Genomic DNA, 288,358 nt, shown 5'->3' on the forward strand with positions numbered 1-288,358 from the left:
ATCCTAAATCACTCTTGCAATGCCGATACCTGCAAACTAGCGTTAGTTAAACAGATAATTGAGTTAAGAAACGCGTATATTGCACCGTCGAGCACACATCTCTGAAGTAATGGATTTGTTGCTTCTTTACTGTTTCGATGACCTCCTGCCAAGAGAATGCCATCCTGCTTGAAAACTGCTACGCTTGTAACTGCTTCCAATATAGAAGATTGCTTCGCTTGAAATGATCCTCTTCCGTTTTGATAATATTCCACGTCTAAGGGAACACTATCGAAGATTGCTTCGATTGAAACAATCCTCTTCCGCTCTGTGACCATCCTCCACGTCTAAGGGAATATGATCAAAGACAACTTCGCTTGAAATCACCTTTAGTTGTTTGTGACAACTCTCCACAATCTAGGGAACGCCATCTTGCTGTTTCGATTTTCACTCGTCTCTGAACAAAGAGCTTGAAAGGATTGTCCACGCGTCTCTGAACAAAAGAGCTTGAAAGGATTGTCCACGCGTCTCTGAACAAAAGAGATTTGATGATATGCCCACGCGTCTCTGAACAAAAGAGGTTTGATTGATATGCCCACGCGTCTCTGAGCAAAGAGCTTTGAATGATATGTCCACGCGTCTCTGAACAAAAGAGCTTTGAAAGAAATGTCCACGCGTCTCTGAAAAAAAGAGCTTGAAAGGATTGTCCACGCGTCTCTGAACAAAAGAGCTTGAAAGGATTGTCCACACGTCTCTAAACAAAAGAGCTTTGATGATATGCCCAAGCGTCTCTAGAGCAAAAGAGCTTGATGGAAATGTCCATGCGTCTCTGAACAAAAGAGCTTTTGCTTGAATGTTTATTGCGATAAAATTCCGAAGAAAAATTTCCGAAGACCAACGCTTGTCGATCTCTAAAACTCGCTTGAACTTTACTTCCGTTATGCTAGTACGTCGGCGGTTTGCTGCTTGTGAACCATTATGTTCGTGATGAGCCAATGCTTAGGCGCTTTAAGCTAAGTGAGACGATCTTTCGTCAGGTCGATCACTTATTGCGATTGTAATCAAACCGACTACTTAATCATGTCAAATTGCTTGTAGGGGCTAACTGGCGTACCAAGGAACCCGAAATTGCTGTATGAGGTCAAAATCACCTTTCTGTGAGGCTTCGAGCTCTGTCGCTGCTGAAATATCTCTGGCGTCAAGAATTGACTCTGTCGCCAGACGCTGTGATCTAGCGCCAGGCGCTAAAAACTATTGCCAGACGCTAAATGTTTTCGTCTGGCGCTGGAGTAGGGTCTTCCCTATTCTGCTACACCTGTATTTATTTTTGATTATAGAACTTTGCTAATTTCTGTAATTATTTTGGGTTGACCTAAGGTTTAATGTCGCTTGACTCATTGACTTGACACGACTCAAGGTATAAACTTGACTCGCTTTGATTGACTCGAGGTTGACTCGACTCAAAGTGTTTGACACATGTGTTAGACTCAAATCAAGGTTATATGACACGACATGACTCAATGTGTTCATGACTCGTGTGTGCATTGTAATGTGATCGTGCAACTCAAAAATGCAAAAAAAACAAAAAATTTCCGTCATTTTTGTGGAGGGTACCGACTTTTTCCCGAAAAAGAAAGACACGAAAAAGAATCGAAGTGAAGTTTTTGAAGGTGCATGTTGAATGAGCTTAGTCAAATGTTGTTTCTCACAGTACAATGATTATAACATTTTAGACTATCCTAGTTGACTCAATAATGAAAGTATTTAGGTAACTTAGGCGCGGAGGCTAAGCACTTCATACTTCGTGATGCAATGACAATTATGATTGATGAGTGATTTTGGTATGACAATACATGCTTCAACTTTGTGTTAAGATTCCATGACAAAGGGGGCCTAAGGGAAGTATATTTGGTCATGTATGTGTGATGTGTGTGAAAGTGACACTAAAGTTAGGCCGCAAGGGCTAAGTGTGTGGAGAAAATATTATTTTTAGAAGAGTCAAATAATGGTGACTCTTAGGCTAGGTAAGCTAATGATGTAGGGATCAAGCCCCCAAGTCTAGCTCTAAGTAGATAGGGATGAGCATAGGAGATCCCTTGATATGATCATGGTGTGTGAATGTGAATATGAATGCATTTTTATTACGGCCGCACCTCGATGTGAGGTTGCCTACGTATCCGTTAGGAATCAGGCCAAACGGAGCTCTAGCCGAACCTCGCACAAGTATGTATATACCTCAAAAGGTCTTTTTAAGGGTTGTAACATGGTTAGGCTAAAAGTTGAAGAAGAAGGAGGGGATAAAGGCTCAAGACCCTAGATAAGCCCCTAGGGTGTGCAACTTTGCTTTTGGAATATTTGTATTTTCATGCTTGAGGTTTTCTACTCTTTTTTTTAGCTCTTTCTTTTGCTTTAGCATTTATTTCATTTTTATAAGTGTGGGTAATCCCGATCATGCGGTCTATCACTCACTTGGCATTCATGTTTCTCAGGCACGGTACCGAGCACTCGATAAGAGACGCAATTTGAGACGTGTTCATATCAAAGACATGTTCATGTCAAAGACATTGGAACACTTGCTCTTTAGTACACTTTTATTTGTTTGCTTATTTTTGCTATTTTTATCTTTTGAATTACTCAAGCTTTTTATGAAATTGCATAAGTTACACATCATCCCATCCCAAGGTTAGGTAGATGTAGGTTGAAGAAAGAAAGGTCTATCGTTAGACAAGGCTCAAAGTGGTTTATCAAGAAGAGATTGTATATTTGAAGGGTGAAAGGTGATATGATGTGGCTACAAGGGGTGCCTCAAATCATTGGTATACCTTGTGCTTAATTTGACATGGATTTTATTTTTATGCAATGCAATGTGATGATCATATGTAAGAGAATAAATGCTCATTTTTATTAAAAGGGGAAAAGAAAGAATCTACAAAATTAATCTAAGAGAAAAGAAAGGTGCCTATGCTAGACTTATTGGGGAAAAAAAATAAATAGGTCACGAAATCTTGCCGTTGAAGCTCGCCTCTTGCCTTGTGTTCATCATCACTTGGTGTTCTTGCCGACTGGAGGTATTGGAAGCTTGTTATTGTCAATCAAATGTTGGATAGCCTCCTTTAGCTTCCAACAGCTCTCAGTGGCAAGACCCCTACCTTGATGGTACTTGCAGCGCACATTTGGATTCCAACTAGGCGATCTCTTCTCAAGCGGGGGATCTTGAAGAGGTCCAATAGGAGTAATGAGTCCCTTGGCATGGAGTCGATCGAAAGCATCATCGTAGCTAATTCCAATAGGGGTAAAATCCTTTTTCGGTTGCTTTCTAAATCCTCAATTATCCATGGCTAAGATCTCATTAAGGTCGAAAGTACCAACACTATTACTAGAGTAGGTGTTTTCGGAAGAAGAAGGATAGTCGTTCTTCTTTCCTTTACAACCACTGTTACTATCGTTACTAATCTTGGCCTTCTTGTCGTGCGGAGGAACATGAAGGAGATTTGAATCAATGAAGTCTTGAAAACGATCCTTGAGGGCGAGACACTTTTCAGTAGTGTGACCGCGACCTCTATGGTATCGACAATAGGAATTTGGATCCCAATTGGGAAAACGTTTTTAGGTGGAAGGTATTGACTGGGACCAATGGAGTGAATATGACCTTGATCATGAAGACAGTCAAAAGCTTCATTGTAAGTCATTCCTATTGGTATGTATTATTCAATGGTCTGTTTTTCCCGTGGCTTAGGAGCATTGAATTCCTCATTAAACCCTTGGCGAGAATTTTGTTCGATGACCATCACCCGATTTGCTAATCCTTCTACCACGTTCAAGAGCATGGCAACGACATCTTGCAGTTTTCGAACGTCCTCTTTTAGACTTGATGAGTCTTCCCTGGTATTATCTAAGAAAAGACTTTCATCCTCCCCAATCATGGCCACTTCATCGAGAGAGGTTATATAAGATGTCTCGATCATGGGCTCTCCTACAGGTGTGATAAGAAGTGATGGATCGAAGGATGCTTGATTTTCTTCGATGGCTAGAATTTAGGAAGTTTCATTGTTATCGATCAGATCTTGAATAGCTTCTTTGAGTTTCCAACAATCCTCAGTGTCGTGACCCTTTCCTTGGTGATATTTGCAGTGCTTATTAGGGTCCCACTTGGGTGGCCTGGCTTCTGATAATGGATCTTTGATGGGCCCTATGGGCATGACTAGTCCTTTGTGATATAGCTTCTCGAAAGCTGTTTCATAACTTATACCAAGTGGAGTGAACACTCTTTTTGACCTTTGGATTCGTGATTTAAAGGCGTTCGTGGCATGTACCTCATTAATGGGAGAGGAAGAAGAAGGATGTTCGTTCTTCTTTCCTCTCGCACTATTATCTTTCAGAAGGTCATCTTCAATGTTAATGCCTATTTTATACACAGCCTTGAAAGTATTCAAGTTGTGTTGGTACTTTAAGTGCCTTGAATACTTCCCTTGGAGATTCTTGATAACCATCCTCACAGATTCTTTTTCGATAGGAGCCTTGACCATATTAGAGGAATTTTGCTTCCATTTGTTGAAGAAAGAAGTGAATCCTTCGTTTTCCTTTTGTTTTAACATCTCAAGTTGTCTGTGGTCTATTTCGTCTTGGATGTTGCACTTATATCTATCTATGAAAGTATTTGTTATCGACTCCCAAGAAGAGGTTTTCTCTTTGTCAAGAGAAAAGAGCCATTGTTGACAAACGGTCTCAAGAGATAGAGAAAATATAGAGGGGAACACTTTCTTATCAATACCCTTAATGCTCATTATGGTTTCAAAAGCTCTTAGATGAAAGTAAGGGTTATCTATTGCCTTGAATTTTGGGATGTCAGTGGCATTGAACTTATGCGGAAGAAGTTCCTTGTCCAGCGAGACCCCTTGTGAACTATTGCCCTGAAATTTATAGTCACTGGATAGCTTGCTCAAGCTTTCTTGCATGAGGTTCATTTGTTGTTGCTTCACAGGGTCATCAATTTTGAGGGTTAAAGCCTTTAACACCTCAGTCACGTCATTCAATTGACTCCTAAGTTCATTGACCTCTTCTTGACTTGCCATTATCTTTTTAGCCTTCCTCTTTTGACGAATTGGTTTATCAAAAAGTGAGACTTGAATAAAGAGGTTGTCCTTGATTAATCGCCCTTCTCTCCTCGACCAAGTACTGTGCAAAAGGAATTTGGGGATATCCATTGTTAATTATTTGACTCGAACTTTATTCAACATGCAATGGATGGAGGAAGTGAAGAAAGATGGAATAGAATGTGAAGAAAAATGATATAGATGGAGGGATATGAAGAATTAGGAATAGAATGTGCCCCCAACTCAAATGACGAAAAAAAACCGATTCATGCATGAACCTAAGACATGGTCATGGTGTGAAAAGAGTATGTACAAAGTGTGTGCTAAGACTAGTGAGTGTAGGTGACATGTTAAGACTCGTGCCATGGCCATGTGGCTAGACTATGTGACTAGACTCAATTAATGACTAAACAAAGTATTATGACAGAGAAATTTAACCGTATTAATTAGAAAACTGGTTAATTAGACACTAGGTGATGACTCGATCAATAATCCGAACTGTCGTCAAAACTACAGGACTGGAGCCTCTCTTTGTAGTGTAGCGCCAGAAGACAGAGCTGTCGCCAGGCGCCACACTCAATAGAGTGGCGCTACAGTTCAGACTTCGGCGCCATTGCTGGAGCTTCAATCTGGAACTGTTTTCGGTGTTATCAATCAATAGGGGTATGCTTAAAGTCGTAATAGGTCAATTCTGATTAAAATCTTAGACTTTATTTACTCAAATTAATTAATTAATTAATTAGGCAAAGTTCTTTTAGTCATTAATTTACTTTAGTCTTAACACAAGTCAAACAAACGGTTAAGAAAACATAGTATATGCACAATAAATAATGCACAATTAGTCAAGTAGGCACGATATGATGCAATGAGTTTGCAACCTAACCATGGCTCTAGTTCTCTAAAGTTTGGGATATGGTTTAGTCAATAAAGGGTCCATGGTTAATTGTCCGGATTCACCGCGCGGAAGCCTAACCGTGAAGGGTTGGAGCGAGTGGATGGGACACCGCGAGTTTCAGAAAAAACTCGCTTCCATGGTTTGGTGAATTCAACAGTCTCGGATGTACCCTTTGTTGCTCAGAGCGTTCAATCAGGTAGATGGAGCATGAATTCCCAGAGGGTTCTGTCCATATGTAGAACACATATGGGTTTCAGAAAAGTGAGAAAAAACTCAATCAGGAAGTAGGATTGAGCAAACAATACGAAAAACTGGTCGAAATTAGAACGCATATTTCTGGCTCGATATTGGAAGAATTTGACGCCAGCAAACAGAGATTGGCGCCAATACTCTGGTCGCTGACACTAATTCCTACATGCCTCAGCAGCTTTCTGTGCTCGATAAAATATTCCAGTTTCGCGCAGTGTTATTTCGGTCCTAGTTGTGAAAGATATTTCTCAAATTTCCTACGTGTAAAAATCCTATGTTTTAACTCATTACGGATGGTCTTTCCAATTAGATCTTTTTTATGCATATGACAATAATGTTAATCAAAATTACGCATATGAAATACTAGAACGTTTCGAGTCTCATCCACTCACTCTAAATCATTGTCGAAACAAATTCAGGAATTAAAATAGAAATCCCCCCCAGTGGAGTCGCCAAAAACTGTAGGGAATATATTTCAAGCGTTAACCCCTAGCTTGAACCCCACTGGGATCATACACTAAAGTACGGTGGCGTCCAAAGGGAAGGAAGCTAAAGCAAAAGAGTCGCCAACAAGTTTTTTAAGAACTTGTAAACCGTTCCGTTCACGAGGTGAAGGTTACACCCCTTAACGATCCAAGAGATCGTCAACTCCATAAGGTCTCGAACCAAATAAGGTTCGTGGATGAAGGTACAAGTCCAACCTAAAAGAGATTGAACCTGCCCTAATAATAGGCCTCTACTTTATTCTGATCGTATTCATGTGCGCTTTCTGACTAACATGCAATCAATAGGATTAACCCTAAACCTTTTTATCTATGTTTGTTGAACATTAATGCACAAATAAATCTATTATTTGCGATCACTTGAATTATAATCATATTAACCCTAAACAAGATTATTAATTATCTTATTAAGCGTGATTACAAGTACAAATTCCCTTTAAACATGCATAAAAGGTGTGATCAAGCAATAAATAATAAATATGTCAAGCAACATAATAAATAATAATAAATTATAATCAAAATAATCATAATAATAATCAAAACAATAATCATCATAATAACAATTATAATAATCATAATCATAATAATCTTGTTAAAGCATAATAATAGCAAGACCCTAGGCATGATACTAACAAGATTAATAACAAACCCTAGCATGTCACTAAGTAATAAAAATTAAAGCTTTAGCCCTAACATGATACTAACATGAATATTAGGAAAGAGAACAAAAGGCATCATAACAATCATACTTAATATTACATTTACCCTAGACATGATACTAGGAATCATAATAACAACCTAAGCATGAACTCTATATCATAACATCAATAAAAACCATTAAAGTACTTACTTTGATGCCTCGTATCTCTTTCTAATAACAAAATACACATGTTAGTAACTTCAAGGAAAATATAAATCAACAATTAAATTAAATAATTGAAATAGAGATTTGGGACCAAACCCTCAGAAATTAAACCTTTCACGTCTAGGGCGAAGGCAACTTCGAATATGGCTAGGTGTTTCTAAATCTAATGAGTGCGGAATTTTTATATTTGAGAGAAGGCTAGTTTAGAAAAGAGAGAGAGAGAGTAATCAAGAGAATTTGATGAGAGTTGGTGGATGAAAACGGAGTTTTTAGCACGTTATTTATAGAGAAAAACAGCCAAAAAGATAAAACATCAAAAACAGAATTCTGACGCAAAAAGCTAAGTTAGCGCCAAACGCTGACCTTAGCGCCAGGCGCTAAGGCTAGCGCCAGGTGCCAAGCGTAGCGTCTGGCGCTACAGCTGGCGTTTGGCGCTGACTCATAAATTCACGCATTTTCTTAAAATCAGATAGAAATTGTCGTACAGGAGGATAAAATCGTATTTTCCTCAAAAACGTTCTTTGATTCTAATTAAAACTCTAAAAAGTCAAAAGTCAATTTATCAATGTTAATTGAATTAGGAATGAAAAGAACCTTCTAGAAGAATCTAGAAGACTAAAATCATTCCTAATTGCATTAGGAATGATAAATCCATATTAGGCCCTCCTCTAGATCATTGGGCCGCATATAAAGCTCAAACCGGGCCCAGTTTAGTAATTTGACCATAACTTCCTCAATATTCATCGGAATTGGGCTTATAATATATCGTTGGAAAGCTCTTGTCAAGCCCAATCCAACTACACTAATATTGGACCCATATCATGGACCAACCAAACTAAATTGGCTGTTTTCTTAAAATAGGTTTTCAAAAACAGAGAGAAGAGAAGAGAAAAGAAATTAAAAACTATCCACAACACTAAACTTTCCACACTTTCACTTCATTCGATTATGATTCGACGTGAAAGGTACTCACCACTGGGTTTGGTTTTGGGGAGACACAAATGAGTGTCTACAATCACTAGGATACTTATACCGGTGGTGGCGTATTTCGCTTCTAGCTAAGTCAATGGATTCCAAACCACGGCACAACGTAAGAAGAACAGGTTTATGATTCGAGAATGGCGGTCGAATTTGCTCCAAGGGAATTTCTTGATTTGTCTATTATCATCCATGGAATCAATATATGTATATATATATATATATATATATATATATATATATATATATATATATATATATATATATATATATTTGATACATGCAAGTTTAGGATAAAATAACATGCAAAATTTTAAAACTAATAGTTGTATATTTCAGTAAGACATCATATTATATGCACTTCCTCTTCAAGTTTAGGCTTCATTATTTTTTTTTTTTTTGATACGTGCTATAATATTTACTTACTATAGTGAGAAATTTAACCTTCAATTATAGTGACTCTTTAGAAATTTCTCACTATGCACTTCCTCCTCAAGTTTAGGTTTCACCTTGATGTTATATAGGGCCGTCTCCGATAATTTGGTGGCCCTGTTCTAACTATTAAAATTGGACCCTTCAATAAATATTATAATTATAAAATGGCTTTTTTTTAGTACAATACTACAAATTATTATAGAGCTAAAATATTCATATTAGTAAGTTTAATTGTAATTCAATAAAACAACAAACAAAAACTTTTTATTTAAAAAGTGTCATCCTTCTAATATTTTTTGAAGCAAAATCCTCAATTATATCTTCATAATCAATTTAATTTTGTTTTGAAAATTAAAAAGCAAAGTCAAAGATTTAGGATGAATTTTTAGATTTTAGTTTGAAAATGGTGGTATTTTACGAGAAAGAAGGTGAATATGTAAGGTTATGATTTTTTTTTTAATTATGGGCCCCTGATTTTTGGAGGCCCTGTTCTGTGTGTGAGAAAAAACATGTCTAAAGACGGGCTTGACTATATTGCTATCTTTGTATATATAGTAAGAACATATACTATGGTGTATCTCTAATCTGCAGAATGTTTGTTAGTATCGCTTTCAGTTTTTTGAAACTTGTAACAAAAACATATAATGTTGTCAGTTTATAACTATATAAGTATCACTGATGGTTTCAAAAAAAAAAAGAAAAAAAAAAGAAAAAAGAGTAGCACTGATTAAAGCTACGGAGTATCACATAACAGCTAGTAAAGTTAATCATCAGAAATATTTCTCTAGTGATGTTCTTCCTCTGTCCCTTTTGTCTTCCTTTTATAGGTTTAATTATTTTATTTACTATGTATCTATTTATGGGTGGATGGATTTGATAACTAAACTGGATTGATAAGCTGTTGGCTGAAGGACGAGTATTTATTGATTTGCCATCTCTAGCTGATAGGGACAGCATTCTTATAAGAGATACTTGCCAACAGAGCTCCATATATGATTTGTTAGCCACAACAACAAAACGTTCATGTGCAAAGCGTCTGAGCTTGCCTTTGCAACAGCATATGCCTTTGCTGGAGCCTCACCTCGTTTTGTAGAAGTTGATCATGTTGTCTTTGTGAAACCGGTAAGTGATGACTGTCATGGCCGTCTCCGACAATTTAGTGGCCCTATCCTAACTATTAAAATTGAGCCCTTCAATTTTTAGAGGACTATTTTAAAAAGTTAAAAATATTATTATTATAAAATGACTTTTTTTTAAAGTACATTACTACAAATTATTAAAGAGCTAAAATATTCATATTATTAAGAGCACTCATATCAGTGAGCATTTTGTTAAAATGGTGAGCAAATTTGTTAAAAATGGTTCCCCATCAATGAGCATATTGAAAAATGTTCATGAGCGTTTCTGATTTTTCTCATCCTATGAACAAATTTTAGGATGAGCAGTAACTGCGTGGGGCCCAGCAACTCTCCAATATCCTTGTCAGTTTCTTCCTCCAATCAGCAATATTACCGTTTTTAAACGGTAATTAATTTAAAACGGCTATTTTGGTCGATTTGTAATTAAAAAAAAATCATCAACGGTTATAATTTTTTTTTCTCTACAAATAGAAATCCATTTTGACTTATTTTGGTATAATTTCAAAAATCACAAAAACACTATATTAATCTTACTCTCATTTCTAGTGAGATTTATGATTTATAATTTATAATTGTTTAGCGATTAAAATTTCAATATTATTAATTAATATTTAATAAATGTATTAAGTTAAATAATAGTATAATTGTAATTAGTAGCACTAAAACTTCATTTAACCAAAACATAATTAATAATAATATGGTGATGTGTAAGAGAGAGAAATGTTGGTGGGTGTAGACACCCATTTGTGTCTCCCCAAAACCTAACCCAGTGATGAGTACCTTTCACGTTGAATCGTAATCGAATGAAGTGAAAGTATGGAAAGTTTAGTGTTGCGGATAGTTTTAATTTCTTTTCTCTTCTCTCTGTTTTTGAAAACTTATTTTAGGAAAACAGCCAATCCAGTTTGGTTGGTCCATGATATGGGTCCAATAGTAGTGTAGTTGGATGGGGCTTGACAAGAGCTTTCCAACGATATATTATAAGCCCAATTCCGATGAATATTGAGGAAGTTATGGTCGATTTACTGAACTGGGCCCGGTTTGAGCCTTATATGCGGCCCAATGATCTAGGGGAGGGCCTAATATGATTTATCATTCCTAATGCAATTAGGAATGGTTTTAGTCTTCTAGATTCTTCTAGAAGGTTCTTTTCATTCCTAATTCAATTAGCATTGATAAATTGACTTTTGTTGACTTTTCAGAGTTTTAATTAAAATCAAAGAGCATTTTTGAGGGAAATACGATTTTATCCTCCTGTACGGCAATTTTTATCTGATTTTAAGAAAATGCGTGAATTTCTGAAATCAGCGCCAAACGCCAGATGTAGCGTCTGGCGCTACGCTTGGCGCCTGGCGCCAACAACCAGCGTTGGCGCTGGTTCAGTTTTTTGTGCGCCAAACTCTGTTTTGTTTATTTTATCTTTTTAGCTGATTTTCTCTATAAATAATGTATTAAAAACTCCGTTTTCGATAACCAGATTTCACCTACAACCGATTTTCAATCATCAATTCTCTCTCATTCTCTTCAATAATCATCTACCAACTCTCACCAAGATTCTCTTGATTACTCTCTCTTATTCTCTCTCTTTTCTAAACTAGCCTTTTTCATACAAAACTCCGCATTCATTAGATCTAGAAACACCTAGCCATATTCGAAGTTGCCTTCGCCCTAGACGTGAAAGGTTTAATTTCTGAGGGTTTGGTCCCAAATCTCTCTTTCAATTATTTAATTTAATTGTTTGATTATTATTTTCCTTGAAGTTACTAACGTGTGTATTTTGTTATTAGAAAGAGGTACGAGGCATCAAAGTAAGTGCTTTAATTGGTTTTTATTGATGTTATGATGTAGAAATCATGTTTAGATTGTTATTTTGATTCCTAGTATCATGTCTAGGGTAAATTTAATATTAAGTATGATTAAAAGTATGATGCTTCTTATATTCTTCCTAATATTTATGATTGTTAGTATCATGTTAGGGTTAAAGGTTTAATTTTTATTGCTTAGTGACATGGTAGGGTTTGTTATTAATCTTGTAAGTATCATGCCTAGGATCTTGCTATGCTTTAACATTATTATTATTGATTATTTTTAATTATGATTGTCATGATTATATTTTTAATTGTTATTATGATGATTATTATTATGATTATTCTATATGATTTATGATTATAATTATTATAATTATTATAATGATTTTTTTATGATTGTTATAATTTTATTATTTTGATTATTATTATGTTGCTTGATAATATTTATTGTTATTGCTTGATCACGCCTTTTATGCATGTTTAAAGGGAATTTGTACTTGTAATCACGCTTAATAAGATAATTAATAATCTTGTTTAGGGTTAATTTGATTATAATTCCAGTGATCGCCAATAATAGTTTTGTTTGTGCATTAATATTCAACCAACATAGATTAAACAGGTTTAGGATTAAATCTATTGATTGCATGTTAGTCAAGAAGCGTACATGAATACGATCAGAATAAAGTAGAGGCCTATTATTAGGGCAGATTCAATCTCTTTTAGGTTGAATTTGTACCTTCATCCCCGAACCCTTATTTGGTTCAAGACCTTATGGAGTTGACGATCTCTTGGATCATTAAGGGGTGTAACCTTCACCCTGTGAATGGTTTACAAGTTCTTAAAACTTGTTGGTGACTCTTTTGCTCTATCTTCTTCCCTTTTGGACACCACCGTACTTTAATGTATGACCACAGTGGGGTCCAAGCTAGGGGGTTAACGCTTGAATTATTCCCTACAGTTTTTGGCGACTCCACTGGGGAGGATTTCTATTTTAATTTCTGAAATTTATTTCGGCAATGATTTAGAATGAGTGGTTGAGACTCGAAACGTTCTAAGTATCTCATGTGCGTAATTTTGATTAACATTATTGTCATATGCATAAAAAAGATCTCATTGGAAATACCATCCGTAATGAGTTAAAAACATAGGATTTTACACGTAGGAAATTTGAGAAATATCTTTCACAACTAGGACCGAAATAACACTGCGCGAAACTGGAAAATTTTATCGAGCACAGAAAGCTGTTGAGGCATGTAGGAATTAGCGCCAGGGGCCAGAGCATTGGCGCCAGAATTTTAACTATAGCACCAGACGCCAGCATTGGCGCCAGGCGCTACAGCTAAAACCTGGCGCCAGTCTCTGTTTGCTGGCGCCAAATTCTTCCAATATCGAGCCAGAAATATGCGTTCTAATTTCGATCAGTTTTTTTTATTGTTTGCTCGATCCTACTTCCTGATTGAATTTTTCTCACTTTTTTGAAACCCATATGTGTTCTACATATGGACATAACCCTCTGGGAATTCATGCTCCATCTACCGGATTGAACGCTCTGAGCAACAAAGGGTACATCCAAGAATGTTGAATTCACCAAACCATGGAAGCGAGTTTTTTCTAAAACTCGCGGTGTCCCATCCACTCGCGCCAACCCTTCACGGTTAGGCTTCCGCGCAGTGCATCCAGACAATTAACCATGGACCCTTTATTGACTAAACCATATCCCGAACTTTAGAGAACTAGAGCCATGGTTAGGTTGCAAACTCATTGCATCATATTGTGCCTACTTGACTAATTGTGCATTATTTGTTGTGCATATATTCTATGTTTTTTTAACCGTTTGTTTGACTTGTGTTGAGATTAAATAAATTAATGACTTAAAGAACTTTGCCTAAATTAATTGATTAATTAATTTGAGTCAATAAAGTCTAATATTTTACTCAGAATTGACCTAGTACGGCTTTAGGTATACCCCTGTTGATTAATAACACCGAAAACAGTCCCAGATTGAAGCTTCAACATTGGCGCCCAAGTCTGGACTGTAGCGCCACTCTGTGGAGTGTGGCGCCTGGCGACAGCTCTGTCGTCTGGCGCTACACTGCACAGTGCGACGCCAGTCCTGTCGTTTTGCCGACAGTTCGGATTATTGATCAAGTCATCACCTGATGTCTAATTAATCAGTTTGTCAATTAATTCGGTTAATTTTCGCTGTCAATAGTCCTTTTTTAAGTCATTAATTGAGTCTAATCACATAGTCTAGCCACATGGTCTTACATAAGAGTCTTAACATGTCACCTACACTCACTAGTCTTAGCACACACTTTGAGTATATGTCACCATGATCATGTCTTAGGTTCATGCATGAGTCGGTTTTTCCGTCATTTGAGTTGGGGGGTACATTCTATTCCTAATTCTCCATATCCCTCCGTCTACATCATTCTTCTTCACATTCTATTCCAATATTTCTTCACTTCCTCCAATCCATTGCATGTTGAATAAAATTTGAGTCAAATAATTAACAACGAATATCCCCAAATTCCTTTTCCACAGTACTTGGTCAAGGAGAGAAGGGCGATTAATCAAGGACAACCTCTTTATTCAAGTCTCACTTTTTGATAAACCAATCCGTCAAAAGAGGAAGGCTAAAAAGATAATGGCAAGTCAAGAGGAGGTTAATGAACTTAGGAGTCAATTGAATAATGTGACTGAGGTGTTAAAGGCTTTAATCCTCAAAATTGATGACCTTGTGAAGCAACAACAAATGAACCTCATACAAGATAGTTAGAGAAAGCTATCTAGTGACTATAAATTTCAGGGCATGAGTTCACAAGGGGTCTCGCTGGACAAGGAACTTCTTCCGCATAAGTTCAACGCCACTGACATCCCTAAATTCAAGGCAACAGATAACCCTTACTTTCATCTAAGAGCTTTTGAAACTATAATGAGCATTAAGGGTATCGATAAAAATGTTTTCCCCTCTCTGTTCCCACTATCTCTCGAAACCGTTTGTCAACAATGGTTCTTTTCTCTCGAGAAAGAAAAAACCTCTTCTTGGGAGTCGGTAACAAACGCTTTCATAGATAGATATAAGTGAAACATCCAAGACAAAACAGACTGTAGACAACTCGAGATGTTAAAACAAAAAGAAAATGAAGGGTTCACGTCTTTCTTCAATAAATGGAGGGAAACTTCCGCTAATATGGTCAAGGCTCCTACCGAAAAAGAATCTGTGAGGATGTTTATCAAGAATCTCCAAGGGAAGTATTCAAGGCACTTAAAGTACCAACACAATTTAAATACTTTCAAGGTTGTCTATAATATAGGCATTGACATAGAAGATGACCTTCTGAAAGATAATAGTGTGAGAGGAAAGAAGAACGACCATCCTTCTTCTTCCCCTCCCATTTATGAGGTACATGCCACGAACGCCTCTAAATCACGAATCCAAAGGTCAAAAAAGGTGTTCACTCTACTTGGTATGAGTTATGAAACAACTTTCGAGAAACTACATCATAAAGGACTAGTCATGCCCATAGAGCCCATCAAAGATCCAGTTCCAGAAGCCAGACCACCCAAGTGGGACCCTAATAAGCACTGCAAATATCACCAAGGAAAGGTTCACGACACTGAGGAGTGTTGGAAACTCAAAGAAGCTATTCAAGATCTGATCGATAACAATGAAACTTCCGAGATTCGAATCATCGAAGATGACCAAGCATCCTTCGATCCATCACTTCTTATCACACCTTTAGGAGAGCCCATAATCGAGACAACTTATATAACCTCTCTCGATGAGGTGGCCATGATTGGGGAGGATGAAAGTCTTTTCTTAGATAATACCAGGGAAGACTCGTTAAGTCTAAAAGAAGACGTTCGAAAATTGCAAGATGTCATTGCCATGCTCTTGAATGTGGTAGAAGGATTAGCAAATCGGGTAATGGCCATCGAACAAAATTCTCGCCAAGGGTTTAATGAAGAACTCAATGCTCCTAAGCCACGGGAAAAACGGACCATTGAAGAATACACACCAATAGGAATGACTTACAATGAAGCTTTTGACTGTCTTCACGATCAAGGTCAAGACCCTCCACCTGAAAAACGTTTTCCCAATTGGGATTCAAATTCCTATTGTCAATACCATAGAGGTCGCGGTCACACTATCGGAAAGTGTCTCGCCCTCAAAGATCGTGTTCAAGACTCCACTGATTCAAATCTCCTTCACGTTCCTCCGCACGACAAGAAGGCCAAGATTAGTAACGATAGTAACAGTGGCTGTAAAGGGAAGAAGAACGACTATCCTTCTTCTTCTGGAAACACCTACTCTAGTAATAGTGTTGGTACTTTCGACCTTAGTGAGATCCTAGCCATGGGTAATCGAAAGCAACCGAAAAGGGAATTTACCCTATTGGAATTAGCTACGATGATGCTTTCGATCGACTCCATGCCAAGGGAATCATTACTCCTATTGGACCTCTTCAAGATCCCCCGCCTGGGAAGAGAATGCCTAGTTGGAATCCAAACGAACACTGCAAGTACCATCAAGGTAGGGGTCATGCTACTAAGAGCTGTTGGAAGCTAAAGGAGGCTATCCAACATTTGATTGATAATAACAAGCTTCCCATACCTCCAGTTAACAAGAAGAGCGAGTGATGATAAAGGAAACAACAAAAGACAAGAGGCGAGCTTCAACGACAAGATTTCGTGACCTCTTTTTTTCTATTTTTTTTAATTTACCCTTTCCCCAATAATTCTAGCATAGGCACCTTTTTATTCTACTTAGATCTATTTTGTAGGATCATTATACATTTTCTTTTAATAAAATGAGCATTTATTTCCTTATATATGATCATTTCATTATATTGCATTAAAAAAAAAAAATCATGTCGAATTAAGTACAAGGTATACCAATGATTTGAGGCACCCCTTGTAGCCACATCATATTACCTTTCACCCTTCAATTATACATCCTTTTTTGGTAAACCACTTTGAGCCTCGTCTAACAATAGACCTTTCTTTCTTCAACCTACATCTACCTAACCTTGGGATGGGATGGTGTGTAACTTATGCAATTTCAAAAAGGCTTGAGTGAATTCAAAAAAATTAAAATAGAAAAAATAAGCAAAAGCAAAAAATAAAAGTGTACAAAAGGACAAGTGTTCCAATGTCTTTGATATGAAAATATCTTTGATATGAACACGTCTCAGATTGCGTCTCTTATCGAGTGCTCGGTACCGTGCCTGAGAAACATGAATGCCAAGTGAGTGATAGACCACATGATCGGGATTGCCCACACTTATTAAAACAAAATAAAAAAAAAAAAAAAGAAAGAAAGAGCTAAAAAAGAATAGAAACTCAAGCATAAAAATATAAAGATTTCAAAAGCAAAGTTGCACACCTTGGGGCTTATCTAGGGTCTTGAACCTTTTATCCCCTTCTTCTTCAACCTTTAGCCTAACCACGTTACAACCCTTAAAAAGCCCTTTTTGAGGTATACACATACTTGTGCGAGGTTTGGCTAGAGCTACGTTCGACCTGATTCCTAACGGATACGTAGGCAACCTCACATCGAGGTGCGGCCGTAATAAAAAATTGCATTCATATTTACATTCGCATATAATGGTCATATCAAGGGATCTCCAATGCTCATTCCTATTCACTTAGAGCTAGACTTAGGGGATTGATCCCTACATCATTAGCTTACCTAGCCTAAGAGTCACCACCATTTGACTCTTTTAACAAATAATATCTTTCCACACACTTAGCTCTTGCGGCCTAGCTATAGTGTCACTTTCACACACTGCACAGATACATGACAAAATATACTTCCCTTAGGAACCCTTTGTCATGGGATCTTAACACATCAAAAAATGTTAAAACGCGTTATTTGTATTTTCGTCTAAAGAGAGTTTTTTTTCCTTTCTTTTTGCACAATTGCACATTAATTTTCACGGGAAGCCCTTGTAAACTTTCTCTTTATAAAGGCTCCCTCACAAACTGTTTTTTATTTCAATGCAAATCTTGGCCAAATCATTAAAGAACTTTACGTGAAAGTAAAAAGAATGAGAGAAAAATCTAGTGAGAGAGAGTCCCCAACCCCCTCAAAACAACAACCCCCAACTCCACCCTCACTACAATCTTCATCTCTTCCACCCCCCATAACCCTACCACCCAATCTTTATCCCCATTTTCTGTTCCTAACCCTCCTCACCAGATCAATCAATCCTTCCTTAAGGTGCTTAAGAACAAGCAGTCTCAAAACCTTGCTTGTATCCAAGCAGCCACTAGCCCCCCTGCAGCTTTCAATGCTGATAAAGATATGTTTGTCCCTATAGAAAAAGGAGAATATGAAGCATTTGCAACAACTGGATTACCTCAATCATTTCCAAACCTTGTGGGAAGTCATTCTCCACTGAGTGTTATGCTGATAATCTTAACAAGCTATGGAAACCAAAATCTCCCAACTCAACCTACCCAATCGGGAAAGGCTATTTCATCACAAAATTCAGCCATCAGGAAGATTTGGATCGTGTACTTGGTACAGGTCCTTGGTTCATGAATGGCACATTCAAATCAGTTGAAAGGTGGAAACCCGGGTTCAAGCCATCAAATGCGCCTCAGAACAAAGTTGCCCTATGGGTGGAACTCCAAGAGCTCCCCGCAGAGCTAAACAACCTTGCCATGCTGTCAAAAGTTGGTAATGCTGTTGGATCCTTTGTTAAAAGAGACAACTCCTGTGGTATTAATTACCTTAGAACGGCAAGAATGTTAGTCCTGATCAACGAAGATCTCCCAAGGAAAAACCACATTTGGCTAGGAAATATTAAACAAGAACTTTGTTATAAAGAGCCAATCCCAAAACAGTCACAACAAAAGCAACCAGCCAAACAAAACCCACAAAATGCCTCTCACCAAAAGCACCAGCCAACATCAGACCCAACCTCCACTCTCACCCTAAACGGACATAGAATTCCTTTCCAAACCACCAAGGTTCAAAACTCAGTCGATGCATGGCAAAGAGTTCAAGAAAAAAGTGCACCCTTGTCCTCTTTAACCGCTGGACAATCAACATTGCACAAATGGGACCACCAGAAAATGGACACCTCTTTGTGTGAGGTTAATACGAAAAATCAGTTCCAAGTGTTAGATTTGGAAGCTCAATTGTGTGGGGCCCCGAAAATTGGTAATTCTTCTGAAATCCCCCTCCCTCCTCTGACCCGGAAATCCTCCCAAAATCTTTTTTTCATCCTTCCCAATCTTCCATCAGACTTTAGCCGCCTGACCTTGCCCTGTCACCTCCCATGTCCTATCACCTTACCGCAATCCCCCTTCCCAATAGCCGGCGTTTTTCAATTTTTAAACTCTTCCTCTTCTGTAATGTTACTCCCCCAGCAAAAGCCTCAACTCCTCTCTCTCTCCCCTTCTCTGAACGACAAAAATGAAAAACAGACAAAAAAAGAAGGAAAAAACCCAAACTTTAATCAGGGCGATCCAAAATTGCCGCCCTGCACCCAGTCAGGTGACGGTGATTCTATCGCCCTCCAGCTATTTGGTGTCAGTGAAACTTGTATTTTGACTCACCCTCCAACTGTTTGTATCGATGCTTTTGAAAGAGATATATCTCTTTGTAACTTAAACTCTAGTTCTGAAAATTCCATGACTATTTTGCCTGGTGATGTCCCAACGATTATTGCTTGTAACCAACTTATTAACTAATTTATGCATCCCTCTTTTCAAAAAAAAAAAAATTAAAGAACTTTACACAAACTTATCTTCTTTCTAGCCCTTCGATATTTAAACCAGCTTCAATACAATATTACTAACATATATTTATAAGCATGACTACTTATTCAAGTTATGCTCTTCAACTAACAATTTGCCTGTGTTGGGTGTTGACACCACTAATCACCGGAGTCGAAGTCGTGTCACCCCTCGTAATCGCCCCACACTGTTCATGTGGAAATCCAAGTTATTTAATCGGTTTTCTGTTTAATCTGAGAATTGATTGAATATTTGCCTCACTCTCAAGCGTAAGTTTTGGAGAATATTTTCTCTATCTTTCTGTGAAAGCGGCACTCTATCCTCTTAGGGATTAGAAAACCTAGTATGATAAAATATATACAGAAAACTAACCACTAGAAAGCTAACACCTATGCAAGTAAAAGAACAAAAAACAACTGAGGACAGACTGTACACTAAGTAAAGAAAGCAAAAGAAACAGGGGAGCTATACAAAACTATTATACAAGTTGTACATGAACAACAATTAGGAGTGTAATTTCTTCATCCCCTCCTCAAGTTGGACTTGGTTATGAGAAACAAGTCCCAACTTGGAAGATAAGAGCTTGTGTTGTTGTTCAGAGAGAGATTTTGTCATAATATCTGCGAGTTGTAAAGAAGACCGAACAAAAGCAGTAGAAAGGAAACCTGACTCGATTCTTTCACGCACATAGTGACAATATTTAGAGAGGTGCTTGGTACGCTCATGAAAACAGGGTTGTCAGCTATGTGCATCGCAGATTTGTTGTCACAATACAAAGGAATCGGCTTCGGGGTGCTGAAACTAAGATCCTCAAAAATCTCCCATTCCATCTCACTTGTGGTGTGGGACATGTTTTTGTACTCTGACTCACAAGAAGATTTAGATACCGTTTTTTGTTTCTTAGTTTTCCAAGAAACTAAGCTTCCTCCCAGAAAAACACAGTATCTTGTTAAAGATTTCCCAGAAAATACACAGGCACCATTATCAGCATCACTGTAAGCAACAATTCTTAGTTCATAATTGTTTGGATAGAATAACCCCAAATCCGGTGTACCTTTCAGGTATTTCACAACATGTAAGGCTGCTTGCCAGTGCGGTTCTCGAGGACAGCTCACGAACTGGCTTAGCTGTTGCACAAAAAAAGATATATCTGGTGTGCTCAAGTTAAGGTAGAGTAGCTTTCCTATCAAGCTTCTATATCTCTAGGGATCAGGTATGATTTCACCTTCCTGAGTAGATAGTTTCACATGCTTTGAAAAAGGAGCTGTCACAGGCTTGTAATCACTCAAGCCTGCGAATTCTAACACATCAAGAATAAATTTTCTTTGATTCAAGAGGGTCCCTTTAGAGAATTTGGAGACCTCCAAACCCATAAAATATCTCATCTCACCTAAATCTTTTATGGTGAACTGAGTATTCAATTCCTGTTTCAAAGTTTCAATATACTCTTCATCATCTCCTGTGATGAGCAAATCATCCACATACACTAAGACAATGGTTTGCTTCCCTAATTCTACTCTTGAGAGCATACTGTAATCTCTGGTGCATTGGTAGAATTTTTTGTCTTTCAGAAACCTTGTGAGCTCCTTATTCCACTGTCTCGAGGCTAGTTTGAGCCCATACAAGCTCTTCTTCAGTTTGCACACCTTTCCTTTAGGTGCATTCTTGTAGCCTTGAGGTGGTTTTAAGTAGATCTCCTCATCAATAAAGCCATGTAGAAAGGCATTATTGATGTCAAGTTGGTGTAGCTTCCAGTTTTGAATGGTAGCAAGGGCAATCAGAATTCTCACAATGGCAAACTTTGCAACTGGTGAGAATGTATGCTTAAAATCCTTTCCTTTCAACTGTCAATATCTCCGAGCTACAAGTCTTGCCTTGAGCCTTACTACCTTCCCATTTCTATCGAATTTTTCCTTATAAACCCACTTTGAATCCAAAGCCCTTGTATCAGGTGGCAAGTCTGCAAATTCCCAAGTGTTATTACACTCAAGTGCAGCTAGTTCTTCTTACATTGCTGCTGTCCAATCTTTGCTTTCTGAAGCCTGTGCATAACTGCTTGGTTCTGTGACTTTCATTACATTATTGAGGGATGCTATGTATCCTTCATCACAGAATTCTTCTTCAGTGAGTTTTGAGCATTGAAAGAAGGTGATTGGTCATCATGACCAACTGTGTTGCTTGGGGGAATATCAACTTCAAAATTCTTGAATTTGCTTGGTATTTTCCTTTCTCTGGTGGATTTCTTAGCTGCAGGTGTTACTCCCCCTTCTTATTGTATTATCTCTTCCAATTCATTATTATCTGCAGTTTCCTCCATTATCTCTAGTTCTTCAACAGTATTCTCTTCTTGAGTTTTAGTTTCTTGACTTTCACTGTCCTCAAGATCAACTTGAATATCTTGATCCACTAAAGGAATGTTGTTATACATTTTTTGTTTTGGTTTTCTTCCCTTTTGAGGTGTAGGAAAGGAAAAATTTCCTCCTTGAACTTCACATGTATACTTGTAAAGCTCTTCCTTTTTTCAAGGTTATAAAGCTTATATCCTTTCTAACCTGAAGGATATCTTAAGAGAATGCATCTGATTCCCCTCTTAATTAGCAAATTTATCAGTATTTTTTCTTAGTTCACTTGCATAACATAGACATCTTATAGTTCTTAGGTGTCCATAATTAAGCTTCTTCTTCATCAACCTTTAAAAAGGAGTTCTCCACCCTATTACTGCACTTGGCAGTAAGTTGATCAAATGAGTAGTAGCAAGAATACATTCCCCCTAAAATCTTTTAGGAAGACCTGCATGGATTCTTAGAGCTCTGCCATTCTGCTGAGGCACACCAGCTATGCTTGTCTGGTGAGCTATTCCTTTCTTGGCAAACATATTGCTGCATTCTGATTGTACTATTTCAGTACCATTGTCTGATCTGATAGTCTTCACTCTTGAACCAAAATGGTTCTCAGTATAAGCAAAAAAAATTCTATTACATCTTTCACAACATCTTTACTTTTAAGTAAATGAACCCAAGTAGCTCTACTTAAATCATCTACTATGGTTAAGAAATAGGTTGATCCATCTATGTTTGGGGTTCTATATGGCCCCCAGAGATCAAAATGCAACAAATCAAAGATTTTTGAGGCTATGCTGTTACTGGCAGGCAAAGGCAATCTATGATGTTTGGAGACAGAACAAGTATCACAATTAAAACTCTTAACAGATTTGCAATTACAAAAATCTAAGTGTTTCATTTTTGACAGAGATCCATGTCCTAGTCTAGCATGTATAACATCTAGAGAAATTGTATTATTACAACTCAAAACATTGGAATTATTTACCAAGCTTGTTGTTAAGACAGTCTTACTGGTGTCACTTGCTTCCCTCTGCTCTTTCTTCAAACAAAACTTGTAAAGATCATTTGTTATCCTTCCAAAAGCCAAACTTTCTCCATTAGTATGGTCCTAAAACACACACCCCCCTTTATCAAAAATGATTTTGATGTTGTTGATTTTATTATCTTGCATAAAGACGATAAGTTGTTCTTGAATTCTAGCAGGTATAGGACATCATATAGAACAATTTTTTACCCCAGTCTCACTGTTCCAGTTTCAATAACCTTTTTAATTGTTCCATCTGGTAGAACAACTTTTACAGGTTTTGGTAAGCTTCTCAGATCACTAAACAAACACCTATTTCCAGCTATGTGGTCTGAAGCCCCAGAGTCAATAATCCAGGAGTTGCAATCAAAATTTTCATGAAAGCTAGAAACATTTGAAAAAGATACTATACCTGCAAAGTTGCTCATAGAATTCCCTTTTACTTGACTGCTTTCTGCTCCTTGCTTCTCCTAAAACACTCTCATAACCTCCTTGACCATAGCTGAGATCATTTGAGAATCTGGTCTGCTACTAGAACTGTTTCCTGCTTCAAATTCTTCTTCATCTAGAGGAGAATCCATCTCATCTTCAAGCTTTCCCACATTTACTGCAGTTTTCTTGTTTCCTTTGTACCAGTCTGGGTAACCATATATCTCAAAACACCCAGATCTGTCATGCCCTTTTTTCTTGCAATAATCACAGGTAACATCTGATTTTTCCTTTTTTCCTTCCCTCCTTTGAAATCCATTCTCATTCCTTTTCCCATGTGCAAATACCTTAGCTTCCTTTTGAACCTGGAAAGCAGATGACTCTCCCAGCTCTTGCATTTCTCCAGTCACTTTCTTTTGCTTCTCAGTTTGCTGAACCATATGGAAAGCCTTGTTCACACTAGGTAAAGGATCCATCCCAAGGATATTCTCTCTGATGTTCTGGTACCCCCTATTCAGTCCCATCAAGAACTAAATCACCCTATTAGTTTCAATCATTCCCAGCATTTTCTTGTACATGCTGCATGTACATTTTGCCACTATCCCACAAGTGCATTCTGGTATGGCTTCTATGTTGTATATCTCATCCCAAAACTTCTTCAACTTGCAGTAATACTCACCCATACACATCTCTCCTTGTTCAAGTTTACCCAAATCCTTCTTGAGTTGATACAAGAGAGGTATGTTGCTATCTAAGTATCTTTCAACAAGTTCATCCCATAGTTGATTGGAAGTCTGTACAAGATTCAATCCTCCAGCCACTTAATCTGTCATGGATCTAAAAATCCAACATCTCACCATGTAATCATTCCTCTCCCATCTACTATAGTCCTTGTGACCAGCTGCTGGCTTAGGAATCTTTCCTTCAATGAAGCCCTTTTTGTTCTTAGCTCCTAAAGCAAGCTTCACGTTTCTGCTCCATATCATGAAATTGCTTCCATCAAACAGCATAGGTGTTAGAGAAGCAGCATGATTATCAGAATGAGATAAGAACAAAAGGTCCTGATAGTTCATTTGAGCATCAGGAACTTCATTTTCCGGCATTTTGGATGGAAAAGAAGGAATAAAGAAATCACAAAAGGATTAAAGATGAAAACTTTCAGGAAGATTTAACCTAGAAGCTCTGATACCATGTGGAAATCCAAGTTATTTACTCGGTTTTCTGGTTAATCTGAGAATTGATTGAATATTTGCCTCACTCTCAAGCGTAAGTTTTGGAGAATATTTTCTATCTTTCTGTGAAAACGGCGCTCTATCCTCTTAGGGATTAGCAAAACTAGTATGATACAATATATAAAGAAAACTAACCACTAGAAAGCTAACACCTATGCAAGTAAAAGAATAAAAAACGGCTGAGGACAGACTGTACACTCAGCAAAGAAAGCAAAAGAAACAGGGGAGCTATACAAAACTATTATACAAGCTGTACATGAACAACAATTAGGAGTGTGATTTCTTCAGTTCAAATAAGTGTGGAAAACTTAGCATTCCTTACCCCTTTGGAATCGAAAAAGGTTATTACTATAAACCACCACAAAATGAAACATCATCTTCCTTCCAAATTACATGTAATCATAATAGTACACCAATATTTGGTAAAGATTACGAGGTTATTAACATTTAAGTGATAGAGGGAGAACTCCGCACTAAACTATATGTTTCGTACGATTGTTACAATGAGACCAAGAATATTGAGTATTGGTGGAGCAAGTTCAAGTTGATAACATTTACCCTATCTAACACAAAAAACATGTTAGTTGCTATAGGGTGTGACAGCTATGCCCGAATTAAGGGGTATCGAGGTGGAAAAAAATACAAGACGGGGTGCATGACTAATTGTGCGGAGCTAGGAGATGTGATCGATGGTGAATGTTCCGGTGTCGGGTGCTGTCAAGCCTCCATACCCGGTGGTGTAAACAACGTTCAAGTTATACTAGACAGCTTTCACAACCATAGTAGTGTGCATACTTTTAATCCATGTAATGCTGCATTTCCGGTGGCAAAAGATGCTTATACATTTTACCGATGGAGTTTGAATCAACCTGTGGAGTATTGGAAATCCTTGCGGCTTCCTGTAGTACTCAATTGGACAATTGGACGAAAGAATTGTACTGTGGTGAAAGAAGATGGGAGTTGCTTGTGTAAGGAAAACACGGTTTGTTATGATCCGGTTCATGAATTTGGGTATCGTTGTAACTGCACGGATGGTTATTCTGGCAACCCTTACCATCCTCGTGGATGCACAGGTATATAATTGACTTATCATTTCACCATTTTCATTTATTTACTTAATTACTTAACAAATGTATTCATTAATTAGATATTGACGAGTGCAAGGGAGCAAATAATTGTGAGAAAGCAGACTATTGTATCAACACAAATGGAAGCTACTATTGCAAATGTCCAAAGGGGTACCACGGAAATGGAACAAAAGACGATTGTTGCATTTCTAATACAAAACCTTGGGTCATACCAGTTTTGGCTACTGGTGGTAAGGATACTCTACCAGTTTTTGTTATATATCATTGCATAATAATGATACTCCCTCCGTTCCACAATGATGTTCCTGTTTTGAATATTTGACTTTTTTAAAAAAAAGAGAATCTTCTAAATTTCTCTTAATCTATAAGAGCAAATATAGTCATGTGGGATCTAGTTTGATTCGCCTTGATGAGTAGATTATTAATATCTAACTTTTATAATTTTTGCTAGTGTGAGATTAAAGATATTTGCGGTCAAAGATGGGTAAAATTTTGCATCGATTTGCGAAACAGGAACATCATTATGAAATGGAGGGAGTATCTTTTATGGAAGTAAGGATAACTTTTGGTGATACTAGAGTAGTAGAGTCTGTTAACCTCTTTGTTGTACATGTCTCTTGCCCTCAAATTAGCGCCTTGGCTAATTTGTGGGTATGAGACTTTAAGGGGGTAAATAATGATCTACAAGTATGTTATTTTGGGAATATTATAAGGTTCGGTTCACTTCACTTTAAAAAAAAATATTTAGTAAAAAAAATTTCAGATCAGTTCAGTAATATTAATTTCAGTTTAGTGAAAATAAGTCCAGTTAACGAAAAATAATTTCAATTCAGTCCCTAGGATTAATGAACATTGACACTATTTTGTGTAATTTTCATTTGTATGTAGATCATTCAAATTAGAAGGTTTTTTTTTTTTTTTTTTTTGGAAAATTCACTTTGAGTTTGTAGCAACCAATTAATTAGGCTCACTGGATAATATAGGAGGCATGCTCAGTCTTTAATGATGGTAATTGAAATTAAATATAGAAGTTTCATGAAAAAAATTGATCTTAAAGCTAAGTCTATTATAATAATAAATAATTTAAGTATAAAGTTTCCAGACACATTAATAAATTTGCAAAAATCTAAACGAAAAAAAAGTTTAGGAGGAAAAATTCCCTCTCAAAAAAACTCTAATATATATAGTTTTAAAATGTAAATAGATTGATGGGCTTAACATTTGAGCGGGAAACTTTTGATGAGGTAATGCCACGTGGCTAGATTTGAAAAAAGATCATACCGGTGATTACTAATCTAATATATATATATAAAGGGGAGTTTTTTCCCGAGTTTTTAAAGAGCCACGTAGGATCTAATTTTCTCAGCGCGCCATGTAGGATTATAAATATTAGTAGTAGCCAATTAAATAAGAGATTATTAATTTCTTTTAGAATTAAATAATTTAAATGCCATGTAAGCAAAATTGGCGAATGAGATTTTTAAGTTTAAATTAATTAAATATTATATATTATCTTTTAATATTAGAAATTTTATCTAAATATATAACCAATTTTAGGCTCATAAATACAAAAAAAAAAAAAAAAAAAAAAAAAAAAAAAAAAAAAAAACATTATTTAAAAAAAATCAAACAAACCGTGTATCGCACGGGATTCATCTAGTAGATAGATAAATTTGACAATTTTGTGGTTTTTTTGTTTTTCAAAATCATATGATACATATCATATAATGAATAAAAAAATTACTCGTAGTCAAACTTATCAAAATGATAATATTTTTAAAACTAAGGCCTCATCCACTTCACCTTATTTTTGCTAAGTTGAAATTATTTTTACTGAACTGAAATTATTTTTAATGAACTGAAATTAATTTTACTGAATTGAAATTATTTTTGTTGAACTAAAATTATTTTACTGATTTCTATTACATTTCTTCTTCAAGTTTAATTTTTTTGAGAACCATCGGAAAGAGCCTTATATTGATAATTTATCCATCAATACATAGGGAGAAACCTCACAAGGGCTATAATTTCCCATCTTTGTTCATGACCAAATGGCACTATACGGGCTAAATTATGAGCAACCGTGTTGCCTTCCCGTTTTACATGACACCAAAAAACCAAACAAAAGAATGAACTAGAATAGAGAATATCATCAAGGATATCATCAAGATCTGTGAAGTAAGTCGTGGCCTTGCATAATCTGTTAGCAAGCACTTGCGAATCGGTCTCAATAATCACCTTGCTTAGACCATAATGCGGAGCCAATCTTACTGCCATAACCACAGCTTCTGTTTCAGCAATTAAAGGAGGCCAGAAAGCCTTGACACGCCTGATTTTTCTTCAAGTTTAATTTACTGATTTTTATTGAGTTGAAATTGTATTTACTGAACTGAAATTGTTTTACTGAACTTATCTTTACTAAACTAAAATTAATTTTACTGAATTGAAATTATTTTTTATGAATAGTATTTTTTTTTTTAGGGTGAAGTAAAGATGGCCTAACTACATTTTTTTTTTCAATAATATATAAAATGTAAAACAAAAAACGTCAAACAAGCTCTTCTTAATTGCGACTTTGCGAGTCTAATTTCTAGATTTTGAATAATGACAAAAATAACAGTAAGGTGTCTTTTATGTACTACAGTAGTATATTTTTTTAGATAATTGTGCTATTGACGAGGGCCTAATGTTCATAAATTCACGGCCTCTCATTATTATTTGAGACGGCCTTAATTGCATCACTGTACTGGTTTGGTGGTAGTCTTGTACATCAGTATTCAGTATATATATATATATATATATATAATGTTGGAGGTCTTTTGACTTAGGGATTTTGCTAACTGTACAAACAAGGGTGGCATTATATTGGATTGAACCCACTATAGCGTATACACATAACAAAAATAAAGAAAAAATATAGAGTATCTCTAAGTTAGTTGCATACTTTATGATATAATTAATGTCATTTTTGTATCTGGTAGGTGTTGGTGGTGGCATCATAACTTTGCTCCTTTTTGGGTTTCTCTTGCACTTTAAACGGGAAGAAACAAAAACTAGAAAAATACGAGAAAGTTTTTTTCGACAAAATGGTGGTTTGCTTTTACATGAAAAACTCTTGGGACGAGAAGTTGATACATTAAAAATATTTACTATGCAAGAACTTGAAGCTGCCTGCAACAATTTTAGTGATGAAAACATAATTGGAAAAGGAGGTTTTGGAGTTGTTTACAAAGGTATTTTGCCAAATAACCAAGTTGTGGCAATAAAAAAAATCTCTCAAGGTGGATCCAAATCAAGTAGAACAATTCATCAATGAAATTCTAATTTTATCACAAGTCAACAATAGACATGTGGTCAAGCTACTAGGTTGTGAACTACCACTATCGGTGTACGAGTTTATCAACAATGGGACGTTATATGACCACTTAAATGATCCAGCCAAAGCTTCAATATTGAAATGGAATGTGCGCTTAAATATAGCATCTGAAGTTGCCAATGTGCTATCATATCTACACACCACTATCTCAACACCAATAATTCATAGAGATATAAAGTCGATGAACATACTTCTGGATGAAAGTTACACTGCTAAAGTAACTGACTTTGGAGCTTCAAGATTGATTCCACCCGACAAAACCCAATTTTCTACGATGGTGCTTGGAACTCGAGGGTATTTGGATCCCGAATATATGCAGACAGGTGAGTTAACTGAAAAGAGCGATGTTTATAGCTTTGGTGTTGTCTTGCTGGAGCTATTGACAAGGGAAAAGGCAATAATTTCTAATGTTAGGTCCGAAGCTGAGAGACTTCTCACTATGCACTTCTTCCTCAATATAAAAGAAGGTCGTTTGTTGGACATTCTTGACATAAACATAGTAAAAGAGAGAACAATTGAAGAAATACAACAAATGGCTAATCTAGCTAGATGGTGTTTGATGTTAAAAGGAGAGGAGAGGCCTACCATGAAAGAAGTTGCAATGGAATTGGAGACTATTAAAAGAAAGGGATCCCATATAGCCTTGGAAGAATGATGGTTTAGTTCATCGACAAGATTGTAATCTTTGCTCGTCGGAATTCCAAGATCAGATCACCATGGTGTTGATTCTAATTCATACAACTCATGTCCGCTTGCTCTCTTTTGGTGTGGCTAGTGCAAAGAGTCAGCAAAGTTTAGGGACTTTGCCATATTTGATTGCTAACTGGAACAAAGTTTGAGGACTTCTAATGCTAACTAGACCAAAGCTTAGGGAATTTGCTTTTTTTTTTTTTTTAATTTGAAAAATTTACAACTATAATTCTATTTTTTGCAAGTTTTTCAAATTAGCTTAGTCCTACCTTTTAAAAATCTTGAAATTATCCCACCTTTTAGGAGTATCTTCTCAAGTACGTAGCCCTTAACTTGTTTGTAGGTAATATATCAAGTAACACCTATTTTTTAATACTAGTACATACAAAATATTTGATTTTTAAGAAAAAAATACACTTTATCTTTAAGATTTTTTTTTGAAACAATAAATCAATCCATTAATAAAAAGTTATTCGATGTCTATAAGACTATAAATGAAATTTAAATTAACAATTCATATTGTAGTATTGAATCAAATAAGGGTTTCTTCATCAAAGCTACGATCGTTGAATAGATCTTGCATTGTGTTACATTTCTCGCACAAATCGTTGGAATATGTACAACCTTTTCGGCGAGACCGTCTAACAAATTGTTGTATCCATAATTATGATTTTCATCTAATTCATTTGAACGTGTTTGAAAATTTGACCATCGTTGCGATCCTAAATAAATCTTTACTGACGAACTGATAATAGAGTAAAAGATGCTTTATATTTTTTATAAACCCTAACACACACAAAAAAAACCTAAGATATAAAACAAACAACCAAATGAAAAATATAATGTATAAATCACAAAACACGGTCAAAGAGAAATGTATCATGTCTTTTAGTATATACTATCTCTGTTTTTTATTAGTTGACACGTTTTGACTTTAGCACTATTCATACATTTTTCTTTGACCGTGTTTTGTGATTTATACATTATGAAAAATATAGTCATGTGGAGTCTTGTTAGATTTGCCACGGTATATATTTTCAAAATATCAACTTTTTATAATTTTTGCTTATCAATAATTAGAGATATTAGCGGTTGAATTTGTATATTGACAAATGTGACTAAAAAACGTGTCAACTAAAAAGAAACGGAGTAAGTAGTTATTAATCATAAGTAAGATGAGGAACATAAAAGAAAAAACATTTATAGAAGGTGTTTACAATATCAAAATTAAAAGCCCTACATTATAAAAACAGAATCTATTGACAAAGTGTACTCTGTAACACTTTCAAAAACGAAAAATAACTATGGGATAAATATCAAATTAAGACTATAGCCTTGTCTTAAAATAGCATATTAGCCGATGTTAGTGTTTTGAACTTATTAATATGAGAGGTTGCCTTAGTTCTTATATTGAGAAACAAAACTCGTGAATCGGTCAAGAGGTTAAAATTGTAATATTACAGGCAAGCGGCAGATTTTTTGGGTATAACCTGGGCTACCGTGCCTATACTTGAAGTAGCAGATTTACCATGAAATCGCTACTTCAGATAGCAATTATATCAACCAATTGGTTGTTGGTGTAGTGGTGATTGGGACTACACTTGGTAGGGAGGACTCGTGTTCGATCCCCCGCAACAACAATCGGGAGGGAACTGGAACCTAACCACCCAAAACTGATCCCCGAATCCGGATTAGCCCAAAGGGTGAATCGGGTAGAACACCAAAAAAAAATAGCAATTATATCAACCAAAAAAAAGAGTTGTATTTATTTACAACTTAGTCATTTGAGAAACGTACATTATTTATCCATAGACATTAAAGAAACTTGTTTTACCTACTTTATTTAATTTATTTATTTATTTATTTATTTATTTTAAGACAAATTATTAAAATGAAGAGATACAAGTTTATGCCCGTGATAAATAAGTTTTTCAAATAAGTTTTATTTATCACAAGGACAAAAGTGTAATTTTTTGCGATAAATTGGGTAAAACCGATATGCCTTAGATTTTGCTCAAACCGCAATATAAACATAACTTGTTTATCACCGAGATTAATTGGGTCAGCCACTATTTAAATACTTGTAGTTGAAATTATTTAATATATACGGAGTATTCATTTAAATAAGAAAGGGAAATACGCTTTATATAGACTGTACATTCAAAAATTACCAAGTCCCTAAGAATTGGGATGATCTTCGTATTGTCCTCATTACCATTGTTGCCATGAATCATCTCATTAAATCCTCCTCCAACCTTCCCAGATTATTCAAACCCCACTTAAAGTTACCATCAATTTCATCATTCCTATCAAAACCCACATCAAATGATCATCAAATCACACATAAACTCACTCAAATCACACCATTTTCAACCACAAAATCAAACCCAATTAACACAATTCATCCCAAAGATGAACCAATTGATGCAGGTTCTTCAATTCGTAAGCCGGTAAGTTTGTGGCCTGGGGTTTACCATTCCCCAGTCACAAACGCATTGTGGGAAGCAAGATCAAAATTTCTGGAAAATGGTGTTATTGAGGTTGGAGGAGAGAGAAAATTAGAAGATGGGTTGGTGTCAAAAACCCCATCTCAAAGTAGAACTTGTGTTGAGTATAAATTTTCATCGGATTATGTGCTGAGAGAACAGTATAGAAATCCATGGAATGAAATTAGGATGGGTAAATTGTTGGAGGATCTTGATGCTCTTGCTGGTACCATTTCTTACAAGGTGAATTTTTTAATATTTTTTTTATTTTTGGATGTTTTTTGTGAATTGGGGTTTATTTGTTCGGTGATTTATGTTTCTGGGGTATAATTGGTTTTGTTTGAAGGATTATAATTGATTATACGGAGTATATGAATTATTAATTGATTGATCATGCTCATTTGTTGAAATCTTAATTCTATAGCTTGATTGTGTATTTGGTAAATTGTTGCTTGAATTTTGTCTATTAGAGTGAGAGTGTTGGAAAAGTGTAATTTTTTTGCTCTGGTCTAGGAATTTTGGGATAAAGCTATATTTACTTAAATTGATAGCTTTTCTAGGCTATTTCACCTTGATGCTATCTTTGCATTTGAAGTGAATGGGAGTTTAACATTTTGCTCTCTTACTATGTTTAAGGTACTACTATATGGTTTAGTAAGGCGGTGTACGATGACCAGATGATGTATCTCTACCCTGCAGAATGTTTGGGGGGCTTATTTAGCATTTAAAAATTACACTTAGTAGGCAATATTAGAATTAGGCAAAATCTGTGTTGTTGAATTTATGGTCTGAGATACTATGTTGGTCTAAGAATGTCTGAAATGCGCGCTTATATAGCGAAAATACAGAGAATTGAATTTGGGGATGAAGAAATGTTAAGTATAAGATATGTTTCGTTATTAAGAAATTTGTTAAGTTAATGCAAACTCATACAAAGTCTTCTGTCATCTCCATATGTCTAGAAGGAAGCTGGTTGAACGATCTGTACTGCCCCTTGTTCATTAGTTAGCTAAAGATACTGTCAACTGTATTGCTGGTTGATTTTGTAGGAAAAATACATGTCTAATTTTAGCTATAAAACTCTACGTCGTTGTAGTTAATAAGTATTGCCTGAGCCAGGCCTATGATGGACAAACTGGTCACTGATAAGTAATAACTACTTCGTATATTTTTAGTGCATCAGTGCTGTACACCTAATTTATTTCCAGCATTTAAATTAAGAACTGATGCTTATGAGCATCTGTAGCATGTATTCTTCTAACTTATACTCGGTACAAAGCATTACTCTTCAAAGTTCAAACATTATTTTAGAATATTCTATGCCGTGGATTATTTTAGAGTATATATTTTCATTGCTGGCCGAGTAACAGTATCATAGTTTTCTGTTTGATGTTTTCCAGCACTGCTCCAACCCTGGTGGAATGATAAGGCCGATACTTTTGGTGACTGCTTCTGTAGATAAGATTCTTCTCAAGAAGCCAATTCGTGTTGATGCGGACCTGAGTCTAGTTGGTGCTGTAACATGGGTTGGGAGGTCATCCATGGAGATGCAGCTTGAAGTGTTGCAACCACCACAAGGTAATTTGTTTGCTATGATTTCAGTAGGCTGGCATCTTGTGTGATTATGAATAAACTATCTTCGTATTAGAGGTTGGTATAACTAAGGTATCTCATAACAGCTAGTACAGTTAATTGTCAGAAATATTTCTCCAGTGATGTTCTTCCTCTGTCCCCTTTTGTTTGCCTTTTATAGGTTTTGTTATTTTGGTTATGGGTGGATGGATTTGATGAGATAGTAAATTAGTGAGATCATCTGTAAATCAAGGCAAACAAAATAGTCAGATTCGATGCACTGATGCATGTAATCTTGTCTGGACAAACCAAGAAGACGGTTTCTGATATACCATTAAAGAAAATAGTCAGATGTAGTCATCAATCTTAGTAATAGAAAGAAGAAATTGTTGATTGTGGTATTTATTGAAAACTAACCACCTTTTTGACTGATTAATTGGGCTATAAAGTATGAATAATCTGTTGTGTGTCTCTTCGCTCTCTTCCAACAATAATTTCTTCTTTTATAGATGGTTCCCAAATGTCAAATTCAGTGGCACTTGTAGCTAATTTCACGTTTGTTGCGCGGGATAGTGAGACTGGAAAATCATCTCCAATTAATCACATCTCACCAGAAACAACACAAGAAAAATTGCTGTGGGAGCAAGCAGAAGCAAGGAACAAGATGCGGAAAATGAGAGAGCTGAACAGAATAAAGAAAAAAACAAGGATGTGAGCAGGATTGATAAGCTGTTGGCTGCAGGACGAGTATTTGTTGATTTGCCAGCTCTAGCTGATAGGGACAGCATTCTTATAAGAGATACTTGCCAACAGAGCTCCATGATTTGTCAGCCACAGCAGCGAAATGTTCATGGTCGTATCTTTGGTGGGTATCTAATGCGCAAAGCATCTGAGCTTGCCTTTTCAACAGCATATACCTTTGCTGGAGCCTCACCTCGTTTTGTAGAAGTTGATCATGTTGACTTTGTGAAACCGGTAAGTGATGACCATTAGTCCACTACACTTTATTTCCATTTCTTTGATATCCTATCATGGCTTATAGCTTGATATAAAATATTGGGGTAAGGGTTGCTTGTTGCTCTCATCATTTAGAGATGAAGTGAATAGATGAGTGTTCATTTTGGTTATTGGTTCCATCTGGAAGGGATTTTGTTCTACTATATGTGGCTGAAGTGAAGTATAGAGAGGTCAGTTTGGAATGGTTTCAGAAATTGGAAGATTGATACTAGGTTCTATTACAAAATATAAGTTGATTCGTTGAACAATTTGGTCATAATTAATAAATTTATCAGGTATGATCTGAAGAAACCTTAAAAAAAGTTAAATACTACGGAGTACATTTTTTTGCTGCTTTGCTAGAACTCTGAGTGAGCTGAGGGGTTTGTGTTAAGAAAGATTAGCATTTTTTTATGACAACTTTCCGAAACTTCCATCAAGTATACATCAGTTGTTGCATTGCCCTCCGCTTGGTAAATCTTCTTTGGAACACTTTTAAATCTCAAGGTTGAAACTTGGACATCCCATCAGTCTCTCAAGTGTCCAAAACTTAAGTGTAAGATCAGCATCACATGACTAACAAGACAGTGTATTTTTGCGTCTAAATTGTTATGGTCATCATACTAGATTGTGGCTTTCTCTATGCAGGTGGATGTTGGGAACTTTCTTCGTATGAAGTCCTGTGTACTCTATACCGAACTTCAGAACCCAGCTCGGCCACTTATCAATGTGGAAGTTGTTGCTCATGTTACATGTCCTGAGCTTAGAATCAGTGAGGTCAGTATTCATTTATTTCTTGACACAAAACCCCCTAAATTCATGTGTCAACTAGATTCATTTGCAAGTCAATTTTCAGGGAAGTAGTTTTTGATACTTTTGTCTTTCCCTATTTCCAACAGGTTTCAAATAAGTTCTACTTTACCTTCACTGTCTGTCCAGAGGCCAGAACAAATGGGCTGAAGATAAGAAGTGTTTTTCCTGAGACAGAGGAGGAAGCACGTAGGGTGATTGAGCGTATGGACGCAGAACACCAACATGACAATTAGCGATGTTAGTGACTTAGTGAATTACCTGGGTGGAACGCTTAATTCTTCTGGCCCCTTCTGCTGTTGCTGACTAAAAGTGGTAATGAGCTCTGACTGGAGAGATTAGTGCAAGTAATATAAGGTCATCTGTTTCGAAAAATAGGAAGAACATACAATAATTGTACGAGGGAAAAAACAAAAATTGGACAGTATTTGTATTATACACTGTCTAAAATGCTCAGTAGATTCTTTCTCCTCTCTGTCGCGGCTTCTGATGGCAGAGAGGACAATTATTGAAATTATGAAAGCAACCTGTGTAAGACTAGCACAGGTCCAGATTCAATTTATAATTTGTATGAATTTTTGAATCAATAGACAACGCAAATATTTAAATCTTTTTGGCAAGTAATTCGGAAAATATAAAGTTACCCCAAGATAGAAACTACTAACTTTGTTACAGTTACACAGAATTCTCATTTCCTATGTCTACTTGTATCAGTTGTATGACATCCTTTCATAGTTACATTGTTGACTGCCCAGAAGATTGATGTTTGTTGTAGTCATCAGCAGAACATGCAGATTACGAATGAATAGAAAGGCTTTGGCACCAAGATGAACACGTAACGAATCAATCCTACCATCTGCATCAATGGGACATCGAAATTCATGTTGACACCATCCCTAGAAGAATTTCACAGGGACATTGGACTAATATACATGTACTCCTACAAAAGCAACCGTTAATATGAAAAAGAAAGCTGAACGAAGGACTACTTATACAGCCCAGCTAGCTAGCACGGTAGCACCTAATAATATTGTCAACAAGCTTCTTTTTTCTTTACCTTGTTAGAAAGAGGAAAGAGGAGAGAGAAAATAAAATTTAAAAAAATCCGACCTGCCGGAATCGAACCAGCGACCTAAAGATTATCTGCAACTACTACAGTCTTCCGCTCTGCCAACTGAGCTAAGGTCGGATGTTGATTGCAAACTAATTAAAAATTATTATGACCTGGTTTCATTGTTGGGCATAATTTTTTTTTACTTTTTTAAATTAAATTGGAATTTGCTTTTTTTTTTTTTTTTTTTATTTACAAAAATATTTATAACCCATCAATGTGATGGGCCACCCTTATACTTTGGGCTTTAACATTGTAGTTCATTTAGAGTACTAAATAAGAATATACTACTACTTAATGGGGGTGTTTGGAAACCAGCTTTTCAGCTAGCTTTTGGCTTGTTCAAGTTGGTCAAACAGCCAAAAAACATGTTTGGTTAGTGGCTTTTTTAACTACTTGAAAAGCTGGCTTTTAAGCCAAAAGCTAGTTGGAGCAGCTTTTGGCTAATGGCTTTTGGCTTGTTGACATAATTAACTTTTGATTAATAATTAATAATTAATAATACATAATTGATAATTAATAATTGATAATTGATAATTAATAATTATTAATTTACAATTAATAATTAATAATTTACAATTAATAATTAATAATTAATAATTAATAATTAATAATTTACAATTAATAATTAATAATTAATAATTAACAATTAACAATTAATAATTAACAATTAATAATTAACAATTAATAATTAACAATTAACAATTAATAATTAACAATTAATAATTAACAATTAACAATTAGTATTTAATAATTAGTAATTAGTATTTAATAATTAATAATTAGAATTTAATAATTAATAATTATTATTTAATAATTAGTATGCAATAATTAAGTATTATTATTATTATTCAATAATTAGTTTTTAATAATTAGTATTAAAACGGAGTAATATTAGTAATTTATAGTATATTACTATTGATAATTATCAATTTATAACTTATATACAATTATTGTTAATTAATAACCAATAATTAATTTCAATTATAACTAATTATTATAAAATTATTGTAAACTTATTGTAAATAATTAATAATTAATTTACAATTATTATTACCAATAATTTATTATTTTAATTAATATTAAAGTACTATATTAGTTCATTAGTGTTGATATTGTTTAACAACAGCTAGCACCCAACAACCAATTTACCAAACACTACAACTCTAGTAAAACAACCAACTCAAAAGCCAATCAAAACAGCCAGTCAAACCAGCCAAGTAAAACAGCCAACAGCCAACAGCCAATTGCCAAACAGGGCCAATATCTAAAATCATATTTCCCTCCATTCCTAAATTACATTTCTAATTCTATCATTAATTCCTCACATAATAGAGGAAAACAAGAATGTAATTTAGGGACGGAGAGAGTATTTAAGATCATTACTAAAAATAGAAAAATATTGACTCTTTGAGGATACTAGTCAATAGGTCAAGAAAAAACCTTTAGGTACATTATATTGCCAATTCAAACTCTAAAGAGATACTAATATATTGCTCAGATTAGAGGAAATGGAGAGAAGGAAAGGGAGCAGAGCAAGCTCCCATGTGTGTGTAAGAGGATGATTGGATAAAGTGGAGGGAGACGGAATGATCTATTTTCCACTTCGTTATTATAAATATCTTCCTACTGAATAAACACCATTCCTTCGATATCAAAAAAATTTAGAGGATCAAAAGAGCTCTACCTTTCCCTAATTCCTTGCCTTTCTTTCCCCACCCCTTCCTCCTCTTTCATTACTACTCCGTACTTCATAATTTGTTATCCAAATAAAGTGTATTATACCCTTCGAGATATACCTGTTAACTCTTTTACTTTTCAATACATACATGTACTCCTATTTAAATTTATAATATACATCATTTTTATCATTTCAGAAACTTTTCCTGTTAAAACTCGATTCATCAAAAGACAAAAGCAACAATTAATATGAAAAAGAAGCGGAAACAAAGAACTATTGTACACGGCCCAGCTAGCCAGCACCTAATATTAGACACAACAAGGCTCCTTTACCTTTTTTGACAAAAATGAAGGCTATGACTAAGACAATGAGCCCCATTTCATGAAAAAAATACAAATTGACCAACATCATCACCAAAATTGCATTTATCAAAGGTTTTGTGCTCCTTTATTGGTAGCACCACACAAAATTATCCCACTTTTCATGCACGTAAGATAAGCAATTAGTAATTTAGATTCCTCCCTATTTTATTGGCTTTTTGCAACCCATTAATCTACTTACTAGTGCTTTTCCAAAAATAAAAGACCCAAAAGTTTGAAGAAATAAACCTTTTTTCCCGCCAAAATTATGAGTCACCTATTGTTATATACTCCAATCATTAACTATTTAGGTATCACTTTCATTGGTTTGAATTTTTTGGTATAAAGTCTAATGATTTTTGGTCACATCGTTGGAGTATATGATTTGAAGAGAATCCAACTACCCACCATGCAAAAATATATAAAGTAATTAATTATATATATATATATATATATATATATATATATATATATATATATATATATATATATACACACGTAGTATATAGCTTCGGCTTTTCAAGTGCATTAACCTTATTATTAAGTCACTTAATTGAATAAATGATGATTTTGGAAGGAAAAAAAAATGAATATTTAAAACATGGACAAAGTGAGTAATGAGTATATGTAAATATATAATTATAAATCTATACATACAATATACCTCATTAATCATTATCTCTATACAATTGAACCTACTATACAAAAACAAAGGCTATTAGTGATTTACTATTAGTGTGTTACATGTCACATTTGTACGGCGGTGTTTGCTATACTATACTTTAATAGAGCTATTGTTGTGGGAGTCAATGATGTTCTATTGGGTATTTGGGTGGCAGAAGATTATTATAAAGTTCTTCGTCCTATTTTATTACAAATAATAAAATAAAATAAAATAAACAAATTATAAATTATTATTTATTCATCTATCAATTGTATAATCATAAATTAATAATACAAACTAATGATTGGACCAATAGATTTGAAAAGTGAGGTATTATTTAAAAAATAAATATATGGTTTGAAAAGTAGATAAATAATGAAAAGGTTTCTTTCATATGATCCAGAGTTGAAATATTGCACATATGTAAGACAAGCTCTTATAATTCAAATTCAAAATTGCCTTCAGGCTTATTTTGTTAGCTTGTTATCAAACCACCATAAACAAAACTAGGCTACAATTCAATTTAGTTAATATCAAAATAGTAAGACATGTTTCTTTATGTAGGTTTTCCTACAATTAAAGCAATCACAAATTCAATTGTATTTTTTGTACTACTTTAAATCAGCTGGCAGCTAATTAGTGTGGATTAAACAAAAATTTTGGAATGGATACTTGAAATTCAAATTGGATAACTGATTAACTGGCATCCTTGACTTAAATATACCAGATTTAAAAAAAAAAATGTTACGGTTTCAGGCCTATTTCAATTTACTGAAAACAACTGAACTGAAATGAACTGATTGGAACTGAACTGAATAGAGCTGAAATGAATTGTTTATGAGAGAAGGAAATTAGAAACTGAATTGATTGGAGCTGAACTGACTGAACTGAACTGAAATTAAGTTGAACAGATTAGACCCTTCATTGAAACGAATGAAATACAAGTATCAAATTCAATATTTGAGGGTTTTTTTTCATCATTTCGAAGAAATAAATACTACTTCTTCGGTTTATTTTTACTTACAACGCCTTCTTAACACGCTATTTTTAAAGTGATCTAACTAAGTGAAGGGACGAATTGAGCTATAAAATTTAAACTATACTAACTTATCATTCACTTTCTTTTTATCGATAGTAAAATTTTGTCAATTTATTTGTCCGTTTACCTAATTTAATATCTCATTTACAATATTAAGACTAGAATAAACCCGGTCTACAATAACTTATTGTAGACCCAACCTTCTAGTGTACCATACGAATGTGATTATATCATACGAAATGTGATTATATTATTACAAAAGTGATTATGTCATCTTGAAACTATTATGTAAATGTATCACTCAAAAAGTGAATTTATCATTATAAAAAGTATCAAATAGTAAATTACACCATTCAAAAGATGATTTTTAAATTTTATCATCCTAAAGATAATTATATAATCTCATTAAATGGTTTAATATGAGATCAAAATATGACTCACAAAAAGATAATTATATAATCTCATTAAATGGTTTAATATGAGATCAAAATATGACTCACACAAAGATAATTATATCATCTAAAAAAGTGATTATATCATCCAGAATGTGATTATATTATTTAAAAGTGTCAAATTTTGAGTCTACAATAATTTATTGTAGACCGGGTCATACAAGACCAATTGCATAATACAATACATGCCAAAATAATGTGTTACTAGTAGTAATTTGAGTTAGCATTTTATGTCTGAATATTTCTGACTAGATATCCAAAAAATATCAAATCAGTAATTAAGCCGAATTTTGGAATTTTCAAATAATTTAGCTCAACCAAGACGAATTTAAAGATACCCTTGAAGATAGTAAAAACTAAAAACTGAAGACACATCTTCTACCCTTTGTCTGTAATTCTGTATGTACATCAGTACATGTATAGATATACTGTAACTCTTATCACGGGTTATCAGCCCTTAATACCCCACCCATATGCCCTGCCTTATGACTCATACTCATCTCCATATATAACCATATCATATGCTTTGGTAGCCCCCATTGTTTTTTATTCCTAAACTTTACAATTTCTCAATTATTTATTTTTTTGAATACTTTACTGCTCTGCTTGGCTATTATGGTCCAACTATTCACCTTAGATGGACCTACTTTCATAAATTCGCAAACAAATTTAAAATCGGCATAAAATTAATTGTCACGTTGATAGCATAATTTATTGTGGCGGGCTATTGGTGCTCCGACTATATGTGAGCTATATTAGAAATACTTTTTACATAATGTGCAAAATCATATCCAGAAGTTTCAGCAATCATACAAATGATCTAATACTAATGAGCCTTCTGCAAGGATATTTGTACATTAAATACTATATATATATATAATATAATTATATGTAATTGCATACAGATTGTGGGTATCTTCACGAGTCATGAAGATAGAACAAAAAGAATCAACACAATCTGTCAATGAAAGGGCTACTTCTCAGTGATACTATCACTGTCTGAGGAACTATCTCCATGCGTCACACTGAACTCTGGGAAAGGTGGTGGCGTTGATGGATTTACTGGTACAGAAATAGGACGAGCAGAGCTTATAATGGTCCGTTCATTTATTTTTCCAACTTCCTTGCATACTTGATCAAGAACACCGAGGAAATCTCTCACCACCATGAATATTCTCAATGGATGAGCCTCTTCGTGAGCCAAATTACCATGGAAATACTCGGTTAGCTCCTTAACCCTGGATAGAGCACAGCTTTCCTGGGCTTGAATCCTTACGATTTCTACCTCAGCCTTCTTTAAGAAACCATTCATAGAATCCGAAAACCTATAGGGACTCCCAATAATTACGGAGTTTTCATTTAGCTGCAGAACTTCGTTTACTTTTATGATTCCCTGAGTTAACTTTGCCACATCCATGCTAAGGGAATTGAAATCCATTGCAGCTGCCTTCTTGACATTCGTCAACTCCCCTCCTAAGCCAGAAACGACTTCTAACCCTCTCTTTCTCAACTCAATGTCATTGTGCAAAAATGGTTGGTCACTAGGTTTCTCAGTCATTGGATTGTTTTTGGTACTGGAAAGGCGGAAACCTTCAGCTCTAGTTATCTCCTGCACAACAAAGTGCAAAAGGGTGGTTTTCCCATCAGTTCCCTTGACATCGATGAGCTTGAGGAGTGTGTCGAGCTTAATTGCCTGTGCATCACCACGATTCGTTCCAACATTCATCCGGTTTCCTGTCTTGAGGACTGCTTCTAGAAGTTTCAAGAACATTCGGCTGTTTCTAAGTTCAGCACATGCTGCCTATAATAACAAACATTTCCTTGTTAATGATTTTCAGATATGCATTAAAAATCTCATGGGCATAAAACAAACATATCATTAGGTTACCTCCAATGTTTCAAATGACTTCCTAAGATATTCAATTTCAGAATCAAAAGTAGCTATGTAAAGCATAGCACCAACTCTCTTAAATGCAGCAGGTACATGATCAAGTACCGCCTTGAGAAACTTCTCTGCCGGACCAAGCTTCAAAGGAGATCTATCATTGTACTCCCTAAGTTTCCGTTCTTCCTCGTGGGTAGGAGCCATTTTAAGTAAACTTTCAAGAAGCTCTGACCCAAGGCCATCTGCATTACCTGAACAGAGGAAAGGAAAAATACAGAAATCAGATAAATACACTAAAAAAATGACTAAGAACTGTAATTATTCACAATTACCTACACCTTACATTTACTAGTAAATTATACTGCCCATATTTCCCAAAGTTTTAACTGAAAGAAGACATAAAGCAAAAGAGACAAACATATCGTGTAGCTAAGCATATATGAGAATAAGATTGTAACAAAATCGAGTCATCCAAAAGTAAGCTCACCTGAAAGGGATAAATATTGTACATAAATAGAATATACTCCGTAATTCTTTTTTTTTTTAATTCACATGGTTACGTAATACCTTCACAGCCTATTACAAATTGTTTTTCGTTGTCATCTATGAACAGAATGCACTAAAAAATAACAGGACAGTACAAACCCTAGACAAGCAATAGAAAAATCGGCCACCTCGTACGGACACAAGTTGCTAATAATTTAAATGCTAATAGAGAGACAAAGTTGCTCAAGCGGATTGTGGGGATAAATGTTTTATAGGCAAGTCAAAAAGCAACGCACTTAGATTACAGTAATTAAAACAACATGCTTTAATAATATTGCACTAAGACAAGTAGATAAGCCAACAACATGCATATACAATTATATATTTTAAGACTAATTCGAAACACCGTGTTTTATTCATATCTAATGGGAAAGCTAATTACTATACCTTCCAAAAGTGCTTCACAAACCTCCCCTTCTGTGACATTGAGAGCCTTCAATAGAATGGCTATGTTTTGAGATTTCTTAGGATCAAGTACTCGATACTCTTCATCCATCAAAGGCAGTATTGATCTACGTGGGCCATCTTTTGTAGCTATACCAGGACCATTTGCTTTAAACAATGTCTCTATCATTTCTTCGTTCAATCTACAACACACAAACTTGAGTTCATTACTTCGTTCGCTCAATCGAGATATGCATAAGTCGAAATCAACCTAGCCGGTAACTGATTATGGTTTAATCGATCTGTACGCTTATTAGCTTAATTTTACAAACAGGTTGAATATGAACTGAACGTACACGTCCTAGTAGCTCATGCAAAATCTTTGTCCAATATCTTGGAATATGTAAAATTTGGCAATTCAATGCTCAAAGAGTATCACTCATAGTATAAAATACTCACAAATATCACAATATTAGTATTAGTATAGCTTAAATTAAAGCAAGACAATGACTGACAAATTGACTTATTCCCTACATAATTCCAAACCAATCCGAATAACTTGGTATTTGCACACAAATTTCATGCCTAAAAACCAAATAATATCCAAAAACTCGAACACCCAGAATATCTCTATACAACCAAGTAGTTTAATCAGCCCGAAAACCGACCCGAAACCAAACAAATTACCCTACAAAGATTATCTTTTGGGCGTATAGCGAACTACAAAGGACAATGATGAAGACGGGATTTAGTCCGAATATTTTATTAATGGAAACTGGAAATTAAACCTGAATCAAAATCAAGGTACTAACCAACAATAGCAAACTACAAAATGAAGAAAGAATAATTTAGCATAATAATACGATTAATTAAGCTGAAAATGTAAAGAAATGAATGAAAATCTTACTGAAAAGAGCCAGGTTTAAACTGATCCCAAACCGTAGCACGATCAGAAGTAGCCCTAACTTTATCCCAATGTAATGCCTTCAATTTAGGCTTCCCATTTTCCTCTTTTCTCTCTCCACTCTTTCTCTCTCCTAAATTCCCACTACTCTTAAACACCACCGGCCCAGAAGGCGGCACTAGCGGCGGCGGTCCAACCCCAGACGGCGGAGGCGGCGGCGGAGCAGGTGGACCCATCTTACCATTCGCCGGAAATTGGGAAGTTCTCGCCGCTAAAGTCTGTATCTCAACAGAAACGTCAGAATCCGACTCTAATGAGTCAGAGTAAGATCTTGCAGGAGAGAAATTCAAGCCGTAGGTATTATCCTCGTCGGTTCTCGGGGAGTAGAATTCTTCATCCTCTGTTGCTAGTTTGATGTTGTTGTTCTTGGTGGTGGGTTGATGGTGTTGTTGTTGGGAGTTTTGCTTGGGAAGAGGGGGAAGAGGGCGGAGTTCAGGGGAGTCGCTGCAGAGTTTAAGGTAGATTTCAGAGGTTGAGGAAGGGAGGACTTCAATGGGGGCGGAAGAGGTGGAGGTTTGGTTAGTTTGGAAGTCGCGGGAGTTGGTAATGGCGTTACCGACGTAGAGAAAGTCGGTGCTAGTGTGGGACTGGGTGTATGAGTTAGGATTAGTAGCGGGTATCTTGAGGGGTGGGAGAGGAGAAAGGGGTTTCTCAGGGGGGTATGGAGGTGGTCATGGTGGTGGCGGTGGCGGCGGAGGAGGAGGAGAGAGAGGGAGATGAAGAGGGAGAGAGTGAGGAGAGAGAGGAGGATGATGAAGAGGGTGAGTTTAGGGGAGAAGTGGTGGGAGTGATGAGGGGAGGAGGTGGAAGGGAGAGCGAGGGAGGAGATGTTGGCGGGGAAAGTGGGGAGTGCGGTGGTGGAAGGTGGTGGTTGGGAGGGGGGTGGTGGGGTGGAGTAAGAAGGGAAGAATGGGTTGTTGTTGTCGTCGGAGGAGGGTGTAGTGGTGGAGGAGGGGGAAGGGAGGGAGGTGGAGAAAGGGTGAGTGAGGTGAGTGGAAGGGGAAGGAGAAGGAGAAGGGGGGAGGGTGGGGGTTGTGGTGGAAGGGATGAAAGGGTGGTGGAGGAGACGGCGGGGGTGGGTGGTGGAGAGGGCGGAGGAGTGGTGGAGGAGGGAGAGGAGGAGGAGGAAGGAGAGGAGGTGTGAAGGTGGTAGCATTTTCAAGAGTGAGTGGAAAGTGGTATTGTGATTAAGAAATTATGATATGGAGAGAGAGAGAGTAGTGATGGATATTTGGAGGGAGTAGTAAAGGCAAGTGCTAAGTAGGACTGTGATTTAGTGGATTTTCTTTAATACTCGTAACTTTAATCAACTTATCATAGCCTCATAGTCCTCTTAGGCTCTTACATATAGACTATAATCCTATAAGTCCTACCTATCCTATTAGCTAATAGCTATAGCCTTCTCTCTCTTTGTAAAAAAGGTTTTTTTTTTTTTTTTTTTTTTTTGCACTATTTGATTTTTAACGGTCTCCAATATATGTTTAAAAGCGTATTTATCTCTATTTACGTACACATAAAATTTATAAAAACTTGATATTAATAATATATACAGCGAGACAAATCCACTATCAAGTATGCAAAATATCGGCTTCATCCACTATCAAACTTCTTTTTTTATTTGATCACTAGATGAAAAGCAAAAACTAACCTCTAAATAAGTTGAGTGCAACTTGGGTGTATATAAAAAGTTTCATATACAGCCAACTCCATAGTTTGCGATGCCATTTATAAAAGTGCGAGTACACACTTACTCCATAAGTTTTCACCCAAAAAATACATAAACACTTAGCGCATGTTTGGTAAAAATATTTTTATGGTTGGAATCGAATTCAATTAAACCATTAATGTTATCAAGTGTTTGGTTAGAAGGCTTGGTTAACAATTATAATTATCTAAGAGTAATGATTTCTACTCATTTATCACCTCTCTAAAAGTTAAAGTAACAAATACTCTTACCCCTCTTCAAACAAAAATAAGGAGAGTTAACGTTTAGGTAATTTTTTTTTTTTTATTAAACATGTAATTTATTTTCATGTCTATACCAAACAAATAAGATCATAGTTAAATAATTTACTTCCTTCTCCTTGTTTATTTTATTTCTACTCCGTGTTCAATATTCATACCAAACGCCCTCCTACGTTGAAAGTCTTAAGAATGTAATTATAGAAAGTAAGATGGTTATAAGGCCATTCAATTACGGTGAAGAAGCCCAATAATAAAAACCCAAACCCAAATTGTGAAGAAAAAGGGGTAGTGTGTAAAAAGGGTTAAGTAAAGTAAATAAAAAAGGAAGCAGAAAATAAGGGGGGAAAGGACTGACAAAAAGAAAGACAAACATATTGTCTCTTACTCTCTTTCTATCTTATTGGGGTTCGTTTAAATTTTAACTTAAATGGTAAGTTTGTTTCTATTACTCTCTCCTTTTTAAATACTTGCTCTACTTTTATTTTTTAGTCGTTTTTAAATTTTTGTTTCATTTTCTTATTTGAATATCTTTTACAATATTTAATTCATTTTTCCTATTTAGTGGACTCAACATAAATTATATTTTACTCGTATTAATTTCATATTCTCTCTACTACTTTTGTTTTCTTACAATTTTTTATTCTTCTCTCTACCCACTACCTTTATATTTTATTATTTTTTTCAATTTCTCTTAAAACTCCATAAATGGAGAAATGGAGCAAGTATTTAAAAACGGAGGGAGTATTTGGATAATACTCCATCTGTTCCTTTATTTTTGCCCCATTACCATTTTTTAGGTCAAACTTTAAAAACTTTGATCATAAATTATCGTTAATTTATAAAAGATAATATAGTCATGCATTGTCTTGTTAGATTCGTCTCATTGTATATTTTATTAATATCATAATTTATAATTTCACGTGTATGAAAATAAAATTATAAATATTTTAAGACACGTCTTGAAAACCGTACACAGCCAAATGGAAAAAAAAAATAGGAATAGAGGAAGTAACACATAAAGTCAATATTGGGTATGAAAGGAGGTGTACGTACAACAATCAAAGTATACAGTAAAATTAGCAGAAGAGGTGGACGACAGTGTGCTTGTGACTTGTGAGTGTGTGTCATAAATTGCACCATTTTGGGAATCTTAAGCTTATAGTCTTATACTTCGTTCACACAGCTGTAACTCTTTACTCCTCTAAAACAATCATATAATTTGTGACTATGTTGAATATGTTCATTTGCTAGGTTTTGGGCCCTTTCCCCTTTGCCCTGCCTCAGTTGTTTGCCTCTATATCCTTACAATTTATAACGTGTGAAATGATAGACTTGCATATGTACAGTCGTAAATTGTAATGTACTATCTCCGCTCCTTTGAGCAAACTTCACTTTATCAAGAAGGGAAATAAAATTGTGCACAATAGGTTGTGATTCGTGGTAGATATAACAAGGGAGGGGAAGAGAGCAAGTTCGATTACAAGAAGAAAGTTTCATTTCGTAATTCGTACTCCTTCCGTTTCTAATTGTTTACCCCATAAAAATATTTCATTTTAAATTTTGATTGAGTGAAATTGATGAAAGAGAAAAAGTGGTTGAATCTAAAGTATTTTGTGAGAGTAAAGTGGTAGTCCATATAATATGGAGTAATGTTTAAGGGACAACTTAAAAAGAAAATTGGGGCAAACATAAAAGGACAGAAGGAGTATTAAATAAGGCAAAAGAGACATAACACAATCTCAAGGAAAAGAATATGACGCAAACAAAAAAAGGACGGAAGAAATTGAAATACGGAGTATTTGACAGAGAGAATTGGGTTACCCAAAACTCATAATGAACGAACTTAAACACATAATGATTCATAGAGTTAGGACTTGGGATTGTTAGATGCAGCACTATACTCCGTATTAATTAATCACTTTGTAATAAATTTCCTCCGATGAAGATGATATTTGGACGGGTTGGTCCTGTGGCATAACATGATACTATGATACGATTATTATTGTGGTGTCTAGGAATGGATTGATGATGAAACTATCAACCATGCATATAAACATCGATTAACCCATTCAGATACTTATGCTCTTCAGGGATCTTACAGTACAAAGCTTGTTAATCTTAAAGCTCAACTAAGTTCATACTGTGTATTAAGAATCTGAAACGAAACAGAAATATAGCATATGAAATATACACATCCAACATATCATTTACTTTCCTACCTATAAAGATTCAGAAAACCTCCAAGAATATAATTGAAATATTCATTATCAAAAGTCTAGATACACAGGCAAGAGCCCCAAGCAGCAAGCCCTAACTGACATGAATTGCAACAGGATAGTCCACTTCACCTTAGATCTTTCCTTGTGGCCGTACTTTTGCTTTCTTCTGAGCTATAGTATCATTCTTGATCCGATTAGCATACATAGGCAAGCGAATGATCTCACCAATCTCATTCAATAATACATCCTGGGTTATGTTGTCATGTATGCTCCGCATAACCTGCAGAATGCAGTAAAGATCATAACTCTTGACATGCTATATTGGAAAGAAGTAAATATCAACCATTACATAATTATAGAGTGAGAAGTCAATTGTCAAGGGTAAACCTTCTTGTAGGTACTAAATTCGTTTGGAGTTAACTTATCAGTCCTTGTTCGCATGTAAACCCACACATTTTGCCTTATATCCCAAGAGCACTCGATAATCTTACCAGAATATGAAGAAGAATCAGAACCATCTGTAAGGTATTAAAATTGAACAAGCATCAGGATATAGGAGTGGGCATACGAGAGTTTTAACATATGCCAGGCTGCCAGCAGCCTGATACAGATAGACCCAACAATAAAAATATCGATTAGGTTGCCAACAATCCTAAATACCAATATAATTTGCTCTAATACCCCAACTGTGATCACCATAAAACCCTTTTCTGAACTTTACAAATGTATTCATATTATCACTATGGTTTTCTTATCTTTTGTCATGAAAATAACCCTGCATATTATCATGTATATGCTCATCCAATCCATCAAAACGACAATTTACCCTAAAACAACGCTTTGATACAGTCATCCCCAAATAATAATATTACTAATAATTTGGGAGAGCAGATATTGAATTATGAGTGATGTGCATCAAATTAACAAATTGTTTTTGAGACATAAAAAAACAGAAACTAGCACTTTCATAGCAAGACAGAAAGAATGAACAAAGTTTTTATAGGTTTCAAAAAAAATAAAAAAAAATAAAATATATATATATATATAAAACAAAAGGAATACATAGAAATCAGAGGATAGGTGCAATTCCGTATATGCAGACAGGAATAAGATGCATCTTCCTTAATAAAACAAAACAAAATAGGAAAAGCACCATTTACCACAGACAGCAAAGAAACTAAATGAGCCACACACAATTTCATACCCATTAGCCTTATTACAAAAGATGAGATCAGTACACTCCAACCACATCTTGCATCACTAGGCATTTCTCAAAAATTTTGCAACAAAATTCTGATAATATTAATTGTATAGGTGAAGAGGGAAACTGAAAGAAGAAAACAATAAAGAGAGAGATAGTAGTTCACTGGAAAAAGTAACCCTATTGCCTTCCATCAATCGCTTCTTTCCCTTGTCATACAAATAAAGATCCTCAGAACCGAATTCTCCAATCTGCCATGTGTCAACAAAAAGAAGAAATACCTTTGTATATGCCACAGACTAATTTGAATATTTAATTGAGAAGATACACATTATGAACTCAATTATAAGGGAAACACCTCAAACAGAAAATCAACTGAGTTCATTTCAGGGAATTTCCACTTTAGGAGGCCTTCATGCGTTTTCGGAATGTAGGGATCATCCCAACCCTAGTTGAGTAAAAAAGAAAAAAACAACAACAGAGTGCGTGGTTAAACCTTCCATAAAAAGAGTACTAGAAATTTTATGCCTTATAAAAAGCAGGAAGCACCATCAAACATGAGATGGAAAGACAAATTCAGATTGAATGTTTGAATTAATTCAGATCAAAATTTAACATAGAAGTCTTGACAAAAATTTAGAATTTCTAAGATACAGTGAATCATATGCAGCTGAGATGCAAAGTCCATATAGAAACCAGATATCTGCTACTACCAAAGTTGTTATTCTGTGTATTGGTCACTGACACATGTTCCATTGATAGGTTCTACCTAGGTTCCAATATATTTAAGATCTTTGTGTAAAACTTAACACAAATAATTATCTAAATGATTGACCAACCTAATAAGCTTATTTTCCTTGTGAATATCATGTGCCTTCAGAATTCTGGCAAGTTAAATATGCTTAAGGAGTTGGGTCAGCTAGCTGATCTCTTGAGTATTCTTGTATCAGCTTCATTTACAAGTTCCCCTCATGAGTCTAATTAGACCAGATTAATAGTGTGATCATGGTGTGTTGCCTGTCCTAATAACAGTGAGAAGCGCTTGAATCCTAACATTTATTAGCTCCAGAAGAAAGAAGGGGCATATGATAATAAGAACAGTAAATTTGTGATTTTACTTTAAGAGATCAGATAACTAACAGCAATTCTTTGTGGAAAAGTAATGTTAATATTGCATTAGAAGCGAAAAAAGACTAGAACTCTGTTATTTAGAGACCGCACTTCCTTCTTCCCCTATGTATTGTTTTGTTTCATACACAATTACTTAGATATTATTTATTCTAAAGGGGATGAAAAGTCAACAAATCATTATTGTAGAACATTCAAAACCCCTAGTGAGAAACTCTTTTGGTATACAGTAAAAACCAATCTAAAGACAAGCGTTAGGCAATACAGAGAACAGTTGTGACAGTATAAAATTACTATCAAGCTACAAGCACCTGAAATATAAGACCATCAGCTTCATGTGAAAGGTTAGGAATGAATTCATTCAAAAGCTTTCTAACAGTTGACAGCAACCAAAAGTCCTTCCTCCTAACCTGGGAAACATTTAATCAGGTACCATTAACTACAGAAAAGGCAAAATAAAGGTCACAAAAACTTCCTAGGTTGTAATATAAATTTTCAAAATATAAATTCCAAATGTCCAAAGGTACTTGTCAAAACTTTCTAATAATAATATACGAAGTACTATATTATCAGACAGCAGTATCTAAAAACTGAACTTTGCTACATACCCGAAACGGCTCTAAGTCATATCTGTAAGAAGGTTTGGAATGTGATTCTAACATCTGTTTCCGATCTTGATTCCGGGGTTCAATTATCTCTTTCTCAATCATCATCCAACGCTCAGAGAAGGGTCTCTGCAAATATACACTGATCAGAACCATGGAAGGAACTTGCAAATACAGATTTACATATAAATATTCATTTAAAGTATTTGAAATCTTAGATCAACATTGGGTACTCTTTTATAACTAACCACCCAAAACAATGTAGAGAATAGTCCCAATTTTGAGAGGGAGGGAGGAGGGGGGGGGGTAATAATTACATAATCAAATAAGAATGGTATGTAGCAAGAAGTAAAAAGTGTATAATCGACAACCAAAAGGGAGCAGATTAAAGCTGAAGGCACGCCTCATTTCTGTTGCACGGAACATTAAATATGTATCTCATCTTTGCTGTTAAAAAAATTGCCCACAGTTCAATATTTAGCTTTGTAGTAGAAATAATCTCAAGGAATAAGAAACTAACACAATCCTTTTCTTTGTGACCTGTCATGAAGATACCCAAAATGAAAATAAATTTCAAGCTTGGTGGAGCTGGTGCAGCAAATCTAAAATGGAGAGTCATCAATACTAGTTAAAGATACCGCTGTAAATGTCTTAGTTTTACTAGCAAAAAATCATCACAGTAGATAACAATAAAAAATTATCAACAGGCAAGAGGGTAAAACATAGCAAACTTGTGACGAGGGTCATTAAAGATCTAACCTCTATGAGAGACACGCCATTGAGTGCAATCAAGTCATATATCAGATATCTTCTCTCTTGCTTTTGAGGGCTTACAGAATCAATGATCATTTCACCGTCAAGCAAAGTATACTGATGAAATTCAGACTTGCATCAAAGGGAAAAAGAAATTAGCTAAATGATATGCCAAAGCAATTCAAGATCATAATGAATACCAACTCATCAATTAAGATATCCATTGAATATTAAGTTATAGATCAAGGATACCTGGCCCCTAATGTATTTTTTAGGCGAGCATGTAAATATAAAATTGACACAACATCATAAAACAGTGGTCAAGTTAAATTATATTTAGCCATAAGGTCAAGGTTTCTATTCCATCCAAATTTCTCCATGGTTCAATCACATACTTTAGTCCTACTTCTGCAAGGGAGTCTCATCTGCATTCTCCTAAATTTAAACCTTCTATCAATTAGGTAGCACCCATCAGGAGAAAGAAGCATCATGTATCTCGTGCCATCAGCTTTCCATGTAGCATAGTAATAACGCTGCCTCAGCAGTTGTAACTTGACCCTATACACAAAATTAATAAGAAGCAACACAACTTAGAATTGTTGTTGTATAATAAGCTTATGTTTTAGCAACATAACATAGAAATAAGATGCTTCAAAACTTGGTATTCCTCTTGGTCTAGGCGCCAAGTACTACTCTAAGCTACGCAACAAGATGAGACCTCCTCCCTCTCGTTCAAGAAAGCCAACATGGTCAGTAACAAATCTTACGGCTAGGAAGTTGACCTTCACGAGGGATATTCCCAAAGGTGTGTCGGTCAAACCTATAGCTGCAAAACCTCTGCGTGATATTGCTGGTGAGCCGAGCGGTTGTGTGCCTCCTCCGAGGACGAGCACCCCTCAGCCCACGAAGGAACTAGAAGACTTTCTAGACGAGGACCCCTTATATGCTAAGGTGATAACGTACTTTAGGGACTTAGCAGGTGAGGTGTTGCATTCAAGTGACTCGTGGTTGTCCCTTATCCAACTAAAGTCCCTTGTGAAGGAAAACCGCGATAAGCTTGGGTTCAACCTCGAGGATCCTTGGTCCTCTCGGTGGAACTAGGTGAAAGAAGGGGAAATGTTCACTATGGACAACCGTCAAGCGAAAGTCATGGAGAAATAATGTAGTCGATTGTGGGATGTTAGCAACAACTTCATCTCACAAATTCCTTTCCCAAAGGTGGAGGTGGCGTCTGTGACTAACTTTGTGCTTTGCAATGCTATTGTTTCCAATGCAGGTGGTTAGATTAAGGATCCATAGCGAACCGGATGTTGTGCCCAAGGAAAGGTCCAAGAAACTAGCCCAAGCATCTAACCTCATCAAGATTGCAACCGAAGTGGTAGAGGTGGTCAATCTCGATGACTCCGATGATGAGGGGGTGGACGATGCGCCAGCCAGGTCCGGGGTTCTCCTAGTTGGAAGGGATACTGCTTCAGCGATGATAAGGGGAATATTCCCTCCATCTAGGAGAACCCTCGGACCTAGCCGGAGCATCTTCCACCGCCTCATCATCGGAGTCATCGAGATTGACCACCTCTACCAATTCGGTTACAATCTTGATGAGGTTAGATGCTTGGCCAGTTTCTTGGACCTTTCCTTCGGCACAACATCCTGTTAGCTCACCTGCACCAGTGGATCCTCAATCCAGCCACCTGCATTAGAAACAATAGCATTGCAAGGCACAAAGTTAGTCACAGACGCCATCTCCAGCTCCAGCTTTGAGGAAGGAATTTGTGAGATGAAGTTGCTGCTAACATCCCACACTTGACTACACCATTTCTTCATGACTTTCGCTTTACGGTCGTCCATAGAGAACATTTCCTCTGCTTTTACCTGGTCCACCGAGAGGACCAAAGATCCTCGAGGAACCCAAGCTTTTCGCGGTTTTCCTTCACAAGGGACTTTAGTTTGCTAAGGGACAACCACGGCTCACTTGAATGCAACACCTCACCTGCTAAGTCTCCCAAGCACGTCATCACCTTAGTATAGAAGGGGTCCTCGTCTAGAAGGTCTTCTAGTTCCTTCGTGGGCTGAGGGGTGCTCGTCCTTGGAGGAGGCACACAACCGCTTGGCTCACCAGCAATAGCACGAAGAGGCTTCGCAGCTATAGGTTCGACCGACACACCTTTGGGAATATCCCTCGTAAAGGTCAACTTCCTAGGCGTAAGATTTGTTACTGACCATGTTGGCTTTCCTGAAGAATGGGAGGAGGTCTCATCTTGTTGCGTAGCTTAGAGTAGTAATTGCGTTTTCGGCAGGTCGGACAAAATTGTCACGGGATATTTTGTGGACTAGTTTTTTTTTTCTAAGTTACGAACTTAGGAGGTTCCCGTGATGGCGCCTAGACCAAGTCTAGACGAGCCTAACACTCGAACAACAAAAGATATACGCACACAAGCAAGAGACAAAGCACCAACAACGTAAACACTTTATTATTTTCGTGGCTTACAAATTACAAGGACCAGTCCTTTGCTCACTATATAAGAAACTCCTGGCTAAAAATCTTGTTCTAAAAGGCCTTTCTGTTGGGGACCACTATTATCACATAAAAATCAACAGTCCATTTTATAGCTAATTTCAGGAAGAAGGATTTGATGGTTAACATTAAAGACTTCCTTGAGTTTTTTTACAAGGTTTTGTTGGTCAATATTTCGATCCAATATCAATGGATAAAGAAATGAAAATCTCCAAGTAGTTAAGAAATATTTGGATCCTTCAAAAAAGTATGCACTACAACAGTCTGCCATAAGTGAATCCCAAGAAACAATTGGACTCAATTAATACCGAATCAATTGGCGCCCACACAAACAGCAAATTATGCATTATTTATTCACAGATATTATAGAAGTTCTTTTTAGATAGTTTTCCCTTTACATATTTAATGTTCCTTTTGGATGCCTCTACAACTCTCTTTATGTTTACTAAATTTCAAAGCTGTTCTCAAGTTTCATGTCTAATGAAGGAATGTAAATTTTCATCAGCTAAACAACACTAGGAAATGCAACCACTAGAATGAGAGATTTAGCTTACTTCATACTTCCTCCGTTTCTATTTAGTTGACACGTTCAATTTAGGCACACATATTAACGAGAGGAGATAGAATGAGAGAGAATGATAAAGCAAGTGGGGTACACTTAAAAACAAGGTATAAAACTTACCCAAAAAGGAAACGTGTCAACTAAAAAAATCCTAAAAAGGAATACGTGCCAACTAATAAAAAACGGAGGTAAGTATAAAACAAAATTGAAATTTTAAAAGGGTTATAAAAGGACCTATTAAGCACAAACACAAACCAAAATTGATATGCTGAAACTTATCACAAAACTGCCAAGAGATAGTATAAGTGGAAACCTTTTCTTTTGATTGTCCTCACTCTGCTCACAATATAACCATGCCAAGTATATGCAGGCTAACATATGTTGATAACTTTTTCAGCACAATACCCTGGACCACTATGAATTATATGAGAACTTCAGTGAGATCCCACCCCTGACATTTACAGATTGAACGATAGAAGACAATACACTGATGTAACACCCCTCAGAGAAGATGCAATCAACAAAGATCAATCTGCTTCTCAACCCATTAAAAATAAAATAAAAAATCACACAATGATCCATCCTGTATATTTGGTTCACAGTAGATCATCTAGTTTGGCCTTTTGTCTAATCAACTTCCGTGTTTCTAGCATGAATGTTACAGTTCCGAGTTTTTATTTATTCCTACCACAAACAATGGCCAAATATTCATCCCACAATTGTTTGCATTTAATGTCAGGACCAGACTCTGAAGATCAGTGACAGAGTGATCCACTGCAAGTCGACTTTATTAGCCCATGACTCCCAAAAACCCTTAAACTCGTCATATCAAATTCCATGGTCACAAATTTTCCAAGACCTAAATATATCTGGATTCTTTTCTAGATAAAAATAATTACTATTTGAAGATGAATTACAACCAGAAAATTTTCCATACTGATGAAATCTCCAGTCCAAATAGTGGGATCTACAATGAAATAATGAATTGCTCTCATTGCATAATTCAAAGTTCAAGCTACATTATCCTTCCTTGATAATGTGGTCAATCGACCTATTGAGAAAACCAAACACTAAAGGGCCGTTTGGTTCGCGCGGGGGAATCGGAATGGAATGAACAAAGGGAATGTAGGAGAATGGAATGAAACCCTTTCCAAGTACTGTGTTGTTTGGTTTTCAATAAACAAAGGGAATCACCACCACCACCACACATCCCCTTTCTTCACTTTTCCAGCCACCAGGAGCCACCCTACCGCCCAGCCACAACGTCGACGGAAATCGGCAGCCCTGGGCGCACCTCCCCCACCCCTCGCGGCCCCTAACCTCCCCGGAAAAAACTTCCACCACCACGCAAAAACCCTAGAAAACACCATCCCTCCCCTTAAAAACGCCGGCCGACCTTCCCCCCACCCTCGAAACCCTAGCCGCTAGGGTTTCGAGGGTGGGGGAAGGTCGGCCGGCGTTTTTAAGGGGAGGGATGGTGTTTTCTAGGGTTTTTGCGTGGTAGTGGAAGTTTTTCCGGGGAGGGGAGGTGTTTTCGAGGGGAGAGGTGGGGGAGGTGCGCGGGCTCTGGCGAGTTGTGGGGGAAGTGCGGCGAGTCCGACGATGGGGACTAGGTCCGTGGCGAGGTGGTTGGGCTAGTTCCGGCAAGTACAACGGTGGTGGGTATGGTGGCTAGGGAAAGGGAATGGGAAAGTCTAGGGGGGGTGGGGAATCAATGTAGACTAAAAATGGGTGAACTCAAAAATAAAAATGGGTAAAAGGAATCAAAAAAGTGACAAACAAACAACAACAAAGGGAATGATATCAGTTCATTCCGATTCCCTTTGATTATTAACCCCAACCAAACGGCCCCTAAATCTATTTCAAGAGATGTTGCAAGGACCTTGTTCAAAGAGCTCAGTAATGTATAAGGAATCTCTGATGCATGGAAACTGATTAGAAAGAGGTTGTCAGGTCTGTATCACATTATAATTATAGTCACTCTAAGGCTCTAAGCTGATCACTAAAAACAAAAAGGCCGCAAATCCACCAAGTTTGCACGTGTGCTAAAATTTATTAGCACGATCCAAATTAGCATAGCACAATTACACCTTAACTTTCTATTTTAATTTTTTAACTAAAGAAAGAAACTTTATTGTATAATAAGATGTGGCACGAATATGGACCTGTCGAGAGACACTGGATGTGACCCAGGAAATTGGGAATTTGCCTGTAACAAAAATCATTAGTTTCCTTTGTCTATTCAGAAAAAGTAAGTAGTATCAAACTATCAATAGAAGATTAAATAATATTATCAGCAGTGGATATGTTAGAAAAATTCATCAGAAGATAATTAAGAACAAGTGAAAATGTAACTGAAAGACTTTAATGAGTGAAGGAAAAAAGAAAAACATACTAATCGTAAAAATAAAAATAAAAATAAAAATAAAAAATAATAAATAAATAAAAAAAAACGGATGGACCAGAGGAAAAGTAAGTCGAAAACTTATAAATCTACACATGAACCATGAACACGAGCCGTAAGGAGCAGATTCAGCTAGGGCAGCTACCAATAACATATTATATACTAGAAGAAATCGATCACTCCCTAAAAAAGAGGAATAATATAAGAGAGAGAGATATTTATACAGATTTTGCTAGCAAATTCTGCCAACACACGTCTGCCAAGTATAGAGGAAATAATAGTTCTGTGCAGATCACATATGAACCGTTCTAAAAAAAAGAGAGAAAATGAAGGAAGCGCAAGTACTGTCAGAACCCGCACACTTTTGCTCAGAATTGGAGATTTGAGGCAGTGAGTCTGCGCGATCTAGTGTGCGACCACTGTGCGGGCGCGCAGATCTCCTGTGCGGGCGCGCAGAGCTGGGAAAATCAGGTTTTAACCTCTTCTTCCCCATTTCGCCCTCATATTTTCGCAAGCCCTATTTCATGCTCTCTTCTCTCTCCTCACAAACTCAAATCCTAACCCTTCATTTTCACCCATTTCTCACAAATTCCATTGATTTTCCTTCAAATCCGTCACAATTTTTCACTCTACTCACAAATTTACCCACTTTCTCTCTCCAAAATACCCAAAAATCCTCCATTTTTATGGTGTGCAAGCTTAGTTGAAGGTGGTGTTCTTGGGGGTTCTTAGTGGAGTTCAAGTTCTACTAAGTGGTATAACTCTAAATTTTGCTATTTTATTGCTTAGTTTCACTTGTTTATGCAAAATTTGTAGTTATTAAGCATGGTTTAGCTTGAGTGAGTTTCATGTGATTTTGATTTTCTTCGCTAAGGATTTGTTGGTTGTTAGTGTGATATTTAGTGATTTTGGGACATTGTTGTTAACATTATTGATTTGGAAGCTATTGTCATGGAATTAAGTTGAGCAATTTTGTGTTAGTATTGATGATAATGCAACTATTTTCATGAAAATTGCTTATTATCATAATGTATTGTGATTTAGTGCTTCGTTGTTGATTCTAGTTGTTTTTGGAGCTATATTTGTGTGGTTAGTTGTTGGTACTAACCTTTTTGCAAATTGTTAAGGCTTGGGTTGTTGTTGTTGTGTTTCAATTATTGGTTGAGCTCGAAGGGAGTTATCTTTTGGTTTGGTTGTTTGTATTGCTTGAGGCCACAATGAGCAAAAGGAAGAGTAGAAAGGAGCCCCGATTAAGGGTTGAGGAACCGAGTACTCAAACTCAAGCTCAAGGACCAAATGTTGCCCCTCGATTGAAATTCTTGAACAAGGTCCATGCTACTTTCTTTAATGACCTTCAAGGACGAAAGCTAAATCCCACGAGACACTATGATCAACGCTCCATGAGAGCTTTGGGGATTAACGATGACATAAGGTCGCTCCTTGACAACTTAGGGATGAATGAGTTCATCAAGCATCAATTTCGAACATATAAAGAGCCCACCTTCGAATTCTTGGCCTCATTTGAAAAAGAGCCTTATGGGAACAACGACTTCCAAATTTCCTTCCAACTATTCAACAACCAGCACACTATGACTCTTAGTGATCTCAATACATTGTTGGATTTGAACCCCGAGGCGGACCTCCTTGCTCCTTCATTGAGCCTATTCCCAGAGTACGATGCATTTCGATGGTGGCAAACGATTACCGATTTTGAAGAGTTCAACACTAGGTATTCGGTGTTTAGCAAGCAAGACTTGAGTATCCTTCACCGCATTCTGGGGTATGCGGTGTTTAGCAAGCAAGACTTGAGTAAGCTCTCGCATGAAGAGCTCTTTACTTTGTGGGTTGCTACTGGGGAGGAGTTGAGAGGGCGGCTCAACATGGGGTACTGGTTCGTCATGTGCTGCGAGGTAATCAAGTCGGGTCACAAGACGGGAGAAATTGCCCTTGGTGGGATGATCACAAGGATTGCCAAGAAGCTTAACTATGAACGCTTCTTCCCCTTATGCACTCAAATTGGGGCCGACAAGGATTTATTCATTGACATACAACAAATGAGAAGGTCGGGGTTCCTCCAAGGAACTTCAGATGCCAACAACTTTCATGCTTAGATTGTTGAGCACGAGCACCATTGTATCTTGCCTTACCCCAGCCGTACATCCTTGGAGCGGAACGTTAGGAATGTATGGAAAATTCAGCGAGACAATGGTGTGTTACCCACTGCTTTGGGTGGCGCAAGGAATATGGTAGTCGATCAGCAGCAGCAACAACAACAACAACATCAGCAACAACAACAATAACAACAACATCATCACAATCAAGAAAATAAATCAACATCAAAACATGATAAAGCCAACCGAACCATGTAAGCTCTACCACCTACAATGAAGTCCCCCCCACACTAGCATGATGATAAGCCTTCCCCCACACTATAAAAAAAACATCTCTTTGCTTCTTACACACCCCACCACACTAAAACAATGCACCGTCCGCGGTGCGCCAAATTAAAACATTAGGAGGGGGCAAAGGGGAGAAATAAAGAACAAGGGGGGCTAGTGGCCACTAGGGCCGGCTTCGTCATCATCTCCATCATCCTCGGTGTCGTAAGAGAAACCGTCCGGAGGGATGCCGTGTGGGTCCCAACAACCGGTGAAACCCGGAGGCCAACCATAGTGACCTCGAAACCAAACCAAAAGATATCACTTGCAAAAAGTAATGCTTTAAACGATGACCATTAACCATAAACTTGTTACCATCCGCACCTAACTCAAAGGAGCCATAAGGAGTAGTCTTTGATATCACAAAAGGACCCGACCACTTTGATTTGAGTTTACCCGGAAACAAACGAAGCCTTGAGTTGAAAAGCAAAACCTTGTCTCCAACCTTAAAGCTCTTGTTTCGAATATGTTGGTCATGCCACTTTTTGGTCTTCTCCTTATATAACCTTGAGCTCTCATAAGCATCATCTCTAAGCTCTTCAAGTTCATTGAGCTTAAGCAATCTCTTCTCACCGGCCAACGATAAATCCATATTAAGCTCTTTGATGGCCCACCAAGCCTTGTATTCTAACTCAACCGGCAAGTGACAAGCCTTTCCATAGACCAACCTATAGGAGGTCGTGCCGATTGGAGTCTTGTACGCCGTCCTAAGAGCCCATAGTGTGTCATCAAATTTGAGAGACCAATCTTTCCTTGATTTGTTCACCATCCTTTCGAGAAGATTTTTGATTTCACGATTCGAGACCTCCACTTTTCCTTGAGTTGAGGGTGGTAAGGTAATCCAACCTTGTGATGAACGCCATACCTCTTGAGAAGAGCTTCAAATTGCTTTTTGGCAAAATGGGAGCCTCCATCACTAATTAGCACCCTCGGAACCCCAAACCTAGGAAAAATGATCTTCTTTAGAAACTTAAGCACAATCTTATGATCATTGGTAGGTGAGGGTATGGCTTCAATCCATTTCGTCACATAATCAACCGCTACCAAGATATATAGATTCCCACATGAAGAAACGAAAGGCCCCATCGAGGGAGATAGATTTAAACCCTATGGAGAGAGTATGCATAGTTGAAATGTCGGGATGACCTTATGGTTCCACATAAAAATTTCTTTTTCCGGTTCCATCGAGGAATCATGAGGAGCTAGCTAAAGGGATGAATTAAAGCTAGTGGAGAGAACGCGGACCGTCTTGGTTGGGGCTAGGGCGGAGAATGAAATCATTAGTTCTCTATGCTTAGCTTAGGTTTGTCTTTTTCAACCTTGAGCATCTTGGAACGTGTTTTCCCTCTTTGAATTGAGAAATATAAGTATTCTTTGGTGCATTTATTTGCATGTGAGTCCAAATGGAGCATTTCATTACCTTGAGGCTTGATTGGTTTTGCTAAAACCTTGTCATGTTATGTTTGTTGTGTTTATCTTTTTGTTCCAGTTTTCCTTGCTTGAGGACAAGCAAGAGGCAAGTGTGGGGGATTTTGATAAGTGGAATTTATGACACTCTTTTATCTTGTTTCTCTAAGGATTCTCCCCTCATTTGCACTTGTTTGGCCCTTTTTCTAAGCATTTTTACCTAGTTTTGTTTCCTCCTTTCGTTTCTCCTTTACCTTCCCTTTTCTTAGTCTTTTCGCCTTCTCTTTATTTTGATTTCCATGCTTTTGTTTTGTAGGTATTTTGTGCCGAAAGAAAGAGGATTTCAAGGAGCCAAGCAAACTGTTCTGCGCGGGATGATGTGCGGCTATTGCGCGGGCGCGCACCCTTGGCTGTGCGAGCGCGCAGCCTTGTCAAGAACTCGCGCAGCCAGGCTGAAGAAACAGAGCCAAACCAGAGAGTTTGCGCGACCTATTGTGCGGCTTCTATGCAGGCGCGCAGGTTTACTGTGCGGGCACGCTTGATTTCCCCGTACCCTCACTATGCTGAGAGGGCGCACACTTCTACTGCGCGGGCGCGCATATTTAGTGTGCGGGCGCGCACCGCTGGGTTTCTGATTTCTTTGCGCCTTGTTGCCCAAGTTTCTTTCTTTTGGGGGAGCCACATATATATAGACAGGACTCTTTGTAATAGAGGACATTTAGTACTAATTCCATAGAATATTAGCCTAATCTAGAGAGAGAAAGTAGATTGTTATTCAAGCATCCTTTAATGTATTCAACTTTACTCAAGTTTTAATCTTCAATCAATCAAGCAAGAATCCAAATTTTCATCTTTCATTAATCCTTTCTTTAGTAATCTCTTCTCCTTTCCTTTAGTATTATTTATTTGTTTTATTGTTGCTTATTCTAGTTAATCTTATTAGTTCATCTAGTTGTTATTGATTTCATTGATTTTAATCATGTTTTGTTTTGAGTTTCTTGAGTTTATTTCTAGTTTTGATATTATGTTTAATCTCCCTTCTCTAGGCTAAACTTTTAGCTAGGGGAAGGGGGTGGAAGATATGAGTTGATATTGGATGAATGATGATGGTTGGATTGAACTTATGCATAAATTGATGAAAGACATGATTTTTAATAGCTTGAGATTATTGTTGCACTCTATTTGATGTTTTCTAGTTTAAATGCATGAAAGTGATTTGAACTAGATTAAGATCATCTCTATTTTAATGATTGCATGAGAATGAGTTATTAAAGTGGAGTTTTTATAGATTGTGCTTCTTTATTCTTTTGATTTGATTGTAACTAATAGGATGCATGAGAATGATCCTTATTAGTGTAGACCTCTTTCATTGATTTGCCTAGACTATTGCATGAGAATGAATTGTTTAGGTAGAATCTTGTGTTCTTTGGCATGAGTTTCATGATAATCACCATTATTCCCCTCTTTCTAATCATATTGGACACCCCCATATCCCTAGCGTCATTTTCCCTTGATTTTAATCATCATTTTCTTGCTTATTTGTAATTTTAGTATTCTTACTCAACAAAACCAACAAAAACAATCCCCTTTTTACTCTTGCATTAGTGATTATTAATGTTGAATTAGTGTGTTTCCCTAGTGGTTCGACCCTTTACTTGCCACTAACTAGTTTAGTGTAGGTTTAGGTATTATAAATGATTAATTTGATTAGGGTAGTAGCTTAACGACCTATCTAACCCTTGATCAAAAGTACACAGCAAAAGGCTAACAATCATAAGCCATGGTATCCGCAACAAATTTGTTGTAATGCAGAGAAGTCCATTTGAAAGCCATCGCTTATTAGTAAACCTCAACTTTTCAAACAAACAAGGCAAAACAGCAAAAGGCACAGGCAAGGTAGATATGTCAGTAAAATGAAACGAAAGGATTCTACAAGAAAGGTGATTCAGATCAAGAGAACACATTGGTACAAAGAATACAAAAAATAAGATACATTGTATTAACTATGTATAAGTAGCAAACTATCTAGCTAAAATATTTGCCCTTTAGAGAATAGGGACAAAAAATTGAGCCACTGATACAAACAATTAAATGGGTTGAAAGTTGTGAATGGAAAGAGAAAATTTATTCACCGATATATATTAACAGGCAAATCCTCCAAACTTAATCAACTAATAGAGACTTCAACAAAATACACATACCCCTGGGGGTTTAAGCATGTCATAGCAAAACCTTCGCAAGTGGAATTCTTGTTGATCAGGTAATTTATCTCCCAAGACATCATCATTGGTCATCCTTACATTGTTCTCATGTTTTCCCTGTAGCAGAATGCGGAAAATAATGCAATTTATATGACGTACTAAAAACCCTTTTTTTTAAAAAAAAAATAAAAGCAAAACCAGAATTAAACATATAGACAGCAGAAAGTAACGTAGGATTTTAGTTTCCATACTGCTGAAGTGTTATTACATATGTTGAACACGAGGATGAGGTGGGGAACTTGCAAGTTAGCAAGGTGACATGATTACTATCCAGCAAAAAAAAATTCAAAAACCAAAGGCATAGGTTAAGAAAAAACTCAGGAGCTAAATCTACCGTCCAGCAAGTCTGACCCAAGCTCAACCATGAATTTACAATTGAAACTTCAATCTATCTAGCTGTGCCTCATATTTATCGTAAATTTCAGCCATAAATCAACTAGGAAATTTAAGCCTTTCCAGGGGGAAGATGAAAATGAGATTTAAATTCATATACGCTATTTTGGACCCCCTCAAATCTTGAACGAGGGTTACTAAGTACATGAAAGGAGAAAACAGGAAAATGATCTCTTACCATGATGGAAGCATTTGAAACACCATCGTCATCATCTGGTAGAGCGCCACTATTTTGAAAGACATCAGCAGACCTCTTCCACTCTGGAGTAGACGGGCACACGGCTAAGTCAGGTTTAGTTTCATGATAAAAATCATATAATGCATTAATATAGTCTTCTTTGTAGATCCCTGGAGGCCGACTTTTTGCAAAAGTTTGTATAGCCTGCCCAAATGAACCAAAGGATTGAATTAACTTAAGAGTGTCATCGAAACTCAAAAGACATTATTCAAGCAATGACCAATTGAAACCAAAAATATAACTGACCTCGGTCACCGAACTGGCTTGCTGAGTCCGCATCAGATAGTGAACTATCATGTAACCAGTCCGATTGTGGCCATGAGTACAATGGACGGAAACATATTTTCTGGGCTGCCTCTCACTTTGATTATATATGAATTGTGCAACCTATCATTTAAGTCAAGGTCATATACATGCAAACAATCAAAAGAGCTAAGCTTGGATATATTTACTTCATCCAATTCATATTGAGTGCAACAACAACAAAAACAACAAAATCATAGCCTTATACCTAAAAGGGATGGGATCGACTGCATGAATCATCTATCACTCATGGTCATCCACAAAGATCCTCCTTATTCCGTTCCATTCCATTCCATTTAATACTTCACGCTCCTGCAAATCCACTTTCTTTATGTCATTGCTAACTCCTCTATCCAAGTCATCTTTGACCTCCCTCGTCTCCTTTTAAAATCTTCATCATCCTAATTCTGTACCTTCGTTACTGATACATCTTCTGGTCAATGTCTCACATGCACAAACCAATGTGGCCAGTTCTGCCTTATCATATCCTCAATATCCGTAACTCTAACTTCTTCAAATATCTACATTCCTAACGTTATCCCTCAAGGTATTCCCACACATCCATCATAACAAATGCAACTTTCACAAAATCTACAAGATTACAAAATTCGCTAATCTGATATTTGGTACAGATTTGCAATTTGCTACCTATTATGTGAAAGCGTGCACACACACACACACACAAAAAAAAAAAAAAAAAAAAAAAAAAAAAAAAAAAAAACAATTCGCTTATACAATTCATCTTTTCAATTCACAGTATATAATTGCGACACTTTTCTTTGATAAGTAATGTCTTGATATAATTTCAACACTTCTATTTTGTTGTTTAAAGCAGTTTTAAAAATAAATAAATAAATAAATAATTTTTTTTAAAAAATAATAATTAAAAAAACAAAAAACAGAAGGTTAAATTACCCATTATAATCTTATAAGTCTTTTTAAATCAACATAATTAATCTAATTACATAAATATCTTAACTCACCTCCCTCGTATGCTTGGCAAACCACCACACCCCTGACCTACATTCACACCAGCTCCTTTCCCCCTTCCCTTGCATTCACCCAAAATCATTGACCACTTTAGTCTCAAGCTCCCACCTACCCATGCAGCTTCACACTGCCAATAACCATTAGAAAAACCCTTAATACCATCAAAAATCACAGCCACATTTTGTTATGTCAAAAAAGATGACTCTTAGAGAAAGTAGAATGAAGTTGACAACAAATCTCATGCTAATGGATCCAACATGTTTCATACCACAATAAAAAATAAAAGGAAAAAAATTTCATCACTTTTATAGGAAATAGCATTACATTGTATAAATGACAGAAAAGTAAGCTTACCACAAAGACAAATTTGTTTACAGACTCGTTATCGGGTATAGCATGACGTCCCTGACACCGAATCTGCAATAAATAGACAGAATAGGATGCATTCAGCCACTCATATACTGTTTCATGTTAATTACTTGAGAAAAGAAAAAGAAGATTGAAATTACTAAATGGGTAGTAAGTACCTTCAAATACTTAAGACCCCTAACCTCAGTCATTTGATAATAACGATCTGTATTTGTCAAATCAACCACCATACCAAGCTGAAAAAGGCAATAACCTTCACAATTCAAACCCCGCAAAGAGTACAAGCATTTACTTTATTCTTCAATTTACACAACCGTTTGTGGAAAATAACATTCAACTGACCCACCTACTTAAATTCCAATTTACAATGGTATCCAGATTATACAGTTAGGTCCAACAAAGGATTGAAGGTTTCTCTATCCAGCTTGCCAAAGCAAAATATACAATAACAACCGCAAACTAATCCATGGGGAGGTCTAAACGTATACAGCCTCACCCCTAGTAGTCAAAGACCATCAGGAAAACTATTACTAAACCCATAGAAAACCTGTATTACAACATCAGAAAGCAGATCTTGTATGAGAAAATAAATTTAACTTTTTAGAAAACCTAAGAAATAGCATTAAAATAAGCATTATAATCCAACGTAGCCTAGAGAATTAATGGAAAAGCTAATAACTCCCCCAAATAACCTTATACTACCTTGAGATTACTCTATCGTTCAAAAATGAGACCTTCCTCTCTCATTTCACTCCTTAATCTAAATTCCATCACAGCACTCTGTCTCCCTTTCTCAAAAACCTTCTTTCACTTCCTAAACGCTACTTTTCTATCTTCCACACCACCTCACAACCACCATTCCCCAGTTATTATATGTTGCACCTGGGATGTGGTCTCAAACGAAAAATAGTTCTAACATATTGAGCATATAATTCAAAGATTGTGAGCTCATAAGCTTTGTATATAGATTTTGAGCTATATGTTCATTTTCATTGTTAAAGTAAAAAACAAAACAAATACAAAATTACTAAATCTAGTAGTCTCTAAAATATAAGTTCATAATATATGCAATTATGAACTAAACGTTCATAAGTTTATTAGATGTAAAAAGTAAACATTCATATTCTAGAAGCTAAATGTTCGTAATTAATTAACTAAATATTTGTATATTTAAACTATATTTTCATTTGGGGCCACAATGTGGATTATGGTCCCTAGCGCTGTGGTGCATGATATAATATTCACTCCACTAGTCCACACCCTATCTTCACCTCAACTCACACAACACCGCCATCACAAATCAAACATCCCAACACCAAGCCCTCACCTCAAACAGACTTCCTCTTTTCCCAATCATTTCTACTAAAGCAATTCGTCATCACCAACTCACGCCACACTCTCATAGTCAAGAGCACCTCCTTACAACCATCATAAATTTATTGCCAAACTCCCCATCATATTCTTTAATTCTCTTCTCTATAACCCCCATCCCAATCCCTCCAAGTCTACAACCCTTTCTCTATTTATAATTGGCACACATCCCCAATCACTTTAAACTTCATCTTAAACAACCATCTCGCACACATCCTATGCTTTCCTAGAATTAGGGTTTGTAAACCAAAAAATAAAATATATTTCGTAATAGTATCATGTAATTAACTCTCCCAATGGGTTTCCCGCTGTCAGTCCCAAGCCTGGATAAAGGAGATGGGTTACGATAGGCCAGTGACAACAGTGTAAAACTTTGTCACATCGCTTGACATGAGCCACCATGATTGAGAGTAGCACTAGGATGGTGACCTCTTGGGAAGTCCTCATGTTGGTTCATGTAGATGATCCCACTTATGGGATTAAGGCTTTCAAGCAAAAGATGTATCATGTAATTCTTTCTCTTAATCAATTCTCAACAAAGTGAATTGGTCCCTTATAACTCATTTTGTAATCAGCCTTTCTCGTAATTTCATAATAATCAAGTAACTAAATTCATTTTTCTATAGTTCTTACTACTTTGGATATGATCTATGAATTAATACAAGGAATATATAATGTTTATTGCTAGAATCGGATCTAGCAAGGTGCTTGAGAGACGTGGCTTCCCTTGCGTGCCAGAGAATGAGATGGATGCAAAGGAGGAGCTCATTCTTTTAGAATCTTAGCCGACTCCACTACTTACATAGAAGAACTTTTTAACAAAATAATTCCTTCTTCTACACATGGGCAAGAGGGTGTTAGCCCCTACAAAGCTTATAATAACATTTAAAAGAATAAAGTGCATGTACTAATAGTCTTTGCATCAATGGAAAAGGTTTAACTTAATTATCTGGTGGGATGTTCCCGGTCTTAGGTTCAATTGTTACTATGTCTCTCTTTTTCAGTTGCTCTTTAATTTTCCCTTTGCAGATTTAGTTTGCTTCTTTCAATTTTGGGTACTGCCCTTGCTTCTACACACTTCAAAAATCCATTATTCCCAAGAGTATATCATCACACTACAATTTCCTCTATGAAATATTATAGTGCCAATGCTATAATCACGACCCAAAATCACAGCTGACAAAACATTTTGTAGTTTATAGTAGAAAAAAAAATATTAGTGCAATAGTACTTTTTTGCCTCAAAACATCAAAATAAAGAATTTCAAGGGAACATGGCCTACTACTAAATAAAGACAAAAATCAATGCAACTAATAACCCATACTAAGTAAAATATTTCACCAACCACGCAAATAAGACCCTCTTCCATCCCCATCAAAAAAAGAAAAACAAAAAAGATGTAATATAGTTTTACAATGTTTACCTCGTGGCCAAGCAACCTTAGCACATTCCGAAAGGAATACCGTTTCTTATCAACAATGTAGTCATTAAAAGATTCGTTAAGCGGAACTTTCGAAGGAATAAGAAAGCCAATTTCATGACCAAAATTCGGACAATCCAGCCAACCTATACACAAAATACATGGTTCAAATGAGGTTAGAATAATAAAAATAAAAGACTAAGAGTGAAAAGCAGACTACATGAACCAAACAGACCCAAACACACACGCTCAATATCCTCATTTGGACTACTATCTATAACCCAATCTCTAACACAAGCAAATAAGCACGCTTTAGAGTTTTTTAGTCCTATATAGCTTAGACAAGACATACAGCCAATACAGCAGCAACAACAACAACAAAGACTTGGTCCCAAAACGATTTGAGGTCGGCTAACATGAATCGTCATAAGGAACCATCCAACAAAAAATAAAGCCAATGGCTCCCAAAAAAATAAAGTGCCAAATTGGCTGTAGATGTATCCTAGATTTTAAATTTCATCACATAACTCTTAAAAAAAAGAGTTGTGTCCAATGTCCACCAAAACATCTACAACTAGTCTTGAATGACAAAATCCAAGCTTTGAACCAGCAACAGTTTTCAAAAAACAACACTACTTCCAAGAGTTTCAACTATAAAGTAAAAAGTCCACCAGCCAAAAGATCTAGGCTCACTTAAACTGCATTCCATTTCCGTTTTGCAAGCTGCATGGCGACTACATGCTGCATTAGACACACTCTTTGATAAAATGGCTTCAAAAATTTTGCAAAACTTGGAACTTTATCAATAGTTAACTCCAAACAGGTATTTTTTGTATGCATACAAACAAATTTCTATGCTAAAAGTTCGATGTGAAATCTACCAGGGGGAAGCCTGTGTGAATCATATTTCAACTTCTTTGAGTAAGGCCCTTCATCACAGACAGAGGGCTCAGTTAGAACTGGTCTATTGTTTATCAGATTTCTTCTCAATCGCTCCCGTCTTTCTTCACGCTCCTATAATAAGACCAATTTATATAGAGATCAGAAAAACCAAGTAGTATTATTTTAATGGTCTTTTGTGCTAAGATAATTAAAAAAAATAAATTAAATAATATTCAATAGCACTGAATCAACCGATCCGCCTGCAAGAGACATTAAACAGAAATACAGCATCATCCAAAATTCAGATTACATTTAGCACAATCTGTCCATGCTTCAAATTCTGGTTAATGTCCTGAGGTAGCATGAGGAATTATCTTAGTGCAAAAGACCATTAAAATGCTACTACTTGTAATCAAAGAGTAGACAAATTTTACAAAAAAAGTTTTGAAATTTTAAGTAGCTATAAGCTCTAATTATTCCCTGTTAGGAAGAGAGTAAAAAATAAAAAAATAAAAAGGTAAGGTGAAAACAAAGTTCCAAAACATAAAAGAGCTGAAAACTATGTATAAAGCTTCAAGATACAGACAAAAATAGGGATTATACAACAACCAGACCTGTCCAGTCAAGATTTTTAAAGACAGCCATAAGGAAAACAATATGTATACACTACAAAGTCTTCCCTTCCAAATAGCCAATATTTGGAAAAACAAACAGCAATAACAATGAAATTAAGAGCCAGGAAGACCGGTTCCTCAATCCCCATAATCACATAGTCAATAAAAACCAAATTGGCTATTGACAAAAATATAACTGCTACTCTTTAATTTTTTTACAAATGCCTCCATGCCCCTGAAATTAATTTCTACAGCTGGAAAGTTATATTAACATCTCCTTCTCATATCTGTTGTATGGATCATTCTTTAAATTAACAAATCAGAAATTTGTCTCATAAAATTCTACCCCACCATCAAATGCCACAGATATGTTCTTTGGGCACCATTTGATCTTACCCTACTTTTATAAGACACCTTGCCATAAGTACCCATAACCACCTTATCTCAGCAATTCACATGTTGTAGTACCAAATTTTTGAAATTATGTTAACAAGGATACAATGATAAATCAAGTGTATCCAATGGTACACGGAAGAGCAAAATTCCATATCAATAAAGCTTCACATTTTCCTGCTGCCTTAATTCCACAACATTTAGTGAAGCATGTCATATGATACTATGATAGTGTTAGCTTGTAAGATTCTAAAACCCTTTTTCAATATTTGGAAAGGCTGAATAACTTTCTTTCAAACATGCATCAACTTCAAGGCACATAGTTACCATAACAAGCATTTATCATGTGGCGGTTCATTCCTCAAACCATTTCCAAAAAATATACAAAAATGAAATAGAAAACACATGATCCAGATATGATACTCTTCTGTGAAGACGGTGCTTATAAGAAAACCAATTCATAGGTCCAGCATAGCTATTGAGATGATGTATAGCATACCCGCCGAAGGATTTGAACAGATGTCTCTTTGATATCCTGTAGTGCTCCATCTTCCTCCAAATGATTTTTGAAAAACTCTTCATCGTCTTTAAGTGGTGGAGAAGAGTTCAAGTCCATGACACAATTCTCTCAACAGCCAGCATGAACAAAATAGTTGAATATCTATGTCATATATCAATAAATTATTAAACCACAAAAACTAAGTAGAAACAAAGAGAATAGAACGCTCAAATTGATAAAATAAACCTCCAAAAGCAATTAAAAACTTTTCAAATTGAACAAATTTAGTTTTTCTATCATTTCCAAACACTCTCACCCCTAGAGAATCGATCTTCTTTACACTTACCATTCTTTTATGAGACATAAAGTAACTAATGTATACTTCAATTTCCAAACACGCTCTCTTCAGTATATAACAACCCACTAAGAAACTCGCTAAGAATCCTTATAGCACCCCCTGCCCAACAGGATGAAGAACTAATCTATGTTCGAGCATTCAATTACACACAACCACCATCCAATATAAATCATTCAGTGATCAATAAACAGCAAACATTCCAGTCAAAGCATCCCACATTAGAGTAAGGTTGTGTTCTATTCACCTGAATTTCACTTATCTTAACTTATTAAAACCAATTTTAGTTGTAAATTGTATTAAGTACCCTTCATCAACCCTTATTCGAACTTATATTCGAATTATTTATCTTATCTGAACTTATCGGAAAACAAAGCCAGGCCTAAATAATCTCGCATTATGTGGACATAAAACCCAAAATCGTTCATCTAAAGGTTGCAAAGAGAGGGTAACAATGCACAACCATAATTTTTCACTCATGTTCTGCAACACTGAAAGCATGCCGGGTAATCTCCAAAATCAAGCACAACCCAACAATTCAATTTTCCCCAATAAACTAATTATATCCCAATAATTACTCCTGCTTAACCCTAAACTTTACAAAATCAATTACATGAATTAGACGATATCCAGAAAATTAGAAAATTATACGTGAAAATAAATAAGAAATCACAGATTATCGAGGCAATTGGTATTGAAATTGCAAAAGAAGCTACAACATGATCAAAATTTAACATTGAACAATGTGAAAAATTCGAATTAATCATATAATTTCATACCAATAATATGGCCTTAGTTCTACTCAATGTTGTCATTCTCAGTGCATGTTATTGGAGAGAGAGGAGAGAATTCGGAGAGGAAGTTAAAGAGGGAGCCCAGTTAATCTCCGAGATTAACACTCCAAGTTAATTTCCTCTCACAATTTTATGCATTTGTTTTCGTGCCACTTTACTATTTCACTTTTATTATTTTAAAAAGGAAAATGCTATACATAGCCCTAAGGGCTACATATAAGCATTTAATTTACTCTTGAAAATTGTTTAAATTTAGAAAATCATGACAAAAATACACTAATTACACCGATTTGCGCGTGTTTTTGTCATGCATTCCTAACTTTATACATTTTCCAAGAGTAAATTCAATGCTTATATATAGCCCTAAGGGCTATGTATAGCATTACCCTTTTAAAAATAAAACTAAAACAATATATTGTGAGAGGAGATTAACTTTTCATGTCAATCTCAGAGATTAACTTGAATTCTCTCGAAGTTAAAAGGAGGAAAACGAGGAAAGTAATAGGCAAGTTCGCATTATTTGGTTTTATAACTTTGTTCATGGGTAATTTTGTCATTTTACTCATTCGCTCGCTCGATTAAAGAAAAGGAAGACATTAAGAAACCCAACTCACGAGGGTTATCTAATGCATCAAAAGATAAAGATGTAAGGTACAATTTGTTAACTTCATTATCAACGTTAGCAGTCTAATCTGCTACTAGATTTGACTCTCTGTACATATGTTAGATACTTCAATTGTGGAATTTGTTGAAAATTATTGTCTTTTAGTATGCTCACTATGTTAAATATGCCATGGGATTGACTAAATGTCCATGGAAGTATGCTCAATATGCTCAACGAATACTTATTATTGGTGATAAGTATGATTCAATATGGTTTCTAAAATAGTAGCACCAATTTCGTCATGAATTAGCCGTGTGAAATTTAATTACTTAAACTTTAAAAGTTTTAATCAAATGAATAGTGGAGCTCTATGCCTCTATGGTGACATCCATAATCATCATTTTTTCTATTTTTATTTTTTAAAATTCAAAATTGTTTCTAAAATTAGTAGCACCAATTTAGTAATAAATTAGGCATATGATATTTAATTACTTGACTTAAAAATGAGTAGTGGAGTTCTACGGTGACATCCACAACTCAATATGATTGTTTATAATCTTGTGCTCAAGAGACAAGAATGCTTATGTGAAAAGTCGTAGCTTCTTCTATGAAAAGCTTGGTGTTGTTGAGCTTAGACGCAAGTGTCTCCCAAAATAGCTTATGCTATATTGCTATGACATATTTATGGTCTCTTTTGCTTTGAAATATCAAACTCTAATGAATGACAATGTGAAAAAAAAAAAAATTTAGGAGAATGTTGAGTTGTGGATTGAATGTATAGCATGCAATAACTCAGAGCATTACCTCAATCCCAAATAATAGTTACGTACTTATTAAATAAGGCGCGATAAGTCATTTTAAGGGGAAAGATAAGGAATCCTTACCCTCATATATTCCTAATAAGATTAAATTTATAACCTCACAATTATGAATTACAATTTCTTTAAATTAGATAAAAATTAGTTTAGGGGCCGCTTGGTTCGCACGGGGTAAACGGAATGGAATGAACAAAGGGAAAGAAAGAGAATGGAATGGAAATACCTCAAATTTAGTATGTTGTTTGTTTAAAAAAAAAAAAAAGAGAATCAAACCACCAATTAAACCACCACATCACCACCACACACAACCTATCTCCTTCACTTCCCAAGTTTTTCAGCCACACCACCGTTCGCTGCGCTTCCCCCATCGGTCGGCACGATTCGCCGCCCTCCTCTCCCCCCGCAAACACCTTGCCTCCCTCGGAAAACTTCACCCAAAAACCCTAGAAACCCCTTCTCCCTCCCCATATAACCATCGTGCGACCCTCCTTCCACCGTGTAAACCCTAGCGGCTAGGGATTCGAGGGTGGGGGAGGGTCAAGCGACGGTTTTACGAGGAGAAAGAAGGGGTTTTACGGGGAGAGAGAAGGGGGTTTTACGGGGAGAGAAAAGGGGATTTCGAGGCTGGTGAAGTTTTTCCGGGGGAAAGGAGGGGCGACGAGCGGCGGGGGAGAGGCGGCGAAGCGCGCCGAGTGGTGGGGGAAGTGCGCTGGCTTGGTTTACCGTTGGTGTGGGTAGATCAGGGTGGTTGTATGGTGGTGATGTGGTGGCTAGGGAATGGGAATGGAAATACCTAGGGGGGTGGGGAATCAACTTAGAAGGATTTAGGGGAATGGGGAGGGAAAAAGAAATGGGAAAATATATCTAACAAACAACAACAAAGGAAATCAGTACATTTGATTCCCTTTCCCTTAGATGATTAACCCTAATCAAACGGTCCTTAGTTTATTTTATATATTGATATATTCATTCGTAAATCAAAATTTAAACCCGAATGTAAAATAAACACGAGTGCATCTAAGAGGCCAGTACACCCTCCTCATTCTCAAATTTGTCCTTTTGTCAGTCTTTAGTCCTGACCCTCCAATATCCGTTGGCTCTCTGATCTCCCTCTCTCTCTCCTTCCCTCGCAAGTCGCATCCATTAACATGCTCTACTACTAGCTCCAACCAAATTCACCCCTTTAAATCTTGTGCAAATTTCAATTGACCGTTGAGATTTCAAAACTCCCATCAAGTTCACAATCTTCAATTTCTACGATTTTCTTCATCTGGGTTTTTAGTTTCCTCCCAAATTTTTCTTCTTTCATCATTGTTTCTTCGCCCCACCTCAAATTTTCATCTGGGTATTTCCCAAAATGGGTAAAAATCAAGCTTACAAAGCTATGCAAAGATCCAGGGTGGGGTCCAGCAGTGGTGCTCAAGACGAGGTTGAAGATGGATTGGTTTGTACCCTTCCCTGTTATTTTTCTTCAACCTAATTATCAATTTGGTTGATCTTCTAATTCTTTGTAATTAGAATATTGACTGGGTAATTTAATTGGTATTTTCATATTGAGTGAGCTAGATTTTAAATTGTTTTGGGTTGATTATGTGTTATTTTGCTATGAACTGTTTTAATTTTATGTTATGATTGATGTAGAAATGTCAAATAACAGTAAATGTGTTGCCTTTATGGTAGCAGAAGTGTGTGGATTTATATTGACATTAGCATTACCAAGTGGGCATCAATTTTTGACTGGATATATCTCCCTTCTCATGTCAGATAAGCTCATTTACTCTATTTTACTAGTATTATATTTTCCAAGTATGCCAAAGTTGTTGAAATTTCATGTGTTATCATCCTCTGATGATCACTGTTATATTTTGATCTTCTACTTGCATTCTAGTAAGCAAGCTGCTCTTATGATGACCGTCGTTTCTCAAGTGATAAGCTGCGTAGTTTATAGCTGCTTTGGCTAGTAAGGTAGTTAATTGATGCTCTGAAAGTAATCATTAGGGGCCTATGTATAATCTTATGTCTTCTTTGATATCCCATTAGTTCTGATTCCGCTACATAATCTATGTCCCAGTTTTTTTATTTGAATTTTTAAGGGTTTGGTGTGGTCTGTTCTGGCCTAAACCTTTAAGGTCTTGATTTGAATAATGTATCTTTATAATTTTCGTTTGGTTTGGTCTGGTCTGGTTTGAATTTCTCTAGTCTGGTCTATTATGATTTGGTCTGATCTTAACACGAGTAAGTAGCAAGTAGAAAGAATAAAATGAAAAGAACAAAACCTGCATTTACCAATAACGTTAAGTAAGTAACCAACTTTGAATTGGTAGAAGTGGGGTGCTACTCACACAATCACAGAATATGAGACGCAAAATGGGACATATAATCTTAACCCAAAAGGGATTGTCTACAAAGAGTATAAACTTTTTCTCAACTTATTGACGAATATGTACCATATAGTTTTAATCTGTCCAAGCAACACTTTTGAAGAGTGAGTTCTCTCTATTGTCATATGCTCCTATCCTAGGTGACGTGCCAGCATAATATATTTTCGTTTCATGGTTTAAGGGATGTGGATGAAATGAACTAAATCATCTAATTTCCTAGTGTATTATGGGTGAGTGGAATTCTGTTTTGTAATATGCATGGGCAGTAATTTGAGAGTATGTTTTACGTCGCACCTTACTTTTATGTGAAAATGCCATTTCATTGCAGGTTTCTATGTTAGGCTAGAAAATCATAACTAGGATTATCAAACATGGATCTTTTATACTCTAGATTAAGTACTTCACTGTTGAAGTTGTACTGTGTGTAAAGCAAGCATTAAGACTGTGTCGTGTGCATATCAATGAACACTTATTTACAATAAGCATTGTAGGCTATCTTGTTTCCTATACTTTTATTGATGAGGACAGTCGCAGGTGGATGGTTCATTTCATACACCAGAGTGGCATGCTGCTCGTTTGGCTAACTTGAGCACCTCTCACACAGTCACATGGGAAGAGTTTAAAATGAAGCAAAAGGTGACCATTTCTTTTTTACCTTATTTTTCAAACTCTGATCCTAATACTTTTTCTTAGCATCAATAATTTCTGCATTTGACTGGAATATGGTTTTAATCTCTTATGATTCATTATCTGTGATCAACATGAGTTGATTAGGGTTCCTAGAGCCTTTGTGTATCAACTAGTGAAAATGTATATGATGCTGCTTAATGAAGTGACTTAGATCTTTAGGATGTGCATATCCTATCTGGTAAATTAAAACCTACATTTTAATCATCTTAAGGCTGAGTATTGGATGGGCAAAAATATTCTAATGTTTCTGATGGAAGTGTATGGTTTTATGGTTTCTTCCAGCTGCAGAGTATCTGATTCAGATGTAATAAAACCAGTAAACAATTTAGACATCTTTATGAATTTTTTGTGGAGCTTCTGATCTTTAATTTGTCTGTTTGCATGGTGTGATGACCATAGTTATTTTTACCATCAGATGATTTCATAACTTCTCTATGGATGGATGTTGCTGTTGTTTTTAATTTGCTCTTTTCTTTGATATATTACAAGGCTGAAGTTGTGGTTTTCTGTTTGGACCCTCTTTGTCTTCATTTGCTTAAAACTCCCATGTGAGCCATTTCCAAGTGGTCGGCCCTTTGCATAGTTTTTTTTGATGTGATGCATACATATAGATCTATGCCAATCTTGCTTCGGTTCCTTTGAGTCCATACAACTATTTGATACTGGATGACCTGAAACAATTATCCTTGAAAGGTACATAGTCAAGAGTCAAGTTTGGCTATGATGTATAGGGTCAGGAATCAGGTTTGGCTGTGAGCCAACTTTTGAATAAAATTATATTGAAGATACATTATGGTAGTATAGACGTTTACTGCATGGAATTTCTGAAACCTTTATAATCTAAAGACCATGATTTTGTTCTCTTAAAGGGTGATACTTGTCTGAAGCACTTGATTTCTTAATGATGATAAATTTTGTTTAGATGTTTACCTCCTAGCTAGCTCCTTTTTTGGACTGCAATATGCATGGATCAAGAGTAGTAGCAACTATGTGGAGAGATTAGTGTGATTAATTTCATTTCCCTATCAGTGCCTTTGTGACATGCTTGCATCTGTAAACACCCCCTTCCCAATGAAGTCAAATATAGCAGACATCCAGAGAATAGATTGTTGCTGTAGGCAGTAGGAAAATAACAAGTGGTTGCTTTTGTGTTGTTTCCAAAAATTCTCAGTTTCTCTGGTTTTAATGTTTACATCATTTGCTATGATGTCTGCGTTAATGATTAGGACTCATTGATTATCTTATCTGTCCAGGAGGAAGCAGTAAAAAGGGGTGAACAGGAAGCTGACAAAGACAGGATGATGAGAGAATACAGGCTTCAGCTAGATGCAGAAAGAGAACGGAAGCTTTCTCAAGGAAGAAACCATTCTAGTAGCAAGTCAAAAGACTCAAAACATAAAAAAGGTATGGAAGAATACCTAGAATTTGGGAAACATAGTCTTATATATATATATAAGGAAAACAGTTTCATGTGGGATCTTGTTAGATTTGTTCCAATGTGTATTTTCCGAATATCACGATTGCGTTGAATAATGTGAAAAGGCAAATAAGAAGAGCAAAAAGGATTAGAGGGAGTATATTTTCTACATACGAACATTCTTTCTAAAATTATTTGATTTGTTCTACACTGCCTAAAGGGGTGTAGACTATAGAGCGAATGTTTTTTTTAATAATCTGATTTGTGCATAGCATTTTACACAAATTCTTTTTCAAGCTTCAAAAAGGTTAAAAAAAGTGAAGAAATTTCTGACTTCAGATTCCTTAAAGTTTAGATTTTTGGTTGTAGATCTAATAATCGAAGAAGAATTTTTAAGACCTATAGGGTAAGGTACCAAAGGGGAGAAATTGTGAAATTAATCATGCCATCAAGAGCACTCAAGCTCCAACCTTATATTTTACAGAAACTTACATCATCTTTGGGAGAAACTTTGCTTGAATAATATTCTGATGACTCCTTTGCTTACTATATTTCTCAAATATGTTTTCTTCATCCTCGTTTACTAAGCTACAACCAACTTTAGAGGCTTTTGATGATGCGCTTAACTCCTCCCAGCATTTAAGGTGATTAATGTATTCCTCTTCACCTTGGCAGAAAATTTATTGATGTGTGAAGTTTTATCCTTTGAGCACATATTCTTGGGGACCTTGTATTTATTGCAGCCCAAGTAAATAAAGTGAGTTTCAGTCTGAGCCTTGGGATCTTCTTATATAGCTTTTGTAGAGAGTGAGATATTGATGTTCATCCATGGAGTGGCAAAAAAATTTCACAGATAATGAGAGATAGAATTCCTATAACCACTGAATCCTATCATCTCCATAATTTTCAACCTTCATCTTGGAAGGTGATTCCTTCATTTAGATTAAATCTTCTTTGGCTCTTGCTGTTGGGGAACCTACACGAGGAAACATTCTAATGTCTCATATTACTATTCCAAGCTACTACAACCTTTGTATGGCGTATTTCAATGAGGTGATTTTACAGAGGCTTTGTAATTGGATTGGTGAAGCTCATAAATTGACCCAACATCAAAAAGTCTCGTTGATACAGTACTGCGATCTACTTCATCATATTCATGATTCAACCTAAATATAAATTGTTGAAAATTTTCTATGATGGACTTCAGAATTATCACTCCACAATGAGAAGGCACCTTGCTCCACCAATACCATAATTTTGAATGATAAAACCCGTCCAAAGGCTGACTCCTCAGCAGCAGTTATAATAGTAAGAGGGGTCATTCCTGATCCTGCTTGTTACTTGCGAGAATAAATCTATTGTTTAGGGGATTTTCAGATTTCAGAGTACTTTTTTTTTTTTGACAAGAGACTTCAGAGTACTTAGTTCTATACTTCTATCTCCTTGGATAACCACTTGCTATACCAAACCATTGTCTTATTTCTTCTCTCGTTTTTATTTTTATATCAGAGGTCTAAAAAAAACCAAGATTTTAACATGTCATGATGGATTGTGGCAAACTGCAGCTCCAGTGACCCAAGAATTTGCTGTTCCTCCAATGCATATCAGGGCCCTGAATAATTTTTGAGTTATTAATTACTAAACTTAAATAGCCCTGTTTTACTTTAAAATGGTGTACCATAGTGTATATAGATTTACTTGTTTAGAACGAGAGGTTAAGGGTTCAAATCTTGTCCCATTACAATTTTTAATCCAAAACCGCCACCGGTGTGTGTATTTTAAGTTTTGGTAGTGTTCACTGGTCAATCGTGTTAACTTTGGGAGACACAAGGAGAGGAAAATCTTTCTTTGATCTGCATGATTGGAGCCATCCTATGGAACATACTGGTAGAATTTTCTATGATAGATCCTATTGTGAGTCTTTGTGGGATAGAGTAGTCTTCCGTGCTTCCTTATTATGAAATATTTGTAGTGTCCTTTCAGGGTTAATCTTTGCACGATGTTCAATGTGATTGGTCCTCAACTCCCTATTTTCTGATGAATATACATGTATTTCTTTATCTTATTTATGTTCTTTAAATTATATGGAGTGGAAGAAAAATCATTAATAGAGTTGGTAAATTATTTGGGTCACAAATAACTGCATTGAAGAAGTGATTTAGTCATTTAGGTAGCTTTGTCATAATGGAGCTTTTTGTTTCTTGTGACAGATAAAGATAAGAGCTCAAAAAGACGTTCCAGCAAAAAGAGAAAGGTATATTTATTTTTCTTTTGGTTCCTTTTAGTGATTTCATAGCAATTGAACGATGGTGTGACTTCTGATTTCGAATACTACATAACTTCATTGGTATCATGATTTTTTTGCTTGTTTGATAAGCAGTTAGAAATGATGGTAATGATAATGAGGTTATCAATAACGCTGTTGAGGTTTTAGGGGTAACGCAAGATTATGAAGATATACATGTCAGTGCAGTTGCATTACCATGACTTTTGGTGTGGGAGTTGGGATTTTTCTTGCGAAGTAAAACACAAACCCACACCCCCCACTACCATAACTGATTACCAAATCGGTCATTAATGCATATCCAAACATCCCCTATGGATTGTTATCTGGTGATTTTGGTGAAAAGCTTCTGCCTATCTCACCAACATTTGGAGCCCCTTGCTGTCTACCAAATGGGTTATTATTGTATAGCCATACATCTGTTATGCATGCTTTATTATGATTTTTATGATATATTTTTGGCCATCCCATCAACATTTCGAGCCCTACCACTGTTATAACATTTTTATCTTTTTTACTCTAAGGTGGAAGGAGGAGATTATCTAGCTATGAAATGTTGGTGAAGTAGTTGTGTGTGTGTGTGTGTGTGTGTGTTTTTTTTTTTTTTTTTTTTTTTTTTTTGTTTGTGGGGGGGAGGGGGGAATGAGCTGGAATTGGGAATATTACAACCAATATATCATATTTGAATCTATTTTGCAGCACTCACGTAGATATTCTTCAGATTCTAGCTCCTCCGATTCATCTTCTGAGTCTTCAAGCAGTGATGAAGAAGAGAGAGAGTCAAGGAGGTCAAAATCTAGGTCGAAGAAAACAAGGAAGGAAAGAAGACATAGGTCTAGAAACAAAAGTTCTAGTACCGATGATGAGGCTGCTGGTCCCTTGCCACTTTCTAGGTTTTTTGGCAATGTGAAGAGCTCATGAACCAGAATAAAAGAGCAATTCCAACTTGTAGCATTTTAGTTTTGTGTCATTTAACAGTGATTTTCGTTATTAGATTCTGGTTTCTTGCTCCGGTGTCAAAATATGTGATTAGTATAATGTAACTATTATGTATTTTTAGAGAGCAGGAAATTCTTTTGCATGTCAAGAATACCATCAGTCTTCTAATTCATGGGTGGATATTGAATCATACATGAAATTTACTTCCTCGATGCCTAGTTTTGTTTTCATTACTCAAATGAAATCGTAATTCTGCCTTTTTGTTCGGAGCAGATTTGTGTATGTGCGCACATGTGGGTCAAAAACGGGCAGATGGCGTAATTTGTTTAAATTGTGAAGGTCGGTATTCTATGTTCTATCAATACAGGCTGTGTTAATGAGGTAGGAAAATTGTCATTTTATTTTGTTTTTTATATGTGATGAAATTTTCTGTTTGATGTATCAACAGAACAAATATGTGCATGATCAATCCACAAAACACACAAGTTATTGGACTAAAAACCAAATTGTACCTGAAAATTTGAGACTTGGTTTTGACATGACCCAAATTAGACGCAATTTTAATTATTTTTTTCCTGGTATAGTAGCAAGAATATTGATTGTGAGCTAAAGAAAATATGTAGCATAAAACTGAAAATTGATTGTGAGCTAAAGAAAATATGTAGCATAAAACTGTCTGATCGTATTTTTCCAATCACTTCCTTGAATAACTTGCTAGTATTAAAGTATTTGACACGAGACCAACCCTCAACCCAAGGCTTAGGGAATAGATCAAGTTAATGCTATTTTGTTAAGCACAAGTGCACAACAAAGGAAAGGTGTAAGAAAGTAAATATATTATCCCCCCATAACAGCAGTTCAATACGAAGTATTTGACAACCCTTATTAGTATTAAAATATTATCTTCACTACTTTGATAACGCGGGGCTTTACAAATGTAAAATGGATGCAAAGACCAAAAAAAGATGCAAGTAAGCTAAACTAGGGAGTAGTAACTTAAGACAGTAAAGGAATGAGAGCTGCACGGAAAATTTTTTGCACTGGAATTGCCTCCATATTGTACAACAAACTCATGTAATAACTAATAACCATAAAAACAAAAACATTCATAGAATCAGGAGCAATTAATATCTTAAAACATGTACTAAATAAACCAAAATCGAGCATGAGAAATGGTTTTCTCCTCCATCTCAAAAAAATTGTACCCAACAGTTCTCTCCCAACCCACATTTCCCCGGAACTTCTTAGTCCTATCTAGTCTCTCTTTCTCACTTCTTATACCTCACAACTCACAGGGGGCAGGGTGGGATCTCAAGGGTGATACCAGCTTGAATCTGTCCCCACCCAATCAGTCGCCAATGCTTTTCAACCCGCCGACTCAGAGCGATCTTCTCTCCTTTGCTTGTGCAAACTGGAGATGTAAGTTGCAACTTCGCCAAATCATTTTTGACAGCGACTACACGGGCACCAGTAGACATGGACCCAATGTTCAACATAAGAATCTCCGCCTTAGTTAATTTTGTCACCTTTCCTTGCTTCTCAGTTCCCTTCGTTCTCACACCAAGCAGCCGTCGAAGCAAGAAGAAATTCACCTGTAGCATAGGGAAAAAGCTGAGAACCAAAATGCTTAAAAAAAATACACTTTCCAATTTGTAGTGTTGGTTAGATGAAAAAAAAAAAAAACATGTAATCATATCAGTAGCAGCAATAACGAGGAATTCTCAGCTTTAATAATTAGTCATGAATGACTCTAATAGCACACGTTGGTATTTTATTATAGTGTAGATGGTATCATCATGAAACCAACATACTTATTCAGTGATACCAACAAATGCAAAAATGTTTTGTTGGTATCGATATGGATCGTTGTTGGTATCATGATAAAATACCAACGCATGCTATTAGAGTCATTCATGACTCTAATTCTTAGAGGCAGAGAATTCCTCAGCAATAACAAATGAAGATAAAAAATGTATCTAATCAGTCAACCAACAAACTCTTGCTGGCAGAGTTGTGTGCATGTTCTTATTCCCTCTCTATAAGAAATCCCAACATGGAATCTCATTCACATATCAGGTTCTCAATAGTATCAAATATTTAACACATTGTAACATACTTGATATGATTTGTATACAATTAGTAAATATTTAAAAACTAGAACAGGAACTCTCTCCGTTTTTAAATACTTGCTCCATTTCTACTTTTTGCACTATTTATTTATTCTACTTTGACTAATGTTTGTGATTTATACATACGAAAAAATAAAGTCTTGTGGGTACTTGTTAGAATCATCTCAATGGATAGATTATTAATTTTCAATTGTTAGAATTTATACTTATTGATACTTAAAGATATTAGTGATGAAAGATTAGCATCGGTATGCGTGTCCAAAAGAAATGGAGCAAGTATTTAAAAACAGAGGGAGTAGTTAGTAAAAAAAATTATTTTCATATATTTCCCTACATTATGATCCAAACTTTTCTTCAGGAAAAAATATTTTTATGGTGGATATCTCAAACCCTAAAATTGAAATCACTCGCTAAAACAGCTTATGTATATCAATTTCAGTATTAACTCTATGTCCAAATAACTTGAAAGCTCCAGATACCAGAGAGAGAGAGAGAGATATAAAAGGCGTGAGAATTCTTGATAAATGGAATGAGCAAGCACAGTGAACATTGATGAACAAATTCATATGCTATGGGGAAAAAGAAAGATTACCTCTAGCTCAACATATACATCTGGAAGCGATCCAACCTCACCAAGTACCTGACCTACCAATCTATCAGCTCGGGTTAATGTGGGATCCATGGTTGTTCCAACCCCAATCAGACCTCCTGGCACAGCAAATTGCAACTCATTCTGCTCAGCAAACAACGAAACAATTCTGGAGTATATGGGTGTGCATTTTATGTTGCCACTATCATCCTTAACAACAATTCCAGGTCGAACTTCAATATTTTGGTTTATCCTTAAAACACCCTGCATTCAAAAGCACATATGATGAAGGATTTCTCAAAGTATCACAAATACGATACCATTGTTAATTTCTGTAAGGCCTCCATTTAGATATGCAAAACATTTTCAGTAAGAAGACCATGTAGAATCAAATCAAATCAAAGAATAAAATACATAGCTCTCAAATTCTCCAACAAAAAGATTTGCAAATGATATGGGTTAGCATCAGGTCGTCATTTAAAAGCATGTATACTCCAACAGAGATGATTTTTATAACACATCTCATAAATATGCAACAAACTAGAGTGATAAAGTCCAGCAGAAGACTAAATTTTACTTCAACATTTTCACAATTCAGGCGTCTCAACAGTTATATTAGTATTGTATCAGTATTGTCAATAAATTGTGAAAGCAAGGCACAGGTAAAATGCCTTAACAGATGAACCACTGTTTAAAAGGACAAAAAAGGAAAAGAGATTATGGTTAGATTCCCATCCTAATGGATAATGAACATGCATACCAGTTCACCAAATACTTCAAATGTCCTGATAATGCACCGACATCCATATTCAAGAAACAATGATACCAAAATGGAAGCACAAGCCAATAGCAGATACGACAGCAAACCCCATGAAATTTTTACTACTTAAAGATAGAACGGAACCTTTAAAATACTTCCACCAGCAACACCACCTCGAATATCATCAACCTCATATCCGGGTTTGTTAACATCAAAAGACCGGATCACGATCATATTTGGTGGTGAGACAAAGTTTCTTTCAGGAATAGGAATCTTTTTGACAATGTATTCACAAACAACATCAATGTTGTACTTCAACTGAGCAGAAATTGGAACTACAGGCGCTCCATCAGCAACAGTTCCCTAAAGAAAACAAGGACCATCAGAAACATACTTCTGCTTTGCCACCTTTTCATTAAACGAACATGAACAATTGGATGACTATTCAAAACAAGTTACCTGAACAAATTTCTGAATAGCTTCATGCTGGTTTATAGCAACATTTTCTTGGATGAGATCAACCTTATTTTGGAGGATGATAATATGCTGAAGTCGCATGATCTCAATTGCAGCAAGATGCTCAGATGTCTGGGGTTGGGGACAGCTCTCATTGGCAGCAATAAGAAGTAAAGCTCCATCCATAATAGCAGCTCCATTAAGCATAGTAGCCATGAGAATATCATGACCCTGACACAACAAAAATTCAAAAACATAAATCACCAAAATTCAGAATATCTCTGTAAAAATAATATTAAAAAAGAAAAAGAAAAAGAAAAAGAAAAAGAAAAAAAAAAGAAAAGAAAAGAAAGAAAGACATATATTGCTCTTTAATAGCAATATGAACGACAATCAATTGGAGAAAGGGGGACTCGACACTAGAGTGTTAAATCAAATAGTAGAAAGTGTATACATAAGGATGTAGAGAATAAGTAAATGTATTGGCAAGGTAGTAAGTACATTGAAATCAAGATCCATAATTTAGCTCTTTCACCTAAGCAAATTTTCACTCTCATAATCAGCTATACTAGATGAACTGACCCACATGATCCTAGGGAAGGGTGTGGGCCCCAACTCACAAAGGAATCCTAACCCAAAGTCAAAATCGTTGGGAAAGAAGACAAGCCACCCAAGCTAGGTTAGGAGAGATGAGAGTCAAATTCCTAAACTTAAGGTTGGGTGTTGAGAGGTGAGAGATTTACCATTAAGCTTCAACATATTAAGCCAAAATATAGGTTTTAGACTTTTAGGTTTTTTTTTTTTTTTAAAAAAAAATCTATGATTTCTAGATAAAGATAATGAAATATAATTTACCACTAAATCAAACTATACAAAATTATAAACTTGAATAATGACTACTGGGTAAGCAATGTCTTGACCAGTTAATACTACAACGGAAACTGAGAAAGTATCTGCCAATCATGAAAACCATAAAGGTTTAAGTCTATAGAGATAAAAGTCTCTAAGGCATATCAAAACCAGGCAAATCCAAGGGAAACCAAAGGCGCAACAAAAGAGAGAACAGCCCAGGCCCGCCCCAAAGATTTCCATAGAGAAAGAGGCTATTAACTGCAGCAAGAGATTACCGGGCAGTCAACAAATGACACATGTCTCAGAAGCTTCATCCTAGCATTCTCAAATCCAGGTACATCACACATAGGGGTATCTTCCTTTCCACTTCCGTATGCCCTGCAAAGGTTTCGCCAATGTGTCAACAACTCAACATAAATACAATATTGCAACACATAGGTGAGCTACAAGATACATCATTCATCTTCAACAGGAAACTCTACTGGCTCTTACACAAGAATCTAGCAAATTCATGATTGTCAATTACAAGCTCAACTCTATTGATCATTAGGGCATAACAGATAACATACTTATAGCACATAGGTCTTGGGCACCGATCATCATCACATTTATAAATCTTGGCATTAGCATAACCAAGCTTGATAGTGATATTACGCTCCAGCTCATTCTTAAAACGTACAGTCTGCATAAAAGCAATATAATATAAGCTATCTTGAAGGACAAAACATATATATATATATAATAAATAAATTAAAAAAAAAAATTCCCAAACCAAACACAAATAACCAGCAGTTGCCCAAACCACCTCAATTCATGGAGTAAAGAGAGATGCACCAATGAGTTGAACAAATTACACAGCTTGCTCCCACCGTCTACTTGCATCTAAATCCCTTTCACATCTATATATACCCCAGATAAAATCTCAAAAATGCTGAAGTTAAAACAAGAATTAATCCATTATCTCACTCCTGCTAATACATTCCTTCATCACTAATGCAAATCCCCCTACTGACCCTTTCCCGATTCCAACACTCGCCCCTACAGTAAGAGCAAAGACCTTAGATCCCATGAAGCTTCCTACCACAATAACCACCGTAAAAATATGTGGTAATGACGACGGAAAATCAGGATGGAGTAGACACTGTAATACAAAAAGGGTTATAATCCCAATCCCTCAGAAAACCTATGCATTCTTATAATAATTTTCACACTTCCCTGAAACTTCCGCGTTCTTAAATCCTTTTCCAAAATCCAAACAATCAGTTCATATATGCTTGATCAATTTTGACAAGTATTGGACAACACAACTACCCAGTTTAGTGACTAGAAATCAGTTCCATCTTCTTTAAGACCATCGTCAGGCTACAATTGCCGATCTTTGATCACAACCGTCAAAACCATGTAAGCTTGCAATCAGACATACCCCCTCAAGATCCCTTGTTTCAAATTACATAATAGATCGACAGGTTTCAAATGAATAAAAGACAGGTGCACTTTCCCAGTAAACACCAATTATCACGTGAGAAATCAGAAACAAAGAGTGCAAATATAGAGACTTGAGAGAGGGGGGGGGGGGAATTACCTGAACACCAGATATAGCCTTCACAACTGTCGACTTTCCATGGGCCACATGACCAATAGTTCCTACAAATATAGTGAAGGGGATGTTTCAGATTTGTAAGCAGAACAACGCAGACTTTTTCTGAATACATTTGCAACTAAGATGTGAATTACCAATGTTAATGGTAGCTTGTCTAGAAATAACTTCAGGTGATAAAGGATGTAGTTTTGTCACATCCAACTTGCTCAAGTCCTGTTCCATCAATCCTTTGCGCGCCATATTGATCACAGTAGTCTAAGCTCCCCTCCCTAAAAATTCCTAAAATGGACATTATTGAGCAAATAAATAGAGCCCTCAACTCTTTACAAAAAAAAACTCACAATGGTTACATCTAGGACATACTTCTGTATTTTAATCTGTCGAGACCGATAGGATTTTGGTCACTCATATTTATTTAACAATTCGTAAAGGAAAGGGATAAGTTAAGAAAAAACCACATAAAACATTTCATATTAATTGTTTCAGTGCGAAGTATATGCTAATACAAAAGTAATCGGTCCAAAAAGTAAGAATGTCTATAGCCCACATTTAGTTATTGATTCACATTAGTTATTGAATTGTAAACAATCCTAAGCAAAGAAAATAAAAAGATTCTACTGCAACATCAATTGTTTCACACTAGAACTAGAATACTAAATTTAATCCCAATTTAAGGTACACGAGATTAATCAGGTTACAAAAACTAATGAAATTAGGTGAATTAAGATTGAAACATGAATTCAAACCATCAAAAACGATAAATTTCAAACGATGACCAATCATATAAATCAAAGTTAACCATAATTGCTGGCATATTAACTAATTATATACCCAAAAAAAAAAAAAAAAAAAAAAAAAAAAAAAAAAAAAAAAGCCCCATTATCTTAGCTAATTTCCAACACTCGTTAAAAGAATTGAAAAAGTTCTAAGAATGGAATCATGAATTCAAAGCATTAAAAACGATAAATTTCCAACCCTAAAACTAAATCAAAGTTCACCCTAATTGCTGACAAATCAACCAAATTTCACCAAAATAAATACACCCCATCAAACCCATTATCACAGCTAATAAAACCCATCAGAGAATTGAAAAGTTTTGTCAAATCAAAACAAAAAAAAAAAAAAAAAAAATTTGACTAAAAATGTGAGAAATTAATTGGGAAGGGAAATTACCAACCTTTAAAAAATCAGAGAGATCGAGTGGAGGAGAGAGGAAGCGGATTGATGAGGTAGCAATGAAGAATTGGGAATCTGCGCAAGAGTTCGTCGTAGTCTTCCGCGTCGAATGATGAGTGAGAAAGAGTGAAGGGAGATAGGCGATAGAGGCGGAGGATTAGAATTGAGGGTTTGGTAATTCTAGGGTTCTTCCCAACTCTTTCTTATTTTTTCCTTTTTACTTTTAAAAAAAGAAAATTATGGGGTGGAATCTTACTAATTGAAGGAGAATATATTACTCCTAAAAAGTTTAAATGATACGAGTAATGTATGAATTTGATTTTTTTTTTTTTTTACTAATACTAATACTTGTCTATCTGAAATCACTAGATAGTTAGATCAGTCGATAAGAGAGTTGTTTTAACAAGAGTAATAATATATGTAGCCCTTAGGGTTATGTATAAACATTAAGGATTTGTTCTCATTGACTGAACTTATTAGAGCTGAACTAAAATGAATATTTTATAAGAGGAAATTGGGAGCTGAAAATGAACTGAACTAAAAATAATTGTATGAGATTAGGCCCTAAATATACTTTCTAAAATGGAATTATGTTGGAAATTCATAATAAAATCACACGCATATCGGTGTGATAAATGTTATGAGCGGTTTGGTTGGGGTTAATCATCAAAGGGAATGGGAATCACTGCCCTCATTCCCTTTGTTGTTGTTTATTAGACCATTTTTTCCATTCCCTTTACCCTCTTCATTCCCCCAAATCTCTCTAACTTCATTCCCCACCCCCTAGGTATTTCCATTCCCATTCCTTACCCACCTTCACACTACCACATCACCACCTTCACACCTACCAACACCACCAGAAAACCAACCCACCTGCATACCTGACCACCGCCGCACTTACCCTGAGCACCGCCGCCCTCCCCTGACCACCACTGCCCCTCCTTCGACCCTCACCGCCCTCCCCTCCCCCGCAAAAACAACCCACACCCCCCTTCCTATCCCCATAAAACCGCTCCCAACCCTCCCACCACCCTCGAAACCCTAGCGGATGTTTTTGCGGGGGAGGGGAGATATGTGAGGGTGCGAGGAGCGGCGGTGAGGGGCGGGGGAGGTGCGGCGATGGTCGGCGAGTGGTGGAAGAGGCGAGGCGGTGATCGGCGAGTGATGGAGTGGTTGGGTGGTGGCTGGAAATTGTGGGAAGTGAAGCAATGTGGTGGTGGTGTGGTGGTTGGACTGGTGGCTGTGTTTCCTTTGTTATTCAAAACAAACAACACCCTAAATTTGGGGGATTTTCATTCCATTCCGATTCTTTCCCTTTGTTCATTCCATTCCGATTACCCTCTGTGAACCAAACGACCCCTTGATTTATCCTCAATATCTTCATTTTTAGCTTCTTATACATATGTTTATCATTTTCCTTTTACTAATAGTAGGAGAGCTCTATTTTTTATTTTTATTTATTTTAAAAGAACAAGCTCTAAATTATAGGTTTAAATTTTGTTCCATAAATATTTCCTTTTTTTTTCTTTTCTTTCTTCTTTTTTTTTTTAATTTTTTTTTTTAATAATGGATAATTTTCCTTGTTTTTAAACCTACTGAGATTACATGAAATCAAAAACTCATTTACTAAGAAAATGAGAGTGTCATGTAACATTGAAGATAGCACCCGGACACGTCAAGGCCAAGGCACGACACAACCCATCATTAAAAAGACAAAATACGTTACTGTGTGTGTTGGGCCATGAGCCTTCATTATTTGACAGAAAGAACAACAACAAAGCACAATCATTAAAAAGACACAATACGTTACTATGTGTGTTGGGAACAACAAAGCACGCTAAACTCAATGTTATTTGGTTTAGGCACAAAAGCATGACACGGTGGCATGTGGTCATGTGTCGGGCACAAATCATTCTTTTGAAAATTCAATACGATATGTAGCTCATGGGCTGGGCCCAGCCAACTCCAAAAAATGTGGACTCGACATGACCCATAACCATCTTTACATAGCACATGAAGATTTTTAATTGAGAAAAATATTCATGTGTTACAAAGTCAAGATGAGCATAAATTATAACTAAAAAGTTACACTTTAGCTTGATCACCTCTAAATCTCCACTCTATTCATCTTCATGGCAAAATACATCTCATGTATCCCTTGAAAAATATTACTGTAGTACAAACGTAACTTGAATGACCCCACATTTCAATTAAAAAAATGCACACTATTTTTTTTTTCTTTATTTTATAAATCTTGGATGGAATTGGAACGTATAGGCCTAATAACTTAGTACAAAAATACTCCAATATTCAAGCAACTTCTTTCATCAGTTTCATGCAATCAAAGACTTTCAACCTTTTTTTTTTTTTTTTTTTTTGAAACCTCAAAGACTTTCAACTTAGAACAAAAATGAACTATTGGAATTTACTTTATAGTGGCAAGATATTTTCATTAACCAAACTTAGGTGACAAGAATAAAAGTCTAGCAAAGCTACTATAAACTTAAAAGGCCATAATCAAGTTTAATTAATCTTTCACAACACAATCGTTTACTAGTATTAAAACAACCTTGATTCATCTTATCTTGATAAGAAATGTGACCTATTGTATTACACAGCATCTAGTATCAACATTGGAGAAATAAAACCATCACGGAATAGCATATGTCAAGTATGTTCATCTTATAGTGGAAATATTGAGATTAATTGGCTGTATTAGCCTTGTTTTTCAGAATAAACATATAGTACAATTAATGGGTAGAAAAAAGAATTAAAAAAGCAAATGGCCAACACAATGTTTACAAGAAGCTATAAGCATTCAAGGCCCTCAGAATTTAAAAGAAAAAAAAAAATTACACTCATACAAACAATATTTTCATCATAAATGCCCTGAATTATGCAGAGTAAAATTCTAAAACACAAATCCATCCAATTCTGGACAGGACATTATATGTACAGAAAGGAAAGATGACAGGACCATATGAAAAAGTTGGCCATTGCAATGCCCTAACCAAGATTCTACTCCTGTTGAAATTCAGGATTAAATGCAAGAGCCTCGCGATAGATCAATTCCCTCATCTGCTCCTCCGACAACGCATGTTGCTCAAAATCAAAGCAAAAGGGAGACATGCATATTGGCTCGTCACTTATGTCATGCAGCGAGTTCAAGTAATGATGTGCTAGTGCATCTTCAACTGCAATACATAAAATTTAGAAAGTTATAGCTAAAGAATATAATTTTCCCCTCAAATATTAAACGTATTAACGAAGCTGAGGAAGTATTTTCCATATCTCTCCTTTTTTTGGGATTAGGAATGAATGTGGACATATAAGTTCCCTACTTCTTAGATTATAGATTGTTGGCAAATGTTTTCATACGTCAAAGTTATTTCAAAGGGAAGTACAAATTTGTAGTTAAGTACTTGAAAGGCTGATTTTCAAGAAATGAGAATATGCAAAACAATACAAACTCAAGTAAGCATCACAATACCAGAAATATACTAAAATAAAAGGGTAATGCTATACATAGCCCTAAGGGCTATGTATAGGGATTCGCAGAAAAAATTCCAGAGAGCATACATGTGATAGAGTCTGTTTTGTCAATAGGTTAGTAGGTATGACCATAGAGAACTTATACCAAATTGAATACATCAAGTTACTAACCTACTAAAGCCAGTAGATTGCCTGCCAATATTTCTGTTGGCAAAGACAAGCCATTAATAGATGGCACATCAGACGTTTATTAAAATAAATCCTAGACATGACCTGTATAAAAGCAATTGACCATTACTTCAAGATTGAGAAACTATCCTAAGGGTCATATAAGCTGTCCTAAGTGACAGTCTCACCGTTCAGGCCATACCCTGCATTCGACCAGTTTAAAGACAGTGTGGCCCTTGAAAGGAGATTCAGAATATCAATTGGGTTTTTTTCAGAGTTGAATTGTATGCAACACTCACTAACAAAGGAGAAGCATAGAAACAAGGGGGCCATGTTATCAAAACTTACCAGTATGCTAGTATAACAGACGGCTACAATAGCAAATTGATAATTTCGGCCCAGTTTAACAAATTAGGTACTGAATTGTTTTGGCCCAGTTTAACAAATTAGGTACTGAATTGCAAAACAATTTGTATCTCATTCTCATAAATTAGGAAGCACAAGTCATAACTCAAATGAGAAAAATCTGACACACTTTTGAGACTTTAAATAAACCTTAGCCTGCATCAGGACCAAAAAAAAAAAAAAAAAAAAAAAAAAAAAAAAAAAAAAAAGAGGAGGCTGGCAAGGCTTTTGGATGTTATGAAAAAAAAAGAAGGGAAAGCCGCTATTTGAGAATCACGTAAGAAGTCAAGTCCAGTTGATTACTAATGATCACACTGCACCATACAACCAATTTGTTGTTAGTGCTACGCACAGCCACGCTGCATGCTCCAATGAGGTTATTTGAATGATAAAAAATAAAAAGAAATCAGAACGCCCAGCACGTACATGACTTTGAAACCTAGTTCATTGAAAAAAGGTCTGTAGCTTGGAGAAGAAAGGTTGGCTTGATGAAGTGGAAGATGGTATTGTTGGCAATTTTGTGGTGCACTTGGAAAGCAAGAGAAAAACCAATGGGTTTTGAGGGTATAGCCTCCCTTAATCAAGGTTAAAGTTTCTTTTTTAGGCTTTTGTATTGCTGAAGCCATATTTACTACAGTTTTAAGTTCTTCCCTGACTATGTAGATAAATTGATCCATGATAGGTCTACAGCATGAGTTGTTTGGCCCTTTACCCTCCGCCACAAAATTAATAGTAAAGTAAATTTTTAAATAGCAAGATTTCTGATTAGAATAACCAATATGGAGCTAGTAAAAAAGTGACTAGGATCATAGAAATAACACAATTATCATTAAGGGTCCATCGATACAAACATGCCATATACTATATTATAAGGGGACAAGACAGCATGAAAACTGAATTCTGACACACTTGAGCTTCAATTCTCCCTAATTTATATTGCCACAGTATTCTCCCACACTATAACATCCACCGAATTTCACACATTCAATGTCCAGTCAGAATGCATTTCATCTCCCTTTTATAATACTTGCAAGTTCTTGGAATTTTGCTCTATTATACCTTCCCTTAATTATTTTAAACAATTATTTCCCCATTTATTTCCTTATATATATATATATATATATATATATATATATATATATATATATATAGAGAGAGAGAGAGAGAGAGAGAGAGAGAAATAATTGTCAATGTAGTGAGCAATGACAGGAGAATGAGCTCCAGTGCAATTTATTGATTACCCCTTAAGTCCCCATCTAAAAATTATAATTAACATAAAATTGATCATTAGTACATCCATGTCTTGATAATTGATAACATGAAAGTTTAACTCATTTCCAAATGGGACATCTTTCGGAGATAAATTCAATTTACCTGTTATTCTCTGTCTGGGGTCAAATGTCAACATCTTCTCAATAAGATCAATAGCTGCTGGATGTACGTGTGGAAACTTCTCAGATAATGACTGCCTTCTAAATGGAGGGAGCTGACGAATATATCTTTTAGCATTTTCATTAAGAAATCCTAGCTCATGTTCTGAAGGGGTGCCAATCAGCTGCAAAGTACAAGTCAACATACACTTTTAGCCAGAGATAATACACTGCTACGGCAAAGAAAATTGGTTTATAGACCAACACTTTCAAAAACAGAACGCTATTCAAAAAATAAAAAGAAGATGTTTGTCAAGTTAGCTAATGCTTAAGTGAGAAGCCAACATTTTCTTCCTCATGTTGACTAGTAATTCTGGTATAATATTGGCATTAGAAATTGAAAGAAAAAATCAACATTTAAAAACTAAAACTACAAGAGGGGTAATAATTATTCACAATAAGATGCCCAGTCTCACAGTCAATATACCTCCATGAGCAGGCGTAACTGGTGCACATGATCTCTGCCTGGAAATAGAGGCTTACGGTCCATCAACTCCATAAATATACAGCCAACTGACCATACATCGATAGCAGCTGTATAATCTGAAGAATTCAATAATAACTCTGGAGCTCGGTACCATCTTGTCACAACATATTCAGTCATAAAGTCCGTCTCTGATGTTACTCGAGCTAGTCCAAAATCACAGATTTTTAAATCACAGTTGGCATTAAGCAAGAGATTGCTAGGCTTTAGATCCCGGTGAAGAACATTGGCAGAATGAATGTACTTCAATCCACGTAAAATCTGGTAGAGAAAGTACTGCAAAAACAATATTTATCAGAAAAAGTGCAAACCACAATTCAGTAGATGAGGTCATGAAGAGTACTATTTTTAACACAGACAACATGTACATATAGTACTCCTTCCATCCCTTAACAAGTGTCACTTTCCAACACTTAGCACACACTAATTCACATAATCTGCAATCAAGGCTTTGTCACTTTGTTGAAAAATCATACTACTTCGATGGGGATGGAGAGTCATTTTCAAAATGAGGGAGTAGAGATGAGCCAATTTTTAAGGTCAAGAGGGATATACTAGTCGAAGATATGATCGGGAAACGATATTACTATTACAACTCTGTCTGTGTGTGTGCGCACCGGGGGGAGGGGGTATGTTCCGGATCTGGATCAACTGTAGATCAAATTTGGCAAGTTACAAGAGCATGAAACAAAGCAGAAGAGTTACAGAGAAATAAAGGAATGGGGCCTAGTCCAAGAAATGTAGAGATGTTAAAGAAATTAAGACAGCACCAAATTCATAGGTTCTTGATGACCCTTTTGGGAAAGTTTTACGCAAAGTGTTGCACAAACCAGATGTGACTTATAAACCATTATATACAATCTTGGACAAAAAGCTGATAATAAGAGCCATTATATACAATCTTGGACAAAAAGCTGATAATAAGAGCCAAATAAAATAGCTCATTTAATTATGACTCACGGCTTAGTCTACACACACAGTTCATCCATCAATCATAATTCCAAACTTAACTTTGTTTGTATTCCCTGAACTAGGCAAGGAAATGAAAGAGAACTCCTGAAGATGAAATAATGCAAAGAGTATCCATCTTTCAGCTGTTACAATAAGGTTAGAGCTTTGACATCTTGAGGTATCTTAATTATGATACAAAAAGTCAGTAGACAGCAATTCTATGTTGATGCTCTACGTTAATAGATTGGGAGTTTTGGGACTGAAGAACAAGTAAATTCAACGAAAACATAAATAATGCACACCCTCTTTACAGAATATTAGGAACATGAACTACAAAAGTACATATTCTAACATAGATATCATCATAAACAACAGACCCTCTTCTGGCAAAAATTGACTAAGACATATATAGGTCTAGATTAATGCCTAATAAATAAGCAATTTCTTCCTATTCATTCTAACAAAAGTTGGAGACTTGGAGCCAAGCGTTGCTTTACACCACCATCAATAATGCTATGAAAGAATTGACAAAAAAAGTCAAACTGTCCCAGAGAATACACAGGATGAAGAGAGTGGGAACAGGAACAGCTGTAGGGGATAACAAGATTAAAGGAATATCAACAATCAACATGCATGTAAAGGATGCAGGAAGACACATTTGGTCATCTTTCTGGTCTCAACTAGATGATAAGCTTAATTCCTAAGAAGAGTGTTACGTAAGATGATACCTGACAATGCTCTTCTGATAATCCCTGGTTTGAACGGATGATTTGATGAAGATCAGTGTCCATCAGTTCATATGCTATATATACATCATTAAATGCCTCCCTTCGAGGAGGTGGTATAATGTCTCTAATTGCAACAACCTGCAAGGAGATTGCAAATCAAAAATGAACACCAACAGAACAAATTCCATGGAAGTCTTGGAGAGAAGATAAATAAAATAATTTACAGAACTACCTATATTGAGTTGATATACAAGTGGAGAATCAGGAGAAATTATAAAATAAACCAATCAGAATGTAAATAAGCTTCTCAGTCAAGGAATGCAAGCAGTTTTAATAGTCCACATGATTAGAAATATAATAGATCTTCTAGGCCAAATTATAGGATCAAATTAAGGGGTAAAGAGCACTAAGATGTATTTAGGTTGATTTGGTTCTTTAATTGACTAGCCAATGGAAATCATCCAAATATGGACATGGATAGTGCAACTACAAGAAACCTTGAAACTTACACCAAATTGAATGATAAACACAAGATCCGCTATCGAAAATAACCCCTTCCTAGCCAAGTAGTAGTAGGTCAAAGATGCTTCTTGTACTGTTAGTGTCCAAGAAATAGGATAGAAGAATGGGCTAAATAATCTTGTAAAGGTTATAGATTTCTAGACATAATAATATCAAGATCTATTAGCACAGCCTCCGGAAAAAATGTAAGCATGAAGATCGAATTCAACCATATAAGTACTTTATAATATCTAGATTTATTAATGCAGCCAATAAAAAATAATGTAAGCAGGAAGGACCAAATTAACCAAATAAGGACATCAATTAAAGAAATTGCTTGCACTAACTACTTCAATTGGCAACTAGAACCAAGGATCCTAGAACGCTGGTATATTTCAGTCCACAGCTCAAGACTAGGTGTCAACTACTTGTCCAAAAATATTGGAATAGGGGTAAAAGCCCATTCAAAGCTAAGAGGAAATATCAATTATAAGATATTGCCAACTAGTTGAAGTGAAATGTATGTAGGAACATTAAATCAACAACTTTCCCATTTACTCGGATTTCTCTAGAAGCACCCAGTTTCTTATCTGTTTTGAGTGCCAGGTATGGAAACATATCCATGTATAAGACATGTCAAGGCTTTGGTAGTAAAACAAGAACAAGTAGTCCTAACTCCTATAATAGTATATGACATTCATAAAAGGGATCCCTAACTTTAATAGAATTGCATGCATGTTACAGATTCACCAATACACATTTCAGAATTCAGATTGAATTATTTGCAAGTTCTATTATATATTATAACCTCAAGCCCATTTAGGAGCTAAATCACAAAAGCATGATATTCAATTGCCCACTTTAATGACTATTTTTTTCTCTATAAAGACGTCATTTAAGATTGTTAAGGTGCTTAGCTGAAAGTTGAAAGTGTCCGGAAGGATTTCATACATATGAAATGAATATTAAGATGAATATATTCCAAATAACATAGGTCTTTATGAAACAAATGAACAACTAGAATCTAATTACAATAACAACTTTCAATGTTAAACGTGGATCCTAAAAAGTTGTCAAAAACTGATCATTTTCCTTTGACTTGGTAGAATCAAGGATTTTCTTGAAAGATTTTGTCTATCAATTAGAGAAGATATTAAGAAACCAGGGGTGGGGAGTTAATGGTCGTTTTAGCTATGCTTCATAGGCTAACAGGTTTTTAAAAATTTGTAAAGGAAGCGGGGGTGGGGAAGAAGCTAATGGTCGGTTTAGCTATGCTTCATAGGCTAAACAGGAAAAACAAATTCTTTGTAACGGCCAAGTATACTGAAATACGCTTGATATTTAAACAATAAAGCTCCTGTATTTGGAAAAACAAAGAGATTTGTACAAATTGAACATTCAATTGCAGCGAAGATGGTATTAATTGAAAAAATCGCACCAAATTCTGATAAGTTGCTTGGCACACAAGATGTCACAATATAACTATCTCCTAAAATCATTAACCAACACCAGATTCCAATCTTCTGCTTTGCCAACCACACTCACTTAACACATAATTATGTTTTTATTGCCAGTCAAATGGCGTAATGTGTAACACAGCATTTGATGCGAGCTCTTTTTACACCCATTAATCATTTTTGAATTTCTTTTTTATGCCCCCTTTCGGGGGGGGGGGGGGGGGACAAGGGGTATAATTTTATTGTTACATTATATATTTTCGTGAGTCATGAACATCAGTTGAAAATTCTTGATATTTTTCTTGTTTCTTTAATATCTTTTGATTGTATTTAAAACAAATCATCATACATCAAGGAACAAAGCTAAAAACATCAATATTGTGCAAATAGTGGCCTTTCCAGACTCAATATTGAGCAAATATTGAAGCGACATTGATAACAAACTCTGTTCTCAGGTGCTGAGAGTTCAAGCTTGTGAGCATTTTATACAATAAGATGAATCGTGGTGTAAGGGCAAGCTTCTGACCAACCAGAATTTTCAATATCAGGCACAAAATCAATTCTTCAATATTCCCATTTCACTTAAATCACTAGTCAGTTCCGACTTCTAATTGCTAAACTGCTCAGGCTAGCAAATTACAGTCTCGTGATGAATATTAATCATATATCTTATCACTTTTTCAGAGTAGAGAAAAATTAAGGGGGAACTTATCTCCATGCATCTTATGTTGCACTGAATCTTCATCTTTCCTTTCTCTTCTAAAAGCATTTTATACCAAAAGAACCAATTCTTAGTAAGAAGAAACATAACAAAACACACAGAGTTACATGGTTCAATGTCCATGTGGAGGCGATAGAAACTTTTATTGATCTTGAGGGCATACATAGAAATAAACTAGGTTATAAACCCTATAGTTGTAATCCCAAAATAGAAATAAAATTAACCCCGAATATAGGCCCAAACAGAAAACAGTTGCCCAATTTAACAATATCATTAGTTTTGAACCCCCTCTGTGTTGGGTTGTTTGTAACCGACAAACAGATGGAAGGCATTTTCTAAGACTAGGGCAAAAGGTCAAGAAACTTACAATTTTATTCTACTATTCTTCTTTAGAACAGCTTTGAGCACAAACTTCTTTTGGTTGTATATAGGAACAGAGATGGAGGGAAAATTCAGATCTAGGGGCTCCCATAAAAAATCAGGTGTACTACAGTGTTGAGCAATAGCACATACTTTCATATTCACATGCTTAGGAAATCTCTACTTGACTTTCATTTAATGCTGTTTTCTTTGTTTTCTTTTTCAATAGATCACCTTAATCACCTTCCTTTTCCGCCAATCTCCTGTCTGGTGATGCAAATGTCAGTGAAATTTAACCTAAGCACCCTGTTGTCTTTGTAGAAAGTATAATTTTTACAACCATTATGAGTATACCTACTTTTGTTAGGAAAACATAATGTCCTTGTTTAGAATCGTACTTCCTCCGTTCTATTAATATTGCAACAATGGACTTTTTGCACTATTCATCACTCTTGTTTGACCATATAATATGAGTTATACGTTAAGCAAAATATAGTCAAGTGGGATCTTGTTGGATTCGTCTCATAAAATACTTTCACAATATCAACTTTTTATAATTATTACTCTTACACAATTATAGATATTTAGCATATATAAGGTGTTTCGGGATGCGTAATTTTCTCCTTGTTGCAATATTAACAGAACGGAGGAAGTATTTATTTTCCCATCTATGTCTCTTCAAGGTCAACATCAATGTTAATTCCGTAATCCCACCGTGAGCCAAAACAAATACGAATTATGACATAAAAGTAGTACATTCATGGGTCTCATGGCCTAATCTAACAAGTTAGGTAATGAATTGAAAACCTATACCCAATCCCAGGCAAATAGGTATTATTGTCCGCATCAATTACTCTAGCCATTAATATTATTATGCAGGATCTAGCACATCAAGTATCAAACTAAACCTGAGCATCCACAAAATGTGATTAATCAACAATAGATCTTGTTAATCAAGCAAGTACAATGATTTTGCCAATATTCTGAACGATTTACAAAAGATATTTAAGCAAATGAAGAATATAAAGGGCACAAAAATGTTGTCACTTAATCTCCTGAAGCCAATGCTAGACCTAATCTTTCTTTTTTTTTAAAAGTCACCACCACTACATGCACTCAAAAAATTCTAAAAATGAAAAATTGTATATTCAATATATGCAGTATACTTTTATTCATTCTTGTACATCATTTCACTATGCCAACAACCCGGATTATTATAGTTTCAAGTGACATATGAACATATCAAATCCCAACCAAAAAATTGCGCCATGTTGTGTTGCTTGTTTTTCCATTGATTTTCTCCTTAAGACCACAAATCTGAACGTAAGCCAAACTACTTAGAGATCCGCTTGACTTTCAACTATATATCCTATAACAAATATCTTTCATCAACTCATGCATCTGGCATGGTCTAGTAGAAAGTATCAACTCTACAACGCCTTATATAGTTACACTCATAAAGATACTCCCACTTTTTCAAGTGAACACGTGTCAAGTAGGATATATATATATATATAATGTAACTTTTGAATTAGAAGAGCACAACCTACTCCAAGTCTCTAACCACAAGCTGCTAGAAATTAATAGCAAGTGTAATGCATACTGTTCACATTTTCCCTTGGGTGTTTCTCCTGATAATCCACCCTCACTAATTAAATGGAAAGTCTTGACAGCTCAGACAACCTCCAAAACTAAAGTATCTAAGAAATTTAAAATTAATAATATCCCAAAAAAAACTTACAGCTATTACCTAATCGATCTCATCAGCGTTATGAATCTTGTGATCATATATCAAAATGACTACTTTTTCATAAGCCAAAAAACCTTGATCTGACAATAATCATTCATCAAAAACGACTACTTTTTCATAAGCCAAAAAACCTTGATCTGACTATAATCCTTTTTTGATATTGCAGAGTATGATCCTCCACAGAAAGATTACGACTTTCAATACCCAAAAAACAAAATACCGATAAAGAAACATAACACCTTTAGTGGATTTAAGTTGTCCAATGTCCACACCAGTATCTCCGACCACTTCAATCACTCCTGTAAACTAAAAAGAAAAGCTACCGATATCTATGGCGTCTCGAGTTATCAACTTTTAAGTTGATCAAAACCGGTTCTTAATCATGTAAATCAATGAGCTCAAGTAAACACTGTCTAGAGAATTAATAAAAACAAGTTCAATGAATGAACCGTCATACCGCCAAACAACATAAATCCCAACAGTACAAAAATTGATTAACACATAAACAAAACCCGAAAACCGAAAACTAAATACAAATAATCACTCACTGACGTTTTCATGATCCATATGCCTAAGAAGCTTGATCTCACGCAAAGTCCTCTTAGCATCCACTTTATTATCAAACGCATTCGCAATCTTCTTAATCGCAACATGTTCATTCGTATCCGAATTCAACGACGAACTACACAAAAAAAAAACCCCAAATCCAAAATCAACCAAAATCACAATCAAATCAAACAACAACAAAACAATCAAATTCGAGAGAGAAAAGAAAATCAAATTACCAAACAATTCCATAAGCGCCTTTTCCAATAGGCATAATAGGGGGCTTATGCTTAGCAGTAACCTCAAAGATGTTCCCGAAAATGTTGTATTGAATAAACTTTCCGCCATGGCTAAGTGTCGCTGGAATACTAACCTGCTGCTGCTGTTGCGGCGGTTGTTGCGGCGGCTGTGATTGATCGGACGACGGCGGAGGGTGGTTTTCCGGCGGAGCTCCGGCGGCATCCATCATGTCGGTGTCGGAGGGTTGAGCAGCTGAGGCATCCATGATTGTGTGTGTGTCTGAGCTCTCTGAAACCCTAGAATTGGAAAATGGGGATCTCTTTACTGTTTTTTTCTTTTCTTATTCTCTCTCTCTCACATTAAGCAGTTAAGCTGCTTATTTTTATGGGTGATAAAATGATGATTTATTGATTTATGTTAATATTGATATGAATTATCAATATTAATTCATTGTTTGTTTGTAAGATAAAGGTAGAATAAGGTAAGTGCATAACTAGATTGAGTTGTTTAATTGATGGATGTTTTTGACGTTATTATGGTTAAAGTGGTTTGTTGAATGATTTTGTCTTTGCATTATTGGTTGTTAGTTGTTTTTGATGTTATTATGGTTCAAAGATAATGTGAGATTACTACAACTCGTGTATTGTAATTGTTTGAAAAAACAACGTATGATTACAAAAACTTTTATTAGACGTGGTTACTTGATGTCTTTATAGGATTACATGACATCACCATGCTATAGTAACATATCAATGACCTGTATTTATGGTTTTTTTTTTAATAAAAATGAGTTTTTTTTTTTTTGAATATTTTTTTTAATAAAAATGAGTTTTGTTTAACAAGTCTATAATTAAAAAAAATGAAAATAATAACGAATATTATTTAACATATCAAGTCATATAAATAGCATAATTAGTACTTTTCAAAATAAATAGCATAGTTAATAAAATTAAAATACAGTAAATAGTTTTAGGAAATATAATTAGCTTTTTTTTTTTTTGAAAGAAAGAAAGAAAGGAAATATAGTTAGCTAATTATGCAACTGAGTTGCATTTTTTGTTTTTTTTAGGGCCTAATGTCTTCAGTTTATTTTCAATTTAGTTTAGTTCAGTTCAACTCCAATAAGTTCAGTTTTAGTTCAGTTCTTATCTTAATATCCTTCTCTCATAAAATATTTAGTTCGGTTCAGCTTTAATAAGTTCATTTCATTTCAGTTCAGTCAATTAGAACAGACCCTTAAGGCTTAAATACTAATTATTTGTTTTAGGAAACTACTCATCTTTTTTATATATTACTAGCTTTATTTAGTAATTACTCAATACTCTATCTTACTTAGCAATAATTTTGTCAAAAAAAATCTTACTTAGCAATAATGCATTAATATAATTGTGGTTATGAAATATTTAGAAATTTTTTAATTAAGTTAAGTTATTTTTTGCCAAAGTAATACTTGGAACTCTCATCAATTTTTTTATGAAGTAATACTTTGGGAGAAAGAACACTTACAAATATACTCTGAACTCTCACCAATGTCCCATTTAGGCATTAAGGTAAGTTATTTTTTGTCAAATTAATAGTCGGAACTCTCATCAATTTTTTTATGAAGTAATACTTTGGGAGAAAGAATACTTACAAATATACTCTGAACACTCACCAATGTCCCACCTAGCCACCTTCGGTGAAATAGGTTGAGCATATTGTAGGCACGAAAATTTTATTATAGGTCGTTGCATATTGTTTGGATTAAGGTCAAATTGTTGACTTGTATTTGACTTTTAGGTTTACATTGGCCCATGCCTATTTTATTTATTTTAGTTGGATTCGTGTCACTTAATTAAATGGTAAACCCAACAAAAATGGTTAAACTATTAGTCAAATGAGTTGTCCATGAAAATGAGTGGAAACGGATTTTTCAATCTATTTCAGTAAAGGGGTTGTTACGTGTTAAAACCATAGCCTATGAGTTCTATAAATGAAGCCCTCCCCTCTCATTTGATATATAAAGAAAATCTAGAGACAAGCCTTTATAAACCTATAATCTTGGGATTCGTTAAACATCGCCCACAAATTACTACATAAAGCCCGCATTTTATAATTTTTTGACAAATTTGCCCTTTTTATAATTTTAACCGAAAACAAATTTTTCGCACTAAAAAAATGTGGATCACCGAAGAGACGTCGTCGGCGGCGATATGCACCGGAGAGTCGCCATCGTTGCCGGAAAACGAGGTTCGTAACGTATCGTAAGGACGAAATGGTGGCTGGCGCCTAGCCGAGAAGGCCAGGCCGTGGTTGTGGCGCCTAGCCAGGACGCCGCCACCGTGGCACAGGCGCCTGGTGGGGAAGCCTCACCAATGGGAGTGGCGCCTGGCCAGGACGCCGGAGCCACGGTGGAGGCGCCTGGCCAGGCGCCACTAGGGGCTGCTTTAATTTTTTTTTTTTTTTTTATTTAATTTCTCTTTTTTTTTTTTTTTTTTTTGAATTTTTTTTTTGTTTGTTTGTTTGAAAGCAAATAAACAAGTTACGGAAATAAATGCAAAGAAAAAACCCTAGTAACAGGGTACCCAGGACCCTGTACACCGGCGTCATTCAGTATCGTGATATCGTGGAGGCGTACATGCCCCAGCGTTGTCTTCGCCAGCTTGGATTTGTCCAAGTCGTCCCTCCTCCCCCGGCATGGCCGATGAAGGCGGTCCAATCAGCATCGTCGAAGGACTACGTCGTGCAGTGGCCGGACATCATGACTGCTGTTGATAGTTTGGAACAGACACTTGCGCACTGGGAGTCGGCGTCCACAAGAGATTACTGATTGTCACGGCATGTTATTTGTAGATCATTTTAAACATTTTTATTTTAGTTTTTGATATTTTTCATTTACGTTTGCATGTCGATGAATTTAACATTGTGGTTTAAGTTTGTAACATTTCAGCTTATTGTTTTAGATTTCAAAATGCGACAATGGTCTATGTAACCTTATTTTTACGTTGCTGTTTTAATGACAACAGTAATTTAAAAACAGCAAACGATGTTGTCGCTTTCAAACAAACAAACAAAAAAAAATTCAAAAAAAAAAAAAAAAAAAAAAAAAAAGAGAAATTAAATAAAAAAAAAAAAAAAAAATTTAAAGCAGCCCCTAGTGGCGCCTAGCCAGGACGCCGGAGCCACGGTGGAGGCGCCTGGCCAGGACGCCGCCGCCATGGTGGCGGCGTCCTGGCCAGGCGCCCCCACCGTGGCTCCGGCGTCCTGGCCAGGCGCCACTCCCATGGGTGAGGCTTCCCCACCAGGCGCCTGTGCCACGGTTGCGGCGTCCTGGCTAGGCGCCACAACCACGGCACGACCTTCTCGGCTAGGCGCCAGCCACCATTTCGTCCTTACGATACGTTACGAACCTCGTTTTCCAGCAACGATGGCGACTCTCCGGTGCATATCGCCGCCGACGACGTCTCTTCGGTGATCCACATTTTTTTAGTGCGAAAAATTTGTTTTCGGTTAAAATTATAAAAAGGGAAAATTTGTCAAAAAATTATAAAATGCGGGTTTTATGTAGTAATTTGTGGGCGATGTTTAGCGATTCACATAATCTTCCCCCCCCCCCCCCCAAAAAAAAAAAAAAAAAAAAAACTAAGAATTTATTTGAATGACTTTTGGATACAATAACGAGAATGTAAAATTATTTTCCTCAAACTTTTCATTAAGAGGGAAAGGATTCTCAAGACCTAGAAAAGGAGCAATAAATCACAATTCTAGAAGACGAATATTGATTGAGATATTTGAGATCAAGCCTCTTTTGACTTTATAGTGGAGATTAAATTAGTGAATCACTAGATTAGCCCCGTGCGATGCACGGTTTTAAAATAAGAAATGAATTATAGACTCTTTAGCACATATTGAGAGAAAACAAATACTTTCTTTGTATTTGTCAAAAAAATAAAAACTACTTTCTTTGTACGAGTAGTACTTTCTAATTAAATACGAAGTATGAAAATACAATTTCCAAAAATCTATTTTTTCATATTTTTTTTAGATTCAATTAAACTATACTATTAACTATATTTAACAATTACTTGTAAATAATAAAATAGCGTAATATGCGTAGAAAACTTAAAATTTAAAACTCAATTTGAATTTAATTTTCAAAACAATTAAATAGGGTATCAAAGGGGGGAAAACAAACAATATGACACCATCCTTGCGTTTTGACGGGGAAAAAAAAGTAAGAGAGTGACACGTAAGCAGTGATGACGTCAGCGGTTGTTACTTTAGTAATATTTATTATAGATGTTAGAGATTGTATTCAAAATTATTAAATTACTGTAGTAAAATTATATTTATTTTGATTCTTTATATTATTGCAGACTCAAAATTAGGGGTCGTTTGGTTCGTAGAGGGTAATCGGAATGGAATAAACAAAGGGAAAGAAGGAGAATGGAATGAAAAACCCTTACATTTGCCATGTTGTTTGCTTTGAAAATAATGGAAATAAGCGACCAATCCACACAACCACCGAACCACCACATCACCACCACACAACCACCCATTTTTTTTCAAATCCCACCTATTTCAGCCGCCGTTCACCGCACTCCCCCCACCACTCGCCGCCGTTCGCCGCAACCTCCTCGCCCTTTGCTGACCCTCCTCTTCCCCCGCAAAGTTTTTCCCGTCTTCCCGCCAAGCCCCTTGCAAAACCCTTAAATCCCCTTCCTTCCCCGGAAAAGCGTCAGACAACCCTCCCACACCCTCGAAACCCTAGGCGCTAGGGTTTCGAGGGTGGTGGGCCTAGGGTTTCGAGGGTGGTGGGAGGGTTGTCTAACGCTTTTCCGGGGAGGGAAGGGGATTTTTAAGGGTTTTGCGAGGGGTTGGGGAAGTTTCACGGGGGAGGAAAAAGGGTGGTGAAGGTGCAGCGACCCGCCGGAGGAGATGCGGCGACCCGTCAGAGGTCGAGCGGCGACCCATCGGAGGTAGAGCGGCGGTGTGGCGGCTGACTTTCCGGTGGTGAGGGTGGTGTTATGGTGGTGAGATGGTGGCTAGGGAATGGGAATGGGAAAGTCTAGGGGGGTGGGGAAAGGAGTTAGAGGGATTTGGGGGAATGAAGGGAGTAAAGGGAATGAAAAAAATGGTCTAACAAACAACAACAAAGGGAATGAGGGTAGTTGATTCCCATTCCCTTTGATGATTAACCCCAACCAAACGGCCCCATTTAATTTAAGGAATAAGGGGAATAGAAAAAAATGGATTTTGCATGGTCCATCTCGGGTCAAGTTTGTTTAAGCTCATCTATTTTCACTTGCGTGTAGTAGTGTCTATGTGATTAAGTTGGTTTTAGGCTATTCGATTTAAAATGAAATTCAAATACAACTCATAATACCGGAGAAATTTTGTCAACCCATATATACTTCTGCATTACGCGCATTTGCTATAAGTATAACTAACTCAAGCAGCAAGAGGATAACCTAAAAGTGTTCTCCAGCCAACCTCGAAGTGCAAGTCTCTCTTTAACAGCGTGACAACACCCTTAGAAGTTTTATAAAAGTAAGGGTCTACTCTCTTCAGCTTAATTTCAGTTCAGTTCAGTTATATTATGTTCAATTCAGTTCAGTTGCTAATTTGCTTCTCTCAAACAATTCATTTCAGGCATTCAACCCTATTTAGTTCAAATCAGCTCCAATCAATCCAATTCGGTAAATCAGAACAGACCCTAAATGTGGATGCTCATGTTGCTACTTTCTATATGGGGCTGGGGCATTACCGAAAAACCATCGGGGGGAGCTTGTCTGGGTTGCGGTTAGAAAAATTGAGAGTGTGTGGGGGGTAGAGTGTGCAAAGGCAACAATTTCGCGTTTTGGGCTCTCGGTGGCTAGGCGCTTGGGTGTGATGCACGTATGGCTGGAAAGGAATTCTTCTTCTGTGTGTGCTGCAATCAACAACGGTTTCAGTGGTTGATCGCCAATTTGGTTAATTTATGATGATATTAGCATGCTATCTAAGTGTTTTAATGCTTTTATTTCTTCGCATGTTCGAAGAGCAGTAACACGGTGGCCCACCTTGTTACTTGTGATACTCGTGGTTGCTCAGAATTTGTTTGTATGGATCCGTTTTCGCAAAGTCTTATAGTTTTACTATTGTAGCGAAATTTGATTTATAATATTCCTATCTAACGTTAAAAAAAAAAAGTTCCATTATGGTTTATGGAGGAAGATTTCCCTAAAAATTGTTAAATTGTAAATTAATTTCCTATTTGCGTTGGTTTAAAAACTTATTCCCACAATATTGTCCACGTAGGTTTGGTAGATTTTTTTTCAATGAACCGCTTACGGTGATATCGGTTCTATACTTATAAAACCGCTAATGTCGTTAGCGGTTTTATATTAGGTTCTTGTATAAGAAAACTTCACAAGTTAATAAGCGGTTTTATAACAAGTATAGAACCGCTATCACCGTCAGCGGTTTTTTTTAAAAAAAACCAAACCTTCTTCCAATCCTACATGAACAATATTATGAGAATAAGTTTTTAAACCGACGCAAATAGGGAATTAATTTACAATTCAACAATTTTTATGGAAATCGTTCGGTTTATGGATATTAGTAATGAAACTTGCACATTTAGAAAAATCTGAGATTTTGCCAATACACTCTGGCACTCTGCCATACAACTGAATAATGAATATCCCGCCAACATGCTGAGCTTTAAGCTCCAATTTTATCCACAAAAAACCCCTTAAACCCCTTCTCCAACAAAACCTCAAATTTCCCTTTAATGGCGATTACAAATTCCGGAACTTTTGCAGTATCAGCTTCACCATTGCACATCGATTCACAATCCAAGGTACGCAGATGCATCCCTTCTTATTGCACTTTAGCTTCTTCCTCTTCTTCTGCATCAATTGAAGAAACTACTGTTGAAGAATCAACAAACCCTAAAAAATTTAGTTATAGTAGAGCATCTCCTTCTGTTAGATGGCCCAATTTGAAAATCGCTGAAATTCAACAATCTACGCAAACCCATTACAATTTGACCCATAATTTACCGACCCATTTGGCGAAACCGGCGAATGATTCGGAGGATGAGGAAGAAATTGGGGTTGAAGATGATGGGGGTGGGATGGATGATATTGGGGGTGTTGTAAATGATGAGAATTTAGAGGTTTTGGGTAGGACTAGTAAGACTAAGGTTAAGAAGATGACTAAATTGGCGCTTAAAAGGGCTAAAGATTGGAGGAAGAGGGTTCAATTTTTGACTGATAAGATATTAGGGTTGGGGCATGATGAGTTTGTAGCTGATGTGTTGGATAAGAAAATGGTGCAGATGACTCCTACTGATTATTGTTTTGTGGTCAAGTGGGTGGGTCAGTCGAGTTGGCAACGAGCTTTGGAGGTTTATGAATGGTTGAATCTTAGGCATTGGTACTCGCCTAATGCCCGAATGCTGGCCACAATATTGGCAGTGCTTGGGAAGGCGAATCAGGAAGGGTTGGCTGTGGAGATTTTTGCAAGGGCGGAGCCTTCTGCTGGTAATACTGTTCAGGTTTACAACGCGATGATGGGAGTTTATGCTAGGAATGCTAGGTTTTCAAAGGTTCAAGAAATGCTGAATTTGATGAGAGAGCGTGGTTGTGAGCCAGATCTTGTGAGTTTTAATACCTTGATAAATGCGCGTTTGAAATCAGGTTCAATAGGGCCGAATTTGGGGATGGACCTTTTAAATGAAGTGAGAAAATCGGGTATAAGACCAGATACTATAACTTATAACACACTTATTAGTGCTTGTTCTCGTGAGTCTAATCTGCAGGAGGCGATAAAGGTATATGCTGATATGGAGGCTAATAATTGCCAACCTGATTTGTGGACATATAATGCCATGATTTCAGTTTTTGCTAGATGTGGGCTGGCAAGTAGAGCTGAAAGGATACTAAGAGAACTGGAGGCTAAAGGGTTTCTCCCTGATGCTGTGACATATAATTCAATTCTGTATGCATTTGCTAGAGAAGGAAATACTGGGAAGGTAGGAGAGATTTGCGAAACAATGTTGAAAAGAGGTTTTGTAAAGGATGAAATGACTTACAACACTATCCTTAACATGTACGGTAAGCATGGAGAGCTTGATACTGCGCTGGATTTATATAGAAACATGAAATCATCTGGATTAGTTCCTGATGCAGTTACGTACACAGTTTTGATTGATTGTCTTGGAAAAGCCAATAGAATGTTTGAGGCTGCAAATTTAATGTCAGAGATGTTGGATGGTGGAGTTAAACCGACTTTGCGAACTTTTAGTGCCTTGATATGTGGTTATGGTAAATCTGGGAATCGAGTAGAGGCTGAAGAAACATTTAATTGCATGCTGAGATCTGGAATTAAGCCTGACAAATTGGCGTACTCTGTTATGATGGACATCCTTTCGAGGTCTGGTGAGGCAGGAAAAGCCATGGCGTTGTACAGGGATATGGTTCGCAACAATTTTATGCCTGATCACAAACTTTACCTTTCTTTGATTCAGCTTCTTAAGAAGGAAAACAAAGATGAGGGTCTTCAAAAAATTATCTTAGATATGCAGCAATTGTGTGGTATGACTCCAGTAGATATATCTTCCGCTCTTGTTCAAGGTGAATGCTATGACGAGGCTGGCCGAATGTTGAGATTGGCTGCTGCTCAGGGCTATGATTTGAACCATAAAGACCTATTATCTGTCCTCAGCTCATTTAGCTCATCTGGTCGGCATGTGGAAGCAGAAGATTTGCTTAAATTTATGAGGGATCATGCTTCATCATCTCAGGAACTTGTTGAAGAGGCCTTGGTAATTGTGTTTTGCAAGGCTAATCAACTTGATGCAGCTCTGGAACAGTATTATGACATAAAGGAGTCTGGCTTATTTAGTGGGAGCTGCATGATGTTTGAGTCTCTGATAATATGTTGTAAGGAAAATGAACTGTTTTCTAATGCATCTCAGATATTCTCCGATATGAAGTTTTTGGGAATCGAGCCATCTTATAATATATACGAGAGTATGGTGTGCATGTATTGTCATATATCCTTTCCGGAGACAGCACAATGGGTGATTGATGAAGCAGAAGGAAAAGGCATTATTTTTAAGGATGTTGGCATTTTTGTTAATCTTATTGAGGCATATGGGAGCATAAAGGAACTGCAGAAGGTGGAGAGTATTGTTGCTCGTCTAAGGCAAAGATCAAAAGTTGTGGACAGGAGGGTCTGGAATGCAATAATACAAGCGTATGCTGCATCTGGTTGTTATGAACAAGCTAGGGCAGCTTTTAATACAATGATGAGAGACGGGCCTTCTCCAACTATCGATACAATTAATTTGCTGATGCAAGCTTTAATTGTGGATGGGAGACTAAATGAGCTATATGTTTTGATTCAAGAGCTTCAAGACATAGGCTTTAAGATTAGTAAAAGCACCATCCTTTTGATGCTTGAAGCATTTGCAAAAGCTGGAAATATATTTGAAGTAAAGAAAATATATAATGGGATGAGGGCTGCTGGTTACCTGCCAAACATGCATCTCTACAGGATAATGATTGGGTTGCTATCCCGGGGAAAACGAGTGAGGGATGTAGAGGTCATGGTTGCTGAGATGGAAGAAGCTGGATTCAAGCCCGATATTTCAATGTGGAATTTATTGCTAAAAATGTACACTAGCATTGAGGATAATGAAAAGACTGCTGAAGTGTTCAAGAAGATTCGAGAAGCTGGACTTGTTGCTGATGAGGATACTTACAATACTTTGATACTGATGTATTGTCGTGACCGAAGACCTGAAGAAGGTTTACGTCTGATGCATGACATGAGAAAAAGGGGTATGGATCTGAAATTGGACACTTGCAAAAGCTTGATTGCTGCCTGCAGCAAGCAGCAGCTTTCAGATAAAGCTGAGGAACTCTTTGATGACTTACAAGCAGGAGGGTTCAAGTTGGATCGGTCTTTTTATCATCTAATGATTAAAATGTATAGAGATTCTGGAAGACATGATAAAGCTGAAAGGCTATTTAACAATATGAAGGAAGTTGGGGTGGAGCCCACCATTGCAACTATGCATTTACTGATGATGTCTTATGGAAGTTCTGGACAACCTAAAGAAGCTGAGAAAGTCCTTGATAATCTCAAATTATCAGGTCATAATCTTAGTACATTGCCATACAGCTCAGTTATTGATGCCTTTCTGAAACAAGGAGATTATAATGCCGGAATTGAGAAGCTCTTAGAAATGAAGGATGATGGTTTGGAGCCTGACCATAGAATATGGACTTGCTTTATTTATGCTGCAAGCTTGTGTCAGAGTTCAGAAGAAGCTATGGCTCTCTTATTGGCTCTGCAAGATACTGGTTTTGATCTTCCAGTAAGGTAGCTATTTGTGAAACGTCCAACCAATAACAAGACTACATGATATTTTGTCTACTTAATTTCTTTCAATGTGATCAGCTTTATGATATATGCTGATGAACATGACTCCTAATTTACAGGCTTCTCACTGAAAATTGGGAATCATCAGTTACAATCTTGGATCATTGGATTGAAAGATTAGAGCCACTTGAGGACAATGCTGCATTCAACTTCGTGAATGCTTTGGAGAACCTGTTGTGGGCATTTGAACTCCGGGCTACAGCCTCATTGCTTTTTCAACTGGCAGTAAAGAGGAGAATTTATAAAGCTAATGTGTTCAGGTACAAGTTATAAGATTTTAACGTGTCAGTATGTTAATATATGGTGCTCAAGAGATAATAGTTATGTTTAATTTCACAATTATGCCTCTAGTGTATTAATGAAGGTCAAGAACCTTTGAACATATTTTATTTGTATGAAATGCCCTTATATTATTTAATTTTATTATTTGTTTCATTATTGTGTTTTGCAGAGTTGCTGAAAAAGACTGGGGGGCTGATTTCAGGAAATTGTCTGCTGGTGCTGCTCTTGTGGGCCTTACATTATGGCTTGACCTCATGCAGGCATGTTTTCCTTCTTGATTTCCTTTAACAGTGACCTGAAGATGATGAAGTCATAGTCTCGAGTGTCTAATTTGTGAAGTCTTGTTTCAAATTTGTCTTTTAAGCAATGCCAGGTTAAAAGCTTAAGACACTCTCCCCTCACATCTTCTTCCTGCTACAGATTCTTTAACTGCTTGACTTATATGAAAATCAACTAAGAAAGGAACCTAAAATTGACGTTCCAATAAGAGTCTTCCAATTTGTGCCACTCCCTGTGTATATGGACCAAGAATATTTCTATTTGGGTTCATCATTCAGGCATTCACCTGTAGGTAAAGGCAATGACCTATGTGATATCTATTTACTATATATCACTTTCTGCACTAATACATTCACACATCGTTATATAATGACCTGGCCTAGTGGTTGTGCCTTGAATTCAAGGGCAGTGCTCTAGGTGAGCTTGGTCCAGATTTAGTAAAGATAGAGAACTGATATTTTGCGATTTGCAAAGAAAGGGAACTCCCACCATATTAGTGACTGTGGGCTACATCTTCAACGTTGCTTTTTCCACGGTTTATAGTTGTTTTCCAATGAATGAAGTTCAAGAGTATTAGAGAGGTCTTAATATCTGTTTCTAGTGAATAGGAGATAACATCATGCCATTTGAGCAATGGCTACAAGCCTGCAAGTCTAATAATGGTTAGGTGTCTTGACTTAGATTCAAGGACACTAATATGTGTTTAGGACACCTTATTCGTGTCTACGGACAACAGGATATAGAAAGGGCATAACTCATGAAAAGCAAATGATCATGGAAAAGGTCAGATTGATAAACTAGAATACTAGATATTGTGAAGCTGGGTGCTTATTTTTAAATTCAATGAAAACCATTTTGTAAAGTAGAGGCATGAACCCTGATGATGTGTGAACTCATGTCATATATCGATTATCTAATAGAGTAATAGGGCATTTATAAAGTTGTATTTTGTGTATTGGTCACTGGGATTGATCGGCCATTCCCCAAGCTCCAACCTGCGAGCCCCTAATAATATGCCATTTTATTAGTGATTATCTAACAACTAGGCGTTGTGTTTTTCTGGTAGTGGTCGGTTGGGATAGTGATTTGACTAGGTTAGAGGGTATACTTATATAGGGTTGACAAGTCTGTTTGCATGCCTAAGGCTCTGGGAATCCATAATTAAGTATGGATAAAGATCGAACAATTTAAAAGAAGGCTATTGAGCCCTTTGGTTAAGTCAAGGACAGCTCCACATGGTTAGTTTTTATTTTGAATATTTTTGGGAATTTGGGGGGGGGGGGGGAAATGGAGGCGTAGTTTGGCTATGATTTGAGGTCACAAAGAATCTTTAGATTGTATTTGCTGGCACGCACATATGTACATGGTTTGGAAAGCATGTATGTATGCCACTGAAAAGTGATAAACGCTAGTCAAATAGACAAATAGTGATCAAAGGGCTTAAAATTTTGAAAGATAGAATGTATATTGGATCCATTTCTAGAAATAGGTTATTTCTAGCATGTGAAATTTGGAACATATTTGGAGTTGTGCAATTGACTTATAATGTCTACTTTATAACTGTTTGGTGTTGCACTGATGCTATGCCAAAACAGAGTAGGATAAGAAATTTGTGTGGCATTTTGTAACTTGGATCTTCAAATATTGAGGTAAATTTAAATCCACAATTTCATTAATATTTCAAAGACGTTTTTCAAGTCCATGAGATTCCTATGATGATTTGAAAGCTATTAAGCAACTCCAATGGTTGTAGTTAGGGACTTGCTTGCAATTTTCAAAAGTCCCTAGCTACTAGTTTGACCATTGGAGCTAAATATAAAATTAACTTGCCCAAATTAGCTTGCTTGTGAAAAATATTTCCAAAAGATGGGAGATTGGTAATTAAAATTAAATTTACAAAACTAAATAAGAAACTTGGGCTCATTTAAATAACAAGCTAGTTGCTAACCATTGGGGCACAAACTAGCTACAAAGGGAATTAGCTTGAAATCTTATGTGGAATGTGGCATGGGCTAATTTGACGATTAGGTTGCCATTGGAGATGCTCTAGTGTCTAGACTGTCTACAGATATGGAATTTCTGAAGTGAAGTATCTGACTTCATGGCTATTGAGCTAGAAGTTTATATAAATGCATTTTTACAGATACACTGTTCTAAAAATTTCTTAATTGTGCAGGATGCATCACTGGAGGGTTCACCAGAATCTCCAAAATCGGTTGTTCTAATAACAGGGACAGCTGAATACAATATGGTCTCACTAAACAGCACATTAAAGGCATATCTTTGGGAGATGGGATCACCTTTTTTGCCTTGTAGGACAAGAAGTGGACTTCTGATTGCAAAGGCTCATTCCCTTAGAATGTGGTTAAAAGACTCCCCATTTTGTTTTGACCTTGAGCTGAAAAACGCCCCCTCACTTCCACAGTCAAACTCAATGCAGCTTATGGAAGGATGCTTCATGCGACGTGGCCTTGTTCCTGCTTTCACGGACATTGCTGAAAGACTTGGTGAAGTGCGACCAAAGAAATTTGCAAGATTGGCATTGTTGTCAGATGATAAAAGAGAAAAGGCTATTCAAGCTGACATTGATGGAAGGAAAGAGAAGCTAGACAAGATGAAGAGTAAGGGCGGTGTGACTTTGAAAAGGAAAGTGGGGCACCAGAAAAGAAAGTTTGTAAGGAAAACAATGGCATCAAACACCAAAAAGATGCTTCCTCGGTAATTGTTGCTTCCAAATAAGTCTGATTATATCTGTCTGTCGAAGATATATCTTTACCCGTTCTTCAAAGGTAAATCTTTATGTTTTTTGCAAGCCATTATTGGGGTAACTTGGGCACTACGGCAAAAGCAGGTTTCATAGCTGTTTCTGCCTTTCCTACTTTCTGGTGATGGATGATCTGGGTGCTATCCATAGAGCTCACTTCAAAGGCGTAGCACAGTGCTTAATTCAGACAATCTTGCACAGTATTGTCTGCACATATATGCAGAAGCCAAAGGACTGTTTCACACCAAAGCTGCTGCTAATTTTTCAGGTCAGAGTTTGTACTAATTCTCATAATGGATTATTATTAAAAAAAAAATTATAGTAGGGAATCATTTCGTTGCTTTGATTCCATAAATCTTAATATCTCTGCTGACTATAGATTTGATGTTCCTAGGGTTTTATGTGGGGTGGGGAGTGGGGTTGTTCTTATAGTGATTATAACGCTCATGATAGCAATATGATTACTTGGCCTTGTTCTCTTCAACTTAAAAAATAAAAAGCCTACTCGCAACAAAAATCAATCTTAATTCATAAAAATCAATTGTATGCAATATAAATTAGTTTTACTTGGTAAAATTTAGTACTTACATAGAACAAATACAACCGTGAATCATAAAAACACCTTCTATCACTAAAATTGGTTTCAATTAGTTAAAATTATTTAAATCACTAACAATAGTTCCAGTTCTGTTAAATCAGGTAAGAGAACAGGGCTTCAGTGGCTTCATAATAGCCATTACATTGCTCATTCTCTCCCTCTTGTTCCAGTTTTTGAAAATCTGCTGCAGATTTAACTCTATTTGCTCCAGTTATAACCAATGTAGCCATTTGGCTTTGATGAGTATAGCTATGGTCTTGGACTGGAGCAATTAACTATTTTTTCTTGAGTGGGCATTTAGAATCAAAGCTATTATTGACGAGGAAATTATTCAATAGACTGGTGTTTGAAGTTGACTGTGACATGTATGAATAGAATGATACTTCAAAAACTATTGAATAAAAAGAACTTGATGCGTCTATGTCAGGCACTTGTAACCAGCACCTGTACTCTAGTAGTGGCGGCTTGAGTATAACAGAAAATCTGAGCATCCTTTTCTTGGAGACCAGAAAAAGATTAACGGTTGGTGGAAAGGGTGGTGACTCGAACATGAGTTGAAAATCTCATATGTAGTTGATCAATAAGGTATATCTCACTCTTTGTCCTTTACACTCTTAACTTTCCCTTTATATTGTGTTTTCTCAATTCACAACAAACTTTCCGTTGAACTTTTTACTTTTCTCTGAAAGGATCAACAGCAACAATGTAAGAATTATGGGAAGTGATGACCAGTAATGTTTCCATGTGTTTGAAAAAGCAAGCCTGCAAAATGTAAAATGCGTTAGTTTACACGAAGTATAAATGACGAGATTTGGGGAATAATCCCATGTATGACCAGCTTGCATGATTCAATCTGGTATGGAAAAAATCAAATTTGAGAGGCAAGTGATCAATGCTAAGAACAGATCGAGACAGCATTACAGGAAGTTAAGTAGATTAAATAGGTTTAATTTTCTACTCGTAGTGTATAATTGGATCATGTCTGTATGCCAAGTGCTGTTTTCGGTGCCAAAAATGGTGTAAATATAGTATTAATGGCTTATTGAGCAATGAACACAAGCCTTCTTTTTATTTACCCGTTTAGTTTTCTTTTTTGTGTGGCTGTGCGTGTGTTTTGCTATTTCATCTTTTCCTTTTTATAATGTTCAGGTGGACAGTGATAGTTGAATATTGGAGTAGTCATCTTGATATTCAGTCTGGTTTTGAAGCTGACCTCGACCACTAATTGGTGAAAATGGCACTGGGAGCCAATGTCCGGTGCCATTGTTTAAAGTGACACCGGGAGCCATTGATATACATTAATTCTGTTGTCTGGTTACTCGCATGCTGTGTTCAGAATTCCGCTGTGTAAATATTGAGGACTATTGTTTGTATGAGCCCATTGTCGTAACGAAGAACTACCGTTTCCATTCACTAGGGTGCAAAATAGACTCAAGTTGCATAAATGAGTTGTGCACAGATTGCCATACCTGTTCTAGAGAATGACACTAGGTTTCGAGTAGAATTTCAATTGCGAATCAATGAAATTTGGTTTGCTAAATCTTGGAATAGGGTCAACAGATTTCGAAATATTTTTTAGTGTTGTCGGTAATACTTCTTAATTTCCTACACAAGATTTTCGTAGAGGGAAATCGTCATATTGAAAATGAATGTTCTAACAATGCAAATGTTTCAAATAAGTTGGTGCTATTTTATTAGATTCTTAGGGTCTGTTCTCTTACGTTGAAATTCAGTTCATTTCAGCTCAGCTCAGTTCAGCTCCTAATTTCGTTCTCTTATAAAATATTAATTTCAGTTCAGTTCAGCTCAGCTGAGTTCAGTCAATGAGAACAGGCCCTTAGATAGCCTAGCAAAGCAATTAAGCAAAATCTTTAAAGCGTAAGATAGTGTCACATTATCAGATTTCTTTTGAATTTATATATATCGTATAGATCTATTTTGGTGTAAAGAGAGAGATGTAAACAAGATTTAATTTTAAGTTGTAAACAAGATTCAATTTTAAGTTTTGTATACCACCCTCTAAAACTTTAACCAATTCAGTTAGTTGATATCCACATCTAACAAACAAGTCGATAGTACGAGACTACAAGTATGTCTTTACACATTACACCTTACAAACTTTTAATATTTTTTTATTTGGAAAACTTTCATTAGAATGCCATTAGATGTTTTTACCAAATTTCAGCAGTCATTTATACATATAAAACTGAGAAAGGATATATACCAAAATAAGTGGAATTACCAACTTTGTAAAAAAAAAAAAAAAAAAAGAAAGAAAGAAAAAAGAAAGTGGAATTACCAAATGTGTCACTTCTCTTATACACTACCGAAATGTGTGGTAAATAACCAAACTCTATTAGATTCAGCCATTCACAAATCATCTCAGTTTATACCATTATAAAGTAGCGTTAACTACGGGACTATACAAAATTGATTGAACCGAATTGAACTGAACGTACTGAGCTGAACTGAACTGAATATTTTATAAGAGAAGGAAATTAGGAGCTGAACTGAACTGAAATGAAGTGAACTGAGTTGAACTGAACTGAACTGAACTGAATTTCAACATATGAGAACAGGCCCTACTACTGTACTATTATAAGCTTTATAACTAATTACAGATGGAGACAATTCTTATTTGGTTACAAATTACAATGAGAACCTCAAAAATTGATTTAATTTAACTAAATTTCATTTTTTAAGTTTATATAGTTTCACTTCTACATATCTCAAAATTCTCAATTCATAACTTCAATCATTATTTAAAAGTATGCTGGTATAATCCGCAACGTATTTATTTTTAAAAATACCCTAGATTCTCATTCCTCACTCTAAAACCTTAGCCTTGTTGAATTTTGGGGGGCTTCCATCGGTTCTTATACGCAAAAAGCCCTAATCGTTGTTTTTATGTGTTTTTTTTTATTATTTTTATTTTTTTTATGTTGTTTTAGCCTTTTAGGTTTATAATAAACCTTCTTCTGGGAGGAACATTTTTTCCTAGAAAAACAAGATTTCTCTTTTTCTTTAGGAAGATTTTGCTCCTTAGACCGAGTTTTTCTTCTCTCTTTTGAAGGAGGATTTGCCTTTTTATTTCATGGATTGTTATAGAGTAATAGAGTTGTTTCATGCTATGGGTAAAAATTTGTGCGGGATCGGATAAAAAAGGTTAATTTTTCGATTACAATCTAGTTTAACAAATCAATAGATCCTCTTGTCGAATAAGACGGTAAATCATAGCGATACGAAAGAGGGTATGAAGAATGTACGATTTACAACAACAATCGTAGCTTTTGTTAACATAATGTTTTTATTTGGTTCAATTGTTATGTATTTGTGGAGTTTACATATTTTTGTAGATGTCATATGACTTTTTATTTATGAATCAATTTTATTTCAAAAAAAATATACAAGTATATAAGTATGTTGATATTCTAAAAGTATATATATCTAGATAAACCTAAGAAAATCATACTTCACAACTTTTTTTGGTATGTATTATGAGTACAAACTATTGTGAAAGAGAAGTACAATAATTTATTTTGACAAATTGTGAAGAGAAGCACATGGATAAATTAATATTATTATTTCGTATCAGTCAAGTTATATACTAATGAAGTAAATAGAATGGATATGTGCTTTATTAATTGGTTTATTGAAGACAACAACGTTATTATGTGCTTTATTAATTGGTTTATTGAAGACAACAACGTTATTTGGCAATTAGCCAATTACGGAGTATTAGTTGTTAATTGATTGTATTAGTTTCAATGACTTAATGAGTTCTTGATTTAATGAAAAAGACTAAGGGCTTATGTACGATAAATCACAAGTTCAAATCTCCCTTTGCATTTATTTATAAGACTTTTATTTTTCCTAAGTTGATCTATAAAAAAAAATTGCACATAGTGAATATACTACTATAAGATATGATCTAACTTTATTTTTTCTAATCTAAATCTATATTTTTTTTTTATCTGACCTAAACAAATAATTATAAAGTGAACTAAACATATTAACATAGCTTAAGTTGACAAAGTTGTACTAGCTTGAATAGGTACTCTGTACTTGAATAGGTACTCTGTAATCTTTATACAACTAGCTATGTTTACAATTCTCTCTTTGAAATTCATCGTACATCAATCATTTTGGAATCAAACCTCTCTTTCAAATCTCTCATTTTCTTTAATCAAACACTTAATGACTAATTAAACCTCTCTTTCAAATCTCTCATTTTCTTTAATCAAACACTTAATGACTAATTAAACCTCTATCCCTACCTTCTTAACTAACTTAAACATTTTTTTTTTTGACACAACTAACTTAAACATAATTAACCATCAATTACGATTTATTTTTTTCATCGATACTAATTGTGTTAATTGAACACGCAATTCACATTTGTCACTGGTTGGTCGGACCCATTTGTACCAAAAGAATATTACTTGTACGGAGTAGTATTATTGCTATGCACTAGTATGGTATTACATCCACTACTTTACCTTAACATATCTATTGGCAATTTGGCACAGTCACAAACACTATCTATTCCATTATTAGACAATGAAAAAGTACTATCATCCCTGATTTTTATTACTACCTAGTTACAAATTTGAAATATTTTATATCTCACAAATAATATCCCAAAGTTGCAACTAATAAAAATCGAAACTAGTATATATTTCCATAGTTGTTAGAATCCCGATCCGAATCTTACGATCCTACGATTCTACAAAGATCATCTTACGATCATACTCTGATATTAATTATGAGTGGTAGGATCACAACACAATCCTACAATTTTATTACGATCCTACGATCCGATCCAACATTTCACTGTAATATTACTTTAATTTATTTTTACATATTTTTTTATTACTCAATAAGTTGTATGCACCTAAATTTAATGTATTCAATAATTATCGTTAATAAATTAGCTAATCCGAGACATTAATATGATTTTATCAATTGACGACTTGCAATTGTCGTAGTTAAGGTCTCTTCTTGACAAATTTGCACATAATTTATCAATTTAAACTTGTGTTATTAATCTTCTAACTACCATACAGACAAAGCTAAATGAAGATCGACATTTCTTAAGCAGACCAATGTCATTTAGCATTGAAACCCCTTAGAAGATATGTTTTTAAGTAAATTTATAGCATAATATATAATATTATTTGTCATTAAGTAGGACCTTACGATCCTACGATCCGATCCTATCGATTCGATTCCACCCCCCTCATCGATCCAAGGTAAGATCCCGATCCTAGCAACCTTGTATATTTCCGTCACTCAAAGTTACATTGATAATTTTGATATGTATCCATGTACTATATACGTAGTAGTTATGTTACTTATGTATAAGACAAAGGGAAAACTCACCCAATTAAAATCGACTTGACCCAAATGATATGACTCGAATTAGAAATTGAATTGACGTGAATTGAACTCGAACAATACTCAAAATCGGATGACTAGAAGTAATCCATCATGAACAAAAAATGGCTGAGATTAAATATAGTTATATAGTATATAGCTTTGCCTTTTTTTTTTCTTTTTTTTTTTTCTCCATCAATAAGCTAATTTTAATAGGCTCGAAATTGACCTAACTTCAAAAAATTTGTGCTTAATGTCAAAATTTCTTTGCTCGATCCGAAAGTTTCCTTAGTTGATTATGACTTATTGGACTAGATTTGAACATGCATCAAAGAATTTATTTACCACCTCCATTACCATATTGATCACACAGTATGGAAATTTCTATGTAAGATTACACAATTTATATTATATCAGTATAAGAGTTAATCAAGTTCAAATTACGACTAAAATAATTAAGTTTTGATAAGATTTTACAAATTCAATTCAGTTCAGGTAAAGTCAAATAAATAAGTTCTTGTAAAAAAAAATCAAATAAATTATATAACTCCCTTCGTTTTGTAATAATCGCAACACTAGATATTGCACAAAGTTGTAGGAGAATTATATGGTGGAATAAAAAGGTGAATTTTACTATATAAAGTATAGTTAGTTGGTCTTGTAAAAAAAAAAAACAAAAAAAAAAAAACTATAGTTAGGCCTTGTTAACTTCACCTTAAAAAAAATATCCGGTAAAAATAATTTTAGTTTGGTAAAATTAATTTCACTTCAGTAAAACTAAATTTAGTTCAGCAAAAATAATTTCAGTTCAGTAAAAATAATTTCAATTCAGTAAAAATCAGTAAACTCAAAGAAGAAGTATAATAGAAAATCTGTAAAAATAATTTCAGTTCAGTTAAATTAATTTTAAATTTAGTAAAAATAATTTAAGTTCAGCAAAATTAATTTCAGTTCAGCAAAAATAAGGTGAAGTAAACGGGTCTTAGTGGGATATATCTAATCGTTATTAGGAGAGATAAATTATTAAAAAAAAAAGATAATGTAAATGGGGTTGGTAGGAGAGACAAAATAATAAAATAGTACGAGTAGTGAGTATTTAACAAATAAAGAAGTATTATAATTATTACGAAACAGAGGGAGTAAAAAAAATACATGTCATGAGGTGAATATATAAAACACACCTTTAAATAAGGGTATGTTCACTTCAGCTTAATTTCAGTTTAGTTCAGCTTCAATTAGTTTAGTTCAGTTTAATTCAGCTTCAGTTCAGTCAGTTCAATTTAGCTCCTAATTTTCATCTTTCATAAAATATTCATTTCAGCTTTATTCAGTTCTAATCAGTCCAGTTCAGTTAAGTTCAGCTCCAATCATTTCAGTTTAGTTCAGTTCAGCTTAGTTCAGTAAATGTGAACAGACCCTAAGTAGTCCTTTCTAGTTAGGTTGTTAAGCCATTTTTGTATAAAACACGATGTTTCAAAATAAATAAATAAATAAATAATAAAAAAATTAAATAAAACATGAATTACTACTTTCTCCAAAAAAAATTTCATAGTACTAACTCCTTATTATCGTATATATAGAGGCGAACATTTCTCCCATAAACCAACTTTAGCATCGTTAAAGGATATGCTTAACGTTAATAAATTAACCACATTGTCATTCATCCCCTTCAACTCATTCATACGTCATACAAATTACATCATATCATATATCAATATCTTTATAATTCATCATCATATTTTTCTTACATAAAAAAAGACCCTAAATATACTTGACAATTATCCAATATCTAGCCATTCATCACCATTTTACTTGTAAATTTATCCACAAATTATTTGCTAATTTTGTAAAAAAACACAAAAAAAAAAAAGCTTGAAATTTCATCAATGGCTACTTGCACACCTCAAAAATTCTCAACCCTTCAAACCAAATTCATTAACAAATCACCCCTTATCCCTAAAACCACCACACTCCTTTCTCTTTCGTCTTCGAAACCCACCTTTTCTTTACTCTCTTTAACCACCACCACCTCCGCCGTAAAATGCGCCGTCACGCCGTCGCCGGCGCCGGAAACTCGCCGGAGACCGGAGTACATCCCGTACAAAATCGCCGACCCGACTTACGTCCGAATATTCGACACCACCCTCCGGGACGGCGAGCAGTCGCCGGGGGCCGCCATGACGCCGGTACAAAAGCTCGAGATAGCGAGGCAGCTCGCCTCTCTCGGGGTGGACATCATCGAGGCGGGGTTTCCCGCCTCCTCGAAAGCGGACCTAGAGGCCGTAAAATCGATTGCTATGGAGGTGGGTAATGCTGTTGATGAGGAGGGGTATGTGCCGGTGATATGTGGGCTTTCAAGGTGTAATAAGGCGGATATCGAGGCGGCGTGGGAGGCAGTGAAGTACGCGAGGCGGCCGAGGATACATACGTTTATTGCAACGAGTGAGATACATATGGAGCATAAGTTGAATAAGAGTAAGGAAGAAGTGGTTGAAATTGCAAGGAGTATGGTTAGTTATGCTAGGAGTTTGGGGTGTGATGATGTTGAGTTTAGCCCTGAAGATGCTGGCAGGTAAATGTTTAAACTTTTTTACTGCTCTTTTTTAAATCGAATGAATTTTACTTAATTTAAATATTACCCCCGTTAAATGTTATGTGCAACTTGAAAATATTTTATATCTCACAAATAGTACTTCAAAGGTGCACGTAACATTTAACGGAGGTAGTAGGTAATTTACACATTTTAAAAGTCGCACATTACGATTGTAAGTGCATGATTATATAATACTTGGTATACACTAAATAAGACTTTGCTCACTTATAATAAGACAATTACCGTTTTTTAAAGGTTAAGATCCTTTTTAGTTTTTGCAACACAAGTAGAACAAATTTTATAGGAAGCATTCAATTAGGAATATTGGTATTCATCGGCAACAATAATACGGAGTAGTTGATAAGTTTATTAGTAATCAATTAGGCATGTGGTGTATAGACAAAAATTTACTCTATAAAAATGTAATGTAAAAGTTGGTAACACATCATTATCAAAGAACCCTTTTATTTTATTCATTTACTATTGTAACTTATAAAATATGAGTCAAGTGAGGAGGGGTATCAAAGGATATGCATAAAATATGACGAATAATGCAAAAGCCTAAACTTAGATTAAGTACTAATGTAGCCTATGTAGGAATGATTGGGTTTGGTATAATTTGTAGTATTATCACATAGTATAAGATAATTAGTATAAATTTTTAAATGGACCTATTTCACATTAATTTATTGTGGACCACTAACATTAGGGAAATTATGGTTGTTTTATTAGTAAAAAAAAGGGTCACTATAATAGAAAAAAGGTCTCTATGTTGAAATAAAAGTCATTTTGTAATATATAGGCTATAAGAGGTTAATCTTTTTAATGAAATATTTTATATACTGGTTAACATGAATAATAAAGGTCATTATGTTAAAATTAGGGTCATAACGTTGTACTTTAAGTTCACAATAATATTAAACGTTACTAGTTTTAATAAGGGTTACTATGTTAAAAATAAGGTTACTATGTAAAAACTAAGGGTCACTATGTTCAATATAATGTCAGTTGCGTGTGTATAAACTTTGGGTCCACAATAACATTAATGTAGACCAGGTCCACGCAAGTCTTTTTAGATAATTAGTTGACTAGATATGCAATATTAAACATCTCAACTTTCATAACAAATGCAATAAGATTTAAGAAATTAACAAGGATACATAAGTTACATGGTTCACTAATGATCAGTTAGCTATGTTCATAACATGTTAGTGGAGAGTTTTATAAATCTAGAGAAAAGTGCAAATTACAAAATAGCGGTCAAGTTAAACCCCAAAGGAGTTTCATGTCATAGTATCGAAGGGACTAACTGATTCAAGGCATACTCTAACATTACCCATTTTTCTAACCTTCTTTTTTTATTGAATGAGATAAATATACAATTAAGTCAAAATGATCTAGTCATTTGAAGGGGCTACATGAATATATTTTTCATTATATTTATCAAGATAACGCCTTGAAAATCAAATTAAGCTTGAATAGTCTGATACGGACTTAAATTGTTAATTTTCCGAACCGTCAAAGTAACCTACTTATCTATACGGTGAGTTTTAATGAGAAATGAAATGACTCCATCTCCATACCATAAATTTTATGATCCATGAAAGCATTGGTGAATCCACACTTCCCTCATTGAGCTCAAAATCTAAACCCCAAATCTATTAAACCTTGACTAGTCAACAAGCCACGTAAGACCTAACAAGTTTATTCACAAATCCAGTAAAATCAAACACCATTTCTTCATTGTTCATATTCCAGCCGCCTTGCTCATCTTCTTCCATTAAAACCTCTGCAAAAACCTTCAATCACCTTCATCAATGGCGACTCTAACAACCTCAAATCTCTCTCTCTCCTCCACCACAATCTCAAAACCCCTTTTCCCCAAAACCCCATTTACAACCCTCCTTTCTCTCTCCTCCCCAAAACCATCTTTCTCTCTCTTCTCACTTTCCTCCAAACCCACCAACAAACCCACCTCTCGTTTTGCCTCCATAACTCTATGCTCCGCAACCCCACCTCATACCCGACCCGATTACATCCCGGGAAGAATCTCCGACCCGAATTACGTAAGAATCTTTGATACTACGCTTCGAGATGGCGAGCAATCTCCGGGAGCGTCAATGACTCCAAAACAAAAATTGGAGATTGCTCGCCAGCTCGCCCGCCTCGGTGTTGATATCATCGAGGCGGGGTTTCCAGCGGCCTCCAATGCGGACTTGGAGGCCGTGAAAACAATTGCCCTTGAGGTGGGCAATGCTGTTGATGAACAGGGGTATATTCCTGTCATTTGCGGGCTTTCGCGGTGTAATAAGGCTGACATTGATGCTGCTTGGGCCGCAGTGAAGTATGCCAAGCGGCCGAGGATTCATACTTTCATTGCAACGAGTGAGATACATATGGAGCATAAATTGAACAAGACTAGACAAGAAGTGGTTGAAATTGCTAGGAATATGGTTAGTTATGCTAGGAGTTTAGGGTGTGAGGACGTTGAATTTAGCCCTGAGGATGCTGGCAGGTATTGTGGATATATATACCTTTTTGTTGAGTGTTAATTGAAATGTGTCATTTGTTGAATTAGCTATAAAATTAATATAGAAGCTTTATGATTTTAGAATATTTTATGAAAGTTGTGAATGCATTAGTATGTTTGTTGGGATTTTGTATTAGTCTATTAGAAATGGTTTTAGAGGTTGAGTTGTTACTTGTTGGTATATTAATCTTTGCAGATTGTGATTGAATTAATGTGATAGTTAAGGTTTGCCGTAGTGTCATAGTTGTGATTATTTTAGGGGCTTAGCACAAGCAAACTTAAGCAGAACCAAATTATGTTAGTCTTAGGAAAGCTGCCAATGCACAACTTTGTTTTGCTGGGATTGAGTTATTAAACTATTAGTCAATAAAACCCTTGAGACTGTCATTGAATTACTATATTGAACGAGTCACATAGTAGCGCTACAATTTTTGTTACTGATAGGCATTATGATTATACAAGATTTAGCCCTAGTTATGTTTGTTAAGGTCTTAAAGGACATGGAACTAAAGACAAAATTGAGGGGTCAGAGGCATTGATCAAGTTGTCAAGCACCTTAAGTCAGTATAGACGTTGATCAAAACCCTAATGACCTAATGTGCTAGTCAGATGTTGCACTTTTTTCATTTCTTCTACGAAGTATGTAGAAGAATAATATGGACTTTTGTCTCACATAAATTTGGTTGTATACTGTTTTGTAATTGATATATTCTTTGGCTTTGTTTCTTCACAGATCAGATAGAGAGTTTCTTTATCAGATTTTAGGAGAAGTTATTAAGGCTGGAGCAACCACTCTAAACATTCCTGATACCGTGGGTTATACAGTCCCTAGTGAGTTTGGGCAATTGATTGCTGATATAAAGGCTAATACACCCGGAGTCGAGAATGTGATAATCTCTACACATTGTCAGAATGATCTTGGGCTTTCTAGTGCTAATACAGTAGCTGTATGTTATTAATTTTTACTTCTGTAATTTGCATCTCTATAAGGAACATAATTTTTTTTTTTTTTTTAAAGGGACCTCACATTGTATTGAAATTCAGGGAGCATGTGCAGGTGCAAGGCAATTGGAGGTAACAATTAACGGAATTGGTGAAAGAGCTGGAAATGCTTCATTGGAAGAGGTGTGCCTTTATTGAATGAGAATTAAACTTTCTTCCTCTTGATTTAGATGACTGTGACTTGGATTAAGGTTTATGTCATGCATATAATTTAATTTAATTATTTTCATTTATTGTCATTCATCATTTTTAAAAATAGGTTGTCATGACCATTAAATGTCGTGGGGAATCATTGGGTGGTCTTTACACTGGGATTCAGACAGAACACATTGTGAAGGCCAGCAAGATGGTACTTTCTCAACTTAACTCTATAATAACTTATCTTCACTATTGAATGCAGCTTGCATATAGTTTTAGTTCTCCCATTTTTTATTTTTTTTAGGTGGCGGAGTATTCAGGACTGCTTGTACAGCCTCACAAGGCTATAGTTGGAGCTAATGCTTTTAAGCATGAAAGTGGAATTCATCAGGTTCGTTACGGTTCATATGGCTAGCAACTCATAACATTCTTATGGAAGCTGCACTTTAATTATAAAGAATTTTGTCTACTGAAGCCCATTTCTCCTGTTATAAATTTCTTGTATATCTTTTGTTTAGCTTAACATAAATTGTTTCTTCTCTACATCTTCTACAATAATTTTTGGTTCCTGTCAAGGCTGTGAAAGCTATGGGGTAAGCTATGGAGTTTATAAAACTACTCATGTACGCACTCCTTTATATGCAGTAATGTGCCGCTAATTGAAATACTAAAGATTACTCAACAGTAATTTGCCACTAATCCAAATACTGAAGCTAATTCAGCAGTAATATGCCACTGATTAAAATACTGAAGCTAATAGTTGAATAATTCACCTTCTATTTTAGTTGAGCTCATTTCCAAATATTGCTGTGATGTGCCCTTGATTAAAATCCTGTAATTATTTCAGCAGCTCTTTTGCCCCATTCATCTTCATCTTCTTTACCTTCTCGATACTTTAGCTCTTTTAATTGAACCCTCACTAGTTGAGTACTTGAGATGTTCTTTTTAAGCCTCCTTCACAATATAAAGATTAGCCATAATATCTTAGTATCGAATATCCATGTCCTTTTGATTTTATCTTGTTCAGTTGGATACATGGTGAATTAATTTATACTGTATATTAATTGAGGTTTTTTTTTATGATATTGTAGCACGGAATGCTAAAACACAAAGGCACTTATGAAATCATGTCTCCAGAAGATATAGGGCTTCAGCGAGCTGATGAATCTGGTCTTGTTCTTGGAAAGCTTAGGTATGTAGTATTATGTGTGGCTATTTTCTCTTGAGGTCAAATTCATTTACTAGTAGTATCACATTCCTACAATTATTCATCTTATCTGAGTGTCGTATTCATCTTTAGAGTGCATATTATCCTCTTACCTGTGTATTGTATTCATCTGTTTTCTCTAGTCATAGGCCTGTTCAAGTTAACAAAAATGAATACTAGGATTTTTATCAATGCTTATGTTGGCCCTAAGGGCAGCAACTCCTTGAGTCTGATGAAATTGATACTCTTTTATAAAGATACATCTCAAAGATTACTTAGAGACTGGTGGATTTAAGGCTATTTAAGGAGCATAGAATTATCTGATTTGTTTGATTGTAAGCTTTTGCTATGTTTTTCTTCTTGTTATGAATCTTAATGAAGGAACAAAGGCGTGTGGAGCTGTATGCTTCATGCTTAACTTGATTTTTTGTGCATTCCCCCCCCCCCCCCCCCACACACACACACATTTTCCATTACTATTTTTACAGTAATAAGAGATTATTGATTGATTTATATGATTGTGACAGTGGACGTCATGCATTGCAAAAAAGACTTGAGCAGGTAAGTGGTTATTTAGCCACTTTGTCTACTGAACTTCAGTTTACTTATGCCTATAAGTGTCTGACGGGTTTCCTATTTCTTCCAGATGGGATACTCTTTTGAAGGCAAGGAACTTGATGACGTCTTTTGGCGGTTTAAATCAGTTGCTGAGAAGAAAAAGGTAAATAGGATTGTTTCTTTCTCATGAATTTTATGACGCTACCTGTTCCTAGGTCTTTGATACGTTGCTGCAAGCTGTTGGTGGACAATTTGTGGAAATTTCTTAGAAGCTTAGGTTGCAAAATTTTCATTGGTTTCCTCCATATATGACACTGTCTTTTTTACATTTCAATTCACCAGCATGTCTTGGATGAGGACATTGAAGCCTTGGTAATCGATGAACTTTTCCAGCCGGAATCAGTTTGGTCACTTGGGGATCTCCAGGTAATTTGTTGAGTAAATATATATGGCTCTTTATTTTGTTTAATTTCCTTTTTGATTCTATGATTCTTGATGAGCTCCTTAATTTGGATTTTCCTTGGGTTTTGGGCAGGTTACATGTGGAACTCTTGGACTTTCTACAGCAACTGTTAAGCTCATTGATGCTGATGGGATAGAACATGTTGCTTGTTCAGTTGGAACTGGACCAGTTGATTCTGCATATAAGGCTGTTGATTCAATAGTCAAGGTTTGTAGCGGAGAATATCATACGCTAATCTACTACAGTAGAATTTTAGCTAGCTCACTGGGGATTCATAATATTTATTTGAAGTCTCTTCTGTTACCTTCGATTATGGTATCAAAGCAGCTAATTTGTCAACTGAAGATGTTGATTGTTCAATAATTTTTAAGAAAGAAAAGGCGTATAAATACCTGGTTTATCAATATTATCTTCAATCTTAGAGAAAGCTGGAAGCGCATTTTATCTCTCTTCTTTTATCCCTCAAAAAGATGGTTAATTAACAAAATGTTTAACAATAGAGCTCTCTTTATAAACAGGTACCTGTGACTCTACTCGAGTACTCACTGACAGGTGTGACAGAAGGTATAGATGCAATAGCTACCACCAGAGTATTAATACGTGGGGATAATGGTTTCACAACTACACAAGCTACTACTGGGGAGCAAATTCGTCGAACATTCAGGTATGAAATTGCAATTTGTTCATTCTTTTTGGTGACTTATAATGCACCTTTTTTTTTGGTCGTCATTATTAAACTTGTACTCTTGACTGCAGTGGGAGTGGATCTGAAATGGATATTGTTGTCTCAAGTGTCCGAGCTTATGTTAGTGCACTAAATAAGATGCTAGCATACAAGAATAAACCTAATCGAAAAGTCTCGGTGGAGAATTCTCACGTTCCTGCCTCAGATGCTGTCCCTGCTGGTAGTGCTTGAAGAGTTTAAGATCTTGATCTCACTTAGTTTCTGTATAAATGTGGGATGTGAGCCTGCTTTTTTCTACGTTGCCATGGAATGTTGTCACCCAGTGAATTTTACTGTGAATATCGAGCATTTGGTCATTGTTACAGAGAAGAAACCTCCTAGAAAGGTCCTTGACTCCTTGGGGACGGCATAGCCATCATTCACTCGTTCATCTGTTTGCCCCTCAGTGTAAACTGTAATTGCCCCTCCTGCAGTCTGTAACTTCTATTTTTGTAGACTGTAATATGTAACTCGAGATTGCACTTAAGGTGGTTTTATGCAGAGGATTGTCAGAATTTTGAATTTCATTTCTAAGAATAAAATAAAGTATATTGCTTTCTACTTTGTCATATACCCACCCCTTCTCAACTCCCAAGTTTAATGTGCAGCTTTGATATAGAATAAGGCAATACATCACCAGGTTTCTTGCCTCCGCTTCTTTATGTTGCATCTATGAGAGGCTGAGAGCCAAAATTCAAACTTTATTTAAGTTACAAAAACCTGGACAACTAAATAAGGCTTATAAGTTGGAATAACTGGATAAGAGCCATATAACGACAAATAAAGATAAAATTCAAAAATACTTTGTGTAAATGTTATTTAAAAGCAATATGTAAAAAACAACATACATTTCCCCAAAACCCACCATTAAAAATAACGAAAGAAGATTAAGGCTGACTTCAAAAGTACATTTGACATTGCCTTTTCAAACAAGCCAAGAGATACATTGTATAGGTTCAGGTGGTATTTTTCATGATCAAGTACAACTTCTTGGAGCGAGTAATTCAGTAAGAGAGAAATGTACTCTTCCAAGTTATACTCTCACCAGGAGAAAGCAGGTACAACATAGGTGGGATAAGCGCCACATTTGGATGCCAGCTCCTGCACTTTTGAAGCTTCAGCTACTTCACCAAATTGGTGAAGTCGAAGCTCATCCGCATGGATCCCTCCTGTGATGAATACAGACTGCATTCCAGCGACATTTGCACCCGTTATGTCATGGTGCAGTGAGTCTCCTACAGCAATGGATTCTGGTGCATCCACACCTGCCATGGCCATGGCTGATTCGTAGATAATCTGTCCAAGTATGTTCAACCTCAGATTTTGGTTTTAAAGGCAGTGTGACAAACATCTCAATTTTATTTGTCCATAGGAATATATAAGCATTGTAATTGACAAGGTTTGTACTTTGTATCATCAATAGGGATGTTTTGTCCCATATTGTGTCTCATATATATGTTCTGCTGTCCCTGAACCCACCACACCATCAACATTCACCGTTAATTTAAACTACCCAATTTTTAAGGTGTGAAGTTTAAATAGGTGGGACACAAGAACAAACACCAATCCCCATATACAGGATAACAGGACAATTACATCAGAATTCAGTGCAAACATCTCAAGACATCAACTTGTCGGATGATGACATTAATGATTAACTCATTTCAGAGGATACTAGTACTTGTAGATGGTTGATCTCTTAAACATGACGACATTCAATCTACCATAATGACCATGAGGATAGAATGGCATGATTTTACCTTTCCAGGCTTTCCCATCCACTTGACTTCTCCACCAAGTTGCTCATATTTTGCTGCAAGCGTTCCTATGAATGAAATCATAACAGGGAAACAATACATAAAAATTTAGGCAAAGGAGCAAGCAGACAGCTAGCAAATCAGATATTTTATTGGGAATGCTAACAGTTCAACACATTACACTCAGTTCAAAACATAGGTTTTTTTAGCTAGATATTGACATGTTGCATAAAGCAGTTAACAGTGCAAATTTGTTACATTTGAAATATAACCTACCAGGCATAACTCGAAGTGCTCTGGCCTCAACAGTTACATAGTCTGGATTGGCCACTACCATAGGGATTTTTCTTAAAGCACATTGTTCCAATATTTTTTCAAGCTCTTCCAGTTGCTTCGGAACAGCAGATCCAGAAGAAAGCCCCAGTGCTTCAGTGCCATGGACCAAAATGAATTCAGCCTCTTCAACATTATCCACAACTTTCAGGTCTAGACCCTGAAAAAGTAGCAGACAGGAAAGTGATCAGAATTTTAGGTAACCATCTTTGATTTTCTACCTAGCTGAGTAGAAAAAATATATCTACAGTTCTGCATTAATACCTATCCATTCAATAAGTAGGAAGCTGAGGTTATGCCAAGATAGAAAATTGACATAAGGAATTTGACAATCTATTCTTTCTCAGCTATACTTGGAAATAAAATCAATTCATCCTACAAGAAACATCTAAGCAAGAAGATAGGAAAAGGAAAATAGATTTTGGTGAACGGAAAGAAAAGACTAAATGCTCCACTCCAAATTCTCTCTAATTGTATGAAATTAAGAGTTGGTCTTTTAATTTTAAGGGTGAGTGGGGGAATCAGGAATAGAAGATCAATTATGCAACATACATCAAGAGATATGGCACCCCGGTCACCCCAGGTCAAGTGGATGCATGACTTTCCAAGCGCTGCAAACCAAGGATCATCTCGCCTGTCCACAGTGACAAAGAAGGGATATTTCAAACAAGAGTTTACACTTCAGAGGATGATCATAATGGTTGAAAGTACAACAATAAAGCAGCCATTAGCAAAACCAATGTAATCCTGATCACCATTAAAAAAGAAAACACCAAAATGGAAACATGATTAGAAAACACCTTTGCCAAGAAATGGAAGAAGTGCATGCAACTAGTAAACTGCAATGAACAGGCCTAATGGAGAACTGCAGTGTAGGCAATGCTTAATTAGTTATTAAAATAAGCTTGAAGAGGAAGGGAGTCAGTTAGACTTAGAGATGCTACATACAGATCAGTGAGAGAGAAAGTGGGATGAATATTATTGATTGTTTCCTATACACTTTGGGAGAGAATAAGCCTCTGGAAAGTTTTTGTGTACCAGTCTCTTGTTTAATTTCCAGAATATCAATCTAATTCATCTTCTTACTTTAAAATCTGCTATTAAACCCTGTCCAGCTACATCAATTCATAGCACGCACCTGCATAAGAAGCACAAGTTGCACAACACCAGGCGTAAAGGAGCACAAACAATTTTCGTCCAGATGGTATATATTTTAAAAAATTCCAGTGTCACAGCATAAAACTCTTCTCATTTATTTTATACAGGATGATTTTGGTTAAGTTGACCAAGCAACAGTGATAGTTTCCATGCCTAAGAGACCATATTATCCACGTGTCTCCATACTTCACATGTACAATAATAACATTTCATGCCTCCAAATTTAATTACAAAAAACCCATAAGTAAATCTTGTAACTACATTAACTTTCATGTGCATGTGTCCATGTTACAATAAGCTGGTTAAGTAATTTTGAGGATACATCTATATGACAGCTTCAAAGTTCTAGAGACTAGACTGCAAGGTACAGTGCGTAACGTAGAAACACTCTTTGATGCTAATGGATGAATAAGTGTAATGAATGGCATAAGTCAATGAGCCCATCATCTTCTACTTGCAAATTATTAAGGGACATCAATCTTTTATTTGTTCTTCTGGTGTATGATTAGAGCAGTAAGATAAAGGTTGAGTAAGATAAAGTAATACTCAACCTTTCAAGGTATTGATGCGTCAATTCTCCACTGGTGATGGAACCTAAAAAAAGGTTAGGATCAAATCCCAAATTTCTCAATTTCTCAGTTGTCACAGATGCTCGTCTTGACGAGTTACTTATAACCACCATCTTAGCCCCAGTTTTGGCTAGCTTTTCCACTGTTTCCAAACAAGTTATTTTAAGCTTCAATCCATACCAGCTTCACAAAATGAGTGCACAGATAAAAAAAACTTGCTTACCAAATACTTACAAAAGTAACCAATCATAACATACATGTTGATATAGCACCTGGGTACGGCTTTTTTCCATCATGAAGAACTCCAAATTGATCTAGAAACCATGCCTGCAAGAACATCAACAAAATCAATTTTTTTTCAACTATTAATATTATCTGTCAGCTATCCATGCACTTAGGCTTCAAAGACACTTAAAAGTTAAGAAAACGCTATGCTACATGAATCGGTCAGTTTCAGCAATTTCCATCACTTTCAAATCAGTTCCATAACTGAAATCATTAGTACCTTGATTCTAACAAGCCTAAACTGGTTCTATTCTATATCCTCTATTGCAAATGATTGACATATTGTGACATTGTAAAAGAGTGGTGTAAGAGTAAGACAAACAATTTTCGAAAAGGAGTGGAAACCTATTATTTATCTTTGAAAAGGAGTTGTATTTTCTTCACCTAACAAAAACTTCTCCATTATTGATTGGCTTGCAACTCAAGACGACTTCATATAATCGGGTATAAAGGTGTGCAACATGGAATGTACAAAGAAGTTCCGAGCTATTAGTTCATAGAAACCAATGGATGCACAAGTATGCAATTCTTACACTAGATTTTTAGCCCCTTGATTTAAATTTAATCATCTCATCAATTAACAAACTAATAATGCTCAAAACTTCTAGATATTGATGCACAAAAGTCACTTGTATTTCAGCAGAATTCTCAATGTATCCATTAATGATTAATCAAAATTTCCCATATTGAGATTGTAGAAACAAAATGTGAATTACCCTTAAAAGAAAATGTGCATATTATCAAAATCAATCCAATAATCTATATTTAATTATCAGAGATAATATGTAAATTACCCACATAATTATAAAAAAAGATGATAAAAAGAACCAAATTTGCATAATACAGAAATCCAAATTAATTTGGCAATCTTATTATTAAATTCACATATTCAAATTTAAAGGGTTAAACATACAACTTAATTAAATTCTGGGCAAATGGGCAGTGAAAAAAAGCAGTGAAATGGGTAATTAGATTAGAGATTAGAAAAGTAATTAGAGTGAATAATGATGAAGTAAGGACCTTGAAACGACGAGTTTCAGCAAGGTGTTGAATACCGGAGAAGAACTGAAGATCGTTTGCTGAAACGCTTACCATCTTCTCCAATTCAAACCACCACCTGAATGATACTTTGCAGAGAATACCAAAGAGGGGTAGTGTTGGAAAAGTAATAAGCCGAAAGATCGTTACATTTATATACATTCGGCTGTACGGTGCACCAAAGGGTATTATTTGTTTTTTTTTTATGATTATCAAAGTTATTAAAATCGGGATTCTACTTTGAATCAGAAGGGGCTATTAGAATCGAATCGTAAATCGCATCGTATGATATACATGAATCGTAAGATTCTAAAAGATTTAAATAGGGATTTTAATAACAATGATGATTATTGTTCATTTTATTATCAAATGAACAAACATAATCAACGTATACCCTTGGGTGCATCATTCGCCGGATGTATATAACAATTTCTAGTGTAAGATGACTGTATCTTAATTTTATTGTAAGACGATAGTTTTGAATCTAACTTTAACTATTTGTAATTTTTTTTTTTGGGAACTTTAACCCCTTAAAGGTCAACTTTAATTTGTCATTGGTTTGAATCTTATTTTACTAATGTTTAATTTATCATAGATTCACGATTACATACTCTAAAGACTAATATGTTTAGTCTAGTACATTATAAGTTTTATGTAAATAAAATTTATTATTAGAAAAATAATAATTTTTGTAGTATAAAGGGTAACTTTAAATACTTTTAAGATAACGTTAATTTGTCTTATAATAAATTAGCGCACACCTGCCTTTTAGAGGATTTGTGTTTATTTTTTAGTGCGCTTATTTTACTTTATTTTTATAATTTTATCTTGCTAGGATAAAAGAAAAAAAAACTTGTCTTTGAGGGAGAAATATCTCAAAAAGGAGGAGGAATTACTTAAAACAAAGCAAACTTAAATAAATAAACCACAAAAATAATAAAGATTCCTACAAGTAAAACTAATGGAAGCCCCTCTAGAATTCACTAATGGTAGCTTGGGATTGAGAGAAAAGAGGAGGGGCGGAAAAAACACACCGATTGATATCTTGGTATTCAACTTGTATTATCAAATATTATATATATATTTTTCATAATTCTAAAGAGTAATACATAGTTTCATATATTTATGGTCAAACTTGGATATTAGCACATGTGTCGTCAAATTAATAAAGTATAACCCTTATTTCAACTAATATTTCAAGATGAATAGAACACGGCCTTAGTTGGAGCTAAAACTTTGCAAGAGGGGTGAGAGTGCAATATTTAGATTGCAGTATACCTTGTAACAGCATATATCACATTGCTAAATGTATTAGCATACACAACTCAAGACATACTTTCGGATCTCTTTAAAGTATATAGACTTCATGCTAATATTAACACAATTAGTACATTCCACATGATTGACTTAAACTTTAAGGGCTTGTTCTCATAAATTGAACTCAGCTGAACTGAACTGAGCTGAGTTGAGCTGAACTGAGCTGAGATGAACTGAAAATAACGTATGAAAACACGCCCTAATATATATGAACTTGTAGAAAGAATTAATGAAAGATTATTGAAATTAGAGTATATATTTAAAAAACTAATTATGTGTGGTTACACATATATAATCACTTTAGATACAAAAATTAAGAAGGTGGGGACTCTAGGGAAGAAGGGGATGAAGTAGAGGGTGGTTCCTCAATTTTCTTTCCCCTCTCTCTTTGCTGAGCCATGGCTTGTTTCATGGCTTCCTTCCTCTTTTTACTAGCTAGAACTTTGGCTAGGACCCCACTTACATTTGGGTCCTTTTTCTCTTGTTCTTCTGTTTTTGGGGGTGGTCTTCTTGCTGCTGCCAATGCTTTGTCACTAATATTTAGCCCCAATGCTGCAACAGCTACCCCCAATGCAACTCCCAATATAATAGCATCTCTGCACACCCGAAAGTACTAGTTCAACGGTCCGTTTGATAAGTGGTAATATTAAAGCAAATTCAACACACTAATTTTAGTGATTCATTTAAAAAGTTAGTATATAAATAGTGCAAATGTGCGAATGCCAAAGCATAACAAGTATTTTAATATGGATGACATGACGTAGTAATATGCAATATTTTTTTTTTCAATATTACTTTAAGTTTTTATTTTCTATGAAATAATGTTTAAATCATAAATTATGAGAAATTGAAACATTGTTAGAAGATAAGCTAATTCATTGATTTATATTTCAAGAACAAATGAATATACATATACAAAACACATTTTTTTACTTTTAAATGACAAAATAAGGCTTGAAATGATAGATTAGAAATTTACAATATGTGAGTGTAGGACAAAGTTAAGCTTTGTTTAGCACTAAATTAATGTGCAATAATATCCATACTACAACTAAACCTCTATTAGCTCATTAGTTACGTGCAATAGTTATTATTATGTCAGTTCAATAACATTCATTAAAAAAAAATTAATTTACCACCATCTTTAATTCAATATCAACCCAATTACATATAACATTATACTTCGTATCATATACACATAAATTATTCAAAATAAATCGGAGATTATATATGATAAGAAAAATAAAAAAAATACCTTCGTGGAGTCGGAGTAAGAGATATTGGTGCATCAACTGAGACATTTTGAGGAGATACAGAAATCATACGAACATTAAGACATTGTGTATGAATTTTGTTAGGCTTAGAAAATTTAAGTGTTGATGATCTTGTAATTAAGCTGGAAACTGTGCTTAATGCTTGGCTCATTTTTCCAACTCTACTCGAATATAATAATTATTTTTGTTTGGTTTGAAATTTCAGGTCTCAAATCAAGTGGATGATGACATTTTTCTCCCTTTGGTGTTGTGTTTCGGTCCATGTATTTTTTGTTCATAGAAAATTTAAAGCATATGTTAAAAAAAAAATAAAATAATGGATATGTTATGTACATAGAAAGTGTTATCTATTGGTTGATTTTTGATAAGGTTTTCATATTGCGTGGACCCCTTTTAGGATCTATGTGTCTTAATTTGTTCTTCGTTTTTTTTTTTTTTTTTTTTTTTTTTTTTTTTAAATGTGACAATTTTGCTAGATTTATGTTATGTGTAATTATAATATATTTCAATTATTATACCTGTATAATTGAAGATAAATTCAAATGTATGCTTTAAAAAAAATACGCGTAAAATTAAATGAGATAAACAAAAAGGAACATAGAGAATAAGCCAGATTTGTATTTAGATATAACAAATTGATGCAAGCAAAACGAGTAATGCCTTCAAGCTATGCTTGCTAATTAGTCGAGTTTAAAAGTTTTGTTTAGCCTCAATTATTTACTTCACGAGCAATCTTTAGCAGAACTTAATTTTGAATTTAGCAGAACTTAATTTTGAATGTATCGGGGTAGGCTTTGTACACAAGTTGTAACACCATATTTTGGATTACTGCTATGAACTGAACTAATCCCCAGCAAGAAAAGGAAAACATAAACGCTTTTCAATTTTAATAACACGAGTTTTATTACCCGAAACCTGATATATATTTAATCAATGAATCAAAATTGATACAGAACATTACAGCAATGAATATAAGCATGAAAAAATGGCGGCAAAGCCACTAATACAATCATTGTGCTATACACACTATTGCACAAAAAAGAGAAAAACAAGCGGTTTGTTGAATAGATGACTAGTATTTAGACAGCAGAAAGGCCAGCCCATTTTCCAAGTTCATATGGGTCAGCATAATAGTATAACTTTACTCTATTGGCCAGGGAAAGCCCTGCAGCCAAGGGTGAGCTTCTGTACTCGGCATCATCTTGCTCTGCAGGGTCATCAATATATGCAGCGACATCCCCAAGAAGTCTAAACGTGATTCTACGAGTCTGCAATTGTCTTGGCAAATCAAAATACATTGGAGTTCCAGGCCTGGTTTCTGGCAATCGATATTCCGCTACTGTTACCATGTTAGTATCCTGAAAAATAACAACAAAATTACTCAACTCAACTCTAAATTTTGGATTTGATTGAATTGCATGATTCAAGTACACAGCATCTCTATCAAACCGCAACACCCAAAAATAAAACAAACAACCCAATTACAGACACACATCAGGAAAGGCATCTCACAAACTCACACCAGACGTCCACACCTTTAGTGTAAAAAGAACACATCCTTACTGTCTTACTGAAGAAGCCCAGACGGGGAAAACAAAAGGAACCAAAGACATTTTACCCCCTTGAAAAACTAAATGAAGAGTTTTTATTAATAGAGCTTCTGACAGAATGTAAGTATGAATTTGCCATCCTTAAAAAAAAGGAGCGGCTCACCTGCTGAACAGACTATAATGACCCACACCATCTAGCAGTTACATAACTCAGTTTGTTTCACATGAAAAAAAGTTATTTCTAAAAAAAAAAAAGAAGCATGTTTTTGTCATTCCAAATTGAAGCTCTGACAACCAGTCACAATTGGCAACCGAGGAAAATAGCATTTTTACTAGAGTTCTCGTCCAGCACACAATCGCACATATACAGTCTTATTTTATCATGTGGAAAGCTTTACCCTATACATGATCTAAATCTTCAAGCTTATTGCAGAATTTATTTCTTGTTCATGTAGAGTTTATGCTGTTAGTTAATTTGGCTTGTGAACTTGATCCAGCTTTCTTCTATATAATTTCCTTCCATATAAGGCTTAAAATTGTTCACTGAATGAGTAACTACAGAACTGGATATTGAGTATTATAGTATCCGGTCAAAGTTTGCAACTACAAGTGAAGTGAAACAAACAATTATATTTTCACAACAAGATTATATATGAAGCAAGAAACAAGCTGGTGTTCATAATTGGTGACCATGATTACCTGGAGTACAGATACTTGAATAAATAACACGGCAGGTGTGATATGCCTTTCTTCTACAAGTAATACTGCAGAGGGATCCCAAGCATGCAGATCAGATGTTGGTGAATGAGTTGTCCGAGGTCTAATAGCACTAAAAGCATCAAGACGAAAACCAGCTAACAACGGCGAAGCAGGTGATAAATACTGCTCTAAGACAAAATCATTCTCGATTAACCTTTCAGTCTCAATTGGAACCTGAAATGCAAAGGCAAACTTGCTGTTCAGTACATATGAAATTTGACAGGTGGAAAGTGATACAAGCAGAATAATGCAGTCTTAGTAGCGCCAGGCAAATATAAGCATCACATGAACCTTAAATCTATTTAGCTGAGGTGGCTTCTGCAACCAATTTTGCAATTTTAACTGTTCTGAACTTTCTGGTGCTGTGAGCTCCATGTCCTTTTTCAATGAAGTTCCAAGCACAAGAATTCGTTTAGCATGAAGACACGGATCTCTTTCATCTAGGCTCCCAAAAGATGCACGCCTAGTTGGTTGAACAAAAGGATTCTCATCCAGTGATAAAAGATTGAAATCACTCCCAAAATTCACAGAAGCTGAACCAGCTCGTTGAAGGCTTAGCATGATCCAAATGATGCGGCACCGAACAGGATTCCTGAAGGAAAACTTGATGTTCCGGGGAGCAGTCCCAACGGCATCCAAATTTTCCGGTCCATAGTACTCTGGCGAAGATTGCAAGATAGATTGCACTTCCCACTTTCCCACACATGACCTTTCTTCCTTGCTTATTTTATTGCTCGCCCATATTTGCACCTATAGTAGAATAAAAATGAAAATTCTAGTTATGCACAACCCCAATAAGCTAATCGGCATAAATATGTAAACAGTTGTCAGTGCAAAAGAAAGAGGGGATGAATAACAGACAAGGTTTACCATCTTCTTACAGGAAAGAACTAGCAACTGGTCTAGTTAATATAAGTATTGGCAAAGTTGGTTTTACCCTTTGTGATGTTGTTACAGGGGTGATTTGTGAGAAGAGAAGCTTAGCAGTTTCACCCCAACTATTCCTGTGACCGCTGAAGCTATTAAGTTACACATTAGGAAATTGGAATTTAACTAGGTCTATCTATTTAACCCACCAAGTGCTGAAAGGATAATCTAGACTCACAAGATATCATTAGCAGGATAGGGTTAGAGTTTACAACTCCATTTTGGGACAATCTTTAATTATTTATGATTCAAGCATAAGGATGAAAGAGAGTTTGGGGATCTTGTGTCAGGTGTGAATTGAGAAAAAAACAAAAGGAATGATCCAGGGACAGGTCTGATGAAGCATGTTAGTCGAAAAATTAATACAAAAAGGGTAGTCATCAATAATTACACCAGCTTCAAAGATAGTTCCGATACTACTCAAAGCTTCAAATCAATCAAAAATAAGAATATGTACAAGAAGCTTTATAATAGTTGTGCCATCTCTATTCTCTTCCCATCAATTAATTTATGTAGTGACACTTAGAAATCCAATCATAAACCATTAAAATATTACGCAATAGGCAACAAGTTTTAACAAAAACCTATAATAAAATATGAGATTATTTTTATGGACAGGTAAGCTGTATTTCTAAACAGATACTGTCTCCACTAATGTTCTGCTTTACTATGGCCAGTTGTCTCCACTTTTGTTTTCAAGTTATATGCTTATATCCATTTGGAAACCTAGAAAAAGAACATAAGAACTGAATTTTATTTTCTGTCACTATAATGTCCTGAGTCATGACTATTGCTATATATTTCACTATCTATCCGCGTGATATAGAATAACAAACAACAGACCATAAATTGTGAATAACTCAATCAGTACACTTCACAAGCCAGGCACCATGTAAGTTATAGAGACAACACTTACAGTAGGAGCATCAGCTTCTGAGTAGCCACATGGGCTAACCACTAGAGTTACTCCACTGACATCAGAAAGAGAACCAAGAGCAATGGCAAACTCTATGCAATTGTTGTTTGGAGGAGCTCTCCAATAAGAATGTTGGGGCCCTGAATCCAGAGGAGCGAATAATGACAAGGAGGGAGCTGCTCCTACAGCTGTTTCAACCTTCCAATACAAAGGGAAAAAAGAATAAGACAGAAATATAATAGTTCATGTCCACTCAAAATGAAAGTACCAAATGGCGCACACACACACAAACTAAAAAAAAGTAATTAATTCATACTCTTTTTCAGCTTCTCAATTGGTAATTATTATACCTAACGCCACTTTTATAGAGTTCATCTCCATAAAATACAATATTTCTTGAAAATAAATCTAAATAATGAAAAGCAGAGAAAAAAAGAAATTAACATAGTGTTTTTCAGCTTCTCAATTGTTTATCAAATCATTACTCCAAACTTGAAAAAGACATTTGGATAAAAAAAAATCCGCAGAAGGTTCTTTAAACAAGTGGGGGCACCTTGGTTTGGTAAAAAGATAAAATAGAGTGCATTCAAATTTACACACTTTCTAGAATAAATCGCTTCAACTGACCCATGCAACTTAGGTTATCTCTTAAAAAATAATATTAGAACTGCACAAGTAACAATAGTATTACATCACGAGAACAAAATGTCCTCGAGCATTGACAGGAAAAAAGAACTACAGGTAAGAACAAATGTTTCATCAACTTATTACACTAAACAGTCTAATGACAAAAACTCTACACACTGAATCACATTTGAGCTGGGGGGGGGGGGGTCATGTGTCAAAAAATGAACCGAGTAAAGATGCAAGTTGTCAATTATTCAAGTGTACCACATAAAGGGTATGCAGGTTAGTGAAATACCTCAAACCCCGCAACTTCTACTAAATCTAACCTAAATAGAAAAGAGAGCTTACCGAATACAAAAGGCTGGCAAATGGGAATTCAGCTAAAGATTCTTCCCCCTTAAGTAACCTTCCCAAAACTTTACTAGATTCTAGAGCATCAGAAGATTTGTACTTTTCTTCAGTTCCATCATTCAAGGAAAATCCAAGGATGTTGGCTAAAGCTGTAAATGCAGCAGCACCAACACGGGTGGTTCTCCGGGAGCTCAACAAGGCCCTGACATAGTCCAGTACTAATGCATTCAGCACAACATCGCTGCAGCATTGTTTACATACAGCCCCATCTGAGCCAATGCGGCCCTGTCCACCATTACAGCTTAAAGAACCCCTTGTACTATAGCTTGCAAGCAGAGATGCTCCCCTTCCAGCACAGCATATTATACAAACGTGCCTTCCACAATGAGAACACAAAAAAGACTTTGAGGAATCTGCTGATAATTTCGCATTAGATATTTGAGCTGCCTCCCCATTTTCAGCATGTACCTCACATACACCTCCAACACAGCTCTCCCCAAAACCAGAAACATTCCAAAAATCAATAGCATCATCATCACTTTTCTCAAGACCAATTGATTTGGTAATTTTGTCTTCAAGAGCTGCTTGTCCCACCATTGCAAGACTATTGGCAACTCTGCATAATTTTACCATGTATACATCGTCAAGCAACAGATTAGGATTTATAGAAGCAGGATCTGTGCCAACTGCCAATAGTGCCCTATCTCGCTCAGCAGCAGAAAGATTTAAGTGCAAACGTTCGATTTCCAGCTTTATAGCTTCCATGAAATTCAGCTTCTGTCTCTACAATAGGTAAATAAAAGCTTGAGTTCATCCCAAGAAACATTAAAAAATGAATGAAAATTACTACCCTTTCAAACCAATTACATAATGGTTAATGATACCTTTAGCTGAATTCTGGTGGTTTATTTATAGTCAGAATCATGAGAACATCAATGTTAAACACCTAAAAACTGCCAATTGTCTAGATCCCTGAATTTAAAACTTGGTGGTCAACTTAGACCACGAATCCAACCACCGAAATCTGGTTAACTGTACTTACTGTAGCTTTATTAATGAACATGATTTGGACTTGTAATTCACAAATCTTTGAAATTAATTTTCTTTGAAATGTCCCTACATCACTAAGTGACCAAATGAATAGTATAAAAGTGATCAACAAAACAATCCCAAACTGTTACCCTATCATGGAAAAAACACACATAAACTACCTCTGTCCTAATCATAGTTATATGATCAATTCGGATTATTACAAATGGGTTTGACACCCTTAGAGATGTATTAGCTATGCCCTTCAGCAATTTTTAAAACTCTAGATCAGGACCCATCAAAAGCAGATTCATAGATCAATTATCAATCACATACCATGTTTGTATTACTTAACTATTAATAGAATAATCAACACATACCATTTGTGGACCAGCAAGAGACTTAAAGCAGTTAATATACTGCTTAGCACCATTATCAGATGGTTTCTCAACCAAAGGAGGGGACTCAGAACCAGTCTGATCATCACAATGCTCATTCACAGAGTTAGCAAATGGATTTAAATCAGTTCCATCTCCAGTCAAAAGGTCAAACCAATCGCTGGATGAAGAATTTGGCAGAGTTTTGGGTTGAAAATTTTCTCTAGATACTGACGCACCACCTCCTACAGTACTGGAATGAGGACCAGGCAAGAGAGTATTTGTTTGTTTCTGGAATTTTTTTGCCTGCTCACGCAATCTTGCACCATGACCTTCATTAGTGAAAATCTCTTTCCAAGGAAGAGACACTCCAAGAACCTCTACCTACAAAGATATTACCATGCCACAGCCAAGTAATGTAGTAAGTCCTTTTAAATTTCCAATAAAAGTAAGGCAAAATTAAAGAGATGCATAGATAATACCATTTTAAAAAAAATAAAAATAAATAAATAAATAAATATAAAAAAAAAAAAAGAAAAAGAAAGAAAGAACAATATACACGACAGTAAAGCTAATGACATCTTAAAATATCCGATATATGTAGGTGGCAACAGGGGAAGGGGTCGGATTTATCCTGAGTTACAAACAAAAATTAAAGATGTGTGATGAACCAACACTGCAAACTCAGAAAAAGGGGGAGACAACTATGCACTAGGAGACAAATGGTGATGGTTTCTAAGTAAATCCTCCAAAAGTCTTCTTAGATAACTAAGCCCTATAATGGCTATAAAGCATATTAATGGTAAAAATGAATTTAGTGGAAGACGCCAAAACTTTCAAATGAGAAATGCCTTCTAAGTTCGGGAAAAGGGCGCTGCATATTTCCACATCATCCTCTACAAGATCTATGAGGAGCATTGTCCAAATTTTCATAGTTAGACATATCAATATACCATAATTCATGAATAATTAGTACTCAGATTACAAGGATTCATCCTTTGACAATGTCTCTCACATCTAACACAGAATAGTCTCAACACGAGAAGCAAGTCAGACAGCGAGTATTTGTGCACGACCAAAAGTTCTTTTCTGTATAATCTTTTGCGCACAGGTCTTCCTTTTTGGCTTTAGGTCTAAAAGAAGAAGTTTAATTAATCACACACATGTAAAAAAATCAGAACTATATTTTGACATTTCACAATCAAGTAATGGGAAGCAGATACTAGAACAAAATTCCCAGCAGATCAGCCTTGTACCTCACCGAGAGTTAATGGAGTTCTCCCAGAAGCAGCAGGATAGAAAGTAAGAGAGACCACACGAGTGAGAAAGTCTAATTCTCCCTCCAATTCCTCAAAATCATACAACAATGACAGGGTAGAGGCATCTGCACCATTAAGGCGTGCACCAGCTCCAGTCACAGCCATATCTTCAGAACTGACAGGTCCAGGTAAGGGAATTAAAATATTTGTCCCATTTCCACATTGAGGTATTGAAGCTCCCTGAGAAGAATTTAAATGATTATGAGAAATGACTATATTTTTACAACATATCTACAGTAGAATTACAGTTACCTTGGAAATATAAAGCGCAACATTGCAACATAAAAATTGAGAGGCAATAGAAACTTGGATATTCACCAAGGAAAATAAAATATAGAGCAGCCATTTTTTACTTACTGTATCTCATGACTATTTACATCACCAACACTATTCCCATGAACAGAAGTACAAGCTAAATTCAAATATCTGAATAGTAACAGTAACATTGCTAAAAGACATCAGAAATTAAAGGGGAAATTCATGTCAAATAAACAATACAGAAGCTGAAAAATCTTATATATTTGCTATTCACTTTTGAAAAGGCCGAATATCATGACATTTACAGAATAACCCATCAGGAACAAAACAAGAAGCCAGAGAAAGTGTTGCCAGAGCCAAAAGCAAGATCTAAGTAAGTGGTCTTTTGGTTGAACATAGAAAGAAGTATTTGCTAGGCAGTTTCTAACTTTCTAATTTTTTTTCATATATAATTCCATTTCGCATGAAATAGGAATTGCAAAATTTTGTTTGATAGGTGAACGTTCGACTTATCTAGGGGGAGTTAGGGTAAGAAGCTACCCTCACTTTGTGGGAAGTAGTTCCTAGGAGATGAACTAAGTTTATGCCAGCCAACAACTTCACATTCTTCTACTTCGTAAAAACATTGCACTTATATATATATATATATATATATAGCTTACTCCTGACAAGTGAAAGGTTGAAACAACCCACCGTTGGTGACCTGATTTCTTCTCAGAAATTTTTTAATCTTTCATATACAGATATACAGTACCCTTAATCCAGAAAAATCAGGAAATTTTACATTTCTTTTCGTTTGAGAACAGACATGACATTGATAAGAAGCAAATTGACACTATACTTGTAATTTCTCTATTTTCACTGGTTTACACATAACTACTCACATTTCATCATACAATAAATATTAAGTTATTATATTCCATTCTAGGAAAAAGGCAGCAGATAAATCTATCACCAAAACGCAATTAAAAAAAAACATTGCAGAAGAGTGCAATTACATTATGGATTCATGTTTCTCTTGCAAGACAGAATAGTTGTCATGCACAGATGGTTTAAAATACTTATCATACGAGATAATACTAACCTCCAAAACCAGTTTAAGTCCATCCAGATCTCGGCCTGTTCTCACATCAACTGTTGAAGGAAAGGTCAAATCATCCGCACCATGTGAGACAGTGAGAAGAAGCTGACAAACATGGCATGGCTCAGTGAGGTAAATGAAAAGTTCAACTACATCTGCAGCCTGGGGGCAAACCTGTAACATCAATGTTAAGTTAAAGTAAAATCAACAGATTATACAGCTCAAATATAAATATAGAAATCGGAAGATAGCTTCTAATCTAAAAAATCAGAAAATAATGTCCTAAATGCAGGAAGCTCAACATACCCAGACCAGATCTTTTCTCTTGAAACTCAGAAGACCAGAGCCATCACCAGAATTTGGGAAAATGCTTGGAACAGGCTTGAGAAAGAAGCCAGGTGGTCGAGACAACACCTGACACAATCAGTTCTGTGCATCAAAATCACATTCAAACAAAGAAACATCTAGCATTTCAGATATATGCCTGTGCAGACAGCAGAAATGTCACTCCTTCAAGAACATAATCAATAACACAGGAAAACATGCCACAAAAATCGGACAACTGTTGTCTTGGCATCCCAGACATATACTAGATGCAAGCTGTGGGGTAATGCGCATTCAAGGCATTCATCTGAACCAGGTCATGCTGATGACTGACCCAGAAAACAACTATAATCTACATTCAAATGATCACAAATTGAAGCACAGAAAATTAAACTTTATTCAAAGATTTTGCTATCAACAATGCCAACAAACAATACGTCATGATGTAAATTCCTAGACAACTCATTACCTGCTACACATGTTAGTATGTTACCCAGCTACTAGTGCTGGTCACTGGTATATGTCAGGTGTCAGACTCGACCATTCTACAGAAAACCCAAATGGCTTTAAATGAAGTCTCAAGTGTCTGTTTCCATATTGAATAATGATTTAAGCAGCACACACTAGTGACAAAATGAAGAGTACAAAATTTAGAGCCACTTTATTACTTGCCTCTCAGCAATAAAGTCTAATGATAGTTTCAGGACACTACATATGTTATCTTACCTTTACTTACAAGATCCATATATCTGATTCACACTAGTCTTTTGACAACAAGTGATAACAAATGAGGGTTAAAAGGCCTAAAACTATATAAATTGCAGATCTGGTTAGAAGACCTCTTATTGTTGAAATACAAATTTTTTTTTTTTCCAAGAATTGGAAACGCTGCAAAATCTAAAAACAAAACTAAAGCTAATTGTAAAGTGTTAAACATTCAACAGACAGCAGTGTTCATAAATATGTTTTAAAGTCTCTTCATATCCATGCAAATACATCATTCTGATAGACACAAGCAAATAATCAAAGCACAACTAATTCCATTAAAAATGACATACATGCAAAGGAAAAAGTGGGATTGACGGAAGATGCTTAAACAGCCTCATCCCAAGAAACATCTCCAGCTGCTTCTGGCGAGAACTATCAACAAAAGTGTTTTTAATTCTTCTTTCTATAGTTATTTTCAAGTTTTGTGCAGCAGCTAACTGTTTAAATTTGCCACCTTGCTCAGTAAATATGGTGAGTATCTGGCTGTGCATAGCCTTAGAGCCAGTGTAAAGTGTAGCATGTATATCCCCAGCACTCAAAAATAACTCAGCAAGTTGAGATACTGGTGATAATATGGTTGACCTCTTAAACCCCTCAAACGTCATATCAAATCTTTTCCAAGGTTTATCTGGGCAAGGATGGCTCCATGTAGTCGTCCTTGTATTATGATCAATAAAATATGATTTGCCTGTCACTGCATCAGAGCGCTTTTCCCAGCCAGGTGGAAGTGGGGCTGTATATCCGCTATAGTTATCCACTGATTGATAGCCAATATCACTGTCAAGAGATATACCCAGTCTTCTACATTGCTCTACAAAAACTTGCAGGGCTCCAAAATAACTAGCAGCATTTGTCCTATCCAAAGAATCAGCACAATTGAATCGTAACACGCCATTTTGGCGAGATCTTAAGACATATGCACCCTCAATCTCATCAGTGCAGATCACTTCACCTCTGCAATTGCCTATGCGCTGACGAGAAGGTAAGTAATCCCCTTCAGTGATGCCAATGGTTATCGTAGGCCCTTTAAGGAGTCTCCATAGCCCTTCAATTGTTTGCTGCTCACCATACAACTTAACCCTTGCATGCCAGTCGTAATTCATTAAAACAATTTTTGTAGAAGGAAGCATCCCTGATGATCTAATAAAATTTAAAGATTCCTCAAAATGATGAACCAATATAGATTCAGATTTCCCCTCAGCACTGCGAAGTAAATTAATGCACCCTATTGGGACAAAAGGAATTTTTTTCTGGTTCCCACCAGAAAAATTGAAGTTTCGAGTATCATATCGATTGCTCAATCTTTGGTAGTATTCTGCACTTCCCTTGTAAGGATCATGTTCAGCAACTTTTATTTCTGCTTCTGCAGCACTCATCTTTAAATCAGCACCCCACCAGATAGGAATAGAGCCCCTTCGCCAGATGTAAGTATTGAAGGGAACACTCTGGCCAGCCCTTTTGGGTACCCAAACAAGCTGTTCACATTCAACTTCATTTCCTACACAGCTGAATGACTCAGTATGCAAAAAGAAAGAATGTACAGCAAATGGTAAGGAATGTTGACCACAAAGAAATTTCTGATCATAAATCACTGACACCCAATCCCCATCATTTAAGCACCAGGGGAGTGAAGCATAGTTGAAAATCCTCCAACTCCATTACACCATTCTATAACATTGCACTAAAAAATAGATCAAGTTGGGTTTTTACATATAGGTAAAAAAAAAAATGAAAATTCAGAAATTAATTTTTGTTTCAAAAAAAAAAAAAAAAAAAAAAAAAAAAAAGTAATTAAGATGATTACACATGATATCTTCCCAATACATAATTAAAAAAAAAAAGTGGTTAAACTTAAAAACTTTGAACGCATGAAAAATAAAAATAAAAAGGCCCTCCCTCCATTCCTCAAAGACCTTCCTCATTTCCATTTTAAGCCCATTCCTCAAAAATTTCCTAATTTATGTTGTTCTAATTTTGGCAAATAATTATCCCATAATATACCCTTACTAACCCCCACCACATGGGTTTACTTATCGTGTTTATCTGCCCACGATGCATGATTAAAATTTTATACTTTCTCCATTCTCAGACATGAGTAAGGAAGGAGTTTTTGCACACTTAAGTAGCACAATTAAAAGATACTAAAAAGTGTATAGACATTATCCTACCTGCGCCAGAACAAGAATTTATTCCCCTGGCCAAGTATCGGGTACCAGGATGCAGTCTGCTGCGTCGAGCAATCAGAGCAATGATACCTTCTTGCTGACCTAAGCTCCCAAAGCTTCGACATTCTGCAAATCCCTATGAATTCACATGAAGAAAAAGAATAAAATGAAATAACACGAATACATATTGTAAATTATTTTGGGTACAAGAGATGAATTACAGAGATATAGAAGTCAACAACAAAAGAAGGCAAAGGATAGCACCAAGAGCATAAACAAAGAGAACCATAAACAGTATTACAGAGAGCGCATATAACATGTTGAGAGCAAATCCATAAAAAGACCATATCAAGAAACAGAATACACAAGCTACCTCTTCCCACCCCATTTGTAACTCCCTGCGTTCCATTTTAGAATGTCCCAAAAAGCTCCTTTCTTTCTATTTTTTGGTTAAAACTAAGTTTCCCACACTACATTTTTTCTCCCCCCCCCCCCAACTGTCTTTCCATTGTAAGGACGTATTTGAGAAAAACATGTAATTTTATTACCTTAAAACAGAAAGAGTAATTTGATTATAGGACAGCTAAATAGAATACCATTCCATCTTAGGATGAATCAAAAAGCTCCCAACTTCCATTTTTTAGTTACCAATGTCCAATTAGACTTTTCAAAAATTTGAAAATATTACTTTGACTTATTTCTACTAACAAGCATATAAAAAAAAATTGTGGACACAATCGCAGTTGAAATGTTATTGATAAATGGAGCACATTCCTCCAATGCGGTGTAAAATACTATTTTCCTTTCAAAAACATCAAAGTTTAAAATGTATAATTTCTACAGCATTTAACAAAACCTATCATAATGAGTGGTTATATATGTGGTGAATAAATAAACTTTTAACATAAAAGGATTCAGTACCTACATAAATAATTGGTAAAATACAGTTGACCAATTTTGACGCAAGAATGGAAGTAATGGAGATTAGGGGGGGGGGGGGAAATCCTGACGTCACCAGTCACCAACTCACCATTATGCAACAGAAGACACAGAAAGATGGACGTGACAGTTATCGCAGAAAGAGAACTCCAAAAAACATTACAAAATGGCAGAGTTATTATTTCATGCTTAAGATTCACGCCAAAAATACCACCACTTCAATTTGGATTGCATGGGTACGAGATATCACGAGTCAAAATTAATAAAGTTTTGAGGAAAAGGTAAGGTTAACATGAAATCCAAAATCTTATTTCTTACAAAAATAAAGCTCAATTGTAACTTTAGTAAGTAGGTGTTTTGTTGGAGTGTATCAAAAAGGGAAGATGGACATATTTTGTTCAACAACAGAATTATAAGAAACTTTCCTATTAGTGTAATATGGTTTTCCCTAATTGCAATATAGGCTTTGTTCTCTTTACCTTGTTTCAAGAACTTATAACTATTTTCCTGTTAAAATCAAACTAAACCACACCAAATCTTCTTATGCTTCTCTTCGATTAAAACACCTTTTATCAGGTGAAGAGAACAGATCCTTAACTTAAAAAACACTTAATCTAGGCATAGGATATTATTTTCCCAATCTATCACCAAGGACCACCAAAACACACATAAGACCACTAGAACTAAGAGCTGAGGTGCAATATAAGCCATAGCCGCATAGAACATAAAGTGTTCACTCATTAGCCACGTAGTAACAAAACCATTGTACAGTTTATAGGAAGAGTGAAACAGAGATGATGACAAAAATAAATTATTTCAAACCTGCAGAAGTACAACACAATGTTGAGGAAGGCCTATGATCTTGAAAGGGGAGGACAACCATCCATTCCAAACAAATTCATCATCATGCTGGTCCAAGGGCATCTGACTAGGGAAAGGCCGGCTCATGTCCCTTGTCTCACAAAAAAAATGCTTTTCATCAATGTCGAGTGTCATCAATTCTTGTATGTTCTTTGCTTCTCCTTTTCCAATAACTTGAGGATTTTGCAATGAAATTTTGATCCATTGAGCCTCCATCACTGTATAAACACAACCTCCTCCAGGTAAATCAGGAATGCTGGCAGCCAACTTTGTAGCAACAAGAAGCAAGCCAACATTTCCAAGGGCTGCATAACCTAAAATTGCTCTGGCATATGTGGTACTTTTGCAGAGCCATTTAGAACTATTTGTGACAAAATCTACAGCTTCACGTTCTGACTTAAAGATATCAACCCCAGGCTTTCCAAAATAACAAAGTACTCCAGTTGTTGGATCAACATAAATTACTTGGGTGTCACGCCTCAAGGACAAGCTCACAACAATATACACTTCACCAGATTCCAAAGTAAGGACGACTACAGATGTATTCCTTAAACCACCACCTAACAAAACAAAAGGTGAGAGAAATGTCACGCATCAAACATAGAACCACAAATAAACAGATGAATAAAACAAATTCCAGTTTCTTGATGAGGCAAATACAAGGTATAAAAACATACTACCTCCATTTCTTATTAATTGCAACAAAAAGGGGTATTATTTAATATCTCTTTGTTGCAAATAATAAGAAACGGAGGTAGTGTAATGTATTTCAATGCATGTAAAAGCAAAGCAACAGGATCATGTAGGGACAAAACAGATAAGGCCAGCAGGCAACTACTGCGCAATAGCTAGGGCAACTTAAAAAAAGGCCAAAAGGCATAGAATACACTTATTATACACAAGAGTGTACATTTCAATGAGGTCAATATTATTATGAAGACACTGACACTCTTAACTAATTTAGGATACTCAGGGTTACATTCTAGTTTTATTATGGTACTCACTAGCTTGATGTATAGCACCGGTGCTCTCACTATGACGCAAAACATGACACTCTTTGTGATGCCTAAAATCACCAACTTGTATGATAATTGAAAAAATATATCTTAAGTATGGGGAAAGTTTTCTAGCAAAACAAAGGAGGAAGTATTTCCCTTTTTCTTTCTCACTTAGCTTGCTGCATCCTCCTGGCTTTTTTCCAGCAACTAATTCCTTCCCTTATTCTTTCTGAAAAATTCCTTCTCCCTTTTCATTCTAGAAAAACCCCCCCTCCCCTCTCGTAGATTTTTTTGTGGCAAGATCCCTTCCGTCAACATAACCTCGAATTTCTACCACCACTAGCAACTGATGTATGCAACTACGCATTTCAAATTTCTTAGCTTATGAGGTGATATTAGTCCATTTAGAATGCAAACTGCCATTGATATACTCATACAACCTGCCCCCATAACCGAAGCACCACCAGCAACAAAAACGGAAATGGCGGTTGCAAAAATGCAGAAGTATTCAAATTTCCAAGAAACCATGTTATAAGATTACTAATTTACTAGCAAGAAAACACTTGTCCCCAATTCACTAGTTCATAACTGAAAATCAATACTAATTAATACAAAAAAATCTAACAAATTCGATGAGAAAGCGAAAGTTCTGCAAATTGCTGACCTGATGATGCCATGGCTCACTTGCAGTGGCTCTTTCACCCCCAAATCTGAATTTAATTTTGACCTCCCAATCTGAAAAATTCGGTCAATTAATCACTAAATTCATAAAATGTACTAATCAAAAGTAAACCCCAAAATCTCATTTCTGGGCAAATGAAGATTAATTTGCAGAAAAAACAATCTAAATTTGACAAACCCACAAATTTGATGGCACATTTCTTTGATTTGATAACGTAACCCTTTAATTTAAATCATGAAATAAATTCAAAAAAAAAAAAAAAAAAAAAATTGTACCTGGGATTGCTAATTTTTCATCCGAATTGTAGCTAAATTGGCGTTATTTTCACCTGAAATTGTCAGGAAGTTAATAAGAAATTAAACATTTGCGGAGATCAAGAACTCAAGATTTGATTAATTAGGAGAGAGAATTAAGCTGTATTTTAGGGATTGTGTTTCAAAGCAAAGTTTGGTGAATTCTCGTGATTGTTAGAATTTTGTAAAATATAGAATTACTGTCAATATTCAATAATGATATCAGGATTGGACTAATTAATGACATTCGGTTTATTATTTTTTTTTTCTTCTTTTTTTGGACACAAAACTTGTTTTTAAAATACTACACAAGCGATTTTCCCGTAAAAAAATAAATAAATAAAAACGGCTTTATTAAAAAATCAAAATGTTTAATAATAACGGTGAATATTTAAAGATTAGAATACTTTATAGATAAAAGGAACAACCGTGAGTATTGGAAGATCAAAATATTTATCAAGTAATTTAAATTTTATATGGTTTCTTTTTATTGTTTTGATGAATGTTTATATCCCTCAATCAAAAGTAATAGTCAATGTTAGCCTTGTTTAAAATGATGTTCAATCCTTATCCCTAAACTAATCAAATGAGTTGGGTTAAATACTTTTTAGTACGAATAGCATTGACGGTATGATTAAACCTTATCACTCTACATTGTAAAAAATTTTGCATTGAGTAGTTGCGTGATACAAAGAGTTGAGTGCGTAAAATGAAAAAATAGTTTGTTATAGTATTGTATATTCTATGTGCTAATTTACTTTTTCATAAACGTAAGGAAATTAATATTAGGAAGCCCTTCTCACAAGGGAATTTCGTAACTTAATAGAAGAAAGAATAGGCTAGAGTTATTACAAACATCAATAACCTTATTATCTATGTAAAAATTTGTGTTAACACTTACTTCATCCGTTTTTATTTAGTTGACGTGTTTAATTTAAGCACACATGTTAAGGAGAGGAGAGAGATTGAGAGAGAATGATGAAGCAAGTGGGGTACACTTAAAAAGCAAGGTATAAAACTTACCCAAAAAGAAAACGTGTCAACTAAAAAAAAAACTTCCTAAAAAGGATTACGTGTCAACTAATAAAAAACCGAGGTGAGTATTTTTTAGGGTATGACAGTTTGTATTGAATAATTGGAGTAAAGATAAACCTTATACTCTAATGGTTTGTTTGGATAAAGAAAAGGGAAGGAAAAGAAGGGGAGGGAGGAGAAAAGGGAAAGGGAGGGGAGGGAAGAAGGATGAGTTTTCCTTCCAAATCTCTCCATTGTTGGAGGGACCAATTTCCTACAATTTAATCTTTTCATTTCTCTCCCCTCCAATTCCCTCCGTTCCTCATTTGCTATCCAAATGAAAGATACTCCATCTCTCCATTTCTCTTCCCTTCCTTCCCCTCCATTTCCTTCAATCCAAACACACCGTAAGCATTGAGAATACATGGTACTCATGTAATGTCATAGAGGTAACTTGTACTAATTGATTTATTAAAGATTTGAAGGTATCATACGCAATGAGAAGCTCTAGATAGCAAAAATCACCAATGCAAATCTTCGTCAGTCTAGTCCCCTTTTTGATGTCTTTCCCTTTTGGTTTGCTTGGTTTCTTAGTTTTTACTAATACAAGATGTTTGAAACTACAGGCTTTACAACAGTCAAAATCATAATACTTCTTTTGAAAAGACGTCAAAAGCTAGCGATTTAGGAGGGGGTGATGAGGGAGGGGAACACGGGTGAAAAGAGTTATCCGAAATAAGCAGTAGTCACCATTGTCTCCAAGAAGCCATTGCCTATCACTAAAAACAAAAGCAATTTTACTTGATCAAGTCACAAAAAGTGGTAATTATATCAAGTTTAAGAAATTCATCACTATCCTATTCTTACACCAATTCACACTTGCTGTTCTTCCACCAAAACTTTAATGTTGCAATATTCAATGTACAAAATATCAGCTTGAACATTCAACACCATCGCAGCAACAAATTCATAATATGCCACGAAACAGCATATTGCACAGGGAAGAAAAGCAAAATTCCAGACTGCCTTCTAAATCAAGTAAAAAAAAACACTAGTACAAAATCTAAGGTCCGATGATACAAAAACCAAATCTCAGATTTACATTCTATCTTCTCTCCTCCTTGGGGCACATCTGATGATCTCGTCAACCCTAAGGAGTCCTTCAGCTGCTTCAATAGCAGATAATAAAACAGCCTGCTTTACCTTAAAAGACTCTGAGATTCCCAGAACAGACATATCTCCAACCTGCAGGAATCCAATTTCTTGAACATTAATTACATGATTATAAGAAGAAAAAAAAAAAAATAAAGGCAAACCTCAAAAACACAAGGGGAGGGGTTTACAGGATTCAAAACCACAAATAGTTACGACCGATTTCCCAACAATTTAACAATTGATCCATGTGAATAAAATAGACAATCATGTCCCATCGACCCATCTATCCAGTAAATGGGCAAAGTTCACTGTAGCTAGCAGTCCAAAAGTAACATAGAGCGTGACTTTTCTATTTCCAGTCCAATGTTCTAATATGCACTTGCCTAACTGACATCAATCTACTTGTGGTAGACGACACTGCAATTGATAAGAAGAAATAGACTAGAGAAATATGGCCACTTTAGCATCAGTAATTAAATGCGTATAGTTAAAGCGGCCAACACAACTCTTATTAGCATGTTTTAGAATAAAGATTGGAAGTCTACTTACAGCTCCAGTGATCACATCTATTCCTGCAGTACTGCCTTCCTTGTGGTGCTCTGCACGAAGCTTTGAAATCAACTCTGCACTGTCTAATCCAGCATTGTCAGCAATAATCGTCGGTATCGCCTGGAGTGCCCGTGAGAAAGCTTCAATGGCATGAGACTTCTTTCCAGGAGTTTTTCTAGCAAGATCATCTATCTCTTTTGCCATGACCATTTCAGGCCAACCACCCCCAAGCAAAACCCTGCTATCATTCACCGTCTGCGACAGCACACACAGGGCATCGTGTAAAGACCTTTCAGCCTCATCAAGCACATGCTCACTGCATAAAGATAGCAAGATATGTTTAACTCAAGACATACACAGGCAATTAAACAGGTAGTCACGAATAATGCCTGTCAACAAATTTATAAATCTACCAAAAGAATAATTCACGAACACATTTAGGTAAAGATGAATTAGCCAATTAACAGCAAATATAAGGTTTCCAAATATTCTAAGGCCAATGTCAATGCCTTCAGTAAGGCTCATAACAAGGGCAATATCAGTAGCAAACGTCGAAATAATGTAAATATTGACTCCCTCAGTTTAGATTCAGATGATATAGACTACCAATTTCTATATAGATTTGTGAAGGCGAAAAAAGAATATTGGTCATCTAATCTTAATCTGTACAATAACGCTCAGCTCTCAAACCAACAAGGAAAATTCAAAACAGAATAAACTGTCAGAAGAAATTGAAGAGCAGCAACCGCATGACGTTTTCAATAGCTAACATCAGAGGAACATCTTCAATATGTAATAAGCAGTCATGCATAGCCCCAATTACATATGACAATATTATCTCAAGGTTTTTTTATTAGCACTTTCCTTTACTGTTAGCTCCTTCAGCTGATTACCAGACACTAGGCAGACTGACAGTAAGTCTCTTCTTAAAAAAAAAAAAAGGCAATAGCAACTTAATCAAACACCACCACAGCGACGTTCCAATAAAAAGTCTGGCAGATCAGTACACCAACCTTTTTATATTAATAAGCAGTAAACAAACTTATTCCAGCAGGAAAAGAAAAGGAATACAAAAGTGAAATGAACAGCATGCACAAGATCACATCTATTTCATTTTAATGGAAATAATTAAGAAAGATGAAGGAAGATACTAATTCCTCTGTTGTTTATAGAAGCAACCATTGCCGCCACTAAAAAAATGAAGTCACCCACACTGAAAGCTTGAGAAAATAAGAAAGGAGATAAAGAGGGAAAATAAAGACAAAATCAAGAAACATAAAAGAGAGATCATCTGATGGTTGATGTGGCAGTGTTAGTAGTTTTTCGCCACAAAGATGGGTGGTGGCTTTGATGATCAGCAAAGATATGGCAGTGAGGGAGGTGGCTTTGATGATCAGCAAAGATATGGCAGTGAGGGAGGTGGCTTTGATGAACAATGGAATTAGTTGAGAGCTTGTGGGTAGAAGATAAAAATGATGGGAGATTGAAAAGGATATAAAAAAAAAAGGTGGTAATGAGTTGTAGATGATGTAATAATGAAGTATAGATAGGTTGGAAGGGGTGATCTATGGTTATGTTGTTTCGATGATTAGAGGTTGTGGGGATTTGATATGAGAAGAGCTAAAGAGAGATAATAGGGTTAAACAGACAAGCGCATTTTGGGTAATTCTGCACTTGGAATTTACCAAAATCAGAATCGTACCAACTATGGAAAACAGTAAAATAAGAAAAGCATTGCATCTATAAAATGAAGCATAAATGAGAGGAATACAAATAGAGAAATACATACCTTGCACCTCTCAGTACAATTGTGCACGCCTGTCCCATCTCAACTCCAGAGAAATGAATTAGCTTGTCTTCCCCAATCATAATTTCCTCGATCAGTTTGCAATGTCCAAGTTTAACAGATTCAGGATTATCAAAGGTTGATGCAATCTCCCCACCAGTCACCAGAGCAAGGCGTTCAATACCATCAAAATCAGCATGCTCGATGGCAAGCACTCCAGCATCAGCAAAGAGTTCCTCTGGGAAATTGTAAATTAACTGCCGATTAACAAAACAATTAATTCCATGACCAATAATCTTCTTCACTTTCTCCCTCATCTTGTCCTTTTCTGCTCCCTCGATCTCAGCCACCTTAGCCATTGAATCAACACGTACACGTGCCCCATAGATCTTAACTTTGTCTGTGTCCATTGCAGTGTTTGCCACTAAAATATTAGCATTTTCTATACGCTTCGGCTGTCCAACACCAATCTTTTTGTCCAAAATAAATCTGTAGTAGTAAGAAATTCACATAAGTTCACAAGCCATGGAGATGAAAACAATTTTTAAATAAAAAATACAAACAATAATAGTTTTTAAAAAAATACTGATATAGGTGATATTCAACAAATAAAAACATTTTCTATTTACTTTTGCTGGCAACAAATTCACAAAAATGAAGGTCTCATTCATGCAAGTCAGTTCAGTAATTGAAAAAAATATAATAACTAATAATAAAAAGTACAGTACACAGTTTGTAATTCACATAAACTAATGAAAATCTAAAATGTAACTAGAGAACTACTGCAAATCTACTACTAGTGAATTTATGAAATAGCTTGGGAGATAAGGCATACCCTTCATCTAAAAACGAATCTCTCAGGGAACCTCCAGGTTTCTTGATGATCTGGATGGCCTCCAGGTTTGTGCTTCCCTGCAAATTGTCAAGAACACCACATTAATTAGAGGATCAAAAAAATAAACTCTACTTTCATACACCTAAGCAAAAATACTGCATGAACACAACAGTACAGCTGAGTTAAGCAGAAGCACTATAAATTTCAAAATTAACATCAATGTGTGCATTAGAAGCCATAATGCTTTAATTTTATTACCTTCAGCCTCATAACTGCATCCACTGCCATATTGGCAAAGTGTTCCTTGTCCTGGGACAATATTTTTGAACTCAACGTAGTCATTGCGATGTTCATCAAGTCTGACCTGAATTTATCTGCATTGTATAGGAGGTCATACATCCATGTGAAATTACAAAACGCAATTATGAAAGAAAGTTTATAAGAGGACAGCTAATATCAGTACCTGTATCTTCTTTGTTGTCAATCACCCTCTTCAGCAATGCATTATGAGCACATTCAGAAGCCATTCTATAACCTGGATGACAAAATTTCAAACCTCAATAGTCAGAACTCAGAGCAATATGAGAAGCCACCCCTAAAACCTTTACGACATAAAATCCGAGGCTCATATTATCAGAAACATAAAATCAGAGGCTCATATTATCAAGAACATAAAATTCTGCTGGAATAGCATATTTATATTAGCTAGGAAAAAGTATAGTAAAAAGTACAGCACACAATTAACATTAACAAAAAAAAATAACCTATACATATATTATAGCCACTTGCTCAACTAAATTGATGACCAATCGGGGAAAAAAATTGAGGAAAAGCCAGCAATATTTCAACATATGAGACCATCCATCATATAGTTATTGCCAATAACCATCATCCTAAGTTTGACCAATTCTTTCAGACAGAGCCATAGGACCATAGCAGTATACCATAGCCTAATATGGTATACTTCTATACAGGGGACGCTAATTGGCAGGTGAGTCTTTGTGCAGGTTACAGAAAGATTGGGGTACCATCAGCTACAATTCTCCATTTAAAAAGAAAAGGTACAAACTAATAAGTAACTAAATAGCAATTGGATTAAAGATTCAATTCATTACACCCAAAATCATAGCATATGAGTCTCTCCAGATAACTACTGTAACTAAACAAGTAAACTGTTCACAAAGATTAGTCATAGCGCCCTTAATGTCCGTGAGACAGAAAGCCGAAAAGAATACCAATAGACAATGTAGATACTGACAATTGTTGGCCAGCACACAGATAAAGTACCATGGATTATCACAGGGAACAGAGCCTGGTGACTTCATTACAAGAATCATGACCAATATGCATTTGCTCCAAGTTTTTTCCTCTTCACTTCACCAAGACAAAAAACAATACAAGCGCCCAAAACCCATGCTTATGCAAAAAAATCCGTGGGGCAAGTTAAATACCGATTAACTCCCTCAGTTTGCAAAAATATCTGTAGTAGGACTGAGAAGCTGAGAACACAAAATATGGCAGTATTTGATACTGAGTTCTCATATTTAAATCTTGAAAACTGAAGAATTTGAAATTGAGTTGATTATTTATCATGCTCAACCAAGTGATTAAACACAAAATTACGAAAAATTAGAGAGTTTATATTGCACTTCAAATTTTTTCCTTAGAAGGCTAGTACTGCTGGTAAGTTTCCAGCCAAACGGCAACTAGCAAAGTCTAAATAACATATAAAAAAGACAAGCGCAAGATGTAACAAGCTGGTTAAGATGCTTCCATACATCACAACATGGGCATGTAATTCAATCAAAGATTAGCAAATCCCTTTTCTTGAAGATGTATAGCAAGCTTCGCACTTCATCTTCTTACATTACAGTTATAATATATGGGCTTCCTTTTCAAGCTTCAGTCCGAATCTTCTGCATAGGGGCAGGTCACACTGCACCTTAAAAGACGTTGGTTCCAATACATTAAGACAGAAAAGTTGGGCCTCACACCCGACACCAACGACAATTCAGAACCAGACCACCAACACCAGGTCTAACCAATTAAGTTGGGCCGATCTGAGGTAGACTTGACTAACTCTAACTTCATGCTATTCTGATCCCTACATTGTTCAATGCGCTTACCGAACTACTTAGAATACCAAATCAAGGAATCTAATTCCAAGAAGAAATCTCATTAATGAAAAACAAGCAAACATACACCAACAGAAAGAAAGGATAAACTATACCGAAGATAAGGATCAAAGAAAATTAAATAAATTTAGCAGCATGAGGAACATCTGCATACCCACATACCAATAACAACAAAACTTCTAAAGATCAAATTACTAACCTGCTATTATGGTCATGGGATGAATCTTCATTGCAACCAGCTTTTCAGCCTCTCTTAACAGCTCTCCAGCCAAGACAACAACTGATGTTGTCCCATCACCAACTTCATCATCTTGTGTCTTTGAAATATCTGACTTTAGGTTAAGGACAACATGCAACAAGAACCTCACTGGTCCAAACTACTTATCCTTCAATCAACTAAAATATACACACCAACAATTTCTACAAAAGTACAGACAAACATATAACACACCTCAATTTTCCCCTTTGCACATGCTTAGTGTGAATATCTCATTCTTTATAGTGTGCTAATTTTAAAAATAAGACTACCTGTTGTTCCTACGATAACAACATGAAGTAGGGATTTATTTTTTAGAAAAAAAAAAAAACTTTACTTTGAAAGATTGGGTTGTCAAGATTCATGAGAAATAATTAGCTAAATAATAACAGTGTATGATGTATTCATGTGATTCTTTCATTCCATCTGAACAAAGACCATAAAATAATAGAAGAGGAGGGGGGGGGGAATCTTTAAAGGATACCAATAAGAACTTTGGCTGCAGGATTATCAATGTGAAGGGACTTCATGATTGTCGCCCCATCATTTGTCACAGTAACATTATGACCTCGACCAGTTGACTGCAAAATCTTGTCCTACAACAAACATTTGAATAGAGCATAATAAGTCAAAGTTGGAGCACAATCACATACATGAAATAGATCACAAAAGCTTAAATTCATGAGAAATGAGAACAATACCATTCCCTTTGGTCCCAAAGTTGTTTTGATTAAATCTACAATCGCAAGTGCGCCAATAAATGTAGCCTGATAAAATAAGAGTTAAAAAGAATAAAACTTTGTCAACAAAATAATAAAAGTCAAAATTTACAAGCAAACAATGCCACATGTTCCGTATTCAAGCATTCAAACACTTATAACATTTTTCTTTTGATAACTTGAAATGGTGCAATATTCCCCCCATAAAGCACCTGTTTAATCTATAGCAATACTTCGTAGGAAGTATTAAAAAGCGTTCCTAAGAAAGTTTATGTGCTACAAAACACCTTCATCTCATCCAAGGGCTTTAATTTCATCATAGCCCCTCATTGACGGAAAATAAACATTGTGGATGCCAAGAATCAAACACATGACCTTTGAAATGAAAAATGGGTACCGCTATTTTTGTTTTATGATTCAAAATGAACAATATTAAAATCTTAAACTCTTAATCTATAGATCTCCAACACATCAATAGTATTGACATTAATGTATAAAAAAATAAAAATTAACTCTTAAGGCTCAGTGAGGTGTCAAGGAATTCGATGTGCCTAAGGTAGTAAGGTGCGCCTAGTTGAAGTGAGGCGCATGTAAAAAAAAAAAAAAAAAAAAAAAAGAGGTGTAAAGCCTGTTGTGCGCCTCAATGCACCTTAAGGTGGTGCGCCCATCAAAATCGCTTTGCCTAGACCACAAAAAAGCACTCCCTTACGCCCAAATGACATACTCTAACCCCATTTTATCATAGATAGAAATCTATATCTATACTTAGTATTTAAAAAGTCAAACCAAAAACACGCATGTCATCATTCTATGACATTTCTCCATCTTCTTCACTTTTCCAACCCAATAAGTCACGTGTCTAAGCTTTCCTATCTTCTTAACTCTTTCATTACGCTTCTAGAACTTTTCAGTTTTCTTAAAATAAATATTGATAAACCCACAAAAATCCAAACCAATAGAAGAGAAGCATCTTGAGCTTCTTCATCTCCCACGCAACTCATCTACATCTCATCTCTTCAAATACAACCTTTTTATCAAAATTAACTATACATTTTGCCTTCACTTTTAGTCCCACAATCTTCTTCCCCCTTCATTAGGAGCCTCATTTGAATTCAATACTCCTTACTTAAATTATTTAAAATTCAATACAAATCAATTGTATGAGAGGCAAAATTATTCCCGCTTAGAAACTATCAACCAATACTCAACCATGTATTCATTCTACTATTTAACTATGTGTTCAAAAGCATAAAAAACTTAAAAAATTATTCCTGTAATAAGCCCGGACGTTGGACGCGACAAAAGCCTAGTTATAATAATGTATGGTTAATCTACATTCCCATACTTAAGAGGGATTTATATATTAAGTAATTATTTATCACATTGAGGACTCATGCTTTCCTCACTATACAAAAACTTATGAAAAGCAACAATCGGGTGAGACAATCACTAGTTTACCCTTTAAAAGGTAAAATCTTACATTATGCACAAACTTTCATTAATCCATTAGGATTTTCAATTTAAAAACCATATGCTTCTTTATCTTTGCCAAACTCTCATGCTTAACGGGGAAAATGGCATATTCCTGCAATTGTGTCCAAATTTAAGAAGATGCCTCTATGTATCAATTAATGAGCTATGAAAAATCAGACATCCCAAAGCACACCAAATTACCAATACCTAACACCCATTTGGCCATACCAAAGTATAGGTTAACTACCTCCAGTACACATTCAAATGTCTATTCAAGCTTCTAAACCTTGTAAAGAATACTCATCAGATTTAGGCAGCAGAATTTTATTCCATGAGTTTCTTCTCTCCATTTTATATTCACAAATCAATCAGCTTATATCATGCATAAAACAACATCAACATAAACAAATTTTAAAAAAAACATCCCAATTATCGAGTGCGACACAACATACAGATTACACTATAACCAGCTAAACTCCAATCTAGCAAACAAGAAACTCACCATTCTAGCACGATCTCCCTTCTCCTCAGAAGCTTCATCTTTCAAGATTCTATCAACCTACACAACACCCCAAATCATACACAAATTCATTAAAACATTCAACCCCATTTCACCAAAACTTAATAAACCGCCAACCCGGCAACTCAAATCCAGATTAGTCAGAGTCTAGTACGCTCCAATTTACAAAGCAAAGCATCATATTACAAGAACAAATACATACCGCCATAATAGTAGACTAAAGGAACTGAAACTTCAACTCTGAAACCTCACAAACTGATTAATAACCTAAAAACAAATCAAATCAAACAAATTCAACATAAATATCTTTAAAATCAACATCAGAATAAAATTAAAAAACTATATGATATAAATCAAAACAATAAGATTCAAAAAAACGATAATGAAGCTAGATCGCAACAACAAGGAAGAAATGAAGAGAGAGAAAATGGTTACGAGAGGAGAGAGAAAGCGACGGCGGAGGAGAGAGAGTGGGGAAGTTTTCGAGTGTGTTGGGTTTTCTCTGTTTCGAGTGAAATGAGAAGAAGGGTTTTCAGGTTTTTGCGATTTTTGGTGTTTGATTTGAGAAAGAGCTTGAAAATGGTGATCTGGTGTGATAGGGTGTAGGTTTGTTATGGAGAGAACGAGGTGTTTTGATCGTTGATTTCAGTGGTTTGATGAAATGGACGGGTGATTTGAGTTTGGTGTAGGGTTTTGTTGGTGGAGGTGTGGTATGTGATGATTTGTGAGAGTGCAATTTTGAAATGAGGTTTTTTAGGGTAGTGTTTTGATTGAAGTCTCGAGTGTTCTACAATCTACACTACCATCCTCATTTTATTATAATTTATTACCTTCGTTTTTATTTAGTTGACACGTTTTAACTTTACCACTATTCGCACACCTCTCTTTGATCGTATTTTGTGCTTTATACGTAATGAAAAATACGGAGTATAGTCATGTGGGATCTTGTTAGATTCGTCACTTTATATAATTTTAAAATATCAACTTTTCATAATTTTTACTTATCGATAATTAAATATATTAATGATTGAATAATTGCATTGGCAAACGTGACTAAAGAAACGTGCCAATTAAAAAGAATCAGAGGAAGTATAAAATTATAAACAAAGAAATTAATTAGTAAGTGTTTTTTTTATTATTAAAAGCAAGTGATATTTTATTATATTTACCTGATGGTTAAAGATGCACATTGGAGATTGCGCAAATGCAAAGTGAGTCGAATTTTCAGAACGGTGGGGAGTGTTTGAGATTAGTTTTTGAGTTTTAAATTTGCGATATTACAGAGTATTAAGGTTGTTGAAATGAGATAATTAACAAGTTAACATAAGTGATAGTGATGAAACATTCTTGTTATATACAACAATTTACAACTCAACACAACAGATGAGTAGTATTGTGAATCAAGATAGAAGATTCTATACATGTAAGGAACTAGCTAGAAACGTTGAGGTAAGGGCTATGATTGTTGGAAAGCTTCCAATAACCTCTGAAGCTAACTTTTCAAGATGCTTCCACTATTCGTATGTTTTCTACAATGTGTTATATTGTGTGCATGTGTATATGTAAATTAGTATTTACTTTGGTTTCTAGCTCTTAGGCAATAAAAACCATTAAAACATCCATTGTACAAGCTACAACCCTATAGCTCTTTGCGACACATAATATTTCCTAAATTACAAGTGTTGTGGTTCAAACTACAACCACCTCTTAAGATAGTCAAGACCTTGTGAATTTCATTTGTAGAAAAAAGGGAAAAGTGGCAAAAATGTTGCAACCAGAGAATCCAACACATACGAGATACACAATTTATTGTCAAGCTACCACACAGCTAGAAGCCTTGGAATGTGTTGAATGAAATGTGTGAAACTACATATCCCTGTGGGGAAACACATTCCTCTCCCAGTTATAATGTGTGTCACTCCACACTAGCAAGTGATGTGTCCAATTTACATAGTATTTTACCTCCGTCCCTTGGTCACAATTAGTAGTGTTTTTGGCTCTTTAGAGCCACTTTTATTACTAATTGGTGTTTTCTAGTGTTTTTATAGTTTTGCTTGAGTTTTGTAGGAAATTGCACTTTTGGAGCGTTTTCCCGGGTTTTCATGGAGCAACTACAAACATTAGGAGAACACGACCATCTTTGAAGCCCAGGACCGGTTAGAGCCGGTGATTAAGGGTTCGGTGTGTGATACCGGAGCATTTGGACCAAGTATTCAAGACCCGAAGAATCAAGCCCAACCGAAGTCCAAGCCTCGAGGAAGAAACCGGGCCCGATCGGGCAAGCTTATGCCCGATCGGGCGGGCGCGCAGTCAGAGGCATCGAGCAAGGCGCGCCCGATCGGGCGCAGCTCCCCAGAAGAAGTGCGAAGAAAAAGGGCCGCCCAATCGGGCGCGTGTTTTTAGAGTGGTTTAAGTACGATTTTAGTGCTTAATTTTTGTTTACCTTCTTTCTTAAACTTTCTCTCTCTACTTAGCTTTTAGATTATTTTCTCTCTCTAAAATTCTCTCAACTTTGTTCTTAACTCAATTCCTTAATTCAGATTATTTGGTAACGATTTCTTCTACTTTGATCTCAGTTATTCACTTTAATTCTTTCATCATAACTTATTTTATTGCTTTGATTAGTTTAGATTTAATTATGTGTGAGTAGTTTTATTTCTAGGGTTTATGGGGATCCGTAAATAAAATGAAGGGGTAATTTATTGTTGTTAATTATCAATGCTAGATTAATTTCCTATTGATTGATTTAATGCTCTGTGATTAGATTAGGCCTGATCTTTTATGCATGAGTTTGACAATATTGTTTCGAGATTCGAGAGATGAGAATTGATGTTTAGGTCTAGTTTCATAGGCAGGTTAATTTATAAATGGTTAAGTCGAGATTCGAGAGATGAGATTTAATACCGGTAGTTTAATTATGTGATTGTAATACGTAGCGAAAGCCCTTTATGATCTGATTAATTGATGCATTGATGTTTGATTATTATGTTTTACCCTGGAATATTGTTTATTGGTGAACCTATGCCCTAGGTCGTTTATTCATTGATTTTCTCTATTTTTATTCTCCCTACTTTTACTCTAAGTAGTTTAGTATTCCTTTGATTACAATATATTGGTTACTTTATAATTTAGATTGCTTTAATTAATTAGGAATAAAAAGACTCGTTTCTATGTGGATTCGACCCTACTTCCCTATCTGCATTAGTTAAAGGATTTAGGAATTACTTTTGATTGGGTGATACGACTTTAGCCTGTCAGCAAGCAAGTGATAAGTATTTTGTTTTATTTGCCGGTTTGTCCTTATATTGAACCAATGTAAATACTCTTATAAAAGGGTGTGTATACAAAACTTAATTACAATATAATAAGTTTTTCTCTAATTAAAGTATTGCATGTTGTGATATGCTTGAAGTTATGCATGTAAACTACATGCATAGACATATGCTTGAACTAAGTTTTTCATTTTTTTTTTTCTAAATTTTAGTTGAATTAAGTTTTTTTTCTTCGTGTTAAACTACAATAAAGACATCCTTCATTTTTAAGATATATTAGAAAGACGTCTTTAACTACAAACTCTTTACATTTCGAGAATGATAAGTTTAATCTTGAAACTATACTATTTTTTACTAGTACAAAGTGGTTACTCTATAAAGCAAACTTATTAGACATGCCCTAAATTGATTTTCAATCAGCTCTTTTTACTACTTGATTTTCACTAGTTTTATTTGAGTAAAGATAATTACAAGATTATTTATCAAAAAAATAGCTAATAAGTGCAATATTGGGTTAATGTCCACTTAATAAACATCCGTCCAATATGAAAGCATCACATATTCACATGTCATCTTCAAAGGTATACAACCTTTTGTCAAGCCACTAAGTTAATATTTTTCGAGGTCAGTAATCCTTTTTCGAGGTTTTCCTTTTTAGTTAGAATGAGAGGAAAAGGCCCAAAACAAATAATGGAAATCAAGCTAACAACTAACAAAAGAAAACTAGTAGTAAGCAAAAGAAGAGATTTAAGCTACATGTACAACCACCACCAATCAACCATTGAACATCGACACCACATACACGATCCAAGAGGTCAAACCACTTCACTAGCTCTTACAAGAGATTGCAATAAGGGTCTTCTAGAATAGCCAAAATGATGACAAGTTTCGAAGAAGAAGATAGTGAACTCTAAACCTATTAACCAACCCTTTTATTAGGTCAAGAAGGGGTATTACACATCCCTACCCCAAACGTAAATTAATAAGGATGCATAATAAATAAAAAACAATAGATATACCAATATGTACTTGCTTATTGCCGAAAATATTTTCTATATAGCACAAATACAATCCAATCCCAACACCTTAAATTTAATGAATCACATTTTTTATATTTTCAACTGATGCCTTGAAATGTGCTTTTGCACAACCAACAAGGTATGCATGGAATAGTTCAACAATCCAACCTTCTCCAGGGTGTACTCTAAGAACCAAATTAAAGTGCTAATTGGTTAAATTTGAAACTTTTCACTTATTTCCATCATATAAGAGGTATAAATCAAACGAAAAAGTAAAATGGAAAAAGTACGGTAAACATATAGGATATACAAAGAATGCAACAAATGGAGAAGTATAACTGTAAAAGTGACGAACCGAGGTTAAGTGAATAAGTGGTAGAGATTTGTTTTGGTTAAAAGTCGTTCGACATCCATTACATTAATTATTTGTTTTGGTTAAAAGTCGTTCGACATCCATTACATAATTATTTGTTTTGGGGTATGGAGAAGAACCTTGGTTAGACCTCAACTTTCACGATTTTAGGATTAGGGAATCCACGTCTTCAAAGTGCCATTAGTGGGGTAAGGAGAAGAACCCTGACTAAATCTCAACCCTCACGATTTTAGGATAAAGGGATCCCCACATTCAAAGTATCAATAGTGCGGATTGAACCCCAACCTCAAAGTTAGAAGGTGCAATCTTTCCTAGTAAATCAAACTTAATAACGAGGCTTGTTAAATACTCCCTAGCGATTTTCTTAATATACGAGTAGCGATACACAAACGGACATAGAAAAAGGATAAAGCCAAATAGACAACGACCAGCATTGAACTTTGTCCACAACTCGATAGAGAGAATCTCAATAGATGAACCTAAACACCTCGATACGCCACACGATTTCATACACTACAATTTCATTGGTCATTACTTAGAGTACACTATTTCTGGCTCAAAATTCTGTCATTTTCCGATGTTTCACAGTTGAAACCAACTGCTGCTGCCATTAATTTTATCTGGGTTTTCAGAAAAACATTTCAAATTGGAATAAATTTCTTATGGGTCTTAAGATTTTAGCTTAATTTTGCAGAATTTCAAGGAATTTGAGAATTGGGTTATTTTTATTTTCTGGGCAGAAAATGTTGCCAGTTTGTTCAGCCACCCGCTGTTCTTCTAACTCACAGGTAACAATAATATAATGCTTCAGAATTTCATTTTTTTTTAGCTGAATTTGGAATGATCATATTTAATGCACTATTTAGATGTGGTTGATTTGGATTATTAGCACTATTAATTAGTTCAAAAATTGCTAATTAGTTTTGAAGCTGTTTGTTTAGGTTGATTATTATGGTTAATCATATTATGCTGTATATATGTTTCTTGGGAGTTGATTATTAGGAATTGTTAAATTTAAATCTTTTGATGCCTCTTAAGAAAAGAAATGCATTTTTTTTTGTTGTATATGGAAGCTATAAAGCACTATGATGTACATGGGATTCGGTATTAGGTCTTGTGTATCATCACTATTATTCTCGGGATTTTAAACAACTAAGCTAGTTGACATATATAAAGAACTGCAGAGTAATTGCTCCAAAGAATGGTCTAAAAATTAAAGAGATGACTGGGGTTTAACTTTTTTAACAATGAGCATCATTAGGCATTTTGCTCTCTAGGATTGCAAATGCAAATCAAAGGTTGAAGCAGTTTATTATTGATCAATCATATTGGTTGTGCAGATCTTGTTAAATGATGGAATGAGATGCCTCACTCGAACGCAAAAGGCGTTTGGTATTCAATGTGTTTCGGTAGACACAACAATTCCTAGCTTGTCAGGTGGTGTTTGTCCAGGAGCATGCCTTCAGAAAGAAGCTGCAAGTTCTCTCAGTTATGACTTTCATGCAGGACATAAGACATTATTGGATGGATGGAATTACACTACCGGAAGGATGAGTGCTTCGTTTTTCAGAGGTGGACAACATTTAACTTATGTGGAGGACTCTTCTGCCTTTGTGTCACAAGAACAACTAGGAGACAACTTGGTGAATAGTGCTGAAATCTTGCTAGAACCTTCTAGTGAAGGGCCTGTCTCGATTTTGGATCGTGTTGCTGACAGCACTAGTAACGTGCCTGACACTTCAGGCATCACTGCTGAGCCATTGCCATCTTCCAGCAGTAGTTTTGAGAATATTCTCTCTCAAACAAATGAATCAATAAGAGCTTCATTTGGTGAGGGGGAGAATGCCTTGAATAGCTCTGTGGATAAGATTAATTCGACGATATCAGACATTGTCAAGGATGGCAACCAAGTAATTGAAAATCTAACCACAAAAGTGCTCTCTTCTTTTGATCAAGCTGGTGAACTTACTAGTTCTAAATTGAGCAGCCTTCCAAGTAACCTTAAGGAATCCAGCAGTAAAGCTGGCGTTGTAGCTCTTGAGTTGTTAAGAAAGACAATTTTTGTGGTTGAAGATTCTTTTGTTAAGGGGAGTAAATTTGTCTATTATTCGTATGAGACTTCCAAAGAGCTTCTGCCGCTGGAGATCCAGGATGCACTTAAATTATTCGAGGAGAAAACTAGTCAAATTTCAAGGCCAGTGGGAATGGTTTTCTTACAGGTGATGTTAAGTCATAACTTCCTCTTCAAGTCTCTCTCGATCTATTTGTGAGACTTGAGCCAAGTTTTTTGTTGATAATTTTTTACTGGTCAATTGTTTCATCATGATAATAAGAATAAGATACAGTGTGTTCTTCATGCCTAACTATTATGATAGGCTATATATGTATCCTTTTTCTATACAAACATAGGTTTGGATCCAACTGTCAATTTAGTGCTTTTTGTTGTGTGGGTGATTCTTTTCCATCTAAATCCAATTACCACCCTGCGGCAATCATATATACAGCATTAGTACTAAATTTGTCATGGACTGACTCAGTTGAATGTGCAATTACATTATTTATTACTTCGTATTTATCACTCTAGTTATTGCCGATTATACTTCTCACTCTGAAAACATGGATCTTATGAGCAGGTTTATTCTGCCATTGAAGGATTAGAGAGAAGCTTAGGCCTGGACCCCTCAGATCCTATTGTCCCATTCATTCTTTTCGTTGGCACTACGTCTACTTTATGGTATTGATGTTGCACTCCCGACTCTGATATTTTCTCTCGGTGTAGCCTGGGGTCATTCCATGCTTTTACAGGAAATTTATGCTGTTTACCAGATTTGTGCAGGGCTGTATATTGGCTGGTCACCTACAGTGGTTATGCTGGAGATTTGTCTCCTGAATTGGCTTTTGAGCTCGTATCAGGGAAGGAAAGTGCTGTTCTTGTAGATACCAGGCCTGAGGCAAGAAACCGTTTTTTCTAGCCTTATCATATTCTACAGAAGTGATTAGAACCCTTTTTTTTTTTTTTTTTTTTTTTTTTTAATTGAGGTTTATGTAATTATTGGTGTACTTTTTGTATGAAGGATCTGAGGCAACAAGATGGAATCCCTGATCTTAGACGATCTGCTCGATCTCGATATGCAGATGTATCCATGCCCAAGGTTTGATTTACAGTATTTTGTTGAAGATTTCATACATTATTGCTTTTTATACATGCAAAATATTGGTTCTTGCTGCAAAATCAAGAGATATGGAGTATAGTTTACTATACTTACTTAACTTAGTAAGTTAAGTATAGTTTACTATGTGGCAGATAAATTCTAAAAGCATTTAAATTTCTGTACATTCAGATTGATAGTTCTCTAAGGAAATTAATGAAGAGCAGCAGAGACCTTGATGACACTTTGACGGCAGTGGTGATTCGGGATCTGAAGAATGTTAAAGTATGCTTTTACCCTTGTATTTTTTCTTATTTACCAGAGCCATTTATTGATAATTTACAGCAAAAAAACATTTACCAATCCTCTTTAACCCAAAGGCCCAAAATGCCCTAAACTCTGTTTCAACATATTGAATTCTGCATGATACAAGTCTTCGTTGGTGACATTATTTTCTGTACATCTTTTCTTTGCTTATTTGTTTTTTGGAGAATTTTGAGAAGTTGTTTTCTCTACAAACTTATTATTTGGTTGCTATGCTCCTGAGAGTAATGATGCTGTCTGAAAATTTTGGGGTTAACAATTAATTGTTGTCCTCTTCTTGGATGTGCTGTAGCCTGTTGTCTTCCCAGCAAATGCCTTGGTATTGTTGTACCAAATTGCAACAGCTAATGATACCTTTCGACATTTTAAGAACATTGAGGAAAAAAAAGGCAATTGCGATGGTTTTACCTCATCTAGAATGGTTATCATAAAGATTTTGATCAGCCATTTTTTTATTTTGCCTTTTCTTTTTCAACCCCTAGCCATGCACATCTGTTTTTCTATTTGTGCAATACATATCAATGAAATGTCAAAATTTTCCCTTCTTTTCATGATTACATAGGAGTTTGATGCAAAATTCATACAAAAGATTGTTTTGCTTGTTTGCTGTTGATTTGTATCTTACTGAAACAAACATTAAACCAACTTGAGTAAATCTGTTGATCCCCTTTGGGGTAAATATTTTGTTCTTTTTAAAAAGCTTGATGGCTCACCCCTACATCCTTAGATTCTCTTATAACATCTCTTCATGGCTATTATTGCATCTCAAATTAAGTCTTGTGTTACCTATAGGACAGATCAAATATCATAGTTATGGATGCTGATGGAAGTCATGCAAAAGGCATTGCCAGATCCTTAAGGAAACTCGGGGTTAAGGTAAGTTCTTTGTATTTCTTGGGTATACAAATCTTTACTGTGATGCATTTTTTGTGTGATAAAACCCCAACAAATAAGATCTCTCTCCCATATATCAATTAACTTTGGAGATGGTTGTCTCTGTATGTTCTTTGTTTTGTTAACCATCTCCTGACTGTGAATATTTTGATCTCATCAGTCTTATCTGTTTTATATGTACCAGAGACCATATGTCCTCCAAGGTGGTTTCAAGTCCTGGGTTAAAAATGGCCTTCGTGCTAAGGAGCTGAAACCTGAGACAGCAATTTCTATCCTCAATGAGGTAGTCTTGTGCAGTTCCTAAATTATTAACATTTTCTGTAGGACTATTGACTATGGGAGTGGAATCACTGGATCCATTTTCTTAAAAGCAATAGTGTTTTGTCAATTTTTGTAGTCTTCTGAAATTTTGTCTCTGTGTTTAATTTGCTGCAGTGCTAGAATTTTTGTATTATCAGACTGCTTTTTTGCCATCTGCCAATATTGGTATATGTATTACTTATTCCTTCTTGAAGTCCCTACATATTAATAATCCAACAAGCATCTACTGTCTTTCTTAGTATGGAAATTAAAATACTATATTCAAAATCTTTATTTGACTGGCTTTCTAAGAAGTCAACACTATGATAGATGGCAGGTCACTTGGTCAAGTACTGCTGTTTCATCTATCTGTTCTATGAATGAAAAATGCGTATGGAGGGATGAAAGAGGGAATGAAGGATTTCTATGGCATTTTAAGGTTGACTATTTTGAATTGGGATGGGTAAATGCAGAAGATTTCGGAGAAAAGTATTTATTGCTATACAGTGTGATGTGTGCTGGAGAAAAGAGTGATAAATATATGAGCATGTGTCTTTACTTCTGGGTGATTAAGAGTACCGTTCACTCATGCAATTACTTGTCACCAAGCGATCCATGAAGACTAAATTCGATTCATATTCCCTAATGATTATAATCACACATCGTAATTTGGTACTATCTAGGCCGGTTCAAAGCTGATTGAAGCCCAAGGCTAATATTTCTTTGTCCCGTTGCAAATTTTACCTAATCACTTAGTCAAATCATATCTTTTTCTTTGTCCCTCATCAAATTCTACCAAATCACTAAGCCGAATCATGTAAAAGTGCTTATAATTGCGAGGATGCTCCACATCTCTGAGCTGGACTGAGTCTCTCAATTGTGGATTTGAGTCAATTATTAATGGTGGTATTATGGTTTAAAATTTTATGTTAGATATTTTTGGGGGAGAGGGTGGTGGGTGTTTGGTGTTGGTTTATTCAGTGTGCGACTATTTCTGTTGTTTATAAATATATAGATGTATGAGTGTATGTGCCCTCTTCAAGAACACCATTTCATATGATTTATGAGTTTATGACCATGCTATTCTAACCTTTTTCAGGAAGCTGAGGCAATCCTTGAAGAATTGAATCCTACTCCTGTGCAAGTCTTGGGAGTTATTGTGGTAAGTTAAGGTTATTTCCATTGAATAAAACCATATAAGATTCAGTTGTCATTAAACTTTATGAGTATGCAAGTAATACATCTATACATCTTCCAAACTTTTCTGGCATTTTTTTTCTTATTGTACCTTGTATGCACAATTAATATGATATCATTTGCTTTGATGCAGGGTTCTGTTGCTTCATTCTATGCGTTGCTAGGTTTGTTTTCTTCATCTTCCCTTATATTAGACTAGTAAAGTTTGTAATACCACATACATGAGAAGTCATCTCTATAAATGAAACAAAAAAACAAGTTTCTTTTTATATTGCTGCTTTTTATGTAACAAAATTAGCTTTATTTGATTTCTCTGTTTTCTGAATATATATTGAGGTGTAACCACTGTTTCTTTTAGCATATATAACTGTTAACACTGTTATCAATTTGCTTTGTAATTTGCTAAGAGGACATTATGTGGTTTCAGAGTGGGAGAAAACTCTACAACTCATTGGTATTATTGGCCTTGGTCAGGTAAATTTTCATAACTTTGGATAGAACTATCATTATCTATAACAGTACAATGTTAGAATTAGTATAACTTGTTTTGGATAAATAATCTTTACGTATGAACATTGAATGAGGACTCATGCATGTTTTTCTTGGTGATAGAAATTTGATTGAGGGATATGTATATTTGTTCAATTTTTTAGAAGCTTGTGTAAATTTTGATGTTAGAATTTGGGTTAATTTTGCCAAAAAAATGACTATTTGCGCTTTTGACTCTTGACAATGCAAGCAACGAATTTTTTATTTTTATTGGAAGATAATAATCATTTTGCCTTCAAGTGGTACAACAAAGTATCTACAAGCTGCCTAGCTAGTACTTCGTTATTAACAACCCAAATACCCCCCTCATCCAGTCTGCCTAGCTAGGTGGCAAGACTAGCTTTGAGTTTGGGATTAGGGGTCTGCTGATGCATATCCCATATGGATCTCACATGTCATTGTAACTGTTTCAATTTATTTGGATGACCAGTGGCCCTCTGCAAAGCAAAATGTTCCAGTTATATACACGTTCTTTTTCCAAGTGGTGCATCAAAGTAGCTAATGGAATAATCAATCAATCAATCTTTGTGCTACTGAGATGCTGATCATGATGAGACTATACTTCATCTAGAGCTTGCAAACGTGTCATATCTTGCCATGCCTTGTTTGTGTTCGAAGATAAATGGATTGGGGAACCTCTACACTAACTCAAACCCTAATGAGTTGTGTCGTGTTTGATTAAATGTATCCGAAACCCTTGACAGTAACTTTCTTTTTCCATGTCCGGTTTGTGTCATATTGTCGTGTCATATTAGAAAAAAAGTTAGCCTCATTTTAAAGATTTATCATTAATCTGTAAGTTATTAGTTATTTTTCTCAGGCGGGTTGAATCATGTTGGTTTTTGGTTAGGAATCTCAACACTAACCCAATCTGTTTATTTAAATTTGTCGTGTCGTGTGACTCATTTAATAAATTGGATCTGAAAACTCTCGACTCTTTGTTATTTGCGTGTCCGGTTCATGTTGTGTGAACTTTTGCTGGTACTAACTCCATTTTTCAATGTGCCATTGAGGAACTAATTGAGGCAGGCACCTAATTCGCCTATACTATAATAGTATAATATGGGTGTGTATATAATAATGGTTTCCGTAGAAAAATACGAACTATAGTAATGTTAAGTGTGTATACTTTTGTTAATGATGTTCTTGTGATGTTAGTGATGTTTTAAGGAATTTTTATTGCCCTAATGGCTGTTACCTCTACTTCAGTTTATATACTTATTATATTTCTCCTCGTTTTTTCTCCAACATAATAGACCATATATCGTCGAGTGACTTCTTATGAGGACTCTGAAGATTTCAAGAATGATGTCAGGTAATGTCTTCTATACTTTACATTACCTAATGAAAGGTTTAATCAGTTGCAACTTGATTGCATTTTCTGGTATGCTTTATTCTTTGAGTGATTATGTATTCATCTCTCTCTCTCTCTCTCTTTCTTTTTTTTTTTCTTTTTTTTTTTTTGGGAAAAAGGGATAAGATATTGACTGATGCTATAAGCAGCCTCTCTGGAGATAACACTTACATGTTCAAAATACTTTGTATAATTGTAGGCCGCTGACTGATCTAGTATTTTTCTCCTTGGCATCAAAATAGATTAGATGATGGATAGCTTAGGGTGTTGTTCAAGTTTTGGTAGTTCCATATTCCATAATTAGAGGTTCCATAAACCAATGTGAATTATTCCTATGTGATCTTATAAGAAAACCAGTTGAAATGACTTAGAAGGCTCAAAAGGACTTGAAATGACTTGGGAGAACCAGTTGCATTCATATTTGTTGTGCAATAGCAGATGGCCCTTCTTGCATAGTAGATTTAGATCAATGAAATCAGCCTCTCTACACCATAGGGCTATAAAGTTAAGGCTGCGTACATATGATCCTTCTTTACGTTGCTCAAAAGGCGAGACTCTTGAGGCACATTAGAATACTGTTCATGTCGGAGTTCACCAAAAGCTAAGATAAAGCAGCCACTATTGCAGTATGTAAATGCTTGCCTAGATATATCAACAATGCAATTAATAGTGTTTAAGAGTACTGCTGATTTACTTAGATTCACACTTGGTTACTAGATATGTCATTGATTGAATATGTTGCCTGCCTTTTCTGGTTCATTTCACTCTGAAATTGCTTTCTTCAATAGATTTATCTGGTTCATTTAATTCGCTTCTTTGAAAATATTTCCTTCAATTCAATTCAACGTGGGTAACTGTACTTCCTCCAAGAGCTGGGTAGGAACTAGGAAGAAGATAATCCTTCTTAAATAGTATACATAAAACAGTGCTCAACCTTAGATGTTTTCACTAGCATTTCACAACATTTTAGAAGTATGCAAAGGCTTGTCATCCCATGTAACTTGGAAGTTTAGCTTATCACTACCACGTATGTTTTAGTGTGTGTCAACTTTTTTCTATTAATGATGTTCCATTTGATTTTGATGCTTCTGTGAAGTTTGCTGCTTTCTCCGGTGAAATTTGGAGCACAGGCCTTCTCACGGGCTACTGGAAAACTAGAAACTAACGGCAATGGACTTCCAGTCTCACCTTCTTCATTAGATATCCAAAATCGGGTGTTGCAAGCTGCAGCTAAACACGAATCCCAACCTTTTGACACAGATGAATCTCAAGACTCACTCCTTAACTCTACCACTGCAGTCGATGAAAATATAGGCCAATCAGAGGCATAATTGTCACGTTTCTCTGAACGATTGTATCTTGTACAAATGAGAGCTTGGATCATCATGCCGAAAATGACATGAGCTCTTCCATCGTATCAATTTGTGTTTGTCAATTGCACATTCATTCACTTGTACCGCAAGCTACAAACACTTTGTAGATATTACTATGTCATGAGAAATAAGGCAAGATTTTGGGTTTGATACATACTCCGTATATGATTAATATAGTTCCGTAAAAACAATAAATTAATATAGTCAAATATTATTCTAATATACTGCATTGATATCAACCAATGTAACTCGGACTCGTCATTAAGTCGTGTCCGACACCTCAGTCCTAATTTTTGGTCGACACTTCAACAAGGTCAAGGGAGTGTCTTGACTAATATTTAGCCAATTTAGGATACGATTACTGTAAAAAGTGTCCAAAAAATTTAACCGGACACTTAAAAAAAAAAAATACGTAGTAAAACTGACAAAAGTAGTATATAGTGTCATACAAGTAGTACATAAGTTGTATCAAGCTAAGTTTGGTCTAGTGGTAAGGATTGTACCTTGGGGGTTCAATCCCCACTAGAGGCACTTTGAGTGTGGGGAATCCCTAACTTTTCCCCCCTCACTCTCAAAGTATCTGACCCGCAATCCGGACAAAAAAATAAAAAATAAAAAATAATCGTGAGGGTTGAGGTTCGATCAGGGTCATTGGTACATTAGCTGTAAGAAAATAAAAGTAATTAGTTTAATTGGTTTAATTTGTGACATTGGTGATCTCGTTTGTTGCAATTGCTAAAGATATGCATGTAATGGGTTAATGTGTGGGTAAATTAAGGTTGTTTTTATTGAATGTTGTTGTACTTAATCGAGAAAGGCAATTGCTTGGGGTGTTAATTTGGTTTTTATTGCTTCAATTGAACATGTTTGTAATTGGAATTCAATGAAGAAAAAGGTAAACGCAATAATTTACCGGGATTTTAGTCCCCCCAAGTCGACGTCGCCACCACCACCTCCTCAATAATTTATCATTCGTGTACAGCGATGTGTAAAGCCCATTAAATTTTAGTTAAAGTCATCAACGACTTCCCTTAGTTGCAGAAGCTAATTGGGGGAATCTTACTGAAGAAAGTAGGAAGGGGTGAGCAAGGAGATGTAACAATTCAAAAACGGACGTTTAAATTGCTAAGACTAACGCTGCCAGTCTGAAGTTAACAACCGTATTTCATTTTGACAACTTTACCGTTACTATACATGGCAAAATGACGCGCTTAAACACAGCTTGTTTATACGGCTTATGAACGAGGATTTTCTCGTGCTAAACTTGGTATATTTAGCACAGTTAAAAAGTTGTATTTTCCCGTATTATACACCAAGCCACAAAGCTCAAAAAAAAAGAAAGAAAAAAAGGCGTAAAACTATAAAATAAAAGGCAAGTATTTCTTCTCAAAAACCCTAAACCCCTTCTTGCACAGAAAGAAACAGAACAATTAGCAGAGAAAAAAAATGAACCACATTTCTAATGCTGAAGAACGAATTGTTACCGACAGATTGAAAAGAAAACTCAATGAAGTCAATTCATCTGCACAAACCCAACTTGATGGTATTCAAGATCACATCAATTTCAATCTCCAGGTATTCATTTCTTCCCTAATTTCTGGGTTTTTTTTTTTCGATTGTAAAATTAATATTCAGAAAAATTTGTGTTAATTATTTGAAATCATGTGATTTTCATAAAGCGTACTTCAATTGTGCGTATAATTGCTTTGATAGGCGTCGATCCCAAGAAGAGATAGGCAATTGTGTTGAGCATTGTACTTTTCCTGTTGTGCAAGCTCAGAATCTTATTGAAGGGGAAATGGCTAAGTTTCAGGTAATTTAGTTTCTTTAATTTATTTTTCTTTCTAATTATTTGATTTATTTTGTGGGTAATTGTTATTTTTGGAGTATTGATTTCTTATGTTTACTGAATTGAAATTTCAGAATTTCTAATGTTTAAATTTCTTGGGGTATTTTTTTCTATTGTTTATATGCATTTTTTTTAAAAAATCTGCATTATACACTGAAAAAAATTCAAGCAAAATTTGGAATGCATCAATCTCATTGAAGAAAGTTGTTTTTCTTGGCTGCATTTTGGCTGCTGAAGAATGTGTTATGTTGACCTGTTTAATTATTTTTAGACGTTTGTAATGATGATAGTGTTAATTTAAATAGTAATGATCGTAGTAGTTTGTAAGAATGGAGCTTGAATTTACCATATGTGATTAGACAAAATTTGTTGGACAAAGCATTCTACGTGGTAGCGTAGAATATGCTTGGTGGGATGAGCTCTTAGATGTTTGTAACGATGATAGCGTTAATTTAAATGTTAGTAATGATGGTAGTAGTTTGTTAAGAATGGAGCTTGAACTTACCGTATGTAATTAGACAAAATTTGTTGGACAAACCATTCTACGTGGTAGCGTATAATATGCTTGGTGGAATGAGCTCTATGTTATTTCAGGGGCGTGTTTTTTGTGTGTTATTCCGTGGAATTGTTAATATTCTTCTTGCATATGCATGATAGAATTGAGGCATTTAAATTACTTGTGTGACTCATAATTTCGGTCTGGAAGCTGACTATGTTTTTGCTCTAGGTTTGCTTGAACATTCTATTACATATTTAGCTGTTTTGTTTATTGTGTAGTTACTCAACCCTTCCACCTGGAGAAGGGGAAAATCTTTCATGTGACACCAACTCCATATGTGAAGTTATTATTCTTCATTGTCGCCCTGGGTGCTAAATGCTTTACATTTTGTTAGTTGTTAAAAAGCTCAAAAGTTTACCGAGTTTATTGAAGTAGCCAATAAAATATGTATCTTTGACTGCAATTAGCATGAACTCTGTAATTAATAGGCGCTGTTGTGCTTCTTAACTTGTTGCAGTCCGTATCATATCAGTATTGCTAACTTTCAATTTCAGTGTTGGTGATTTCTAGCAGGACCAGTTTCCCATGTGACTATGGAGTTGGTCTGTATCACGAATACCATGAAAATCCAAGCAACATTACCCTGTAATAATCAAGTTTGGCTTCCTTGTTAATCAAGTTGATGTTTAAAGTTCTTTTGTTTTGTTTTACTGAATGAGCTCTAATGGCCTTCAGGTTATACGTAGGTGTAGTCTTTCCCTTTTCAGTTTAACATCTTCTATGTTGGTTTCATACGTACTACTGAAGATTACGTAGTCTTTCTCTTTTCAGTTTTAACATTTTCTATGTTGGTTTCATACGTACTACTGAAGGTCCCCCCCCCCCCCTCTGTTTATTTACTTATATTTGCTTTGAATGACAAGAAGCGGCCCCTCTTGTCTGTTTTGGTGACATATCCGTCCTTTTGCTTTAAAAATCCAGAAGTAATAAAACCCAAGAGATACCTAATCTTTCCGCTGACCCCTAAGCAGTAAGCACTAACTGCAACCAAAACCTGCACCTTCTGGAAGTTGAGCAACCAGGAATAAAATATGGTCAAAGCTTGTTGAAGTGTTGATGTTTTTCAAGCAGCAAGTACTAGTAAAACTCATTTCATCACTGCCAAGTCTCTAAACTAATTAATTAGATCTTTGATGTGTACATATGTTTTATTTACCATCCATCAGGACTTCTGTCTTTCTTAAAGCTTTAGACCTGCAATCATGTTATGCTCAGATAATTGATAGTCACTTCATTGTTCTGGTTATTGTTTGTAGGAAAAGATGCAAAGAGAGTAACTGGTGTGCCAAGATAGATATGAGACTGCGAAACTGCAACCCGGGCAATCGAATTCCATGAATGACCTCGAGTCCTGTGTTGGTCAGACGATTGACGATAGTGTCAAGACTCTTCCATACCTGGTGGAAAGATTGAAGACTAGCCTTGGCATGTATGACAGCAGTTGAGGTTGCTATGAAGAGTTCGTTTTACATTTTGCTTTGAAATAAATCAAGAATACCTTTCAAAGTGTCGAATATATAGCTTTGCATTTCTAGCTTAGCTGAGGAGGATGGTATACATTTACATCATTAAGTTGGCCATGTTGCACATTGGCATCTTTAGCAATCGAATAGTGCATTGTTTGATTTTCTTATACTTAATTGAGTACTTCCAAGATGAAAAAGCATTAGATGTTAACACTTTTTTTCAGCCAAATTCAGATAAGACAGCCAATTTTGTCAAATCCATGGCTTATTGTAAATGGCGTGTTTCAAGTTTCATATTTACTATATCAAGTTTTCGGATCTGACGGAAATATTTGGATATCTGAAACATCAGAGATTCAGAGTATTGGATCCTCTTCTTGATGTGAAGGGAGAGAAGATTGATCATCCATGTTGATATGTATGGTAGTGAAATTTTCTAGACCTATATGCCTTGACCTGTTTATTGTTCAAATCTCATCTGTTGAACAGACTACAGGCCTAGTATTATACTCTACATGACGATACAAATGCACGACTGATGAAATAATGAGGAAGGGGTTATTAGGGTATATGGTTTAATCATCCATCGCTCACCTTAATTTCTTGGGTTGTAAGCGGAGAGCAATAGGGTTCGATTTTCTTGAGTCATGCGAGAGGACTAGAGGAGAGCGATGGAGAGGTTATGACGAGTAGCAATATATGTACTTTATAGTGCATAATAAAAAAGAAAATCTGAAAGACAAAATAGAAGTGCATCCTGTCAATTTTGGCATTTCACACAATTTGAACTATTGAGGTCATTTATAGGTTGCTGCTGAATGTGGTATATCATCGTGTGATCATTAAAACCTTCACATTTTTCCATAACATAAAATTGTCTCCATGATAGGGGCAAGAAGCCAACACATAATCCCAAAATTCGGAGGTGGGAGGCACTCTCCTGCTGCCAAAACGACAGGTCAACTCGAAACTTTACACAGCAAAAAAAATGCTTACATCTAGTACAGAAACAAGCAACTGCACAATTTAATGGTGCTTAGTCTCACTGTGTATTATTTCAAACATTCTGTTTGTTAATCATTTGAGTTGATGAGCTCAACAATAAGCTGCACCCAATCCGACTCACCTAAATACTTGTAGAGCTCAATTAGCTGTGTGTTTGACACCATATCTAAAATCCAGATGAAACTTGTGCTACAAAACATTCAAAATTTTCAAGGCCGACAAATGTCACACCATATGTAAACTATACAATGTCTAGACATCCATTCAGCTGCAGATGAGGCACAGAACAGTCAGATTATTGATGCAACTCAAGTTCCTTTGCATGATCGAGATCTATGCCTAGTTTGCTTTGGCCTCATCTTGGTGCTTCTTGTCTTCAAACTTGTCGATGGCTACCTGAAGTTCATCAGTACCACCAACAGCTCGCATGGTGTAGAAGTACACTCCAAAAACAAATGATGTCAGCCCCCCAGCAACAATTATATTCTTTGTTTTCGGTGCAAGAGCACCAAATCCTGAAATCCCAGACATCTTGAGAGTAATCTACTTCTTAGAGAAGCTTCCAGACCTGCAAATCACCCATATTAAGTTATTAACCCAGTAGAGATATAATGAAATAAGATATTGCAATTTGGCACCCACAAAACAAAACAAATCAGTTCAAAGTCCTTCAAGAACTGAGCCTTGCCACGTCTAAATTATCTAATGACTAGATGTTAATAGGCTTGTAGAGAGCTTATAAGCAACCTTGATAGCAGATGCAAATTGATGCTAAGTCAAATCAGGCATTGGAAAAGAATTTTCCCAATATATTCAACCATACAGTGGTGATGGGGCAAGCAGATGCAGCAGAAGGATCAACATACAACATCTGCCTAGAAATTTTCCACCACCATATATCCCATCACTATTCAGTATTCACTAGCCATTTGGACAACCTATTCCCACAGCTGCCCCAACACCATATGAACAACCAATTTCCTTCATCAGTAGCACACTATTCTTAACAGCACACGAACAAAAGAAAACTAGCTTGACTACAAGCTTGAGCACATACTGGTGTATAAAGGGTTGGTAATCAGTGGACTTACAAAGATATACATGTGATACAATTGAATTTTCACTAAGGGTTGTCAATTACTTATGAGCTTCCATACATCAAGTGACTGCATATATAACTTTAATCCATCCGAAGTAGACACAACAGTAGCAAATGCCAAGGTGAGGCATATGAAACATAACCACAGCCCACAGGTCCAAATCAACATTTCGTACTTAATGAAAATGGGGAAAACCAAATGGATACCTCTCCAAACCTACTCCATGGCAGATACAACCAAGCTAAAACCCTCCATTACTCTAGTTCTCACTTGATTGTGTGGGTGGGGGATAAGTTCCCACGATTGGCCGTGATAATAAATTTGCAGCAAAAGGCCAAATGCGTACAAAAATTGACCATACATTGTATACAGAAACACAAGAATAGATAAGATAGGTTTGATTTGCCTATAAGGGTAGCATTTCTAAAAGAAACTTGATACCCCACTCCACCTCTTCCCCTCCAAAAAAAAAACATTCAACACTATAGCATCACTTCTATGGCTCAACAAAGGGTTTACGGTGTCAACAGAAGGGTGTATTGGCAAAGACGCGAGCATTGCCATAGTCACAGATTACATAAAATAAACAGAACAGTGGCCTGGCCTAAATCAACCCGGACTTGCACTAATGTATTGGGTCCAAAAGTAGATTGAGCAGCTGAACACATCCGAAACTATATATTCCAAAGTTCCCCAAATCAAAATTGTCTCAAAAACAATCCCAATTTGAATTCCCCAATACTACCTCCATTTCCAACCACATAATTCTAAATCAACGAATAAAAAACAAATCTTGCGCAAAACACCAACTATAAATACTCAAAATTAGAATCAGAAGCATAATCAACATTATAATGAATTCCTATAAACCCCTTTTGCTATTTCAGAAACCCCAACAAACCCCTAAATAACTCATCAAAATTTCAAGCCATTATTATCCAACAACATGTCGATCAAATTACAGAAATACAAAATAAAATATATATAGAATCAAATAACCTTAAGGTTCAGCTGATAAATTAGAGTAATAATTCAAAATGCAAATTATTTAATCATGAAAAAGTTGAAATAAAAACAAGAAATGTATGCCATGAACATGGTTGTTTAAGGTTGTAATCGGAGAAGAGAAAAATTACCAGATTAGCGGTGGTAAAGGAGGCAGCAGAGAAGAAAGTGAATTGAGTTTTCAATAAACCAAATAAAAGTTTCAGGCGTCAATTTCTCGAGTCGTGTCTTATACTTTCTCCGCTTATTTTTTGTGCAACGATAATAAGGGATGGACTATGGAGGAAGTATTTCGTACTCCCTTTTAAATTGATTTAGAGTGTATTAAGAAAGTTAAATAAAAAGAAGTAAAAGTATATTTAACAGATAAATTTACATGGGTTTTTTAAAAAAAAAAATTAGATTGAGAAAGTATTAAAAGTAGAATAAAAAACAAAATTTTAGATGAGAACCTAATTTTGCACAAATTGTTGTAAAATTGTTGTGTATTTTAATGCAAATTGAACGATCATTTTGGGACTAAAATTAGACCAAAAGGTCGAACTTTTGGCCAACTTTAGAATCTATCTATAAATATAACTAAAGTAACAACCGCTGACATCATCTTCTATTTAAATTGTACAGATGTCAAGTTGTGGTAAAAAAATTTCCTGCCTAAATCAATTGCTGACATCATATTTTTTATTTTTATTTTTACTTATTTTTTGAAACCTTCATATTTTTTACCTTAAATTATATATACGGAGTACATTTTGTTGAAGACAATTATTATAATATGTTATTTCTATTTTATTTAACATTACTATGGATTTATAATTATAAAAAAAATAAAAAAAAAAAAAATTATCTGGATTCCAAATGTAATTACTCTCAGCTTAAGAGTACTCGATATTGTATAATTTGGTTGCATTTTTACTATCTTCAAAAGAATTTAGATCTAAATACCATTGCAATTAATGGTTATCATATGAGGTACATATATAAAACATATTTATTTCAAAGAAATTTTTATGTCGTGTATGGCACGGGGTTAATTTAGTTTATAACTACGGCTATTTCACCAAATGCCACTGAGCAATTTAAAAATTCACCAAATGCCATCGGACTTTTCAGAATTCACCAAATGCCACCCAGTTTTTAAAAAATTCACCCAGTACCATTAATGACCAACGGTAGTTAACTCTGTTAGTAATTAGGGGTTAATCATGACACGTGTAATGATATAATTGGACTATTTATCTTAATTCATAAAAATTAAAAAAAAACAAAAAAATTTAAAAAAAATACAAAAAATTAAAAAAAAAAATCCCCCCAAAATTTTCCCAGCCACCCCCAACACCGTCAAACCCTAGCCCCTCCCCTCATCTCGCCGGAAAACGACCAGTCACCACCGGAACCACCTTCACCACCATTCCCTATCCCTCTCCCCCTCCCTTCACGCAACTCACCTCTCCCCAGTCCCAGAAACCGACTTGCCGGAGTCGGGATCACCCGCTGTCGTCGACCCCCACCCATTGTTACTCTGACCTTCCCTACTTGACGCGCCACCCATCCAATCTAACCTTAACCCGCGAAAACCACAACCAACCTCCACCTTCACGAGCAACGGTTCTGATTCAACCCCTTCCCGACCACCGCAGCCTCGAAACCACCCCCTCCCCTGTTTTCCGGCTCCTATAAACCCCATTCCCTCACCTTAAACCACCAAAAATCGACTTAACCCAGAAAACCTAAAACCCTAGAAAATGGGATTTCTGGGTTGAACCCGAAACCCAAATGGGTTCTGTAGTGGTGGCGGTGAAGTGGCGGTGCATCGGGGTTGAGGATTTAGATCAATTGGTGCGCGTGGGAGCAGCGAAGGGAGCTGGGTGGTGCTAATCGTGGCTGATGTGGTCGGGAAGGGGTTGAATCAGAACTTTCAGCATACTCTTTAGAGCTTGCAAACGTGTCATATCTTGCCATGACTTGTTTGTGTTCGAAGATAAATGGATTGGGGAACCTCTACACTAACTCAAACCCTAATGAGTTGTGTCGTGTTTGATTAAATGTATCCGAAACCCTTGACAGTAACTTTCTTTTTCCATGTCCGGTTTGTGTCATATTGTCGTGTCATATTAGAAAAAAAGTTAGCCTCATTTTAAAGATTTATCATTAATCTGTAAGTTATTAGTTATTTTTCTCAGGCGGGTTGAATCATGTTGGTTTTTGGTTAGGAATCTCAACACTAACCCAATCTGTTTATTTAAATTTGTCGTGTCGTGTGACTCATTTAATAAATTGGATCTGAAAACTCTCGACTCTTTGTTATTTGCGTGTCCGGTTCATGTTGTGTGAACTTTTGCTGGTACTAACTCCATTTTTCAATGTGCCATTGAGGAACTAATTGAGGCAGGCACCTAATTCGCCTATACTATAATAGTATAATATGGGTGTGTATATAATAATGGTTTCCGTAGAAAAATACGAACTATAGTAATGTTAAGTGTGTATACTTTTGTTAATGATGTTCTTGTGATGTTAGTGATGTTTTAAGGAATTTTTATTGCCCTAATGGCTGTTACCTCTACTTCAGTTTATATACTTATTATATTTCTCCTCGTTTTTTCTCCAACATAATAGACCATATATCGTCGAGTGACTTCTTATGAGGACTCTGAAGATTTCAAGAATGATGTCAGGTAATGTCTTCTATACTTTACATTACCTAATGAAAGGTTTAATCAGTTGCAACTTGATTGCATTTTCTGGTATGCTTTATTCTTTGAGTGATTATGTATTCATCTCTCTCTCTCTCTCTCTTTCTTTTTTTTTTTTCTTTTTTTTTTTTGGGAAAAAGGGATAAGATATTGACTGATGCTATAAGCAGCCTCTCTGGAGATAACACTTACATGTTCAAAATACTTTGTATAATTGTAGGCCGCTGACTGATCTAGTATTTTTCTCCTTGGCATCAAAATAGATTAGATGATGGATAGCTTAGGGTGTTGTTCAAGTTTTGGTAGTTCCATATTCCATAATTAGAGGTTCCATAAACCAATGTGAATTATTCCTATGTGATCTTATAAGAAAACCAGTTGAAATGACTTAGAAGGCTCAAAAGGACTTGAAATGACTTGGGAGAACCAGTTGCATTCATATTTGTTGTGCAATAGCAGATGGCCCTTCTTGCATAGTAGATTTAGATCAATGAAATCAGCCTCTCTACACCATAGGGCTATAAAGTTAAGGCTGCGTACATATGATCCTTCTTTACGTTGCTCAAAAGGCGAGACTCTTGAGGCACATTAGAATACTGTTCATGTCGGAGTTCACCAAAAGCTAAGATAAAGCAGCCACTATTGCAGTATGTAAATGCTTGCCTAGATATATCAACAATGCAATTAATAGTGTTTAAGAGTACTGCTGATTTACTTAGATTCACACTTGGTTACTAGATATGTCATTGATTGAATATGTTGCCTGCCTTTTCTGGTTCATTTCACTCTGAAATTGCTTTCTTCAATAGATTTATCTGGTTCATTTAATTCGCTTCTTTGAAAATATTTCCTTCAATTCAATTCAACGTGGGTAACTGTACTTCCTCCAAGAGCTGGGTAGGAACTAGGAAGAAGATAATCCTTAAGGTTCAGCTGATAAATTAGAGTAATAATTCAAAATGCAAATTATTTAATCATGAAAAAGTTGAAATAAAAACAAGAAATGTATGCCATGAACATGGTTGTTTAAGGTTGTAATCGGAGAAGAGAAAAATTACCAGATTAGCGGTGGTAAAGGCGGCAGCAGAGAAGAAAGTGAATTGAGTTTTCAATAAACCAAATAAAAGTTTCAGGCGTCAATTTCTCGAGTCGTGTCTTATACTTTCTCCGCTTATTTTTTGTGCAACGATAATAAGGGATGGACTATGGAGGAAGTATTTCGTACTCCCTTTTAAATTGATTTAGAGTGTATTAAGAAAGTTAAATAAAAAGAAGTAAAAGTATATTTAACAGATAAATTTACATGGGTTTTTTAAAAAAAAAAATTAGATTGAGAAAGTATTAAAAGTAGAATAAAAAACAAAATTTTAGATGAGAACCTAATTTTGCACAAATTGTTGTAAAATTGTTGTGTATTTTAATGCAAATTGAACGATCATTTTGGGACTAAAATTAGACCAAAAGGTCGAACTTTTGGCCAACTTTAGAATCTATCTATAAATATAACTAAAGTAACAACCGCTGACATCATCTTCTATTTAAATTGTACAGATGACAAGTTGTGGTAAAAAAATTTCCTGCCTAAATCAATTGCTGACATCATATTTTTTATTTTTATTTTTACTTATTTTTTGAAACCTTCATATTTTTTACCTTAAATTATATATACGGAGTACATTTTGTTGAAGACAATTATTATAATATGTTATTTCTATTTTATTTAACATTACTATGGATTTATAATTATAAAAAAAATAAAAAAAAAAAAAATTATCTGGATTCCAAATGTAATTACTCTCAGCTTAAGAGTACTCGATATTGTATAATTTGGTTGCATTTTTACTATCTTCAAAAGAATTTAGATCTAAATACCATTGCAATTAATGGTTATCATATGAGGTACATATATAAAACATATTTATTTCAAAGAAATTTTTATGTCGTGTATGGCACGGGGTTAATTTAGTTTATAACTACGGCTATTTCACCAAATGCCACTGAGCAATTTAAAAATTCACCAAATGCCATCGGACTTTTCAGAATTCACCAAATGCCACCCAGTTTTTAAAAAATTCACCCAGTACCATTAATGACCAACGGTAGTTAACTCTGTTAGTAATTAGGGGTTAATCATGACACGTGTAATGATATAATTGGACTATTTATCTTAATTCATAAAAATTAAAAAAAAACAAAAAAATTTAAAAAAAATACAAAAAATTAAAAAAAAAAATCCCCCCAAAATTTTCCCAGCCACCCCCAACACCGTCAAACCCTAGCCCCTCCCCTCATCTCGCCGGAAAACGACCAGTCACCACCGGAACCACCTTCACCACCATTCCCTATCCCTCTCCCCCTCCCTTCACGCAACTCACCTCTCCCCAGTCCCAGAAACCGACTTGCCGGAGTCGGGATCACCCGCTGTCGTCGACCCCCACCCATTGTTACTCTGACCTTCCCTACTTGACGCGCCACCCATCCAATCTAACCTTAACCCGCGAAAACCACAACCAACCTCCACCTTCACGAGCAACGGTTCTGATTCAACCCCTTCCCGACCACCGCAGCCTCGAAACCACCCCCTCCCCTGTTTTCCGGCTCCTATAAACCCCATTCCCTCACCTTAAACCACCAAAAATCGACTTAACCCAGAAAACCTAAAACCCTAGAAAATGGGATTTCTGGGTTGAACCCGAAACCCAAATGGGTTCTGTAGTGGTGGCGGTGAAGTGGCGGTGCATCGGGGTTGAGGATTTAGATCAATTGGTGCGCGTGGGAGCAGCGAAGGGAGCTGGGTGGTGCTAATCGTGGCTGATGTGGTGGTGCGTGTGGTTGTAGCAAAGGGGGCAGTGTGGTGCTTGGAGGTGGAGTTGCTGTGGTGGCAGTGAGGGAGCAGGGTTTTTGGGGTCGGGACGAGCAGCGTGGGTGGTTTTGGGGGTCAGCGGTAGGTCAGGTGGGGAGCTACATGGTCGGCCGGCCGATTGTTGGTGGTTCCGATGGTGACCGACCGTTTTCCGGCGAGTTGAGGGAAGGGGTTAGGGTTTGGCGGTGGTCGGGGTTGCTGGGAAAATTTTGGGGTTTTTTTTTTTTTAATTTTTTGTATTTTTTTTAACTTTTTTTGTTTTTTTTTTTTAATTTTTATGAATTAAAATAAATAGTCCAATTATATTACTAACGGAGTTAACGGTCGTTGGTCATTAATGGCACTGGGTGAATTTTTTAAAAATTGAATGGCATTTGGTGAATTCTGAAAAGTCCGATGGCATTTGGTGAATTTTTAAATTGCTCAGTGGCATTTGGTGAAATTTCCGTTATAACTATAGATCACCGTGCATGGCACGAGATCTAATTAACCTAGTATGGAATATAATAAAGAGTCGCGTAGCTAAGATTTGAGACTAGAGGGAAAATGAGTGCATCTCAACACATAACTGCTATGTATTTACAAAGCATATAGGATGGCAAAAATGTAAATTTGGCAAGCTTTTGGAAAAAAGCTGACTCTACATTGATACTCCCTCCGTTTTTAAATACTTGCTCCATTTCTCTTGGACACGCATGCCGATGCTAATCTTTGATCACTAATATCTTTAATTATCAATAGGTATAAATTTTAACAGTTGAAAATTAATAATTTATTCATTGAGATGATTCCAACAAGTACCCACACGACTATATTTTTTCTTATGTATAAATCACAAACATTAGTCAAAGTAGGATAAATGAATAGTGCAAAAAATAGAAATGGAGCAAGTATTTAAAAACGGAGGAAGTACATTATAATGTACTATTATGCGTGTATAATGTACCATTAAAATATAAGTTGTCTTAATAATATTTTTTGTGTATTATTATGCATGTAGTGGTACTTTTTACCATCCTATAGTTTGAATATTTTCGCCTAAAATATTTACCACATGTCACCTATTATGCATGTGTAGTGATACATTTTTCCATCCTATATATTTGCTAACAAATAGGAGTTATGCGCTAAGGGTTAGCCGGGAATATGTAAGAGGATTCTCACTATTAAACATCCTCAATTGGCAAGATTCAAGCCTCAAATCCTCTAGGATATGAGAAAATAAGTCTTACCAAGTGAGTCAAATTTTTGCTTAGGGTGAAAACTAAAGACAAAGTTGTACAAGACATGAATTGTTACATTAAAAAAAATGAAAGAGAAAATAGTATATAGTGATTACAAGTGTTAGAGAGGAGAAATCACGTCAAGGGGTAGGGTTTTCAAAAGTCGATCCAAACCAAAGAATAAACTGAACTAAAGAGGAACGGTTAATTCTAGGGGTGTCTATTCGGTTTTCGGTTTGAATTTAGGCCAAATCCAATCCGATCCTAAATAAAATTTGGTTTTGATTTTCAAATCTAATCTGATCCGAATTTCTCATGAATCCAATCCAATATATCCAATCCGAATTAAAATTCGGTTATTTTGATTCAATCCAAAAATCCGAGTTAAAATACATTGTAAATTTTTAGGGACTAAAGTGATTATAAAAATAAAAATGTAATTATAAAAAGCTTAGTCTTAAATACATAGTTGTACAAGATTAATACAAATATTAAAAACATAATTTTACATTATTTATATAAATGTAATTATCAACATAATTTTACATGATTAATATAAAGTATCCTTATTTGTAAAAGCATGATTTCATATTTTGGATAATTTGGTTTTTTTTAATCTAAACAAAGTCAATCCGATTCGAAAATCCGAATTTTCAAAATATTTTAATCCGATCCGATTTAAAGTTTGGATTTGATTGGATTTCGGTTTTTATATTATCCGAATTACCTATCACAAGCCCTCAGTCATCATAATCACTAGATCAATATCTCATTGGTATCGAAATCGATTTGTAGTTCATAATAAAACAAATTAAATGTTTACTTGTCTCCCCAAATATGATGAGGAGATTACTATTTTATGAGATACTTCATTTATTTTTATTTAGAGGAAACACTTATAAAGTTAGTCAAATATTAGTTGCGCAATTTATTTATTTATTAAACGTAATGCAAAAGTCAAACTATTGTGATCTAATCGATCAAAATAAATATATAGGTGGTACAAAATTTAAGTTGTTGCGATTGTGATTATTGTCAATTCAAATTAAATATGGTTTTAACTAAGAGCAAGCTGCAAGTGCGTAATGCTCTTCCTAAATAATAGTCAATCAAAACAAAAAGAACATAAATTAAAAGAATATACAACATTACACATAACACATTATAAAAAAAAAATATACATTTAGCTCGATATAAAAATAACACGGAATAAGGTTGCGCACACGTGCTAATTAACAATCGTAACATTTAACAATTGGACATTGTTACAACAAAATCGTTTCAAAACCTTGAATGTAAGAAGAAACTTTGGCCCATACTAAATTTGCCAGTTTGAAGAGATTGAGGAGGAAGAAGAGCAAGTTGAGCTCCAATATTAGCAGCAATATCAGCAGTACGACTTCCTTTACCACCAGTCATACCAGTTTGAGTAAAACCAGGGCAAAAACAATTTACACTTATATTTGAATCTCTTAATCTTCTTGCTAATATCCTTGAGTACGCGTTTAATGCTAGTTTCGACACAGCATAATCTGTCCATTCTTTTGGCCATCCTTCGTTTTCCCATTTCCCTTCTTTTACTTGCTCTAAAAACAATTTTATTACTCCATCAATTTTCTCCTCGCTTAGATTTTCCTCATCTTCGAGTATTGCTCTTATGTTCTTGTTTTTAACAGTCTGCTTTTCAAAAAAACATAAATTGATTAAGGGAGATGAATAGATGTGTGATCAGAGTATTGAGTTATGATTTCTAGTTCCCGAAAGTTCTTTACACTTACAATTTGCATCAACTTCAATATAAGACGGAGTATTTGAGTGTTACTCTAATATATTTCGTCTCTTAACCCAATTGGCCCTAAGCTATAATCAACTTTAGAATGTACTTGACCATATTCTTCCTCAAATTTTAAGTTGGAATGTTTCAACTTTTATATTACTAGGGCGGTTAACATATGCGATACACACGCTTTAACTAGCCATACCTGAGAACTGTTTTGGTTTGGAGACTTTGGACTTATGGCATGTCAGCAATCAGCATTAATATGGGAAAATACGTAAATATTTATTTTATGCTTAAAAGTTATATAATGACAACTATGAAAAATAAAGAGAAATTTATGAAAAAAATGACCTTTTAAGAGAGCAATTTTGTGAGAAAGGACCTTGTAAGATAAAAGTTGTGAGAAAGGACTTTATAAGTTGTGTGAGGTTGTGAAGAGGGACATTAGTTGGTTTTCCGGCTATTCAACGCCTAATTCTAGCAATATCTTTCACGTGCCTAGCATATGACACTGAAAAAGACATCAAATCACTATTTTTCCAATGTTTCCCCTCATGCCTAGCACGGGATTGTTTGAAATGAAGGAAAATATGGGGGAAAAAGTATGAAAGGGTCTTTTTTTAAGTGTCATGTGCTAAGAACATGATAGTCAATGTCGGAGCTACGCGTTGACTAGCTGGAAAACCAACCAAAATTCTTCTTCACAACCTCACACAATTTATAAGGTTTTTTCTCACAAATTTTGTCTTAAAGGTCCTTATTCACCTAAGTCGACCTCTTAAAAGGTCGTTCACTCCTTCCTCACAAATTTTCCAAAATAGAAACGTTCTGATTAAAGATTAACGGAGGTAGTTAGTCATGCTTTGCAATAAGTTTAGAGAATCAAATAAATATTCAAAAACAGTAGAAAAGTTAATGATAACTTACATGAATTAGGCCAAGCCTTGAACTGAAGTTGAGAATGCGGCTTTTATGGGTTGATGAGCATCGGAAGAATGGCAATAAAGCCTCTATCAACAACTTTGGACCATAAAAGTTTGTCTTGATCACTATTTCCGCATGTTTTACTGAGTTTTCATATAGCCCATTAAATGACACCGCAGCATTATTCACCTGAAATTAACAATTTTGTTTTTACTTTATGGTTTGAGAAAGCTTTCAACTATACTAATTGATTCTTGGATTGAAGCTGCAGTTGGTAGAAAAGTGTGCATGTTTGATCCCTAACAATAACAATTGAAAAGGGGATTGAAACCTAATCACTCAAAACTGAGTCTAAAATCCGAATTAGTATAAAGGGTGAGCCGGACAAAAATACCAAAAAAAAAAAAAAAAAAAAACAATCAATTAGAGCTTGGTTGGCATCAGTTTTGGTTTTCATTTTCCTGTTTTTTTGAAAACCAAAAACAGGAAACAAAAAAAGGTGTTTCCACATTTCTGTTGTCAGTTTTCAAAATTATCATGATTTTAACAAGTTTAAATATTTATTGATTCATTGTGGGGCATATATCATATACTTTTAAAAAACAAAAAACCAAAAAACAGAAAACCACAGTAATGCCAAACAAACCCTTAAATAATGTTTTTTTTTTTTTATTTTCGTTTTGTTAAATAGCAACGAATTAGATTAAGTAATTTAGGGTCGCAAGTCCTTTCTCTCCTAATTTGTGAACCATTTGTATGTCACTTTTTTTTTTTTTTTTATTGGTTTCTTGACACAAACTTTGTTTTATTTGAGGGACATCCAATCAACCTCTAATCAATCAATTGAGTTACAATATTTTTGTAAATTATCCTTCTTTTTCCGATTTATGCGCCATGCGCATGGTGCACCCGGTTAAACAAAAAAAGGTATAAACAACACTCAAGTATTTGAAAAGGAACAAGCATTACTGAAGAACATAAATACATTACAAAAAGAATGTGAAAAAAAAATTTATGAAAATTTTTATGAAAAATTACACATTAACGGAAAAAATCTTTACCAAAGATATCATTTTCCCAAAAATAGTTTTCTATCTCTCCAAAATTTCGACTTTCCATAATAATTTTAGTTTTCTCTCTCTAAAATTATTTTCAATTAAAAATAATTTAAGAATTCATTTTCAAATTAAATTTCAAAATTCAACATAACATATGTTAAAATTACATAAGTTATTATGTAGAAAACATATAATTCATACCCAAAGAACACACTAATCAAACTCAATGAACATACGATAATTAAATTTTTTTAATTATAATATATGATAATAAAAAAAAAAAAATAGAATTTGTACATCACTCATTACCTCAAAAAACATTCGAGCCAAATTCAAAGAATATACTTTGTATTATTAAAACAAAAAAACAAAGTTTAATCAACATATATTAAATAACATATTTTCAAACATTTATAAGTAGGTTCTTTGTCAAACATAAGTATGTTATTTGTCAAACACGATATGATCTTTATCAAACAACGATATATTCTTTCCGCCTTGCGGGTGCACCATGCGCATGGTGCACCCGGGTCTACTATCTTTACTTTCATAATTTATCAGATTATGTAATTCAAACTAATTAACCAATTTCTCTGGTCTTGTTAGTTGATAGTTTGTAGCTTCAAATTTAAAATAACAACCAATTACATGAGTAATAAGATACGGAGTAGTATATCTGCCTTCAAAATAAATAAATAAATAAATAAATAAATAAAAAATAATAATAGTATATCTCATGCTAAATGGAGCCCCCAACTTTTGCCAAAAGTAGTACGTACGAATGCACAAATGCGCACTTGCGCCGCATAATGGGGGCGCACTAATTTAGGAAGCAAGTCATGTTAGGTAGTTGTCAGCAGGCAACCCCAACTTTCTTTGCTAAGGCTTAAATGAAGCACTTAAGCACTTTGCATTGTCTTGTATACTTGTATGGCAGGGAGCCGGGATTATTAACCTTCTTTTTTTGGCAACAACATTTGCTAACCCGTTTTGCAACAGTTGGATTTTGATGAATAGACTAGGCGTGAGTATGGGACGGGTACCCGTATCACTGAAACATGATATCCATAAACCGAACCGATAACTTCGGGTATCCGGACTTCGGGTTCCAATAAGGTATCCAATAATGATAATTAAACTTAATAATTTAGTTATTATGATATCTTTTAATACTAATTAACAACAATACCACATGATCTTGACCAAATTATTAATAATATTACTAATCATCGATATTATAAGGTGATTATGAAGTAAAGTAAGAGTTTAGATTTTGAAAAAATAGATTTAAGTAGGAAAAAAAGAACAAAAAATTGCTTATCGGATCGGATCGGGTAATCGTTAATTTTAAAAGGATGCCCGATAATCACCCGATAACAAATTAAATTATCGGAACGGGTGCCCGAACCGTTATGGTTATCGGATCAGGTACCTTAATTTTCAAAACGGTTACGCAACGGGTTTTCGATTTTTCGAGTAGTTTTGCTCAGCCCTAGAATAGACCGGGGGGGATTTTGTATGAGGCGGGCTCATAACATGCAACACACAAATATTGCAACACTCCAGTGTAATCATGGGATTCAATTAGGGATGCCTTTAATTAATTCCGGGCCATGCGAAGGTGTTCAAGAATTAAAAGTAGAAAAGGAGTATCTATATAATGCTGAAATACATGTATTATAAATGTTTTCGCCGCTTTTATAAAAATTATAACACTTTAATTTTTATATCATTAAAATGTATGCTAGGTTTAACATATAAAAAGTTAATTACCCGAGTAATATTGTTAACGCATACCATCAAACTATCAATTTTTAAAAAATGAAAATTAGTAATAAAAATTTTAAAATGATATATAAGCAAAATGGCTCACCTAAACTACTCCAATTTTCCAATTCTTTTTTTTTTTTTTTTTGGAAACGTTTTTTCATGAAATATTCAGATAATCACATAAAGGTACTCCGTAACATTAGTGAAGTCATCATCAAAATATTCACCCATTGACCCACCAACTTTATGTGTGTAGCGGCGGCACAATATTGAAATATAAATGTTTGATATTATAAAAATATACATTGAAAAGAATATAGTAAGAATTTGCATAAGCATACATTTTCTTTCTTATGTATGTGTTAATGTGTTATGTGTACATAACAAAAGACGAGCAAATGAGAATATGTTGATGGTGGCATAGTGCCAAATGCCAATAATCAAAACTTGTTAGTTAATAAAACGAAATCGTGTAGATTTTGTTGAAAAGCTAGTCTTTTATAGCAATTTCTAAACATAATCAATATTTAGCCGTATTAACTATCTTATGGCCATAAAAATCCAAATTAAACCTGGCTTTCAAGAATACAATGCTAGCAATTCATATTAACTACTACGAAAAAAAAAAAAAAAAAAAAAGACTCCAATGTATAAGCAATTGTTATTGCATTAATTCGTGAATCATAAAATAGATTATACTACTCCGTAACTAGTAACTAGTGTCGTATACATTGTTAGTCAACCATAACATGAAACAAGTTTGTTTGCATTTTTAGTCAAGAATAACATGAAATGAAGATTATTGTTTGTATGCATTTTTAGTCAACATATATAACATGAAATGAAGATTTTATTGTTTGTATGCATTTTTAGTCAACATATATAACATGAAACAAATATTAGTGTGAGAATGGGTACACTTAACATATCGACATTTTAAAAAACGCTAATATATAGGTATAGATTTTGCAACCAAAATAAATTAGCACATAATATTATTTGCTAGGAATAATGTTTGGTTATATATTTTTGTTGAAATAAAATGGCATGCACCATTCATATACATTCACACAATCACGGAAGTATCCTCTCTCTTATTCACACTCCATTATTATTATTAAGAAATTTTGCATGAAACCACTTTTTTATTTTTTTTTATTTTTTTTTTTGGTGCATATAACCACCTTTGAAAAAAAAAAAAAAATTACAAAAAACCACCAATTTTAAAAATTTTGTTGCAACTTATCACCAGTTCAACACTTCAATGTAGAATAGTTAATAAATTTGGTTAAAAAAAGTGGTAATTTGCAATATAAAATTTTAAAATTGGCAGTCTTTTACAACATTATTTAAAAAGGTGGTTATGTACAAAAATAAATAAATAAATAAATAAATTAAAAGGTGATTTTATGCAAAATTATGAAGTATTATTAACATTATCAATTATTATAGTTCAACGAAAATTGACTATAACGTTCTTAGCAATCTTCTTAATTTGATACTAAGAAAAAATTTACTCATGACTTAAGTATATATAGAAACATTAAAATAAAATAAGATAGGATAGGATAAGATAATGCGCAAACTTACAAGAATGTCAAAAACGCCAAAGTTATGGTTGAACCAAGTAGCAAAAGCAGAAATAGAATGAGGATCAGAGACATCAAGAACAGAGAAATGAATAAAATCACCAAGTCCTTCATTCCTTAGCAATTCCAAAGCTTCTTTGCCTTTTTTTGCATCTCTTGCTGTTAATATTACTGTCACTCCTAATTCTGCTAATCTCTTAACAATTGCTAATCCAATTCCTCTGTTTCCTCCTGTTACTATAGCTCTTGTCTCTTTTCCCCACCATCTACATCGTCGTAGAATCAATCGTTGTAATTAGATCGAGATTTTTTTTTATCACGAATACATATTTGCTTCATTTTTTTTAGGCGTACCATATTGACTTATGATATAATTCACTTATTTAATTAACTATGTAATGTGTGTCTTGCTAGATTCGTCTCAGGTATAGTTTTAAAATGTTAAGTTTTTATACTTTTACTTAGAGACATTCATTGACAACAAATTTTTTAAAAAAGAAAGAAAGAAAAATAGAGGATAACCTTATGTACAATTACTTAGCCAAAAAATAAAAAAAAGACTTACATTTTGCCTCAAATACTAACCAATTAATGTCATGCCATAAACATACTAATATACATAAGATTGATAAATATGTTTATTATAATGCAGGAAACTAAAATATACTTCGTATACGTTAACCAATTACCATTTGAAAAAATAATATTGTAAACCTAGTCCGCACAAGATAGTTAATATTTCATAATGGTCATTTTTCGCAAACTAATAAGCGATTTAGTATAGAAGTTACCTGGTGGAAGAAGAGGGATCTTGTCTAAGCTCCATATTTGTAATCAAGGAATTGAAGATAATTAGATATGATGATTGGGGTTAACTAAGAAAGCAGTGGTGTAAGAAACTATGAAGAAATGTGGAAAAGCAATGAACAATAAGAAGATGCTATATAAGCATTTATAGAACAATATATAATCAGAAAATAAAATAAAAAAATAAAAAATAAATAAAAAAAAAAAAGATACTTGTATATAATAAGATAGGGTGCATACTCCATGCACTAGCAATTTAAGATTATTGATGATTGTACCAGATCAGGACCAGCTTTTTTGGAGTGTATAAAAATAAAGTATTGTGTTGTACAGTTTATATGTGAGATTATGCACATGACTTTGAAAAATTCACACCTTACATTTTTTTAATTAAAATAATTATTCTCACATTACATAGTCTGATTGTTGTAGTCTATTATCACGATGATAGTGTAATTTGAATTGTTCGTCTTATAACATAATAATTGACTTCGGTTTTGATTTTATTTATTTATTTTTTCTAATATGTAGATTTTGTATAAACATGTAGATAACTACAAAAGTTGATGGTTGAATCTCAAAGTCAATATGTATGATTTTTTTTTTTTGAAGCAAAATATGTATGTTATTTCACGCTCCCTCACATGAGAGTTTTTTTAGCTTGAAATAGGGTTACAATACGAGTCTCTTCATATCCACGCAAAATATTTCACTTTACAATGAGGGGTGGATGAGGTTCAAACCCATAACCTTCTTGTCACACCGAATCTTAATACCATGTAAAGGACTAATTCAATCAAATTCTTATTAAAATAGTAATTTCCAATACTATTGGGTCTAAGCAAGTTGACAATTTATTTTTATCAAAAATTATGATCTTTATAATTTCTGATAAAATAGAAATTACTTAAAATCAACATTATCACTGCTGGATCAGTGGATCTTCTGTCGTTTGATATGTAGTTTAAGTCAACAATTTTTTCATATCAATTTAAAAATGCATTCATACTAGCTAGCAAAGTAAGTAGGGATCTGTCTTGATTGTGAATTTATATTTGCCAATTGGGCACCTCCCTTATAAAAAAAATAATAGAATAAATTAAAAAATTGCCAATTGATCACTCCACGAGTCCACGGTATATAGTCTAATTTAATAGGTGTCAGTGTGTCACATTAGAGTTTTAAAAATTTAATCCACCTTAAAGCCGATATGATAAAAAACTGACATAAAAATAATGAATTTTAGACCGAATTTTGTGACCTAAACCTGAGAAGTGTGTTTAAAAACCATTACATTGATACTCATCTTAATAAAATGATTATGAAAACTATTTTGTAAGAAAAATAGCTTCAACTTTGAGAATATAGTTGGTTTTACTAATAATGGTTGAATTTTATTTAACACATGATTTATACACACATGTTAATTCTAATGTAATGCTATTGTTTGAAGTACTCCTTTCGTCCGATTTTATCATCATACTTTTATTTTACGTTCAGTTTTCCTAATTTGATCATTACACTTCTTTTTATTGTACGAATTAATGAATATTGTATAATCTCATTTCATACAACCAGGTCTCACAATTTCCGAACGATTTCCCATAATATTGTTGAAATAAAAATCAATTCCCATAATACATTGATTTTAAAATAAATTCCCTACATAGTGTCCACGTAGGATCGTTTTTTTTGCTTTTGGTTCAACTTAAAACCGCTAATGGTAATAGCGGTTTTAAAAAAGAGACCGCCTCTAACAATAACAGGTCTCTTTGCGTCCTTGGTTAATTCACAAGGCTTAGTTTGCAAGAAGATTATTTCAAAGAGACCGCCTCTCAATACGACAGGTCTCTTTGCTTCCTTGTTAATTCTTAGCCCACAACAAGAAAAGAGAGCGCTGACAATTACAGATAACTTCAAAGAGACCGCCTTTCAATAAAAACAGGTCTCTTTGATTTTATTTTACCAAAATTGCAAAACCGCTAATACCGTTAGCGGTTTTAAGCTGAACCGAAAACCAATCCTACGTGGACACTACTTTGGGAATTTATTTTTAAAACGAAGCATAATGGGAATTAATTTCTATTTCAATAATATTAAGGGAAATCGTTCCAAAATTTCCCTCATTCAATGAAAATATTCATTACTTTTTTATTTAAATATTAAAATTTTTTTGTATACCCCCGGTTTACACTAATATTAGTGTTCATCGAGCAGTATAAGGATAGCTTTTAGCTAATTTAAGGGTAACTTTTTGTCTTTTTTTGGCTAACTTTAAACATAATACAATTTTTATATAAATAAACAACAAAAAAAAGTTTTATAAAGGTAATTTAATTACATTCAATCACCAATAGTTGGTTTTTAGTCATATAAAATGCGATTATTTACTAATAAAGCGTAGATAATTTTTATTTATATTGGGTTACTTTTATGCATATTGGGGTAACTTTATTCATTTTAAGGGTAACTTTTGATCAATTTAGGCTATCTTTATAATAGATGTACATTGGCTTATCAAATTCTCTATCGAGCCGTGAAAAAGATTCAACAAAAGAAAGTTTGTGTTAAATATTCATCCCTTTTCGGATAAAATTGTAACACTTTTGACATTTTCATTGTCCACATTACTACTCCTCTACTTAATCCCCATTGTTTTGAAAAAAAAATACAAATCGTTTTCAGACTAAGAAATGAAAAATATGGACCATTTTTGTAAGCTACTTTTATGTATGTTAGGTTAGAAATTCGGAAATTAGGGGTCAAATACATAGTATTTTCCGGTGATTATGTTATAAAAATCAACTTGACGTTGACATTAACCAATTATGGATCCCTTTGACTTGGTAATTAAGATAAGACGTCTACTAAATGATTTTATACTCAATTCTTAAAAAATTAATTCGAAGTTCATATTTGTACGTCATTTATTTTGCTTGTCAAATTTATTTAAATTAAATTAAATTAGCTTATATGATCATTAATCACATGTGATTGAATTAAAATGTTGGACAAATGGATTAAATTAGATTGTTTTTAATTAGCATGATTGGCTTATTTTTTAGGGCCTGTTCACATTTACTGAGCTGAACTGAACTGAACTGAACTGATTGGAGCTGAACTGAACTGAACTGAACTAATTGGAACTGAACTGAACTGAACTGAATTGAGCTGAAATGAATATTTTATGAGAGAGGGAAATTAAGAGCTGAACTGAACTGAACTGATTGGAGCTGAACTGAGCTGAACTGAACTGAACTGATTGGAGCTGAACTGAACTGAACTGAACTGAAATTAAGTAAATGTGAACAGACCCTTAGTCTGCCGTTTTCTTGCTCCTTATGTAATGCATGATTTTCCGATGCCTGGAGGTGAGCCTGAGTGGCATGGAAATCTGCACTATGTGATCTATTAGTCAATGGAAGCATCTATTCTCACTTCATTTTTATTGAATAATAAAAAATCATACACATATACTATAATTATAATTAAAACAAAGTTAAATATTAGATGAGGTAAGAAATAATGCTCAAGATTTTTTTTTTTTTTATAAAAAAATATTGTTTTAAATTTTTATCGAATTTTAGGGCATGTTCTCATAGACTGAACTCAGCTAAACTGAACTGAACTAAATTGAACTGAACTGAACTAAATTGAGTTGAACTGAACTGAACTGAAATGAATATTTTATAAGAGAAGGAAATTAGGAGCTGAACTGAACTGAAGTGAACTGAATTTCAACGTAAGAGAACAGACCCTTAATAGTAACTAGACTATTAGTCTACTTGGAGATTAAAATGTTATAGTTTTCACACTTACTTGCATGATACATGCGGGCTATGCAATACGTCATGCATGTTTCTAAAAAAAATTCATTCTACACATCTTTTAATTAAAGAGAAATCATTAACGTTAACTCTTGGCAAAAGTTCAAAAAGTAAGGACCTGTTTTTTACGGTTGCTCTGTTTTGCTAAAATCAACTATGTCCTGTTCTGCTCTGTTGTATTGAGCCGTAATTTGCTGACTCAATCTGCTCTGATATCTACTTTGTTATGCTGAAATCTACTCTGTTCTGTTTTGCTGAGTCTTATTCTACTTTTTTTTTTTTTTTTTTTTTTTGACAAGAGTCTTATTCTACTTAAATCTATTCAAGTCTGTTAAAATTTGTAATGCTCTGCTCAAAAACTCAAAAGAACAAGGTCTAACTCTTTCATTTGGATGATAAAGGAGTACGAATTGTTTAATATTAAACCTATAAAGAACGAAGGGGTGTTACAATAGAAGGTATTAAGCCATTAAATCTATTCTAAATTTTAAGTGAGAAATCAAACAGACAAAAGATCAAAAGAGTCTACCTACAATTAAAAATTCTTAATTTTGGGACAAAGAAAAATAAAGCATGCCGTCCTATATATATATAATACCATGCTTAGCTAGTAGGAACTATTTATTAATTGGATAGCCTAATCAAATATGGCTTCCATGTGCATCTAACACACGAGTGGTTGTTGACTAGTTGACTAATTGTGCTATTTTTTTTTTCTTTAAGAGTTAACCATTGATTTAAATTAATTAAAACATGTATAGTATATACTTAAAGATATTGATTATATGTTAAGACTTACGAAGCAGTTGTTAGGAAATAATCAACCCTTTGTGTTGCTTTTTGGTAGGTTAGAGGTCAAAGGTTAAAGAATTTCTAACGATATTTAAATTTTTGGATACAAAATGTCACAAGGGGGAGTACAACGTGGATATAGAAAAGTTGATTGAAATATATAAATATAACAATTTTAAAGGGTAGTGGAAATAAAGTAGATAGTCGCGCATATAGTTATTTTGATTAAGGCTTGTATTTCGATGTTTAATCAAGCAGAAAATCACAAAGTTAACAATCATAACTTGTAATCGAGATCTCTAAGAGCTTTGGTTGGTTGAAACTCTTAACGTTGAGCTCACACTTAGTTTCATTTTATATATTATCTCGTGATTATTAAAATGTATAGAAGGAGAACACATGTTAGGTAGAGTTAGAGAGATTGAATAGAAAGATGAATATTTTATTATGTTATTGATTCACATGGTAAGAATTATGACCTCTCGTACATTAATTGGAATCATACTTTTTTGGTGATGGCTAGTGGTTCATTTTCCTCCCATATTTGCATGATAAAGTATTTTTAGTGATGATTGCTTACACACAGTGCAACAAATAAAGCACTTGTATCTTGTATGGACCACTAAGCTAGTTGTGTGTTCCTCACTTAATTTCTTCTATTTTATTAGAATTATACTTGGTGGTAGTTAGTAATTATTGACTAATTGCATATTAATTATGTGACAAAGTAAGTATTAGAACATGTTGGCCATACACCAACAAAGCATGTTTACTTGTTAGTGTTGCTACTATGTACTCATTGGAAGACTTAATGCGGAGTACCAAACAGATTAAAAGGTGGCGTTGGGCCACCCAAGCATGACATGACACGACTCATACCACAAGACCTCTGTTGATTAGCCATGAGTTGTGCTTGGTGCTTGGCCTTGTTTTGTATAAACCTTATGGCTGAACCTCAAACAGGATGGGGAACCCGCTAGCCAACATGACCAACCCATGTCTATGATCAGAAGATGCATAAGGTGGCATGGAGGAGGTTTGATAGGCTGCTAAAAGGTAGCAGTCTGCTAGGCCGTGCTGGCGTGGCATAACTTCCACTGTCAACCAAATTCGGTATAAAAAGCTATCAAATGCAAGAACAATTGAACAAGCAAGACCGAGAACTATAGCAATTTTCTTCAAAAGAATAAATAAGTTAAGCAAAAACAATGAAGCCAGGAAAAAGGACGGTATAAAGGGCAACCAGTTTAAGGAGGCAAAATAAGAGGGAAAAAAATTGTTGGCTTTTGAAATTAAACCATCATCTGCTGTTCTGATTTACATACTTTTATTACTCATTTTATGTCAACTAATAATAAGAGAAAACACAAACCATTCTGGGTTCCAAATATACCCAATTGGATCAAAAGAATGCAACAAGCAAGCACGAGGCTAGAACCTGGAAATTAAGCGAACATTCTAACAATAGGCTGCAATTTCAATTTAGAAATGACTCCTCATTATTCTGGCTTCATGTTTTCACACTCTTCACGAATAGACTGGAACAAAATGGATGACAGATATCGCTCACCAAAACTTGGAAACACAACCTGGAACAGCAGAAATATTGACCGAGTTATGGATGATGTGTCAAGTACAGGTGAGACAAGTTTTTAAATTATCATGAACCCATCTATCACAGTAATAAATTGGTAGTAGTAAATAATGTGGTATGTATATGATCTTGATTAATGATGCCGCATTGCTATCACAAGGGAGGGAAGCAATTGCTCAAAATTAATGAGAAAGGCATATTTATGGGCTCTGAGGCATCAGATACAGAGCCAAATGCAAACATCTTAGACTGTCTATATCCCAAATCTTGATAAAGGTTGTTTTTTCAGACAGGATGTGGGCATTAAGGCTATGTACACTTGAACTAATTTCACGAATTGATAGTGTTTTTTCATATTTTATAGAATTAAAACAAATGCTCTGTAAGTTTTTTAACAAGATCCCAATTGATAGTGTTTTTTCATATTTTATACACATACAAATAAATTCACAGCAGAAAAATTAGGATCACAGGAGACCTCAAGAAATTCGGACCTAATACTTAATTATAGGTGATGAGAACACAGCCTAAGATGGCTGGCCAATTAAGTACACTACCATGTGCACATATCCTCGATTCCTCATAAACAACCTAGTCTATAAGTAGAGTCATAGAAAACTATGCAAGAAGTATTTGTTTCATCTAAGAGGTAAGTAATGCTTAGGAAACCTATAGCAAGCAACAGATTGCTCATCATGACTCCAGTTCACCTAGGAGAAGTTATCCCAATTTTTTTTACTACAAAGTAATCTTTTGAAACCTATAACAGGCAATAGATTGTTCATCATCATTCTTCAGTTCACCTATGAAAAGTTATCCCAATTCCCGTCTACAAGGTGATTTAACAATCCTGAGCACTAAAATTCTTCATTGAAGTTGGTGTGAAAATTTGACCCCTGTTCTGATTAAGGCCCTGCACATCAACCCTTTTTTTTTTCTAAAGGTTTTGATGGTTACTACAACCCTAGCTTTACTTTTTTTAAGTTGAGAAATGTACAAACAAGTTCAGATATGTTGGAAAGAATTCAGGAAATTATTACAGAACAGACCCTAAAAGACTAGCAAATAGTTGAAGTTATGGGTCACTAAGATGCTAGAATGGACACTAAGCTTCAAACAATGAACAAAATAAAAATAACAAGAAAAAAAAAAAAAAAAAAAAGTAGATTTATAAGAAGTAAACCTAACAATCAAAATGCAAGCCTAACTAGAAATGACTCTTGAGAGGTTCTAATGTAGCTTTCTCAATTCAAAGGAAATAAAGGAATACTCTACCACCCAATCAAGATGCAAAGGGAAGCAAGCATGTGAAACAGAGAGTGATTAAATTTTAAATCTAAGAATAAAATTTAAGTGTGTAAATTAAGAGAGTGATAAGTGAAGGTCTTACAGCTATAAGTTTTCCTGCATTTTCAGGTCTTTTACCAACCTTGACTGCAGCAGCTGCTGCCGCTCCAGAGGAAATGCCAACCTGGAGCCAGAAAAGATTAATCAGAAATTCAATCTAGTAAATAGCAATCAGCATAATACCCTCCACAATGTAATTAGATCTACAGAACAAATAAGTAGTGCTGCTTCAAAAGTTGCCAAATAATATGCTTCATACATAATTCTACAGTAGATGGTGCTTAATGCAAACCTCTACAGAAACTTTTTTTTTAGAAAGAACCTCTACAGCAACTTATTAATTATTAACTTTTTGACAATGAGAAAATATGATATATTTATCAGCTGCAAAACATATTAAGAAAATAAACTAAAAGTTAAAAAGATTGGATATAGTAACAAGTAGTCATAATATATTGAGTACTTCCCCACAAATTAGGTTGCTTTAAACTAAGGCCACGCTTCATGATCTGATCTGATATCATAATTCAACAAAACTTCGACCATATTTGTCCACTAACCCGTAAGGAACAAAAAAATAATCAAATGAGAAGTCATAAGATATGTATTAATAAGTACGTCCCAAATATTAATTATACATTGAGTACTTCCCCACAAATTAGGTTGCTTTAAACTAAGGCTACGCTTCATGATCTGATCTGATATCATAATTCAACAAACTTCGACCTTATTTGTCCACTAACCCTCAAGGAACAAAAAAATAATCAAAAGAGAAGTCATAAGATATGTATTAATAAGTACGTCCCAAATATTAATTTTTCATAATTAGTTAATACCAAAATTGATGAAGTAGTAGCTACTGTCCAGAGTCTAACCATGGTCTACTTGTTATAATTTTTTTAAATAGAACAACTTTAACGATCAATAAAACAATGTTATGACTACTAACCAGCAAGCCTTCTTTCATTGCTAATTGCTTTGCAGTTTCAATAGCTTCTTCACTGGATACCTGAGAAAGATAAAATTTCAGAATACAAGAAAGGCTCAAGCACTGAACTTCTTCAAAAGGCAAAGAGACCCTTGCAGAAGAAATATTATCGTATATATACATAACATACAACCACAGATATTATCTGGTTGAAGTTTTATTCTTAAAGGAATATAAACCACGCCTTGTTGATGGATGTCATGACCAAGAATAGTTTATTTAAGTATTTGCACCCCAAGCTTGAAAGAAATGGAAGACAGAAAAATCACAAATGAAAATTACAACTGTAGCTCAATAACCCCAATCATAACTCAGAACCAATTATATCAGCTCCTGCTAATAAATGGTTGAAAACGGGTAGTATTTCTATGTTGCTCAAACTTGGGTATGTGTCCAAGTGTTGGATCGTCTATTTTGTGAAACTGTCCAATAACTTTGGCCCAAAATGAAGGGTCAAAGTGACCTGTCCATGTCCGAGTGTCGTTGGTCTGACACATGTACTTGAGGTAAAATGAATGGTTACAAGAAACATTGGATTCACTGATGAAAAACTCAAGTGAAAATCTTAATAATTTTAACACATTGGTTTCACTGATGAAAAACTCAGGTAAAAGTCAAAAAAATTTGATCTCCGTAAACAAAACAAAAATCTGCAAGAGCCTACAAACTGCATATGGTTTGTAGATGAACTTATTGCTATAATTTGAATGGTTTCAGGTAGTTCATCAAAGTGCATGGAAACATTTTAGTACAACCTACATAACCCTATATCTTCTGATAATTAATAATCATGGAGTGGCATTTTCTCACCAAGGATTGCAATTTATACCCAAATATTGACAATGGTTCATATCTTAAGGAGCATATGTGATGTGATATCCCTAAGCAATCTTCATTAAAGGTGGAAAGGCATTGTTTATAAGTTACTGTATTATTTACTTTTAAAATACAATCAAACAAGCTTTAAATCTGAAATACTAACATTGGTCCATATTAAATCGATCTATGCAATAAGCAGCGCTCTGCGAGCAAATTATAAGATGTCATAAGCAAGCAATGAAGCAAAAGAATATTCACCTCTATAACTTCATCCATCACACCCAAATCCAAATTGCTGGGAACAAAACCAGCTCCAAGTCCTTGAATCTTGTGTGGACCTTCACCCAACAAGATGAAGTTCAATTATACATATGAAGCCTGGAAACTTTTAACTATGAAGACACAGAAAACTTCATCTTACCAGGCTTGCCACCTGAAAGTATGTTGCTTTCTGTAGGTTCTATACCAATGACCTAGAAAATTAAATAAGAATGTGTCAACAATATAGAACAACATACATCTGGGATATACATCTGGGAATAAGGCTGTTACGTGTTGAGCAATGAGCAACTTGTCCACATAATATACAGGATCAAAAGGAATTCTCGACAGGAGAATATCTGCTAATAGTGTGCTGCAAGGATGCCTATACCTGGACACCAGGGTTGCGTTCTTTGAGGTACCGCCCAACTCCAGAAATTGTCCCTCCAGTTCCAATGCCTGCAACAAAAATGTCCACTTTGCCTTTAGTGTCTTCCCAGATCTCGGGACCTGTTGTCTCATAATGTATCTGCAGAAAACATGGGAAAAGAAACGTTCACACTATATACTTCCTCTATTCTTTTTACTTGCAACACTTTGACTTATGCACTATTCACATACTTATTTTGGCTAGCTTTGATGATTTATAATTAATGAAACTTAATGTAAGATCTTGTTAGATTGCCTCAATCTATACTCATAACATTGAATTTTCATAATTTTTAGTCATGGATAATCAGATATATTAGTGATTGAAATTATGCATTGGTAAGATGTACGCATGAAATGAGAAGTATTGCAATTAAGAAACAAACAGAGAAAATATGTTTAAATCCATGTCATGTGATAGACAAAGTGATGAACTGTTCATTTTGAAGATACTGCAAGGAATTGGGGAATAAGTTAGAGTTTGTTATGAGAGTTCTTTTATAAATAGGCCTCATTAGGAGGAATAATGATCATGTTGAATATTGTGAGGATTCTTATTGGGAGAGAGTGAGCCTCTCGAAAGCTCATGTTAGGAGAGAATCCACCTCTCAAAAGTGGAATTATCGATCAATTAGTTGTAATTCTCATCTTAATACTATAATCAGTCTTTTTCTTCCTAATTTTCTGTCATTATTACTGCTGGAAACCATGCTAATGCCTAGCAGATACATTATATACATGTCATGTGATATACTCAGGGAAGTTTACAGATTTATAGGAAGCAGATTCCTCCCTTTGCATCGTGTCAAATCTAGCGTCAAATAGTATAACTTGAGTAACAGATATTTGGGTTTAAGTAGGAGTCCAAAATTAGGTGTCAAACAAAGCAGAAAAACCAAAAAGGAGAAGAGAATAAAAAAGAAGGAAATGTACTGATTGAAGGCCAAGGTAGAAGCAAAGGGCTTTCATATTAATAACAACTAAACATCGATATGCAATGGCACCCTTTCAGATGATGGTGAACAAAATCAGAATGAGTCATACCTTGGGATTTGCAGGATTGTCAAACTGCTGAAGCATGTAGGAGTCAGGAGTATTCTTCAAAATCTCTTCAGCCTTCTCAACTGCACCCTTCATACCCTTAGCTGGATCAGTCAAGACCAACTCAGCTCCGAATGCCTTCAAGATAACTCTCCTTTCCATACTCATGGATGATGGCATTGTCAAGATAATCTTGTATCCTCTTGCAGCAGCTATAAATGCAAGTCCTATTCCAGTATTCCCACTTGTAGGCTCCACCAGAGTAGTCTGGATGGTAAGAAAACAATATACCATCAGTCATATACATAAAACACCCAACAAAATAGACAAGCATTTGTTAGTGCATGATATACCACATGATATTTATTGATTGAGTAGTTAAAGCTCTAATTGCTCCCATAGTGTTTCTACCCTCATGATATAAACAAAAACAATTGATTGTGAATGTAATCAAAATTTCAAACTACTAATGGTTCACGAATGATATATAAGCAATTCAAGGTGCAGTTTCAGGATACAGAAGTGTGCACAGGCAATGGCTACTAAAATTATACTCATTCTATTAGCTTAAGGATATAAATGACATGCCTATCTGCCATGGCATTGACAAGTAGGCCATAACTATTTAATCCCCCAAGATTGAAAAGACAATTTACACAATGAAATACCAAATCCTCATGCACACTTTTCAAACACACTTAAAATTATATGTTACAAATTTAGAGAGGGATTCAAATACATGCAACCTCTAAATTCAGGAAGATGAACTAAAGATGCTGAAGACAAAATGGTAGCCAAACCCAACACCAATATATACCAGGTTATTCAATTGATGAATTGAAAGAAGCATGGTAGTTGTCATATAAGAAAGTATAATATGGAGAGGCATAAGACAATTTACTTCAATTAACTAGCTATCATATAAGAAAGTATAATATGGAGAGGCATAAGACAATTTACTTCAGTGATAAGGGAAAATTGCAGATTTTTATACTCCACTCATTTGGCCCATTAAATATACAAGTGAGATACAAAGATTCTAACATTTCTGTCGCTTGAATTATAATAGAATGAAGGTGTTGCACATACACATCATCCAAATGGAAACTTGCATGGACTTAAAAAGCAGAAACTTTATGCCTAAATGGCAGACTTTGAACTAATAACTGGAAAAGCCAAGTTACTAATGTACTTCTCGTTTAAATCAGCGAGTGTGACAGGAAGGCAACTAGGCAACAAAAAGGGGGATAGATAAAATTGATAATGGGTCTCTTAAAATTTAACTTAGTGTCTAGACAAAGCAAGAACCTAATGTTCAACAAGAATACATCATTCTTCAAGCATATAGATGTCCAGGAACTCCAAGTAATGTCTAGCCTTAAAAGCAATACCTTTCCAGCTGTGATAACTCCTTTCTGCTCAGCATCATCAATCATACTGTAACCAATCCTGATGTGGGCAGAAAAAGAAAGAATAAGAACATTGCAGAAAAAGAAAGAATAAGAACATTGCAGAAAAAGAAAGTTTAGTCGCTATGTTCCCAATGTACAAACTCATAAAATCAGCCTTCTCTTGACATATAACTGTTCAACTACACTATAAAGAATTGACAATATGTTGCATGCTGAAAAGGATTTATGGAAAACCAAAAGACTATATTCTTTTAGAAATTTTATCCACCTTTAGCAAAGTAATGTACAAATTTTATTTGGGGGAAAAAACCTGCAAAGATTATGTCTCCTGTTAAACCATATAAACCCTCTTGAACTCATTTCACAAATACAAGATGTGCCATGGATCTTCTTTACCTGTCCTTCACACTGCAGCAGGGTTCCATGCTCTCAAGCTTAGCAGCAATGTTTGCAACTGATCCATTTGATACATTGTTGAGATACACCATTGGAGTTTTTCCAATTAGCTACCACATAATTAAGAAAAATAATATTACTTTAAGCTTCAACAGATGAGTTCTAACGAAAAAAATAAAAGGAAAAAAAAAAACAAGATTTTTCTTTGATGCTGCAGAGATAAAGGGAATGCTTATCAGTTCACCAAGAAAAAACACATAACTTACCAGTGTAGCGTACCTAATATGAATATCTGATACTTCAAATAAAACATTTTGAGGGAATTTTTGGTGACGTTTGCTACTAAACGCTAGACTTCAAATAAAAAATGTCTTAGACATGAATGTATTGGTTGAAAGTCCGTCTAAAAGCTCATGACAAGAGTAAGAAAAGAATCCAAATGTTTACAAGATGTTTGAGGTAACATAGATTTGCCAACAATTAGTATTACGTCATAACAAAATAGTTATAGGTAGAATTGGTGAAAAGGTTATAATGAATTAATGAGAGCTGATAGACATGTGTAAAGTTGTTATGTCATAACAAGATGTTTGAGGTAGAGCATGCTGTTGACTTTTTATGAGCAGCAATTCTCAGGCTGCCACTAGCCTGTCCGATGGGCTAATGCAAAGATGATTGACGGGAAGAATGATGAAATGGATATTCAAAATAAGATTATGACTATGAGTATCTGATAGATGTGCATTACTATGAAGCTATATGAAGAGTTTTTCTTGTCACAATAGCCATTTTTAATTTACCTCCATCGAGGAAGGAGCGAGTAATATTCTTATCTTAAACAAACAGATTCAACTCGAGTTTTTACTGATTCAGAATCTGTGTAAATACCACCAAAACTTCACAGAAACGAAAAAATTCCCAGCATTTCTTTATTTCATTACAACATTCCTGGTAATTTAGAGCTTCTGAAATTCATTCATTATTTCAAATCAACCCTAGTAAATTTGGTAAGTTGACAAGACAATGACCTGGTAACTTCAGAAATTTCTTACAGAATTCTTCAATTTATCAAAACACAATCATTATCTGCCATTATAACAGTCTACAAATCCTTAAACTATCCAAATCTTCAAGAAATCCCAAAACCCCAACCACAAATTCGCAAATAAAATCAAAAACCCAACTCAAAACAGCAATCAGAAATCAAAAAACAAAGAAACCCACTTCAAAATTTCAATCAAAAACCACAATAAATGTATAGAAAAACAAAAACCCAATTGAAAATGAAAACCAGAGATTCACCTGAGAAACATCTTCAGCAATGTTAAGGCCTTCATTGGTGGATTGAGGCGCAACAGAAACAGCTTTACAGGTGATTGAAGAAGAAGAAACCTTCCTGAAATTCTTGCAACTGAGCGATGATGGAAGACCAACTCGGAAATTGGTGAGGCTGTTAACATCTCGAAGCTCCAATTTGGAAGTGCTAAGCGCAGCGTAAGCGTTGTTGACCAAAGAAGCCATTGTTGATTTCTCTCTCTTGTTTCTCTTTCTATTGTCTAATCTCGATTGTGTTCCACTCTTTGGAAATGGTGGTTGTCCTTCGAATATATGCCTCGCTTTCAGTCTATATTTACTGTCGTCGCAAATTACATAATCTGTAGACCGCGATGTGGTCCTAATCTTGTAAAGTTAGTGGCGTGAGTTGGGCATGGATCAGGTCGGACTAACGCATAGACTATTTACTTATTTAGGCATTAGGCCTAGTAAAAAATTGAGCTAAACAAACACGACATGTTATAATAAGCTTGGTGGTGGCATTGAAATTTGGCATGAGTATGAAGGGTCGGGTAATGTGTTCATTCACTCGGATGCTTCATATTCATCTGATTTTTATGTGAACTTATTATACGTAGTATTAGTTAATATTTTTTTTTTAAAAAAAAATACGTAGTACTTCGTATTAGTTATTATAATTATAATTTAATTTGTAGTAGTATTGAGGTAAAAGGATCTCCACCTCCAAGTACACTCATCAACCGAGGTAAGACTCTTACTAATTGAGTCAAGTTTTTCTTGGTCCCTCGTCCTAATATAGTTTGATAAATTTTCGTATTAAAATACTTTGTACTCCTTATACTATTGACTCCTTTTTTTTTTTTTATTTACATCAGTTTGACTAGCACATTTGCCGAGACTCAACTTTGATCATTAATATATTTAATTGATAATTAGTAAAATATTATAACAAAAGTATATTATGAAACTAGACATTATGACGAACCTAACGATAACATTTATTTATTTTATAGACGTGAAAAAAATTAAGTCAACCATGATATGTGAATAATGCAAAAATCAAAGTGATGCATTTACAATTAAAAAACGGAGGGAGTATTTCAAATCACCTATTTCTACATTGGGTAATTGGGTCTCATACTTATTTACGAGGAAGCCCCAATTTATCATGAATAGGGTGAGAAGGTAGTTAGTGGGCCCCACATAGCATCACACTTCAGTTTAGAGTCAGATGGAAAGTTTCCATGTTTTAAAACATAGTAGGTGGTAAAGTTCAAAAAAAAAAAAAAAAGAAGAAGATGTTATAAAATATAAAATATAGAGAAATATAAGAGAAATTGATAGAGAATATATCAGTGTATTTCTATTCCATATAATGGGGTATATATAAATACAATATATTAGGGTTTGAATGGATAAGAATATAAACCCTAGATCTAGATTGTTCCGGAATGATACAAATGATGATAATGGATATCCACAAATATTTCATAACACTCCCCCTTGGATGTCCATTATCGAAGATTGTGCCTCATTAAAACCTTACTACGAAAAACCCTGTGGGATAAAAACTTAGTGAAGGAAAAAGAGTACATCATTCTTCGTAATACGCTCGAGATGCTGCCTCATTAAAAACCTTACCAGGAAAACCCAATTTGGGACAAAACCATGGTCAAGGGAAAAAGAGTGCAGCGCGTATTTTCTCCCCCTGATGAATACATAACTTGAGATCTTCTAGTGTCGCAACAATGAATCCAATATAGTTGAGTATTTTCTCACATGGCGCAGAAAAGTATCATTCTTTGATCTTTGATCCTCCTAAATCTTCACATCTTCACACGAGCAAGTGAGTCTTCATATCACCATACTTATGATAATAAGACATGTGTTTGTCCACATTTCATTTGAAATCTTTGTTTAAATTTGCCTTATCCATTATACTTTATGCCTTCTTCTAGAGGCCATGAATAATAGAAATTGATGATCATTATTTAATCAAACATTTCTTAATAATTACTACGTATATGGCAACACATGCTAATATTAATGTTGTTCTTCAATCTTGTATGAATTAATAATATAACACATGTAATTATGTACGCTAATCATGGTTCTTCTAGACCATGAAAAAACATTCTCGCGCATAAGTATTCCATTGATATTATTTAGATGTTTCATGATTGACATGATAGCTCTCTTGTAAATACAAATAGTAAATCTTACTAACTCTCATATGCTCAAACTTCAGGTTGAGATGTCAATAATGTAGTCACATAGACTTTTCAAGAGTTTGATAATAATTGTAATATTCAAGACATAAAAATTTGTAGGGTTGGGCATTTAATACGCCGTATATAAGTTCTTCAGGAACTTCTTTTACATGATTCATAACCTGTTATTAAGTAAGTGTCATCAATTTTTCATTACAATTATAAGCCCATTGGAATATAAATATCTCTTTCTAATTTTTCATCAAAGTTGTAAATATGTCTTACTATACTTTGAATGAACATTCACATACACCACACCATTGTAAGAAATTAATCCATGCAATATGAGATATATAAAACATGATAACATATAAACAAATTATACAATGAGTAATGCATCTAACTTCCTACATATGCAATAAACAATTAACCTATTACTCACATGCACATGAATATAAGACTCAAAATGATGCAAGACAATGTACAGTGTGGATTTAAAAATCCATATTTCATTGGACTTCGGGTCCATGATAAACTTATGATCATTATCATTATGTCGACATCAAAATGTACATATATTTCAGATCCCTTACTTATTAGTCCATTCCATTATGCATATGCATATTATTCATCGGTTCCATTATGTAACGATATCATAAAATTCCTGTAACTTACATTCCGCATGCTATTTTACTATGATATCTGAATACAATCTCATTGGTACCATCATAACTTTTCTTACATCATAGACCATCTATTATAATAATTCAGATATCTATACCAATTTAAGGTTATTTCATACACTATGGTATTTATATACTATTACACTATTAGTGTCAACTGCACTATCTTGTCAAATATCATATCTATTAAACATATCTTTATTTTGGAACCGATCATATACAACCTACACTTCAGGTGTAGTGATTCAAGTACAATTGGCAAGATTTTATCTCAATGTATACACATAATTAATATGACCAAAATGTATCTTCAACACTATGAAACATGAGTCATAACTGAATACAAATCAAATCATAAATGTGCAACATATCTTGATAATATATATACAAAAGTTGGCATATATATAACTTTTCAAACTACCATTATAGGGAACATAAATATTCTTTATTTATTTGATTTTTTTTTTTCGATTTTCCCAACTTTTGCTATTTCTTCTCCCCCTAAGTTGGTAAAATATCTCTTTTATACCAACTTAGTATATAAATTTGCATCAAAATTCATTTCATTGGGAGGATCACAATCAAAATTTATCTCTTCCGGAGAACAATTTCGATGAAGAATCATTTATTCATTAACTTTATATTTCAAGTGTATTTATTATTAAATTTTCAATAATATTTTCTCTTCTGGGGATCAATGTCAATGGGGAGACATATGTTGTGCAGTTGTACGTTTTTCTTTCTTCTCCTATTTCATATGTGCTAACATATAATAGCCCCAATCAAAAGAATTGTTATACAAGCGTAAATCACTTGCTCGTAATTCTAGTAGGTGATGATCTTCTGGATCTTTAAAGACTTAAATAGTGTATTTGGTGAGCTTCTGATCACTTGATAGTTGACAATAATATATAAGTTATTTTGGTGAACTTCTGGTCATCCATAACTCCTTTATCAGCCATTACTCCTTTATAAAAAAATCAAAATATATTAAATCTTGAAATTTTCATCAATACAAATTATAATAACTCACAATTCAAATATAACTCAATCTCAATGTTACGTCTTGCCATTCAATTCATTTTATATATTTAACATTGAGAAAGCGTCAGCACATTATCAAATGAAACTTCAGGTTTCCATTATGGGTAATTATTATTAAACCCAGATGGCCTAATTTAATTATCACATCCAATCACTTCTCTAAATTTGAACTCTGGTCAGTTTTCAACACTAGTGATCACTTTATTAAACTTACTATATGCATGGCCATGAATGTGATGTGATATTAGAACACCAACATGTGTTTCTTTATACAATTGGCAAGACAATCAATTAATATTTCATCCAATAATTACTCATACTCTACTAGAGTTTAAACTATAAACTTGATACATGTTAATCTTGTTGGATATTTTATACTCTTCTAGAGTCTTTTATATAATCATGAAACATATGAACTTCACTAAAAGTGATTTCTTCTAGAAATGTAATGATATTTACCACTTCCTCAAATTTGTCATTGTCAATAGTGACTCATTTCCTTTTCAAAGATACTTAATTATCTTTAGAACCTATTGATTTATCACGTTTCAGGCATGCTATAGGTTCATCAATAATTGATGTTGTACTCTTAGGACATCAATTTTAAATTAGAGCATTTACAACTAGTATATGATAATATATCCATCTTCAGGATGGTATCATTTCAAAATATTTAATTAACATGTGGCCACTTCTATTAAATAAATCGTTGGTATTTAAGTTATTGTATGTATCAAACTGACCATCAATATATTTTGTTATTTATATGCAAGGATTACATACAATCTTCCCCTAATCCTTGCATATAGGGGTATGGAATGAATCCATCTAACAACCTTTAAAATCCTTGCATCTTTTAAGCCATAAATTCTTTTGCCAATGTCATGTATCAAGTAACGTGTTCCTTTTAGCAAAAATATGCTTATATAAAATTATTTTTATAGAACACTTATCATGTTCCTCATGCCCAATTACATTCATCTTAAAAAAAACAAAACCTCTTATATTTATGGGCATAATAAAACGTTGATTATGTATGGTTTCTCACAATATCATGTTTAATTACTTGACTCATAACACACTTTTTGCTATATATTTAATTAATTAAGGAACTTCAAGTCCATACATCATTTTCAATTTAATTTCATTCCAATAATCCAATTTTCAAGTAGGCACATAATACAATAATTGAATCTAATCACACATCAATCAACATAATATATATACATAGTATGATTCATAATATTATCAACTTATAAGGATATTAGTATATGATCATGATACCAAGTTAATATTATCAACATAATATAAATTTTGAGACGAATATGCATGCCATTATAGAGAATTAACCTGTAAGTTAATAGTAGTACACTACTTTATTGTCTTACCTATATCATAGGAAGTTATCGATATCCATGATATAGTCATTATCGTTAGCTCATCACAATACAGACTATAGTTTAAATTCACTATTTAAATAAAAACTAGCATGATTTGTGATAAACAATAACTATTCATGTAATCATTAAAATATAACATCATGCTTTTATACGTAAATTCACTAATTGTACAACTAATATCATCACAATCACCAGAAAATTGAATTAGTCATTAAAAAATTAGTATACAAACTTTAATTAAATTTATCCTCTTCAAGTAGCTAAATATGCAGTATATTTCTGCAATATATGTACCTCATACCAAGAAAAATGAAAAACTAAGATTGTATATAATATGCTTCAAATTGCTAGCAATCATTAAATATAAATCAAACAATAGTTCATTTCGATGACATCAAGGGCCTCAAATTCAAGTTTCGTCAGGTTCGACATAAATTGCTATAAAAGAGAATATTATAAATTCTAGTAAGATAATAAAATTATAGTCATACAGAATCATAACATAACATCCATAATAATTAATTTAATAATGAATTCAAAAAAGATAAGTATCTTTGTTAATATAATTGTTGGAATTCGGAGGGCAGAGCAAAGTATAATATAGTAGAAGAAGGATAATGCTTCGTGTTTAATTAAGTTAACCTCGATGCCTTATACAGGCCAATATCACAAAACAAACAAAGCTAAAATTAGGCCAACTAAAAGCTTAATAATAGGAGCATGACTCCACTAACAAAGAAAAGAAAAATGCCTAAAAGAAATAAATCCACTAACATTTATCTTATTGTTGACTCATACTAGAACCTCGCAAATAATTCAGAAACTTAAGGAACTAATTAGTTCACTAACCAACGCCTATTGAAGCATATTACTCAATAATAATGTATGTTATTCATATCCTAAAAAAAATAAACTTGGCACATACTCTATAGCAGTGATTAGGGATTGATATTTAGATCAACAAATTCTATAGCAGTATTGACGGAATGGGTTCTAAACATAAATATCAAATAATAGAAAACATAATAAATTCACAAAGAATAAGTCACAAAATAGAGATTATAATATAATAATATTCATTAATGGATGTAATTCAAACATCCAATTTATTTAATTCTGGGAAACTCAACCAAGTGTAAACAAATTAGCGCTTGCCAAAACATGATAATCATGTAAATAATTTCAGTATGGCCAAAGAAAAACAAAACAGATGCAAAAGGTTGATATAGAGTATAAATAGAAGTAGAACAAAAACTAAATGAAAGACTTTGAAATAACCCATATAAAGAACCTAATGGTATGAAGTATGGTAGAAAAATCACATGCATGATCACAAGCATATATATTCTGTATTATTGATTGATATGGTAAACTTCAATTTCACGAAAATACATTCACAAAAATAAATAAATAAATTAATTAATCAACCGATCCCACGCACACAATTAACAAGTCAAGCCATAATATATAATCACCTAATGATGAAACACCTTGACCCAAAACAATCATATATGATTTATAATATATTACGTGATCGTTGCTTATATTTCATTAGAAAAATTAAAATAAACACTAACCTTAATGATGCTAATTTATTTGCTCAATCAGGTAGGGCTGGTGCTAATAACGTGTTATAAAATAGAGAGAAATATAAGAGAGATTGATAGAGAATTTATCAGTGTATTTCTATTCCATATAATGGGGTATATATAAATACAATATATTAGGGTTTGAATGGATAAGAATATAAACCCTAGATCTAGATTGTTCCGGAATGATACAAAGGATGATAATGGATATCCACAAATATTTCATAACAGAAGAAGAAGAAGTAGGTGGTAATTGCTAAAACAACAACAATTGTACGTGGTAATTTTTTTTTTTTAAAAAAAAATTCTCTTTATTTACAAAATTTTCATGTTATATTTTAACCCATAGTTTTTTAAAATTATTGATAATTAAAATATAAAGATTAAGAGAGCTGACAAATGACATATAAGTGATTTGTAGTGACATTTGGCATATGAGTGATTTGTGGTTAGTGTTTTTAAACACCAACTAGTTTTTGGCCTGGGCAATGCCCCAAGTCATTATATGTATATTATAAATGAGGTTTTATAATAAAAATTATGTGATAAAATACAAAAAAAAAAAAAAAAATATCATCCAACCAATAAAGGATATCATATAACTAATAAAGAATATCATCCAGCTAGTAGAGGATATCATCTAGCCAATAAGGATATCCGCCAATGAGCATATCAAAAATTCACATTTGATTAGTTGAGACTAACGCAATACCTACTCTCTATCAAATTGTCACTTAAGGTTAGTTTTCTTTACCAAATTATTGTCAAATTAAGTTTTTTTTTTACCAAATTGTCGCCAAAGTAAGTTTTTTTTACCAAATTGACACTAGGTGTCTTTTTTATTTACCAATCTTGCTAATTGGCCCTATTTTTGTACATAAAAATCTCGAGGATTTTATTTATTTGTACCAAATGAACGTGGCCACATAGTAGGTGGATTTCTTGTTCTTGAAGTTGACTCCTTGCCCTCGTTATGTAAAGTCCAATGAAATCCTAAGTGGATGATAGGTAGTAACAAACTAACAAATCAGTAGTTTTTTTTTTTTTTTTTTTTTCTTTTTTTTTTTTTGGGGGGGGGGGGTTTCTTTTCCAAACTAGCCAACTCATTTTAATAGTAAGATACTATGTATATATGAATTTGTTAAAACTCTTACCGTTAAAAGAGAAATTCATCGTTAAAAGAAAGTAGATGCACTAGTGTTTTTGTATGATTATTGGTTTCTTTGCTTCATGTAAATACGTGAAGTCGTGATATTATAGTCTATGATATTCCACATTAATTTTGTATTATTTAGACAAATTTAATACTCGATCATGTGAATTTCATTTTGGTTTTATTTCAACAGGGGCATCACTGCTACTTTTTCTATCTCAATTAGATGATCCTATATGAAATTTATATAAACTTCAATACAAATAAAATATAATATTCTATGTAAAATGTATAAGAAAAAACTTGTTCATGTAGATTGTTGTTTGATGATGACAAATTAACCATTTTGATATTTAGTTTCACAATATCAATTTGATTGGACAGAAGGAAGTTGGAAGTATTATAATGAATCAAATAAAATTCTTTGGAAAATCCACTAATTCAGTATTGTCCAAACATTATTCCTAGGCCTGATCACGGATCGGATATCCGATCCGAAAGGGGATTTCGGATCAGATATCCGTATCCGAGAATACGTATATTTGCTATTTGTATCCGATCCGAAAAGTTCGGATATCCGAAAATTCGGATCGGATATATCGGATATCCTATATCTGACTACTTTGATTACGAGTAGTTTTAAATGGAAAAATTGATATTTTTTTTTTACCCATTTTCTCCTCATGTTACTCACAACCTGAACAAAGAGAGAGAAAATAGATGTATAATTATCCTATTAAAAATAATTATCCTATTAAAAAAATGGACTTGTAAATACTGTCCACGGCTAATTTAGTCATTTCCAGAAAAAAAAAAAAATAAATAAATAATGAAATAACAAAATACAAATAACCTGCCATGGCTGCCAATTTGCCAAAATGCAAACTAATTGGATAAGTGCTACAAAAGTACAAATTATATGACAAAGAAAATTTAAAGTCCAAATACATTAATTTCCAAATAGTTAACAATACGTCAATAGTCAATACATGCATTTTATCTTATACTAAAAAATAAGTCATCAACATCGGAAACCGATAGCGGATCAACAAAGTATGAGCATACGGCAAGTCAACAACTCTACAAAATATGAGATCAAAATATTAGATAATCATAAGATAAATAAAAACAAAAAAGATGCAGAAATTAAACTATAATTTTTTTAAAATTCAAACTAAAAAAGTATTACCTTCTAATACTAAAAGTAATCATCAATGACGGAAACCGAAGGCGGATCAACAAGAGACGACAACTCTACAAAAAACACGATGAAAATACATTGTTAAGCAAAAGACAAATCAAAACAAATGCTAAAATAGGAGATTAAACTGATCAGAACATAATACAGATTACAGAACATAAACTGAATTTGAAAAGCAAGAAGCATTTGGGATTTGCTCACATTAGGGGGGTATTCTTTACACCTTTCTAAATGATTTTTCATAGCACTTGTACCCTTTTTAGAGTCACCAGTAACATCAACAGAACAATACACACATTTTGATCTTTTATCCCCATCTTTTACTATTAACTCAAATTGATCCCAAAGCCAAGATCTTTTCTTTTTACCTTTTTTTTTCAGCTCCATCAGCATCACTAGTAGTGGTTGAAGGCCTTTTTTTTGGTGGCTGTGGTGGTTTTTCAATTCCAGCATGCTCCTCATTGGCAGCAGTTGACGCCAAGGGCTCCTCTTCAGTTGGTTGATTTGCTACGTTAGCAGATTCTACAGTAGCATCATCCATCTAAAACACATAAATCAAAATGTTAACTAGTTGACAAAATAAAACTGAATTTACTTATTTTTTCTCAATCACAAGTTCTTTCACAGACTAATTTAAATCACTAAATCAGCAATTCAGCAGAAGTACGAGCATAGGATGACCTTGGTGGAGGAGTGAGGGGCGCCGCTTCTGGTGAAGGAGTGAGGGGCGTCGTCGCTTCTGGTGAAGGAGTGAGGGGCGCCGCTGCTTCTGGTGGCCTGGATGAGTGAGGCGCCGCTGCTTCTGGTGGATGAGTGAGGCACTGAGAAGGAGTAGAGAGGAGACTAAGAGAGATCAAGAAAGAACTCAGACAAGACTAAGAGAGGAGTGAGAAACTGAGAAGACTAACTGATAGGGAGAAAAGAAAGAGGAAAGAGGTGGATTTGAAATTAGGGTAAGTTGAGATTTTGTTGGGCTTGGGCTGTTGGGCATATGGATAATATTTGAACTTTAAATCTGGGTAAAAAAAAGTAATTTTCGGATATCGGATCGGATATCCGATCCGAAATCCGACTTTGTTTTCGGATCGGTTACCCTAAATTGTCGGATCGGGTGCAGATCGGATCTTCGGATTATCGGATAATCAGATAGTTTTGCTCAAGCCTAATTATTCCAGCATTTGCATGCCCTATTCAAATGGGAACAACTATGTACTATAATTTAGATTTTAGAAAAGCTACTTAACTTTTTTGAGGAAAGCTACTTAACGTAAAGTATAACAACAGGCTAACAGCTTAGCAATGTTTGTCAACATTCAAGTTAAAAAAATCCAAATATTAGTATGCATGGTTTCAAAAAAAAAAAAAAAGTTTTAAAAAATCCACATATTAGAAGCACTTGTTCGTTCTAAAGTTTAGGGTTCACTTCACATAATAACATAATAATGTTGTAAAAATAAGAGATCTTGTTATATATACTGCACCCGGATGTAAAAAAATATAAACTTTTTAAAAAATTGGATGTACAATAAAATATTGCACATCCGTTATAAAGTTATCCTGAAATGAGCAAAAGTTACCCCCAATATACATAAAAGTAACCCTTTACAAATAAAAATTATCTACCTTTATTAGTAAAAAATCACATTTTAAATGACTAAAAATTAATCATTTGTGATTGAATGTAATTAAATTGCTTTTATAAAACTTTTTTTGTTGTCTATTTATATAAAAATTTTATTAGGTTTAAAGTTACCCAAAAATAGACAAAAAGCTACCCTGAAATTAGCTAAAAGTTACCCTTATACTAATCGATTTACACTAATATTAGGCCATGTTCTATTCACCTTAAAAAAATAATATTAAGTAAAAATAAGTTCAGTTCAGTAAAAATAAGTTCAGTTCAGTAAAATTAATTTCAGTTCAGTAAAAATAATTTCAGTTCAGTAAAAATAAGTTCAGTTCAGTAAAATTCAGTTTTCTTAAAGAAGAATTATAATAGAAAATCAGTAAAACTAATTTCAGTTCAGTAAAAATAGTTTAAGTTCAGTAAAAATAATTTCAGTTCAGCAAAATTAAGGTGAATCAAACAAGACCTTAGTGTAAAACGGGTGTATACAAAAGTTTTTCGTAAAAAAATGGCAATAATTGTCAATAGTTATCTCAATATTGTTTGTTAGATTTTATTTTCTCAAACGGTTTTTATGTCTTTACAATTAAGGGAAGGTGTTTCGGGGTTTTCTGATGTCCTGCGGGAGAGTTACAACACCGAGACTGGAACCGGACGCCTGTACCTGCAAAACAACGAAGACTCCTTGTGGTAGGAGCTCCGCCTCCGACGATCAAGTTAGTACCTGATTAAGGAGTAATAAATGCGGAAATAAATGTGATTAGGTCTCTCTAGGTGAGAGTGTTTAATGTGAGTAATCTCTGTTATTCGAGTTCTCTTTCGTGTGTTCCCCCTCTTAATGAGGATTAAGAGAGGTATTTATAACCTCGGGAAGCGTGCCAGTCTTAGGTTTAGGGTAAACCTTGGGCTGACTGGGCCTCATAACAGGATTGGGCCTTGGTGGCCGGGTTTTCCCATTTGGCATGGGTGAACACGTGGCGTGTCTCAATTGGTCCGTTGAGGACATATCTGTGACTGACACGTGGCAGGCTCCTATTGGCCCACATGGAGGACACATGGAGAAACCTGGTTGGTCCACTTGTCAGACGGCGATTGGTGGATAAAAATCCCCTAATCATTTGCCCCTCACAGGTGGCACGTGACTGGTCACATGTCACCTGTGACAGGTGTCGCATGGTGACGGGCGACGGCCTGCTACAGGTGTCACCTTGCAGATGGCCGAGAGATTTTTCCCGCCCAAATTTTGAATTTAGAAGCGACCCTTCGCCTTCTCACTTTGCCTATATAAGGAAGTGTTGACTTCAGTCATTTTCACATTTGAGAACTTTGCGAGAACATTCGGACCCCTGAACTTGCTCTGACAATTTGGACTCTTGTTGCCTACCGCCTGCTCTGACAAGCCGTTTGCAAAGGATTTCAGAATTTCTTCAACCAACACTCGTTCAGGTAACCGTCGGTTCTCTTACTCTTAACTTTTTCCTTATTTATTATTTTCTTTTTGAAATGGAACCCTGGAAGCACACGACACGACCTAAGTTAGTGATCAGCCGGTCACCGGGGACGGCTGAATCTAGGACTAGGAGTGCCGCCTGTCCTTTTCCGGACCCATCTTCGCCATTTATACATAGTCCGACCGTATCTGTGTCTATGCAGAACGTGATGGCTAGAACAAAGCAAACTGCAAGGATCTCAAATTCGGACGGCTCCTCACAAAGGGTGCCCATCAGCGAGACATCTGACCAGGCGCCAGATGTAGAAAGGATACAAAGCGGTTGCCAAGCCGAGAGTTCTGAGGGAGGGGCCAAGGTGGTCCCTTCCCATTTTACCGTTGATACGCTCAACTTTTCTTCTCCTCCTTCTAAGGGAGAGGAGGCGGGCCCCTCTGGGAGAGGGGAGGAGTCGTCCTCCTCGGACTCGTCAGAGGACGAGTCTGACTCCAGTTCTTCTGGCCACGTTTCTCCAGGCTCAGAAGAGAGAAACAGCCGCCTACAAGAGGCAAGACTTTCTCATGCGGCTGAGAAGGGGAGCGACTGGGCCGAGCCGTCTGCTTCTTACAGAGAGGAGAACACCCCTTACTACAGCATGGTACCCCGGGGCCGGATCACACTGATGAAAGACAAAGTGGAGAGTTTTATAGCTAACCACAGAATGGGCCCTGGGTTTTTATTGTTCGTGCCGGATCCAGAAGATATTGTCGTCTGGCCGGCTGGTACCAGCTACGATGACGGCTGCTTTGGCTGCTATGTGGCGGCCATCAAAGCTGGACTGCGCTTCCCATTACATCCGGCTGTTCAGCGGATCTTGGATGGGTACGATCTGGGGTTATGGCAGTTAGCCCCCAACTCTTGGGTAAACGTACTCGGCTATGTGGCCGGGTGCGAAATGTACGGGGTGGAGCCAAGCTTTGAGGCTTTCGCCCACATGAATTACCTCAGCCGGACCCCAAAGTCAGGCGGTACCGGCTGGTATCAAATAACAAGCCACAGGGGTTACCTCATGACGAGAGGTAAGGCGAACAAATGGAAGGATTGGCGGAACACCTTCCTGATCATCAAGAGTTCAGACAAGGAGCTGAACAAACGATTCAATAAGTGGAACAGGGATCCGCCTCTTCTTGCAGGCGGCCGTAGTATGCCGCCTGTTCCCCCAAAGGCTAAAGAAGAGATCCTGGACAAAGGACTCTTCAAGGTAGAGACTAGGGTGAACTCTACCTCAGGGGTACGAGAGCAAGTACCCCTAAACTGCGTCCCAAGCTTCAAATGGCTCTATGATGAGTACTTTTTGGCCGCCTGTGGCCTTAGCAGTCGGTGCTCTAGAGGTAGCCGGCCTGACGAATACTCTGCTTTTTACACATTGCTTAGGATCTTTACTAACTTTGCTGTTTATTTTTTGCAGCTGACGCCATGAGTAAGATTACAGCTTCTAAGACTGCAGCGGCCATGTTGCGGGCCTCCCTTATGCAACAAACCAGTACCGACTCCCCCAACAAGGGGGCACCCTTGGTGAGCTTTGAACCTTTCTCTTGTTGGAGTTGTAGTTGATACATATGCTAACTCTTTCTTTCTTCTTTTTTTTTTTTTAATAGTCGGGCACTCCAAGAGCTTCAACCTCGCAACAGCCGGACCCCAAGGCCCGGAGGACGACTGTTGCTAGCTCTCCTGGGTCTTCCAGGAAAACAGTGGCGGCTGAGAAGCAGCCGGCCACTTCTTCCAAAGCTCCGGCGGGGCCGCCTAGAGGTATGGACAATTTCCTTGTAAAAGCTCTAACCCTTGCTTCTTTCTTGACTAGGTCTAACTTGTTTATTTTACACTTGATGCAGCCGGCCCTCAGGAGCCAGACTTGGTAGAGGTTGCCAAGTCCATGATCAAAGCAGTTCCTCCATCTGAAAGGGAGGCGGTCAGGGGTGTCGGCACCCTTGACCTTGATGGAATTGCAGGAGTCCTTGCTGAGGTATACTTAACATTTTTTCTTTGAGTATTTATATTCCAGGACGCCTGTTGTCTTGTTGGAAACTGACGCCTGCTTTCTCTTCACTTAGGCCCTGCTCCGAGTGAACGGCTTGCGCAAGCCGCTTGATCGGAAAAACAAAGAGGTAAAGGCTGCCAAGGCTATGGCCGCCTCTAACTGTGATAAGGCAATGTTTCAAATTGCCCAAAATGAAACTCTGACAATTGATATTCTTTACTATCAGGCGCAGGCTGCCGCCGCCATCCGGGCCGAGTTAGAGGCGGCCCAGAAAAAGAACAGCGAACTGGAGGCGACCGTCTCCAATCTGAAGGCCGAGCTCAAACCTCTCCGCCAAAAGATGCTGTCTTACGAAGCCATGGAGAAGTCCTTGGCTAACGTAAAGGAACGCCTGGTGACCTAGGAGAAGAGTCTAACTGAGGAGCTCTCGGCCAAGGCTGAGCAAGAAAAAAGAGAGCTCGTCCGAGAGATGATGGAAGACTCTTCCCAGATCCAGCGCATGACATGGAGCCGCCTCTTCCCCAGTGCCGACTTTGCCTCGTGGGAAAAAACTTACCGCCAGTGCTCTGAAACTTATAATCAAGAAATCCTGGCGGCTGCTGAGGACGAGGCATTGGAGGAGGCCTTGGATGGGGATGAGCAACCGATAGTGGCGCTCGTGCCACTTGGGGACAAGGCATCGAAAAAGGATGCAGCTAAGGCCGAGTCTAGCAAGAGGAAGGCTGACCAGGCGGACGCTGCTAATGCTGAAGACTTGCCCCATTAAGCTTTTGTATTATTTTTCACGGCCTGCGTGCCGTTTACTTGAATTTACCCGGCCAGGGGGCCGGGGTCTTGAATATTTTTACCCTTATCAATGAAATCACTTTTTTCAATCAAATTTGTCTAAGTGTTGAATATTTGATATTGCCTTGTACACTATGTCGACTGTTTTGCATGGCCGTTTGTAGACAGGTACGAATGGTCCGTCTATGCCCCTGGACGACTGGTTGTCTGTTTCCCAGCTGGGCAATCAGTCGGCCATATGCTCAATCGGTCATGTAATTTACAAAGTCCACCAAGTAGGAACGCGTTTAGGCTAGGGACTTTAGGCCGTTTAGGCCGACTGTCCAATATACTAAATTTGGTACTTAGTTTATTTCGTTAAGAGAAGGCCGGTCGTCAGCTTTGACGGCTGCATAGTAGCAGACGTTGAAGAGGACGTCCAACCAAAGTAGGTACGCCTGTTTGGTGACAGGCGGTAGTCTTAAGTAGACAGTTTTATTTTTCGTGCTAAGTTTGGGAGTGACTATGAGTTAACATGGGAGTTACTCAGTCTCTGTCACTTTTTAGCTTGAGTAGTAGAGGTACCAGGTGGTGTAGGCCGGCTGATCCCCTTGATTTGCCAATGTTTGTTGGCTATTAACTCAAGAGGTAGTAACCTGGTAGGAGTAGTGGTTCGAGTGACCCTGTTTGCCAGAAAACAAGCGGGCTACTCAAAATTTTTAGGCTCCATACCAAGTGTGAGGGAGTGACTATGAGTTAACGTTGGTGTTCACTCAGTCGCCGTCACTGTTACTTGAGTAGTAGAGGTATCAGACGGCGGAGGCCGGCTGATCCCCTTGATTCGCCAATGTTTGTTGGCTATTAACTCAAGGGGGACCCCCTGACTTTATCCCAAGTAATTCAGGGAATCATCCGACTCAGATGTCAACTGCTACCACTGGTTAGGTTAGTGATAGAGTTATCCTTGTCTCAGAAACGGCTACGTGGTTGCCCTTGGGGACAGTCGTATAGGTGCCGTGTAATTAGTTTATAGAACAATGTTCCACCCAAAAGGGAGCTGCTCTCTGCGACGAATTTCATCCGAAAGGATGCCGTCGGACGCCTGCTATAAGGTTGGGACAGGTCGAATTGAATTTAAAGATCGGATCAGTTGGCTAGGCGCCTGGTCTGATCATTTTTTTGATAGTTCTTGGTGAACTGTATTATGTGAGGGTTGCCGACCATTAAGGTACAGGCGGCATGACCCTTTGAAGATAAGAGGAAAATACTCAATGGAGAGTAGCCGACTGTAAAGGTACAGGCGGCATGCCTCTTTGAAGATATGAGTAAATACTCAATGGAGAGTAGCCGACTGTAAAGGTACAGGCGGCATGCCTCTTTGAAGATAAGAGTAAATACTCAATGGAGAGTAGCCGACCGTTGGTCAGTTGGCATGCCCCTCTTTAATAAAAATGAATATAAATGGAGAGTAGCCGACTGTAGGTCAGTTGGCATGCCCCTCTGAATATGTAATAAAACACTCAAATGGAGAGTATCAATTAGAACATGGAGAGTAGCCGACTGTAGAGGTACGGTCGGCATGCCCCTCTTTTAATAAAACGAACAAAAATGGAGAGTAGCCAACAGTTGGTCAGTTGGCATGCCCCTCTTATTACAATATTGAATAGTTCTTGACTACTTTTTTTTTTTTTTTTTTTTTTTTTTTAAAAGAAATATTTCTTAAGGTTATCTATGTTCCAAGTTCGAGGTAACGACTGGCCGTCTAGTGTTTCCAGACGGTAGGTACCGTCTCTAACCTCTTCATATATTCGGTAGGGACCTTCCCAGTTGGGAGTTAGCTTGCCAGACTCGTTAGCCCTACCAACTGCTTCCATTTTTCTAAGTACAAAGTCTCCCACTTTAAGTGGACGCCTGTGCACTTTTCTGTTGTAGGATCGAGTCATTCTCAGGCGGTAAATTTCATGGCGCAAGACAGCATTGCCCCTCCTTTCAGGAAGTGAGTCCAATGCCAGGCGCATGGCTTCCCAGTTTGCCTCTTCGTCATATAGCATTACTCGAAGAGTCGGCTCGTAGTGTTCTATTGGAAGAACAGCTTCCGCACCATAAGTTAGGAGGAATGGGGTTTCTCCAGTCGCCCCTTTTTCAGTCGTCCTAATGGCCCAGAGAACATGTGGTAGTTCATCCGCCCATAGGCCGCCTGCTCGTTCAATCTTTTTCTTGAGACCGTCTGAGATGATTTTATTAAAGGCTTCTACCTGGCCGTTTGCTTGTGGACGGCCGACAGATGCAAAGCAGTGAGCGATTCCTTGGTCACCCAACCATTTTTTGAGAACAGGCGTCTCAAATTGGGGACCATTATCAAAAACCATAGACATGAGAACTCCGAATCGAGTGATGACATTTCTCCAAATGAATGAAATTACATCCTTCGTCTTGATTCCCTTTACAGCCTCCGCCTCTACCCATTTAGTGAAGTAGTCGACGGCCACAAGTATGTATCTTCTTCCGCCTGTAGCAGGCGTATATGGACCCAAAATATCCATGCCCCACTTAGCAAACGGTAGGGGGCTATGAATGGTGGTGAGGTCAGTAGCCGGACGATGAATTAGCTTGCCAAACCTTTGACACTTGTCACACTTTTTTACCATTTCCATAGCATCTGCTTCTAGAGTAGGCCAGAAGTAGCCCTGGCGCCTTGCCCGTTGAGCAAGCGTCCTTCCACCTATATGTGAAGCACAGTAACCAGAGTGGAGATCGTCTAGTATCTCTCGTCCCTTTTCAGGAGTAACACACTTGAAGAAAGGTTGTAGGTACCCCCTCTTGTGAAGTTCTCCCTTTATCATTTCAAAATTGGTGGCTCGTTTTTTCAACACTGCCGCCTGATGATGATCATCCGGCAGGGTACCGTTTGCCAGATATGCCCTGATTGGATCCATCCAGGTTGAACTTCTGTCTAAGATTCCAATAGGGTCTTCTTCAATGCTTCTCCTCTCCATTACTTCCCAAAAAACAGTTCGAGGAGTATCACAGGAGGCGGACGACGCTAATTTTGAAAGTGCGTCCGCCTGGTTATTTTCTGACCTTGGCACTTGGGTCAGATGGAAATCCTCTAGGGGGCCGACTGCTTGTCGGACCGCCTGTAAGTATTTGATCATTGCCGGATGGGTTGCTTCATATTCGCCGTTGTATTGACTCACTATCAGTTGCGAATCGGAACAGGCGTCTATTTTTCTTGCCCCTGCCGCCTTGCACATGCGGATTCCGGCTAATAAAGCTTCATATTCTGCCTCATTGTTTGAAGCCTGAAAACTGAAGCGTAAAGCATACTCGTACCTGTCGCCTTCTGGCGACTGACATATGACGCCTGCTCCACAACCGTTTGAAGTATAGCTTCCATCCACATATACTTTCCAGACTTGGTCTGGAACTTGAGAGTCAGGGGGACGAGTCATCTCAACAATAAAGTCAGCAAAGGCCTGACCCTTCACTGCTTTTCTAGGCTCGAAGGTAACTTCGAGACTTTGTATTTCTATGGCCCATTTGATCATTCGGCCTGACGACTCCATGGTGGTCAGTGGCCGCTTGATTGGTTGATCTGTATACACGACGACTGCATGTGCTAAAAAGTATGGCTTTAGTTTTTTAACAGCCATGAAGAGTGCAAGACCAAATTTCTCTACTAAGGGATACTTCAACTCCGCATTTTTCAGTACGTGACTGACAAAGTAGACCGGGAGCTGACAGCCGTCTCTTTCAGCAAGAAGAACCGCGCTTAACGCATGATCAGAGACGGCCAGATACATGTAAAGTGCTTCCTTGGGCAAAGGGCTGACCAGCCTCGGCAAGGAATGCAAGTGAGCTTTCAATTTCTGGAAGGCCGATTCAGCATCCGGCCCCCATTCAAACCTTGCCTTTTTCTTTATTGCCTGGAAAAAGTATAGGCATTTGTCGCCTGATCGGCTTAGAAACCTTCCCAAGGCCGCCAGACAACCTGTTAACTTCTGAACCTCTCGGATGGTACGGGGCGACTGCATGTCGATGACCGCCTGTACCTTCTCAGGGTTCGCCTCTATTCCTCTCTGATTGATAAGAAATCCGAGAAATTTCCCAGACTCAACTCCAAAGACACATTTCTTGGGATTGAGCATGACATGGTGCCGCCTGAGTGTGGCGAAAGTTTCTCGGAGGTCCGACAGATGATCTGTCTGAAGTTTAGACTTGACAATCATATCACCAATATATGCCTCGACATTTCTACCAATCTGATCAAAGAGCACATTGTTTATCATTCGCTGGAAGGTGGCCGGGGCATTTTTCAGACCAAACGGCATGACCGTGTAACAGTATAACCCTTGATCAGTGACGAAGGCCGTCTTCTCCTGATCTCTCTTCCATAAAGGTATTTGATGGAAACCAGAGTAGGCGTCCATAAAACTCATCAAAGCATGGCCGGCTGTTGAGTCGACCAGGTTGTCAATTTTAGGCAGAGGGTAACTGTCTTTTGGGCACGCCTTATTCAAGTCTGTGTAGTCTACACACATCCGCCAGGTACCATTCGGCTTTTTAACGAGTACAACATTTGCAACCCAGTCTGGGAAATAACATTGCCGAATGAATCCTGCATCGAGTAATTTTTTGACTTCGGCGGCTGCCGCCTGACTTCTCTCTTCGCCATGGTTCCGCTTCTTCTGCCGTACCGGCTTCTTTTTTGGATCCACAGCCAGTTTATGTACCGCCAGCTCAGGACTGATGCCTGGCATTTCATGGACTTCAAATGCGAAGATGTCCTTGTATTCTCTCAATAATCTTTGAAGATCGTCACCCAAGTCTCTTAGAGCAGCCGTCCCGACTTTGATAGTTCGGTCAGGACGAGAGTCATCTAAGATAAGGTCCGTATGCTCACCAGCCGGCTGAGGGCGGAATTCATCCGACCGCTCCTCTGCCAATGATTGCTATTTTTTATCTTTTCTTGCGGCCCCCATCTGAGATGCTTTTCTTTTCTTGCCGCCTGTTTCATGGTCAGGCGCATTGTTTTTGACATTGTCAATCTTTTCTCCACTAGACCCAGCGGCCATGACAGTGGGCTTGACATCCGAGAGATAGCACTCTCGTGCCATCCTCTGATCTCCCCTTAGGGAGCCGAATGTTCCATTGTCCCTCTCAAACTTGAGCAACATAAGAGATGGGATAATCACAGCCTTGGAATTATTCAGGGTCGGTCGTCCCAGAATTATGTTGTAGGCCGAGAGTTCTTCTACCACCAGGAATCGGACTACCATGTGTCGTCCTTCCCCTTTTTCACCCAGGCGGATGGGTAGATCTACTCGTCCTACAGGATGGACGACTCCTCCTCCAAACCCTACTAAAGGATGAGAGGCCGGATGTATAAAATCCGTTTTGTACTTCAATTTTGACAGACATTTGTTACTGATAAGATCTGAAGAGCTTCCGGTATCTATGAGGATTCGGCCAACTCTCTGATTGGCCACCTTACATTCAATGACGATAGGGTCGTCATGCGGCCCCCTGACCCCTCCTAGATCTTCTTCAGTAATGACAATCTCAGGAAATGAATTTTTGGAGAACCGTTCTGGGTGAACAGAATTTACATCCAGCCGCCTGATATGGTCTTTGTTGCCCCTGATAGTGGGGCCGCCTCCTGAGAAGCCGCCTGCAATGGTGTAGACGACTGCATCATCCGTATCGGAGCTGTCGGCCTGTTTATTCTTTTTGGCCGACTGTTTTTTCGAGGAAGTGCTCCCCGTGGATTTATTGATATATGAGTCAAGATCCCCTTGCTCAGCCAGGCGGTCCAGATACCGCATGAGGCTGATGCATTCCTTGGTGTGATGACCAACATCTTCATGATAATCACAGAATTTATCTTGGTTCCGGTTGCTTGGAGAACCCTTCATGGGGACCGGCTTCTCTATTGAGATCCGTCCCTTGATTTCTTTTAGGATAGCTTGGCTGTCCTTGTTAAACACATACTTTGGAGAGTATGGTTTGAATTCTTTTTTCTTCTTCTGGGCCGACTGTTTAGAGGAATCAGTCGCCCAGACCTCTTTTCTTTTTTCATCCTTGTTGGACGACTGCTTCTGTCGTCCTTCTCTTTTGTCAGACTTTTTCCAGTCCGGCTGCTTTGTATTGCAAAGATCAGTCGCCTGTATATAGGCTTCTGCTTCAATCAAGGCCTCCTGAAGAGTCGCGACCCTCTTTCGAACAAGATCAAATTTGAAGGTCGACCCATCCTTGAGACCCCTAAAAAAGTCAGTATAAGCTACCTCATCCGGTAACCCTTGAATCTGTATTCTCATCAGGTTAAACCGCCTGATGTAAGAACGAAGTCCCTCCTTCTCTCCCTGCTGAATCGTCCCTAAGTCAAGGGTCGTCTTCTTCGCAGGGATGTTCATAGCGAAATTGGAGGTGAACAGATAAGCAAGCGTCCTGAAGTTGTTTACACATCCAGTCGGCAGGTTGCCGAACCATTGTTGTGCAATTCCTTTAAGAGTTGCTGGGAAACACTTGCACCAGGTGGGATCGTCCAACCCTTGTAGGTACATTAGGTTGGTGAACGCCATTAGGTGGTCTTCTGGGTTAGTAGTGCCATCATAGGCGCCTACTAAAACATTTTTTACCTTGGCCGGCTGAGCGGCTTCAGTAATTTCCTTGGAGAAGGCCGACGGCTGTTCACCAAGTCTAAGCAACCGTAGCTGCCAGTCCATAGGTTGGACATTTTTTGCTGCAGGTCCACCAAATGGAGGTGGCTGCAAGAAATATTGTTGTGGTACAAATGGTACGTTTGGTACCGCCTGGTCGGTATGAAAGCCTGTCCGACGGGAGGTGCCGCCTGACTGACTCTCATGGTACGACTGGGTATGCCTTATTGAGGCGTTTTGTAAACTTTCTTGAAAATTTGAAGTAGAGGCCGACTCTGACAGTCGGTCACTCTTCTTCTGTTCTAACAACAGACGAGCGTCTGTGTAGGTTTTCTTCGACCCATCCGCCTGAATGTGACGAACGGGTTTCCTATTTCCTGGAGTAGGAAAATGGTATTTTGTGAGATTAAGGGTAGATGGCTCCCACTTCCTTGATTTAGGATGAGGGGTTGCCTCTCGCCCCTGAACTGGCTTCCTCTTCCTGGAAGAGGAAAGTCTCTTGGCCGACTGCTCTTTGTCCAGAGCAGGCGTCTTTTTAGTGATTAATTCCTGAATTTCTCCCTTGAATTCTCTCATGAAGGTCATGAGTTCGTTCCTTATAATGGGAGCAGATCCGTCAGCCGGCTGCTGCCGAGCGGATTGCGCGCCTGTTGGCTCACTAACAGTTTGAAAATGTTCCCGTTCCCTTCTTTCGGTAGGACGGGTACTTCGGGCCCTTAGGGTCCCGTCTGGAGCTGTGTGAGCTTCAACTTCAAGTTCAGTGTCAGTATCATGGTCCGACTGGACTTGAGGATCGTCTAGGTGACGCCTCTCTTCAAAAGTCGGTACAAACGTGGATGCCATCTCAGAAGTACTCTCCCCACAGACGGCGCCAAAATGTTTCGGGGTTTTCTGATGTCCTGCGGGAGAGTTACAACACCGAGACTGGAACCGGACGCCTGTACCTGCAAAACAACGAAGACTCCTTGTGGTAGGAGCTCCGCCTCCGACGATCAAGTTAGTACCTGATTAAGGAGTAATAAATGCGGAAATAAATGTGATTAGGTCTCTCTAGGTGAGAGTGTTTAATGTGAGTAATCTCTGTTATTCGAGTTCTCTTTCGTGTGTTCCCCCTCTTAATGAGGATTAAGAGAGGTATTTATAACCTCGGGAAGCGTGCCAGTCTTAGGTTTAGGGTAAACCTTGGGCTGACTGGGCCTCATAACAGGATTGGGCCTTGGTGGCCGGGTTTTCCCATTTGGCATGGGTGAACACGTGGCGTGTCTCAATTGGTCCGTTGAGGACATATCTGTGACTGACACGTGGCAGGCTCCTATTGGCCCACATGGAGGACACATGGAGAAACCTGGTTGGTCCACTTGTCAGACGGCGATTGGTGGATAAAAATCCCCTAATCAGAAGGTTTCTGAAAAGAATTAATATAAAAAAAAAAAAAACTAATAGTAATATTCCTTTCGATCCCGTAAAAAAATTAAATTAAAAATACAACATTAATAACAACACAAAGTTTCATATGTGGATGGTCACACTGTGTAACCGGAGTTACTTATTCAGGGGTTACTCGATCGGTCAAGGGTTACTTAGCTATGGTTACTTGGTCAGGGGTTACTCAATCGGTCAAGGATTACTCAGTTAGTGTTTTGATGTGTATCAGTCAGTCACACGGTGTGGCTTGCCATATAAAAAAAAAGCGCTTTTTTCGGTGTAGTGTACGGCTGGCCACCATGTGGTCACTTGTCAAAGCAGAAAAAAAACCCTATAAAAAAAAACCTGCTGCCCTAATCCCCCAACCTCCCTTTTCCTTCTTCCTCCCTTTCCCCCTCCCCTAGCAGCAACCCACTCCCCCACCGGACCCGCTGCCCTAATCCCCCAACCTCCAACGACTATCTCCGCCGCTAGTTGACCCTCCCTTTCCCCTTATCCCCATTGTCAACCACCACATCCCTTTGTTTTTGCTTTTATTTACTCAAACATGCTCAAATCAAGTCCAAATCAATTGCAATTTGTTTCTAAATCACCCTAGCATCACATACATATATAATCAAAGCCAAATCAAGCATCAATTGCAAGCAAGATGCACAAAATTAAAATCCCCTAAATTAATTTTCTAGGGTTTTTTCAAAATCAAGGAGGTGGTTGTCGGTGATAAAGGGGAAAGGGAGGGTCATTCGGCGGTGGAGGTAGGTCGCTATAGGTGGGGGATTCAATTAGCGGGTCTGGTAGGGGAAGGGGTTGCTGCCAGGGAAGGGAGGAGGAAAGAGGAAGGGGAGAGGGTAGTAGCTTTTTTTAATATATAAATTAAAAGAAATGAAAGAAAATAAAAATCTAACTATGTTAATTAGAGGGTAATTAAGAAAATGGATTTCCTTTCGTAAATAAAAAAATTGAATATGGTGATTTTTTTTTTAACCGAAAAGCTTTTAAAAGTTTTTTTTTTTATTTTTTTATTTTATTTCGCAACAATGTATTTTTAAAAGATTTTTTCTAACAATTTTTTCTTTAAATTAATGGCCAACTTCTAAGGAACTACGGAAAATCGGCAATAACTTATTTGACCTCAGCTAATAGAGGGTCCATAGCCAATTAGCCATCCGAGTTACCGAAAGGCCATATTTGAAGGTCCATTATATCAAAGTCGTGAACACGTGATTCGTGAGCAACCATGAAGCCGCATGTTTATCAATTTATCACCAATTGACTTTTCTTAATGACTACCATTTATGTTGAGATTGTGTGCAACTGTCAACATAGTTTCATTAATCACTTAATTTCTACTTATACTCTTTCCCCAAAACCTCAAATAGAAGAATATTCAATATCGATAGTCGAAACTTTCTTTTTTAATGTACATCAATCAAAACAAGTACGAAAGCTATTAAGCATTGAATAATATTCCTTCTAGTTTCTTAAGCTATCTACACTTGAGTTCTTTATGTCAATAGGGTGGCTAACAAGTACATGTACGTGTCCAAACTAATCTTGTCTAAAAAGTTCTTTTGATTTGACCTTACATCTCAACTTTCGTTGTTAGAAATATTAATAAAGGAAAATATGTAAGCAAATATTTTTTGGGATATAAATCTTCGCACATTATTTTAAAAGTTTAAGAAAATATAATCAACATGAATGAGGGTGAATAGGTATTTTAACATTATAGAGGGTATAATTTTCCAAATACTAATAATAAGAGATATCTCAAACTTTTTAAAAGGTAAAAACTCAATTTATTTCATCAATTAATATTTATACTTTCTTTGTTCCAATTTCCAAAGTAGTTTTTGCACTTATCTAGATTGTTGTGCGACAGCGGAAGCAAAGGTCGAAAACAAACAAGAAAACAATAAAGAAATTCAATGCAAACAATAAGAACAACACCAAGAATTTACGTGGTTCACTATCGATGTGATAGCTACGTCCACGGGCACCGAGATCGAATGATTTCACTATAAACTGCAAAGATTACAAAGATGATTCTTGTATTTCTCAAGAACGGCTCTCACTCTGTCTCTCTTAACCCTTATACTAATATTAGGGAGGTTTTATATTAATCCCTAAAATAAAAGATACTTGGGCAAAAAGATAACATAAAAGATAACTTTAAATCGTAAAATCCGCGTCTCCGCATTTTTCCTTCTCCGCCCGGTCAGACCGGGCAAGGTCTGCCCGATCGGGCGCGAGAAGAAAACTCCATACGAATGCTTCAACGTATCCAACCCCCACCGCCCGGTCAGACCGGGCAAGGTCTGCCCGATCGGGCGAAGGCTCGCCCGGTCGGGCGAAGGCTCGCCCGGTCGGGCGCGAGAGCAGCTTCTTCAACGAATTTGCCAGGCACCTCTTCTTCTTCCGCCCGGTCAGACCGGGCAATGTCCGCCCGATCGGGCGGACAAAGCTACGAAGTACGAGTCACCTAATATACTTATCAACAATCTCCACCTTGACGAGAACTCGTAGTCAGCAAACGACCCCATCAAGACATAGTGAAAAAACATCTCAAGCCAAACCCGATGCAGGACTCATGCATAAGCCATACATCCCGATAAGTCTTCAACCAAGACCCATCACATACTCGTCTCCAAGTATAACAACTCATAATGCTCCACCTGCATCACAAGCCCCGGGCAAGCTCCACCTTAATGCCAACACACCTACACCAGGAGCTCCCCAACTTCGCCCCTCAGGGCCTACTACATCACGTAGTAATCAATATTTAGCAAGTCTAAGCAATGTTTAAACTTGCTAAACGGAACAGGCTTAGTGAAGAAATCAGCCGGGTTGTCAGCAGTCCCAATCTTCTTCACCTTAATCCTCTTGTCAGTACGTAAGAAATGATACCTGACATCAATGTGCTTCGTCCGATCATGGTGTACTTGATCTTTAGCTAAGCAAATCGCACTTAGACTATCACAATACACTGTAGCAAAATCCTGTGCAATACCCAGTTCACCTACTAGGCCTTTGAGCCAAATAGACTCCTTAGCTGCAGAAGTTAGAGCCATATACTCAGCTTCAGTAGTTGACAACGTAACTGATGACTGCAATGTAGACTTCCAACTAACCACAGAACCACCCAAAGTGAACACATAACCAGTCACAGATCTCCTGGTATCCACATCAGCTGCATAATCAGAATCACTGTACCCAGTGACCAAGCATTCCTTACCATTCCCGTACACAAGACCAATATCAGCTGTCCCTCTCAGGTAGCGAAAAATCCTTTTCACCCCTTGCCAGTGTTCCCTCCCAGGTCGAGCCATAAACCTGCTTACAACACTAACAGCATGCGCAATATCCGGCCTAGTACAGACCATAGCATACATCAAACAACCAACCGCGTTCGCATATGGAACTCTAGACATATAAGACAACTCCTCCTCTGATTGAGGTGACATAGACAAAGACAACTTACAACTAACAGTAGTTGGCGTACTTATAGGCTTCGATTTTTCCATCCCAAAACGAGACAAAATCTTTTCAATGTAGCTTTTCTGAGTCAAGAAAAGCTTACCTCTAGCCCGATCCCTGTAGATCTCCATACCCAAAATCTTCCTAGCTGCACCCAAGTCTTTCATGTCAAACTCCGAGTTAAGCATCTCCTTTAATCTAGCAATATCAGATTTATTCTTTGTGGCAACCAACATGTCATCAACATATAACAAAAGATAAATCATGGAACCATTATCCAGCTTACTATGATACACACAGCAATCATATGAATTCCTGTCAAAACCTTGTGAAACCATAAAAGAATCAAACCTTTTGTACCACTGTCGGGGGGATTGCTTAAGTCCATACAATGACTTTAGCAATCTGCAGGCATAGTGTTCCTTTCCAGGAGCTTCGAATCCTTCGGGCTGCTTCATCAGAATCTCCTCCTCCAAATCGCCATGAAGGAAGGCCGTTTTAACATCCAACTGCTCCAGCTCAAGATCAAAATGTGCTACAATTGACAATAACACACGGATAGAAGTATGTCGAACCACAGGTGAGAATATCTCAACAAAGTCAACCCCTTCTACCTGACTGAACCCCTTAGCAACTAGCCTAGCCTTAAAACGTATTTGCTCAGTTTCCGACAACCCTTCTTTCTTCTTGTAAATCCATTTACAACCCACAAGCTTCCTCCCTTCCGGTACCTTTACCAGTTCCCACACTCTGTTCTTGTAAAGGGACTGCATCTCTTCACCCATTGCGGCAAGCCATTGCGCAGACTCACTACAACTAATTGCTTGTTTATATGTGGCAGGTTCAAATGACTCTACATCATCAGCTACACTCAATGCATAACCTGTCATCGCATCAACACAGCAATTTCTTCCCTCCATCTCTTCAATCAATCTAACAGGCTTCTTGATAACTCGTTTAGGCATCTCAAGAATGGTGTCAGGTTGACTAGATGACCCCTGATTAGATTGCTCCACCTCATCCCCAGAGTTAGAATGAGTAGGAGTAATCTCAGGTTCAGGAGTACCCGGCACTGGAACATCAGCATCATCATCAATATATTGTACCCGAGGTAAATCAGCAATGGTAGACTGATGTACCTCAAGTACCCCATCTGTCTGTAATAAATTGTCTCCTTCCCTTCTCAAATCTGAAATCTCTGCATTTTTAATTGAATACATGGTGTTTTCATCGAAAGTAACATCCCTACTAAGAATGACCCGACCCTCCGAAGGTGAAAAAATTCTAAACCCCTTCACACCATCCCCGTACCCAACAAAACACCCCTTCTTGGCTCGTGGATCCAGCTTACCCTCAATAACATGATAATAAGCAACACAACCAAAAATCTTCAAATTCGAAAAATTAGGCAACTTACCACTCCAGATCTCAAACGGAATCTTGGAATCAATTCCAGAATGAGGACCCCTATTAATGACATAACAAGCTGTTAACACAGCTTCACTCCAGTACCTCCTCCCAAGCCCTGCATTGGAGAGCATGCATCGGACTCTCTCTAGCAGTGTCTGATTAACCCGTTCTGCTACACCGTTCTGCTGTGGTGTCTTCCTGACAGTATGATGCCGACCTATACCCTCATCTGCACAGAACTGATTAAACTCGTCTTTGCAAAACTCTAGCCCATTGTCCGTTCGTAGCTTCTTGATCTTCCTTCCTTGTCGATTTTCCACCAAAGCTTTCCATTGCTTGAAAACTTTGAAGGCCTCATCCTTTGACTTAAGCAACCTAAGCCATGTGTATCGGGACTTGTCATCAACAAATGACACAAAATAGTGGTAACCTCCCATACCTTCAACTCTAGATGGACCCCAGCAATCTGAATGGATGTAATCGAGCACTGCATCAGTAATGTGAGCACCCTTGCTGAACTTTGACCTGTGTTTCTTACCAAACACACAATGCTCACAAAATTCAAGGTTGGCAACCTTGACCCCGGATAGAAGACCCCTCTTGGACAATAGCTGCATCCCCTTCTCCCCCATATGACCAAGCCTCATGTGCCAAATCTTAGTCATCTCCTGGTGAGATACAGATGCGCAAACCGCAGAACTAGGCAGTGTAACACCCTCAAAAACATAGAGGGTGTTCCTTTTGATACCCTTAAGTACCAACTCAGAACCTCTGAAAATACACAACTCCCCATCTGAAAACACACCATTGTACCCCAATTCATCCAGGGTACCCAATGAAATCAGATTCTTTCCTAAAGCAGGAACATGCCGTACATTAGTCAAAGTTAACCTCCGCCCATCAACAGTCCTCAACCTCATGGAACCAATACCTGTGACCTTACATGGAGCATTGTTACCGACTATAACCATACCCCCATTGCGAGGTTCATATGTATCAAACCAATCTCGACGTGGACACATATGGAACGAACACCCCGAATCTAGAACCCAGTTATCAGATAAATCATCAGACCTAGCAGAACTGACTAATGCTAAATCTTCCTCTGAATTATAGCTCTCATTCGGTTTCTCTTCAACTACAGCAGCCTGGGACTTGTTTTTCCTCACCGGACAATTATTCCTAAAGTGACCCGGTTCTTTACAGTAATAACATGTTTTAGTAGTAGTTTTACTAGATCCATCCTTGCCGTTTCCAGCACCCGACCCAGCATTGTTCCCCTTGTTAAACCCCTTATTCTTTTTAGACTTTCCGGACTTAACAAATAACCCACTACCATTATCCCCATTATCACTCGTAGCTTTCATTCTGAGTTCCCTAGTATGAAGTGCTGCCTTCACTTCTTCTAAGGTTATAGAATCCTTACCAACAACAAAAGACTCTACAAAATTCTCAAAGCTAGACGGTAGAGATACAAGTAAAATCAACGCAGCATCCTCATCATCAATTTTAACATCTAAATTACGTAAATCAAGCAAAATAGAGTTAAGTTTTTCTAGATGTTCCCGTAAGGAAGTACCTGACTGCATCCGGAGGCTAAACAACCGCTGTTTCAGTAATAATTTGTTGGTCAACGACTTAGTCATATACAATGACTCCAGCTTCAGCCACAATCCAGCCGCCGTTTCCTGATCAGCAACCTCCGTGATGATTTGATCATCAAGACTAAGTAATATGGTAGAGTGTGCCTTCTCTTCCATAACTTCTAACTGCGAGTCAGTCGGTCCGTCTCCTGACTCCGAAGTAGTACTCTTTGGAGCCAACGGACGCCATATCTGCTGTTGTTTTAACAGAGCCTTCATCTTAATTTGCCATAGCCCGAAACTATTTTTCCCGGTAAACTTCTCAATTCTTATTGTTGAATCTCCTGCCATTGTTATCTTCAAGAAACTCTCCAAGGATTGAACCTGAGCTCTTGATACCAATTGTTGTGCGACAGCGGAAGCAAAGGTCGAAAACAAACAAGAAAACAATAAAGAAATTCAATGCAAACAATAAGAACAACACCAAGAATTTACGTGGTTCACTATCGATGTGATAGCTACGTCCACGGGCACCGAGATCGAATGATTTCACTATAAACTGCAAAGATTACAAAGATGATTCTTGTATTTCTCAAGAACGGCTCTCACTCTGTCTCTCTTAACCCTTATACTAATATTAGGGAGGTTTTATATTAATCCCTAAAATAAAAGATACTTGGGCAAAAAGATAACATAAAAGATAACTTTAAATCGTAAAATCCGCGTCTCCGCATTTTTCCTTCTCCGCCCGGTCAGACCGGGCAAGGTCTGCCCGATCGGGCGCGAGAAGAAAACTCCATACGAATGCTTCAACGTATCCAACCCCCACCGCCCGGTCAGACCGGGCAAGTTCTGCCCGATCGGGCGAAGGCTCGCCCGGTCGGGCGAAGGCTCGCCCGGTCGGGCGCGAGAGCAGCTTCTTCAACGAATTTGCCAGGCACCTCTTCTTCTTCCGCCCGGTCAGACCGGGCAATGTCCGCCCGATCGGGCGGACAAAGCTACGAAGTACGAGTCACCTAATATACTTATCAACATAGATACATAATTTTAGATGATAAACCGTTGTTTGGTCATCAATTATTAGAAAAAGATGCATGTTACGCTAGAGGTGTCCGTTCGGTTTTCGATTTGGATTTTGTCCAAATCCGATGCAATCCGAAATATAATTCGGTTTTCAATTTTCTAATCCCATCCAATCCGAATTTCTCTCTCAATCCAATCCGAAACAAATTTCGGTTATTTGGATCCGATCCAAAAATCCGAATTATAATATATTATTTTTTAGCGCCTAATACGATTATAGAAATTAAGCTTTAATATAAATACAAGTCTTCAAAATTATGATTAAAATAAATAGTTCAACATCAAGTCATTAATTAATTTAATACAATGTCTCCCTAATTAATTTTATGTAGTAGTAAGTATTTGAGCTAAACTTTGAAAAACAAAGAAATCCATATTTGTACAAGCTTAATTTTACAATTCGGTTTTCGGTTTGGATTGAATCCGATTAGGGTCAATCACATCCAATCCGAAAATCCGAATTTTAAAAAAATCTCAATTTGATCCGATCCAATTTACGGATTCGATCCGAATTGATGATTCGGTTTGGATTGGATTTCAATTTTAATCCAAATTATGGTCACCCCTAAATTAGGCAACTTAATAAACAAATTTTAAGAGTTCATCAAAGCCAAAGCCAGCCTCGAAAGTCCAGTTTGGCTTGAGAAGCCCAGCACAATGTGATTTGGGCACATGATTAAATGTGCACAAAAGAAAAGTATAGATTTTGTAGCTTTCTTTTCACTCGAATTCAACTTAGTAATCAACTTGAAAAAAAAAATGTGGGAAAACATTACTATTGATTTTGTAGCTTTCTTTTCACTCGAATTCAACTTAGTAATCTAGTGAATAAATTGAATTTTAGAGGATGGATTTAGTATATTGGGATTAAAAAAAAAAAAAAAAAAGTCCAAGTATAGTCAATTTTTATTCGGGTTGATTTCGATTCAATTTAATCAGGAGCATGTGAGATCTAGTTTTAACTTTTCAGATTAGGTACATTTCAAGTTATAGGTTAATTCCAGGCTATCATTTAATAATCAAAATCAGATCCTAAATCCTATCATTCGGTTTGAGTATATTTTATTGGATCAGGTTCTCTATAAAACCCGATACGATAATACCCAAATCGGCCAAATGGACCATAATCAGTTTCTCATGTTCCAAGTTATATATATATATATATATATATATATATATATATATATATATATATATATATATATATATATATATATATATATATATATTTGTAAACATGTTCGAAGTCTCAATTAATTACGCAAAACATAAACTTTGCCAGCCAAAAACAGTAAATAAGAAAAGAAAAAACCCAATATAATAGCCGTTACCTTTAAACGTACCCCTCTTAACAACGGTCACATTTCAATTTCACCCACTACAATTTTAATATGACCGTTGCCACTCTCTTCCTATATATCACCCCCTCTCTCAATTCCACCCAAATCATCTCAATTCTCCCTTATTTCTCTCTTCATCAACTCAAAAATTCTCAAATCACATTCAAAATTACCAAAATTCATCAACAACCCAGAAAAAATTCCCTCAAATGGGTCTCCAAATCACTGAATCACAAACTCACACACACAAAATCTTCCTAATATGCAATTACATCTTGTTAGGAGCAGCCTCTAGTTGCATATTCCTAACATTATCACTCCGATTATTCCCTTCAATAATCGGATTCCTCTTCATTCTCCTTCACATCCTCACAATTGGCGGTGCCGTTTCGGGTTGTGCTGCATCTTCCGCCGGTTCCCACAAATGGTACGCCTTCCATATGGTCTCCACAGTCTTAACAGCCATATTTCAGGGGTCTGTTGCAGTGTTGATCTTCACCACCACAGATAACTTTCTATCGGCTATGAAATCGTATGTACGATTCGAAGATGCGGCTGTTATACTGAAATTGGCGGGTGGGCTGTGTGTTGTTATGTTTTTTCTCGAGTGGGTTGTTATGAGCTTGGCGTTTATGCTGAGGTACCATGCGTTTGTTGATGGAACCGGCCGAGGCGGGAATGGGAATGGGAATGGAAAAGAGGAGGATTTGAAGAATTGGCCTTGGCCATTCCAAGTTTAAGGGAAGATTTGAGTTGTGTTGAGTTTCTTTGATTATCAATGGGGTTTGAGTTATTAATTTGTTTTGGTTTCTTATGTTATATATAGTACTTCTTATGTAGTTTGTAATATGAAACTATGAAAGTATCATTTGTTCATTCTTTTGTTTAATCCTGATTTGGATTATTATTAATGAAATTGGTTTGTTCGTTGTTCGATTAATCGATGGTCTTAACATTTTTAATTTGTTTGTTGATTGGTATCTTATTTTAATCCGAGTTAATGAGTTTGTTTATGATGTTCCTTCAATTATCTAAGTTAGTTAGCAAATAAAAAAAATCCAAAAGATGGAACTTTATTTTATGGACAATGGACTCCTATATTATATGGATACTGGATAGGATAACATTATTATATTAATTTTAAGTTTTAATCCAAGTAATTAAGTTTGTTCATGACAATTTTTTATTTACTCTGATCTCGCTCAATTAAAATTTGGTGAAAAAAATCTATATTATAATTGTAGAGTCATTTAACGAGAGCCCACCAAATCCCCAATCCTTAACTCACATGCATTTGATATATATATATATATTTTAATATAAAGGAAAAAATAACTACTAATCCCACTACTTTATTTTATTTTAATTTTTTATCATTTAAAAAAAAAAAAACCCAATATCATGTCATTTTTTTTTTTGGTACGTAGTTTAACATATCAAAAAAAAAAAAAAAAAATACTCTAAATCCCCGATCCTTCAATTATAGTACTCTAAATCCCAACCCTTCAATTATATGCATTTTTTTAGGGACTACCCTCCAAACATTTTCCATTTCTTTAATCATCAAAACCAAAAAGAAAATGTACAACACGTTTTTGTGCAATTGTCCTCAGCGAATAACTACTTGCAACAGAACAAAGTATGTAACTTCTACAGCAAGACGCTAACCCATATGACACTAACTGAGTAACACGAGTAACCCCTATAACACTGAATGAGTAACCTCTATAACTTTGAAAAAGTACCCCATAATAGCATTGTGTGGCCACCGACATAAAATAGTAAGACCCTGTTTTTTGAGCTTCTAAGTTTTGCTTAGAATATCACATTTCAGCATAGCACATCAGGTGTCAGCACATTATTAATACGATTATTAGTAATACTCAGTACAATAGAAATTATGTACCTCCTACAGCAAGACGCTAACCCATATAACACGAACTGAGTAACACAAGTAACCCCTATTACATTGAACAGGTAACCTCTATAACGTTGAAAAAGTAAATCCCATAATAGCATTGTGTGGCCACCGACATAAAAGAGTAAGACCCTGTTTTTTGAGCTTCTAAGCTTTGCTTAGAATATCATATTTCAGCATAGCACATCAGGTGTCAGCACATTATTAATACGATTATTATTAATACTCAGTACAACAGAGCTAATTAGGGTTCAACAGAAACGACGTCCAAAACCGACCATTACAACTGAAGTCTAAATTACAACATCAAAATCAACTTTCCACATTTTAAATACATTTTTTCTTATATATCCCGTGCATTTTACACGGGTACACTCTAGTTACAGTAAAACACGAGGTATACATACTATGAATTTCCGATGTTTCAGGTAAAAAGGTGGAAAATAATCTGGCACTAATAGGGAAAAAAAAAATCAATGAATGTCGATTTACAACAGGATTAAAATTGATGCATTTTTGTTTCAATAATATGTTGTACAATACCAGATTCATTAGGCAGGGTTGATTAAGCGAAACGATGAACAAACTAAGCTGTTAGAATTATTTGAATAAAAATAAATATATAAAGAATGAATTTGTAGTAACAATGTGGTCCTATGGTCTAGTGGTCAGGACATTGGACTCTGAATCCAGTAACCCGAGTTCAAATCTCGGTAGGACCTTTTTTTTTTTTTTTTTTTTTTGGGGTTTTTAGGATTTTCATTTTGATGCCAAACTATGCTCGTATGACTGAGATTGATTTTGATTTTTGAATGCTTAATACGAGTAAATCTGTTGTGAATTCTTTCAATGATACTTCGTACATAAGTGATAAGTAATTTGGGTACCAAATGTAAGGAAGGAAAGTCACTAGATCAATTTTACAAATCACGCATAAACAAACCCAGATCAACCCCTTATATCTCGAATTTAGATAAGTAAAAAAATAAAAATAAAATAAAATAAAATGTTGATATTACAAACTTATATATATATTAAAAAATATGAATTGAGATGAATTAACAAGATCCCACATGAATATTAATGAAGTTAAATGAATACGATATAATGTATAGTGCAATATTCCAAATGTTGCAACTATAACAGAACGGGATAATTACTAACTGAAAATATTGAGCCGGAGCATTGCCAGACATAAAAACTAGCCACGCATAGTAATGAGTCTTAAGGATGACAATTTAATCCGAGCTCGATTTGAATCCGATCCAATCCAAAGAAAAAAAAACGATCTGAATCCGTTTAAAATTAGTCTGAATCCGATAAAATAGATCCGAATAGGAGGCAGATCGGACTTGGACCCTACGCATAATCCGACCCGAGTCCGAGAGTATGAGCATATGCTTTATAACTTGGGACAATTGCTTGTTAAGCTAATTTTATAGCAAAATTTTGTTATGCAATTTAGTTTAGAAATTTAAAAATGTTATGTTTATACTTTACTCTGGACTTGGTATGATCGTATGACAATACAAACAATTATAGATATATCACACATTACAAAAAAAATATTCGGATCATTTCAGAGGTCCGAATAAACGAATCAAATTCAGATTTGAAAATTATGAGTCGGATTGGATTTGGATCTGAGTTCAGGGTTTGTTTATTGAACGGATCGAATTTAGATTTAGCCGCATCCGACCCGAAAATCCAAATCCGATCCATTGTCATTTCTAAGTATTCTCAAACTATGATCTACGGGCCCATATTTAATAAGGGTCCAACATCGTATACCCGCTCCTACGCTTGTGAATCCGATCCAAGGTTGTAGTGGACCCAACATTGAAATGTATAGTGCAATATTCCAAATGTTGCAACTATAACAGAACGGGATAATTACTAACTGAAAATATTGAGCCGGAGCATTGCCAGACATAAAAACTAGCCACGCATAGTAATGAGTCTTAAGGATGACAATTTAATCCGAGCTCGATTTGAATCCGATCCAATCCAAAGAAAAAAAAAACGATATGAATCCGTTTAAAATTAGTCTGAATCCGATAAAATAGATCCGAATAGGAGGCAGATCGGACTTGGACCCTACGCATAATCCGACCCGAGTCCGAGAGTATGAGCATATGCTTTATAACTTGGGACAATTGCTTGTTAAGCTAATTTTATAGCAAAATTTTGTTATGCAATTTAGTTTAGAAATTTAAAAATGTTATGTTTATACTTTACTCTGGACTTGGTATGATCGTATGACAATACAAACAATTATAGATATATCACACATTACAAAAAAAATATTCGGATCATTTCAGAGGTCCGAATAAACGAATCAAATTCGGATTTGAAAATTATGAGTCGGATTGGATTTGGATCTGAGTTCAGGGTTTGTTTATTGAACGGATCGAATTTAGATTTAGCCGCATCCGACCCGAAAATCCAAATCCGATCCATTGTCATTTCTAAGTATTCTCAAACTATGATCTACGGGCCCATATTTAATAAGGGTCCAACATCGTATACCCGCTCCTACGCTTGTGAATCCGATCCAAGGTTGTAGTGGACCCAACATTGAAATTTAGTTGGACATTTTGGTGATGACAATGGAACAAGAAGTCCTTTGTCGTTGGTCTTTTATTTTTCTGGTAAGTCCATGTGACAACATGTGTATCAAGATAACAAAGCACACAGAGATTTCACATCCACTTAGATTTGTTTGCATTAGGTTATAATTAGATCAAGTGATTTCAAGTAGAGTCCAGTTTGTGGGGGTTTATTCAAGTTTAGTTATTTAATTATAGTGTATTACAAGAATATTGTGCAGAACAAACTCACGTGATTTTGCTCTATTAATAGGCCCGTGCGCGATCCGATTTTATATTCTTCTTCAATTCTTATTCTTCTTCTTTATCTATATTGCTTTCTTCTGCAAACCTTCAACCATGAAAGGAGTCTCTCAACAATGGCCACGACCTTCTCAAATTTCTATTCTTTGTAAAGAACTTATATGACTTGTACTAATTTTCTGCACTGATGTTCCCAAACAGAAGTTCGGCTGCTTTATTGGTAATATGAAGCAGAATATACCATGAGTCATCCCATACATATAGCTGCTTTTTACAAGAATAGTCCATTAAAAAGCATTCATACAACTTGAAATGCATTATGTGCATTAAAACTTCATTATCAGATCAAGCTTGTTAGAGTAGTGTCGGAGTAACATATTTGTTGAATATTTTGGGCAATAAGAGCTTGTTGCCCATGCTCCTCTTGCTTGATCTTCCTTGTTTCTTCTAAGATGAACATAGATCGGGCCTTATTGAAATTTGGTGTAGGCTCGGTTTGGGAAATCAAGGCAGCAACCGTGTCATATTTTCCCTCCGGAAGACCCACAATCAATTGAAGGACCATCTTCCTATCAGAGACCGGGTTATCCACGTTGCTTAATTGATCGGCAAGGAGTTTAAGATGCATACAATACTCGGACATATTAGCAAAATTTTCTAGCTTTGCAGTGCTAAATTGCTCCTCCAAATACACTGCTCTAGTGTGTTTATTATCATGAAAAATGTCATTGAGATGGTTCCACAAATCTTGTGCCGTAGCACCCGATTTTATGATGGTGTGGACAAGGTCCTTGGATATTGTGCCATAAATCCAATTTTTCACAATTGCATCCAACCGCTTCCATGTTGCATCATCAATGTTCGACGGACGAGATACCTTATCATCAATATGATCGATCACATTGTAGGCGCATGCTTGAATCTGGAACAATTCTGACCACGTAGCATAGTGGGCTTCTTCCTGATCGAGGGTAACATGCATAAGGTTTTTGATGTTTGTTGCGGCATAGGCCGGGCGGAAATTGTTGGAGTTGGGAGGAGAAGGAGGGGGAGGGGTGTCATCATCACCTGCCATTGAAGGAGGAGGAGCAGAGGCTGTGAACGACTGAGAAGGAGGTGGTGGACGGCTAGAAGGGTTCTAGGATCGTTAGGGTTTTTTTTTTTTTTTTTTTTTTTTGAGAGAAAAGAAAAGAGAGAGAAACCCTATGAGGAATCTGATACCATGTAGAATAGTGTAATTCTCCTTGATTGGAGTATTCTCATTAATCAATATATATAGGTATTTACAAACCTAAATATGAGAAACCTAATTACACAAGATATATCATTTACAGAATATTAACAAGATAATATTAACCTATTATCTAACAATACTCCCTCTATTTTTTTTAATATTTGTCAAGTATTAGATTTATTTTGTTTGATAATAAGTTATATTAGTTAGGTATTATATTTATTTTGTTTGAGAATAGATTATATTTGTTAGGTATTAGATTTGTTTTGTTTGGTAATAGGATATATTGGTCAGGTATTAGATTATATTTGTTAGGTATTAGATTTGTTTTGTTTGGTAATAGGATATATTATTGGTCAGGTATTAGATTCATTTTGTTTGGTAATAGGATATATCGGTCAGGTATTAGATTTATTTTGTTTCGTAATAGTATATAATGGTCAGGTATTAGATTTATTTTATTTGGTAATAGGATATATTGGTCAGATATTAGATTTATTTTGTTTGGTAATAGGATATAATGGTAAGGTATTAGATTTATTTTATTTGGTAATAGGATATATTGGTCAAGTATTAGATTTATTTTGTTTGGTAATAAATTATATTGGTTAGGCATTAGATTTATTTTGTTTGGTAATAGATTATATTAGTCGGGTATTAGATTTATTTTGTTTGATAATAGGTATAATTGGTCAGGTATTAGATTTATTTTGTTTGATAATAGGTATATATAATTGGTCAGGTATGTATTAGATTTATTTTGTTTGATAATAGTTATAATTGATTAGATTTATCTTGTTTGATAATAGGTATAATTGGTCATGTATTAGACTTATAATGTTTGGTAATAGGTATAATTGGTTAGGTATAACAATGCCTGAAATATCTTTAAGGATAGTGAGCCTTTTCCATTCAGCAAGCATAATATCAATCAAACTAAGGACTCCTTCAGCTAAATTACGACCAGCATTTGGTAGTGTTAAATTTTCCGCCATTGTTGTTCTGGTTTCTAGTGACATCAGATTTTTGATCCGATTTTCTCTCTGCTATAACTTCATTCTTGGTTGTAGGAGAGAGAAAGGTCGAAGTATCAAAGAATCAGTTGTCTCTCGATCTAGACTCGGAAGCTGATCTTCGAAGCTCAACCTCCTTCTTCGGAGTATCAACAACAACGAAAAACAAGCCATGAAAATGGAGGAAGAAGCAGTACTAGTGCGGAGTTGGAGTCGCGGGCCTCACGATCGGGTTTAGTAGCCTGCGCCTTTTTTGTTGGCCTTTTATTGTTGAGACCGGACTGCCTGGTCTCACGTGAGTCCGGTCTCACACAAAACGTTTTCAAGATCTGTTTATTCACCTTATTTTCATTTATTTCAAGTGTAATAAGTGCAGTTTAGTAAATAAATTCTCATAAAGGGTTATCCAAGTATAAATTTTAACTACATTTTCTTAAATAAGTTGAGATAAGTTCAAATAAGATAAGATAAGTTTATATAAGTAAGAATCTGGTGAATTGATCACACCCTTATATGAGATCAAAAAAATGGTTAATCTTTAAAGATCTTTGATGCATATTAGTATATTACCATTTACTTTATGCAAAGCAACCTATCTACTTGACAAGCAAAGCAAATGAATTACCATTTAATTTATGCAACTACACCATTTACTTTATCACACCAACCTATCTATATAATGAAGTATGTTATACAACATATTTAAAAGAGAGTCTAATTCAATGAGTAACTTAAGCACACTACTGCTTAATTTCCAATTATTTTAAATATCCATAAACAATTATATTTTTATTACTCATCAAATCGGTTTTTCTCCACACATTTAGGCCATATTATGATTTACTAAACTAAACTGGACTGAATTGATTGGAGCTGAACTGAATTGAAATGAAATGAATTGTTTATGAGAGAAGGGATTTGGAACTAAACTGAACTGAACATAACTGAACTGATCATAAATGAATTGAACTAAACTGAACTGATTGGAGCTGAATTGAACTGAAATTAAGCTGAATAGAACAAACCCTTAATTACTTTAAATAATTGTACAAACATTTTTATCATCTTATTATATCATTCACATGTAAGGACTAAGGGCCTATTCACAATTACTGAAACAAGCTGAACTGAACTGATTGGAGCTGAAATGAACTAAATAGAGCTGAAATGGATATTTCATGAGAGAAGGAAATTAGGAGCTGAAATGAAATGAACTAAAATTGAAATTAAGCTGAAGTGAACAGGCCCTAAGGACAAGAGATTCTCTTCTCCAAGCCAAAACCTTCATTAGGGCGCCTCTTGGACCTACTACAAAGTAAATAATTTTTTTTACAAAAATTGTTTTAAAAGACCATTTTCTCCTTACCTATGAGTGCATATAAAATGAGAATATCCAAGTTTATCTTTGAAATAAAACTGCAAAATACGGTAGACTCAGAAATAGATGAGAATATTAAAGTTTACTCCGTATCTTTTTTAAGTTGTACGAAATAAATTTATCAAATTGTAAGATGAGATAAATATAAATCTTTTTTAAGCAGACTCGTAAAATACTCCCTCTGTTTTAAATACTTACTCCACTTTTCTTTCTCGGCCGTTTTTTAATACTTGCTTCATTTCCTTATTTGGAATGTTTTTACAATATTTAATTTATTTCTTTCACCTCGTATTTTATTAATTTCATATTCTCTCCCTCCAAGTTTCTCCACTACTTTTGTTTTTTTTACAATATTTTTATTTTTTCACCTACCCCCACCATCTTTATATTTTATTATTTTATCCTAATCTCTTAAAACTCCGCGTATGAAGAAATTGAACAAATATTTAAAAACGAAGGGAGTATGGATCAAGAGATTCGAGACAAATTTTATACACCAACATTTGTTGTTTGTTTGTTTGTAAACTACAAGTATACCCCAATTTCATACCCTAGTAGAGTAGTAGCAAAAGCATTATTAGTTTATTACCATCGAAACAATTTAAAGAAAAACTTAAGCAACTTTTTTTTCCTAATTCGAGTAATTTCCATTTTCTCTCTCTTCTACTTGTATTTTGTGGCTGTGAACACCAGAAAAGCAAACCCAACAGCATTTCGTAACCAAAAACCAAAAAAATCCAACAATGGCTCTCAATCTCAATCCCGTTTCTTCTCCATTCCAATGTCGTCGATTACCTTCTTTCTCTACTCGTCGATTTTCCAATCTCAGATCCCCCAAATTTGTCATGGCTTCCACTCTCAGCAGCTCTTCTCCTAAGTCAGTTTTCTCTCTCTTCATCAATCTTTTTTTTCATTCTTTTTTCTGCATTTTCTTGCTTATTTGTTGATAATATGATTGTAATTTTTCTGGGGTTTAGGAATTTTTGATGATTTTGCACTAATTTTTGATTTGGGTATTCTTAATTTTCTTGTTATGGCTTTTTAATTGCATTTTTGTTTGTTCTTTTTTTTTTTTTATGTTTATATGTCAATATCATGATTGTGTTATTCTGGGTTTTTGTGATTTTTGATGAAGAACCATTGTAATGACATTTTCTTGATTTGGGTCTCTCTCTTTTTCCCCCATTTTTGTGGGCTGTTCTTCCACTTTGCCCTAATTTGATGCTTCTGATAATATTAATTTTTAAATTATTATGCGATTTTATGAAACCCATCGTTTTCATGCCATGTCACCTGTTGTTTGTTTATATTTCGATTTTCTCAAGTGGGTATCTCTGAGATTCACTGCAACTGATACAGCAACAGTAGCTTGTTGGATTTTAATGTTATTAATATATTGTATCATTTTTTTTAAAAATAATAAATTTATTTGTATATTCATGATTTATTAATATGTTTTCTAAATTTTTGATTGTTTATTTAATTATGATGTATAATAGATGTGAAATTATTAGTGGTTGGGGTGGGTTGCTCTGATTTTTCTCCCATGGTATTGGGTACTAGATTTAGTTTATTTCTTTTTTTTTTGTTTTTGTTTTTGTTTTTGTTTTTGTGGTCAATTTCTGGTAGTTGGGGATGGAGAATAGGTTGGAAGATTTCATTTTTTCATTTGAGGCTTTGGTTTGATGATTCCACCAAAAGTGTTGTGGTGGTTGATGCATTTATTCTTCTCTTCATTGTTCAAGGAGTATGGATGTTAGCCTTTGAGTTTTGATAGGAATCGCGTATTTATTATATCTTTATGCTAATCCGAAAAGCTCCTAAGTAATGAGATAGGTCGTTTAGACCTGCATATTAAGCAGAGAGTGATTGTTTTTCATCGTATGGTTCTGTATTCCTGACATATTTAATTTGCTGGGATTAGCAAGATGTTGATGTTGGTGTATATGGTCAGGGAAATTAGATAATGATAAAGCAGCATCAACAATCCACATGTCTCTGTCTTCTTTTGGGGAGTAATAACACTATCTTCTTGGATCAGAATAGAACATTTCCCTTTGTTTTACAGTTTTTCTTCAGTCTTTGCTTAAAATGAGAGGAGAAATGCACATAGAGTCTTATTTGTGTTGGAACACATGGAGTTGAAAATAGTGAAAATTATCAGCCAATGACTCTATGTGGCTGATATCCTGTAACATTCTACCATGTGAGGCTGAAAGACTGATTTATGTTAAGGTCCCTTTTCATTATAGAATTGTTTGAGCTTTTCCCACAACTATTCTTGAAAGGATTTAGAGTTCAGGGAGTTGGAAGTTGAAATTGGCAGTCTCTTGTGTTGACACAGAGATCTCTCTGTCTTTCCTTGTGTTGATTCAGTCGAGAGCATGAAAAAAAATTAATTAAAATGAACTGCATGACTAAAAATACAAGTATTTGATAAACATATACATATTCATTATATTCTTGGCACTGGACAGTGGGCATTATGTTTACACTGATAAAAACAAGTGCTTAAATAATTGAAAGTGAGGACAAAGTGGCTGACTATCAGTGTACGGAACAAAGAGTAATTGAAGTAATGATTAGTTGATTACACATAAATTTGAAATTTAAGTCGAATTGGAAGTCCAATAAAAGAGAACAAGGGAATTCGAGTCAACTTTCTGCTTTAGATCAGAGGCCCATAGCACACTAATAATTCACTTGCTAAGTCTTTTATGCCATTGAGTCAGTAGTTCAGGTGATCGATGAAGTCACGGTATCTATGCTGAGATGGGAAGAGTTTATGTGGAATATGAAAACTATGTTAGAAAGAAATGAAGAAAAACAGAGATAGGTAGTAAAATAAACATGGGTTTGTGCTGGTGTTAAATCTGTAAGCACATTGATTTTAAGTATATAGATTATAGACAAGTTTCCACTTCCCAGTAGGAAAGACCTCTTAGAAGATCAAATTTTTTCATTGTCTTTTTGGGGGAAGCTTCCACTTTCCACTCTCCTTCTGCTTGTCGCCAGAAAAGGAGAAGCAGGAGGTACCGAGCTAAGACTAGAAGAGGGTGAAAAGAAATTGCAGGGTTAAATAAGGACAAGTTAATTTTAAACTGCATGAAGGCATTGTCGACCAACTTCTTCTTATAATTTGCACATCCTACGATTAATTGAATTTGGGGTGATCAGATGGTTCACAAAGTGAGCTCAGGTCCAAATCTCTTTGTTTTCTTTACCTGATTGTTACTGATTGAACCGTAAGCACATTGCGAAGCTCATCTTTCTGGGCTTAAAAGTTAAAACTGTTTGCCAATATGATCGTATACCATTATTGGATAGTTGATACTCTGGTATTGTTTCTTCCTTGTAAAGCCTGTCTGAATATTCTGATGCTTGCTATTGGGTAGTCTGAAGTCAGAAACTTAATGACAAACATGCTTCAATACTGATATACAAAATCTCTTGTAACTTATTTTGAAAGAAATGCTAGCATGTTGAATCTAATACAAAATATATTTGTCTGTCTTGTTATTTATGTCTTTTTGCAATTGTAAAGTCGTTATGAGGCATATTTTAGTTAGAATTTCGTTTAATAAGTTGCTTGTCCTCATTGTAGGGAAGCGGAAAGCTTGAAAAAGGCTTTTACCCCTCCACGTGAGGTGCATGTACAAGTAACACATTCCATGCCACCAGAAAAGATAGAGATATTCAAATCTCTGGAAGGTTGGGCCGAAGAGAATCTCCTGGTTCATCTGAAACCTGTTGAGAAATGTTGGCAGCCTCAAGATTATCTTCCTGATCCAGCTTCAGAAGGTTTTCATGATCAGGTCAAGGAGCTCCGAGAGAGGGCAAAGGAGATCCCAGACGATCTCTGGGTAGTTTTGGTTGGGGACATGATTACAGAAGAAGCTCTTCCAACTTACCAGACTATGCTTAATACCTTGGATGGAGTCAAGGATGAAACTGGTGCCAGTCCTACTTCATGGGCTCTCTGGACAAGAGCATGGACGGCTGAAGAAAATAGGCATGGTGATCTTCTCAACAAATACCTCTATCTTACTGGTCGAGTGGACATGAGATCAATAGAGAAAACAATCCAATATCTGATTGGGTCAGGAATGGTGAGTTAATGTTCACCTAAAACCTTTTTTTATTTCAATTTTTGCAAATTGCATTATCAAGTAGGGACTGCGTGGGGGAAGTCATTGAAGTCTTGCTACTTCTTGAAAAATACATATCTTCCAAAGGTATTCTCAATTTGCACTTCTGTAAGCGGGGTTAACCATTTGTAAGATAAGTGAAAGACTTTGTGGCAGTTTAGAGAAGTCATCAAATGTTATTATTTTTTAGGTAAAAGCATATTCTTTTCTGGTACTTCATCCCAGAATAACTTCCTATTAACCATAAAAGAGTCCGTACTAGATCTCCTCATACTTGGTGGATAAAAACTCCCATAGTTACATATGCACCCCCCCCCCCCCCCCAACATCTTTTTATCCCATCAATCTTGTTTTCCTCACAATTTCTGCTATCCTTCTACAATTCGTTTTCTTTTAATGTTTTTTGGGCTTTTTTCTTATGACTTATGCGTTAGGGATCTTTTCTCCCTCTCTCTCTTTGGAGGAAGGGGTGGATATGAATACAGACCCTCATCTTTGGAAAAGGGATGATTTCTTAAATGATTATACCACAATCTATATATAGTGAGCTATATATTCTTAAGTGAAACCCAATTGCTGTTAGCTTTACATTTCTGCTGGGGTTATAGAAATTGATTACACACTAGCCTGTCCATGCCGTTTGATACACGAAGACATTGTTTCTCGTTGTTACTTGTTGTTAGTTTATTTGGAGATATTTCATTCTTCTTTGTCACCTTCTATAATCATAATATTGTCTGCAGGATCCTAGGACTGAAAACAATCCTTATCTTGGTTTTGTGTACACATCATTTCAAGAAAGGGCGACCTTTGTATCCCATGGAAACAGTGCAAGGCTTGCCAAAGAGCACGGGGATCTCAAGATGGCACAGATATGTGGCATAATTGCTTCAGATGAGAAACGGCATGAAACCGCTTACACCAAGATAGTGGAGAAACTCTTTGAAATTGATCCTAATGATACAGTTCTTGCCTTTGCTGACATGATGAAGAAGAAGATCTCTATGCCGGCCCACCTCATGTATGATGGTCGTGATGACAATCTATTTGACCATTTTTCTGCTGTTGCTCAGCGGCTTGGAGTCTACACTGCGAGGGACTATGCTGACATATTGGAATTTTTGGTCGGCCGTTGGGAGGTTGAGAAGCTTACTGGCCTCTCATCAGAGGGACAAAAGGCTCAGGACTATGTATGCAATTTACCCCCAAGAATCAGAAAGCTGGAAGAGAGGGCTCGGGGGAGAGCTAAGCAAGCACCTACTATGCCCTTCAGTTGGATCTGTGATAGACAGGTCAAGCTTTGAGCTCCTGATGTCTGAACTCTTATTGATTGAAGATTAGCACTCTCCTAGTGGCAGGTCCTTGTCAACTGAGGCGTGTTTGTTAGAGGTACAATTGTTTTCATGCTGATCTGGTAGATGTACTCATGTGCCCCAAAGTGATTTTGTTTAGAGGGAGTCTGGCTGCGTGTAGATACGTTTATTTCTTTCTTTACCTCAAATCTTTCGTATGATTGGGGGGTTATATTGAACTTAAAATGGATTCATAGGTCGTATTGTATTCGTTTTCTAGTCTTTTGTTACTGAATAATCCTGATATAGCAATTTTGAATGTGATGGATTTAGGGTATGACATGTGCTGCATTTCAGATGCTGTTAACTTGAAACTTTTTCGTAAACTTACTCTAGTCCCTAAACCATTGTGATTATCGGCTCGTGATTCAATTATCAAGTGTATTTTGGAAAGCTATAAGATGCATTTGTTGTGAATGTTAGCCTTGCAATATGCGATGGAATGAGAGTTAATGTGTATAGGCATGTCAAGTTGTCAACTTTCAATGCCTCCCAATTTCTGCACTGTGGAGGCCCCAATCAAGCAGAGGTCCCACACTGTTGGGGCATTTACTGTCTGACATGAAAGTGAGCTGGATTCTGCACAATTTGAGAATCTAGATGCACTAGAACCTCTTTGGCTCTTTATTTTAATGACTAGCAGCTGCGAAACGGGTCATCGGATCAAGTTTGGTTTGGGTTTATTCGGGTGAGTAATTTGGATTGATTTCGAGGTTGGTTCAAATTTTATCAGGATGGTCATATTTAGGTTCATTTTCAGTGAACATAGTGTGATAAATTAATCATATTTAGTCACAGTTGTTTTCTTTTTGGGTTGAATGGTTGATTTGATTTCAGTCAGGTTTGGGTCAGATAATCAAATACAGAGTATAAAGTATATTTTTTTTTTTGGCTGGTTTATGAGATCAATAGTGCAATTGGGTTTCGTTTAAATTATCGGATACGAGTACCAGTTTGTATTAGCTGAGGCATACGAGTACCAGATCACCGCCACCAGTCCATCACTGATCACCATAACCGACAACTATAACCTAACCACCACGACTCAATTTTTAATTATAAACCAGCCAAAGATGGTGTTGATGCGAAATTTGCTACTGCCTTTGTGAAAATAAATCAAGAAACAAATTCTAATGATGAAATACTACCTCCGTTCCAAATTGTTTGCAACGATTAGACATTTTTCCTCTCTATTTTATGTCAAAATCGTCGCAAATATATGAAATGGAGGTAGTATTAAAATTAATTCCATATGTTTTTTTTTTTGTAGAAATTGTTATTGATTTTTAAATTTTAATTCATAATCAGTTGCATGTTAAGTTTATCACCCCTTGATATGCGTGTTAAGTTTATCAAATTGATGAACTTGTATTTTCTGCAGTTGCATGTACTTCATTTTTTTTAATGTCCTTGTCTGTTAGTTAGTTCCTTGTTAACTTGATGTTCCTTTTTTCATGCAACTTTGAGCGTAAATGCAGCAGAATTTACGTAACTTTTTAAGTTTGAATTGTCATTTTGATCAACTGCTACGTCTCTGCAATCACATGCATGTCCTCTTCCACAATTACTCCATTTAATCCTTTATAGCAGCATCTTTTTGCATTAAAAAAAAGTTTCTAATGACTTTCAATAAAGAATATTTTAAGTGTACAAACAGATCAATTGAACAACCAGAGTATCAAGTAATACTTCCTAATGACTTTAAATTCATAGATTAGATTCCTACTAGTTGTGTTTCTCAAGGTCATGAATATGGTACCAGGGCAATACTGTAATTTGATAAAGGAGATGTTTGGCAATTGACTTTTTGCCTAGCTTTTGGCTTTTTAATTTGATAGTTGGCTTTTAAATCGGCTTTTTTCACCAAAAGCTACTAGGAGTAGTTTTTCCTTTGAGTTTTAGCTTGTTAGCCCACTTTATCACTAATAAACACTTAGGGTCTGTTCTCATTGACTGAACTCAGCTGAATTGAACTGAACTGAGCTGAACTGAACTGAACTGAGTTAAACTGAACTGAACTGAATTTCAACGTAAGAGAACAGACCCTTAATGACCTTAAACAATTTTACCAATCACTTTTCTAAACAGCCGATTTAAACAACTAACTTAAAAAGTCAATCCTTACGGCTATTACTTTCACCTAATCAAACAAGCCAACAATCAACTGCCGATTGCCAAACAATTCCAAAATAAAGCATCTCCGAGTCAATGTGACACTTGTAACACGGTATACGAAGACAAGTTTTTATTGTCGTTTGCACCCTTGATTTATCTTATTCTAATAAGTACGGAACTGCGTATGTTGTTTTCATCTGCGACAGCTTGAAACAGTAGCATATGTATGATATCATACACTGTAACAGAGTAGTGAGAGTACTTCGGACCTTCAGTTTAAATCAATATCAATATCAATATGTGTTCATTTGTTCAGTTACACACTAATGTTCTATCATCACTACTTCTCTTCTAAACTTTCAGCAAAAAAAGCAAAACTAAGGTGAAGTTCATATGAATGCCTTTTTTCTTCTTTTAATTTTATATTACATGGTCTTGGGATGATTTAATTTACTTCTTTTTCTAGTTGATGTGAGCCTATATGTTACCTAAGAGAGTTAAAGGTCAATTTTTTCTCTATGAAGCAACCTGTCCATTTTTATTTTTGTAACTGCAATAAGTATATCACATGTTTGGTAAAAGTAATTGTTGTGAAATTTTATAAGATGTTTTGTGAATTTCACTTGTTAGATGTTCATTACTGTGGAAAAAAAAGGCCAGAGAAATAGGGCTCAATAAAACTAATTACATCATAAGTTATTTTTTTTAATGTTAGTTTCATCAATTTCTTGAATTTTCTCTTTGTTTACCTTATAATTTCCTGAACTGTGAACAGAACTACAGAGTAACAAGGCAAAGCAAACAACTGTGGCTCTAAGTTTGTACGCTCTCCCACAAGTGAGCACTCTAAAGGCTAAAGCTCCAAAGTTTTGCATGACCTCTACTCTTAACCACTCCTCACATAAGTAAGTTAACTACTTGCTCTCTTTACAACAATTTTTTTTATTTTTATTTTTGCTAACAAATTTTTAAGCATATTAGCATTATTAATATTAATTGATTCAAAGAATGTGATTTATATTGACGTGTCATTTCTGGTGTCTGTTTTGTACGAGTATGAAGTAAATAGATACAACAAAACAAAGTGTCAATTATCTATCATTTTTAATTTAATTAGAAAAGTGGCACGTGTTATTTGAGATGTTGAAGTGTCAAGGGTCGGACATAAATATTTTCCTCTTTGTAGGGGAGTCGAAAGTACGAAAAACCCTCACAACCGTGCTAGCGGAACACTTATAAATCAAGTAACATATTCAATGCCACTAGAAAAGATTGAGATCTTCAACTCCTTAGAAAATTGGGCATCAGACAACATCTTGGTGCACCTAAAGCCTATTGAAAAATGCTGGCAACCACAAGATTTTCTTCCTGAACCGAATTCAGACGCCTTTTACGAACAAATCAAAGAGATGCAAGAGAGAGCAAAGGAGGTTCCAGATGATTATTTTGTTGTTTTGGTTGGACATATGGTTACTGAAGAAGCTCTTCCTACTTACCAAACTATGCTTAATACTATGGATGGAGTGCGAGACGAAACCGGGGCTAGTCCGACTTCATGGGCAACTTGGACTAGAGCTTGGACTGCTGAAGAAAATAGACATGGTGATCTTCTTAACAAGTATCTGTATCTCTCTGGTCGTGTTGACATGAGAGCCGTCGAAAAGACGATTCAGTATTTGATTGGCTCAGGAATGGTATGAGAGATTTGAATTCTTAATCCCTACATACTTGCACAACTAATTATGAAAACTAGTCATCTCGACTATTGCACGAGTTGTTTATAGGCATACAATATAAATTTTTAGTTTATAATATGTTTTATTAGAAAATGAATGGTTTATAAAAGGAGAAAAATATATTAAAATTAAATGTAATTGTAGAAGATATTAATTTGGAGGAAAGTGAACCAAATAACTATTCATTTAGGTATTGAATTAAAGCTAGTTTTTTTTTTTTTTTTTTTTTTTTTTTTTTTTTTTTTTTTATTTTTTACATATATGAGAAAGGGGATTAAAAGAAAAAGAAAGGTTAAATGACTGACATGTAGCATTGATGAAAAATCAAGTTTACATGTGACATGATGGTTTGTGTTTTTAAATACTAAGTATAGATATAGATATAGATATAAATTTAGATTTACTAACACAACAATATTGTAATAATGTTACGTGAATCAAAATTTTATCTCCTATATAAATTACACGTTATTCCTTCTGTTTTACTAATAATTTTTTTTTGACAGAATGTTTTACTAATAAATTAGAAACATATGTTGCCATGTAAAATATTTTTAGATTAGTTTTAAGTATATTTTCATATTATTAACTTTTTATATTTCTTATTAATATACATAAATACAATTATTATTGGTCAAAATTGTGCATTGAAAACATGTGTGCTGGTCAAAATGTTGGGATTATTATGAAATGAAGGAGTATATAAAAAGTACAATATGTGTTATTACATGTATTGAAAAAATTACTAAATTCATGTAATAACATATACTTTGCATTAGTCATTACATGTAATTAAATTAAATATTTGTGCTTTGTATTAATATTGCAGGACCCAAAAGCTGAAAACAATCCATATTTAGGTTACATATACACATCATTTCAAGAAAGGGCAACATTCATATCTCATGGAAATGCAGCAAGGCTAGCCAAACAACATGGTGATCTGAAGCTAGCACAAATCTGTGGCCTTATTGCTGCAGACGAAAAACGACACGAAACAGCTTACAGCAAAATAGTGCAGAAACTGTTTGAAATAGACCCTGATACAACCATCCTCGCTTTTGCTGATATGATGAGGAAGAAGATCTCTATGCCGGCCCATCTCATGTATGATGACCGCGATTACAACTTGTTTGATCATTTTGCTGCTATTGCTGCTCGGCTTGGAGTTTACTCTGCCAGGGATTATGCTGATGTTATGGAGCATTTGGTGGGTTATTGGCAGGTTGAGAAGCTCACCGGGCTTTCGTCCGAAGGGCGAAAAGCTCAGGAGTATGTATGTGGATTGCCCCAAAGGATTAGGATTATAGATGAGAGGGCTCGAGAGAAGGCAAAACAAGCACCTTCTGTTTCATTTAGTTGGGTCTATGATAGAGAAGTCAATCTTTGAGTTTTAGAAGCTATATTATGGTCCTTTTTTAAAAAAAAATGTGGTGTGATCTAGTTGATTTGCTCATTTTGTGCAAATGAGCAAATTTGTTAATAACTTAGCTTGTACATTGGAATATTTTAAGTTGTAATAATAAGTTTTTAAATTTCTTCAAATAATGTCAAAATTTTGTTCCTCAAACTTATGGAATTTAAATGCATAGTCAATTAGTATCTACAAGTATATGTTATTTTACATGTTGGTCAAATGTAACTGTACAAATTTCTTGCCAAGTGTTTGATTAAATGCACCATGCATTGCTGCATTTAAATCAAAAAACATATAAAATTGATTTATGGGTTTTTGATATAAGGGATTCTTATGCATGTTTTTGAAGTCCAATTTTGAGTTTGGTGTTATTTTAATGCAGGTGTACATGTTAGTCTTCATACAATAATGCTAAAGAAGATTGGTTTTGCGGTTTTGCCACCACACTCATGTCATGGCGTTGTTGTGTCTACTTTGTCAATCGTCTAAGGTAAACTTAGCGGTGCCCGGTTAATATGGCATATTAACATTACAATGTTAATATGTTGGCATTTTTGTAAATATGAGAGTTTTTTTTTTTTTTTTTTTTTTTTTTTTTTTTTTTTTTTTTTAAGTTTTTTTTTTTTTGCATGTGATGTGTCACAAACCCTGAGAATAAAGAGTGAAACAAAGGGTTCGGTTAAACCTAAAGGGTAGGGATTTGTCCTCATCTTAAATATCTCCATTGTAACTGACCATTGAAGGTTTCAATTTTAAAAGTGATGAAGGAGTGATAAACTGATATGGGGATGTTTGATTGTTTGCGAATGGATCGAAGGATGAGGGAAGTTGAAGTTGAGGAGATGAAGTTGGAAGGGGAAATTGATATCTGCCAAACTTTTTGTTGACATCCATACCCTTACTCAAGCATACGAATTGACAATTCTGCCCCCATATAAACATTCCATGTTAATATGACATATTAACAAGGATTTTCTCATTATTATTACTATTAGGTCGGATTTAATCAATTTGTATTAACATTTCTAGTGATATACTATCACTTTTACACATATTACGTGCGCGAGATCATTTTTGACCATTAATATTTATAGTGTTGCAAAATTAGTATAGTCTATACTCTATAGATTATAGAGGACTCACTTAATCCCATGGGCGGACCTATAAAGTCCAGGTGGGGAGCAGCTGCATCTCATTTTGTAAATCAGGCCCATATAGATTAAAAGAAGAAAACCCCATAAATTTGGACCCCCATTCTAATGGGGGGTGTTAAATACCGCCGACAAATTTTATCAAAATCGCCGACATTTAAGGTGAATGGACACTAATACCTTTACTATACCCCCACACATCTTCCTCTTATTCTTTTATTTTTTTTTCTCTCTCATCACCCGTAACCACCATAACCACCACTCCCCAACCACCATCAACCGCAACAATAGCAGATGAAGGGAAGCAGTGGTCCGACGGAAGTACATTGGAGGTGGAGCTAGCGCAGGGGCAGCTATCGGAGGTGATAGGGCAGTACCTCTGATTTTTTTTTAATCTTTATGCGCTCGCAATCGGCAAGCAAAACCGATTAAACACCACGGTAATTGGTTTTGGATGCCGGTCAACCTGGTCAATCGACATGAAAAACCGGTTACCCGGTACGGTAATCGGTTGTGGATGCCGATTACCGTGGTCAATCGACACTTGAAACCGATTGCAGTAGTGATTTGCCGGTTGTGCTGGTCGCCAGGGTTAAATGGTTGCCGGAAATATAAGTTGTAACTTAAAAAAAATTTGGTACCTTTAGTCCTTTTGGTTGTTATGGGCTGTGATGCTGCAGTGGGTGGTGGTGGTTATGGGCGGTGATGGTGCAGAGGGTGGTGGTGGTTGTGGTGGTGTCTGTGGTGGTTGACGATTGAGGTTGAGACTTAATGGACTTCGGAGAGAGAAAGCAAAGTGGGGATGAGTAAGGGTAGTTTTGTCTCTTCATCACTTTTGTCGGCGGTTTGATAAAAAACGTGGGCGGTATTTAGCAATCCAGGCCACTTTCTAATGTCATCACTTAAAGACCGACTAACCAAGAGTCCAAGACAACTAGATATAATGTTTTCTTTTATTTTTTTTTTAAAATTGTTGGCCATCTAATCACCTTTCACGAGAGGTTAGAGCCCATATTCTAATTTTGTCTCTCCAACTCCAGGAACCCACAAATAGAAACAGACACCTATATTTGCTACTCTCACATCTGATCCGCCGCTGCCAACCCGACTTTGCCACCGTGGCACCGTCCACCAGACACCATTAGTGCCCCTTTATAAATTTATTTTGGACCCTCATTTATTATTTTTTGGATCCGTCACTACCTAATCCCTCTATTCCTTTTATTTACTCCATGTAATTTGTTGTTTTGAAGATTTTAATTGGGACAAGGTAAAAGGAATTGAAAGAGTATTAGGTGCATTTGTTCTCTTTTGTTCACTTTGGATTTTTTTTTCCTTTTGATTATCCATATGACTATACGGCTATACCTCTATTTTAACTAGTTTTGACTTTTATTTTAACTAGTTTTGCCTCTTGTTTTTCTAATCAAGATGATAAACATGTACTTCGCATTATAAGTTGTTGCTTGTCCAATATTCTCTTATACTTCATCTTAAATTTGGGAATTGTTCAAATTAATTCAACTTTTCTAAATTAAGAAATTGATTAACTTTATATTGAACTAATATACATGCTCAATTTATGATTTCACCTTTTAATTTAGAATCAAAATTTGAATTTAAGAAAGCAGCCAAATAAATTACATTGGACCCTAATTCTTTATAACAATGATATAATAATTTCAGTAATAATTGATGGCATCATAGCCAATGGTGCACCAAAGTATGGCACATCGAACATGATTTAATTTTTCAAAATATGTAACGTTTCCTCTATACAGGCCACAGGGGAGTAGAAAGTCTGAAGAAGCTAGCCTTACAGCCATAGACGCGAGAAGGTTATTAATCAAGTAGCACATTCTATGGCACCCGAAAACATAGATTGAGATCTTCAATTCATTGGACAATTAGGCTCTTTTGATGTACTTTAAAGTAAACCTATTGAAAAATGTTGGCAACCTCAAGATTTTCTTCTTCCAGATGCAACTTCACAGGGTTTTTACAGTCAAACCAAGACGATTAATTTGTTGTTTTCATAGGACATATATTTGGGTTTCATATACACGTCATTTCAAGAAAGGGCAACATTCATTTCCGTTGAAGAATAACCTCTCAAGTATCACCACATGTAAGTGTCCCACATTGGTGAAGAAGAGAGAGTTAAACACTTTATAAGGCTAAGGGGCTACTCCTCCTATTGCCATATGGTTTTGGTTTGGAACCTCCTTTAATCTTGTGAAGTGAATTCTCTCTTAGTGGTAAAAGAATCCCTTTACACTCAAGCAAATTTAGTTGATGGACTCGAACTTGTGGCCTAGTATCAAAGTCAAAAGATGAGTTCCTAATCCCACTAACTCCCAAGCAAACGTTTGATGCAACAAACTGTGTATCGTGTATGACTAGACTTTACTAGAAGCTTTTCTACTTAACTACTTGAATCGCCAGTCATTCATGATTCATGACAATCATGAGGCATAGATATGTAGTTCTTATCACATCAAATTCTCATTAATCACATCAAATTCTCATTAATCATACCACTAAGGCATTGCTAATTAGCGACGGCATTTTAATTAATCCAGCTCGACCACATTCATTTTCATTTTAATTAATCTGAATACTTTTATTAATTTTTTAAATATTTTTTTATTATTTTTATTTTTATAATGTTTATAGTCTCAAATTCTTAACCGTCATGTTCACCTTATCTCACTTATATTTATATTTTTGTGAATAAACAAATCTAATTAGTGTAACTAAAGTAAATTTCTTTACACAAGTTTAGATAAGTTCAGATAAGCTGTAACTATTTAAATTTATATAGTTAAGAATCAGAAGAATATAATACATTATTCTTAAGAGTATATACTCCTATAATTTCTTACGGAGTACATTCTTAGAGCCACAAAATCATATCAGGATTAAATTTTCATGAAAACATAAGCATACAAGAACACCTACTATATTCTATTATAAAAACAGTTGATAATAACCAACTCACAGCTTATACCAAAAGTTCGTATATATAATGAAAAGTGTTACTAATAGATTAGGCAATAAGAATTCAAACTAAAAATCAATCAAGCTAAGTCTAAAAATATTTGTTGGACTTAATGATTTTGATGATGACACGACCTAAGTTATTTACAAACTAATAAGAGCTTAATTGTTTGAGTGTGTGATCAGTAGCAATGACTAAGGAGAATTGAGTGTCTTGCGAAGATTCCATGAGGAACAAGATAGCCAGGAACAAAGCAATCCAAAAAGATAGAAGAGTTCCCTCACAGGAACTAGTGCTTCAGAAATGAAGACTTGAGAAGAGAAGTTTCCCTTCATGGAACTGAAGCTTCAGAGTAGAAGCTTCATCAGAGAAGAGAAGTTCCTTCCAAGAAACAAAAGCCTCGAAGTAGAAGCTTCACCATAGAAACATGAAGACTAATAAATTTTTATATCTCAGAATTTATGTAAGTATAAGGATAATGTTACATTCGAAATAGCTGTGTGGAATTGGTCTTAATAAGATTAAATTGTGCATGCCTAGTTTTAGGAAAACAGTTGAGTTTAAAGTTTTATCTTTTTATAAAAGGGATTTTATTTTATTTATTTTCGAAAATCAGTTAAACAAATAAATTCTGGTTTTTAGTTTTCCAAAACTTGCGGCCTACTCCTCATGATCTTTTCCATATCATGGTCTTGCACATTAAGGAGTTCATGTCCTTAATTTTAGGACATGTTAGTGGGTTGGAGAAGTGGCATATCATGGACAAGCTACACAAAAAAGTTTTTCCTAAACGAATTTTGGTCTATAAATAGTCATATGATTTCAATTGGAATTGAAAAACTTACCCTTGCTCAAATAGATTTCAATCTTTGCTCAAAATCGAGGCAAGAGTCCAATTCTACACTAGTAAAATAGAGTGTTCTAATGTCCTTATACTAGATCGAGTTTATTCTTTTGAGTTGTATTTTGGGGAATTGGGAAGTTTGAGTGGACTTCTGTTAGTGAGAAAGAGAAGTGAGAAAGAGAAGAGAAAGAGTAACAAGTTGAGTGGCTTGTTTCTTAGGGCTTTGGGTTCGGTGATGAGGAACTCAAGGTTAGAGTCTTTAGTTTGTAATAGGTCCTTTTGCCCTATTCTAGTGATTCTTTTCCTAAAATCCCAAGTGGTCGTAGTTTTTCTCCTTGTTTAGGGTCAAGGAGTTTTCCATGTAAAATCTCTCTTGCACTTTCAGCTTACTTGTTTTTATTTCCGCAAAAAGTTTGACAAATTTGTCAAACTACAATTCAACCCCCCTTCTTGTAGTATTCATTGAAACAACAATATTAAATCAAAACACCTTATTTTAAGTGAAGTGAATATAGTACCGTCTTTGTGGGGTTGTTTTTTTACACCCACTATTGTGAAATAATTGACATAAATCTTTGTTAGTCTCTAAATAGTTGAATTGTCATATCATCCTTAATGAACTGAAATCGTCTTTATGCAATTACTTTTTCATTCTTCTATATACAAAATTTAATAGAACAATAATTTAAAGACAGATGGAGTATCGTAATAGACTTGGAAGTAATTATCATTTCCCAGTTCCCACAATTGACCAGTCGATAATCCTCATACAACCACCTCAACGGCTCAACCAAGTCCCACAAGGCCACAACGGCATCACGTCTGGATTCACGTGGAAGTGAAGATATAAATGCAGCTGTGATTCAAACACATTTTACTGCCCTTATTTTGTTTATACCTCAAACACATTTTAATATTTTATACGATTGAACTATACAGGAATACTTTATTAAAACTAGGATCCTTGAATATAAATTTTATGAAAATCAATCACATATATCGGTGTTATTGACTTATTCAAAGCCAATTACGAAGTAGTGATAGACCACTACTAGGTATGGGCTCATTGGGCCCATATCAGGGGCAAAAATGTAATTTCACGTATTACTTATCCATGTTGTAAAAATGTAGTCTCCCTCCTCTCAATAACAGTATTCAACACTATAATAACAGTATACAAATCAAGAATAACTGTATACAAACTAATAATAACAGTATAGAAATTAATAATAACTGAGCACCGACAAACAATTACCATCGTCAATTTTGACCGAACTTGGACGATTTCTAGCATAGAACTCATCGTTTTTAATGGCTAAAGCCATAAGTTTGTGTCTCTCGTTTTCGGGTGTTTTTTGGGTGGTTTCCGAACGGAGGTAGTTGCGTGTTTTTTGGATTTCGACCAAGGTAGTAGCTAGTGGGGTGGGTTTCTTGCTGCCGGAGGTGAAGGTATGGTGGGCGGAGGTTTGGCCGGCAATGAGAGCAATCCATGGAGGTGGGAAAAGGGTATAAGGGACTAAGGGAAGAAGAAGATGAAGAGGAAAGGAGAAAAAAAAAGGAAAAGAAAAAAAAAATTATATTGTGGTATTGGGTAGAAGGACCCATACCTGATAGAGTGATAGTGGGTAATACTTACTCGCCAATTGCGCAATCTAACTATTTATTACTTTCACTATATACTCCGTAATAAACAACGATCTAGTGCACGTACTGGTAAATAGTGAACTTATATGTATAGTCACCCGTGATTTTTCATCTTGATTCTAGAGTATTCCATGTTACCATCTTCTTGTGTTCACTGTTTCATTCTTTTAAAGTCAAGTACGTAGTATAAAGTTTCTTGGCATTCATCTTGTTGTCTATGCCCTAGCCAAGTATAGTCATTAATTAGAAGAATTTGACAAAAGCTATAATTTTTTTTCCCCGAGAAGTTGACTGAAATAATTGTCCCTTTCATAATGCACGATTAGAAGTTAGAACTACTCCCATCCTTACTCTTTCAATTCTCTTCACTTAATTGTTGGATGGAACTAATAAAGCGAGGGCCCTTAAAATTTGGTTGTAAGCCAAAATTGGTAATATAATCATAAAAATATAAAATTGTCTTTATGGACAGATGGTTTTACGATTTGTTAGTTGTAACCACGAGTATGATTTAATTTGATTCTAATTCATCAATAGTATTCGAATAGTTAGTTTAGTTTTTGTTGTGAATCTTGTACAATGGTCTTGCATACAAAGCAATTTTGCCTATGTTCTTTTTCTTTTTCCTACTCAATTACTATTTATTTGGTCAAACTAAAAACCTTTAATTAGGTCGTCTATTGCTGCTTTTCCTCAAAAAAAAAAAAAGAAAAAGTCGTCTATTGCTGCTTAGGATATACATATGTACAAGTAAAAACTTATTATATGTATTAATGTATGTGATCTTGGTAGAATTGTAAATTTCGTATTGATGTGTATTATTCATATATCAAATTTTATGATTTATCTCATTACGTATGTAATTAAAGTTATTATTGGTCAAACATAAACATTGGATATCATACTAAATACGAGTAGGAAATAAAAACAGATTAGAGGGACGAAATATTTTCTTTTAAGCTTCAATGGGTTAATTACCAACTAATACACAGATGATTAATTATAATGTCAAAATTTTATGACACGTAAGAATTTTACTTTCTCCGTTTTCCTTATCACAGCGTTTGGTTTTGTACACTATTCACACGCAGTCCTTTATCTATTTATTTATTTATTTATTTATTTATTTGTGATTTATACATTGTAAATAAAGTCATGTAGGATCATGTTAGATTCATCTCGAAATACACTACATTAATATCAACATTTGTAATTTTTACTACTCCGTACTATAGATGAATTTAGATATTTAAGCAATAAAATATGTATTGGTAATGTGTCATGTATGGTAAGTGTAAAATCCCCACGTTGTGATAAAAATAAAACAGAAGAAGTAGTAAACTAGCAAGGATGGTCATATATAGAACCCTTTTTTTTTATTTTTTTTTTTTATAAAGCCTAGCATTAATGGAGAAAATAACGATGAGGTCGGTGAGAGAAGTTCCTAGATCGATGTGTTAGGGCTCGAAGTTGTAACCTATATTAATTGGCTATATTATTTATTTATTGCTCCACTGATCAAGCTAATACTAGGGACTTATGAAAATTGTAAATAAATCCCTAGTAATAACCATTATAATTTCTCTAAATATTAATTCAGGGTTAAATAACTTATAGTTTATCTTTGAATGTTTTAAAAAAATATACATATAATCACCTGCGTTCTTCATCATGATTCTCGAGTTTTCCATATTACCATGTCTTCTCTACATCTATCAATCTTTAAATTTCAGTGTTTGCTTATTAATTTCCTTCCATTCATCTAGTTGTCTATGCCCTAGCCAATTATAGTCATTAGACGTTTAATTTAATGTCACACAAAAACATTTTTAAATAATTTTTTTTGCTTGAAGTTGACAAATTAAAAACAATTGTCTCTTTGTCTTTCACATTACACGATTAGAACTACTCCTTAAGCCTTTTTCTCTTCACTTAATTTGTTGGTGGAACTAATAAAGAATTAAGGACCCTTATAAGTTATAATATAATTTTCAGGTATAATTTGGTAACCACAAAAAGGTAGCCAATAATTTGCAATAATTGTCTTGTTTTAAATTTTAATAATTAAGAAATTTCTAGTAGGTTTTAACAGTGTTTTGGATGTTTTAATTTCATGACAATTATAAATGTCATAAAATAATCTTTTGATGTTATTTTAATGTTGTTCCTTGATAACATCAACCGTGTTACAAGGCCATATCGAATTTATTATTTTTTTTGCAGCCACATTTTCATAAATATGCATGCATGTTCTATTCATTTAATAAAAATGCAGTAACATTCATTACACTACCACCTTCATATAGATATCCTTAGACATTACTCTCTATATAATACCAGTAAAAATTTTCCATTGTTTATTTTTTAGATGACACATTTCGACTTTTGACACTTTTTATTGAATTTACCTCGACTTTAATTTGTGATTTATTTTCTTAGAAAAACATAATCATATATATAAGATCTTGTAAATTTTTTCATTATCTAGTTTTTATACTATCATACACAACATTTCAAATTATATTGATTAATGTGTATAAAAAAAATGTGTCAATTAATAATTTGCATTGATATGAAAAAAATAAATAATATACTATACTATAATAATTTAAATATAATCCTAATACACCATACTTTTACAAATTATTGGCGGTCTACTTTTTTCGTGTTTAATTTGGCATCACACAAACCATCTCTAATAATATTAAAAAAAAAATTCTTCCAACACGTCTCAAATACGGAGTAATAAAATATGTATATTCTTTCAACCTTTATCTAATAAAAAAATTTAATTTAATATATAGTTTGAAATAGATACGAAGTATTTGATTATTTGAATATATATATTTAGATCCTTAATTAATAAAATAAAGGAAAATTTGCCAATTACTACCGCAAGTTAATACTATTTTGTAAATTACTACCGCAAAAAATTTTAAGATGTTGCGATTACTACCAAACCCCCATTAACCCAACTATGACGTCATTATATCACTTTGACCCATGGTTAAAGCTGTTAACCATGGTCAGAATTGGGTTAAAACCCTTAACCATGACGTCATTATATCCTAACCCATTTTCTTTTTTTTTGGGGGGCTGGTTAAAGCCCTTAATCATGGTCAAACACGGGTTAAAGGGATATAATGACGTCATAGTTGGGTTTAATGAGGGTTTGGTAGTATCGCAACATCTTAAAATTTTTTGCGGTAGTAATTCACAACTTTTTTAATTTGCGGTAGTAATTTACAAACTGGTATTAATAACTTGCAGTAGTAATTGACAAATTATCCTAAAATTGAAAAAAATAGACATGGGATAGGAAAATCAGATTTATGAGTTTGTTGCCTGCCTCCTCTCCAACTGCATGCCATTTATACAAGTTTGAGAAATGACTAAGTAACCACAGTTTTGCTGCAAGATATGTTGGAATTTCTATCATTTAATACTGTATATTTTTATGCATGTGCTAGTATGGTACTGTACGATCTTTTCACTAATAAATTCTAAGTTGTTTTGGAACTCATATTAGCTGTATCGCTACTTGCTATAACTAGTTAACTACTTCTAGTAGTACTAGACTACTAGTACCCCACGCATGGGTTTTATATTTTTATTGCGGAGTAATAAATGATAAGCTACGTTTAATTCCGATCATTATATTATTTTGAAATAAAATACTACGGAGTACTTTGTAGAATATTCTTTATGGTCGAAAATACTAGAATTTTGAAATTATAATGCGATGATCCTTCCAAAAATAAAAAAAAAAAATTATAATGTGATGAGAGCTATTACATCGTATGTTATTATTATGCAATGTCCTCTAATTTTTTTTTCTTTTATGTTTGTTTCATTTGTATTAGGTCATCTAGAGAGAGCTCAACATTAAATCTTGATCTTAATTATTCATTGTTTTATTTACGAATAAACATATATTGTTTATTACATGAGCATACTAACAAAAAAAAAAAAAAAATTATCCATCATATTAACTTATAAAGAGAGAAGACTGACACATGATAGTACATTACTATACCTTATCTCCTTAGATCAAGAAGAACTTTAAAAATTTGACATATATTTATAATGGTGTACATTATCACTTGGAGAATAATTTTTAAAAGGATTTAAATAGAAATGTGACATATACTTTGTACTAATTAATTATATATTTTTATTTAGAGATTGCTAGCTATAGAGGACTAATTTTATTTAATTTATTGTATATCAAATAAAAGATTTATTACTTCTCCCAATCCATAAATAAAAAGTTGTGCTATCCATTAAAGATCAATTAAATAACTAGATAACCCTCAATTTGTGTACTAAGTTATTTTTAAGATGGGAGGTGTTAGAGCAACATTAGTGTAGTCTTATCCTCTTACTTTCTTTCTTTATCATGCCAACTTTTCAAACATATATTTCGCAAAATTTTAGCAAACTCAAAATTTCAAATGACTCTAGAAATAATCAAAGGGAAGAAAGTTAATCGGGTAATAATTCTCTTAGGGATTAGTCATCCTGTCAATGTAAATCCTTATCTAGTTGTGCTAGGTTGCAAGTGTGAGCTGTTGTCCCACATGGAAAAATTAAACAAAGAACCACTGCTTTATAATCTAAGTGAGCTACTCCTCCTATTACCATATGATTTTGAAATGAAAGCTCACTTGGGCTTATGTGTGAGTTTTTCTCTCCTCCTCGTCAATACTAACTATGGTACCATATTAAATTTAAGATAATACAAAATACAAAATGAGTTTGGGCAACCCAAGCAAGAAGAAAGAGATCGGGTTTGGTTCACTTACATACGTGTAAATTAAAGGAAGTTTATACTAAAATTAATACTTAGAAGGGGTGATATTAGGAGTAACCCTTCTACGTACATTTCTACTTGATAAGGTGATACTTTTTCAATTCTCCGTTTTCTTCAATGTGAAGCAACTCACAAAGTTAGATCACAAGTTAATTATAATGGGGTTTTGATAATAAACCAACTCAACCGCGAACCCAAAGATTTAATCTTATGGTTGAAACTCAAGATCGATTTATATACTCTATCGCGCCCCTCACATGAGAGACCTTTGAATTTGAAGTGTGGATGTAGCATTGATTTCCTCATACCCAGCGCAAAATATTTCACTTAAAAGTGAAGGGTGGATTAAAGTTGAAATTAACCATGACCTTTGTGTCACGCCGGCTCTGATACCATGTTAATAAACCAACTCAACCAAAAAATTAAGCTTATGATTGAAACATATATAAGATTGGTTTATATACTCTATCAGGTTTCAACAACTTTATCCAAATATGGCTTTTTCTGATTTACATAACTGAACTGAATTGAACTGAGCTAAACTGAATTGTTTATGAGAAAAGGAAAGTAGGAACTGAATTGAGCTGAAGTGAACTAAATTGAACTAAATTAAATTGAAATTAAGCTCAAGAGAATATATATATATATATATATATATATATATATATATATATATATATATATATATATATATATATATATATATATATATATATATATATATATATATATATATATATATATATATATATCACATTTGCCACCTCTTATTCTCCATGGACAAATCTCCAAAGTTATTGTCAACTATATTAAAGGTTAAAATTTGTTATTGTGCTTGTTGGGTGACATATAAAAACAGGAGAAATATCAATTAAGAGAAATATCAACTTCTAAAAACAGGATCAATGTTTTTTACTATAGCTGACATGATGTACATAAGAAGTTGTACTTTAATTATGAAAAATTTATTTACCTAGGTATATATATTCTCCAAGTAAAAGGAATAATCCATGAGAATTTTAACAATTTTAATTTATTACTATTGACCAACAAAAGAGTTGTTGTAACTGTAGAACTGACAGATATTGAAATTTCACGACAAAATTTTCTACCAAACATGTAAAATCATCACCTTTGCAATAATAATATATCGAGTGAATCTTTTAATGGGCCAATTAGCTAGCAATAAATCAAAACATAAATACAATGTCCTTCTACTAGTATAAAAGGAAATATTTTGACAGCTACAAAACAACGCAGTTTGTTACTAGTGTGAGTAAATATTTTTATATCCAAACTACCAAAGCTGACCTTCGTTAATGTTGCAACTAACACATTTAATAATCCTCATAATCATCCACTTAATAGCCCTAATTTAACCTCATTTTGTTCATTTGTTAATTGTTCTTTTGTTAATTCAAATAGAAGATATTAATTACATGCAACTTCCACTACCGTTCTCCTACTCTGATCCTATTGTTCTTCCCATCAAAAATCGGGGAGAAAATTAAGAAAAATAAATTTAAATTAATGGGAGAGAAGTAATAATTAAATTAAGAAAAATAAATTTTAATTAATGGTAGAGAAAAAAAAAGAGTTAAATTCAGCCCAATGATAATGTATAACACGTACAAATTAATAAATCCAGTCAATTCAATTGAAATTAAATAATGAGGCTAGAGTTAGGTCTGCCGGTTTGGTTCACTTAAAAAAAAAATCAATTTAGAAAAAATAAGTCTATTTTAATAAAATAATTTTCAACACAATAAAAGCAGTAAATCTGAAGAAAAAAATATAATAGAGAATTCGTAAAAATAAGTTCACTTGAGTAAAATTATTTTAATTTCGGTAAAAATATTAAGTTTAACAAAAATAATTTCAATTTAGTAAAGTTAAGGTGAAGTAAACAAGGCCTAATATTAGGAATTAATTAACATCGCAACATATCTTGTGAAACTCTGGTTTTGAAAACTTCCCTATTTGCAAACCCTAGGTTAGATATTTACCTCATAAGACCACCTTATAGCTTGTAGGTGGATTTGGCAAGAGGAAACGAAACCTAAGATAGATAAGTAGAAAAGGTAATAAATGGGCACCAGTTTTGAACTATTGTTGATTAAGGGGTTGCCCATGTCACAGATTTTGGGCATCAATTCTAAACTGACGCTCATTTGTTAAAATGGGCACCGGTTGATCAAGAGTTCAAATGAGAGGTTTCATTTTTCATTTATTTTCTCTATCCCTTTTCCTTTTTAGAGTTATGGTTTGTAATTGTCTTTGATTAGTTGTGATTTTCAGATTAATAGTTATGGGTTTTAATTAATAGTTTGAGAAATTTTGAGTTAATAGTTATATTTTTTTGGTTATTAGGTATAATTTTGAATTAAAAGTTATAATAAGTAGATGGTTATGGTTTTTGGTTATTATATTGGTGATGGTTTATTAATTATAATTTTGAGTAAATTGGTGTAGCATTAAAAGTGAAGATTTTAAGGCAAATACATAGTTTTGAATTATAAGTTATTGGCTAATGTCTTTAAGCAGTTAGTTACACTGTGATTTGACAAGAGACAGATCACCTGACATAATATAAAAAGTCAATATCTAAAGTGGTAGGTAATAACTCCAACTCATTTCTCCTTATCTTCGCTCTTTCTCTTTCTTAGGCTCTTTTTATGATTATAAGTTTATGTCATATTTCCAAATAAAATGAATTTTATGTCATAAATGTTTGAATTATGTAATTAATTAAAACCATCGAAATCCAAAAATTTCCTTTTCAATTTGGCCATTAAAATATTTCGGAATTCATATATCCATAGTGTATTAAAATGCCCTAAGATTTGTGTATGTTTGAATTTTGAATTATTAATTTCCAAATTCTTGTTCTTCATTTGTTTCTTCATTAAGGACTCATTAGTTATTACTCTTATTAGTATGAAAGGGCACATTTTATTAGCAACTAGCTTTTATGCAATCATTTATGGTTTATTAAAAATATCGAGATTTTTTTAGAACAAAAAGGACATGCAAGTAGACAAGTTACAATCAAGACAAGTTTCAATTTGATTAATTTCCATTAGGATTTGAATATCCCTTTCTCTTTCTTCTCATCTCCGCAAATTTTTATTTTTTTACAAATTAATTAACCTGAATTTTATTACACGAATTACAATTACTCTTCAATAACAAAATGATTTAGCCTCAGATTAATAAACCTTAGCTAAATGACGAAAAGAATAAAAAATTTTGTTTTTCGGATAATTCAAGCATATGTATCATGTATGTAATTAGACAGAAGAAGGTTTTTATTTATTTATTTATTTATTTATTTAATCTCATTTTCTTGATTAAGGGAATGAGTGTTGGGTTTGGATTATTAATTTATTTTGTATACTTTTAACTCTTTAAGCATCGATTTGGATTAGTAATGAGAATCAGATGGAAACAAGTGTAATGAGGTGAATATTATTATGAAGGCGAGTTGAAAAACAAAGAAGTAAAAGAAAATAAAATAAAAGAAAAAATATATCACCAGTTTTCATGTAGGAGTTCTTTTATTTTTAAATAATTACTATTTTTTTTTTTAATTTTGATAAATTTCTAAATACCACATAGGATTTTGACCTATTATAGATTTAGAGCAAGTACCATATCATAATATCCAACATAAAAAGGTCAGATTATTATTGTCATGTTTTCCCTTTAACTAATAGTTGGTATATAGTAATTCATGTTTATGATTTTTAGGTTAACAGTTAGGAAAATTGTAAACTAATAATCCCACCTTTGCCACTTCTGCTCAAAGCAACTTTCCTAATTGTTTTGAGCTGAAGTGACAAAGGTGGGGTTATTAGTTTACAATTTTCCTAATAGTTATGGTCTTTGGCTATTAGTTATAGTTGATTTTAATTAGTTGTATATTCGAGTAATAAATAGTTATAATTTTATTTTTTTTTGACGGGGTGATTTTGATTTAAATTAATTGAGATAAAGGTATCTAACTTGCATATATAAACCAAGTTTAGTTATTATTTTAGGCTAATAATTATGGTTCTTTGTTTATTGATTATAATTTTTGGGGTAATAGTTATAGTTTTGAATATATATAGTTGTTAAAGTATTAGTTAGGATTTTCATATTCTGGTTTAATAGTTGATGTATTTGAGTAATTAGTTATGAATTTAAGACTAATATAGTAGCTATGATTTTTGAGTTATTATCAGTATTTTTTTTTTTTTAATTTGTAGATTTAATATATAGGGTTTTCCACGTATTAGCTTTGCCTTTTAGGCTATTAGTTATGGTGTTTGGTTGTAAATTATATCTATTTTTGACTGGTTGTTATTTTTGGGGTAAATAGTTATATTTTGATTCAATAGCTTTATTTAAATTTACGGACTAAAAATTATTATCATTGAATTTATTACTGAATTGAAATTGTTTTTACTCAATAGTTTTTATTTTATTTTATTTATTTATTTTATTTTTTGTAAGGAAGAGAACATAGCCTAAATTGTTATAATTAATTATGATTCGTATTATTAATTATGATTCTGGCTTATTTGTTGGTATTTCTGATCTTCTGGGTAAATAGTTTTTTTAAAAATATTTTCAGGCAATTTGGTATGTTATGTTACAAAAGTTACTCATGACTACTCATGATTTTTTAAGTTAGTAGTAATAAATAGAAATCAATGCCGCAAAACTTGTTACAAAATCATGATGAATTAATGACAAAATTTTGACATAACTTACATGCAAGCTGCATTGATTATCGTGTAAATGCAACCATTACCAATTGATTAATAATTTAGAACTAGCTTTAAACATTTAACCGTTTCCTAAAAATATTTGTTGGTTGTTTTAATGAACGATTGGAAGTACGTACACTTAATAGACTATGAATACAGCGACGGTACCTCGTTGGTGGGACTTCCTTGACCAACAAATGAACGAGATGGGGTTACTAGCTAGGAGGGCGTTGGCGGCGACAACAGAGATGATCACGAGTTTATGGTGACTGGTGGCTGTGGAAACACAAGGTTGTCTTGGTGTGTTAGAGATATGAGCTATCGGAAAATATGTGTTATATTTTCCGATATCTCGTATCTCTAACATGGTGGTGGGAGTATTAAGAGAGTTTGATAATACCATGACAAATGAAGTTAGGAAAGGGAGGGAGGTTAATTGGGAATTTATGGGTTATGTAACTTATGTTTGGTAAAGGAGTAATAGTGGTAATTGTACAAAAAAAATGACCAACTCAATTAAAATGTTAAGTTGATTGTTGAAATTCAAGATTGGTTTATACACAATAGTGGGCGTGGATTAGTGGATGAGACTTAAACCTGTGACCTATGTATGTTACATTGGCGGCTTGGCAGTGATATCATGTATATTCAAAGATCAACTCAACCAAAAAGTTGAACTGATGGTTGAACTCTATGATTGGTTTATCTACTCTATAAATTAATATTTAGTAAACATATTTCACTTGCCAGGTACCTTAGTTGGTTAGTATGGGAGGTGCATTTAAAATCTTAGGTAGAATTTCATCTACAACACACTATCATTTATGACTTTTTGCTATAAAATTAAAGAATAGATGAAAAAGGAAGGTGAATACAACTTTAATACAATATAAAAAGTAGATTTTTAAAATAAATTTATAATTTTATGTTTTTGTTTTAGTTATTTTATGGCACTACAAAGACACCACTCGAACATAGGATGACCTAATAAGACTAGGGGTAGGACTTTTCAAACCGAACCGTGAAACCGGCCGTTACCGAACCGAACCATCACGGACCGATCCGTTTATAAACCGATAAATTTAAACCGAAAACCGAACTGAACCGTTCAATATCAAACCGAAACCGAATCGAACCGCTCAATGTCAAGCCGTTACGGACCGTAAACCGATAACAAACCAAACTGCTCAAATCCGAACCGAAACAAAACCGAACCGAATGGTTTATAAACCCGTTAATGACCCGAACCGTTTATAAACCGAAACCGTTTAAACCGTAAAAAAAACCGTTTAAACCGAACCATTTGTAACCCGCTAACCGTTTAAACCGACCCGTTTATGAACCGAAACCGTTTAAACCGCTGGAAAAACTATATAAACCGAACCGTTATAATCCGCTAACCGTCTAAACTGAACTGCCATAACCCGTTAAACCGTTAAAATCGAACTGTTTTCGAATCGCAACCTGTTTAAACTGATCCGATTACAAACTGCTTAATTCAAATTGAATTATTTACAACCTAAATGGCTAAATAGTAAATACAATTAATGTTAATAAATGTAGATCTAATCAAACGGCTTAGGTTTATACAAAGGTTTATATCACCTAGATCTAGTCCAACAGCATTATTAATATCGTTTTAGATTACTTATTTATTTTAATTACAAGATATATCATTTGTACCATTTTCATTCCAGTAATAATGCTAGTCCACCCAAATTATCTTCATTGTTCCTTCATAAAGATATTCATGATCATCCAATAACACTCAAAGGTAACATAAGATTGGAGATGTATGAGATTGCGTTACAAAAGTGGCATAAGCATTAGAATATTACTGTACTAGTCAATAAGGCGTACAAATGTACAATCATTCACATTATCACTTTATAAAACTTTCTTATACAAGTATTTGTAAAGGGGGAGGACTAAAATGTTTATAAAACTGCATGAGAATAACTAGATGTCTAGATTTGAAATTTATGGTAGAAGAAAATGGGAAACTTTCCCTTCCTTTACATGATCAAAAATTTTACACCCCTAACAGACGGTAAAAGGAAAGCTAACATACTAGAATACTAGTATACTACTATATCCTAAAAACAAAAGGCAGCAGAATCTTGAAGCAGCAGCACATCACCCAAGAGCAGAGGAAATAGCAGCAACAAGCAGGAACCAGCTTACGCAATAACAGATCAACAACTTATCAGAAGCAAGGAACAATAAGCAGAAGGGACTCAGCAGGAACTTATTTTTGTTTTTCAAAATTGCTCTCAGATTTACGTTTATCGTATCATCACTGAGCAATGGCTGTTTTAACTTAAAACTTGAAAAATGCTGCCAGCAAGTACATATACGTTGAAGTCTCAACATAAATGACAAGGGCAACGATGATTCAAGAAAAATTAAAACAGCAAGCATAAGAAACAACAGCAACAAAACAGCAGCAAGCATAAGAAACAGCAGCAACAAAACAGCAGCAGCAACAACTCAGCAGAGACATCAACCAAAAGGCAAAAGCACTACCAGCAGGCAGCAGCTCATAACAAGTTCAAGCAACTTCAAGGCATCCTTAGCTTCTAAGGCTTTTCGGAGCATTGTATAAGTGGCATTCCAACAAGTCACAACATCAAGACATAACTTGCCATTAAAAACAGAGTCTAACTCAGACAAAGCATTCTCAAATTGAGTTAATCTAGAATCAGAAGCATCAATATATTTAACAACCTCACGCAATTTTTCAACACTTTCATGAACTTCTTTTAAACCTCTTTGAACAATAAGATTTAAAACATGAGCTGAACATCGAACATGAAAGAATTTCCCATTACAAGGAAGAGGAGAGCATTGCATTAATTCTTTTTTCAAATATTCAACCATAACATCCATAGAACGAGCATTATCAACGGTCATTGAAAAAGCCTTTCCTTCAAGGTTCCACTCTTTAATCAGTTTAAACACAAACTTTCCAACCTCAACACCACTATGGGGAGGGCCACAATATCTAAAATTTAAAATTTTAGACCTAAGAGACCAACTGTTATCAACATAATGAGCAGTCAAAGTGAGATAGCCTCGGTTAGTACATGCAGTCCACAAGTCACATGTAAAGCTAACTCTACCAGAAACATTAGCCAAAGACTCATGCAACAAGGATTTATATTTATCATGCTCAGCAATAACATACTTTAACATAGTTTTTCTACAAACATGCTGCACCTTAGGATTCAAATATGCATGAAGTTCCCTAAGATATTCATGCTCTACAATATTTAAAGGATATGCATTGCAGATTATAGCTTTAGCAAACTTTTGTAAATAAGTTTTTTGATCAAATTGTGATTCGTTACCGGACTGGACACCATGCTTTTCCAAACATGCATTAATATGAGCTCTACAAGTTGAAGTACCCGCTCTACCAGGTGCTTTATATTCTTTGCCACACAAATTACAACGAGCATAATCTACCTTTTCATTACCTATCGTCTTTTCAAAAAAAGTGTAATGCTTCCATATACCTGCGGTTCTTTGACGTTTATTAACAGAAGGATTGATAGTGCCGGTATTACTAGCATCATCAAGCGGGACAGAGGCAGCTTGAGAGCTAACAGTATCAAAATTTGATTGCCTCTCATAGTCAAATTCATCATACTCTCGAGACATGACTGAAACAAAAAAAAAAAAATAGCATTTATAAGTACCAAATTAAGTGACAGATTCTACTAATAGTGAGCAATTAAGCATGCATTGTCTCATCTCTCATGTGACTAACATATGAGTACATTTTAAGTACTAACTTTAAGCCCAACTAAAAGAATTCTTGACATAAAAATTCCATTCTAATCAAAGCAGTCAAAAATGAATTCTTGACATAAACATTCCAGGGCAAGCTCGGTGAAGTGAACAAGGAATGCATAAGTTAACTAGACTTTCCCGCACAGTTTGACTAGGTATCCAGTTACTGAAGATTCTATCATTCTTCACCAATCATATATCCACAAGATAGCCAAAATACAGACCATCAAAAGTCCACCCTTGCTTTCTGAAACTCAGATAAGAAACATGCAAGTGCTTTTAGACAACATCAGGACAGACCCCCACTGATCCAAGTAATTGTACAGATCAGCTGCTATAAGAAGATAGCTAGCTTGGAGTGTGAAAACAAACGGCTTAATGTCTCATTGCAAGCAAGATGCATGTTGCATACATGAAAATGCAGTACATTATTGGTTCTAGATACCTGCAGCTTATAACTGCTATTGACTCTCTACAAGAAAACAGAAAAAAGAAAGGTCTCAATCACTTTGGGACCTTAGACAATCAAATGAATTTGACACCACAGACAAGCAAATAAGAGAGGCAAACAATGGCTTTAGCTAGTTCTCATAGAAGATATAAAGCAAAGGAAATATGCAATCTCTATGAAGATTTATAAGAAGTAAACTCAAACATAGACTAGAACAACAACAACAATAATCAAATACAAAAACAGAAAAACTGTATTAAAAAAACGAAAAGGAAAAAGTAATTACCTTTGAGTAGTCTCTGACGGCTTGAAGGAGATTTGAAGATGGAGAACTGCCTGAACTGGAGATCAAAAGAAAAAATCAAGAACTTGAAGTAAAAAAAAAAAACCGAAACAAAAACGAAAAAAATCGAAAAAATTAACAACAAAATTACCTTGAGGTTTGACGGCTTGAAGGAGAGGAAGAATTGAAAAAAAAAAAAAACGAGAATGGAAAAGTCAGAAATAAGAAGTTTAGATCCAAAACAAAAATGAAACGAAAATAAAAACCCTAAATAAAAAAAAAAAAGTAAAAAACCGAAACGAAAACGAAAAAAATCAAAACGAAAACAACAAAAATTAACAAAAAATTACCTTGAGGTTTGACGGCTTGAAGGAGAGGAAGACAAAAACAAAAAAACGACAATGAAAAAGTCAGAAATTAGAACTTAGATCCAAAACAAAAATGAAACGAAAACAAAAACCCTAAATAAACAAACCGAAACAAAA

At 35.3% G+C, this 288,358-nt stretch overlaps 17 protein-coding genes, 2 long non-coding RNA genes, 2 other non-coding genes and 3 pseudogenes across 30 annotated transcripts; 11 read left to right on the forward strand and 13 right to left on the reverse strand.

Annotated features, from left to right (window-relative positions):
- The first annotated feature begins 24,877 nt into the window (after positions 1-24,877).
- On the forward strand, positions 24,878-30,479 carry LOC110738586 (annotated as a pseudogene).
- Positions 30,480-32,012: 1,533 nt separating this feature from the next.
- On the forward strand, positions 32,013-36,351 carry LOC110738698 (annotated as a pseudogene).
- A 494-nt stretch (positions 36,352-36,845) lies between these two features.
- TRNAY-GUA lies at positions 36,846-36,930 on the reverse strand. The gene is given in 2 exon segments: positions 36,846-36,881; positions 36,894-36,930. It is a non-coding gene; the product is annotated as a tRNA-Tyr (tRNA).
- Positions 36,931-41,798: 4,868 nt separating this feature from the next.
- On the reverse strand, positions 41,799-45,794 carry LOC110738699 (formin-like protein 1). The gene is made up of 4 exons (XM_021919103.1): positions 44,770-45,794; positions 43,866-44,065; positions 42,936-43,183; positions 41,799-42,848 (listed from the first exon to the last, which is right to left on the reverse strand). Exons 1-4 carry the CDS (start codon positions 45,000-45,002, stop codon positions 42,021-42,023), a joined length of 1,509 nt encoding a protein of 502 aa, XP_021774795.1. The 5' UTR covers positions 45,003-45,794; the 3' UTR covers positions 41,799-42,020.
- Positions 45,795-48,851: 3,057 nt separating this feature from the next.
- LOC110738700 (mRNA-capping enzyme-like) lies at positions 48,852-73,080 on the reverse strand. Of its 3 annotated transcripts, none has more exons than XM_021919104.1 (18): positions 72,891-73,080; positions 71,757-71,918; positions 70,250-70,382; positions 69,372-69,514; positions 66,736-66,813; positions 66,563-66,625; positions 65,162-65,302; positions 64,856-65,059; positions 64,225-64,341; positions 57,940-57,983; positions 53,093-53,255; positions 52,704-52,829; positions 51,948-52,073; positions 51,651-51,749; positions 50,570-50,659; positions 50,378-50,462; positions 49,398-49,528; positions 48,852-49,290 (listed from the first exon to the last, which is right to left on the reverse strand). In XM_021919104.1, exons 2-18 carry the CDS (start codon positions 71,871-71,873, stop codon positions 49,141-49,143), a joined length of 2,010 nt encoding a protein of 669 aa, XP_021774796.1. In that variant the 5' UTR covers positions 71,874-71,918; positions 72,891-73,080; the 3' UTR covers positions 48,852-49,140. The 3 variants fall into 3 exon arrangements, 2 of the variants coding, with proteins under 2 accessions (XP_021774796.1, XP_021774797.1); XM_021919105.1 differs by lacking the exon at positions 72,891-73,080 and adding an exon at positions 72,103-72,733; XR_002514648.1 differs by having other exon boundaries at positions 49,155-49,290; positions 50,391-50,462.
- Positions 73,081-75,317: 2,237 nt separating this feature from the next.
- On the forward strand, positions 75,318-82,310 carry LOC110738703 (zinc finger Ran-binding domain-containing protein 2-like). The gene is made up of 5 exons (XM_021919108.1): positions 75,318-75,771; positions 77,243-77,344; positions 78,652-78,802; positions 81,026-81,069; positions 81,799-82,310. Exons 1-5 carry the CDS (start codon positions 75,685-75,687, stop codon positions 82,018-82,020), a joined length of 606 nt encoding a protein of 201 aa, XP_021774800.1. The 5' UTR covers positions 75,318-75,684; the 3' UTR covers positions 82,021-82,310.
- A 741-nt stretch (positions 82,311-83,051) lies between these two features.
- LOC110738701 (eukaryotic translation initiation factor 2 subunit gamma-like) lies at positions 83,052-89,932 on the reverse strand. 2 transcript variants are annotated; one of them, XM_021919107.1, is made up of 9 exons: positions 89,602-89,932; positions 88,559-88,693; positions 88,407-88,468; positions 87,394-87,506; positions 87,100-87,202; positions 85,976-86,203; positions 85,661-85,879; positions 84,760-85,020; positions 83,052-83,630 (listed from the first exon to the last, which is right to left on the reverse strand). In XM_021919107.1, the coding sequence occupies exons 2-9, from the start codon at positions 88,662-88,664 to the stop codon at positions 83,328-83,330; spliced, it is 1,395 nt and encodes a 464-aa protein (XP_021774799.1). In that variant the 5' UTR covers positions 88,665-88,693; positions 89,602-89,932; the 3' UTR covers positions 83,052-83,327. The 2 variants fall into 2 exon arrangements, with proteins under 2 accessions (XP_021774799.1, XP_021774798.1); XM_021919106.1 differs by having other exon boundaries at positions 88,559-88,703.
- A 2,328-nt stretch (positions 89,933-92,260) lies between these two features.
- Positions 92,261-103,246, reverse strand: LOC110738704 (mitogen-activated protein kinase homolog MMK1-like). The gene is made up of 6 exons (XM_021919109.1): positions 102,833-103,246; positions 102,600-102,729; positions 97,259-97,396; positions 95,523-95,855; positions 95,040-95,220; positions 92,261-92,794 (listed from the first exon to the last, which is right to left on the reverse strand). The coding sequence occupies exons 1-6, from the start codon at positions 103,096-103,098 to the stop codon at positions 92,619-92,621; spliced, it is 1,224 nt and encodes a 407-aa protein (XP_021774801.1). The 5' UTR covers positions 103,099-103,246; the 3' UTR covers positions 92,261-92,618.
- Positions 103,247-109,339: 6,093 nt separating this feature from the next.
- On the forward strand, positions 109,340-118,800 carry LOC110738705 (pentatricopeptide repeat-containing protein At3g18110, chloroplastic-like). 3 transcript variants are annotated; one of them, XM_021919112.1, is made up of 7 exons: positions 109,340-113,189; positions 113,309-113,509; positions 113,701-113,791; positions 115,987-116,528; positions 116,662-116,842; positions 117,600-117,757; positions 118,322-118,800. In XM_021919112.1, the coding sequence occupies exons 1-6, from the start codon at positions 109,588-109,590 to the stop codon at positions 117,639-117,641; spliced, it is 4,659 nt and encodes a 1,552-aa protein (XP_021774804.1). In that variant the 5' UTR covers positions 109,340-109,587; the 3' UTR covers positions 117,642-117,757; positions 118,322-118,800. The 3 variants fall into 3 exon arrangements, with proteins under 3 accessions (XP_021774804.1, XP_021774802.1, XP_021774805.1); XM_021919110.1 differs by lacking the exon at positions 118,322-118,800 and adding an exon at positions 117,862-118,266; XM_021919113.1 differs by lacking the exons at positions 117,600-117,757; positions 118,322-118,800 and having other exon boundaries at positions 115,987-116,599; positions 116,725-116,842.
- A 5,528-nt stretch (positions 118,801-124,328) lies between these two features.
- On the forward strand, positions 124,329-132,334 carry LOC110738706 (2-isopropylmalate synthase A-like). 2 transcript variants are annotated; one of them, XM_021919115.1, is made up of 12 exons: positions 124,329-125,120; positions 128,405-128,618; positions 128,716-128,796; positions 128,933-129,022; positions 129,116-129,202; positions 129,903-130,003; positions 130,546-130,579; positions 130,665-130,739; positions 130,919-131,002; positions 131,112-131,246; positions 131,558-131,703; positions 131,796-132,334. In XM_021919115.1, exons 1-12 carry the CDS (start codon positions 124,435-124,437, stop codon positions 131,953-131,955), a joined length of 1,893 nt encoding a protein of 630 aa, XP_021774807.1. In that variant the 5' UTR covers positions 124,329-124,434; the 3' UTR covers positions 131,956-132,334. The 2 variants fall into 2 exon arrangements, with proteins under 2 accessions (XP_021774807.1, XP_021774806.1); XM_021919114.1 differs by lacking the exon at positions 124,329-125,120 and adding an exon at positions 126,801-127,656.
- Positions 132,335-132,525: 191 nt separating this feature from the next.
- LOC110738707 lies at positions 132,526-137,037 on the reverse strand. 3 transcript variants are annotated; one of them, XM_021919116.1, is made up of 7 exons: positions 136,886-137,037; positions 135,838-135,907; positions 135,563-135,722; positions 134,406-134,487; positions 133,797-134,013; positions 133,524-133,588; positions 132,526-133,059 (listed from the first exon to the last, which is right to left on the reverse strand). In XM_021919116.1, the coding sequence occupies exons 1-7, from the start codon at positions 136,958-136,960 to the stop codon at positions 132,805-132,807; spliced, it is 924 nt and encodes a 307-aa protein (XP_021774808.1). In that variant the 5' UTR covers positions 136,961-137,037; the 3' UTR covers positions 132,526-132,804. The 3 variants fall into 3 exon arrangements, with proteins under 3 accessions (XP_021774808.1, XP_021774809.1, XP_021774810.1); XM_021919117.1 differs by having other exon boundaries at positions 135,815-135,907; XM_021919118.1 differs by having other exon boundaries at positions 135,804-135,907.
- A 1,209-nt stretch (positions 137,038-138,246) lies between these two features.
- On the reverse strand, positions 138,247-139,778 carry LOC110738709. The gene is made up of 2 exons (XM_021919120.1): positions 139,476-139,778; positions 138,247-138,816 (listed from the first exon to the last, which is right to left on the reverse strand). Exons 1-2 carry the CDS (start codon positions 139,643-139,645, stop codon positions 138,534-138,536), a joined length of 453 nt encoding a protein of 150 aa, XP_021774812.1. The 5' UTR covers positions 139,646-139,778; the 3' UTR covers positions 138,247-138,533.
- Positions 139,779-140,393: 615 nt separating this feature from the next.
- On the reverse strand, positions 140,394-156,025 carry LOC110738708 (probable phosphoinositide phosphatase SAC9). The gene is made up of 14 exons (XM_021919119.1): positions 155,701-156,025; positions 155,408-155,478; positions 153,707-154,305; positions 151,949-152,081; positions 150,071-151,278; positions 148,995-149,102; positions 148,692-148,862; positions 147,287-147,529; positions 146,034-146,414; positions 144,622-145,407; positions 143,647-143,844; positions 142,095-142,553; positions 141,744-141,977; positions 140,394-140,852 (listed from the first exon to the last, which is right to left on the reverse strand). Exons 2-14 carry the CDS (start codon positions 155,418-155,420, stop codon positions 140,574-140,576), a joined length of 4,812 nt encoding a protein of 1,603 aa, XP_021774811.1. The 5' UTR covers positions 155,421-155,478; positions 155,701-156,025; the 3' UTR covers positions 140,394-140,573.
- Positions 156,026-157,508: 1,483 nt separating this feature from the next.
- On the reverse strand, positions 157,509-166,745 carry LOC110738711 (T-complex protein 1 subunit beta). Its single transcript, XM_021919121.1, has 12 exons — positions 166,596-166,745; positions 166,363-166,427; positions 166,143-166,199; positions 164,150-164,215; positions 163,933-164,044; positions 163,392-163,520; positions 161,521-161,592; positions 161,316-161,431; positions 161,058-161,134; positions 160,226-160,711; positions 158,437-158,752; positions 157,509-157,977 (listed from the first exon to the last, which is right to left on the reverse strand). Exons 2-12 carry the CDS (start codon positions 166,366-166,368, stop codon positions 157,831-157,833), a joined length of 1,584 nt encoding a protein of 527 aa, XP_021774813.1. The 5' UTR covers positions 166,369-166,427; positions 166,596-166,745; the 3' UTR covers positions 157,509-157,830.
- A 4,505-nt stretch (positions 166,746-171,250) lies between these two features.
- On the forward strand, positions 171,251-180,118 carry LOC110738712. Its single transcript, XM_021919122.1, has 13 exons — positions 171,251-171,612; positions 172,165-173,043; positions 173,458-173,558; positions 173,661-173,775; positions 173,899-173,976; positions 174,166-174,258; positions 175,090-175,173; positions 175,376-175,474; positions 176,591-176,653; positions 176,822-176,852; positions 177,116-177,162; positions 178,494-178,552; positions 179,688-180,118. Exons 1-13 carry the CDS (start codon positions 171,568-171,570, stop codon positions 179,920-179,922), a joined length of 1,929 nt encoding a protein of 642 aa, XP_021774814.1. The 5' UTR covers positions 171,251-171,567; the 3' UTR covers positions 179,923-180,118.
- Positions 180,119-181,022: 904 nt separating this feature from the next.
- On the forward strand, positions 181,023-184,156 carry LOC110738713 (annotated as a pseudogene).
- Positions 184,157-184,756: 600 nt separating this feature from the next.
- LOC110738714 lies at positions 184,757-190,865 on the reverse strand. Of its 2 annotated transcripts, none has more exons than XR_002514650.1 (2): positions 190,703-190,865; positions 184,757-185,411 (listed from the first exon to the last, which is right to left on the reverse strand). It is a non-coding gene; the product is annotated as an uncharacterized LOC110738714 (long non-coding RNA). The 2 variants fall into 2 exon arrangements; XR_002514649.1 differs by lacking the exon at positions 190,703-190,865 and adding an exon at positions 187,080-187,243.
- A 3,852-nt stretch (positions 190,866-194,717) lies between these two features.
- Positions 194,718-201,986, reverse strand: LOC110738715 (short-chain dehydrogenase/reductase 2b-like). The gene is made up of 4 exons (XM_021919124.1): positions 201,643-201,986; positions 200,853-201,117; positions 196,438-196,623; positions 194,718-195,407 (listed from the first exon to the last, which is right to left on the reverse strand). Exons 1-4 carry the CDS (start codon positions 201,675-201,677, stop codon positions 195,012-195,014), a joined length of 882 nt encoding a protein of 293 aa, XP_021774816.1. The 5' UTR covers positions 201,678-201,986; the 3' UTR covers positions 194,718-195,011.
- A 5,523-nt stretch (positions 201,987-207,509) lies between these two features.
- On the reverse strand, positions 207,510-216,171 carry LOC110738716 (cysteine synthase, chloroplastic/chromoplastic-like). The gene is made up of 10 exons (XM_021919125.1): positions 215,867-216,171; positions 214,565-214,674; positions 214,148-214,205; positions 212,760-213,023; positions 211,678-211,815; positions 211,447-211,498; positions 211,284-211,363; positions 210,168-210,227; positions 209,262-209,342; positions 207,510-207,866 (listed from the first exon to the last, which is right to left on the reverse strand). Exons 1-10 carry the CDS (start codon positions 216,083-216,085, stop codon positions 207,777-207,779), a joined length of 1,152 nt encoding a protein of 383 aa, XP_021774817.1. The 5' UTR covers positions 216,086-216,171; the 3' UTR covers positions 207,510-207,776.
- Positions 216,172-224,788: 8,617 nt separating this feature from the next.
- LOC110738717 lies at positions 224,789-226,189 on the reverse strand. The gene is made up of 4 exons (XR_002514651.1): positions 225,822-226,189; positions 225,509-225,681; positions 225,129-225,193; positions 224,789-225,019 (listed from the first exon to the last, which is right to left on the reverse strand). It is a non-coding gene; the product is annotated as an uncharacterized LOC110738717 (long non-coding RNA).
- A 21,877-nt stretch (positions 226,190-248,066) lies between these two features.
- On the forward strand, positions 248,067-248,914 carry LOC110738718. Its single transcript, XM_021919126.1, has one exon. The coding sequence runs from the start codon at positions 248,184-248,186 to the stop codon at positions 248,712-248,714; it is 531 nt and encodes a 176-aa protein (XP_021774818.1). The 5' UTR covers positions 248,067-248,183; the 3' UTR covers positions 248,715-248,914.
- A 1,628-nt stretch (positions 248,915-250,542) lies between these two features.
- On the forward strand, positions 250,543-250,614 carry TRNAQ-CUG. The gene has a single exon. It is a non-coding gene; the product is annotated as a tRNA-Gln (tRNA).
- Positions 250,615-256,951: 6,337 nt separating this feature from the next.
- LOC110738719 (stearoyl-[acyl-carrier-protein] 9-desaturase, chloroplastic-like) lies at positions 256,952-262,241 on the forward strand. Its single transcript, XM_021919127.1, has 3 exons — positions 256,952-257,246; positions 259,974-260,478; positions 261,261-262,241. Exons 1-3 carry the CDS (start codon positions 257,113-257,115, stop codon positions 261,819-261,821), a joined length of 1,200 nt encoding a protein of 399 aa, XP_021774819.1. The 5' UTR covers positions 256,952-257,112; the 3' UTR covers positions 261,822-262,241.
- A 2,008-nt stretch (positions 262,242-264,249) lies between these two features.
- LOC110738720 (stearoyl-[acyl-carrier-protein] 9-desaturase, chloroplastic-like) lies at positions 264,250-267,275 on the forward strand. The gene is made up of 4 exons (XM_021919128.1): positions 264,250-264,366; positions 264,760-264,889; positions 265,171-265,678; positions 266,550-267,275. Exons 2-4 carry the CDS (start codon positions 264,858-264,860, stop codon positions 267,108-267,110), a joined length of 1,101 nt encoding a protein of 366 aa, XP_021774820.1. The 5' UTR covers positions 264,250-264,366; positions 264,760-264,857; the 3' UTR covers positions 267,111-267,275.
- The last annotated feature ends 21,083 nt before the right edge of the window (positions 267,276-288,358 follow it).

The sequence above is a fragment of the Chenopodium quinoa genome, unplaced genomic scaffold, assembly GCF_001683475.1.
Source record: "Chenopodium quinoa cultivar QQ74 unplaced genomic scaffold, ASM168347v1, whole genome shotgun sequence".
In the NCBI taxonomy this organism is placed as follows: Eukaryota; Viridiplantae; Streptophyta; class Magnoliopsida; order Caryophyllales; family Amaranthaceae; genus Chenopodium; species Chenopodium quinoa.

Coding starts and splice junctions, on each gene's coding strand:
- LOC110738699 (XM_021919103.1), bottom strand. CDS start 45,002: ATGGGTCCACCTGCTCCGCCGCCGCCTCCGCCGTCTGGGGTTGGACCG. Junction 44,066..44,769: donor TTTAAACCTGGCTCTTTTCA/GTAAGATTTTCA, acceptor TGTGTGTTGTAG/ATTGAACGAAGAAATGATAG. Junction 43,184..43,865: donor TTGTGAAGCACTTTTGGAAG/GTATAGTAATTA, acceptor TCCTCTGTTCAG/GTAATGCAGATGGCCTTGGG.
- LOC110738700 (XM_021919104.1), bottom strand. CDS start 71,873: ATGGACTTGAACTCTTCTCCACCACTTAAAGACGATGAAGAGTTTTTC. Junction 66,814..69,371: donor TAAGGTTGCTTGGCCACGAG/GTAAACATTGTA, acceptor TGCCTTTTTCAG/CTTGGTATGGTGGTTGATTT. Junction 50,660..51,650: donor CTGATGGTCTTATATTTCAG/GTGCTTGTAGCT, acceptor TTACTCAACTAG/GGTTGGGATGATCCCTACAT.
- LOC110738703 (XM_021919108.1), top strand. CDS start 75,685: ATGGGTAAAAATCAAGCTTACAAAGCTATGCAAAGATCCAGGGTGGGG. Junction 75,772..77,242: donor ACGAGGTTGAAGATGGATTG/GTTTGTACCCTT, acceptor GGACAGTCGCAG/GTGGATGGTTCATTTCATAC. Junction 81,070..81,798: donor GTTCCAGCAAAAAGAGAAAG/GTATATTTATTT, acceptor TCTATTTTGCAG/CACTCACGTAGATATTCTTC.
- LOC110738701 (XM_021919107.1), bottom strand. CDS start 88,664: ATGGCGCGCAAAGGATTGATGGAACAGGACTTGAGCAAGTTGGATGTG. Junction 87,507..88,406: donor AGGCTATATCTGGTGTTCAG/GTAATTCCCCCC, acceptor GCTTTTATGCAG/ACTGTACGTTTTAAGAATGA. Junction 86,204..87,099: donor TGTCATTTGTTGACTGCCCG/GTAATCTCTTGC, acceptor TTGTTGTGTCAG/GGTCATGATATTCTCATGGC.
- LOC110738704 (XM_021919109.1), bottom strand. CDS start 103,098: ATGGATGCCTCAGCTGCTCAACCCTCCGACACCGACATGATGGATGCC. Junction 95,221..95,522: donor AGTTACGCCTGCTCATGGAG/GTATATTGACTG, acceptor TGTACTTTGCAG/CTGATTGGCACCCCTTCAGA. Junction 92,795..95,039: donor CCCCAGACAGAGAATAACAG/GTAAATTGAATT, acceptor TATGTATTGCAG/TTGAAGATGCACTAGCACAT.
- LOC110738705 (XM_021919112.1), top strand. CDS start 109,588: ATGGCGATTACAAATTCCGGAACTTTTGCAGTATCAGCTTCACCATTG. Junction 113,792..115,986: donor TATGGCTTGACCTCATGCAG/GCATGTTTTCCT, acceptor TTAATTGTGCAG/GATGCATCACTGGAGGGTTC. Junction 116,529..116,661: donor ACCAAAAAGATGCTTCCTCG/GTAATTGTTGCT, acceptor CGGCAAAAGCAG/GTTTCATAGCTGTTTCTGCC.
- LOC110738706 (XM_021919114.1), top strand. CDS start 126,959: ATGGCGACTCTAACAACCTCAAATCTCTCTCTCTCCTCCACCACAATC. Junction 129,203..129,902: donor ATGAAAGTGGAATTCATCAG/GTTCGTTACGGT, acceptor ATGATATTGTAG/CACGGAATGCTAAAACACAA. Junction 130,004..130,545: donor CTTGTTCTTGGAAAGCTTAG/GTATGTAGTATT, acceptor TGATTGTGACAG/TGGACGTCATGCATTGCAAA.
- LOC110738707 (XM_021919116.1), bottom strand. CDS start 136,960: ATGGTAAGCGTTTCAGCAAACGATCTTCAGTTCTTCTCCGGTATTCAA. Junction 134,488..135,562: donor ACGCATCAATACCTTGAAAG/GTTGAGTATTAC, acceptor CACTGTGGACAG/GCGAGATGATCCTTGGTTTG. Junction 134,014..134,405: donor GGGGTGCCATATCTCTTGAT/GTATGTTGCATA, acceptor CTACTTTTTCAG/GGTCTAGACCTGAAAGTTGT.
- LOC110738709 (XM_021919120.1), bottom strand. CDS start 139,645: ATGAGCCAAGCATTAAGCACAGTTTCCAGCTTAATTACAAGATCATCA. Junction 138,817..139,475: donor CTTACTCCGACTCCACGAAG/GTATTTTTTTTA, acceptor TCGGGTGTGCAG/AGATGCTATTATATTGGGAG.
- LOC110738708 (XM_021919119.1), bottom strand. Junction 151,279..151,948: donor AAATTCTTGTTCTGGCGCAG/GTAGGATAATGT, acceptor TCAGCTGTGTAG/GAAATGAAGTTGAATGTGAA. Junction 149,103..150,070: donor TCCCACTTTTTCCTTTGCAT/GTATGTCATTTT, acceptor TGATTGTGTCAG/GTGTTGTCTCGACCACCTGG.
- LOC110738711 (XM_021919121.1), bottom strand. Junction 163,521..163,932: donor TGCAGCCAAAGTTCTTATTG/GTATCCTTTAAA, acceptor ACCTAAAGTCAG/ATATTTCAAAGACACAAGAT. Junction 157,978..158,436: donor TAGATGTGATCACTGGAGCT/GTAAGTAGACTT, acceptor GGATTCCTGCAG/GTTGGAGATATGTCTGTTCT.
- LOC110738712 (XM_021919122.1), top strand. CDS start 171,568: ATGTTGCCAGTTTGTTCAGCCACCCGCTGTTCTTCTAACTCACAG. Junction 171,613..172,164: donor GCTGTTCTTCTAACTCACAG/GTAACAATAATA, acceptor TTGGTTGTGCAG/ATCTTGTTAAATGATGGAAT. Junction 175,174..175,375: donor TAAGGAAACTCGGGGTTAAG/GTAAGTTCTTTG, acceptor TATATGTACCAG/AGACCATATGTCCTCCAAGG.
- LOC110738715 (XM_021919124.1), bottom strand. CDS start 201,677: ATGGAGCTTAGACAAGATCCCTCTTCTTCCACCAG. Junction 201,118..201,642: donor GATCCCTCTTCTTCCACCAG/GTAACTTCTATA, acceptor ACGACGATGTAG/ATGGTGGGGAAAAGAGACAA. Junction 196,624..200,852: donor TTGGCGTTTTTGACATTCTT/GTAAGTTTGCGC, acceptor TGTTAATTTCAG/GTGAATAATGCTGCGGTGTC.
- LOC110738716 (XM_021919125.1), bottom strand. CDS start 216,085: ATGGCTTCTTTGGTCAACAACGCTTACGCTGCGCTTAGCACTTCCAAA. Junction 211,816..212,759: donor ACAATCCTGCAAATCCCAAG/GTATGACTCATT, acceptor TGTTTTCTGCAG/ATACATTATGAGACAACAGG. Junction 207,867..209,261: donor ATGCAGGAAAACTTATAGCT/GTAAGACCTTCA, acceptor CTGCTGTTCCAG/GTTGTGTTTCCAAGTTTTGG.
- LOC110738718 (XM_021919126.1), top strand. CDS start 248,184: ATGGGTCTCCAAATCACTGAATCACAAACTCACACACACAAAATCTTC.
- LOC110738719 (XM_021919127.1), top strand. CDS start 257,113: ATGGCTCTCAATCTCAATCCCGTTTCTTCTCCATTCCAATGTCGTCGA. Junction 257,247..259,973: donor CTCAGCAGCTCTTCTCCTAA/GTCAGTTTTCTC, acceptor TCCTCATTGTAG/GGAAGCGGAAAGCTTGAAAA. Junction 260,479..261,260: donor ATCTGATTGGGTCAGGAATG/GTGAGTTAATGT, acceptor TATTGTCTGCAG/GATCCTAGGACTGAAAACAA.
- LOC110738720 (XM_021919128.1), top strand. CDS start 264,858: ATGACCTCTACTCTTAACCACTCCTCACATAA. Junction 264,890..265,170: donor CTTAACCACTCCTCACATAA/GTAAGTTAACTA, acceptor TCCTCTTTGTAG/GGGAGTCGAAAGTACGAAAA. Junction 265,679..266,549: donor ATTTGATTGGCTCAGGAATG/GTATGAGAGATT, acceptor TTAATATTGCAG/GACCCAAAAGCTGAAAACAA.